We start from the raw sequence: 256,343 nt of genomic DNA on the forward strand, positions 1-256,343 counted from the left end.
CAGTGAACTGGCCCCCTGTATAAAAAGTTTGGGGACCTCTGATTCTGGACCTTCTTCTGACTAAAGCACAGCAGCCGTGTCCGCTGTCCTGCACCTCCACACGGTCCCTCACCTGCTCTGTGTAGAACAACACAGAGGGCACAAGAGCAGCTGGGAAGCCTCCATCCCTAGACTTGGAGCCGGGGCGGGTGGGGTGAGGGGGAAATGGAGAGGGAGGGAACCATCAGGCTCTAAACACATTTTTTTTTAAGTGAGAGAGAAAGAGAGAGAGAGAGGGACAGACAGGCAAGAAGGGAGAGAGATGAGAAGCATCAGTTCTTCACTGAGGCACCTTAGTTGTTCATTGATTGCTTTCTCATATGTGCCTTGGGGCTGGGGGGCTACAGCAGAGTGACTGACCCCTTGCTCAAGCCAGTGACCTTCAATTCAAGCAGGTGACCTTTGGGTTCAAGCCAGCAACCATGAAGTCATGTCTGTGATCCCACCCTTAAGCCAGTGACCCATCCAGATGAGCCTGCACTCAAGCCAGTGACCTCAAGTTTCAAACCTGGGTCCTCAGCATCCCAACCCAACTCTCTATCCACTGCGCCGCAGGCCTGAACCCATTCTGATGGTGGAGATGGATGGGTAGATTGCATGGAGACAACAGAGAAGAAAAGGAGTAAGGAAGTCCCCCATTTTTATTTTTTATTTTATTTATTTATTTATTTATTTGTATTTTTCTGAAGCTGGAAATGGGGAGAGACAGTCAGACAGACTCCCGCATGTGCCCGACCAGGATCCACCCGGCACACCCACCAGGGGCGGCGCTCTACCCTCCAGGGGGCGATGCTCTGCCCCTCCGGGGCATCGCTCTGCCGAGACCAGAGCCACTCTAGCACCTGGGGCAGAGGCCAAGGAGCCATCCCCAGCGCCCGGGCCATCTTTGCTCCAATGGAGCCTTGGCTGCGGGAGGAGAAGAGAGAGACAGAGAGGAAGGAGGGGGGGGGATGGAGAAGCAAATGGGCGCTTCTCCTATGTGCCCTGGCCGGGAATCGAACCCGGGTCCCCTGCACGCCAGGCTGACGCTCTACCGCTGAGCCAACCGGCCAGGGCCGGAAGTCCCCCATTTTTAAAATGTTTGTTTCATTTTGTTTTGCCAAATGGCAGGATGGAGTGGCCATAGGCAAGCTGAGAGTCCCTCTCTCTCACTCACTCAGGGGAAAGCTAGTGTCCTGTCATCCGCAGACACTCAGATGTCTCCTGGAGAGGCCAAGGTCTCTCTCGTTGCAGGAAGACAGTCTTCTCCATTCGATAGTCCACAGTGTGCCACGTGCCTGACCAAAGCAACAGCGTGTTCTCTTGACACTGAAGGGTGCCTGCCGAACATGCCACCCCAATATATGCCAACTTGGCATATTGATTGAGTTAAAGGCCCTTGCAAAACAGCAGGTGTGCGAAGGGCTCTCTGCCCCGCCCCCTTTCCTTCCTGAAAGGAGGCGCTAAGACTCCCATGAGAAGGATGCCCTCCCTGAACCAGGAGGAAAAGAACACTCTTATCACCGGAGACAGAGAGACGAGGCCAAGGAGAATCTGTGTATTAAAATGAATCCTTACCAAAAATAAATAAGTAAATAACACTTATCTTCCTTTTGTCTTCCCATAAATCGTAGTTACTTTATCATAACTACCCGTCTTTGTTCAGCCTAGTACATAAGCACTAAGGCCGCCTGCTTCTTAGTTCTTCATTTTCCTCCCGTGAAGGCTCCCAGGTACACATGAAAACAGTACTAAGTGCAAGTTGTATGCTTTTCCCGATAACCTAAATGCTCCAGCCCAGCCCGAGATGCTAAAAGCAGAGAGGAGAAGTGTTGCCTTCCCTACAATATTGTCTTGCTTACTTAACAGCCATATTTTATTTTTTTCTTTACAGTGAGATATTGTTAACATCGCCTTCCGTACTTCGTCCTTTGACGTAGTTCCAGCCAGAGGAAGACCGTGGTCAGGGATCCAAGTCCATCCCAGCTGCTGACCTGAGTCTTCCCAGGTGAGTGTCGGGGTCATTGTTATGATAAATTTATCTTAGGAAACGGAGTCTCACTGTTCAGGGGATGGATCAGCCCTGGGGTGGGGGGTAGCAGGAGGAGGTGAGACTGCAGCCCTAGGGCAAGGGTTTGGCAAGCTCCAAGAGAAGGGCCCTGAGCTGAGACTGGACCTCCCACCGCCTTTAGTTCCCTCTCTGACCACACTCCTGTGGTTTCTCGGTCTCCCCACCATCACACCGCACCCCATTCTCTTCCATGGCCAAATGAGCTCTGAGGAAAACAAAAACGCAGCTGAGCCTCACTAGTCACAATAAAAGAAAAAGCTAAGCCTGACCAGGCAGTGGTGCAGTGCATAGAGCATCAGACTGGGATGTGGAAGACCCAGGTTCGAGACCCCAAGGTCGCCAGCTTGAGCGCGGGCTCATCTGGTTTGAGCAAAAGCCTACCAGCTTGAACCAAAGGTCGCTAGCTCCAGCAAGGGGTTACTCAGTCTGCTGAAGGCCTGCGGTCAGGGCACATATGGGAAAGCAATCAATGAACAACTAAGGTGTTGCAACGCGCAACGAAAAACTAATGGTTGATGCTTCTCATCTCTCTCCGTTCCTGTCTGTCTGTCCCTGTCTATCCCTCTCTCTGTCCCTATAAAAATAAATAAATAAATAAATAAAATTTGGAGAAAAAAAAAGAATGTTTAAGAAAAAGCTAAATCCACCATAGCTCCCATTTCTTGGGAATGTTCCTCGGCATGTTACATGTACAAATATACATACATAAACTGAGACTGTCACATGTGAATGTGCATACACACACACACACACACACACACACACACACACACGTGTGTCCTTAAAACAGCCCAATGAAGTAGGCAGTGCTACTTGCCACATTTTATAAATGGAGAACTAAGGTACAGAGAGGCTAAGGAACTTGTCTAAGGTCAAGGCGGAGGAGGCCTGGGTTTGAATCCAGACAACCACATTTTGAATTTCACCTGCTTAACCACTATGCAATTCATTGAAAGGGCTATGAACAGGTGAGGGGCATCATTAAAAAAGCTTTTTAAAGATGTGCACATTTGGCCCTGGCTAGGTGGCTCAGTGAATAGAAAATCACCCGGGCGTACCAAGATCGCAGGTTTGAACCCAGGTCAGGGCACATATGAAAAGTAATCAATGAGTGCACAATGATGCTTCTCTCTTTTTCTCTCTCTCCTCGCCCAAATCAATGGAAATTTTTTTGGTGTGTGTGTGTGTGACAGTGACAGAGAGAGAGAGACAGAGAGAGGGGACAGATAGGGACATATAGACAGGAAGGGAGAGAGATGAGAAGCATCAATTCTTTGTTGGGGCTCCTTAGTCTCCTCAGTTGTTCATTGATTGCTTTCTCATGTGTGCCTTGACTGGGGGTGGGGGTGGAACAACAGCAAAACCTGTGACCCCTTGCTTAAGCCAGTGACCTTGGGCTCAAGCTAGCACTCTTGGGCTTCAAGCCAGTGACCTTTGGCCTCAAGTCAGCAAGCATGTGGTCATATCTATGGTCTCACGCTCAATCCAGCAACCCTCAAGCTCAAGCTGGTGAGCCCGTGCTCAAGCTGGCAACCTCGGGGTTTTGAACCTGGGTCCTCCCCATCCCAGTCCAGTGCTCTATACACTGCACCATTGCCTGGTCAGGCAGAAAAAAGAAATTTTTAAATTTGAACATTCGATTCAAATTACTTATGCATCTGGGAATATCTCAAGCCACCGATTTTTCTGATTTTATATATATATTGTTAATACTAAACTGTTGCACCAACAAAAATATCATTGTTGCAGTTCTTAAAAATGACACCATAAACAAGGATATTAACATCTCCTGAAATGGCTTTGCAGTGAGCAATCGCTGATTGCAAGTAAAATTTAAAAGGAGAGGAGGGTGGCCGTTTGAGCAAACACGTCCGAGACCTGGGGTGTGTCGGGTAAAGGATTGAAATTCCACAGAAGTCTGTTTGGCGCGGCTGTACAAGAAAAGAGAGCCCTTAGCTGGCTATTCTATGTTTGATCATGTCCTCCTGTTAATAAACATGCAGGGCTGCCATTGGGCAAGCTCCTGGCCATGCTGTATAAAGGCATTGTCCTCAGAACATATTTAAATTTCAAACGCATGCCTAATAAACCGAAGTCCAGGGTTGGTAGAATTCTCTGCATAACTCAAGGGGCGATTTCATCTCACTCCCTCTCTCCAGAGTTCTGCAGTTGGGTTTTTGTCCACCACACCCCGCCCCCAAACCTGTTCATCCTTCTGCCATCCACTCCTGGCAATTAGCCTAAAAGATGCACCTCTGTGCTCTGGTTCGGTTTAAAAAGGCATTAATCTTGGTTATGGGGAATAGCCTATACTAATGTGTGTTTTATTTTCAGCAAGTCTTATTGATCTGCACTTTCCATTCTTCCTTATTAACGTCCAGCAGCCCAACTTTTAAAGGGTCAGATTTCAAAGAGACTGCATCCTCTCCTTGGGACGTATGCCCCCCCCTCCCCACACACACACAAAGCTCTGGAAACACAAGTAAAGTAGCTGGTCCCTGATCCATATGCATGGATTGGTTCACGAGAGCATCCTAAAGCCCTGGAAGCTAAGGAGACTTTCTCAAGGTCACTGTAAAGCTTTGATAGACTGCTAAAGGATGGGGGGGGGGGGGGGGTGTCAAAAGCACCTCTTCTGAATTTGAGCATTTCTGTCTCCTGCTTTGGGACTCCCTAAATTTAGCATTTCAATGGTCCAATGGTCGCCTAATCCCCGTTCTGCTGTATATGGAAATTCAAAATGTCCTCACCTCAGTAGCTCTTGCTAATGACAGCAATAATCATTTAAAAGCAAAAAAAAGGTCATTCCAACCTGTGAAGTCTTCTTTTTAAAATAAATTTCATATTTTTCGAATAATTTTAATTTAACAGGAAAATTACAAAGACAGTATTAAGAGTTCCCACATATAGTCTTCATGAGATTTCCCACAATTATAACATCTTACACTTGCCTGACCAGGCGGTGGCGCAGTGGATAGAGCATCAGACTGGGATGCGGAGAGCCCAGGTTCGAGACCCCGAGGTCGCCAGCTTGAGCGTGGGCTCATCTGGTTTGAGCAAAGCTCACCAGCTTGGACCAAAGGTTGCTGGCTCGAGCAAGGGGTTACTCGGTCTGCTGAAGCCCCCCACCCCACCTCCGTCAAGGCACATATGAGAAAGCAATCAATGAACAACCAAGGTGTCACAATGAAAAACTGATGATTGATGCTTCTCATCTCTCTCCCTTCCTGTCTGTCTGTCCCTATCTATCCCTCTCTCTGACTCTCTCTCTGTCCCCGTAAAAAAACAACAACAAAAAACAAACAAACAAACAAAATCTTACACTCTACATACAGTACATTGGTCAAAATCAAGGGGCAGTTTTTCCATTGAGGGTACCCACTTTCTGTGCCAGGAGCAAATCCAGGGTACCACATTGCATTGTTACTGAGTTTTTAAAAATCTTACTTTGTTTTCATCATGTTGACCTCACTATAGCATCAAGTTTTTTCTTTATTTCCTGTTTTTTTGTTTTGTTTTGTCATTCCATTAAAAATCACAGAAGAGTACATCTTCTGAAAGGAACCCTAGATCTGTTTATTTTAGTATTGTCTAAAGGGTGGTACCCATCCCATTGGTGATACAAACGAGATAACTTTAGGTGGAACGCCAATAAACATTTATCGTTTAAGTAGTTATTTGTACGTTTTGGTGGCTTTTAGAAAAATATATAACAAGCTGATAAGACCATTTTGCAGATATTATTCCCAAGGACAAGGCGAAATGTAAAAAATGTGAGTCGACATATGACAGCTTAAAGAAAAGCATGAAGTGAGAGATTGTCCAGGTGACTCGCAGAGAAGTTAATTCTGGGAGAAGAGTGTTTAAAGGACTGACATTAGGAAATGCTGGTCTCTTTTAAATCCTTCCTTATGCACAGGAGGAAACTGAGGCCCAAGAGGGAAGTAGCTTGTGCCCCAATTGCCCGGCCACTTCGTCATCACTTACTCCTCCCTGGGTAGCCCCGTCCCCACGGAGGCTGGCTTCCTACAGAGCTAGGAGCAGTTCCTGGGTGGTTCCATGACTCCTGCCAGGTGATGGGTGCAGGTACAGGCTGGAGATCATTCTGGTCCTTGAGACTTGAGAGCAAGCCTGCTAGGGGCTTGGCAAAGTTTTCCTTTATCTTAACAAAGGACACCATCAACAGCAGGAGCACTCAACCATGGCCTTTCCACACAGAGCAGTGCCACCCATCCATAAAAAAGAGCTACTTTTAGCCTGACTGGGCGGTGGTGCAGTGGATAGAGCGTCGGACTGGGATGCAGAAGACCCAGGTTCGAGACCCTGAGGTCGCCAGCTTGAGCCCAAGGTCGCTGGCTCCAGCAAGGGGTTATTTGGTCTGCTGAAGGCCCGCGGTCAAGGCACATATGGGAGAGCAATCAATGAACAATTAAGGTGTCGCAATGCGCAACGAAAAACTAATAATTGATGCCTCTCATCTCTCCGTTCCTGTCTGTCTGTCTGTCCCTGTCTATCCCTCTCTCTGACTCTCTCTCTCTGTCTCTGTAAAAAAAAAAAAGAAAAAAAAAAAGCTACTTCTAGATCCAACTACCGTGGGCTCACCAAGTCATGTTGTGGGGTGATAAAACCTAGGAGAAGTGTATATAGTTTGCTATTCTCCATCTAAGAATGGGGGTGGGGTTACAAAACCATAGACACATTTGCCTATATTAAAAAATAAAAACAAAATGATGAACCCAAAACTTTAAAAAACTGGTTACTGATGAGGGGAGAAAAAAAAGAACAGCAAATATGTGTATCCTAGGTAAAATTATTACCTTAAAAAAAAAAAGCCTTATAAAGAAAATCTGCCCTGGCCTAGCAGCTCAGTTGGTTAGAGCATGGTCACTATATGCCAAGGTTGTGTGTTCAATCCTGGGTCAGGGCACATACAAGAAACAACCAATGAATGCATGGATAAGTGGAGCAACAGATTGATGTTTCTATCCATCCTCTCTAAAAAAAAAAATCAATACATTAAAAAAATGTTTTAGCCCTGGCTGGTTGGCTCAGTGGTAGAGAACCAGCCCAGCATGTAGATGTCCTAGGTTTAATTCCCGATCAGGGCACATAGGAGAAGCAACCATCAGCTTTTCCACCTCTCCTCCTCTCCTCTTTATCTCTCTCTTCTCCTCCTGCAGCCATGGCTCAATTGACTCGAGAAAGTTGACCACGAGCGCTAAGGATGGCTCCATGGCCTCTGCCTCGGGCGCTAAAAATAAAAAAATGGCTCCAGTAGCAATGGATCAAGGGCCCCAGATGGACAGAGCATCGCCCCCTATTGGGCTTGCCAGGTGGATCCCAGTCCGGGCACACGTGGGAAACTGTCTCTCTGTCTCCCCTCTTCTTACTGCATATCTTTCCACTCAATATTCTTTTCACAACTATGTCCTTCTTTTACAAAGATGACCTCATTCTGAACATATATGTTCAATAACCTTTTTTTCAAATTTATTACTGTATGAAATTTTTTTTATATTCCTAAGTGTTTTTCTGCATCTGCTAGATTATAAACACAAGAATGGAGTCTTTGAACTATATTTCTCCAACATTATTCATGTACCCCAATCTTAAACTTCGCCATATATGCATAACACATGTGCAATTTTGTCTTAATATTTTCCTTTAAAGCAACTCCTAATTTTTTTCTCTTAGCCTAACCTTATGCTATTGCCTTCTTTTCTTTTCTTTCCTTTATTTTCTAAGATTTTATTCATTCATTTTTAGAGAGGTGTGAGAGAGAGAGAGAGAGAGAGAGAGAAGGGGGGAGGAGCAGGAAGCATCAACTCCCACATGCGCCCTGACCAGGCAAGCCCAGGGTTCCAGGCCAACACCTGATCCACTGCGCCACCACAGGTCAGGCATGCTATTGCCTTCCTGAAATTATAGGCTTGATAAACTAGTTGTATAGGCTTCCAATGTGAGTTAATATAGCTACATTACTAATACATTTTAAAAGTTGATCTGTGTATGGTGGTACCTCATCTTATATACAACCAGAGGTGTGTGAACCACATCTGACAAAGTTCTACTGCATCATATTTCAAGACTAAATAGATTTTGGGGTTTTTTTCATTAGTCTGTCCATTCTATGAGGTTTAACGCACTTTGAGAGTTTTGCAACCGCCCCCACAATCAGAATACCGAAGAGTTGTGTCAGCCCCCAAATTCCCTCCTGCCACCCCTTTGTAGCCCATGGTCTCCCACTGTTGGGTCATCAGGTTGTTCCCTAGTTTTCTCTTTGATGATTAACTCGCTTCCTTTCAGTATTGTTGTGTTTGAAGCCCTCTGGGATCGTTTCAGATTGTAATCAATCTGGGGTTTCTAAGCACTTATAGAAATACCCAGACAGACATAACTTATTTGGCTTTCCTTCTACGTTAATTCTCTGTCTCCCCCAAGACTTTATGAGTTTATAAGGAAGTCCTGATTTCTGTTGTTTCTGCGCACAATTAAATAAAGACAAACAGTATAAACATTTCAAAGATGGAGTATCTCAGATCTAATACGTGATACACATGGGTGCCTAGTCTCCCTAGGGATTCTCTCTAACACCCCCTCAGTCCCTCTCCATCCTCTCCTGGTTGGCAACCCAGCCCTTATGCTAACAATACTTCCCAGTACAAAGGCCATCTCTTACCAGCCGGTGCCCATAAGAGACATCACTATTCAACCACTGCACTCTTCAACTGATCCCTGATGTGCCGCAGAGCCCTTCTCAACCTAGTTTTCCAGGAAGTTGGTTCCAATTAGCATACTAGTTGAAATGTATTTGCTATTCTAACTCAGCCTTAGGTTGAGATTGAAATAACATCTCCATCTTTTATTTAATTGATTGATTTCAGGCAGGAAGAGAGAGAGAGAGAAGAAAGATTAATTTGTTGTTCCACTTATTTATGTGTTCATTGGTTGATTCTTGTATGTGCCCTGCCCGGTGGTAGAATCTACAAACTTGGCATATCAAGGGCGATGCTCTAACCAACTAAGCTACCCCGCCAGGCCCAGTAATGTCTCCACCTTGACCTACTGGGTCTCTAAGCCCACAAGTCTTCAGTCCTCACAACTGAGTTCTCTTATTCCCACTGGTAGACCCTGCTGATATTTACTTAGGGTGGGAGGAGCGTGTGGCTAAAAAGGGCTAGCACAGCCTGACCTGTGGTGGCGCAGTGGATAAAACGTCGACCTGGAAATGCTGAGGTCGCCGGTTCAAAACCCTGGGCTTGCTTGGTCAAGGCACATATGGGAGTTGATGGATGCTTCCAGCTCCTCCGCCCTGTCTCTCTCTCTCCCTCTCTCTCCTCTCTAAAATGAATAAATAAGTAAATAAAAAAAAAAATTAAAAAAAAAAAAAAAGGGCTAGCACAAAGTAGTTCTTTGGGGTGATGGTTGTGTTCTATGTTCTGATTATCGTCATGGTTACACGAATTGATACGTGTCAAAACACATCAAACTGTACACCACCCCCCAAAGAAAAATCAATTTAAAAAATGTTAACACAAGTGTGAGTGGGTGCTCTTATTAGAGATGACTTTGAATGCTCTCTCATTTGTACTCAAACAAAATGTAGTGGCCCGATTTCTAAATTGGGTACCCCACTTCATTAGGCAGGTCATTTGATATATGTCTCATACATAAGGGAACTTATGTCCGGATGCCACTGAGGCTGAAAAGTATTGGTCAAGGGCAAAGCAAACTGACTGACCGGCGGTGGCGCAGTGGATAGAGCTTTGACCTGGAACGCTGAGGTCGCTGTTTTGAAACCCCAAGGTCACCAGCTCTGAGCACAGGTCACCAGTGCAGGGCCACTGGCTTGAGCAGGGGAATGTTCCACATGATCCCAAAGCAGTTCAGCTTGAGTCCACAGGTTGCTGGTGTGAAAAGCCCAAGGTCGCTGCTGGCTTGAGCAAGGGGACAGCCTTGGTCAAGGCATGTACAAGGAGCAATCAATACACAACTAAAGTGAAAGCGACTGGGAGTTGATGCTTCTTGCTCTCTCTCCTCCCTCTCCCTTCCTGTCTCTCTCTCTCTCTTTCTCTCTCTCTCAAATAATTAACTAAATAAGAATTGAAATGCAGCATGGTAAGGGGCAGGGGAAGAAATATTACAGTGGAGACATCTCACAAATACAACCTCATCCTGGTGCTCTAAGTTAACAACAGTGGTAAATCATGTTGATAGTATGTACCCTGGATATGTTGTGATGAGAATGGCTTTACCACTATGGGCTGCTTTCCACAAACATATAATAGCATCAGACAAATCCCAACTGAGGACATTCTACATAATATTTGATCAGTGCCTCTCACAGCTGTCATTGTCAAAAAAACATGGACAGTCTGAGAAACTTGGCCCTGGCCAGGTGGTTCAATGGATGGAGCATCGTCCCAGTATGCTGAGGTCGTGGGTTCGATCCCTGATCAGGGCGCATACGAGAAGCAAACAATGAGTGCACAACTAAATGGAACAACTAAGTGGGGCAAGTTGATGCTTCCTTCTCTCTCTCCTTCCCCCTTTTTGTATCTCTCAAATCAACAGAAAATTTAAAACAAGGAAAAGAGAGAGACTAGGGAAGCCAACTCATCTTGCTTTGTTATTTTAGTTCCAGAGACTGAAGCGACATTCCAAAGAAGCTTTTTATTTATTTATTATTTTTTTATTTTATTTTTATTTTTTTTAGAGAGGAGAGGGAGAGACAGAGAGAGAGAGAGAGAAGGGGGAGGAGCTGGAAAGCATCAACTCCCATATGTGCCTTGACCAGGTAAGCCCAGGATTTCGAACCGGCAACCTCAGCATTTCCAGGTCGACGCTTTATCCACTGCACCACCACAGGTCAGGCCAAAGAAGCTTTTTAATGGACAGTGAAATGTCCTATAGTTTTTCAGGCATCATGAAATAACTTGTTTTTCCAATTGGTTCTCAACCACTTTAGCCAGAAAAACGTGCTTCATCTTTTTTTCTGCATGCACTCCAGGCTAACTGCTCGCGGTGCCCCTCCCTTTTAAAGATTTCCAATCACCTCCACGCCATCCCCCCCCCTCCCCCTCCACCCGGTTTTACCCGCACCCAGCTTAACTTGTTTCCTCCCATTGTGAAAAGTACATTCCATGAATGCAGAAGCTGAGACACATGAAGTTTTGTTTCTCCTTAAGGTGCTTACCTAAGATGAGCTCTGTGATTGGAATGCAAAGAACCATCAAAAGGGTTCAATCGCATCAAGGGAGATAGGCAGTTATCAGGTGGTCGGGCTGACTGGGTGGTTGAGTGTTTCCTTAGGAAAATACTTAACCACCTTCAATAGTGACTTCAGAGGGGCTTACCCAGAGGGGTGTGGCCTGCTAACTTTTGCTTTCATTATTTTTTTATACTAATTTTTTTTTTCTATCCGTGGCAGCCAACGGATAAAATTTTAATTTTACAAAATTAAAAGGCTAGGAAGTCTCCCTATTTTGTTGCCCGCCAAGGCAACCCCTACCTCACAGAGCGGGATCCCCAGTGTAAACACGGGGGGTCATCTGTTTTCTAGAATGAGGTTATTAAACTAAATAAGGTTATTTGTGGGGTGGGGGAATTTCTTCCAGAGGCAATCTACCATTTCTGACACAATAAAATTCCAGTTGAGAGCCAGTGGTGACGAAAGCATCTAAAAGTGAAAATTCTTGTGGACTTAAAAAAAAAAAAGTCACGACTGCCTCCAAAGCATACTAATCATTTCTAAGCAACTTTCTTTTTTTTTTTCTTCTTTCCAACGAAAGACATTCCCAGAATTTGAAAAAGTGTATTCATTGGACAAGTTGTAATATACATCATCATTATAAAAATGACAGCACTTTAAAAGCCAGATGCCAACTAGTGAGAAAGAGTTTACTAGAATTTTCGGGTGAGGAGCCCGGGAAGGTTTCACATCTGCAAAGGGTGACTTGAAGGGAAATCCTGACTCTAATTCTAAAGCAAAGGCAAAAATCCCTTGAATCCTTTCAATACATCCGTCCTTTCTGGCTAAATTGTGTTCTTTCTCCTCCCCACCCCTTCCCACATTTCCATAAACAATATGACTGTGGGGCTGAGCCCCTTGGTCAGCAAATAAAGGCAGAGGGCTAAGGAAATTTGCTTCCTTGCAATTATTTTTGTGAGGTCACAGAGTTAAGCATTAAAAGAATACTACTACGGCCGAGGGTATTCAGTAACTGTATGATTTGTGCTGCAAAACTGACAAAAGAACTTAGGTTCCCCTCCCCCCCCGCCCCGACCCTTTTACTTTCATACCCACAGAAATCATTGACCACGGGGCCTTTGTTCCCTAAATTCATCTAAGAGGAATCTTTCACATGAACGCCCCTGCATTGCGGCTAATCCCCTCCTGCCCTCGGCTTCCCAAGGACACTCCGTTTGGTCATTTGGTCTGAGTCTACATCTGCAAATTATCAGGCTAGTTATGATCTTTCACATAATGAAAGAAAATAAAAAGAAAGAACAAAGTGTGGGGGGGGGGGGGGCGGGGAATTAAAAAAAAAATCCACTAAGATCTTTAGTATCCAGAGCAGGAATTAGCAAATGTTTTCTGTCAAGGGGCAAAGAATGAATATTTTCAGCTCTGCAGGCCACACCATTTCTGTGCTGCGGAATGAGAGAGGCCAAAGACAACACTTAAGTGATGACGGTGGCCACAGGGTTCCAATGAAACTCTCTTTAGGGATGCTGAAATTTGAATGTTTATAGCTTGCATGTGTCATAAAGATAATATCCTTTTGATTGTTTCTCCACTATCTAAAAATGTTAAGAACCATTCTTAGCTCATGGGCAGGTTTGGCCTGGGGACTGTAGTCTACAGACCCTTGCTCTAGAACAAGCCTGCCTTGGAGACCCCTTTTGGTCTGGAGTTTGAGGATCGTATTTAATGGGACTCACTATACTCACCGGGAAAGTGTGGGTGCCTGAAAAACAACTGGATGAGGCCCTGGCCGGTTGGCTCAGCGGTAGAGCGTCGGCCTAGCGTGCGGAGGACCCGGGTTCGATTCCCGGCCAGGGCACACAGGAGAAGCGCCCATTTGCTTCTCCACCCCTCCGCCGCGCTTTCCTCTCTGTCTCTCTATTCCCCTCCCGCAGCCGAGGCTCCATTGGAGCGGAGATGGCCCGGGCGCTGGGGATGGCTCTGTGGCCTCTGCCTCAGGTGCTGGAGTGGCTCTGGTCGCAACATGGCGACGCCCAGGATGGGCAGGGCGTCGCCCCCTGGTGGGCAGAGCGTCGCCCCATGGTGGGCGTGCCGGGTGGATCCCGGTCAGGCGCATGCGGGAGTCTGTCTGACTGTCTCTCCCTGTTTCCAGCTTCAGAAAAATGCAAAAAAATTAAAAAAAAAAACACAAAAAAACAACTGGATGATGATTTCTGGATTGTCATATCCTATTCCGAATATAATGTGGAATCCCAGGAATTTAAGCCAGGAACTAGACTTCATGCCACATACCTGGACAATCCTTATCGGGCTTTTAATTGCACATTAACCCATCCGTACACTAAAAATTGAGCATTCCTATCAAACAGAGAAAACGGTCACCCAAGTGCCTTCCCGTAAACCGTTTTTCTCAATGTTGGCACTACTGACATTTGGGGGCAGATAATTCTCTGTTGTGGGGTATCCCGGCCTTTATAGGATCCATTTAGCAGCAGCCCTGGCCTTTACTCACTAGATGCCACTTGCGTCCCCCAAGTTGTGACCATCTAAATGTGTTCAGACGTTGGTCCCATGGGGGACGAAATCATCTCCAGTCGAGAGTCACTGATCTAAATCAGCTCTGTCAGGCCCTGGCTGAGTAGCTCAGTTTGTCAGGTTGTCATCTCTGTACACCAAGGTTGCAGTTTCAATCCCCAGTCAGGGCACATACAAGAATCAACCAATAAATGCATAAATAAGTGGAACAACAAATAAATGCTTCTCTCTTTCTCTCTCTCTCTCTCTCTCTCTCTTTCCCTCTCTCCCCCCTCCCTTACTCTCTTTCTCTAAAATCAATCAACCAATAAACTTAAATAGATAAATCAGCTCTGTCAATAGAACCTTTTGTGGTAATGGAAATGTTTTGTATCTGGACTGTCTACAAACTATTAGCCACTCATGGGTACTAGCTACTGAAATGTTCTAGTGTGTCTGAGGAGCTGAATTTTAAATTTTATTTAACTTTAATTGCTTTAAGGTTAAATTTAAGCAGCCACATGTGACAAGTGGCTACCATATTGAATGGTGCTGTTTTAAATCGTGACCATTGGCCTGACTAGGCGGTGGCGCAGTGGATAGAGCATTGGACTGGGATGCGGAAGGACTCAGGTTTGAGACCCCGAGGTCGCCAGCTTGAGCGCGGGCTCATCTGGCTTGAGCAAATAGCTCACCAGCTTGAGCCCAAGGTCTCTGGCTCAAGCAAGGGGTTACTTGGTCTACTGAAGGCCTGTGGTCAAGGCACATATGAGAAAGCAATCAATGAACAACTAAGGTGTCACAACGAAAAACTGATGATCGATGCTTCTCATCTCTCTCCGTTCCTGTCTATCTGTCCCTATCTATCCCTCTCTCTGACTCTCTGTCCTGTAAAAAAAAAAAAAAAAAAAATCGTGACCACTGCCCACACCCCTCAATGGACATAAGAGAAACACAGCTGTGTTAAGAGCAGAGACTCAGGTCAGACACCAATTCTGATGTTCATTCACTTAACACATATTTATTGAGTACCTACTATGTGCCAGGCACTGTGCTGGGGATATACAGGTGACAAGAAAAATAAAATCCCTGTCCTTTTGAGACTTTTATTCTAGTGGTGAGGAGAGACCAAAATATAAATTTAAATAAAGCAACTGAAAGTCACAATCAGGGCTCTCTGCAGTAGGAAAAAGTAGGTTGGGAAAGGTTCTACTTTATTTTTTTAGATCAGTTTTGATTGATTAATTGTTGGAGAGAGAGAAACACTGATTTGTTGATCCACTTATTTATGCACTCACTGGTTGATTCTTGTATGTGCCCTGACCGGGGATCAAACCCACAACCTTGGTGTATTGGAACAAAACTCTAACCAACTGAGCTACCTGGCCGGGGCCCAGTATCAATTTTTAAATAGACCAGCCTTACAAATTAGAGATAGGGAGACATTAAGATGTGCTTTCCTTTGGCCCTGGCTAGTTGGCTCAGTGGTAGAGCATCGGCCTGGCATGCAGAAGTCCCGGGTTCGATTCCCGGCCAGGGCACACAGGAGAGGCACCCATCTGCTTCTCCACCCTTCCCCCTCTCCTTCCTCTCTGTCTCTCTCTTCCCCTCCCGCAGCCAAGGCTCCATTGGAGCAAAGATGGCGGGCGCTGGGGATGGCTCCTTGGCCTCTGCCCCAGGCGCTAGAGTGGCTCTGGTTGCGACAGAGCGACGCCCCAGAGGGGCAGAGCATCGCCCCCTGGTGGGCAGAGCTTCGCCCCGTGGGCGTGCTAGGTGGATCCCAGTCGGGCGCATGCGGGAGCCTATATGACTGTCTCTCCCTGTTTCCAGCTTCAGAAAAATACAAGAAAAAAAAATAAAAAGGCCCTGGCCGGTTGGCTCAGCGGTAGAGCGTCGGCCTAGCGTGCGGAGGACCCGGGTTCGATTCCCGGCCAGGGCACACAGGAGAAGCGCCCATTTGCTTCTCCACCCCTCCGCCGCGCTTTCCTCTCTGTCTCTCTCTTCCCCTCCCGCAGCCAAGGCTCCATTGGAGCAAGGATGGCCCGGGCGCTGGGTATGGCTCTGTGGCCTCTGCCTCAGGCGCTAGAGTGGCTCTGGTCGCAACATGGCGACGCCCAGGATGGGCAGAGCATCGCCCCCTGGTGGGCAGAGCGTCGCCCCTGGTGGGCGTGCCGGGTGGATCCCGGTCGGGCGCATGCGGGAGTCTGTCTGACTGTCTCTCCCCGTTTCCAGCTTCAGGAAAAAATAAAAAATAAATAAATAAATAAATAAATAAAAAGATGTGCTTTCCTGTCCTGAGAAAGGACTCCGGCATTCTTTATCTCTTGATTGAAATCTCCTCACCACTAAGAATTGTTTGATAGTAAACTGTAATTCATCTTTGGTGTGTGAAATCGAAATTGCTAGTTTCCCGGTGCGATGAAAAACACTACCTTTGTGCCATAATTTCTGGTGAAGTGGGAGGCACTGGGGCAGCTCAGAGACTCTCAGCAGCAAATAAGAAAGTTTAACTCACATTTCTCCAGTCACAGCCCTCAAGTCGTGACCATGAGGATGAAGAGACTGCCTCCTCTGGATGCATTCACGCCAAGGTGGTCTTCAAAAGACAAGTGGTCCTTATCATTCCAGAATTACATATCTTTTTTTCCCCCTTTTTTTTATGTGACAGAGACAGAGGGAGAAACAGAGAAAGGGACAGATAGGGACAGACAGTCAGGAAGGGAGAGAGATGAGAAGCATCAATTCTTTGTTGCAGAATCTTAGTTGTTCATTGATTGTTTTCTCATATGTGCCTTGACAGGGGCAGGGGTGCTACAGCAGAGTGAGTGACCCCTTGCTCTAGCCAGCAACCTTTGGGCTCAAGCCAGCGACTATGGGGTCATGTCTATGATCCCACGCTCAAGCCAGCAACCCTGCGCTCAAGCTGGTGAGCCCACGCTTAAGCTGGATGAGCCCGCTCTCAAGCTGGCAACCTTGGGGTTCAAACCTGGGACCTCTACATCCCAGTCCAATGCTCTATCAACTGCGCCACGACCTGGTCAGGCTACATGTCTTCTTAAGAAAAATGTCTACTCAAGTCCTTTGTCCGTTTTTTTAGCCAGTTTATTCATTTTTGTTGATGAGATATAGCAGTTCTTTATATATTGTGGATATTAACCCCTTATCTAGTATACGGTTTGCCAATATTTCCTCTCATTCCATCTATTGTCTTTTCGTTCTACCGATGGTTTCTTTTGCTGTGTAGGAACGTTTACCTTAGATGTAGCCCTGTCTGTGCGTTGCTGACTTTGGTGCCTGTGCTTTTGGTGTCAGATCTAAGAAATCTTTGCCCATTCTAATGTCACAAAGCTTTTCCCTTATGTGTTTTTTTTTATTCATTTTAGAGAGGAGAGGGAGAGACAGAGAGAGAGAGAGAGAGAGAGAGGAGAGACAGAGAGAGAGAAGGGGGGAGGAGCTGGAAGGATCAACTCCCATATGTGCCTTGACCAGGCAAGCCCAGGGTTTTGAACCGGCGACCTCAGCATTTCCAGGTCGACGCTTTATCCACTGCGCCACCACAGGTCAGGCTCCCTTATGTTTTCTTCTAGGAGTTTTATAGTTTCGGATCTTCTGTTTACATTTTTTATCTGTTTTGAGTTAGTTTTTGTATATGTGTAAGATAAGTGTTTATTTTCATTCTTTTGCATGTAGAGATCCCATTTTCCCCACACCATTTGCTGAACAGACTATTTCTTTACCCATCGGGTTGTCTTGACCCCCTTGTTGAAGATCATTTGACACTTCCATGGGTTTATTTCTGGACCCCTCTATTCATTAATCTACTTCATTCCGTTGTGACTGAATAACATCCCACTGAATGGATATGCCCTGTTTTATGTATCTGCTCATAAGTAGATAGACATTTGGGTTGTTTCCGCTTTGGGGCTATTAGGAATAATGCTGCTATAGGTGTAGGTAGGTGTATGTTTCCTGTTCTCTTGACTGTATACCTAGGAGTAAAAGTTCTGGGCCGATGGTCATTCTGTTTAATATTTTGAGGAACTGCCAAACTGTTTTCCAAAGCGACTGCACCATTTTACATTCTACCAGCAATGTATGAGCACCTCAATTTCTCTATATCCTCATCACCACTTGTTACTGCCGATTTTTTTCATTGTAGCCACCCACCTAGAGGATGTGAAATGGTATCTCACTGCAGTTTTGATTTGTATTTCTCTAGTGACTAGTGATGTTGAACATCTTGCATGTGCTTATTGGCCATTTATCTTCTTTGGAGAAATGTCTTAAAATTTTTAATTAGGTTATTTGTCTTAAAAACAATAAAATTAACTTAAAGAGCTCTGCCTGGTGAGCTCAGTTGGTTACAGCATTGACTCAAAATGCCAAGGTTGCCTGACCAGGCGGTGGCGCAGTGGATAGAGCGTCGGACTGGGATGTGGATGACCCAGGTTCAGGACCCCAAAGTCGCCAGCTTGAGCGCAGGCTCATCTGGTTTGAGCAAAAAGCCCACCAGCTTGAACCCAAGGTCACTGGCTCCAGCAGGGGGTTACTCGGTCTGCTGAAGGCCCGCGGTCAAGGCACATATGGGAGGGCAGTCAATGAACAACTGAGGTGTTGCAACGCGCAATGAAGAACTAATGATTGATGCTTCTCGTCTCTCTCCGTTCCTGTCTGTCTGTCCCTGTCTATCCCTCTCTCTGACTCACTCTCTGTCTCTGTAAAAATAAATAAATAAAATGCCAAGGTTGCGGGTTTGATCCTTGGTCAGGGCACATATGGGAAGTGACCAATGGGTGCAAAACTAAGTGAAACAACAAATGAATACTTCTCTGCCTCTCTCTCTCTCCCTCTCTCTCTTTCCCCCTTCCTTCCTCTCTCAGTCTCTCTAAAAGTCAATCAATTTTAAAAATTATTTAAAAAATTAACTTGTAAGAGTTCTTTATATTTTTTGGCTACAGTTTCTTATCAGGTATAAGATTTGCAAATATTTTATAGCTAAATGTCAAGCAGACAGTGAGATTATCAGATCAGTGGTTTGCAAAGATAATTTGTACAGGTTCATTCATCCTTAACTGTTTATGAAAGGAGAGAGTTGATTATGATACCTGTGGATTCTTTGTATGTTCAAGTCATCAACGAGAAATGGTGTGGTTTTTAAGAACATTAGTGATGGCTGGAATAATGCTACATTGAACGGTATATGTCACCACCTGTTAGACACTGTCTAAAGCATTTTATGTGTTTTAAACTCATTTAATCCTTCTGTAATTACTCTCATCCATCCAATTTTATAGATGCAGAGACTAAGGTATAGAGGATTTATGTACCTTGCCCAAGGTCACACAGCTAGTAATTGATGGAGCTCAGATTTAAACCCAGGTTTCTAGTTCTCAAGTCTGAGCACTTAACCACAGCACCGCGGTGAGTCTCGGGGCAGCTGGGGATCTCTCTTCCCATCTGAAACCTCTTTCCTAGTTTGTGATTAGACTCTCAGCCCCATCATTCTAAAATTAGGTTATTTAATTAGATGATTTCCAGTGGCCTTCTCAAAAATCTGTGATATTTTGGCCATCTCTCTCTTTATCAGGTATCTAGACATGGCTTTACAGGTCACCTCTCATTTACATAGTCCCAGGGAGGTGGCTTTGCAGTGAGTAATTTGGAGTACAGTTTTTGTAGTCACATCTTCCTGGGTTCAAATCCCAGCTCTGCTATTTGGAGGCTGTGTGATTTGGGGGAAATCACTTAACCCTTCTGAGGCCCAGAATCCTCCCCTGTTACATGAGTGTGTTCATAATTGTCCCCACATTATAGGTTATTTCTGAAGTTAACTGACACAATGCATTCATGGTGCCTTGCTCATAGTTTACACCCAATTAAATAACTGTCACTTACAATAAAAATAAGTAATAACTTAACAACCAGCCACATAGGCATTATTGATTTTATTATTTTATTTCTAATTTATTCATTTTTAGAGAGGAGAGAGGGAGAGAGAGTGACAGAGAGGGAGAGAGAGGAGAGAGGAGCTGGAAGCATCAACTCCCATATGTGCCTTGACCAGGCAAGCCTAGGGTTTCGAACCGGCGACCTCAGCATTCCCAGATCGACGCTTTATCCACTGCGCCACCACAAGTCAGGCCTGATTTTATTTTATTAATGAGAGTATTTGTGGTCAGTGATGATGAGTGACAGGAAGGGCTCAGGACAACACTGTTGCTATGTGTCGGGACAGGACTTTTACAACACAATACAATACAATACTCAGGCCTTTTAACTGCAAGTCTTGCAAGTGTTTTCTCTAATGTCACCCCAGAGGACTGAGGAATCAAACATAGATTTCGCTTGTGGGAATTATTTATTCAATTGGATTCTGGAAAACCCATAAAAGTCTTGCATGATGAAGTATATAATTTGTACACTTTTCTTTTTCTTTATATAATTATATTTGCAAGTTAAGTATAAATTGTAGTCCATTAAAAGGGATTATGAAAATCAAATAGGGATTGTGTAAAATGCCAATATTACCACATTTTTTAGATTGTGAAAAATTACAATCTAAGATTTAATTGTAAGATTTTAAATTGAGATATAATGATATGTAACAATGTGTAAATCTAAGATGTGCCACATGCTGATTTGATACATTTATATATATAATATATATATTTCAGTATAGTTACAACCATAGCTTAAGTACATAATTATCATTTCTTTTTTGTGATGAGAACATTTAAGATCCAGCCCCTTAAGAATTTTGAAATATAGTCCTGGCTGTTGGTTAGAATGTTGTCCCACTGTGCCAAGGTTGTGGGTTCGATCCCCAGTTAGAGCAGGTACAAGAATCAACCAATAAGTGCATGAATAAATGGAAGAACAAATTGATCTTTCTCTCTCTCTCTCTCTCTCTCTCTCTCTCTCTCTGTCCTTCCTCCTTCTCTAAAATCAATCAATCAGTAAATATAAATGTTTTTTTAAAAGTTTTGAAGTATATAATACAGGGTTTTTGACCGACTGTAAGATTTAATTGAGTAAAGTCAGGAAGGGTCAATATATTATATTGTGACACATGGGATTTCCCTTTAAGAAAAGGATTTCCAAAAGAGGAAGATACGAAGAATTAATTCATTCTTTTTCTTTTTTGCTTCAAATGATAGATTCCAAGATTAAATCTAAGGTATCTGCCCTCCTCACAGAGGCTGGTTTGTTTTATATCTATGGTAGGTAGCATATCATTCTGGGGGTGGTAAGGGAGAAAAAAAAAAAAGCCTCTTAGCCTTAACTAAGATCTGTTTCAGGAAGAACACTGACTGATGATTAAAACACCATTGTATTTATTTGTCAAAGAACTCTTTTCCCTGCTGAGCGGCAAAAGTTGTTACTTTCCCCCACCCCCCACCCCCAGCAGCATCACTGTTAAATTCCTCACCAGTCAGGAGAGAAATGCAAACAGTTACCGTAATCTGGGGAAGCTTTCCATCCCAGCCCCAGGGAGACCTGCGCTCCTCTGGGGAGACCCGCTGGAGTTTCTCAGAGGCCAGCGAGCAGCGTGGCGGGCGAGAAGCACCCTCGCGGACATTTAATAAGGTTGAATTCAGATGTGCGCGGCCGCAGCAGCCTGGGCGTGTAAATTGCAGGAAGCGGCCCCAGAACTAAGGATGCTCCCTCCGAAGCTCTGTCAGGAAGGGGTGGGATCCAGGATCATAAATTGCCCTGCGGCTTTTCAGGAGTTTATGGGCTCCCAGGCCTCCTCCACAATAGCTTGCAGGATGACTCTTAACACCTCATTAAGGTTGTTTTTTACCAAATGCTAATGATAAAAAGGAACCCTAAAAGCCTGGTTCATTTTTTTTTTTAATTCTGAATCCTCTTCTCTGGATGATGTCTTTTTAAAGTCATAAAATGGAAATACAATAGAGAGCCCACATCTTGGGGAGACTCGTTACAATGTTCAGGTGGATAGAGTCCCGGGGAAGTCAAGGCGGGGGCCCTGGGGTGGGAAGCTGTCTTCCCCGCCTGGTCAGGGAGCCTGCCAAGCCTGCAGTCCCTACATCACCAACTAGGAAATATTATTTTCAACTTTTCTTTCTGATCTCAACACAGCTTTGCTAGTGGGGCCTCTTTACAAACTGTCTCTGAAGCTCTTGGAATGGCCTATGGCATCAATTAGAACCAAAACCATTTTTTTTTTCTTCAAAAGAGGGGTCAGCGCTAAAAAAGAAGACTACTGTATATTCATAAACCCTAGGACAGTGAGAAGAATTGCCGTATGTAAAATTGCCAGAAGCCCTGGAAGTTGCTTCTGGAATTCTGGTATGAGACAGGCCTTTAGACGTTCAACTTGGACCACCCCCCATTGGAGACCCACTCAGTCACTGTCCATCTGTGTGACGCTGGCATAGGGCCTCTCCTTTCTGTGCCCGACCTCCTGGTCTGTAAACCAAGCCTGCGAGTAGCTACCTCTGGGATAGTTCTGAAGACTTAATGAGAGGATGCCCGTAATATGTTTTGCATCGGACCAGGCAGACAAAGCCCTCGGTGACTCGTACTTCCTATCCATTCATTCATTCATTCATTCATTCAACAAACATTTCCTGGGCATCTATTTTGTGCCCCGCACGGTTCCAGCATCAGACCGACACAAAGTCTGCACCCTCCTAGCCTGACCTCTCAGTAATGGTTGGCCAAGGTGCAGAAAGGTAAGGAAGGGCACAAGGCAGAACTGTCGCTCTGCTTCTCGCAAGGCATGGGACTAGAGGTGAATCCTGCAAGCCCTGGGGGAAGGGGTCCCTCAGGAATTGTAGGCTTTTCTTTTTTAATGTTTGTTGTATTGATTTTAGAGAGGTGAAGGGAGAAAACAAGAGACAGCAACCTCTGTACTTCAGGATGACGCTGTAACCAACTGATCTATCCGGCCAGGACTGGAAACTCAGGCTCTTGCTTGTCTTAGAACAGAATCTCTCAACCTCAGCACTATTGACATCTGCATCCTAACAATTCTTTGTTGGTGGAAAGGGGGTTGCCCAGTGCATTGGAGGATGTTTGGCAGCAGCTCCTGGCTTCTACCCACTAGATGACAGTAGCACTGTCACCCCAAATTGTGACAAGGAAAAAATGTCCCAGACATTGCCCCGGGTGAACAAACATTGCTCTGGATGACTCTCTAAGGTTCTGCACCCTCGTTTCCTCTCTGAGCTGGAATAGCCACCCTTATCTGTGGTGCAGATAGTTAGATGTGAGAAGTGACTGAAATAAGGCTGGGCCAGACACACAGTGAGGCTCAATAAAAGTGATCTATGAGGCACTGGCTGGTTTGCTCAGTGGATAGAGTGTCAGTCAGTGTGCAGACATCTTGGGTTTGACCCCAGTCAGGGCACAATGAGAAACGACCATCGGCTTCTCTTCCCCTCCCTCTCCCTTCTCTCTCTCTTCCCCTCTCGCAGCCAGTGGCTCAGATGGTTCAAGTGTTGCGCTGAGGAGAGCTCAGAGGATTTGAGCATCGGCCCCAGATGGGGGGTGCTATGTGGATCCCATTTGGGGTGCATGCGGGAGTCTCTCTCTCTCTATCTCCCCTCCTCTCACTTAAAAAAGAAAGTGACCTATGAGCCATTGGGTGAAGCCACGGCTTCCCTGTGGCTGCAGGTACCCTGGATTTGGTAGGAAATCTCACTGCCTTATGTCTCGAGTGCTCCCCAGTGATGAGGTGAGCAGGATGGGGTTTGAGCAGCCACAGCCAATGGGCAGCTGTGAGTGATTTATTTACCATTCTTCCAACTTGGCCTTTCCCAATGAAAAGGTCCAGATAGTTATAGAAAATCAGACTTGACTTTTTTTTTTATATATATATAGACTTTATTCATATTAGAGAGAAGAGAAAGAGAGAAGGTGGGAAAGAGCAGGAAGCATCAACTCCCATATGTACCTTGACAGAGCAAGTCCAGGATTTCGAACCGGCAACCTCAGCGTACCGGATCCACGCGTTATCTACTGCGCCACCACAGGTCAAGGCCAGACTTGACTTTTTAACACGCAAACGCAATTCAGCCGCAAGTCCGACCCCTCTTGGGGCGGGGGGCCTACCTACCTGGTGAACCAGGAACATAGGCTTGCTCCCAAGTCTCTTTTTAAATTTTTATTTATTTATTTATTTTTTACAGAGACAGAGAGAGAGTCAGAGAGAGGGATAGACAGGTACAGACAGACAGGAACGGAGAGAGATGAGAAGCATCAATCATTAGTTTTTCATTGCGCATTGTATCACCTTAGTTGTTCATTGATTGCTTTCTCATATGTGCCTTGACCGCGGGCCTTCAGCAGACTGAGCAACCCCCTGCTGGAGCCAGGGACTTTGGGTTCAAGCTGGTGGGCTTTTCCTCAAACCAGATGAGCCCACACTCAAGCTGGCGACCTCGGGGTCTCGAACCCAGGTCCTCTGCATCCCAGTCTGATGCTCTATCCCAGGGGTCCCCAAACTTTTTACACAGGGGGCCAGTTCACTGTCCCTCAGACCATTGGAGGGCCAGACTATAAAAAAAACTATGAACAAATCCCTATGCACACTGCACAGATCTTATTTTAAAGTAAAAAAACAAAACGGGAACAAATACAATATTTAAAATAAAGAACAAGTAAATTTAAATCAACCAACTGACCAGTATTTCAATGGGAACTATGCTCCTCTCACTGACCACCAATGAAAGAGGTGCCCCTTCCGGAAGTGCGGCGGGGGCCGGATAAATGGCCTCAGGGGGCCGCATGTGGCCCGCGGGCCGTAGTTTGGGGACTCCTGCTCTATCCACTGCGCCACTGCCTGGTCAGGCCCAAGTCTCTTTTTGTGGGAAGCTTCTAGAAACTCCAGAAATTCCCATTTGTGCAGGAGGCGGGTGAAGAAAGAAGAAGGAGAAACAGAGCAGTTCCGAGCATGGGCTGCAGAGACACAGACCCCATCAGAGTGTGTGACCTTTGGCAAGTCACATCAGCTTTCTGAGCCCTGGTTTCATCACCTGGCCAGTGGGGAATGATCATGACGCCACACCGATCTGGTTGTGAGGACTAAAGGAGAAAAAGCAAGTCGTGATCTTGCCTGAGCCCCGGTGGAGCCCAGGAATCAGGAACTAAATAGGATTTTAAAAATGCTGTTGCCCTACTGAGTCCCAAGCTTTGCTTGTCCCCAAGGTACAGAGGCAACAGGGTGGCCAATTCGTCCAAGTTTGCCTGGGACTTAGACCCAAATATCTTGAGTCTCAGGAAATCCTGCAAGGACAGTTGCCACACACACACACACACACACCCCAAGAAAGGCGTTGGACGTGATTTTCAGGGGTTAGATTGTGACTAAGCTGGTCGTTTGGGAGAAGCCTGGAGCCCCCCTACCGCATGGGCCGCTGCCGGAGAGAATGCGCTTTGTGCGTTCGAGGGGAGGTTTACGAGCACTCTCCTTGAAGGTTTAATGGTCTCAGGTGATTTATCCTCTCTGGAGAGTCACTGCTCCGAGGAGAAACCTGCCCCTCCGAGCTTCTGCTTCCCTTTAGCCTCGACGCTTTCATCTTCCCGAGAGTGGTTGGTCTCCGTCCTCCTCCATAAATAACCTCGTTACGGCCACACAAAGGCAGGGCCCCCCGCCTGCAAGACTGGGCTCCTCAAATCGTGGTTTCATAAACCAGTCTGACCAGGACCTGGGATGCTCTTCAGGATCTACTGGGGGATAGCTGAAATGGGTGTAAGGATGCCGGGGGGATGGGGCGGTGGGTCCATGGGGTGACAAGCTCAGAATCACAGGTGACCTGTTCTCAAAAGTGGCAGCTTATCAAGGGGAAGTTCTCCACTCAGTGAACTTCCCCCCAGACATCTCTGAGTACCTAAAATACAAGAACGGCTTCCCACGGTGAAAAATCCTCTCAAATGAGGTGAGCAGTCCTAATGTCCATTAGAACTTTCCACAGGGAGAGACGTTTCCCAGGATGGAAGCAGCCCCCTGCAAGCGGCTGAAAGGCTGCTAGTGTGGGCAAGGAGCCTTCCCGTCCCAGAACCTCGGAAGGTGACCTTATCTGGAAACACAGTCACTGCAGATCAGAATCATGTAGTCAGTTACCAGTCGGGTAGGCCCTTAACCCTGCCACCGGCGTCCTTTGTAAGAAGAGAAGAGCCACAGCCCCAGAGACAGATGTGGTCACCATGGGAAACAGAGACAGAGACTGAGCGACGGAGCTGAAAGCCGAGGAGCAGGACCCTCGGCTGGGAGTCCCCCGAAGCTGGAAGAGGCTCCGGGAAGGCCTTCCCTAGAGCCTTCAGATGGCCTGGCTCTCCGGATGTCGTGATTTCAGACTTGCAGCCTCCAGAGCTGTGAGAGGTTACATCTCTGCTGTTTTAAACCTATCCAGTTTGTGGTCAGGTGTCATGGCAGCCCTAGGGAAACTAATACACCCTTAAAAAAGTTCAACCACTTGACACTCCTACCCACCAATAGGTGGGAGTTCCCGATGGCCCTTAAGTCTCTACCCTCAGCAACACGATGTTATCCATCTCTCTTTAAAAAGGACAAAACAACCTTTTGTTTTAGAATCATCTTAAATTATAGAAAAGTTGCAAAGATAGTACTGAGTTCTCACATGCCCTGCATCCAACTTCCCCGATGTTAACATTACCCTGGTGCTCTGGTCATGGCTAGGGAATTAGCATTGGTAAAACGCTACTGTGCAGACTGCAGGCTTCATTCGGATGACACCACTTTTTCCATTATTGTTGTTTTTCTGTTCCAAGATCCACATTGCTTAAAGCCCCCACTTTTTTTCAGACATGTTTTTATTTACTACCTGGTGGAAAACTGTTTGAGAAGAGTCCTTCTAATCTCTTAACAGAAGTTCCAATAATCTTGCATTTAGAAGAATTTCAAACATTTGAAGAAGTACAGAGTACCAGACCTGTTTTACAGGTTTAATAAATGTTCGTGTCTACAAGCTCACGATTCCTTCCCTGCCCTCGTAAAACATTAAAAACACTGAAGACCAAAAGCTGATGTTAGGCTGTGTACAATCCTGATAGTTCATGTCGATGATCCCACCTTCAAGCCAGCGACCCCGCGCTCAAGCTGTTGAGCCTGCGCTCAAACCAACAACCTCAGGGTTTCCGACCTGGGACCTCAGCTTCTAAGGTAGATGCTCTGTCCACTGGACTACCACCAGTCAGCCCCTCCTTCTTCCAGTTATTTTTTAATTGATTTTTGTTTTGTTTTTTTGTTTTTTTTAAGGCACACTCTTAGGTAAGAGGTGCCTTTTTTTTTTTAATTCATTTTAGAGGGGAGGAGGAGAGACAGAGAGAGAGAAGGGGGGGAGGAGCTGGAAGCATCAACTCCCATATGTGCCTTGACCAGGCAAGCCCAGGGTTTTGAACCGGCAACCTCAGCATTTCCAGGTCGACGCTTTATCCACTGCGCCACCACAGGTCAGGCACAGACATTCTTTTTTTAATTTTTATTTATTCATTTTAGAGAGGAGAGAGAGAGAGACAGAGAGAGAGAGAGGAGAAAGAGACAGGGGGAGGAGCTGGAAGCATCAACTCCCATATGTGCCTTGACCAGGCAAGCCCAGGGTTTCGAACCGGCGACCTCAGCATTTCCAGGTCGACGCTTTATCCACTGCACCACCACAGGTCAGGCCTTTTAATTGATTTTTAAAGAGAGAGAGAGAAACATCAATTTATTTTTTCATTTATTTATGCATCCATTGATTGATTCTTGTATGTGCCCTGACCAGGGATCAAACCCGCACCCTGGCGTGTCAAGATCACACTAACTAACTGAGCCACCCAGCCAGGGTTCACCTCACCTAGTTTTAAATTTGAATAACATTTATACCATGTCTTCTGACTAAAATGTGAGAAATCAATAATCTAAAGATGACTTCAGAAACCCTACGCATTTGGAAAATTTAAGACACATTTCTAAAAAAGTCATGGCTAAAAAGATAAATTCTTACTGAATTTTGAAATATTTATAACTCAAAACGTGGTTTGCAACTGAAGTAGTACCTAGGAACTTAAATGCTTCCATTTGAAAAGAATAGATGATGAGCCCTGGCCGGGTAGCTCAGTTGGTTAGAGCTTTGTCTCGACACACCAAGGTTGCGGGTTCAATCCTGGTCAGGGCGCATACGGGAATCAACCAATGAATATGCATAAGTCAATGGAACAGCAAAAGTTGGTGTCTCTCTCTGTTTTTCTCAAATCAATTTTTAAAAAGCCTGATAAAAATTGGCATTCAGTTAAAATATCAAAAAAGAACCAGAACAGCACAAATAAACAGTATTATGAGACTGTAACTCCATATGCAGCAAGGTTTTAAAATACAAGGACATTATGAACAATAATATGCTAATAAATTTGAAAACAAATAGATAAATGAATTCTTAAAAAAAAAAAAAAGAAAAGAAAAACTGCCTGACCTGTGGTGGCGCAGTGGATCAAGCTTCGACCTGGAACACTGAGGTTGCCGGTTCAAAACCCTGGGCTTCCCCGGTCAAGGCACATATGGGAGTTAATGCTTCCTGCTCCTCCCTCCCCCCTCTGTGTCTCCTCTAAAATGAATAAATAAATAAATTAATTAAAAAATAACTTTCCTAAATGAATTCAACCTATAGAATCAGGTTTTTCAAGAACTTAATAAGCTCTCGCCTGACCTGTGGTGGCGCAGTGGATAAAGCGTCAACCTGGAAATGCTGAGGTTGCCGGTTCAAAACCCTGGGCTTGCCTGGTCAAGGCACATATGGGAGTTGATGCTTCCTGCTCCCCCCCCCCACCCCTCTCTGTAATGAATAAGTAAAATCTTTTTTAAAAAATTAAAAAAATTAAAAAGAACTTAATAAACTCTCAATTTTTATGACCAAGCAAATGGTCAAGAAGAGCCAAGGAAATTCCCACGGAAAAGCAGATTGGGGGGAGACACGCCCTGCCAAACAGTGAACATCATTTAATAAATCTATCGTTACTCAGAGTAATATCGGTGTAGGGAGAGAACACAAGACCAGTAGAGTGAAGTGAAGAGCCCAGAAATATAGCCAAGGTGATATGGAAAATTATTATTATAATAAAATAGCACAGATCTATGAAGAATAAGAAAGAATAAATGAGCATCAACCTGGAACATTGAGGTTGTCGGTTCAAAAACCCAGGCTTGCACCTGGCCTGTGGTGGCACAGTGGATAAGGTGTCAAACTGGAACGCTGAGGTTGCCGGTTCAAAACCCGTGGCTTGCCCGGTCAAGGCACATACAAGAAGCAACTGTGAATTGGTGCTTCCCATTCCTCCTTCTCCCTGCCTTTCTCCTTCTCTCTGTCTCTTCTCTCTAAATCAATAAAATAAAATCTAAAAAAAAAAAAAAAGATTAAATTTAAAAAAAACAAAACAGACTTGCCTGGTCAAGGTACAAATGAGAGTTGATGCTTCCTGCTCCTTCCCCCTTCTCTCTTTCTCTCTTTTCTCTAAAATGAATAAATAAAGTCTTTATAAAAAATAAATACTAAACAGTACAAGATAATTAGCTATCCGGAGAGGAAAGCACGAACTTATGTCTCATCCTCATGTAATATACACTGCTCACAAGAATTAGGGGATATTTTATCGCTTCATATTCGTTTTGAAATATCTCCTAATTTTTGTGAGCAGTATAGAAATATCCATTCTAAAGGATGAGTTGCATGGTAGGTGAATTACATCTCAAAACAAAGTCTGTTCCAGGTGATGGAAGACTTGAAAGTTAAGGGCAAATGTCTGGGGTAAAATATAGGAAGAGTTATGAAATGTTATATTAGCTACAAAAGACAGAGATTCCATAAAGGAAAAAAATTGATAAACACACCTACATTAAAATGTAACAAATTGATAAGTACAGCTACATCAGGGGAGACCACAAAGAAGTTGAAAAGATGAGCTAGGCCCTGGCCGGGTAGCTCAGTTAGCTGGAGCGTCGTCCTGATGCACCAGGGTTGCAGGATTGATCCTGGTCATTTCTCTCTCTCCCCACCCCCTTTCCTCTCTATCTCTAAAAATCAATCAATAAATTTTTTTTTTTTTTTTTTTTTTTTTTTTTTTTTTTTTTTACAGTGAGAGAGAGTCAGAGAGAGGGATAGACAGGGACAGACAGAAACGGAGAGATGAGAAGCATCAATCATTAGTTTTTCATTGTGTGTTGCAACACCTTAGTTGTTCATTGATTGCTTTCTCATATGTGCCTTGACTGCGGGCCTTCAGCAGACCAAGTAACCCCTTGCTCGGCCCAGCGACCTTGGGCTCAAGCTGGTGACTTTTTGCTCAAACCAGATGATCCCGCGCTCAAGCTGGCAACCTCGGGGTCTTGAACCTGTGTCTTCCACATCCTAGTCCGACGCTCTATCCACTGCGCCACCGCCTGGTCAGGCAAAATTTTTTTAATTAAGAAAAAGAAAGGAAAAGTGAGCTAGTATCAGGGAGAAAATTAAAAGTTTATAGTTATTAGATGTCAGAATCAATAAAGAATTTCTACAAATCAGTAAGAAAAAATCCAAATAATATAATAGAAAATGGACTAAAAATACTTGAATGGGCATTTCACGAAACAAGAAGTATGAATGTCCAATAAATGTATAAAGCAATGACCAATCTCATTCATAATCAAGAAATGTGAATTAAACCCACCAAAGCGGAGACCAGGCACCTTCCGGGTGGTATAGCCTTACACATTCTTCTATGGAATCCTACTTCTCAGTCCCTTCCCCTGTTTTTCCCAGCGCCAGCTGCCCTCTCCACTGGCGATCAGTACTCTGTATCTGAGTCTGTTTCTATTTTGTTTGTTCATTTTGCTTTTTAGATTCTACATATAAGTGAAATCATATGGCGTTTGTCTTTTCTGTCTGAATAATTTCACTTAGCATAATACCCTCTAGGTCCATCTGTGCTGCAACAAGTGCTAAGATTTTATTTATTTTTATGGCTGAGTAATATTCCATTGTATATACATGTACCACCACTTTTTTATCTGTTTGTCTACTGATGGGCACTTGGGTTGCTTCCATATCGTGGCTATTGCTGCTCTGAACATAGGGATGGATGCCGATATTCTTTTCTTTTCTTTTTTTAGTGAGAGATAGGCAGGTAGACAGACAGACAGGGACAGACAGGAAGGGAGAGAGATGAGAAGCATCATCTCATAGTTGTGACACCTTAGTTGTTAATTGGTTGCTTTCTCATATGTGCCTTGATGGGGAAGAGGGGTTACTGCAGCTGAGCCAGTGACCTTGAGTTTCAAGGCAGCAATGTTAGGTTTTAAGCCAGCAACCTTTGGGCTCAAGCCAGTGATCATGGGGTCATGTCTATGATACCATGCTCTAGCTGGTGACCCCATACTCAAGCAGGTGAGCCCACGCTCAAGACAGTGACCTCGGGGTTTCAAACTCAGGTCCTCAGTGTCCCAGGCTGATGCTCTATCTGCTGCACCCCTGCCTGGGTGGAATCACTGCATCATAAGGCAGTTACATTTTTAATTTTTGAGGAACCTCCATACTATTTTCCATAGTAGCTACACCAATCTGCATTCCCCCCAAGAGTGCACCAGGGTTCCCTTTGCTCCACAAGTTGGCCAATACCTGTTGTTTGTTGATTTATTGATGAAAGCCATTCTGACAGGTGTGAGATGATATCTCATTGTGGTTTTAATTTCCATTTCTCTGGTGATCAGTGATGTTGAGCATCCTTTCATATGTCTGTTGCTCATCTGTATGTCCTCTTTGGAGAAGTATCTATTCAGGTCCTCTACCTATTTTTAATTTTCTTTAATTTTTTTTTTCTTTCTGAAGTTGGAAACAGGGAGGCAGTCAGACTCCCGCATGCGCCCGACCGGGATCCACCCGGCACGCCCACCAGGGGGCGATGCTCTGCCCATCTGGGGTGTCGCTCTGTTGCGACCAGAGCCACTCTAACGCCTGAGGCAGAGGCCACAAAGCCATCCTCAGTGCCCAGGCCATCTTTGCTCCAATGGAGCCTTGGCTGCGGGAGGGGAAGAGAGAGACAGAGAGGAAGGAGAGGGGGAGGGGTGGAGAAGCAGATGGGCGCTTCTCCTGTGTGCCCTGGCCGGGAATCGAACCTGGGACTCCTGCACGCCAGGCCAACGCTCTACCGCTAAGCCAACCGGCCAGGGCGAGGGCCTAATTTTTAAATTTTTATTTTAGAGAGGAAGAGAAAGAGAGAGATCAATTTGTTGTTCCATTTATTTATGCATTCATTGGTTGCTTCTTGTATGTGCCCTGACCAGGGATCAAACCTGCAACCTTGGCATATTGGGATGACACTCTAACCAAGTGAACTACCCAGGCAGTGCCCTCTGCCCATTTTTAAATTAGATTGTTTCGTGTTTGTTCTTTTGGTGTTTGTCAAATACTTTTTCTTCATCTATTGATATGATCACATAATTTTTATCCTTCCTTTTGTTTATGTGGTGTGTCACATTAATTGATTTGCAGATGTTGCACCAAGCCTGCACCTTGCATCCCAGGAATATGTCTCACTTGATCATGGTATATGATCTTTTTAATGTATGGCTGAATTTGGTTTGCTGATTCCTTTGTAGGCATTTTTGCATCTAAATTCATCAGGGATATTGGCATATAATTTTCTTTCTTTGTAGTGTCTCTGATTTTGGAGTCAGCATAATGTTAGCCTCCTAAAATGAGCTTAAGAGTCTTCCCTTCTCTCTTTTTTTTTTTTTAATTATTTTTCATTATAGAGAGGAGAGTGAGAGAGAGAGAGAGAAGGGGGGAGGAGCAGGAAGCATCAACTCCCATATGTGCCTTGACCAAGCAAGCCCAGGGTTTTGAACTGGCAACCTCAGTGTTTCCAGGTTGACACTTTATCCACTGCACCACCACAGGTCAGGCCCCTTCTCTTGAATTTTTAAAAATAGCACGAGGACTGGTGTTAGTTATTCTTTGAATGTTGTTAAATTAAAATTTACCTGTGAGCCTGACCTGTGGTGGCGCAGTGGATAAAGCGTCGACCTGGAAATGCTGAGGTCGCCAGTTCGAAACCCTGGTCTTGCCTGGTCAAGGCACATATGGGAGTTGATGCTTCCAGCTCCTCCCCCCTTCTCTCTCTCTGTCTCTCTCTCCTCTCTCTCTCTCTCTCTCCTCTCTAAAAAAAAAAAGAATAAATAAATAAATAAATGAATAAAACTGTGTGTGTCAACTATTATTTAAAAAAAAAAAAATTTACCTGTGAAGCCATCTGGTCCAGGACTTTCGGTTGCTGGGAGAGTCTTTTTGATTATTATTATTGCTTTGATTTCCTTGATTGTAATGTAGCTGCTCAGATTTTCTCTTTCTTCTTGATTCTGTTTTAGAAGATTGAATGCTTCTAGGAATAAATCGGTGTCTTCCAGATTGTCCAATTTGTTGGCATATAGTTGTTCATAATATTTCCTTATAATCCTTTGTATCTGTGATGTCAGTGGTCCCATCTCTTTCATTTCTGACTTTATTTATTTGGGTCCTCTGACTTTGTTCTGGATGAGTCTGGTTAAAGGTTTATCAATCTTGTTTATCTTTTCAAAGAACCAACTCTTGGTTTCATTGATCTTTTGTATTGTGTTTTTAGACTCTATTTTGTTTATTTCCACTCTTATCTTTATTATTTCCTTCCTTCGACTCACTTTGGGCTTTGTTTATTGTTCTTTTTTTAGTTCCTTTAAGTGTAAGGTGAGATTGTTCGTTTGAGATTTTTCTCATTTCTTGAGGTATGCCTGTAACGCTTTGGATTTCCCTCCTAAGACTAGTTTGTGCCCCATTGATTTGGGGTTGTTTGTTGTATTCCCATTTTCATTTGTCTCAATGTATCTTTTGATTTCTTCCTTGATCTTATTGTTAATTCATTAGTCGTTTAATAATATGTCCTTTAGCCTCCACGTGTTTGTGTGTGTTCAGTTCTTTTCTCACTGATTTCTAGTTTCATACCATTGCAGTTTGAGAAAATGCTTGCTATGATTTCAACCTTCTTAAATTTATTGAAACTTGTTTTGTGGCCTAATGTGTGGTCTAGCTTGAAAAATGTTTAATGTTAACTTGAAAAGAATGTATATTCTGCTCCTTTGGGGTGAAATGCTCTGACATATCAATTCAGTCCATCTGAAACCTATATATTCTTATTGACCAATGTCACCCCATTAAATTTAATTTTTAAGAAAAAAATAAATAAAAAATAAATCCATCTGGCCTAGTGTGTCACTTAAGGCCCTATTTCCTTGTTGGCTTTCTGTTTGGAATATCTATCCATTGATGTCAACGGAGTGTTAAAGTTCCCTACTATGTCTGTATTGCTGTTAATCTCTCTTTTTATGTTGATCAATATTTGCTTTTATTTGCTTTGCATTCTTAGGTGTTGTTATCTTGTGTGTGTGTGTGTGTGTGTGTGTGTGTGTGTGTGTGTGTGTGTGTGTGTTTTAGCGAGTAAGACAGGAAGGGAGAGAGATGAGAAGCATCAACTTGTAGTTGTGTCACTTTAGTTGTTCATTGATTGTGTCTCATATGTGCCTTGACCTAGGGGACTCCAGCCAAGCCAGTGACCCCTTGCTCAAACCAGCAACCTTGGACTCAAGCCACTGACCTTGGGCTTCAAGCCAGCAACCTTTGGGCTCAAGTCATCAACATTTGGGCTCAAGCCAGCGAGCATGCGATCATTTCAATGATCCCACACTCAAGCTGGCGACCCGCGTTCAAGCTTGTGAACCTGCGTTCAAGCCAGAGGAACCCACACTTTGACTGGCAACCTCAGGGTTTCAAATCTGGGACCTCAGCGTCCCAGGTCGACACTCTATCCACTGTGCCAGCACCAGTCGGGTGGGTTCACAAATTTTAAAATATTTTTACTTATTGATTTTAGAAAGAGGAAGAAAAAAAGATAGAGAGAAACATCAATTTGTTTTTCCACTTATTTATGCATTCATTGATTAATTCTTGTATGTACCCTGACCAGGGACCAAATCCACAATCTTGGTGCATTGAGGTGATACTCTAACCTACTGAGCTACCTGGCCAGGGCTGAACTTCTTTCTTTTTTTAAGGCTGGATAATATACTATTATATGGATATATACCATATTTTCTTTATCCGTTCATCCACTGATGACCATTTAGGTAGTTTCCACCTTTGGCTCTTGTGAATAGTTCTGTGGTGAATGTGGGAGTACAAATATCTCTTCAAAATCCTGACTTCAGTTCTTTCAGATTCATATTCAGAAGCCAGACTGCTGGCCCACATGGTAATTCTATTTATATATATTTTTAAGAACTTATTATTCATTTTAGAGAGGAGGAAGAGAGAGAAGGGAGAGAGAACGAACAGGGGAGGAACAGAAAGCATCAACTTCCAAATGTGCCTTGACCAGGCAAAGCCCGGGGTTTCGAACCGGCAACCTCAGTGTTCCAGTTCGACACTTTATCCACTGTGCCACCACAGGTCAGGCAGTAATTCTATTTTTAATTTTAGAGTTTTGACTCCGGAGCTTTCAGCTGTGCGCACCAATGCATTAGCACAGAAGAGCCATGTGAGTTGTAGCTTTTGGATTCTATAGCCTGGCTGCCTGGATCTGAATTACCAGGTGACTTTGGGAAGCTGTTCAACCCCTGTGAGCTTCACTTTCCTCATCTGCACAATCTGAATTTACTTATGAAGTACACACGTACTGAGTGCCGTGATGTTTTTCACACGTGGGGTGGAGTGGTGAATGAGACAGGAAATCCCTGCCCTCACAAAGCTTACATTCTACTTGAGAAGAGAGGAAACGATGGGGAAGAAGCTCAGAGGAGGCTTTTTTTGTTTTGAAAAGTATGGCAGACGGTCACCCTTGAACCCTGCTTATGATCTCTGTTTGGTGGGGGGGCATTTGACAAAAGGTGCAGCCTCACACTGTTGCTGGCTGTGTTAATCAGGCCATGTTCTCTCACTGAGCTCTGAACCCGGGAAGAGGACTGGGTATCACATATCTTCCTAAACCACCCCCAGGGCTGCGACAGAAGCCAAACACTCTCAGATTTTCTCTCCCTACTCCCTCAGGATCAAATGCTTTCTACTTCCTGAGGCCTGATTTTCTTTCCCACTAAACTGGAATCTGTGGAACCAGAGGTTATGTGTTATTTGTTTTTGTAATCTCAACAATCTGGCATAGAACACCAGGCAAGAGTGGCATGAATGAGTGAGTGTATAGATGAATGGATGATGAATAGAAGAAAAGAAGGAAGGAAGAAAGGGAGGGAGGGAGGGAGGGAGGGAGGAAGGAAGGAAGGAAGGATATGTATATGGAAGATAGGAAGGAAAAAGGGATATATTCTCTGTAAAAAGCTACAGCATTACAGATGAGGCTTGGAAGGAAGGAAGGAAGGAAGGAAGGAAGGAAGGAAGGAAGGAAGGAAGGAAGGAAGGAAGGAAGGAAGGAAGGAAGGAAAGGAGGAAGGAAAGAAGGAAGGCAGGCAGGCTGGGCAGGGACACAAGGGAAGGAAGGAAGGAAGGAAGGAAGGAAGGAAGGAAGGAAGGAAGGAAGGAAGGAAGGAAGGAAGGAAGGAAGGAAGGAAGGAAGGAAAGGAAAGGAGGGAGGGAAGGAGGGAGGGAGGAAAGGAGGGAGGGAAGAAAGGAGGGAGGGAGGAAAGGAGGGAGGAAGGAAGGATAAGTATATGGAAGATAGGTAGGAAGGAAAAAGGGATATATTCTCTGTAAAAAGCTACAGCATTACAGATGAGGCTTAGTCCCTTTTGATGACCTGTTTCCCAATCTCTTTCCTCCCCTTCCCCAATGGAAACCTCTGTCAATCGAAATGTCGATCTCCAGGATTTTTTCAATGCACATCCACATGTGAAAATGCATCTGTACAGAATATATAGCACTGTGTTGTGTTTTCTGGTTTCGTTTTACGACGTGCTCTGGTCACTCAGTAATAGATGTAGTTTCCTCAGTCAGTTCACTTTAACTGTCTCTTTCTCTTTAACTGTAACAGAATATTTCTCTGATTCAGGTTTATTCCATAGCTTAATTGTTTAGTTCGTTATTGATTGACATATAGTTGGTTTCCAGTTTTTCTTTCTGACCATTAATGCTACAGCTTGCATCCCTCTCCATGTGCACGGAAGACATTCATTCATTCACTCATCAGTTATTTGAAAGCCATGTATGTGACAGAGTAACCAACTAAATGAGAGCCCTGTGCTCAAGGGACTTTAGATTTAGGAGTCTTTAGAATCTGTTGCATTTTTTCTCCATCGGTTTAGATGTGACCTGGTAGAAAGGGGTGGTGGGGGTGGCTGCCAAAATAGAATTCATTTCAATCCCAGCCTTTACTACAAGCCCTAGAATCTCAGGCAAAGCTGCACCCCTTCTGGGATGATTGGGATGATCGTGATGACTGACTTAAACGGTGTGTGTGTGGAGCACCTGCCACTTAGGGAGCCCTCAGCAGATAGAGATGGTCTCGTTAAAATAGTCTCTTTCTGGCCTGGCCTGTGGTGGCACAGTGGATAAAGTGTCAACCTGGAACACTGAGGTCACCGGTTTGAAACCCGGGGCTTGCCTGGTCAAGGCACATATGGGAGTTGATGCTTCCTGCTCCTCCCCCACCCCTTCTCTCTCCTTTCTCTCTCTCTCTCTCTCTCTCTCTCTCTCTCTCAAATGAATAAATAAAATCTAAAAAAAAAAAAAAAATACAGTCTCTTTCAGTTGCTCCATAGGATCTGAGGATCCAGCTTAGACTTCCCATGCTGCTAGTTTTTCAAAAGCTAATTCTGGCAACTTCTTCCTAAGGTGACACTAAAGTCCCAAGCCAAGGACAAATCTGAACATTTAGATTTCCTGCCAGTTAGAAACCGGCATGATGTGGTGAAGTCTGACACTGAGGAGAGGAGGACACTTCTAGGAGGCGGAATTCCGACGGATTGCGGGCTTCTCCCTTCCCATCGCCCCAGCCCGATCATTAATAGGAACCAGGAAGAAGCCCCGTACTTGTGATGGCCGATTCCCGCGGTACTGGCACTCCAAACATCTGAAGGCAAAACAGTTTGTTAATTGCTGTCTAGACAGTTTATTGCGGCAATAAGATCAAAACCCAGAATGCTAAGGTTTGTGGTATGAATCATGCAGACTAAACAATTGTTTTATTGCATTTACAGAGAAGTTGATTTATAACGTCACCGGGCAGTAAAATTCCTTCATGGTTCCTCAGAGATAATTTTGCTCCTTTTATGCCACTCTGTGATAATTTCACCACGCTGGACTGTTAACGTGTGTTCTCTGTCACATCCAAACCGTTTCTTATCAGATGTCTTATTGTCATCAAGGGCCAGCGTTCATTCCACCCTGGCAGAGCCCCTGGGAGGACAGGTAGCCGCAGGGGTGGCCTTCAGGCCCAGCTGTTGGAGTTGCATCTGCCCAGCTAAGACACGTGGGCAGTACCTGAGCCCTGCAGCCTTTGTCTTTGTTGGCAAAGGCCAATTTGATGGCTTCCCCTTCAGAACCGGACGATGGATAAAATGGACAGAGCTGGCCAGTTTTTTGGTGCCTCTGAGACCCTGGGGCTGACCTCCCCCCTGCTTTCCACCCTGTCCTACCCTGATAGCCTGTGGAATACGAGCGAAGGAAGGAACAGGCTAACGTGTGCACATGCGTCCCTTCCCCAGTCCTGCAGCTGTCCTCCCTCGCTGCCTGCACGATGCAGAGAAGTTCAGGCTCAGAGAGTCTAAGTGGCTTGCTCAAGGTCAAAAGTTGGGAAATACTGGTTCTTCAGGCCCTCAGTCCAGTGCTCTTTGGTGTCAGGAGCCAAGTGACTTGAGGGATTAGCATTAGAGAAACGTTAATAAAGATCACAAAGAGCATACACCCACTCTGCTCTCCCTTGGGCATCCCTATACAGTCCATAGTGAGGAGCAGCTGACCCCCAAACCCCTAGAACTAAATGCTCATTTTTTTAAATTGATGTGAAATTCATATAACATAGAAGAAACTATCTGGGCCATGGCCAGTTGGCTCAGTGGATAGAGCATCAGCCCGTCATGTGGAAGTCCCGGGTTTGATTCCCAGTCAGGGCACACAGGGTTCAGGGCACACAGGAGAAACAACCGTCTGCTTCTCCACCCTTCCCCCTTTTCTCTCTTTCTCCCTATGTCTCTCTCTCTCTTCCCCTCTTGCAGCCATGGCTCGATCGGACCAAGTTGGCCCCAGGCACTGAGTATGGCTCCTTGGCCTCTACCTCAGGTGCTAAAACATGGCTCCAGTTGCAATGAAGCAACGGAGCAACACCCTAGATGGGCAGAGCATCGCCCCGTAGTGGGCTTGCTGGTAAATCTTGGTCGGGGTGCATGCGGGAGTCTGTCTCTGCCTCGCTTCCTCTCACTGAATTAAAAAAAAGAAAAGAAGTAACTATCTGAAAGTGAATAGTGTGAAACTTTCACAGTATCATACACCACCTCTCTAGCACTAAAACATTTCTCTCTAAAACCCTGGACCCAGTGCTCTGAACTCCTCTTTCCCACCAACCACCAATCTGCATTCTGTCTCTGTGGATTTACCTCGTCTGGATAGTTCATATAAGGGACTCACATTTCATATGACATTTTTATGCTGGAATTCTTTCAACTTCCTGTAATGTTTTCAAGATTCTTCCACACCATAGCACATATCAGTACTTCATTTGTTTTTACGGCCGAATACTATTTCATTGTATTTATATTCCTCATTTTGTTTCCTTCTTGAGTTGATGAGCATCTGGTTTATTTACAGCTTGGGCTAGTATCAACAGTACTGCCATGCACGTGGGTGTGTGTGTATTTGAATGCCTGTTTTTAATTCTTTTGAGTATATACCTAGAAGTGGAATTGTTAGATCACATAGTAATTCTATGGTTAGTTTCTTGTGGAAATACCAAGCTGTTTTTGTTTTTGTTTTTTTAATTTTTATTTACTTATTCATTTTAGAGGAGAGAGAGAGAGATTGAGAGAGAGAGAGAGAGAGAGAGAAGGGGGGAGGAGCAGGAAGCTTCAACTCCCATATGTGCCTTGACCGGGCAAGCCCAGGGTTTTGAACCGGCAACCTCAGCATTCCAGGTCAACGCTTTATTCACTTCGCCACCACAGGTCAGGCTACCAAGCTGTTTTTTATAGCAGCTGAACCATTTTACATTCCCACCAGCAATGTATACATGTTCCAATTTTTCCACATCCTTACCAACACTTATTTTTTCATTTTTGTTTTTGTGTTTTGTTTTGTTGGTGACAGCTATCTTACCAGGTATGATATGGTATCTCATTGTGGTTTTGATTTCCATTTCCCTAGTGACTAATGATATTGAGTATCTTTTCATATGCTTATTGGTCATTGGCATATCTTCTTTAGAAAAAAAAAGTGTCTGTTAAAGTTCTTTGCCCACATTTTGATTGCGTTATTTGTCTTTTTGTTGTTAAACTGTAAGAGTTCTTTATGTCTACATATATTTTTAACTTTGGGTTTTAGTTGGAGGTTAGCAGAAGGGAGGCTTGCACTGAAGCTAATGATGAACACAGTGTAATATTTTAAAATAGAATTTTTGAACCACTCTAAAGACTTAACGTGCCTCTTAGCTAATGTTATAATTGTATCATATTACTCAGGTTCAAGTTCTTCCTTCTAAGAATAACAGGGACTGAAGAGATTTTGGGACATTTGCCATCTCCTGCTGCTGAGTGTCCATCATAATTCGTTTTTTGCAACATAGCCATTTTTCTTTTAAGTTCATTCTGTGCACCAGTAAGGAAGAGGATCATGATCCTTCTCCAAGTCCTCCGTACTCTTTGTGAACTGTTCACATGAACTGTTTAATTGTTTTCAGCCCCTGGCTCTGAACAACTCTAGGTTGTTGAAAAACCTTTTGTTGCTGTCGAACCACATTAGCTAGTTTTCCTTTATGTTCCTCAGCTTTCTGCACATCTGTCTCCTGCGGCTGAAACAAAGTCAGAAACTGCTGAGAATGTTCTTGGTTCAGCTGCCTTTGATCTTGTTGGGTTTTTCCAAATATGTTCAATTTTATGGGTACTGCCTTTGAGAGAAGCTATACATTTGCTATACATTGCTTGTCCTTTTCTCTTTGCAAGAAGAGCATTGTTAATGTCAGCTTCACGTTTTCCCAGCATATTCTGTACTTCACCCCTCCTCCCCCATATCTTCAACTATTCCTGCAGAAATCCTTCTCTTCCCAAACTTATCAATCACCGGAGTCTTCGCATCAGTAACATCCTCCTCTGAACTAGTCAGAACTTTTTTATCTTCTTTCTCAAGGTCAAAGGTTCTGACACCTGATGTCTTCCGAGGTTTCTTGGTGTGGTTTCTTCCGGAGGGCACCATATTTAGAAGTTTTCTGACTGACATATCCTCTTTGCTGCTGACACTCCTCTGAGGAAACACCCTCTATATTTTGGAAACTAGACTTTATATCAGATATGTAACTTGCAATTATTTCCTCACTTCTATGGGCTGTCATTACCCTTTCTTGATGATGTCCTTTGATGCCCCAAAGTTTTTAATTTTGATGAAGTCCAGCATATCTATTTCTTTTCTTAAATGAGAAGCAGGGTGGCAGAGAGGCAGGCTCCCATGTGCACTATGACCAAGACCCACCTGGCAAGCCCCTTATGGGGTGATGCTCTGCCCTTCTGGGGTCATTGCTCTGTTGCTCAGCAACTGAGCTATTTTAGCACCTGAGGTAAGGCTATGGAGCCATCCTCAGTGCCCCAGGCCAACTTGCTGCAACCCAGGCATGGCTGCAGGAGAGGAAGAGAAATAGAGAGACAGAAGGGAGAGGGGGAAGAGGTGATGAAGCAGATGGTCGCTTCTCCTGTGTGCCCTGACCCGGAATCAAACCTGGGACTTCCATACACTGGGCCGACACTCTACTGCTGAGCCAACCGGCCAGAGCCTATATCTATTTTTTCTTTGCTGGCTTGTGCTTTATTCTTTCTTTTGTTGGCCATGCTTTTAGTGTCATATATAAGAATCCACTGCCAAATCCAAGGTCACACAAAAAATACCCCTATGTCTTCTGTTATTGTTCTGGTTGTGGCTCATCTGTTTAGGTCAGTGATCCATTCTGAGTTCTTTCTTGTATATGGGGGGAAGGAAAGGTCCATATGTTTACGTAGCAATAGCCAGTTGTCCCAGCACAAATACTACAGCTTGTGGATACCTTCAGGTCTGATTTTCAAAGGCATCTCTGAAGCCTGAAAAGATTTACACACACCTCCTCTAGTGCTCTATGATTTTTCAAAATCCCAGTCTTCTTCACTATACGCCTATGACCCTGGCAGGGCATCTCACCGCACAGAGCCTTCCTGGCCTAAAGCTGTAAAAGGAGAATTAACACTAACAGCACATTCTCCCGGGCTTCCTCTGAGCACCCAGCGAGGATGAATGCAAAGTGCTCAGTGTGATAACTGAAACATGTCCAACGAAGGTAGATCATTATTATTTATAATTATATTATTGACCATTATAATTATTATTCCATTCCTACCACTGTTATCAAGGTGATGAGTTGAAAGGACTTTTGTCCTTCGAAATGCCAACCTCTGTTGCTTGCTAATGATATAGGGAGAAAGTCTGAATTATTCTCCTAAAGGGAACTCACTGGCTTTGGGGAGCGATTTATAGTAAGTGCAAAGTACAAGGTCAAAGAGAGAGAAACACCGAGGCTCGGGCGCCTTCAGGAATCACTTGTTCTCGCTCTCACACATGCTTTCTCACCCTCTATGGCAGTGGTCCCCAACCCCCGGGCCGCAGACCGGTACCGGTCTGTGGGCCACTTGGTACCGGTCCACAGAGAAAGAATAAATAACTTACATTATTTCCGTTTTATTTATATTTAAGTCTGAACGATGTTTTATTTTTTTAAAAATGATGAGATTCCCTGTTACATCCATCTAAGACTCACTCTTGACGCTTGTCTCAGTCACGTGATACATTTATCTGTCCCACCCTAAAGGCCGGTCCGTGAAAATATTTTCTGACATCAAACCGGTCCGTGGCCCAAAAACAGTTGGGGACCACTGCTCTATTGTACATGACCTCTATCTTCACCAGTGACCAGACTGGGTTGAACTTAACCCCCTCAATAGCACCTGTTGCCAACTCTGCCACTGTCTTTGGATGAGCTGGAGAGCACGTTTGGAAAATAATATAAATAGTCAAACTTTTAGAAACAAAAGTATGATAAATCCTCGGGATCTAGGGCTTGGCAAAAAGTTCCGAGACTTGACACCAAAGGCACAGTCCATAAAAGGAAAAGGTGATCAAGGAGACATCAGTAAAAGTGAAGGCATTTGCTCTGTGAACAATCCTATCACGAGGATGAAAAGACAAGCTATGGCCTGTGGAATATATTTGCAGATTCCAACAAAGGACAAAGGAATAGTGGTGGACGTGAGGGATCCTTGCAGTGGCAGGATACATAAAGAACTCTTTTTTTTTTTTTTTTTTCATTTTTCTGAAGCTGGAAACAGGGAGAGACAGTCAGACAGACTCCCGCATGCGCCCGGCCAGGATCCACCCGGCACGCCCACCAGGGGCGGTGCTCTGCCCCCCCAGGGGGCGATGCTCTGCCCATCCTGGGCGTCGCCATATTGCAACCAGAGCCACTCTAGAGCCTGAGGCAGAGGCCACAGAGCCATGCTCAGCGCCCGGGCCATCTTTGCTCCAATGGAGCCTTGGCTGCGGGAGGGGAAGAGAGAGACAGAGAGGAAAGCGCGGCGGAGGGGTGGAGAAGCAAATGGGCGCTTCTCCTATGTGCCCTGGCCGGGAATCGAACCCGGGTCCTCCGCACGCTAGGCCGACGCTCTACCGCTGAGCCAACCGGCCAGGGCTCATAAAGAACTCTTGAATCTCTCAACAGCAAAATAAATATCCCAATTAGAAAAGGAGTAAAAGAGGCCCTGGCCAGTTGGCTCAATGGTAGAGCGTCGGCCTGGCGTGCGGAAGTCCCGGGTTCGATTCCCGACCAGGGCACACAGGAGAAGCGCCCATCTGCTTCTCCACCTCTCCTTCCTCTCTGTCTCTCTCTTCCCCTCCGGCAGCCAAGGCTCCATTGGAGCAAAACATGGCCCGGGCGCTGGGGATGGCTCCTTGGCCTCTGCCCCAGGCGCTAGAGTGGCTCTGGTCGCAACAGAGCAACGCCCCGGATGGGCAGAGCATCGCCCCCTGGTGGGCACGCCGGGTGGATCCCGGTCGGGTGCATGCGGGAGTCTGTCTGACTGCCTCCCCGTTTCCAGCTTCAGAAAAAGAAAAAAAGAAAAAAAAGAAAAAAAGAAAAGGAGTAAAAGACCCAGAGATTTTTTTTTTTTTTTTTTTTTTTCATTTTTCTGAAGCTGGAAACGGGGAGAGACAGTCACAGACTCCCGCATGCGCCCGACCGGGATCCACCCGGCACGCCCACCAGGGGGCGATGCTCTGCCCATCCTGGGCGTCGCCATATTGCGACCAGAGCCACTCTAGCGCCTGGGGCAGAGGCCACAGAGCCATCCCCAGCGCCCGGGGCCATCTTTGCTCCAATGGAGCCTTGGCTGCGGGAGGGGAAGAGAGAGACAGAGAGGAAAGTGCGGCGGAGGGGTGGAGAAGCAAATGGGCGCTTCTCCTATGTGCCCTGGCCGGGAATCAAACCCGGGTCCTCCGCACGCTAGGCCGACGCTCTACCGCTGAGCCAACTGGCCAGGGCGACCCAGAGATTTTACCAAAGAAGATCCGCAGAGGGAAAATAAGCCCAAAAAGATGTACAACATCACTAGCAATCAGGGAAATGCAAAAATAGATTGCCAGGAAATATCACACACCAATCAGAAGAGAGGGGGGAAAAGCAAAAAAGATAGTGACAGCAGCAAATGCTAGTGAGGATGTGGAAAAAGTAGTTCAGCCTGACCAGGCGGTGGCGCAGTGGATAGAGCGTCGGACTGGGATGCAGAAGGACCCAGGTTCGAGACCCCCGAGGTCTCCAGCTTGAACGCAGGCTCATCTGGTTTGAGCAAAAAGCTCACCAGCTTGAGCCCAAGGTCGCTGGCTCCAGCAAGGGATTACTCGGTCTGCTGAAGGCCCACGGTCAAGGCACATATGAGAAAGCAATCAATGAACAACTAAGGAGTTGCAACATGCAACAAAAAACTAATGATTGATGCTTCTCATCTCTCTGTTTCTGTCTGTCTCTCCCTGTCTATCCCTCTCTCTGACTTTCTCTCTGTCTCTGTAAAAAAAAAAAAAAAAAAAAAAAAGTAGTTCACCCATACGATGTTGGTAGGAACGTGAAATGTGACAGCCACTCTGGAAAACAAGTTTGGCATTTTCTTAAAAAAACAAACAAACACAAAAAAAATCCGCCTGACCTGTGGTGGTGCAGTGGATAAAGCGTCGACCTGGAAACACTGAGGTCGCCGGTTCGAAACCCTGGGCTTGCCTGGTCAAGGCACATACGAGAGTTGATCCTTCCTGCTCCTCCCTCCCCCTTCTTTCTCTCTCTCTCTCTCTCTCTCTCCTCTCTAAAAAAAAAAATTAACAAAATAAAAAAATAAAATAAAATGAAACAACTACACTGCCCCTACCGTATAACCCAGCAATTGCCTTACTGGTCATTGATCCCAGAGATACAAGATTTACATTCACACAAAAATCTGTGCATGAACATTTGATAGCAGCTCTGTTCACGATAGGCTCAAACTGGACACCACGCACATGTGCTTCAACAGGTGAGTGGTTCAACTGTGGTGCACACACACCGTGGGGTAGACCTGGGCAGTGAAGAGCAACAAGCTGTTGGTGCACTCAGCAGCCTGATGATATGCATGAAAGAAAGCCAATCCAAGAAGGTTACATATTATATGAGTCCGTTAATAGAACATCCTTGAAATGACCAAACTATCCTTAGTTATTTTTTTAAATTTTTTATTTTATTTATTCATTTTAGAGAGGAGAGAGGGAGAGGGAGAGACAGAGACAGAGAGAGAGACGGGGGGAGGAGCTGGAAGCATCAACTCCCATATGTGCCTTGACCAGGCAAGCCCAGGGTTTCGAGCCGGCGACCTCAGCATTTCCAGGTAGACGCTTTATCCACTGCGCCACCACAGGTCAGGCCCCGACCAAACTATCCTTACAAGCGGAGAACAGATTAGTGGTTGCCAGGGTTCAGGGACAGAGTTGGAAGATGGAAAGGGGTTGGCTCTGAAGGGGCAACAGGTGGGATCCTGGTGGTGATGAGTACTCTGTACTGTCTGCATCAATGCCAACCTCCCAGCTGTGATGTTGAACTATAGTTTTTTGGGGGTTTTTTTTGTATTTTTCTGAAGCTGGAAACGGGGAGAGACAGTCAGACAGACTCCCGCATGCACCCAACCGGGATCCACCCGGCACGCCCACCAGGGGCGATGCTCTGCCCACCAGGGGGCAATGCTCTGCCCCTCTGGGGCTAGCGCCTGGGGCAGAGGCCAAGGAGCCATCCCCAGCGCCCGGGCCATCTTTGCTCCAATGGAGCCTTGGCTGCGGGAGGGGAAGAGAGAGACAGAGAGGAAGGAGGGGGGGCGGGGGTGGAGAAGCAAATGGGCGCTTCTACTATGTGCCCTGGCCGGGAATCGAACCCGGGTCCCCCGCACGCCAGGCCGACGCTCTACCGCTGAGCCAACCGGCCAGGGCCAGTTTTTTTTTTTTATTATTATTCATTTTTAGAGAGGAGAGAGAGGGAGAGAGAGAGAGAAGGGGGGAGAAGCTGGAAGCATCAACTCCCATATGTGCCTTGACCAAGCAAGCCCTGGGTTTTGAACCGGCAACCTCAGTGTTTCCAGGTTGACACCTTATCCACTGAGCCACCACAGGTCAGGCTGAACTATAGTTTTATAACATGTTACCATTATGAGAACTGGGTCAAGGGTATGTGGGCCCTATTATTTCTTACAACTGCATGTGAATCTACAAGTATCTCAAAAATAAAAATTTAAGTAAATATACATGTATGTTTATGTATACATATACATACATATATATAAAATATTGAATTATATCAAATTATTGTCTTTATATGTCAAAAATGGTCTAATATTGATTGGTACTTTTACATGGGTCAACCTAGCATTCTTTCCCACTCAGCCGAGTGGGTAGCATCCAGAACATAGTTTGACAGCTTGCTGCTTCATTTCACCCTCACTCATAGAAATACTCCGTATCAGCACAAACACAGCTGCCTCCAGCTGCAGAAGCATAATGCCATATCCTAGATGGCCATCACTTATTTGGACAGCTTCCTCTAATGGCCATTTTGGTTGTTTCCATTAGTTAGCTTTTACATACAATGTTGCAGTATATTTCCTTGTACATATATCATTTGTCCTGTGCTCCCTTGGAGTCTTTCTGACGAATTTCCAGCAGACTGATTGTTAGGTCAAAGGATATGTACATCTTTTACTTTAGTACATGTTGCCAAATACGCCCTGAGGAAGTAGAACTAATTTTCACGCCCACCCATGGAGGTCAGGTATAGAGATTCCACTGCCCCATACTTTGCAAAGACAATGTTATTTAACTTTGGTATCTGCTAATCAGATAAATTTAAATTAAAAAAAGGGATATCTTATAGTAAATTATATTTGCATTTTTTTCATAATGCCTAGAGGTCAAAATTCTTTTTATACAGCTTGCAAACCTAATCTACAGTATTCATTTGCCATCTCCTAAAGGGATGTTGTTGTGTATTTCTTTTTATCACATAGAGCATTTGCATACAGTGTATATGCAGCAGAAGATTAAGAAATATTTGAAGATTAGTCTCCGCACCCTGACACAAGCATCCACCCCTCTGAGCCTCCTTCCTCTCCTCCTCAGGCTACAATAGACAGAATGATAATGAGAAATTAAAAATGTGCTGTAAGATGACTAGCAAATGGAATTGAATAGCGGGTGGGGTCAAAGAAAGCTGAGGGCTGCTTTGCCTAAACTTTTGGGAATATTTTTATAGGCTTCTGGGCCCCTAGACTCAAGGATCTATGAGTTTTGCATGATCCAAAGAAAAATATGGAATTCATAAATGACTATAAAATGTATCATGCTAACTGGCACCTGTCACTGAACTGAACTTTTTTTTTTTTTTTAAATGAGAAGAAGGGAGACAGTGAGACAGCCTCTCGCATGTGGTCTGACCAGGATGACCCGGCAACCCCATTTGGGGCCGATGCTCAAGTACCAAGCTACTTTTAGCACCCTAACCTGCCATGCTTGGACCAATCGAACCACTCACTGGCTGTGGGAGAGGAAGAGATGGGGGAGAGGGAGGAGGAGAGAAGCAAATGTTCACTTCTCCTGTGTGCCCTGACCAGGAATTGAAGCCGGAACATCCATATGCCAAGCTGACACTCTATCCACTGAGCCATTGGCCAGGGCCTATAACAAAATTTAAAGGGCTGTTTATTATACCTAGTCACTTAACATAAACAATGAGACATTCACTAAAACAGTTGTTAAAACATTCATTGAACTCTTAACCAATAACAAATACACAAGAGAAGGGTACAAACTTCTTATTTGGAAAATGGGTTGGATTCAGGCTGATAAGCCTTTTATGCATTCATGAATGCTAATTAAGAAGATAGGAACATTCCAGATGTTTATTCCCTCTCTATTCCCCCCACCCACCCCCTACCCCTCCTTCGGTGCTCCTTGATAACCATCGTGGCCCTTGGAAACCTCTTTTATTAAGCTGTCCCATTGTATGCTAAGTTATGGTGGGCTCAGGACTGATCCCTTCACAAAAGTCCTTTGTTTGGGGATTCTCTCTATAAACTGGGACTCAGTGAATTATGTCTCTTCTAGGAAGCCTTCCTTAGCCGATTATATTTACCTAAACAAGCATTATTTTTTGCCTTGTTTTCCTTTCCTCATTGTCTCAAGCATAATTCAGATCTCAGGAAAGCATGAGGAAGATAAGGAAACTGCTAGGAAACAAGGTATTTCTGGCTTTTCTACTATGTAAATGATTGAGGTTTTTGTAACAACCATGTAGCACTTTCGGATAAATTCTATTTCCCAGGTGTCGGGCCGAGGCCTACAGCCCCTGGAGACACATGAAATGTTCTAATTTTGACCTGTTTTCCTTGTCTGCTGTTGCTGTTCACTTCGGTTTTTATTTGGCTTTTATTTCAGTAGCATGGGGGAGGGAGGGAAAGGAAGGATGAAACCAACTATTTCCTGGTCATCATTTGTATCCTACAATAAAATCTGTATTATTATTATTATTATTTAAATATAGCAGTTTGGGAGATGGTTTAAAAGCAAAATTACAGAAAATTTTTATTTTTATTCTTAGTTAGGGTATTCTCTTTAAAGAAAACTGGTGGGACCTTTAAGAATAAAGGCTGAGCCACATTAAATGAGAGCAGCCGAGAACGAAATGGCAATAAAGGGCGTGTTGGGGGATGTGTGGGTGTCCCCTTAGGACCGGGGAACATCCCTCTCCTTCCATGAAAAGCAGCTTTCTTTTCATGGGAAACCCGGCCCCTGGGTTATTAGGCTCACAATGAGTTCCCCAGATGGAGTTCCCATGAGTGCGGATTCTCAGAGGAAGAAAGAGAACCCTAGAGGCTTCTGTTTGTTTTGTTTTGTTCTTGTTTCAGTCGAGTTTTGAATTAGGTAATGCTGCCAAGTGATCCAAAATCACAAAGTCTAACAAACAGTGAAAAAGTCCCTTAACTACTACTATCCTGCAGCCTGTTTCTCTTCTCATAGTGACCGCCACCAGCTCGTTCTGCACGGTCTTCAGGGCTAGATGGTGCCTGCAGAAGCGAGTCTAAACAGCTACTCCGAGCGGGCCCTTTCTACACAATGTCGGCATACCTTACAGGTTGTGTGGCTCTCCTTCTTTCTTCCGTGACCCCCTTGATTGTGGCCATTGTTCCATCTCAATACCTATAGAGCTCATCAATCTTTTCTATGGCTACATAGTGTTCCACTGTAAATGTACCTTAATCTATTTAACCGGCCCCAATTGATGGGGCTGGAGGGACTCTTTGATCTTTTGCTATTACAAACAGTGCTCCCTTGACTAATCTTAGTCGGACATCATTTCACACATGTGTGAGTAATTCTGCCGGGTGCATCTCTCCGAGTGGAATTGGTAGATCAAAGAGTTTATTAGCCCATTTGTGGAGAGGAAGGACCCGAGGTGCCCGTGTTATTTACAAGGCTGGCTTTTCATGCCTTCAGTTTCACAGCCTTCATATTTAAATTTAAGATACCCATGTAATACATTAACAGGTCCTCCCTGTGGATTAAACCAATAAATAAACAATCCAGAAGGATAGAGGGTAACGTGTGGCAGTCTCCCTTGTGAATTCCCAGCCCCCTAGCCGTCAACATCACATTTCCCTTCTGAAGTTAACCGCTGTGCGCAGTTAGTGCATATAATTCCACACCTTCCTGTGCAATTAGTTTGCATTCATATCTAGTCATCGCTTGCTCGCCGTGGGGGGTTGGTTCCCGGACTGCCAATGGATACCAAAATCCAAATATGCTCAAGTCCCTTAAATGAAATGGCGACACGGCACAGTGTTTGCATGTCGCCTACACACATTCTACCGTATATGTAATTTAAATCCTCTCTAGATTACTTCCAATATGTAAGTCTGTGTAAATGCTGTGTACATAGCTGTTATGCTGTGATGTTTAGGGAAGAACGACAACCGAAATAGTTTGTACTGTTCAGTCCAAATGCAATTGCCGTCGGTCCAGCTGCGTAGAACACGCCAGCCACAAGGTTGCTTTTCTTCAATCTGAGGTCGGCTGAACCCACGAATATGGAACCTGCAGAAAAGGAAGGCCAACTGTATAAAATTTTTTAAAAGAAAGGAAGGAAAGAAGAAGGGCCATCTGTACCTGTTTCTCTTTTCTTTTTCTTTCTTTCTTTTTTTTTTTTTTTTTTTTTTTTGGTACCTATTTCTTCTGTGTGGGTCTAGATAGACTCACAGCTAGGTAGATAGATGTAATCCACACATAGGTGTTTATATGTGTGTACATAAATATAAAAGTTTACAGTCATGTTTGTCAGACCTTTCTGTGCCAAAGAGTCCCCTATGGATTGTGCTAAAATGCAGGTTCAGATTTAGGGGGGGGGGGGGTCTGAGGTTCCCCGTGTCTAACGAGCTCCCAGATATTGCAGGTGTGGCTGAGTTTGGGTGGTGGTGTTTTTTTTAGCGTCATTGTTGGTTCTTAATTTGTTTCATTTTTTACGTAAATGAGATCGTCCCTGCTTTTGGTTGTGCAGCTAGCTCACTTTTTCCCAGGCCGGGTCATTTGAGAAGGCGGTATAGATAAGCCCTAACAGGCCGCGTGCATGTAGCGATACCGTAAACTTTTACGAAAGAAATATCGCTGTAAGTAGTTGATTTTCAATCTGGGAAGCTTCTGCAACATTCCTGAATTGAGTGAACTGCATTGAAAGGATTTGTGGTGGCGCGAGAAGCAGTTTTTATTTGCTAATGAAATTAAGCATCAAGTGACATGAGAATTGTTTCTGTTCGGCTCCTGACCCTCTCTTGGCACTGAGCAATCACAGTCTGTCGAGAATGGAGCAGACAGGCAGATAGAAGGAGAAAGGAGATGCTAGTTCCTTCACACAATTTACTCCACTGGCCTAGAAAGTTTTCCATAGGGTATTTAATTAGCATAGAGAAAAACAAATAGGGCTACAAAGTCCTCTAGTCAATGTACAGACCTCTGTGTCTTCCTCACTTGTGCAAGGGAGGGGCGGATTGATTGAATTCAGGAAGGTCACCGCAGGGCACAGCAGGGTTGGTCGTTGCTCTAGTCCAGTGGTCCCCAACTTTTTTTGGGCCACGGACCGGTTTAATGTCAGAAAATATTTTCACGGACTGGCCTTTAGGGTGGGACGGATACATGCACAAAATAAAATTATGCGACTGGCGTAAAAACTGTAGTATTTTTAAATATAATTGTCGAACTTACGAGACAAGTGTCAAGAGTGAGTCTTAGATGGATGTAACAGAGGGAATCTGATCATTTAAAAAAAATAAAACATCGTTCAGACTTAAATATAAATAAAACGGAAATAATGTAAGTTATTTATTCTTTCTCTGTGGACCAGTACCAAATGGCCCATGGACCGGTACCAGTCCGCGGCCCGGGGGTTGGGGACCACTGCTCCAGTCACTTGCCCTGGACGCCAGGGACCCTCCACGTCCCTGCTCCACCCTCGTGCACTGCACTACCTCATCTCCAGGCTACCTCAGGACTCTATGCATATGCACTTCCCTTGCTCCCTATCAGCCTTCAGAGGCCAGACGGAAGGCCTTTCCCAGGTAGGCCTCTGTCTTCCCCTCCAGCCTCATGGCACTAAGGACTTCAGTTCCTTTTACTCATCCAATTACCTATAAGACCATGCTGTTCCCTGTGCCTGGGATGCTCTTCCTGCCCACTTCACCCATTACCTCATCCTACAGGTTTCAGCTCAAAGGTCTCTTCCTCAGAGAGGCCCCCTTCTCTCCCTCTCCAACCCAACTCTCCCATCCGAACCCTGAACCTCCTCCTCATACCCGATGCCCCAGAGTGGAATGGTAGCTCTCTACACACCTGGTAGTGACTGTGTGATTGAGCTCCATTTCCCTCCAGTAGACCATGGGTTCCATGAGGTCGGCTGTGACGTCCCAATGCGAACCATAGGGCTCAGCATGGAATAGGTAGGTGGGTGATAATCGGTTGTTTGAAGAAAGGGAGGAGGGAGGACTCCGGACACGCTGGCTGTTAATATTGTGGTTGACACGGTGACTGAAATGATTTCATGAAGATGGTGAGGGACAAGGTGACAGATTGGGGCAGACTGGGTTGGGTTGGTGAAGTGGCCAGAAAGCTCAGCTAGGACCTTTCCATGCAGCTGAACCAGAAGGTAGGATGTTAGGTAATAATGGCACCTCGAGGGTCACCTGGGGTGACCGCATCTTGCCGAGGCTGGTACTTGCAGGAAGAAAGAACAGCCCCTGCTTACATTTCAAGGCAGTAAGTATCTTGAGGCCAAAGCACTCCCAAGGGAGTAGGGGTCACCAGATCCTACAGGCCGCAGTCTGGTGACTACGAGAGGGAAAGGGGGTGGGGGAGGCAGAAGAGGGGAAAGGGGGATAAATGGTGAAGGAAGGAGACTTGACTTGGGGTGGTGAACACTCAATACAATATACAGAATTGTACACCTGAAACCTATATAACTTTATTAGTCAATGTCACCCCAATAAATTCAATTAAAAACAAAAGAGTCAACCAGATCCAACCAATCTTAAGAAACAGTGTGGGGTGGTGAAGAACACCCACTCGGGTCATTTGGCTCCGCCCCAGGTTTACCTTGTCTCGGTCAGCCTTCTCTGTGACCTGTCCCAAGTTACAGACCACCTGTGACCTCAGTGTACAAAGATGGCGATAATCATGGGGTACACCGTAGATTAGATTGGTCAATACACCTGCAGCACCAGGTGCTGTCAGGTTGTCAGGTGTTCAAGAAACAGCATGTTCCATTGTCCAAGCCAGGGGTCCCCAAACTTTTTACACAGGGGGCCAGTTCACTGTCCCTCAGACCGTTGGAGGGCCGGACTATAAAAGAAACTATGAACAAATCCCTATGCACACTGCACATATCTTATTTTAAAGTAAAAAAACAAAACGGGAACAAATACAATATTTAAAATAAAGAACAAACCTGACCTGTGGTGGTGCAGTGGATAAAGCATCAACCTGGAATGCTGAGGTCGCTGGTTCAAAACCCCGGGCTTGCCTGGTCAAGGCACATATGGGAGTTGATGCTTCCTGCTCCTTCCCCCTTCTCTCTCTCCTCTCTCTCTAAAAATGAATAAATAAATAAATAAAAATAAAGAACAAGTAAATTTAAATCAACAAACTGACCAGTATTTCAATGGGAACTATGCTCCTCTCACTGACCACCAATGAAAGAGGTGCCCCTTCTGGAAGTGCAGTGGGGGCTGGATAAATGGCCTCAGGGGGCCGCATGCGGCCCGTGGGCCGTAGTTTGGGGACCCCTGGTCCAAGCCAACCAAAGGACAACCTGGGGACTCAGAGTGAGGAATAAACCAAAGCAAAAGTGCGGGTGAGGTCATTTCGTAACTCCAAGGCAAAGACTGGCAAAACCCTCTGCCTCTAACAGAACCAACTGAGCACCAAATGTGCAGTCCTAAAATCTGAAGGCTTGATCATTTGTTCATCGTTTCTTTCTTTCTTTTTTCTCTATTTATTTTTGTTCACTGCTCTACCCTCAGTGCCTGGCATGGTGCGGGACGAGGATGGGGCAAAGGAGGCTCCTACATTTTGTGTCCCAGGGACCCTCCCTGCCTTACTCTGGTCCCCACCCTGGTCTGGCTTATGAGGGGGGCTCAATAAATAGTTTTTGAATGAATGAATTCAGATATGTGAAAACAACCAGATATTTGAGTTAACCTTTCTCTGTTTCAACTTCTGGTTGGAGCAGAACCAGGCTAACTTGGTGACAGTTTCTCTGACCTTGCCTCCCAGGAAATAGACATTACGATCACTAAAACATTGGTAGCAATATTGATATATAGCCTTTCTGGAGCCCTGCCTCTCTGACCTCTACAGTTCTTGCCAGAACATTTGAAGAAGCCATTTAAAAAAATTTTTTTTAATTTATTGATTGATTTTTTAGAGAGGGATTGAGAAAGCTCAGTGAGAAAGGAAGTGAGAAAGAGAGCGAGGGAAAAACATTGCTTTGTTCCACTTTATTTATGCATTCATTGGTTGATACTTCTATGCCCTGACTGGAGATGGAACCTACAATCTTGACATATCAGACAACCCTCTAACCAACAGAGATATCCAGCCAGGGCCCAAACATGGATTCCCATTCCCCTCTGCTTTCTTACATATACATCAGCATATTGTAGGGACGCTTTGGTCTGCAGTTTGCTTTTTCCCTCTTACTCTTGGCATCTTGAAGATCATTTTGTATCAGATTGTAGGAGTGAAATTGATCATTGCTGGGTGCAACTGTATTCTATTACATTGCACGAATGGAACATGCTCCAGTCCCCTGTTGATGAATATGTGTCCTTGCTTGAGTCTTTTGCTATTTTTTTAATATTTTTTTATAAAGATTTTATTTATTCATTATAGAGAGGGGAGAGAGAGAGAGAGAAAGAGAGAAGGAGGGAGGAGCAGAAAGCATCAACTCCCATATGTGCCTTGACCAGGCAAGCCCAGGGTTTTGAACCGGCAACCTCAGCGTTTCCAGGTTGACACTTTATCCACTGCGCCACCACAGGTCAGGCTCTTTTGCTATTTTGATGATATGTAATCTGAACCTCCCAAGATTTTTTTTTGAGAGAGAGAGAAGCAGAGAGACAGAGAGACAGATAGGAAAAGAGAAAGAGGATGAAGAGAAAGATGAGAAGCATCAACTTGTAGTTGCAGCACCTTAATGGTTCACTGATTGCTTAAATGTTCCTTGACCAGGGGACTCAAGCTGAGCCAGTGACTCCTTGCTTAAGCCAGGAACCCGGCCAGGGCTCATGCCAGCAACCATTGGATCATGTCTATGATCCCACGCTCAAGCTGGTGACCCTGTGCTCAAGCTGATGAGCCTGTGCTCAAGCCAGCAGAGTTTTTAACCTGGGTCCTCTATGGTTCAGACCAAGGCTCTATTCATGGCACCACTGCCTGGTCAGGCTGTTTTAGATATTTATGCAGGCATATTTTTTCCTCTTGTTCTTATATATTTTTTTTAATAAGATAATACATGATTATTGTAAAATAAAATTATTTGAGCAATACCGGTGTATATACAGTAAATACCCTGCCTCTATACCTAGCCACAGGTGTCACTCTGGAGTTTTCTGTCACCATTGTTAATAGTTTGGTGGTTATTTTCCTAGACAATTTTGCATTCACACACAAATATATTCAAATAATTTGGGAATATTTTTGCAAACACTGTCTTGAAAATATTAATATTTCTGAAACTTTAAAAAATGTATTTACTTTATTGGAGTGACATTGGTTAATAAAATTATACAGGTTTCAGGTGTACAATTTGAAACTTCTTAAATGTAATAAAATGTCTTGGGCATTTCCCTCCTATTGTTATTGATAGTTTTAACTTCTTTTTAAAGTTTGGTTTAAATTTTTTTGACAGCTTCAGAGAAGTCTAGAATATGAATTTCTTTAACCATTCTTCTACTGAGCTGGCCAAAGTTTTAAGATAATTTACTCATAAGGAATACCATCTTCAGTATATTATGAAGGAGAAAGCACAGGAGGACAAAGGAGGGGCTCTGTGTGGCAGCCATGAGGAAGGAATCACACTGAGCACCAGTGAGAGATCTGAAATTTATAATGACAGCACCTTAACCAAGAGGTCAGGGTTAACATCATTAATAAGACAGCACATCAACAATATATGAAGCCCTTAAAACACACACACAGTATGAAGCCCTTGATAAGACGCATTGAGAAGCACACATCACTTCTGTGTGAGAGTCTTGACAGAAATGCATAACCTCTTTCCAATCATGAGAAAACATTGGGTGATGTCAAACAAAGGGGCATTTTACAAAATCACTGACATGTGTTCTTTAAAAGTGTCAAAGTCATGAAAGACAAAGAAAGGTGGTCGGACTGTCACAGGTGCAGTATGGGCTCCTGCACTCAATCCTAAAACAGAAAGGAGCCTGACCTGTGGTGGCGCAGTGGATAAAGCATCGACCTGGAATGCTGAGGTGGCCGGTTCAATACCCTGCACTTGCCTGATCTAAGGCACATATGGGAGTTGAAGCTTCCTGCTCCTCCCCCCTTTCTCTCTCTCTCTCTCTCACTCTCTCTCTCCTCTCTAAAATTAATAAGTAAATAAAAATTTAAAAAATAAATAAAAAATAAAAAAAAACAGAAAGGAAAAAAAATCAAAATCATTAGTGGGAAAACTGTTGAAATTTGAATAAAGTCTGTAGTTTAGTTAAGTTTAGTTAATAGGATCGTATCAATGTTAATAATAAAGTATTTATGTTACTTTCCTGGTTTTAATAATAATAGTATGTAATGTAAGATGTTAACATAAAGAAAAATTTGAAGAAAGGTATAAAGGAATCTCTGGAATATTTTGAAACACATTATTTGTATAAATTAAATATACAGAAAACAATACTATATGTGTATGTATGTACATGCATATCTATGTATATATAAAGATACATAACACAAGCAAAAGTCAATATATAAAAAATAGGTGGAAGGACTCATTTTAAATACACAATAGTAGCTATATATGACAGAGGAGGAACTCAGATTGGAGATGAAGATGAAGGGGAAAATTGTAAAAATAACCTTTAAGGGGTTCCAATATCCTATTTCCATATATTGATCCTAGATATATCATATATACACATGTCTACAGTTACATGCACACATACACACATACAAAATTATACAACAGTGCCCTACGCACCCACCCAGAGCATTGCTTATAATCTCAAAATACCAGAAACAGCCTAAATATATACATAAGTATAAGTTAAGGCTACTTTAATTGTGGGCCATCCATACGGTAAAATACTATGTAGCCATTAAAAAGACTGGTGTCAGCCTGTGGTGGTGCAGTGGATAAAGCATTGACCTGGAATGCTGAGGCTTGCCCAGTCAAGGTCCATACGACAAGCAACTATGAGTTGATGCTTCCTGCTCCTCCCCCCCTTTCTCTCTCTCTCTCTCTCTTTCTCTCCCCTCTCCAAAATCAATAAATAAAATCTTTAAAAATAATTAAAAAGACTGTGTCACTCTATAACAGTGGTTCTCAACCTCGCGACCCACAGGTTGAGAACCGCTGCTCTATAGGTGGAGCTATGGAATAGAATCCAAAATATGTATATCGTTAAATAAAACAGCCAAAATCAAGACCGTTCATAACCAGAAAGGCAGGGTGTGTGTACACATGTGCCTGTTTGTAACCTGTACGCAGGTCCTCTCTTCGTAAGGAGCCACAAGGAAACTGATCCAAGTGGGACCTGGGGGAGACAGGGTGGGGTGGCTAGAACAGAGGGGAGAGGGAGATGTTCTCTCCCCATCACACCCTTTTGAACCTTTTAAATTCACTAACACATTCATGTATTAAAGACAGATTGTACATAGGTAGTTTTAGAAAAGTGCCTTCTTGGCCCTAGCCAGGTAGTTCAGTTGATTAGAACATCATCCCCAAATGCCAAGGTTGCAGTTTGATCTCCCATCAGGCCACGTACAAAATGTTTCTCTCCCTTATTCTCTATCTCTAAAATCAATCAGCAAAAAAAAATACTTTAAAAATTAAAAAAAAATATTTTTTCTTACATGAGAAATGGGGAAGCAGAGTGACAGACTCCTGCATGTACCCTGACTGGGATCCACCCAGCAAGCCCCTATGGAGCGATGCTCTGCCCATCGGGGACATTGCTCTGTAGCTCAGCAACCAAGCTATTTTAGCACACGAGGCAAGGCGGGCCATGGAGCCAGCCATCCTCAGCGTAAAGTACACGGGTCGTTGTATGGTTCTCACGAAATTACATTTTAAAATATGTGGCGTTCGTGGCTCTCTCAGCCAAAAAGGTTCCCGACCCCTGAACTGAGCCATAGCTGCAGGAGGGGAAGAGAGAGATAAAGAGATAGAAGGGAGAGGGGCAGGGGTGTAGAAGCAGATGGTGGTTTTTCCTCTGTGCCCTGACTGGTTATCAAACCTAGGATATCCATATGTGGGCGATGCTCTACCACTGAGCTAACTGGCTAGGGCCAAATTTTTTAATTAAAAAAAAGAAAAAGGACTCTCCTTGCACAAACCAATGATGAAAGCATGAATGGAGGCACATGATCGATTCCACTGTGGCCTCAGCGGCTCCTCAAAATCAATCCCCAGGCTCAGTGACAAAAGGCAAAAGCTCCTATCAGTGCGCATTTTCCTTCCTCAGCAGAGAACCCCCTGAAGTGCTCAAACTCTGGAGGCCCAGCCCCAACTCCCATTAGCCCTGGGACCTTCAGCAAGGTGACAGGCTTCTCTGAGCCTCGGTTTCCTCATCTGTAAAACGGAGACAATGACGCTACCTTCCTGGCAGCTGTGTTGGAAGAGGATTGAAACGAGACCGTCGCGACACAGAGGACACCACCTCTTCCTGTTCTTTCCACCTCTGCGTGTTTCAATGTGGTCGAGACTCCAGGAGTCCAAAGCATGGAGGTTAGGAGAAAGAAAAACAAAACAAAACATATGCTTAATTCCAGAGACTGTTCAAGCCTCTGCGGGGGCGGTGGGGCTGCCCCGTGGCTTCCCCTCTGGGGCTCCGCCTTCTTTAAATAAAGAGCTGGAGACCCTGGCTTTCTGCAGGCTACACCAGTTGCCTATGGCCACCGGGCCAGGGCAAACCTGGGTCATTTATTCTCCCTCTTTCAGCCTGTTCCTGTGTTTATACTACCCTGTTTAGTTTAATGCACATCCCAAGATTACCCCTAATACACATCCTCAGAAATGTTTATGGAAATTCTTTATAAGCAAACGGCTTTATTTCCCTTGAGTAGCTGCAGAGACAGAGCTCCGGTCACTTTTTTTTTACTGACAGGCTTAAACACCTCGCACTCCCCCCGACCCCAGCCTGAGTGGATCTGTTACCCCGGCCCACCCACGCTTCCATGGCCGGGTAGAGAGAGCAATGGTGGGAGCCAATGCTTGCCCACTCTGGGCCTGTCCCTCCTGGACTCCCAGCCCTTAGCCCTGGTCCCAAAGCAGGAATCTTGACAGCTGGTTCTTTCCTCTGCTGGTGGTTTTGTGCAGGTGGCAGGAAGAGGAGGGAGAAGAGAAGCATGTATCACTTTGTATTTGTTCCCCCTTCTCCCTCCCCACATATTACTCAATGCCTATTAAGTGCCAGGCAGCTGTCCCCAGCTACCAGATAGAGAAATTGGTTTCTGATGACACGGGCAGACCATAGATAAACAAGTACATAAATGTGAAAACTCCGGAGGGTGGTAAGTGCTGTAAGGAGAATAATATGAAATGATGCAATTAAGAGTTGGGGGGGATTAGAGGGGAGATAAATGGTGATGGATGGAGACTTGACTTGGGTTGGCGAACACACAAGGCAATGTACAGATGATGTTATGGAATTGTGCACCTGAAACCTGTATAGTTTTGTTAACCAGTGTCGTCAGCCCAATAAATTCAGTAAAAGGGGAAGAAAGAGTTGAGGGAGCAGGACAAACGACATGATCTGGGAAGAGGTCATGGGCAGGCTCCCTCTGGAGCACAGCACGCCTTTCTCTCCCCTTCCTTTCCTAGATGTGCTTTTTCTCCCTAAGCTCTAAGGGACCCCAGGAGACTTGCAACCAGGGGAGCAATAGGCAACAGCAGTCTGTCCCTGGCTAACGCCCTGACCCTGTCTCCAAGACCTCCTTTTCTCTGACTTTCCAGTGAGCCGAAGCAGCCCCACCTAGCTCTCTTCTATTGCTTCTTCTGTCCTGAGCCCTTCCTTGTTTCACAGTCCCCAACGTTAATATATAAATAGATACGTGCACTCTCAAAAGCAAAAAAAAAAAAAAAAAAAAAAAAAAGAGGTCATGCTTGAACAGAAAGCCAAAGTCCTGGGAAGGGCATTCCAGATGAAAGGAACACAAGTGCAAAGGCCCTGAGGCTGGGTCTGCTTGTCCACTTAGAGGAAGAGCCCGAAGGCCCACAAGGCTGGAATGTCATGATCAAGGACGGCGGGTAGTAGGAAGAGTCCAGTTCATGAGGATCTGGAAAGTCAGAGCAAGGACTTACAGATTTTGTTCTAAGTTTTCAAAATTTGTGTCCTAATTTTAGAGAGAAAAAAGGAGGGTGGGGGGAGAGAGACATTGACCTGTTCCTGTATGTGCCCTGACTGGGGATGGAACCTGCAACCTTCGCATCTGCTCTAACCAAGCTATCCAGCTGGGGTAGTTTTGTTCTAATTTCAATGGAAAACTGTCAGGAAAGACAAAGTGGGACCTACTGATATTTTTTTTAGGGGAAAAGAGAAAGAGAGAGAGAGAGATTTGTTCTTCCACTTCACGCACACATTAGTTGATTCTTGTAAGTGCCCTGATGGGGAATCGAAATGCAACCTTGGCGTATGGGGACAATGCTCTAACCAACTGAGCAACCTGGCCAGGGTGTGGAAATTTGCATTTTCATCAAATGCCTTGGCACCCTTATACAGTGTTGGTGGGAATGTAAATTGACCCGACCACTATGAAAAACAGTATGATGTTACCTCAAAAATGTAAAACTAGATATATGTATATCCTCTAACTAGCAGTTCCACTTCTGGGTATTTACCCAAAGGGTATGTGTAAAGCCAGTATCCAGGGCCACCATCACAGCTGCCTGGCCTGTGCAGGTACGCATTGGATTCGGACAGTCATTAAAGAAACAACGGAGCCAAAAGCTGATGGCCCATTATCTTTAATCCTAGCTTGCACCCGGTGGGCAAGTAAAAACACACATAGTGGGCTCCAAAACCCACTCATTCAGTGCTCATAAAGCTACTGACTTATCTGAGTTTCCTAGAATCAAAGGCTTCCAGCTCACCAGACTTATTCACCTCTGTTCCTCATCTCCTTCTTTCTCCCTGCACAAACTCTGCACAAACTGGCTTCTCTTTCAGCATTCTACCATCTTGGCTGCCTCTCCTCTCCTCCACGTGGCCTTACTCTGCTCTCCAACCTGCTCTCTGCTCTAATGCTCATCTCAGGAACCGAGAGAGCAAGCTCCTGGTCTGCCCCACTTTATAGTGTAGAAACCAAAACCTTTAATCCAGTGGTCCCCAACCTTTTTTGGGCCACGGACCAGTTTAGTGTCAGAAAATATTTTCACGGACCGGCCTTTAGGGTGGGACGGATAAGTGTATCACGTGACCGAGACAAGCGTCAAGAGTGAGTCTTAGATGGATGTAACAGAGGGAATCTGGTCATTTTAAAAAAATAAAACATCGTTCAGACTTAAATATAAATAAAATGGAAATAATGTAAGTTATTTATTCTTTCTCTGCGGACCGGTACCAAATGGCCCACGGACCGGTATCAGTCCGTGGCCCGCGGGTTGGGGACCACTGCTTTAATCCAATATACAAACAAGGAAGTCTCTGATACAAAGTCACTTATCTGAAGCATAATGGGATTCCTCATGAGAGTGCACCACCCTACATAAAAAAGGGTGGGAAAGGCTTAATCCTAAAACCAAGCCCCAGGCTACAAGGATCCTGCCTGCCCACAGCCTGCCCCCAACACACATTAATATCACCTGGGCGACGGGCTTCCACGTAGGCAGCGCCATCTTTAACAAAGTAAGCATAATATACCATTTTATCTACCCAACAGTATGAAAACAGGGTTTGGATGAGATACACAGGGTGGAACAAAAGTAGGCCTACATACTGTTCGTATGAAAAGTAACACAATAATTAATAAATAATAATACAAGACTAAGCTGTTTTGTGTACTCTCAACTATAAACCTACTTTTACCCCACCCTGTTTATACGCCCACGTTTATCAAAGCATTACAGGGGGTCCTTGGGTTAAGACACAGTCCCATTCCTATGACAGTGACGTAACCTAAATTTTGGTGTAAGTCGACACACACCCTAGCCTAAGTCACTTACCTCCCCTAATAAGTTGTAAAGTCATAATCTAGAACATAAAAACACAAACAGGCCGTGTGACTGCATATTCTTTCGCTGTGCGCAACCAAACTAGTTCACCCCCATAGTCCGTGAGTATGATGTTAATAGTGTAAGCCGAAACACTCGTGTCTCAATTATTTTAAAGTTTTTATGGGAGTGAGCATCATAAACTTGAAACATCGTATGTCGAGACTGTTGTAACCCGAGGATCCCCTGTATTCACGAGAGCCAAGAATGGAAACGACACCCCAAACAGTCACCACGCGGCCAGGCACACTCTAAGCGTTCACCACACATAATTTCACAGCATCCTCACCGTGATCCTGCAAAATGAGTGTGGCAATGTTATCTCCATTTTCATTTATTTTTTTTTATTTTTATCCATTCGTTTTTACTTTGTAGAGTTACATTTATTAAAGCTGGGGACAGTGAAACAAGGAAAGGTTAAGGATAGAAGAAGCAACAGGGGAAAGTCTAGGTAGGGCTCTCTTTGACTGGAAAGTCATAGAAAAGGGGGCCTTGGGGAAAAGTTCAGGGAGTGAGCCCAGGACACACTGCCGCTGCCCACTGCTCCCCTGGTTGCACGTCTCGTGGAGACCCTTAGAGTTTAGGAGATGCGCACCTCAGAGGGAAGAACGGCAGGGGTGGGCTCCCAGCAGGGAGAGCACACTATTCCCAGTTCTTAGCTGATGAAGTAGAAACAGTAAACGGTTTTTTTGTTGTTTGTTTGTTTTTGTATTTTTCTGAAGCTGGAAACGGGGAGAGACAGACAGAGTCCTGCATGCGCCCGTCCAGGATTCACCCGGCATGCCCACCAGGGGCGATGCTCTGCCCCTTTGAGGGGTCACTCTGCCACGATCAGAGCCACTCTAGCGCCTGGGGCAGAGGCCAAGGAGCCATCCCCAGCGCCTGGGCCATCTTTGCTCCAATGGAGCTTTGGCTGCGGGAGGGGAAGAGAGAGACAGAGAGGAAGGAGAGGGGGAGGGGTGGAGAAGCAAATGGGCACTTCTCCTATGTGCCCTGGCCGGGAATCGAACCCGGGCCCCCTGCACGCCAGGCCGACGCTCTACCGCTGAGCCAACCAGCCAGGGCTTGAACGGTTTAAATAATTTGTCCAAGGTGATCTAGCCTGGATTTGAATTCATGGATGTTGGACTCAGTTATGGGTTAACTTTTGGCCTCCCCAAAAAGATATGTTATAGCCCTCCCTCCAGTACCACAGAATGGGACCCTATTTGGAAATAGAGTCCAAATAGGACTCTATTTAACATTTAACTTCATTACTGAGGTAATGAAGTTAAAATGGAGTCATTAGGACGGGCCCTAATCCAATATGGCTGATGGCTTTTGGTGGGAAATTTAGACACAGACAGGACAGAGGGAAGACAGTGTGAGGAGACACAGGAGAACACAGCCATCCACCATCCCAGGCAAGAGCTCTGGGATGAATCCCTTCCTCACAGCCCGCAGAAGGAACCTACCCTGCTGCCACGCTGATCTCGGGCTTCCAGCCTCCAGAACTGTGCGAACAGTGTTGTGTAAGCCCCCTAGTTTGTCAGAGCAACCCTAGAGAACTTTCATGCCAACATTTTTTTTTTTTTTGTATTTTTCTGAAGTTGAAAACAGGGAGGCAGTCAGACAGACTCCCGCATGCGCCCGACCGGGATCCACTCGGCATGCCCACCAGGGGGCGATGCTCTGCCCATCCGGGGCGTTGCTCTGTTGCAACCAGAGCCATTCTAGCGCCTGAGGCAGAGGCCATAGAGCCATCCTCAGCGCCTGGGCGAACTTTGCTCCAATGAAACCTTGGCTGCGGGAGGGGAAGGGAGAGACAGAGAGGAAGGAGAGGGGGAGGGGTGGAGAAGCAGATGGGCGCTTCTCCTGTGTGCCCTGGCCGGGAATCGAACCCGGGACTTCTGCATGCCAGGCCGATGCTCTACCACTGAGCCAACTGGCCAGGGCATGCCAACATTTTTAACTGCTAGCCATGCTCCTCTATATTCTGATTTCTTACTGAAGTGTCCGTCTTCTGTACTAAAAGAAATGTTTTGCTAGACCAGGGGTCAGGAACCTATGGCTCACGAGCCAGATGTGGCTCTTTTGATGGCTGCATCTGGCTTGCAGACAAATCTTTAATAAAAAAAATAATAACGTTAAAAATATAAAACATTCTCATGTATTACAATCCATTCATTTCCTACCGCTCATGTTCATGGTTGTGGGTGGCTGGAGCCAATCACAGCTGTCCTCCGGGACAACACCAAATTTTTATTGGATAATGCATAACGTACATGGGTCGTTGTATGGCTCTCATGAAATTACATTTTAAAATATGTGGCGTTCATGGCTCTCTCGGCCAAAAAGGTTCCCGACCCCTGTGCTAGACAGTCAATATCATGTAGCGCCTGCACCCCTGCTACCTCTTATGTAAAAGGCAGCTCTTGAGATATTAAATATTTGTTGTTTGGCTACATCTTTGAACTTGTAAGGACTGCCTTCCCCCTGGCACGGGAAACCACCAATATAAAGGCTCAAGCTGCTGTAAGATTTCGATTTCTAACCATAAGGTGATTTTACTAAGCGCATCCGTTCAGGGTCCTGGCCAGAATTACCAAATTCAAACCAACAGGGTAACTGAGGAGAGTTGAATAAAGGGATATTTACAAAGGAAACCAGTAGGGATGGTGAAGCACCTCGAGGCTCCCAACCTCAGGGGTCCCTGACCTCCTCTAACCCTGAAAAGGCAACAGGGCAGGGGTGGGGTATTAGAACCCAGCAAGAACTATAGGAGAGGCCACCCCACAGGGGCTGTGATCTTCAGTAGAGGGACCCGGCCATAGCCACACCAAGGAGTCTACATCCCAACCTCACGCTCCTCCAGCCTCCATCTCCAGCCCTTGTTCCCCGTTGGCTGAAGCCAACAAAAACTCAGGTGTCGCCTGACCTGTGGTGGCACAGTGGTTAAAGAATCAACTTGGAATGCTGAGGTCACTGGTTCAAAACCCTGGGCTTGCCCTGTCAAGGCACATACGAGAAGCACTTACTATGAGTTGATGCTTTCTGCTTCTTCTTCTGCTCCCCTTTCTCTCTCTCTTCTTTCTAAAAAATCAGTAAGTACAGTAAAGTCTTAAAAAAAAACCCCACAAATGATACAGGAGCCAGTGGATATAGTCCCTACAGGTCAGCCTCCTGGGCATAGACAGGGAAGAGAAAATGGAGAGCATTTCCTAAAGGGTCAACAGAATATTCTGGACACGTGGGCTGTCCACAGAGCTGACACTGGCCAGTCGACAGACCCCATTTCTTAAAAATCATCCTATTCCTGCCAGTTATTTATGTCGCTACGTTTTTGCAAGAACCACGTAAAATATTTTACATGCTTTTAAAACTCATAAATGTAATGAAGCCAAGATGTTTCAGCAAATGTGCCTGACAGCTAAATCCTGCCGAAGATCCGCTCTTAGCTGACGTCAGGACCAAAGGCGCGTCTCATGACCTGTAGAGCATCTGACATGAAAGCCAGTAAATTTGTCCCTTGACCCACGTGGCTCCCAAGACATCTGAGCTGTCATTGGGTCTTGAGAATGTATCTATTCCTTCACATGCTTTCTGCCTTTCCTCCCTTGCAAGTATTTACTGCTCTTTAAAAGCTGAAGTTCACCACCCCCCCAAAAAAATAAATAAATTGATTCTGGCCGGTTGGTTCACTGGTAGAGTGTCAGCCTGACATGTGGATGTCCCAGGTTCGATTCCTGGTCAGAGCACACAGGAGAAGCACCCATCTGCTTCTCTACCCCTCCCCCTCCCACGTTTCTCTCTCTCTCTCTTTCTTTCTCTCTCTTTCTCTCTCTGTCTTTCCCTCCTACAGCCATGGCTCTATTGGAGCAAGTTGGCTCCGGGAGCTGAGGATGGCTCCATAATCTCCACCTCAGGCACTAAGAAGAGCTTAGTTGCTGAGCAAAAGAGCAATGCCCCAGATGGGCAGAGCATTGCCCCCTAGTGGGCTTGCCAGATGGATCCTAGTCAGGGCATATGCAGGAGTCTGCCTCCCCTCCTCTCACTGAATTAAAAAATAAATTAATAAATAAAAAACTGAGTTTGTCCATTTGGAAAGGCATTAGTGTAGAGATTCTTGTACTTTGTTGAGGTTTTCTGCATGCAACTTCTGATCCAAGCTTTTTTTTTTTTTTTTTTAACAAAGACAGAGAGAAAGTCAGAGAGAAGGATAGACAGGGATGGAGAGAGATGAGAAGCATCAATCATTAGTTTTTCATTGCACGTTGCAACACCTTAGCTGTTCATTGATTGCTTTCTCATATGTGCCTTGACCGCGGACCTTCAGCAGACCGAGTAACCCCTTGCTCGAGCCAGCAACCTTGGGCTCAAGCTGGTGAGCTTTTGCTCAAACCAGATGAGCCCGCATTCAAACTGGCAGCCTCAGGGTCTCGAACCTGAGTCCTCCGCATCCCAGTCCGACGCTCCATCCACTGTGCCACCACCTGGTCAGGCTAATCCAAGCTTTTTGAGATCTTAATAAAAATGTATGGCCCTGGCTGGTTTGCTCAACAGATAAAGCGGCCCGGCATGCAGACATCCAGGGTTCATCCTGGTCAGGGCACACATGAGAAGCGACTATCTGCTTCTTTTCCCCTCCTTCTCCTCCCCTCTCTCCCTATTCTTCTCTCACAGCCGGTGGCTCAATTGGTTCAAGCATCAGCCTCTGAGGATAGCTTGGTTGGTTGGTCCAAGTGCGTCAGCCTCAGGCGCAGAGGACAGCTTGGTTGATTCCAGCATCAGCCCCAGATGCGGGTTGCTGGGTGGATCCTGGTTGGGGGCGCATATGGGACTCTATCTCTTCTCCTCTCGCTTAAAAAAAATAAGAATGTGTGCACCTGAATGTGGATCGATAATCTCTAGGGGCTCAGGGTAAAAAAAAAAATCACTAAACGGCCCTGGCCGGATATCTCAGTGGGTTAGAGCGTCATCCTGATACTCCAAAGTCCCAGGTTCAATCCCCAGTCAGGGCACATACAAGAATCAACCAGTGGATGCATAAATAAGTGGAACAAGTTGATCTCTCTCTCTCTCTCTCTCTCTCTCTCTCTCTTTCTCTTACTCTCTGTCTAAAAATCAATCAATCAATTTTAAAATGTAAAAAGGAATCTTTGTACATTAGGTGACTGGCTTGGGATTGCCTCAAGCAAAGACACGATGTATGTACTTGCTCCTGCCAAATCAGCCACTGCTGTTCTCACCTCTCATTGTCTGGCTGGCAGGGTCTTTCCTTAGAACAACACCGTTGTCGAAAACCTCATTAATTTCCTTGCCCAAACCTCAGGTGTACGACCCAAATTAAACCCACTTCACTTTCTCCCTACCATGTTTCCCACGTCCTCAGATAAGTGACTAGTTGTTCTCCCCACCCCTCCCTGACCCTCCCAGTCTCCTTCCCATTCTCTTCATCACACGGGAAGTGGACTCCATGAGAAGGGGTCTGGCAGCTGTGGACCATATCTCATGCGTCTGTGTCCCCATGGGCATTGGACCATTTGGGGCAGAGGTTCTCAAACAAGAACAAGTTTGCCCCCATCTCAGGAGACAAGTGCCAATGTCTGGAGACATTTTTGGTTTTCATACTGGGACGGGGGTGCTACTGGCATTTAGTGGATAGAGGCCAGGGATGCTGCTAACATCCCATAATGCACAGGGCAGCCCCACAGCAAAGAATTTTCTGCCCCCAAATGTCAACAGTGCCGAGGTTAAGAAACTCTGAGCTAGGCTTTAGGCTTAGGAAGGCGGGAGGAGGCCGCAAAGCCCCTGAGGAGCCAAGGAGAGCTACAAACCTTCTCCCCAGAAAACCCACCAAGCTTGGCTTAGAGTGTCAGATGGCTCAGTAGTCCACGGACTCTCGTTATGAGTCACAAACTAAGATTATGAGCCCTTGAGTTCATGAAGGGCCTCATGTACACAAGTTACATGTTCAAAGCCTTGGCCACTATGTTGCAATAAAAAAGGGCAGATATTCTGTTTTCCCAACAATTGAGCAATTCATTTCAACATGGATTATTCTCCTGTAACCAGTGAGACCTCGGGGCCAAAAAAAAAAAAAAAAAAGGGGGGGGGGAAGAGAGGGAGAGAGACAGGAAAGAGAAAAAGTAGCCTTGAATAAATTAGTACAAATTACAAAAGAAAGACCAATCCCAAAGGAGACCAGTCTGAGCCAAGCCCCCAACATATCCCCAGTGTCTTCTGATCCCTTGTGGCAAAATCTCCTTCATGCTCACCCTTTTCTCTGAAAGTTCATGCCTCCTTTTGCTCTGACCCTTGTTATCCCCTGGGGACATGGCTCCCGACCCCCCAAGCCCTCTCAAAGGTTATCTGTTTCCTTCTGACACCCCAGTCCACCTGCCTGATATATAAGAATTCCTTGCTTATTCTTTATTTTAAATTAAGTGGGAGGCAGGGAGGCAAAGAGACAGACTCCTACATGAGCCCCTACTGGGACCCACCCAGCAAGCCCTCTATGGGGTGATGCTCTGCTCATGTGGGACAGTGCTCCGTTGCTTGGCAACTGATCTATTTTAGTGCCTGAGGCAAGGCTATGGAGCCATCCTCAGCATCCAGGGCCAACTTGCTCAAACCATTCAAGCTATGGCTGTGGGAGAAGAAGACAGAGGGAGGGGTAGAGAAGCAGATGGTCACTTCTCCTGTGTGCCCTGACCGGGAATTGAACCTAGGACTTCTACACGCTGGGCTGACGCTATACCACTGAGCTAACTGGCCAGGGCCTCCTTGCTTTTTCTGTCTGCAAACTGTTCAGCCTTTGGGAGACCCAGAATTCAGGTTTTCCTATCCACGCGCCTTCCTCATTGCATCCTCTGCAGATCTCTGAGATCTTGTCCCTCAGTTCCTAAAGATTTTGTGACCTGACTCAGTCTCTAGCTCACCTATAATGACTCTTGACAGTTTTCATATCTTTGAAGGTGGTCCTTTTGATTCCCTGGCTGTTCAGTCCCTTGAGCACCTATCCATCAGGGACCTTGTCCACACCGTCTGAGCACAAACTTCCCATGCTCAGACTGTCCTTGTTTCCAATGATGAGGTCAATGATGATGTCACCTCCATTGACTTCAAGCTCTCCCTCCAACCACTGCTCACACACAAATTTTCTGCTCTGTCCCTTTGGGATCCAAGTCTGCCAGTTCCTTGACCTTCGCATAACCTTTACATTTACTGACTGTATCATTGTTTCACTTTTCTTACTCCCTTCCTGTCCTACCCCCTCTGATCAGATGGGGGTCCTCTGCTCCATCACATGCCTTCAAGTTCACCCTCAACACCCTGGCTCTTTCTCTGTCGCCTTGCCTGGCTAAACCGCACTCCGAGTTAAAGCCAACTCTTAGCCCATTTCTTACCTGCAGGGGAACAGCTAAAGGAGGCTGGCAAAAACACACAACCACGTCAACTGGCTCCCCTTTGCACGAGTGGGTCACCTGTGCACCTGTGTGCCCTGGTGGCCCAGCCGCCCCACCACAGAGCATTTTCCTCCTCCATACATTCTCTCTCCCTCCTGTAAGGCTATTACACCCCTCCCTTCTCCAACATTCAACACCCTCTCTCCTTCTTTATCCTTCTTTTAATTTCAGTGACATAATAGATGCAATCAAGGTAAACTAGCTTATTTGTTTGGACATGCACCCAAATATTCTCCTTTCCTGCTGCTATGGGTGAACTGTGTGTTATCAGCACCCCATCCCTTCCCACCTCTGAAGACCATTGCTCTGTAATTCTCCCTTTTCTCTCCTCCATTATCAGCAATGCCCCTTCCCTTCTATCCTTTCTAGCATCATCCTGCATCTGCTATAGTATCTCCCGCAAACTCATATTCCCCACCGAAGCTCTCCTTCCCAGCCCACTCCACCCCCTTCTCCCCCAATCATCAAGAAACATCTTCAAAAGAGTTGACCCCACTCACCATCTCCTAACGTTCTTTCAACCCTCTTCAATCAGCATTTGCCCCACAGCTCCACTGAAGCCTCTTGGTGACTAGCCATCTCTGCGTTGCCCAACCCAGTGGTCAGACCCCAGTGCTTGTCTTGTTCAGACGGAGGGTTCTTCCCTATGAATCACTTTCCAGTCTTGGTTCCTGGGTGGCTCTCTTTTGGCTCTTCTGATTGGCCGCTCCTCCTCCCTCACCTTTGTCAGTTTCTCAGCCTCTGTCCTTAAAACTTGAAGTTTGAAGGTCCTGGCCAGTTGGCTCAGTGGTAGAGCGTTGGCCTGGCGTGCGGGAGTCCTGGGTTGGATTCCCAGCCAGGGCACCCATCTGCTTCTCCACCCCTCCCCTCTCCTTCCTCTCTGTCTCTCTCTTCCCCTCCTGCAGCAAGGCTCCATTGGAGCAAGGATGGCCCGGGCGCTGGGGATGGCTCCTTGGCCTCTGCCCCAGGCGCTAGAGTGGCTACAGAGTGATGCCCCAGAGGGGCAGAGCATCGCCCCCTGGTGGGCAGAGCATCGCCCCCTGGTGGGCTGCCGGGTGGATCCTGGTCGGACGCATGCGGGAGTCTAACTGTCTCTTCCGGTTTCCAGCTTCAGAAAAATACAAAAATAAATAAATAAATAAATAAATAAAATTTTGTTAAAGAAAAAAAAACAAAAAACTTGAAGTTCGCAGTCCTCATCTTTGCGTTTGATTCTTCCTTATCTCTCTTTTCTACCTAGATGATCCCAACCAGTCCCGAGGCTTCAAATACCATCATACAGCCAAGTCACCAGACTCCTGGGTCTCACTTCTGAACTCCAGACTAGTCTATCCAATCCCTGATTTGACTTTTTCACTTGAATATTGAACTGGTGTCTCAAACATAACAAGTCCCAAATGAATAATGATGTACCCTCCCCCCCCCACCACCACCACCACATTGACTTCTCTGAGAGCCTTCCCCGCCTCTGTACAAGGCACTTGCAACTTTTCAAGTGCTCAGGTCAAAAAATCTGGGACTCATCCTGACCTCCCTTTCTCACACCCACATACAATCTGTTTGCAAGTCCTGTCGCTCACACATTCACAATATACTCACCAATCCAAGCCCCTCTCCCACCCCTGCCACTTCTGTGTTGGTCCAAGCCTCCATCATTTCCCTCCTGGACCATCGCTACTGCACCTTCCCCATCCTTCCCCTCCCCACCCCGACCCTCCCCCTGCCACAATCTATCACAGCATTCAGAGTTCTTCTAAAACCCAAAGAATATTATGTTATTTCTCTGCTCAAAACCCTCTTAACAGAATTTCATTGCACTAGACAAACAACAATGTTCTTTACAAAAAGAGAGAAGCTGTCTTACTATTGTTGTCTTAGCAGTCATATTAAGATGGACCCTATCACCTGACCAGGCGGTGGCGCAGTGGATAGAGCGTCAGACTGGGATGCGGAGGACCCAGGTTCGAGACCCCGAGGTTGCCAGTTTGAGCACGGGCTCATCTGGCTTGAGCAAAAAGCTCGCCAGCTTGGACCCAAGGTCGCTGGCTCGAGCAAGGGGTTACTTGGTCTGCTGAAGGCCCACGGTCAAGGCACATATGAGAAAGCAGTCAATGAGCAACTAAGGTGTCGCAATGCGCAACAAAAACTGATGATTGATGCTTCTCATCTCTCTCCGTTCCTGTCTGTCTGTCCCTGTCTATCCCCCACTCTGACTCTCTCTCTGTCTCTGTAAAAATAAATAAATAAATAAAATAAATAAAAATAATAATTAAAAAAAAAAAAAAAAAAAAAAAAAGATGGACCCTATCTGCCCTGGCTGGGTAGCTCAGTTGATTAGAGCATCATCCTACTATGCAGAGATTGCGGGTCAATCCCCAATCAGGGCACATACAAGAATCAACTAATGAATGCATAAATAAGTGGAACAACAAATCGATGTCCCCCCCCTAAAATCAATAGGAAACAATCAAAAAAAGAAATGAACTCTCAGATCATCTAGAGCAGTGGTCCCCCAAACTTTTTTGGGCTATGGACCGGTTTAATGTCAGAAAATATTTTCACGGACCGGCCGTTAGGGTGGGACGGATAAATGTATCACGTGACCGAGACAAGCGTCAAGAGTAAGTCTTAGATAGGATGTAACAGAGGGAATCTGGTCATTTTTAAAAAATAAAACATCATTCAGACTTAAATATAAATAAAACAGAAATAATGTAAGTTATTTATTCTTTCTCTGCGGACTGGTACCAAATGGCCCACAGACCGGTACCGGTCCGCGGCCCGGGGGTTGGGGACCACTGATCTAGAGGGTGAAAAATGATTGAAATTTTTTTCGTTATCCCTTGTGCTTAATTCTCGTCCTATTTCCTAGGAGTCTTACTCCTTCTCTTTTCGTGTCTTTACCCCCCTACACTAATCTCCCCCTTATTTTGTGTCCTCAGCCCTTGCTGCCTTCTTCTCTGGCTTGTTTGCCCCCTTGACTTTCCCTCTTTCTCCCCCGTTCCGGGGCCCCCTCTCATTCTCGGTGTAAGCCCACCAGACTAGGGCCAAGTCATTTGTTTACTTGGGAGTCTGAGCTGAGCAAAGGAGTTAAAATTTCTCTGCACGTTAAAGCAAAGACGAGAACATGTTGTATTCCCTTTCATGGTCAAAAGATGATCCTTTCTTCCCCTTCCCAAAATCCACTTAGGTGTTTATAGACCAGTTATCTTAACAATGACCGTCCTTTGCTTTTCTCTCAGTGCCAATTAACATGCTTAATTGCCTCGCTCTAACTGTCTCACGTTTTGTGTGTTGGGCAGCGTTCTCTGACAAGTTTATTTTCAATTATAATTTATATCGCAAAGATGGATGGGTATATATGACAGTACTCTTCCCCGTGTGCTGGGCTTTTAGCTCTTCAAGGTTTCTTATAATTAAGAACTCTCTGGCAAATTTACAGAAGTGCCTCCTTAGGGATTTTTTTTTTTTTTAAAGACAAAATTCAGAATAGGCACTTTCTTTTATGAGAGGGGGAGGCAGGATCTGTATCTGGTAGATGACCAAAAAAGAAAAAAAAGGTTAAAAAGCAAAAGAAAACTTTTAGGAAAGGCTGTGGAAGCCACCACAGAAATGTCTAAGTCAGGGGTCCCCAAACTACGGCCTGCGGGCTGCATGCGGCCCCCTGAGGCCATTTATCCGCCCCCGCCGCACTTCCTGAAGGGGCACCTCTTTCATTGGTGGTCAGTGAGAGGCCCATAGTTCCCATTGAAATACTGTTCAGTTTGTTGATTTAAATTTACTTGTTCTTTATTTTAAATATTGTATTTGTTCCCGTTTTGTTTTTTTACTTTAAAATAAGATATGTGCAGTGTGCATAGGGATTTGTTCATAGTTTTTTTTATAGTCCGGCCCTCCCACGGTCTGAGGGGCAGTGAACTGGCCCCCTGTGTAAAAAGTTTGGGGACCCCTGGTCTAAGTGAACCAGAACTGCTTACAAAAGGGGATGAAATGGAAGCGTTGCTACCAGGAAAAAAAAAACGTTCAATCAATTGAACCTTTGACTTGCTTTTGAAAGTCTATACATTTCTCCCGCCCAGTTATGAAATATGCGAGCATCCTGATAACCACTTTATGAGGTTAGCGATTCAGCTTGATCCCTCTCATTACTGAAGTTCCATTTACAAGAGCCCACAAAGGGAACGAGACAGTATTCGAAAAAACGCTTTTGAAGGGCTGTGAATTTGGGGAGCAGCAACAGTCATTTCAGAAAGGCTCGGGGTGTGTGAGGCCTTAAGGAAAGAAATCCAGTATGTTGACAGAGCTATGAATGGGGTGTTCACTGAAAATATTACTATACAATTCAAATATGTAACAGGGACTGGGTGAGTAATTTAAAGGTTCATTCACAGAGTGAAACATTATAAGACACATTTACAATGTGTTTGTTTTAATGCAATGCACAGGGTTTATGAAATCCTGTTCAGGAAACTAAATAATTCCAACATATATTTTCGAATTAATCTCAATTGCATAAAAGTTATGATCTTCACGGAAGAAAGATTGGAAGAAAATTCACTGAAATGTTATCATTCTCTAATCTGCAGAGGAAGCAGATAAATTACTCACTCAACCTGGGGAGTGGATCTAAGCTTGTGCGACCTTTGAAGAAAAGGCCAGGATTGCAGGGGTTTGATTCAGGAGGGGGAGGTAACAAGGCTCCTGTGGAGAAGATAAGAGCACTTGATTGTGATTTAGTACTTAAAGTTTTATTAGAAAGTATTTTACTATTTAAAAAAATACTAGGTAGATGCTAATATGGCCTTGAAATCGTATTACCTACAGACCTGGTTTCTGAACTCCAGCACTATTGCTATTTTGGGTTAGATGATTCTTTGCTGTGGAGGGCTGTACCAGGCATTCTGGCTGTTAGCATGATGCCTGGCCTCTACTGACTAGGTACCATTAGCACTCTTGAATTGTGACAATCAAAAATCCGCTCCAGACAGTGCCAAATGTTCCCTGGTGTGGGAAGGGGCAAAATCCCGGCCCCCCATTGAGACCCTCTGCTGTAAACTTAGAGAATCAACATTCTCTAAGGCGTGTGAGTGCCCAGATTGACCTAAAGACCCATGTGCATGCACTAGAGTGGGCTGATCAAGTGACTTAGGGACAAAAAAGTCAGTTCCATCAACTTTCCATTCCTACTCCACTCAGTCTTCCATCAAAGAACTTGCGTGAAAAATTCTTGTTTCCTGGCAATTTATTCCTGCCTGAAGGAACTTGCTGGAATATTTATACTTTTTTTTTTTTTTTTTTTGAGTACACAGTTGTGGGCTTCTATATATCAAGCAGCAACTTGGAAGATGAATTGAAGCTAGAAATTGTTCGATACCAATTTGGGATTGATTAAAATGGCTACAAGCAAAGAGATATCAAAATGGGGGAGGCGTGTTGGATATCGTCAGTTAAGTGGCGATTGTTGCAATTAGCCAGAATTTGCAGCCATAAATCATCCCAACAGAAGGGCTCTGGGCCAGGACACTCAGAAAAGTGGACATTTGGCCCCATAATAAAGCACTCCCAGTGAATTACAAGCATGATTTCTGAAGCAATTTTAGCTCAACTTCTAAATCTCTGGACTTTGAAGAGTTCCTTCCAGACATAAAGCCTTCCCCTGGAGGCAGGCAGATATCAAATCGATGAAAGTCCATCGCCTCCAAGATGTTGGTCCATGTGGAGAAAAAGCCGACGCTTTATAATTCCCGAATCCAAACCTTCCATTTCCGGAATTAAAGCATCAATGGTTAACACGTCGGGCCCCTTGGCTATTTCCTGGCATGAATACTCAGAGACCCAAAGGGACAATCCTTTTGCAGGGGCAGATCATGACTAAAGGATGACATCTTGGCCACTTCTGTCTTTTTCTTTTTTTTTTCTTTTCTTTTTTTTTTTAGAGAGAGGAAGAGAGAAGAGAGAGAAGAGGGGGTGAGTAATAGTTGCTTCTCATATGTGTCCTGACTAGGCAAGCCTAGGGTTTCAAACTGGTGACGGCAGCATTCCAGGTGGATGTCTTATCCACTGTGCCACCATAGGTCAGGCTACTTTCGTCTTTTTTTTTTTTTTTTTTACAGAGACTGAGTCAGAGAGAGGGATAGATAGGGACAGACAGACAGGAACGAAGAGAGATGAGAAGCATCAATCATCAGTTTTTCGTTGCACCACCTTAGTTGTTCATTGATTGCTTTCTCATATGTGCCTTGACCGCGGGCCTTCAGCAGACCGAGTAACCCCTTGCTCTTATTTGAGCCAGCGACCTTGGGTCCAAGCTGGTGAGCTTTTGCTCAAACCAGATGAGCCCGCGCTCAATCTGGTGACCTCGGGGTCTCGAACCAGGGTCCTTGGCATCCCAGTCTGATGCTCTATCCACTGCGTCACTGCCTGGTCAGGCTACTTTCGTCTTTTTATGTTTGAGATGCTGGGAGCCCCACATCGGAAAAACCACACACATGATTATGGCCCTTTCAATTATAGGGGTAGACAAATACCTAATTGTCTTCTTAAAAAGAGCTTCGTTTAGGTACGCATTACATATCATAAAATTCAGCCATTGTAAAGTGTACAGTTTTCTGAAAATTTTATTCATTGCTTTAAATTAAAAAAAAAATTTTTCCCCATTGATTTGAGACAGAGAAAGAGAGAAAAACACTGACTTGTTCCACTCATGGGTTCATTGGTTGATTCCTGTGTGCACCCTGACCAGGGATCGAACGCATAACCTTGGCACATGGGAATGACGCTCTAACCAACTGAGCTACCCTGCCAGGGCTGTAAGTGTACAATTTGATCATCTTTAAACAGTCGGGCAACCGTCAGTTTGTCATTGCCTTTTTTTCCCAATTGTGGTAAAATACGCATAACAAATTTTTACCATCTTTCCTTTTTTTTTTTTCCCCATTTTTCCGAAGCTGGAAACAGGGAGGCAGTCAGACAGACTCCCGCATGCGCCCAACCGGGATCCACCCGGCATGCCCACCAGGGGGTGATGCTCTGCCCCTCTGGGGTGTCGCTCTGTTGCATCCAGAGCCATTCTAGCGCCTGAGGCAGAGGCCACAGAGCCATCCTCAGCACCCGGGCAAACTTTGCTCCAATGGAGCCTTGGCTGCGGGAGGGGAAGAGAGAGACAGAGAGGAAGGAGAGGGAGAGGGGTGGAGAAGCAGATGGGCACCTCTCCTATGTGCCCTGGCCAGGAATCGAACCAGGGACTCCTGCACTCCAGGCCGACGCTCTACCACTGAGCCAACCGGCCAGGGCCTAATTTTTACCATCTTAATGCTCTTTAATTGTCCAGTTCAGTGGTATTAAGTACATGCAAATTGTGGTCAATCTCCAGAACTCTTTTCCTCTTGCATAACTGAAACTTCATTCCTATTAAACAATGACTCCCATGCTGCCCTCCACCCAGGCTCTGGTGGCCACCATTTTACTTTCTGTCTCTAAGAGTTTGACTACTCTACATGTCTCATATAAGAGGAATCATGCACTATTTGCCTTCTGTGTCTGGCTTATTTCAATTAGAATAATATCCTCAAGTTCATGCATGTTGCAGCATTTATCAGAATGTCTTTAATTTTTAAAGCTGAATAATATTTCATTGTGTATGTAAACCACATTTTGTTTATTCACCTGTCGATGGACTCTTATATATAAAGATTTTTTAAATTTTTATTTTTTATTTATCAACTTTAGAGAGAAAGAGGAAGGGGGAGAGAGAGAGAGAAAGAAGAAAGAATCATTAATTTGTTGTTCCGCTTATTTATGCATTCATTGGTTGATTCTCGTATGTGCCCTACCCAGGAATCGCACCTGCGACCTTGTGTGTAGGAGGGTATTTCAACCAATTTAGCAACCAGGCCAGGGCTTGTCCCTGGACTTTTGTGTTGTTTCCACCTTCTGGCTATTGTGAATAATGCTGCTATATACACGGGTGTAAAAGTATCTCTTTATGTCCCTGCTTTCAATTTTTTGGGGGGATCTATAGAGTCAGAAGTAGAATTGCTGAGCCATATGGTAATTGTTATTTATTTTATTTTATTTTTAATTAATTAATTATTTTTTTGAGAGAGAAAGAAACACAGGAAGGGAGAGAGATGAGAAGCATCAACTTGTAGTTGTGGCGCTTTAGTTGTTCATTGATTGCTTCTCATCTGTGCCTTCATGGTGCTAAAGGGGACTTTAGTCAAGCCAGTGATCTCTTGCTCAAGCCAGTGACCTTGGGCTCAAGCCAGCGACCATCGGATCATGTCAATGATCCCACGCTCAAGCTGGCCACCCCCATGCTCAAGCCAATGAGTCTGCACTCAAGCCAACAACCTTGGGGTTTCAAACCTAGGACCTCAGCATCCCAGGTCCACGTTCTATCCACTGTGCCACCACCGGTCAGGCTATTTTAAAAAATTTTTTATTCGTTGACTATAGTGAGAGAGGAAGGGAGAGAGAGAAGAACCCTGATCTGCTCCTGTATGTGTTCTGACCAGGGATTGAACTGGCAACCTCTGCGCCTCAGGATGATGCTCTAACCAACCTAGCTATCCAGCCAAGGCTTCTGTTTAATTTTTTGAGGAGCTGCCATATGTTTCCCATAGTAGCTGTACTAATTACATTTCCACCAACGGTAATTGCCTTGTAATACTTTATTTTATATTCGGGCCTCCAAAATCATTCACCATTGATTGATTGATTCATTATTATTTATTGTGACTTCTGTGTTCCATAACTGTAACCAAGTGCTAGGGACACAATGGTGAGGGTATCTGCCCGCACTGAGCCCACAATGTGAAAAAAACAAAAACAAAAAACAAGCGATAAATAGATATACAATTAAATCTATAATGATACATTTTGAACTGTGTTATAAACACTAATAGGCAGGACCTCATTTGGATGAGGAAATGCCCGTTTTATAAAGAATGTTCCCTGCAGGATAAAGCAGAGGAAAGGCTTTGTGAAAGTTAGATCTGAGTTCCACTGAGACGTATTTTTTTTGTTTTTGTATTTTTTTAAGCTATGAAATTAATGACTTTTTTAAAAAAAGATTTTATTTATTCATTTGAGACAGGAGAGAGAGAGAGAGAGAAAGAGAGAGAGAGAAGACACAAGGGGGAGGAGCAGGAAGCATCAAATCGCATATGCGCCTTGACCTGGCAAGCCCAGGGTTTTGAACCGGCAACCTCAGCTTTCCAGATCCATGCTTTATCCACTGTGCCACCACAGGTCAGGCGAGACCGATATCATTTATCTGGAAAGAATTCATACATTCAGCGAGATGCTAATGAGAGAGCTGAACTTTTTTTTTTTTTTTTTAAATTTTTTAATTTATTCATTTTAGAGAGGAGAAAGGGAGAGAGAGAGACAGAGAGGGAGAGAGAGAAGAGAGAGAGACAGAGAGAGAAGGTGGGGAGGAGCTGGAAGCATCAACTCCCATATGTGCCTTGACCAGGCAAGCCCAGGGTTTTGAACCGGCAACCTCAGCATTTCCAGATCGACGCATTTCCACTGCGCCACCACAGGTCAGGCTGAACTTGTTTTTCCATCTGTGAAATAGGAATAAAAAATGGTTTAAAAAATTTTTGTTAATTAATTTATTTTTAAAGATTTTATTTATTGATTTTACAGAGGTGGGGGAGTGAGAAGTATCGACTCATAGTTGCTTCACTTTAGTTGCTCATTGCTTGCTTGTCAGATGTGTCTTAGCCCTGCAAGTCCAGGGTTTGGAACCAGCAACTTCAGAATTGCAGGTCAATGCTCTATCCACTGTGCAACCACAGGCCACGCAAAAATGGTTTTATAAAAATAATAATAAGCCTGACCTGTGGTGGCGCAGTGGATAAAGCGTCGACCTGGAAATGCTGAGGTTGCCGGTTCGAAGCCCTGGGCTTGCCTGGTCAAGGCACATATGGGAGTTGGTGCTTCCTGCTCCTCCCTCCTTCTCTCTCTCTCTTTTTCTCTCTCTCTCTCTCCCCCCTTATAATGAATAAATAAAATCTTAAAAAATAATAATAAAATGGGTTTAATGAGAATGAAATAAGATTATGCATCCCAAATAGTCTCAAACAGAAAAGCCTCCGTGTTCAGAGACTGCTTGCTAAAAGATATAACAAGTGAATTTTGCCCTGGCTGGATAGTCGGTTGGTTAGAGCCTCCACCCAATATGCAAAGGTTGACAGTTCGATCCCCTTGGGGCAAGTGCAGAAACAGATGAATGTTTCTTCTGTTTCCCTCCCTTTCACTCTCTCTAAAAATCAATCAATAAATTTTTTTTTTAAAAAAAGAGGTGAATTTCTGCCTGTGGCAAACAGTGAGAATAATAGGCTTATACAAATTCAGTCACACAAAAAAAAAAGCATTAAGGAATTTAACACAATCCTTTACTGCGATCATATTTTTATTTTATTTATTTATTTATTTTACAGAGACAGAGAGAGAGTCAGAGAGAGGGATAGACAGGAACAGACAGACAAGAACGAAGAGAGATGAGAAACATCAATTATTAGTTTTTCGTTGCGCGTTGCGACACCTTAGTTGTTCATTGATTGCCTTCTCATAAGTGCCTTGACCGTAGACCTTCAGCAGACCGAGTAACCCCTTGCTCGAGCCAGCAACCTTGGGTCCAAGCTGGTGAGATTTTGCTCAAACCAGATGAGCCCGCGCTCAAGCTGGCGACCTCGGGGTCGAACCTGGGTCTTTCCTCATCCCAGTCCGACGCTCTATCCACTGTGCCACCGCCTGGTCAGGCAGTGATCATATTTTTAAATCATTTTTCCCCCCAACTCGGGTCCCACCCAGGTCTTTTGATTGTTTAAGGAATATTAAATAATAAAAAAAATACCTTCAATTATACTTTGAAGGTAGATTTAAAATGTGTACTCTATATTTCTATTATTAAAACTTCTTTAAAAAATTTTAATCATTGCCTGACCATTGTGGTGGCGCAGTGGATAAAGCGTCAACCTGGAAATACTGAGGTTGCCGGTTTAAAACCCTGGCTTGCCTGGTCAAGGCACATATGGGAGTTGATGCTTCCTGCTCCTCCCCCTTCTCTCTCTCTCTCTCTCTCTCTCTCTCTCTCTCTATCTCCCCCCCTCCTCTCTAAAATGAATAAATTAAAAAAAAAATTAAAAAAAAAAGAATCCTAAAAAAGAAAAATAAAAAAAATTTTAATCATTGATTTTAGGGAGAGAGAAGAGGCGAGAAAAAGAGAGGAACATAGACCCACCACTTCACTAAGTCACGCACTCATTGTTTACCTCCTGTATGTGCCCCGTGACCTGGATCGAACCCGCAACGACACTCTACCAATTAAACTATCCGTCCAAGGCTCTTTTTTTTTTTTTTTTTTTAATTTTTATGCGTTTATTTGAGCCAAATTGATGACATGTTGGGAAACAAAATCTCAAATGCTCCCCTTTCTTTGCATGATATGGGTATTTCTGGAAGGGTTCTTCTTAAGGAATATCTTTCCTTGACTTTATCTGTAGAATTCATTTCTACAGATTTTCCAGGGCAGGCTTAATTTCACGTTTTCTTTTACCACAATTTTTTTGTGTGTTTAGCTATCTTATCTGTATTTAGCTAGAGCTGGATGACAGGTATTGGGGGTTACTACTGCTCATCGACTTCCTAATTAAGTCACTTCTCATCTTTGAGCCTCAGTTTCCTCATTTTCTAACTGGACAAAACAATGCTGATCTCCCCAGGAAAATCAAATGAAAAAGTGTGCATTTAGTGAGTCTTTGGCAGGTACCAGGGGTTTATTATTATCATTAATGGGATTTTTTTGCAGCACAGACTATCATGGAAAAAAGGTGTCTAGTTCAAAGTGATTGTGTCATCCCAATATTGGGATAGTTCAAATTTTCTAAAATTGTGAGGGAGTACAATATTATATTATATTATATTATATTGGATGCATTTATAGCTATACGGTAAATCTCTATGTATTTAATTCCACTAACTGCCTTTCACAATGTAAATACTTCATAGATGTTGAAGAAATGTGAATTCTTTAGCCTAGTTAGTCTTTGCTGGTGTTTCTGTCTTTATCTGGCATTTACTTCATTGTAAGGGGCGGCACATCTGTGCATTGCATTTTAAATTATTATCATCACTTGGAGACTCCAGTAGCACAATTGTATTACCTTGTTCTAAGTAAAAATGTGAACATGTTTTAACTATCACCAACTAAAACAAATAAATATAAACAGCTATCTCTTCCCTGCATTTTTCTTAAAGCACGGCTATTCCTCTAGCTGTAAACCTACTGTACAATGGTAAATTACATCTCCTGCCACACTGTCTTACACAAAAAGGTGTTGGGAATATAAGCAGATTAGTCTGCAAGGCAGGTGTTAATTGGCCTTATTACTCAGTATGAGAATTCTAAAGGCTTCCACATATTATTAAATCAAATTCTTGCCTTTCCAGCTTTGGCCATTGAGTGTAGTTCTATCTTTTTTGCTTTAGGGGACTTACATAAAACAGTTTGAGAGACTCCAAAATTTGGACGTTAACCTTGCTTTCTTAAGTAAGTTTTTGTGGATGGCCGTCAATATCAAAAAGATGACAAGCTGCTTTATTTTCTGCCTTGGGTTGTCCAAACACCCAGGTGAACATACTTATGAGCCCAGCATTCTATTTTGCTTGCATTCCTGATGAGTTTACAAGAAACTCTTACAAGCGGGGAACCTGATGAATAACTAATCAAGAAAATAAAATGCACAAATGTGGAGGGAGGGTTTATAGCTGCAGCCCCTTACCATGAAGTAAATGCCAAATAAAGACAAATGCCCAGAGGCAGCATGGAAACACCCATCAAAGACTTAGAAGGCTGAAGATTTCACATTTATTCAGCCTCTATTAAGTATTTACATTGTGCAAGGCAGTTACTGGAATTAAATACAGAGAGCTCAACTGTATAGCTGCATATGCATTAAATATAATATTGTCCTCACACACAAGTTTAGGAAATTCCAAATATTCCCATATTGGGAATGATGCAATCGCTTTGAACTATATACGTTTTCCTTAACTGTCTATATTGCAAAAAATTTCAGTAATGATTCGTTAACTAATAGCTAGAACACTGTGCTTCCATGGGTGATGTAATATGCAAAGTAGTATATAAGTATGATATTATCAGACATTAATGGCTTGTGGGGAGAAAATGCAATTGCTGCTTTGATATTATCTGACTGTACTGGCTTTTAATCTGCCCTTTCTATTTTTAGTATACTGTCATCTTAAAGTTAAAAAAAAAATTCAAGCCAAAACCAAGGTCGCATGGGTAACAACAAGCTAATCCTTGTGACTATGAATCCTGGGGGTTATTTATCATTTAAAACAAATAAATTATGGTGCGGGAATAATCTGAAATTTTGGAAATTCGAAGGTCACTTTAAGAGTTGAGGTGGAGCGGGAAAGTTGAATAAACCACCATTTTCTCTATTCTTCAGCCATCACGAAACTCAATTTAAACATTTCAGTCAAAAAGAAGATGGAAGGAGACACGGGTCACATCTCAGTTTTTTGTTTGCTTTTTGCATTTTTTGTAGATGTAAATATTGAGCCACTGAAAAGACCTTCCTCCATGACTTGCGCGAGTATCAACCTTGCAAAAGTCATTTTTGGAGCACATTACCAAACACGCTCGTTCCAAAACTTTTAAGTAAGTCCCTAATTTTTAATAACTACACAATTGTTTCTTTTCTCTCCAAGGACTCAGATCGCTGGAGCGAAGGATGGGTCCCCCAGATTTTGTCCACGAACCAGCCAATGTGAGACCAGATGCTAATTAGTTGCGTTCCCGGGACGAACACGCCTTTGTCGCATGTAAGACCGGACTACAAAGCCCAGAATGCTTCGCCCCTCCCTGATCAATGAGGGCTTATTTAAATGATCTCTGAGGTCTTGGACCCAGGCCAATCAGCTGTCAGGGCTCATGATAAATCGCAATGCATTATTGATAATAATAATTACTGGGACATGCGCGTTCCGGCCGAAGGGGGGTAAATTTCCCAACTCCAGGAATTTGTGGCGGAGTGGGCAAATAACCGCGGCTTTCCCGGCGCCCCGATGCTCGCACCATGTCGAGGCGCAAGCAGGCGAAACCCCAACACATCAACTCTGAGGAGGACCAGGGCGAGCAGCAGCCGCAGCAACCAGCCCAGGAGTTTGCAGATGCGGCCCCAGCGGCGCCGGCGGCGGGGGAGCCGGGTAAGTGAGGCCGGGGGCGCACGCTCGGGGCGCGCACTTTCCCGCATGTTTGCGGGACCCTCGAAGGCGCGCGCTTCGGGGAGCTATCGGCTTCCAGCGCAGATTGTGGTGTCGATATCTGGGGCTCAGTTCCAGAGAAGAGAGGCAGTCTTATCCCCCCCCTCCCCCCCGCCGAGGCTTCCTTGTTAATTTTACATTTTTATCGCTTCCCCTCACTTGTTTAAATTTCACCCATAGGTCTCTTCCTTCTTATTGTAAAATTGACCCCCACCCTCTCCTCTGTCCCTCTCTTTCCTGAAAGGTTCCCTTCTCCTTGTCCTCTGCCCCTCTCTTAATTGGTTCCACTCCCCTCACTAGTAACCTCCCCCCAACTTGTAACTTACGTTCCCCTCCTCCCTCCCTGGCGCCGCTTTTCAAAGAAAGACCCCGGGGGTCCCCACCCTTTCCCTCACCCCCTGGGGGCTTTGCTAGGAGGCTGGGAAAGCGGTGCACCCTTGGAAGACCCCCGGGGGAGGGCGAGCTCTAGCTCGCGCCCCTCCCGGGCCAAGCGGGGGGAGGGGGCGCGACCTCTCCCCACCCGGAGGAGCTGGGGTGTGGGCCACCCGCGCTGCGGAGGGGATTGGAGAGCCTGAAGAGGTCGGGGAGAAGGGCCCAATGTTTCTTTTTTCTGAAATTTCTTTTTTGGTTTTCTCTTTTTTCCTCGGGCTACGGCGCCTGCCGATCTTCGCCCTAACCTTTCGGGGCCTGACCTCCAGCCATCTTTGATTTCCGACTTCCTAAAATAACCGTGGCGTGAGGGAGGGGTGATGGCCCCCAGCGGCCGGGGTTGTGGGCGCACGACAGCCTCGCCGGGGTGCACTGGCCTGGCGTTTTGCGTGTCTTTTCTGGGGCGCCCGGCTTTCCAGCAGCGCGCCCCAGGGGCCAGAGGGGCGAGGTCGGACCGGGGCTCGGCGATCTAGGTCAGGGCGAGCTCCTGGGATTGACCGGCCCATGCTTCCGCGCCCAGCGTTTCCCGGCTCCGGAGAAGTTCGGAACCCCAGCCCTTCCTGGAGCGGCCTCGCAAACCAACTTCCCCCTGGTCACTTCACCGAGGTTTTGGGAGCGAGTCGATTTCCCACTATCTTCCCTCCATCCTGGCCCGCCAAATTGTCTCCTGATAAGTTTTTAGCGTACGCGTGGGGGGAGGGTTTGTTTTAAACCTCGTCTTGGGCCTTGCTGAGTCGCCGCCTGCTTTCTAATTTCTTAACTGTTGATGGGGGTGTGTGTGGCCACCCCAGACACTCCCGAGATTGAACTCTATGGGAAGACTCTAGTTTTTGACTACTGCCCTCTTTTTCAAGGAGAGGGAATTAATACATTCCCCAAATATATAATCGGTTTAATTTAAATCCTTACTACCACCAAAATAACATTTTCCAGGTCCAATTAAATAGATCGGCTTGACCGAGTGGGCGGGCTGCTCGTTTTTGGGCGTCTGATGGTTTGGCAGCGAGCACCCGAGGTGCCTGGAGGGTGTACTCTCTTTGTGCCGGGGGTGGGGTGGGGTAGAGGGAGCATGGAGAGGCTTCGTCGCCTGGCCCACCTGGAACAAAAGGGTTAACTCTCTGCCAGCCCGCTTCCTCCGGAGAGGAGGGGCGAGCTCCTGGCTCTGACCCCTCCCCTGGTCCTGCTCTGACCTCCCCTTCCTCCTTCATTTTGGGTGAGCGCACGCTAGTGAGAATTTTGGTGGTGTTTGGCACCTTTAGGGGGAGCTTGTTACAGGGGGCTTCTTAAATTAATGCTGGGTGGATTTTACAGTCGGTTAACCCGAGCTGGTTAAGGTCTCAGGCCTGGCAGTGCGCTCCCTCCACTATTTGGGAGTGGGGGGTGTCGCTATTGATCAGTTGGGTTGGAGGTTGGAGCGTGCCGCCGGGTTGTGCGCGGGCGCCCCCTGGAGGCCCAGTCTGGAGCCGTGCCCTTTGCTGAGAGGCGGCTCCTCTCTCAGGTACCAGGTACCAGCTCACACCTGATGGGACGGGCTGTGGAAGGGAATGGAGAGCGCTGGGCTGGGTCAAGGATGGGCGCCCCTGGGGACTTCAGCCAGTTGTTTGCGGGATCCCTGGCTGTGCCGGGTATTTGCCAAGTCTTTGGAATTCTTAGAAAGAATTCCTCGATCCTAGAATGTGTTTGCAGAGTCCCCGGTTACCATCATGGAACAGAAGAAGGTAGTTTTCCCAAGTAGTATATTTTAATGGCTGCATTTTGCATTTGAGCAGCCTGCTTGTTCCGTGTACATACAGATTGATATCTAGACAACGTGTAACTTAAAATTAACGTGGGTCGGTCTTATTTTGAAAAGGCAATGGAAGATTCACTTGTAAAAAATATATATACTAGTTTTTTTGAGGGAGAAAAATGAACTTTGGCGATCAATTAGCAGATCAAAACAACTGCAGGTGGCCAAGGGAACTCGAGCTACACACAAGAAAATTAGCATTTTCTCAAAAGAGTTTCAAATGCCATTTGTGCTAAACTGGATTACAACCTTCAACGATTAAAATTCCCTAGTTTCAAATAACTGCCTAGCCCCAGTTTCTAAACTGAAATGACCTATACTGGCCAGTAAGGATTCTGAGAATAGGACACTTGGGAGCTCCCATTTTAATTGAGGGAGAGGGAAATGTGTTGATTTGTAGCGTTAATGTTGCAAGGCGACTCTGTATTTCGGAATGCGCGAGGGGCTAAAACTTGCCCACAGCAGCCCCTTTTGTTCAGTTAAAAAGAGATTGCCCAGTGGGTCCTTCAAGCCTCTGCTAGCTTCCTCCCCGGTAGGGACTTGGGGACCCATGTAGGGAGGTAGGAGATAGAGTTGGCACTTCCTCTTTTCAAATGAAGTTGGTTTTTTTGTAAGGTTTTAGAGACAGTCTGTGTGACTCTCGGCCATGTAACCTGGTTTCTCTGAGCTTTTGGATGGCGATGAGTGTTGTGTTTAGGTAATTTCAACTGTGGAAGGCTCATGGTTTTTGCTGGGAAGGTGATAGGTAATTAACATTGTTAAAAATCTCCGTTTTTTACTTACTGTGTCAAGTTGGTGAACTGCCAGTTGAGATCATTCTACATTTTTATCTGCAGCCTACTGTATGCCGGGTACCAGGCTGGGACCTTCAGTACATTATCTTTACTCACCTGAGGAAGCTTCAGCTCCTCGCTGAAGTGACTTGCCTGTGGTTGCCTTGTCTTTTTGGATTTAGCCTTGCTACAAGGGCTGTTTGTCATGGTCTCTAAAAGGAGTTGGTTTAGGGGGTGGAATTTCCTGGCAGTTCCTTTGAGGGGAGCATTGGTGACTGTTTGGCTGGTTGAGTTTGATTATTGCTTCTCCCTTTTGACTTTTGAGATGTGCCTTTGGAGGTCCCTGGGAAGCAAGCTGGTGACAGGGAGTTCAAGAAGTTCCCTTTCTCATCTCCTAATGTACTTTTGATTATTTTTAAAAAGCATCTAAACAATTTTAAAAGCCTGTAGATCCAGAAAAGAACTGCTTCTCCAGTCACCGCCATCCTCCTTTTTGATTTTCTTTCTTTCTTTTTTTTCTCCAAATTAATTCTGTATCTTTGTCAGGCTTTTTTTCAGGGGGTTCTGGAGGCAACAAAAGCTCTGCCTGCGTGGAAGTTACAAATCTGCTTAAAAGATGAGCTCCGGTTGAGGCAAAACGGGACGGACCTCTCTAACGCGGGGAACTCCGGCGCTCACACACCTTGGCGACTTTACAGCCACTTTTCATTCTTCTGCTCTCATTTTTCCTTTGCTGCAGAGTCCGTGCATTTTGATCCCTGACGGTTTCGAACAACTTTTTTTTTTTTTTAGCTCTATTAGGTAGAAACTTAATTACAGCTCTAATTTGCCATCTATGAATTGAGTTAAAGGCTTGTTCCCTAAGTGTTTCTCTGATTGTGGAATTCAGATGTAAAATTAAACTGGTGAAAGGGCACTTTCTTTCAATGGGTTCAATCCTCGAGGATTTCTCAATTTCCTTTTGTTTTTTGGTAATTATCCTGCGGGTGGGGGAGGGTAGAAGATATTGCATACTTTAATCTAGTTATTGTAGTTCTTTTAAAATGGGGGAGGGAGATAAGCAGGAGTCCTAATGCTTTTCGCAAGATACTTTTTTTTTTTTTTTTTTAAAGCATTTTCTCATCTCCAACATTTGATTGGCCTCTGGTAGATTCTTCTTATACAATGGAAAGAGTATTTTCTATCCATTTGGCAGTGATTGAATCTGAGACCCCTGCTGGGTTTACTGCATTCTTCCAACTTATTGGATAACTAGATGGTGGGAGATAACATTCCTAAAATTCGGAGTGGGGGTGGGGAGGAAGGATGCAATCCCTGCTCTCCGTGTAATCTTCTGAACTTTGCTTTTTCCTTTTGGGAAGGGCTTGCTTAAGCGTCCCCAGCAATTGTTCATAACAGTCCTGTCGCTCTTTGGCAAATACGGTTTCAGTATTTGCCAATGGTGGTCTGGATGTAGAAGTACTTTTTACTGCCCGAGCAAACAGAGCTCCTGCTGTTTTAAGATTCAAGTGGGATGTGGCTGGTATGGCTACAGAAGAGGCGAGCCTGTGTATACAGTGAAGGCAAGCTGGTATTCAGGTCGTAAATCACTCCTGAAACTGTTAGATCCTTTTAGAGCCAGGAGGAGCTTAACCTTTTTTGTGCCATAGAGCCCTTCTCCACAGAAAGTATTTTAATACATAAAATGAAATACGTAGAAATGCCAGGGAAATAAATTGCATTGAGAGAGTTATCAGAAGAATTTGTGATAAAGTGACATGCTTCTTGACTAACACAGTAAGACCTAGCAGCTGGTCAGGTAGGTAATCACCAGAATTTCCAGTAACGCAGCAACCTTAACACCAAATAGAAACAGTTTTCTGTTGACAAACTCACAGGTTCTGTGATGCCACTGTGGTATGTTCCTTACATTGATAATAAAAATAAAAACATTAAATTTTAGTTGAGGTTAGTAAATATAAATACCCCCTCCCACACACGCACACTGTGATATGTTCTCTGCATTTATAATTAAAATTAAATTTTAGTTCAGGTTAATGAAAAGAAAGATTTTTTTTCCTATCTAATTTCATGAACCCATGTTTAAGAATGCCTTCTTTAGAAAACTTGCATTTTCAATGAGTGAATGTTACCTCTTAGGATAGAAAATATTCTTGGGGGAAATCAAAAACATTTATTGATATTATGATATTACAGTGGTTTGTGGCCTTCCAAAGGACCCCAGTGCATGAACAAAAATATACAATTTATTTGTAGCTTTAAAATTTCAAGACAAGGGCCTGACCTGTGGTGGCGCAGTGGATAAAGCGTCGACCTGGAAATGCTGAGGTCGCCAGTTCGAAACCCTGGGCTTGCCTGGTTAAAGCACATATGGGAGTTGATGCTTCCAGCTCCTCCCCCCTTCTCTCTCTCTGTCTCTCTCTCCCTCTCTGTCTCTCTCTCTAAAAATGAATAAATAAAATAAAATAAATAAATAAAAAATTAAAATTTCATGGCAGGGGGGTAACTAAGGAAATATGCTTACTTAGCCTCCATTGAGGGGTGAAGTGAAAAATAGTCCAAGAAGCTTGCTCTAGAATAAACAATGATAAATTAGGCCACTGATTTTAGTGCCCTTATTGGATTTAAGAACACAATCTTGCTCTTCCGTTTTCTGGTTATCAGTATGTCTCATTGAGCCACCTAATTGTTTCTGAGTCACAAATTTCCACATCTACAAATTGGGAGAAAAGACTTCCTTGATTATGTGGCTGCAAATATAAATGAGTTAAGGTGTAAGTCAGACGTGTGTATTTTGTTTGGAGGAGAGTGGTGGTTTTGCTGACCCTTACAAAGTGGAATGGACATTTTGGGGTGGGCTTTCCCAGAGAGTCCCAGAAATAGAGTGGTTGAGACCAAGGGTATATAAACGTGTTAATTTAAAAGAAGCCATAGTACAAAGGTGGTGTGTACAATTTAACGTTTTTCGTTCACCCCAACACCCTGGCCCATGCTCTCTGAGCTAGAGACCAGCCACAGTGGCTCTGATTTCAGAAGTTTTCCATGTACATGTTCCTATTTTTATTTTATTTTATTTTTTTAAAGATTTTTTTATTTATTATAGAGAGGGGAGAGAGTGAGAGAGAGAGAGAGAGAGAGAAGGGGGGAGGAGCAGGAAGCATCAACTCCCATATGTGCCTTGACCAGGCAAGCCCAGGGTTTTGAACCGGCAACCTCAGCATTCCAGGTTGACGCTTTATCCACTGCGCCACCACAGGTCTGTTCCTATTTTTAAATGCAACAGAGATGGGAGTGTATTATGTATAGATCCTGTTCTTTCCCCTTCCTTCTGAAAAATTACTAATTTGAGAGAGAGCAAGAAACATCGGTTTGTTATTGCACTTATTTATGCATTCATTGATTGATTCTTTTATTTTTCATTTTTATTTTTGAGAGAGAGGGAGAGAGAAGCATCAGCTGGCTGTTTCACTTAGTTGTGTATCCATTAATTGGATTGCTCCTCATCCGTGCCCTGACCGGGTCTAGAACCGGTGCTCTCAGAGTGAAACCAGCAACCCTGGTGCTCCGGGAGCCGGCTCTATCCACTGTACTACCAGCCAGGGCTCATTGATTGATTTTTTTTTTTATTATTCATTTTAGAGAGGAGAGGGAGAGACGGAGAGAGAGAAGGGGGGGAGGAGCTGGAAGCATCAACTCCCATATGTGCCTTGACCAGGCAAGCCCAGGGTTTCGAACCGGCGACCTCAGCATTTCCAGGTCGACGCTTTATCCACTGCACCACCACAGCTCAGGCTCATTGATTGATTCTTGTATGTGACCAAATGGGGGATTGAACCTGCAACCTTGGCATATCGGGACAGTGCTCTAACTAACCAACTTAGATACCTGGCTAGGGCTCTCTTCCGTTGTTTTGGGTTTTTTTTTCTTTTGAAATAAATCTTAGGCGATTGTCCTATAGAGGAGCACATATAATATAGGTCTATTTTTGGAGGCTACAAAAGTAATGATCTGTTTTCTGAACCCTCGTTGACTTCACCAGAACCTTACTGAACAATTAAAGTGTGTCCATTTTGTTGTTGTTTGTTAATGGGAGAAATGTATATTTGTGTCACAGAAAACTAACGGGAATTGGTGGGTCAAAGAATTACACTAAAATTATAATACTGCCAGATCATCCTCTGAAGAAGCAGTATTTATATGCACCTATCAATAGTGTGTATTTCTCTCCCAACTTTTAAGAGTTCCTCTTTTTAAAGTTCTTGACACATAATTGTCAGCATTGCTTTTCCAGAAATATTTGTGCTACTTAACACCCCCACAAACACCGCAGTTCAAGTCTTAGGAAGGTGTATCATAAGTGTTCTGGGAATTGAATTTTATTTTATTTTTTCTTCAGAGATAGAGAGAGGGACAGATAGGGACAGACAGACAGGAAGGGAGAGAGATGAGAAACATCAATTCTTTGTTGCGGTTCCTTAGTTCATTAATTGATTTCTCATATGTGCCTTGACGGGGGTGGGGCTTCAGCAGACCGAGTAACCCCTTGCTCGAGCCAGCGACCTTGGGTCCAAGCTCAAACCAGATGAGCCCGCGCTCAAGCTGGTGACCTTGGGGTCTCGAACCTGGGTCCTCTGCATCCCAGTCCGACACTCTATCCACTGCACCACCGCCTGGTCAGGCTTGAATATTTTTAACTTGATTCTTGAAATAACAACTGTTGTGGAGCAGTATTAGGGCAAGGAGGAAGATGGTACCTCCCTGTTGAGCTCCACTTGGAAGTTCAGGGCTGCAGTGCGTCCTAACTTAATGGCACTTCCGGGTGTCCCAGAAATGTGGTGACCTGTGTTCTAGACCTCCCCGTTCCTTCATCCCCTACCACCACCCCAGCCAACCTGACCCTTCAGGCATTCCTGTCACTCTTGGAGTTTCTGTGAGAGGAAAGACCATTTCAGTCTCAACAGAAGAAACATGATAGGAACTGGAAGAAAAAAGGAGCTCAAATGGAGGGTCTGGGTGCTGTCTGCCTGGGTTTTAGGAAGTGTAGTTTGTATGAAGCACCTAGAGGTGCCTAGTCAGAATACTGGAGGCTCTTTGCACCCCAAGGTCCCTCGCCCCAGCTTTCCACACAGTGACAGGTGAGAATTATTGTTAAACAAGTCAGTCAGTGGCTTGTTGTCTTGTCAGCAGCCCTAGTTGCTCAGCTATCGTCTTTAGAAATGGTGGGATGTGGGGGGGGGGGGTTAAAAAAGGAAATAGAAAAGGTAGAGAAAGCAGTGTTCACAGATACTAATAGTATCTATACTTTGCTCAGATCCTAGGATGGTTGGTACCAGGCACATAGTACATAGTAGGTACTCAAACGTTTGTTAAATGAATCACTTAGCCCAGACATCTACCTTTGGAGGTTGTCCTGATTTTACATGTTTTAACAAATTCTGTGGGGGTAATAAGTCCGTCACAATGAACCTGTTATTGGTGGGCTCTGAGGAGAGTTGGCTTATATGGACAGAAGTCCCTGCCCCCCTGGTCCCTAATTAGTCTGTCCTTATGCAAATGAGCATTGTCTTACTGGTCAGAATAAAGCCAGTTGGCTGGAGCTGCACGGCTCTGATCAGATGGGGAAAGCTTCAGTCCTTATTGGTTGAAATAGGATTCCAGGAACCCCCTTTATAAGGGCAGGCAGTTCAGTGCTGAGGCAGAGGGTGTGGCTGTGACTTCTCTATGAAGTGTGATTCCAGTGAGAGGCTCCTGTGCAGAAATGGCTGTCAGGCTCTGTTTCTTATAATTTGAACCAAATTAGCCACCAGGAGCCCTTCTTAGAGCCCTTTTTTATTCAGGGTTTGCATTTTCAACATCGTTTTCATTGACCGCATAAAAGCCATTTGACATTAGAAGCTTGCTCTTTGAGTGGGTTATTTATAATTGTATGAGTTTCATAGGGCTGCTGTAATGTAAGCAATTGCCACAAACTAGGAAGTTTAAAACAACTGAAATTTATTCTCACAGTTCAGGAGGCTGGAAGCACAAAGTCAAGGTGTTGGCAGGATTGGTTCCTTCTGGAGGTTTGAGGGAGAATCTGTCCCTTGCCTTCTTCCTGCTTTCTGTTGGTTCCTACCTCCCTCCCTTCTGTAAGACAACAACCCTTGGTTTGTAGCCACATAACTCCTTCATGCGACCTTATTCCTTCTCAAACCTCCCTTTCCTTTTTAAGGACAGTAGGCATTGGAGTTGGGACCCACGCTAATTATATTTGCAAGGTTCCTCTTTCAACTGAGGTCCTGTGCACAGGTGCTGCTGGAGTTAGCACTTAGACATGTGTTAGGATATCCATTGACCCACCGCACAAGTGGTTAGTTCATTCAGACTCTTTGGATACCTAGTTCCATTTCCTAATCTGTCTGTTGCACACGGGTCATGAAGATATTGCATTGTGTGTAGTTAGAGTGTTTAGCTTTTCCTCTCTTGTCACAGGTGCTCCAGTGAACCACCCGGGGACTGGCGATGACATGAACGGGGATCGGACCGCGGTAAAGAGGCCTCGTCGGGAGGAGACTCACATCTGTGACAAATGCTGTGGCGAGTTCTTCAGCTTCTCTGAGTTCTTAGAACATAAGAAAAATTGCACTAAACATCCACCTGTCCTCATCATGAATGACAGCGAGGGCCCGGTACCTTCCGAAGACTTCTCCGGCGCTGTGCTGAGCCGCCAGCCACACAGTCCGAGCAGTAAGGACAGTCACAGGGAGGACGGCGGAAGCAGCTCAGGGGACATGAAGGAGAAGCCAGGGGCAGAGTCTGTTCTGTATTTAAAGACAGAGACTGCTCTGCCACCCACACCGCAGGACTTAAGCTATTTACCCAAAGGCAAAGGGGCCAACACGAACGTCACCCTTCAAGCACTACGGGGCACCAAGGTGGCGGTGAATCAGCGGAGCGCAGAGGCGCTTCCCACCCCCGTGCCCGGTGCCAACAGCATCCCGTGGGTCCTGGAGCAGATCCTGTGTCTGCAGCAGCAGCAGCTACAGCAGATCCAGCTCACCGAGCAGATCCGCGTCCAGGTGAACATGTGGGCTGCCCACGCCCTCCACTCGGGCGTGGCGGGAGCCGACACCCTGAAGACCTTAGGCAGCCACGTGTCCCAGCAGGTTTCTGCGGCGGTGGCTTTGCTCAGCCAGAAAGCTGGAGGCCCCGGTCTGTCCCTGGACACTTTGAAACAAGCCAAGCTACCTCATGCAAACATCCCTTCCACCACCAGCTCCGTGTCGCCTGGGCTGATTACCTTCGCCCTGAGGCCGGACGGGTCAAGGGTGCTCCCAAACCGCATCCCAGGAGCTATGATGCCTCAGGGCCAAATGCTCTTCCCGAGCCCGTTCTCCACGGTGGCCTTAGACCCGTCCAAGAAAGGGAAAGGGAAGCCACCCAACGTGTCCCCGGTGGATGTCAAACCCAAAGACGAGGCCGCCCTCTACCGGCACAAGTGTAAGTACTGTAGCAAGGTTTTTGGGACTGATAGCTCCTTGCAGATCCACCTCCGTTCCCATACCGGAGAGAGACCCTTCGTGTGCTCTGTCTGTGGCCACCGGTTCACCACCAAGGGCAACCTCAAGGTACACTTTCATCGGCACCCCCAGGTGAAGGCAAACCCCCAGCTGTTTGCCGAGTTCCACGACAAGATGGCGGCAGGCAGTGGCGTTCCCTATGCACTCTCTGTGCCTGTCCCCATAGATGAATTGAGTCTCTCTTTAGAAAGCAAACCTGTCTTGGTAACAGGGACCCCCAATATAGGGCTACCTAAGAATCTCTCTTCAGGGACTAACCCCAAGGACCTAATGGGTGGCCCACTGGCCAATGACCTACAGCCCGGGCCTTCTCCAGAAAGTGAGGATGGACCCATACTCTCTGGGGTGGGGCCAAACCATAATTCCCCAAGGGTTGGTGGCTTCCAAGGGAGAGGGACACCCGAGCCAGGGTCAGAGACCCTGAAGTTGCAGCAGCTGGTGGAGAATATTGACAAGGCCCCCACTGACCCCAACGAATGCCTCATCTGCCACCGTGTCTTAAGCTGCCAAAGCTCCCTCAAAATGCATTACCGCACCCACACCGGGGAGAGACCTTTCCGCTGTAAGATCTGTGACCGAGCCTTCTCCACTAAAGGCAACCTGAAGACACACTTCGGGGTTCACCGAACCAACACCTCCATAAAGACGCAGCACTCGTGCCCCATCTGCCAGAAGAAGTTTACCAACGCGGTCATGTTGCAGCAGCACATTCGGATGCACATGGGCGGGCAGATTCCTAACACGCCCTTGCCGGAGAACCCCTGCGACTTTTCGGGTCCTGAGCTGATGATGGTCGGTGAGAATGGTAGGGTGACTGCCATCTGTCACGACGATGTTGTCGAAAGCATTGATGTAGATGAAGTTGTCTCCCAGGATGCTCCCGGCAGCTCCTCAAAGGTCCCCATGCCTCTTCCCGGCATCCACTCGGTGTCACCCACGCCAGGGTTCACCATGACGGCCCCCCTGGATGCCCCGGGGAAGGTGGGCCTTGCTCCTGTGGTCCTGCAGCGGCAGAGCAGCAGAGAGAACGGTTCGGTGGAGAGCGACGGCTTGACCAACGACTCCTCCTCCTCGGTGCTGGGAGACCAGGAGTATCAGAGCCGAAGTCCGGATGTCCTGGAGACCACGTCCTTCCAGGCTCTCTCCCCGGCCACTAGCCAAGCAGAAAGCATCAAGTCCAAGTCTCCTGAGGCTGGCGGCAAAGCAGACGGCTCGGACAGCAGCCGCACTGAGATGGAAGGTGATAGAGCTTTGGATTTAACTTATGTCCGATTTTGGGCACAAGGTGTCTTCCAAAAGGAACCTGGGTTGAACCTGACAAACGGAGAGTATGATAAATGGGAAGCAGCTCCTCTATAGGGCTGACAGCCGTTCTGCGCTCTGGGTGGAGGCAAAGAATAACTTCCTCTATCCCACTAACGACATGCTTTGATTTATGACGGTTAATGCACATTGGTATGAACAGCATACTTTTTTTGGGTTTTTTTAATTTTAATTTTTATTTTTGTGTTTGAGCCCTGTGGGGACATAAGGGGTAATCAGTAGAAGAAGTTTTCAGAGAGTGGGCACTGCTTTTTGGCCACTGACATTAAACCCATCATTTTTTGTTTCTGAGGTCCCACTCTGTAATGTGAGGTTCACAACATGAACAACTCAGGGTAAAAAAAAAGGAATCTAATCTGTTTGAAACTCACATATAAATGGTGGGGTGCCTGTTGATGTCATTAATGGCAAAGTGGGGGAACAACTGCATCGTAGAGTCCGAGAAGGATGAGCACCTGAGCATACATACTTGAAAGGTAAACTCTTTATGTAGGCATCTGACCTTGAAAGCCAAAGCCGTTACCAGTCTCTGTGCAGGTCCACAGTTGAGGGACAGCTGCTGCTTCCGAGGTGTAAGTGTCCTGAAAGCCATTTCCAGGTGCTCAGGCAGCAATGGGCGTTTCCTTTCAAAGCCCCTGCCCCCCCCCCTTGGTTTGACCAGTGAATGAGTGTGGGGTGATAAAGCTGTGGGATTTCTTCTTCTCTGCACACTAGGTCGGAGCAGTCTCCCGTCAACGTTTGTCCGAGCCCAGCCAACCTATGTCAAAGTTGAAGTTCCCGGTGCGTTTGGACCCGCAGCCATGTCCACAGGCATGACTCCTCTGTTGGCGGGCCAGCCACGCCGCCAGGGCAAGCAGCACGCCTGCTCACGGTGCGGGAAGAACTTCTCCTCGGCCAGCGCCCTCCAGATCCACGAGAGAACTCACACTGGGGAGAAGCCCTTCGTGTGTAACATATGTGGGCGAGCCTTCACCACCAAAGGCAACTTGAAGGTGAGTTCTTAGGATTTCAGCAGGAATGGGAGCAGCGTCTTCGTGTTATCCATCCGCAGTGAACCTTCAACGAAGGGCAAACGGGATGTTATATCTCAAAACTGGCTCTTGAAATAAATATCCTTTAAGAAGATTGATGTTTTCTCATATCACGACATCCTTGTAATTGGATGTTTATTGCTGTTAGTGTCTGTAACAAGTAAATTTTTTTTTTCTAATCTTAGTGGCACTTAATGACTCATTTAACAGGGGGTAGGGTGCCGTCTGGGAACAGGGCATGTGGTCTACTTTCTGCTCCTGTCTCTTAGTATAATGTCTTAGTGTGGGCAATTGTCCTTCCAGTACTGGGACAGACCATGGTGCCTTTCAACAATTGTTCAGTAGATGTAGGAAATAAAGCCTGGAAACACACGTGCTATTTGTCAAGTGTCCTAATGTAGAATTGATAAATCGTTTGTGGATTTCTTAGGCTTCCAGACTTGATGTGCCCCTTACCCCCTTGCTATGCAATGGTTTAATTTTCTGACTGCTAGGTTGAAATAAATACCATGAGTTGAACATGTCTGTAATCCAGTACCGCTGCAGAAAAGAGGGCCTCCAGGTTATCAGCAGTGCATTTAAAAATAGGACAGCTGGGTTCTTCCAGAGAATGGCCTATTGTTGTTGTTATAACTTGGTCCCACCTAAGATTTCCCCAGGATTTGAAGAGGAGACTCTTCCATATACGGATTGATAGTGGCCTGTGCAAGAACCCAGGATGGGAATTGGGGACTTGAATTTCCCTCCTGGCCTGGCCTCCAGTTTGCATAAGCCACGTTTCTCTGGCTCTCCTTCCCTCCTCCAATGAGTAGAACACTAATGAAATCCTTTGTAGTTAGAATAAAGGTTGAAATTTTATCTAAAGGTGACCTACAAGACTATGTCATTTTAAAAACTAAAACTACTTATTATTACAAAACAACCTGTTCTTTTTAGCCTAGTTGGCAAAAACTACCAGGGCGGAGGAGGAACATGAAGTAACTTCGTCTCTAATACACACTTCCAAAAATATAGGCCTTTTAAATTTGTTCCCAGCCCTGTGCTCAGCTCAGTGGAGGTCTGGAGCTGCTCTTGCTGCACAAGTGGTTTGAGGCAGATGGCTTCTTGTGCCTCAGTGCCCCTGACATGGGGGACCATGGTACTAATGACTGCAAGGTTGTCCTGGAGCTTCAAGGTGCTTTAGATATCATCTGGAACACCTTAACAGCTTCTTTTTTATTTAATTTATTATTATTTTTATTTAGTGAGAGGAGGGGAAGCAGAGATAGACTCCTGCATCCGTTCTGACCAGGATCCACCCAGTATGCCCACTAGGGGGCGATGCTCTGCCCATCTGGGGCCTTTGTTCTCTTGCAGCCGAAGCCATTTTTTAGTGCCAGAAGTGGGGGCTATAGAGCCATCCTCAGCAGCTGGGGCCAACTCCCTCCAATCAAGCCTTGGCTGTAGGAGTGGAGGATGAGAGAAAGAAGGGGGAGGGGTAAAGGTAGAGAAGCAGATGGGCGATTCTCCCGTGTGCCCCGACTGGGAATCAAACCTGGAACTTTCACATGCTGGGCTAACACTCTGCCAACTGGCCAGGGACTTAACAGCTTCTTAAGAGTGATTAAGCCCTGGCTGGTTGGCTCAGTGGTAGAGCATTGGCCCAGCGTGTGGAAGTCCTGGTTCATTTTCCAGTCGGGGCACACACAAGTGCCCATTTGCTTCTCCACCCCTCCCCCTCTCCTTCCTATCTCTCTCTTCCCCTCCCGCAGCCAAGGTTCCATTGGAGCAAAGTTGGCCCAGGCTCTGAGGATGGCTCGGGTTGCAACTTAGCAACTGTCCCAGATGGGCAGAGCATCGCCCCCTAGTGGTCATACTGGGTGGATCTGGGTCTGGCGCATGTGGAAGTCTCTCTGCTTCCCCGCTTTCCACTTTAAAAAAAAAAAGTGATTTAGAGCAAGACACTTCTGAGCTTCATGAGATAACTACTGACTTCTAGAAGGATGTCAGTCAGTGAAGATGTAATGAGAATGCTCGAGAAAACCCAGTCTGTACCTCCCAGATTCTTCAGCTAAAGAAGCTGCAAGGGGTTTGAAACCTCAAAAGCCAGACAAGGAAAGTAATTGCAGAAAGAAGACCAGGTTAAAGAAGCAGTAGGTAGTACAATCATCTGATATACTTTTGCCCTGTCCCCCACTGAGAGCAGATCTGAAGTTTTAACATCTGAAATCTAATTTATATGTCAGTTACATATGCTGTTTGGTAGACCCACACCCACACGCAGCCTGTGGCTTTCCAGCACGCCCTCATACCTCTGCTGTGGCGGAAACCTCTCTGTCCCTCTTCCCCTAGGTCCACTATATGACGCATGGGGCCAACAATAGCTCCGCACGCCGTGGGAGGAAGCTGGCCATCGAGAACACCATGGCTCTTTTAGGAACAGATGCAAAGAGGGTCCCAGAGGTGTTTCCCAAGGAAATCGTGGCCCCTTCCGTGAACGTGGACCCTGTTGTGTGGAGCCAGTATACCACCATGCTCAATGGGGGATTGGCCATGAAGACCAACGAGATCTCCGTGATCCAGAGCGGAGGCATTCCCACTCTCCCCGTTTCCCTGGGGGCCAGCTCCGTGGTCACCAACACCACCGTCTCCAAGATAGATGGCTCGCAGTCAGCCATCAGCGCCGACGCGGAGAAGCCGCCGGGGGCTGCTGACGGCGTTCCCAAACACCAGTTCCCTCACTTCCTGGAGGAAAACAAGATTGCGGTCAGCTAAGCTACTGGGGAACCCTTTGAAAGGAGAACGCAGAGCGACCGCTCTTGAACTAGACCGTTGGTTTTTTGTTTCTGTTTTTTTTTTTGAAAGAACCCATCTTCTGTTAGTTTTTTTACTGACGTGCAAATAATGTTTACAGTTGTGACCACAACCTCAGGCAAGTCCTACAATCACGATGTTGCTATGCTGCTTTGCAAAAAAAAAAAAAAAAAAAAATTTCCTACTAAAACAAATACAGACTAGTATTTTTGTTTGTTTGTTTAATTTTGGAAGAAAGCGGGTCTTGCAAAGTAGCTTTGTTACTTGAGACAAACTGTATACACGAAAACTTTGTACAAGCTAGAGTAACTATTTCCAAAGACTGTCACCTGTTTCAAGTTGGAACTTACTGAACCTTAATGGAAGAGACAACTGTTTAGCCGAATTGGGGGGAGGGGGTGCTGAGTACTTACTTCTGTGGTGACCGAATGCGGGTAAAATGGACATGGTCTGTTATCTTTAGGGACCTGCTTGGTATGTCCCCCAACCCTGCACCCATCTGTTTTCTTTTTTCTTTTTTGAATGTACTTGTTTATTTTTTAAACTGAGGTTGCAGAATTACAAAATAATTTCAACCTTGGAACCTTAGATAGGATGCCCTCCAATGGACTGATGTTAGTCCTTAGAAAGTCGATGTGTGTGTTGCTGCTTATTGAAGGACAGTTCAGTGGGAGCCCTAAGATGCCAGTGGATCGATTCCCTGCCTTCCTGAACGCCACCAGGACAGGTGGGCCACCTGAGCGGGGAACCTCAGGTGACTTCCATTAGTTCCCCAGTGCCTACTCTCACCGAAACAAGGGGTTTTTCATTCTTGAAGAAGCTTGTGGAAGGGCATGTATCTTATGAGAGGTTCACATACTAAATTTTATAAAAAGTTCCTTGATGTGACTTATGCCAAGTTATTATGAAGACTCCCCCCCCCCCCCCCTCGATTATTGCATGAAGGCTACAAAGTTGGAACAGGCAAGTCCTGGGTATGAAAGCTTTAATTTATCTACCTCATTTATTTTTTATTTTTGTAGCCTTAGTTTCTCTTTTCCTATTTTATGACCGCCGAAAGTGTTCCTAGTCCCTGTCTAAAACCTAAGACTTGATGTATTATTGGTGGGAGTGGCCGGATGTTCGAGATGTTTCTGTGATTTTTTTTTTTTCCCCCTTTTTTGTATATGTAATACTAAGCAAACAAGGAAACGGTTTAAAGAGGAAGAAGAAGGAAAGACCCTAATTTCTGGGTGGAGGAGTCTTTCCCCCCCTCAGTGTGGAAATGTAGATCAAGACTTATGTCAAAGTTGGTCTCTGAGTTATTGCACCTGACTTTAGGATCCAAAAGATTTTTTTTTTTTTTTTTTTTGCCAAGTTGTGCCTTTCCTTCTGGAACTGTAAGTGAACACAATAATGATACCTGTTTACACTGTGAAGTGGATATTGTTACAAAGGACACACCAGAGGCTTTCTCGCTGTTAACGCCTTGTGAATGTATGTCTACGGAGAAAACCCTGTAGTTTCACCTGCTGATGCCGACTGTTGGAAAATAAATTTTGGATATTTTTTCCCCCCACCAGGCGTTGTTGTCTGTAAGTTTTTCTGGTAGTTTCTGCTCTAAACCTGAGAATCCTTACTTGACAGTCATTTCCAGATACCTCCTGACAGTCCAGGTCGTAGTATGAAGATGTGTATCTGGTTACATCCAGGCTTGACCCAATTCTCAAACACACAATCGATTACTTGCTGGTTGGTATCTTCCCTTTTCCATTAGTCTCACTAGAGAACTTTTGCTTCTGTTCGCTTATGGCGATAGAGGGCTTATGTCCTAGACTGCTCCACATCTCATCCCGTCTTGACCTGGCACAGGTCACTGGGTAGAGACACAATATTTTTAACCATCTCATGCTTACAGGCTACTTATCCTTAGAAGGGATCGGGCTGAGAGTGTAATGGGAGGAGGCACTTAATTCCAAGGGAAAACTCTCAGTAGTGGAAAAGTGCTCATTGAAGAGAGGCATGGGGCAGGACCAGGTTAACGGCTCACTGGTAAAGTACCCTCTGGCCCACCTTTTGTTGTGTGGTCTTTGTGAACCCAATGGCAGCAACCAGCCTCAGGCCCCGGGAGAACCTTATCAAAGCCTGTGATCCTGGAGTGTATTCTCTTGCCATCCAGGAAAGGGCTGGGAGTTGTGTTCTGATGACCTCTGACCTGACACGAGCTCCGCATGCCCACTTCCTTTGCAAGTGGATGTTTTTGTGTCTCACCCCATGAGGTTTGTCTGGGCCTCTGCTTGTCTAAATTTAGGGTGAAGCAGCCACTCTACCTGCTCGGCAAGATCAAGCCAGTCCTTCAGATAACTGAAATGGAAGTACCTAACTTAAAGCTAGTATGTCGTGGCCCCAAGTGTCTACAGTTTTCACCCTTTCTCCCTCTTTGGTGCTAGCTCACAGTTAAGTTTTTTATTTGAATTGAAAATATGGAACGACTCAGTGGATCGAGCGTCATCCTGGAGCTCCGAGGTCGCTGTTGGTTCCTGAGGACACCAGCTTGACCCTAGAGTCACAAGTTCAAGCCCCAGTCAGGGCACGGATGAGATGGAAGCAGTGGGCGCACAACGAAGTGGAACAAGTTGATGCTTCTCTCTCTTGCCCTTCCTCTCCCCATGAAAATAAAAATGGAAAACGCGGCCTGACCTGTGGTGGAGCAGTGGATAAAGCGTCGACCTGGAAATGCTGAGGTCGCCGGTTCGAAACCCTGGGCTTGCCTGGTCAAGGCACATATGGGAGTTGATGCTTCCTGCTCCTCCCCCCTTCTCTCTTTCTGTCTCTCTCTCTTCTCCGTCTCTCTCTCCTTTCTAAAATGAATAAATTAAAAAAAAAATGGAAAATGCTTTACGAATTTGTGTGTCAGCCCTGTGCAGGGGCCATGTTAATATCTGTATCATTCCAGTTTTATTCTCTGTACTGCCCAAGTGAACATGCCACAGTTATATATCTTTCTACATTCAAATGTGTGAGAATTAAGGTTTAGGTCTTTGAGATTCAAATGTATATTTTACTTAAGGAAAAGAAATATATCTTTCCCTCTTGCTAAGAGATTTTAGACATCTTTCCAAGGTAAAGCCTGTTTAAATTTTCCCTCAAACTATTGTATTAAGGAATTTTGATTAGTTTCTTTTTTTTTTTTTCTCTATTTTTCTGAAGCCGGAAACGGGGAGAGACAGTCAGACAGACTCCCGCATGTGCCCGACCGGGATCCACCCTGCACACCTACCAGGGGGCGACGCTCTGCCCACTAGGGGGCGATGCTCTGCCCCTCTGGGGCGTTGCTCTGTTGCGACCAGAGCCACTCTAGCGCCTGGGACAGAGGCCGAGGAGCCATCCCCAGCGCCCGGCCATCTTTGCTCCAGTGGAGCCTTGGCTGCGGGATGGGAAGAAAGAGACAGAGAGGGGGAGGGGTGGAGAAGCAGATGGGTGCTTCTCCTGTGTGCCCTGGCCGGGAATCGAACCCGGGACTTCTGCACGCCAGGCCAACGCTCTACCACTGAGCCAACCGGCCAGGGCCTTGATCAGTTTCTTTATCTCTTTTTTTTTTTGCATTTGAATTAACTCAGGGTCAATTTCTAGTTGAGGGACTGCTAGTCTAAAGATTATGATTGTTTACTGCAGAATGTGTTTTCTCAGCCCTCATTGAAGCCCGTCCTTTTTTGTTTTTGTTTTTGTGACAGATACAGAGAGGGACAGATAGAGACGGACAGACAGGAAGGGAGAGATGAGAAGCATCAATTCTTCGTTGCAGCCTCTCAGTTGTTTGATTGCTTTCTCATATGTGTCTTGACTTGGGGGGCTGCAGCAGAGCGAGTGACCCCTTGCTCAAGTCAGCAACCTTAGACTCAAGCTAGTGACCTTGGGCTTGAAGCCAGCGACCTCGGGGTTTCAAACCTGGGTCATCCTTGGTCCTCTGCGTCCCAGTCCAACGCTCTATCCACTGCACTGTTATCTGCTCAGACTGAAGCCCATTCCTTTTTTTTTTTTTTTTTTTTTTTAATTTTTCTGAAGTGAGAAGTGAGGAGGCAGAGAGACACTCCCGCATGCGCCCGATGGGGATCCACCCAGCATGCCCACTAGGGGACGGTGCTCTGCCCATCTAGGGCATTGCTCCATTACAACCAGAGCCATTCTAGCACCTGAGGCACAGGTCATGGAGCCGTCCTCAGCACTGGGGCCAACTTTGCTCCAGTGGAGCCTTGGCTGCAGGAGGGGAAGAGAGAGACGGAGAGGAAGGAGAGAGGGAGAGGTGGAGAAGCAGATGGGCGCTTCTCCTGTGTGCCCTGACTGGGAATCGAACCCGGGACTTCCACACGCCAGGCTGACGAGCCAACCGGCTAAGGCCTGAAGCCCATTCTTGAAGAGTACATACAGTTATATCGAATGGTGTGTCCTAGAAGTTTGTGGAGCACAGGAGGTAAGCAACACAGCTGCCATAGAACTTAGTTTTTAACTTGGGACCTGCCTATCTTGTGTCTTCTTCTATGGGTTCTGTGTATTCACAACTGTTTTAGGTTTTTAAAAATATTTTTAGAACGGAATCTAGAGAGAGGAAGGAAGAGAGAGAGAGAGAGACAGGAACATTGGTCTGTTCCTGCATGTGCCCCAACAGGGGATCAAACCAGCAACCTCTGTGCTTCGGGACAGTGCTCTAACCAACCGAGCTGTCCGGCCAGGGCCATTGGTTGATTCCCGTATGTGCCCTGACCAGGGATCCAACCTGCAACCTTGGCCTACTGGGATAATGCTCTACCCAACTGAGCTACCCAGCCAGGGCGTCACAACTCGGTTTTGAAGCTTGATAGATGATTTAAGGGAATCTAATGTCTTGAATAAAAGGCCAGTTACAGCAGTAAAACTGGGGGAGAGGGAGGCAAACTTCCGCCTTTGCCCCTGGCAGTGTCTGAGAAGAGAATTGTGTGCATGGTGAAGCTGCATTTGGAGAGAGGGCCCGGAGAAAGTATGGGGTGAGACCCTACCAGGTGAAGTCATACTTTCTTAGGCGGCAGAACTTGCCCTAAGAGCCATCAAGAATGGGGAAGGTGTGGGTGACAGGAAGCTTTTCACTAGAGTTTCCAAGGCAACTCCCACAGCAACATGACCTGTTGTTTAAAAGTCGGCAGATGGCCACAGCCCAGACAGGAAAGTTAACACATGTCAGCATAGGTAGGAAGTCCAGAAACAAGAGGTTAGTGAGGAGTTAACTAATGACAGGTACATCATTTCAAGTTGGAAACGAATGGGTTCATGATGAAGTAACTGCCCCTTCATTTGGGAAAGGAGTTGCAGGTCAGCACTGGCTGGCTGCCCTAGGGCAGTAGAACTACGGAACCTGAAGTCACTCCTGCAAAACGGATAATCCCTGCATGGTAGCATGGTGAGATTGGATGACAGCATGGAGATGCTTGATCTGGGGCACAGGAAGCATTCAAATACAGTACCCATCACTGTTTCTCCTGTTTGGCTCAAAGTCGACACTGTCCTACTCTGGATCAGGTAGATTTGCTTGGTTTAATCTTTTGAGAGTGATGGAGGAAGTCACATGGATCAAGAGGTATCCTTTGGTGGGCAGCTCCTTTATCTGGAAGATAATGTCTGATGTCCATTTTTGCGTCTCATACACTAGGAGGGCATGCATGCAGTAGCATGTTTCATTATTTGATTGCTTTAGAAGTATGTAATCAAATGCAAAAAAAAACCCCCAAAGTAAGCCAGTAGAGGTCATTTTTTTAAAATTTATTTTTAGACTTTTATTTATTCATTTTAGAGAGAGGAGACAGAGAGAGAAGGGAGGGAGGAGCAGAAAGCATCAACTCCCATATGTGCCTTGACCAGGAAAGCTCGGGGTTTCGAACCGGCGACCTCAGTGTTCTAGGTCAATGCTTTTACCCACTGTGCCACCGCAGGTCAGGCTAGTAGAGGTCATTTTTAAGGCTAATTTTCCATGTGTCTTCAAATAAGGTCACAGAAACAACTAAATATTTCAGCAGGGGTTACCACACTTCATTGGCTCCTTCGTGTACATTAGAGTCTATCCAAAATCTCTACTTGGCTAAACCTGTGTGCCTGATCTTGTATTTATTGATTAAGTTCAAATCTAAACACTACAGCAGCAAATTCACACCTTTGCTTTCATTCTTTTTTTCTTTTTTTTAAAGATTTTATTTATTGGTTTTACAGAGAGAAGAACTCTGGGGGGGGGGGGGGGGGACGAGAAGTATCAACTCGTAGTTGCTTCACTTTAGTTGTTCATTGATTGTTTGTCATCTGTGCCTTGACTGGATGAGCCCAGAGTTTTGAAACTCCAAACTCAGTGTTCCAAGTTGACGCTCTATATCAGCGGTTCTCAACCTGTGGGTAGCGACCCCGGTGGGGTCGCCTAAAGCCATCGGAAAATACATAATGCATATCAGGTATTTACATTCCGAATCATAACTGTAGCAAAATTACAGTTATGAAGTAGCCACCAAAATTATTTTTTGGTTTGGGGTCACCGCAACGTGAGGAACTGTATTGCGGGATCACAGCATTAGAAAAGTTGAGAACCACTGCTCTATATGCTGCGCCACCACAGGCCAGGCCTTTGCTTTTGTCTCTCATTGGCATCACCCATTTATTCTATGGGTTCTGCACCCATTATGTATTCATTTAAAGGGGGCCTGTGCTTCCTATGGAGTAATTATTCTTGGTCCTCTTGATTCCTATTGTTCTTTCTTATTTCCAAATAAAATCATTAAACACTTAATATATAAGGAATGCCCATTTCTTTTCTTTTTACAAAATTTATTGTTTTATTATATATGACAAATGCATCTCTGACCGCTTATTTTCTTAAGTTACAGGCAATACTTGGCTCATGCAGGACAAAGTATGTGTTTATCTTTTTCAAAGTATCTAAAAGTGCGGTAACCAATTGCAACTATTTCTAAAGAAAAATGAGATAGGAAGTAAATTTACCTCTTAAGAGATAATAAGATAATGCAAATGTATGTTCAGTCAAAGCTCTGTATTTTGAAGTCTAAAGGAGATTGAAAGTGACCTTCCTGGGAGAAGCACAAACTTCCCAAATGACTTGCATTTCTTCCCCTGTGTTGCTATTTCCACCCTCTAACCTTTGTGAACCACCCATTGTAAGCAAAGCAGAGGTAAATCAAAAGGAATACTAGTGTTCTAAAGAGTAAGGTATGAAACAAAGGAAAAGGTTTATTTTATCCTGATGGGATACCTGGGAGTCTTCAAATTAAAAGCAGTGAAACAGCCTGACTTGTGGCGCAGTGGATAGAGGGTCAACATGGAACACTAAGGTCGCCAGTTCTAAACCCTGGACTTGCCTGGTCAAGGCACATAGGAGAACCAATCAACTGTTAGTTGATGCTTCTTGGTGTCCCATCGCCCCCCCCCCCCCCCCAATCAATAAATAAAATCCTTAAAAGCAGTGAAACAAGTGATCTTCCATTTCAGCTGCTGGTGGAAAAGCTGTGGGTATACCTGGTGTTGGAGAAGTTTTTCCCCTTCTATTCACACAAATCAAGTTTGCCCCTGATGCTTGCTGACTACCGTGATGGCTTTCAGGCCATCCTGAAGGGAGAAATTATTTTCACTGGCTTCCCTAAACGTCCTGAGTAAATTGTGTGTCACAGACAATCCTGTCATGGTCTTCATCTTCTCATATGGCGGAGGCCACAGAGGAGGGAGAAGAAGTAATGGAATTTGAGATTGCTAATCTTTGGGATTCCACAGGACAGTGGAATTGTTTGTTTTTTTAAAAGGGGGCAGGGCAGGCAACATAGGGAACTGCTTAGGGTTGCCAACTTTTTATTTTTAGCAAATTAGGGTAATTAACAAGGATCTCCTTCACATTATCCCATTTTATTATCCACGTGGCATTTTGCACTCGAAAATGTTAACTTGTTTCTTTCTACACTGTTAACATACAATGCTTTAAAAAAAGGAAACTCATGACTCCTACAAATACAAAATGAATGTGTGTCCAAAGATCTTAACAGATTTACAGCTAGCTAATTCAAAGAATTGAAAGAACTCCCAAATTATAGGCAATCAGGACTGTTGGAGTGAATATGCAAATTAGACACAAATCATGGTGAATATCCACTGGGCAAATACTCCACAGCATTCAATAAGACAAGGTTTCATTTGCATTATGGACAAAGAATCCTTTGTATTACTATCTGCATTCTTCACCTTGAAGCGTTGTGAAATAGCTCCGACACTATGAAAGGCACAGGTAACCCAGAAGAGAGTAGATCACAGTCACTCTTGCCCTTTTCAAAGTCATTTATAGCCTCTAGGATCCAGCAGAGCCCCTAGACACCAGAAAGCGGGGATTGTGTCTGTTTTGTTAACTGTATCCCCAGTGCCTGCAACATTGTAGATCCTCAGTGAAGATTATGGGAATGAATGAATGTTCTGTGGAATTTCCTGTACACTTCCTAGTGTCTTTGGAGATCGTTGCTGTGGAACGTTCTTAAGGAGTTCTTTTTCCAGAATAAAGAGGTTGAGGGGGTGGGGATGAGATTAGTGTTAGAGACACGGCCTGACTAGAGGTTTAAAAATTATTTTACATCATGTTGTAGCCCAGTGGAACATGAAATTGTCCTCTCAACTAGGGATAATTTTGCCCTGCAGGAATCATTTTGCAACGTCTGAAGACATCTGTGGCTGTCATAACTGGGAGAGGGTGGGAGGTGACTACTGGCATCCAGGCTAGGACAGGCAGGAGGGCCCCACAGTGAAGAAATAGTCCAAATGTCAGTAGAGCCAAGGTTTGGAAACTGCTCCAGGGACTGCCCGCAGCCTTCATTCAGAGAGAAGATTCTAGACACCAAAAGGACCTCACTACTTCTCTGCCCAGTGGGAGTTTTCCCCAAACTATTTTATTCAGTTCCCATTTTCCCTGCTTCCATTTCACCGCAGCTGGTGCCCTTGCCTTTTTGCCCTTCAACCCTCGATCAACAGGAGCAGCTAACTTGGACATCTGTGAGAAGAAGGCTAAATGGTGGGCTGTACTGAGTCTCAAGACAGATAATGGCCCGGGTCTGCCGTCTGTTGGCCAGGTTGGGCGACCTCTGTGGGCCTCGGTTTCTCTGAGTTCTGGACTATGCTAGTTTCCCTCTTAAAGCCCTTTCCACCTGGGTCTCTGGGGGTTGGCAGCTCCCTGCACCCAGGGCCTCTGGACAGTGAGGGCTGCCAAGGCCACTGAAAGGCATTGCTCCTCAGAAAGTGGCACTGAGGTGACCCTTGATAGCACTATGGGGAGAAAGCAGGGCTGGGCCAGGAAGAGGGGTGCTGTGCCCCCCTGAGTCAGACCCAGTATTACCCCTCATCCCATCACTGCCCCTGCGCTGTTTCTGAGGGCCCCAGAAGCACCTGGACCTCTCAAGATGAGATAAAAGCCTTTAAGTGCCTCTCATCCCGAAGGACTGCCTCGCCGAAAGGGAATCTTAAAAAGTGTCTTCAACAATTAGAAAAGTTCACTGAACAAAATTTGGAAAATTCAAAGACAATAGAAACCACCCCTCTCTTGCCCTGGCCGATAGCTCGGTTGGTTAGCGTGTCATCCAGATGTGCACACGTTGCTGGTTTCGTTCCTGGCCAGGGCACACATGGAAATGGATCGATGTTTCTGTCCTTCTCTCTCTTTCTCCCCTCCTTTCTCTAAAAACAAAAACAAAAACCCACCCCTTTCTTTATATAGAAGTGTTATTACCTTTGGAGATTAAGAGGGAGCTCTTGAAAAAAATTATTAATTGAAAAGAAAAACATTGTAAAAGCGATACATGTTCACTAGAAGAAAAGAAAGTATGGACAACACAGAAGGACTTAAAGACTGAGATGGATGTGCCACACTAATGCAAAGTGTCTAAAAGGAAGACTGCTGAGTTTGGGGGGAGGGTGGCCATGGGGTGGGTACACGGAGCTCTCTGTACTGTCTGCTCAAGTTTTCTGTAAGTGAAAAACGGTGATAAAGAAAATAGTCTATTCAGCCCTGGCCAGGTAGTTCAATTGGTTAGAGGATTATCCCATAGTGCAGAGGATGCCAGTTTGATCTCTGGTCAGGGCACATATAGGAAGAGATTGATATTCCTCACTCTCACTTTCTCCATTCCTCTCTGTTATTTTGTAACTATTATTATTGTTATTTTTTTTTTTGTATTTTTCTGAAGTGAGAAGTGAGGAGGCAGAGAGACAGACTCCCGCATGCACCCTACTGGGATCCACCTGGCATGCCCACTAGGGGGCGATGCTCTGCTCATCTGGGGTGTTGCCCCGTTGCAACTGGAGCCATTCTAGTGCCTGAGGTGGAGGCCATGGAGTCATCCTCAGCACCCGGGGCCAACTTTGCTTGAGGGAAGCCTTGGCTATGTGAGGGAAAGAGAGAAGATAGAGAGAAAGGAGAAAGGGAAGGGTGGAGAAGCAGATGGGCGCTTCTCCTGTGTGCCCTGGCTGGGAATCGAACCTGGGACTTCCACACGTCGGGCTGATGCTTTACCATTGAGCAAACCAGCCAGGGCCTCCAATACTCTCTAAAATCAATAAAATAAACATTTAAAAAGTCTATTAATTAAATTATATTTAAAATATGTATATATTCTTTGTCCAGAGACAACCACTTGATAACACTATGGTGTTCATTCTTTAATTCAGGTAAATAAAATTGCAAGAGCTAACCTTTGATGAATATTTACCCCGCAGCATGCATTCTTCTTAGTGCTTTATCCGTTCCCATCACTGCTCTGAATTCTTCCAATAACCCTGTAGTAATGACCCTTACACACTGCTTCCTCTGAGTAAGCACTCTTGTAATTGTTTTATGTATATGATTAACTCATGTAAGCCTTCCAACAATCCGATAAGTCCATTTTACAGGTGAGGAAACTGAGGCCCAGTAGTTTGTAAACATATAGGATCCCAGTTGAGGAAGCCACAGTTAACAGTGCACGTTTTAGGAAATGAAGGCCCAGTATGATGAGGGGGCCCACAGGTGGGTTCCATAAGGGCTACAGGGAGCTGGAAGGTATCCATCACATGGATTAGTAGGTACCTGGAGTCGTGATCACTGATTCTCCTGGTCACAGCCTTCTGGAGCCCAGCCTGTTCCTAACTATGTGGCTTTTTGCAGGCTGCTCTGAGCTACTACTAATTTCTCACCTGTAAAGTGGGTGTGATTATTTACATTTAGCTGGCAAGGCTGTTGTCCATGTCTGTTTTGGGTGCTTGATAAAAAAAAGCTCACAGTTTTTGAACCCCAGCTGTGTGGAGGACTCCGGGTTAAGGATCACCATCTCCTTGGTCTTTTCTGTCATTCTGCATGATAGCAGAGCGGAGAGAAGATTCTGCAGCTGATCTGAGGTCGGTGGGGTTTGCAAGGGGACAGATAGTACAGGATGGGGCCTACTCTCATGCCATAATTGAGGATCAGGGTTTTGGGGTTTTGGGTTTTTTTTTTGTTGTTGTATTTTTCTTAAGTTGGAAATGGGGAGGCAGTCAGACTCCCGCATGCGCCCGATCGGGATCCACCCGGCATGCCCACCAGGGGGCGATGCTCTGCCCACCTGGGGCGTTGCTCTGTTGCAACCAGAACCATTCTAGTGCCTGAGGCAGAGGCCACAGAGCCATCCTCAGAGTCCAGTCCAACCTTGCTCCAATGGAGCCTTGGCTGCGGGAGAGGAAGAAAGAGACAGAGAAGAAGGAGAGGGGGAGGGGTGGAGAAGCAGGTGGGCACTTCTCCTGTGTGCCCTGGCCGGGAATCGAACCCGGGACTCCTGCACGCCAGGCCGACGCTCTACCACTGAGCCAACCGGCCAGGGTCAAGGATCAGGGTTTTACCCATTTCCTCCACTCAACAGGCATAGGCATGTACTGAATGCCCTCTGTGTGCCATGGGATGTATCGATCACTACCCCAGATGGCAAGAGAAAGCAGAAAGCTAAGCATACCAGGTCTGTTGGCCAAAGAATGCTATTTTCCCTTCAAAGGTGCAATGAAGCAACTTCTACCATCACGTTTCTTTTCTTGAGGAACTTGATGGGGACGTGAGATAAGCCACACTTCTTGGTTTGGGACCCACCCAGCTTCTCCTTCCATCCCCCAGGGCCCCTGACATATTTTTGATGACTATACCCTTATTCCTAGCAAACAAAAGACACTGCAGGTCACATGAAATGTACAGGTGAAACTATATACTTAAAAGCTTACTTGAGTTGCAGTAGGTTAGTTTATAAGGTATTACATTTAGATGCTCTACAGTTACATAGGGATTTTTTAAGTTCCTTCTCTCCCTTCACCACTAGTCAATTTCTTTCTGTTTTCAGAATTTTATCAGGTCCTTGGAAAGTTGGTGGGTCCTAGACACCGTGGGATAGTGTGTGAGTAGGTGAGTGTGGCTGAAGATCCGGTGGAAGGAATTGGGGGTGTGCGAGATGTGAATCAGTGTGGTTGAATGTCCGAGTGACTGAGGGCGCATGTGTAAGCCCCAGAGGTAGCTGAAGAAGCCTGAGAACGCAAGTGTGCAGGTTTGTGTGTGCGCACGTGTGGTTATGGCATCCAGGGATCCAGGTGGCAGAGTGATGGTGAGTGATGGTGAAAGGTAGTGGGTGAGTGAAGGGAGGTAGGGTGTGACCCTGTGTGATTGTGATTCCTGGCGGCACACATGTGAGGCCTGAGATACAGGATGGGTACATGAGGGTCACTAGTGGGGAGTGTGCATGTGTGATTGTGAATATCGGTTGGTGGGAGTGAGCAGGTGAGAATGAGCATGTATATAGGGCTTGCGTATGAATGCACGTTGGTGCAAGAGCGAGCATGTGAGACATGTATGTAATGTGATGGGGTGAACGTGGCACGGGGGCTGAGTGCGCTAGCGGCTGGCCAGTGTTGGGTGGCGGTGGCTGAGCGCGCGCGCGCGCACGGTGGGGTGTGGGCGGGGGGCGCGTGGCCAGGTGGGCGCGCGTGGGGGGCGCGCGGCGTGGGCTAGGGGCGGGGATACTGCGGCGGCGGCGCGGGCACAGCGGGCCGCCCCCCGTGGCAGGCACGGCGCGGAGCTCGGGCCCATGGTGCGCCCGTGTCCGTCGGTCGGGCCGCGCGGGCGGCTCCGCGCGTGGCCCGGCGCTCGCGAGTTCGCCCCCTCGCAGCGGGCCAGGCCCGCCCGCTGCCGCCGCCTCCTCCTCCGGGGAGGCGCGGCGCCGGCGGGCGGCGGCGCGGAGGCCGGAGCGGGCGGCGGCCCAGGCGGCGCGGGGGGCGCGGCAGGCAAGGCGGGCGGCGCGGGCGACATGACAGACAACATCCCGCTGCAGCCGGTGCGCCAGAAGAAGCGGATGGACAGCAGGCCCCGCGCCGGGTGAGCGGGGCCCGGGCCGCGTCTTTGTCGGCGCGCGGCCGGAGCCTGGCCGGGCCTGACGGGTTGGCCGCGCCCGGCGCCATGAGCCCGCGGCCGGGCCGGGGAGGGAGGGAGGCGGGCGGGCGGGGAGCGAGGTCCCCTTCTGCCCCAGCCCGGGCCGGGGCCCCTGCGCGATCCCGTCCTTTCGGACCCAAGCCCTCGGCTGCCCTAGCCCCTGTCCACCTTCCTGTAGAAACACCGAGAAGCTGGGCCCTCCCAGCGCTGTTTACGGACGCAGGGAATTAGGATCAGCCATGCCTTTTGACCATTTTATTGTTTCCTGGTTTCTCCTCGTCCGTGTGGCCAATGTCAGACCGTGCCGCGCGCGTGGAGCGGTCCTCGGACGCCTGGGTGTGCTCTGCTTACTGGGGTGGGAGCTCGGGCTCCTCCGCGTTTCTGCCCCAGGGCCCCCCACGGCGCCTCCGGCCAGCAGCCCCAAAACGGCCGCCTTCAGCTCCCCGCCCGGGGTGAACCCGATCCACAGCCTCAGGAGGGTGAGAGGGGCCCTACCTGGCCGATTTGAGACCCCCCCCCTTCCCTGCTTCCCACAGTTTGAGGGAAGGAGCCCCCTGGCAGGCGGCAGGCAGGCGTTGCCACCTGCTGCGGCTTTCCCGCAGTGACAGACCCAAGCTGGGCAGCCTAGGCGTGGGCTTCTTCCATTGGAGAAGGGACGGGCTGATATACTGCGCCCTCCCGTTTTCCTATTAGGAGGATGACAATGACCTGTTGAGGTTTTGAGGGACTGTGGCACCAACTGCGACAGATTTACCTAGAGGTGAGGGTGGAAAGGACCTTGGTTAAAATGCCGATTTCTAGGCCCCAAACCCGCCGATCAGAGTTCTTAGAAGGGGTGGGACCTGGAAATGTGCATTTCCCCAGGCCGCCCAGGTGAGGCCGGGTCCGCTGAAGGCTGAGAACAGCTGCTGGGCGGGGCTGCGGCCTCGAACCCGCCCTTCCCCTCGCGTCCTGTCCTCTCTGGCACTTCCCTGTGGCCGCCTTATTGACGCGGCAGTTGCTTGATGCAGGGGGAGGGGAGGGTGAATGCCTGGGGTGGTGTCATCAGGTGTCCGTCTGTGGGGGAAAAGAAAAAAAAAGGAATGATGTCAGCTGTCATTGTGTGGGGTCTTTGTCCTTGCCTTCCTTGAAACTTCCGGTAAGGAAGCCCCATGGATGTAACAGAGAGAAGGAAACAGCTCAGTGAGGGTAAGGACTGCTGGGAAGATGCTAAAAGGGGTTGAATTGGAGATGGTCTGACCTAAAGACAGTCCTCCACCCTTTCCTTCACTCTTCTGTGTTTTAATCCTGACGACTCAAGGCTGAAGAATGATGTAGTGAAATAGTGCTTGCATGTGATACACACTCTTATTAAATATTTTAATTAATTTATATGACCAGTGAGTGTACTCTAAAGTTTACTTATTAATTCATGCTGCAGACAATTATGAAATGCCTACTGTGTGCAGGGTCCCTGCCAGGTGACTGGAACCAAAGATGCAATAAGCAAGACCTACCCATCAGGTGCAGGTGTCCTGCCTCGCCCTGTGCATTGGAACCATCTGGGGAGCTTAAACTACCACCACTCCTGCCCCCTTTTAGGCCTTTGAAATAAGAGTTGACGGTGGGACCTAGGTATCTTTGTAGTTTTTTCAAAGCTCCCAGATGATTTTAATTGCGATCAAAGTTGAGACCCTCTGGTTCAGTGCATAAGAGAAAACGCAAATAATTATTTAATTTTAATTTCTTTTTGTATTTTTCTGAAGCTGGAAACGGGGAGAGACAGTCAGACAGACTCCCGCATGCGCCTGACCGGGATCTACCCGGCACGCCCACTAGGGGCGAAGCTCTGCCCACCAGGGGGCGATGCTCTGCCCCTCCGGGGCGTCGCTCTGTCGTGACCAGAGCCACTCTAGCGCCTGGGGTAGAGGCCAAGGAGCCATCCCCAGCGCCCGGGCCATCTCTGCTCCAATGGAGCCTCGGCTGCGGGAGGGGAAGAAAGAAACAGAGAGGAAGGAGAGGGGGAGGGGTGGGGAAGCAGATGGGCGCCTCTCCTGTGTGCCCTGGCCTGGAATTGAACCTGGGACCCCTGCATGCCAGGCCGACGCTCTACCACTGAGCCAACCGGCCAGGGCTGCAAATAATTATTTAAAAGTGGTAGTCACAAAGCAAGAAATATGCACTGTTAATATGGGGATCTAGAGGGAGTGATATAGATAGTTAAAAAAAAAGAACAAAACGAGTTAATGCTTCTAATCTCTCTCCTTTCTTGTCTCTGTCTCTCTCTCTCTCTCTCTCTCTCTCTCTGTCTCTCTGTCTCTCTCTCTCTCACACACACACACACACACACACACACGATTTCTGTTTGGTAATAGAATGGAGGATCACACCCCCTTTAGAATTTGTTACTTGGGAACTAATTTAGTTCCTAAATAGTGACATGGATTCAGGTTCAAATCATATATCAGAGAGCCAGGCATTTGCGGGCATGTTCTTGTATGTAACCCACAGTTTTAGAAATAGCCATGTCAAGGTGGGAACCTTGGTGTATGGAAATACTTCGGAACGGAGTGATGGCAAGGCTTCCTGTAATATAAAGGGGGAAGTGAGTTAAAGGAAGAAGGCACTAATATATGGTGGGTCAGGCTCTCCGCCCGGCACCTGAGATTCAGTGGCCCTGTTTTCTTGCCTGACCTGTGTGGTACAGTGGACAAAGCGACAGTTTGTGATGCTGAGGTCACCCGTTCAAAACCCCGGTCAAGGCACATACCAGAAGCAACTACTATGCTTCCCACGCCCCCAACCCCCTTTCACTCTTTTTTTTCCTCTCTCTAAAACAAATAAATTAAAAAAATAAATAAATGGTCCTGTTTTAATCTTCATAATGACTGTGTGAGTTTGGGGAATTAATTTCCCCATTTTATAGATAAGAAAACTAAGATTCAGTGATGTTAAATAATTTGCTGCAGATCATAGAGGTAGTCATTGAGGGGTTGGATTTGCACCCAGTCAGCCCATTTCCCCTCAAATGGCTCTCAGCTGTAAGGTGGTGGTGGGGTTTTGTGGTTGAAAACCAAAATCCTCTGGGGCCCTGAGTCCAAGGAGACAGAGGGTCACTCAGCCTTAGTACGGCATATTGCCCCGAGGCGAGGCTTGTTTGCTGCAGGAATCCCGTGGCCTCGGTGCACATTCTCTCTAGAAAAAGTTCCACATCCTGCTGTTGGGGAAACTACTGCTGTGGCTTCGTTATGAAACAAGACATTTGTCCCATATCGCTGGAAACCGTTTTCTGACGTCATGTGCTTTGCTTCTGGCTGAATGGAGTTCCCTTCTTTTTTTTTTTTTTGTATTTTTCCGAAGCTGGAAACGGGGAGAGACAGTCAGACAGACTCCCGCATGCGTCCGACCGGGATCCACCCGGCACGCCCACCAGGGGCTACGCTCTGCCCACCAGGGGGCGACGCTCTGCCCCTCCGGGGCATCACTCCGTTGTGATCAGAGCCACTCTAGCGCCTGGGGCAGAGGCCAAGGAGCCATCCCCCGCGCCCGGGCCATCCCTGCTCCAATGGAGCCTTGGCTGCGGGAGGGGAAGAGAGAGACAGAGAGGAAGAAGAGGGGGAGGGGTGGAGAAGCAGATGGGCGCTTCTCCTGTGTGCCCTGGTCGGGAATCGAACCCAGGACCCCTTGCACGCCAGGCCGACGCTCTACCACTGAGCCAACCAGCCAGGGCCTGGAGTTCCCTTCTTGGTGAAACACTAGAGACTGGTTGTTAAAAGTGTGGGTTCTAGAGTTGAGGAGTGGAGCCCAGCCTCCACTCCTTACTAGCTCTGTGACTTGGCAAAATTACTTTACCTCTCTGGGTCTCAGGCTTTTCATCTGTGAAGTGGGAATGACAATTATGTATACCTCGTAGAGTTGTTTTGAGACTCAATCCATGTAAAGTTTTGAACACTAAGCACCCATCACTCCTTAGTATTTACTGGTGTGGTGGGCAGGATAATATCTCCCCCCCCCCCCATGTCCACATGTGACTGTGAATAGGTTACCTTACATGGCAGGAGGAACTTTCCAGATGTGATGAGGTTGATGTGGAGATGGGAGCCTCTCCCGACTGACTCAGGTGGGCCCCCTATAATTAGGAGCGTTGTTGACAGAGGCCGGAGAGAGGGAGTGTCAGAGGAGAGAGGGAGTGTCAGAGCCGGAGAGAGACAGGAAGATGCCAAGCTGCTGGCTTGGAGAGGGAGGTGGGGCTCCATGCAAAGGAGTGCAGGGGCGTTCAGAAAAGTCAAGGAAGCATGTTCCCCTGGACCTCCAGAAGGAACGGGGCCTGCCGATACCTTGACTTGAGCCCCGGAAGACCACTCTGGACTCCTGACCTCCAGAACTGGAAGAGGATGAATTTGTGTTAATTTGCAGCAGCAGGAAGGGGAGCCTCATGCAGAGGAGTGTGTTGTAGGCCTGGGGAACAGATTCTCCCACTAGGCTACCCATTTCTCGGGGTGACTGGGGGCCACCTGCCTGGTGGCATCTCAAGGGGCCTTGGAAAGCTCCAGGGTGAGGAGTTGAAACCGGCATGCTGCCTGACTCGTTCCTGACCACTGAGGAGGGCGACAAATATTTATTTAGGATCTGTAGTGTTTGGCTCTGAATTACTGCTTTCTCATTCTGCAGAATGGCTCTTTGGCTTTTTTTAAATCCTGATTTTACTGAAAAGGAAACTGAGGCCCAGAAAGATTAAGCAATTATTTGGGGCCAAGAATGCACGGCAGAAACTAAGAACACAGGGGAACTTGAGCCCAAATGCGGAGAAGTGGGGCGGGCTTGCAGGAGCCGCCTGGGTTGGAACCGGCAGGTGGTTGAGCAGCTCTGTGTCTCCAGTGCCGTTTTGCTCAGTGCATTTTCTTGTTTCATTTTTCCTGCAGTAACAATGCCTTATTCTTTTGCCCAGTGACTACAGGATAGAGAATGTGGGAGTACACTGCGTTTTGAAAACTGCTGTGAAAATAAAGATAAGAATGTTGTGGCCTTGGCCAGTTAGCTCAGTCGGTTAGAGCCTCATCCTGTCATCCTGAAAGTATAAGGTTGTGGGTTCGATCCCCAGTCAGGGCAGATACAGGAAAGCAACCAATGAATGCATAAGTGGAACAGAAAATATGTGCTTCCCTTCCCTTCTTCTCTCCCTCCCTTCTTCTCTCTGTCTTTCTAAAATCAATCAATCAATCAATGAATAATAATAAAAAAAGATAAGAATATTGTAGGCTATAATTTTAAATACCTAATGCGGGACACTGGTTTTGTGGCTTTATGGTTGAATGTTTGGATTCCAGGGCCACACAGACTTAGGTTACTGTACCAGCTTTGCTCTTCTACTGGTTGCATAATTCGAAGCCACTGTCTTTCCCCCTCTGTGCCTCAGTTTCCTCTCCTGTAAGTGAGCCTGTGTGGTTGGGCATAATCCCCGCAAAGTAGTATATTGTTCTGCTGTCAGTCTGGAGGGTGGGGCTGGGCCTCATGCAGACCTTGCCCGGGGTCACATCACTTTTTAGATCTGTAGAAGGTGTAGTTGAGGAGGAACTCTGGCTGGAAAATGCCCACAGGGTACTTGACTCAGGCAGAACCTGTCGCAGACCTCAGATTACTAGTGTCTAGCGACAGGGCCAAGGCGGCTGTTTGCCCCTTTGTTGCTGCCCTCAATGCCAGGACCAGGACCAGGACCAGGACCAGGACCAGGAGCAGGACCAGAACCAGGACCAGGACTAGGGTCCCCGATGTGGATTTTATTATTTATGGGAACTGAGAAAAATAACGGCACTATTGGGAGTTCTTGGTGCAGATACCAGAATTTAATTTAAAAGCATGAGCTTTTTATTGAAGCTGGCACTTCTTACTTGGATTAAAATGTCCTCTTTTTGCGTACGATAAAGGTCGTATTAGGTATATAGCACAGTGGACCCTCCTCTGTCACAGCAGTTAATGTTTCTGAAAGTCTCTGCCGACCGGAAGTTAGTGAATAGTGAGTTTCTGCTCCTGGGGAAGATGCAGGGTCAGGTGCCTATGAGCCTGGGCTCACAACGTTTTGGTCAGCTGGTCAACACAGAACCTTGTTTCTGTTTAAAGACACCGTGTTTGATGCGTATGGTCGACCCATTAACGGCGAACTCACAACCCGCAGCACTGCACTCAGGCCTGAAGGAAGCCCATCAAATGAATGTATCGTCTTTGCAAGGCACCTCACAGTTTTTTATTCTTGGGAACAGCGCTGTGCTGGGGCCATGAATGCAGTGACATCGCCAACAGAAAGCACACTCATGTGAAAAACACGTCACCACATAGATAGGGCAAGGGATGCCGTGTGGGAGCTGGGACGGTAGGCAGAGCATCACCTTGGTTGACATCCACTGGGAACGCGTAGGGGGTGACGCGGATGTTCTGTAAGTAACCAGCAGGGGCTGTGGGCACCAAATTGGAGTTTACACATCTGAAACCACGGACAATGAGGAGCCATTGTATATAGGCGTGTTTTCTGAGTGTCTTTCCATTGACACAGTGGGGTTGGGGTTAGGTCCGCAGCGTTTGGGGGTGTGTTTGGGGGGAGCCCGTGGGAGAGGTGCAGAGCCCGCCCTCCCCCTGCCCGAGGTGGGTGCGTGGGTGCATAAACAGCTCTTTGCTCTTGGCTGAGAACAGTCAGGGCGGGCGCTGGCAGCGGCCCATGGGCAGAGCTCTCTGTGTCCACGCCAGCCAGCGCAGCTGCACTTGTGCCACCATTTCCCATTACAGGTTCCCCGCCGTGGACCCGGCCCTGCCCTGACTGTCGCAGGCAGTGACACCACAGGATGTGGAGTTACAAACTCAGCTGGGGTCACCAAAGGGTAGAGTGCGGGTACAGGAACCGGCTTGCTGGGGCTTCCCCGAGGAAGCCAGTGCGGGGTGGCTGCATGCCAGTCCCTAAGGAAAGGGGCAGCCATTTGACCTTGACCTCAGCCACGCATGCGCGCGCACACACACACACACACACACACACACACACACACACACACACACGGAGGAGGAGGCAAGCATTGAACAATCTGTCTTTGGACTTTGTTACTTTTCATAACATTCTTTTACTACCTTTACCCAGATGCAGATGATGAAAGTCAATACTTAGGGCTGGCCATATTTTATAACCACCTTTGGAAATGGGTACAAAGTATCTCCAGCCTCGCTCATAACAGTGAGTGGACTTTTAGAAAGAAAAAGTCTAGTGCTGAGGTGTTTGTCGATGAGTTTTACCTAAAGAGTGAGAGTGATGGTGTTGATTTCTTTCTTTCTTTTTTTGAGAGGAGGGGTCTAGAGAGGCAGACCCCCACATGTGCCACACCCAGGATCCATCCAGCAAACCCCATCTGGGGCCAGACTAGTCGAGCCACTGACTGTGAGAGGGGAAGAGAGAGTGAAGGGGGGAGGGAGGGGAGAAGCAGATGTTCGCTTCTCCTGGGTGCCCTGACCGGGAATCGAACCCAGGATGTCTCTACAGGTCTACACTCTATCCACTAAGCCAGCCGGCCAGGGCCTGGTGTTGATTTCTTAAGCTAGGTCTGTCCCCTTTTATGTGTGTCACTTGGAGGGGTTGAGACAGGTGTTCAGAGGTTGGCCTGCGGGGAAACCTCTCCAGAGATCACTGTAGGTGGCTCAGAGCCAAACTCTGAAAGGTTAGCAATTATTTTGATGTTTCCTTTTGCTTGTCCCAAGTGATAACCTGTTTTCTCTTTGTGGTACTGATAGGAAGTTTTCTCATAAAATACATTTAAGTAAAAAGAGAAGGTTGACTTACAGAAAAGTAGGATGGTCAGTAATAGTTCATGAGGTTTGTGGGTGGGCCCCAAGTTGTGCCTGACATTTAGAAAGGGGGTGGCTCCAACAGTGTTGTCTGTCTGAAAATATGATATTGTTGCTGCAAGGGATAATCTGGTGGTGCCCACCGATTATTAACATTTTATTTTGCCAAGTTATCTGAAAAACGTGACTTTTTAAAAAATGGTTGGTTCACCAGATGGATTGGGCATGTTAAAGTTGTTCTTTCATCATCAACAGTTTAAGGGGATTATGGGAGAGGAGAGTTCAGCTGGAGGGGTCCGCTGGAAAGAAAGGCTTCCTGTGGGACTTGGAGGGGGGCAGGTGCTGCTGCCTCCTCCCAGTTGGATCTCTGTGGCCTTTGCCGAAGGCCAGGGACAGTCTGTTGGCTGCCCTCCCTGAGGAGGAAGCAGCGTGAAGTGTGGGCAGTGCCTTCCTCAGAAAACGGGGCGGGTCTCCTGCCTCCCCTGGGCTGGGCCATCTGCTGTGATGGAGGTAGAGTCAGACTTGACCTCCTGGTGAGACCTCAGGCATTCTCAGCCTCAGCACGACAGATATTTTGGGTTTGATCATTCTCCGTTGCGGCGCTGTCCTGTCCACTGTACCGTGTTCAGCACCATCCCTGGTCTCCACCCACTGGATGCCTGTAGCACCCTCTGTCTTGTTGTGACAACCACACATATCTCCTGACACTGCCAGGTGTCCCCTGGATGGGGGAGGGGGACATGGGGAGGGGGCGGGGCGGGAAGTGAGAGCACACAGGATCTCGGGTGTTCGGAACCACTCGGTTGACGGAGTAAATATGCACTGAGTGGTCATCTTCCGTACTGTCTGACTCATCCTGTCTTCAAAAAGAAAAGAATAGAGAAACCTGTTGGGCAAGAAATTCATGTTTGGACTATTGTTCTTAGCTATGAGGTCAGCTTTCTGACTTAATAACTAAGGAGGCCTTGAGCTGGTGGAACAGACCACTTGGGAAGTGTTATGGGCTAACTTGTAGCCCTCCTCCAAATTCATATGTTGAAATCCTGCCCCCCCAACACCTCAGAATGAGACTGTAGTTGGAGATAGAGCCTTTGAGGAAGAGATGAAGTTACAATGAGGCTGTGAGGATGAGCCCCAATTCAGTGTTACGAGTATCCTTGTAAAAAGAGGAGGTTAAGACACACAGCGAGGCACCAGGGTGAGGGAAAGACCACGTGAGGCCACAGTGCGAGGCGGCCATCTGCCAGCCAAGGGGAGAGGCCTCCGAAAGCCACGAGGCCGCCCAGGCCTTGATCCGGAAAGTGGAGGAAATAAATTTCCGTGCTCTTGAGCCTCCCAGTTTGTGCTGTTTTACTCTGGAGTCTCGTTTATGGCTGTTTGGGCAGGTGTGGTCTCTCTTGGTATTATCAGTAAGCTAGTAAACTTTTATTTCAGACTGATGTTGATGAGTTCTTCAGCAGTTTTCTTTATAGACAGTTCAGTCTTGAGATCTTGAGATGAGAGCTCTCTATAAGCATGTTGCAAAGTCATGTGAACTGCAGCCTACTCCCCCCATCCCACCCCCCCAGGAAACCTAAAGCACTTACCATGTGCTCTGCAGGGTGGATGGAGCCACTAGACACCGTCTCCAGATGTTTCCTTTTGCTTAATGAGTTGACAGTAGTCACATTCCCAGGTTGTGCTCTGTATGGTGGTTGTTAGTTCTTGTCACTCGCCTGGGTTGTGCTGGGTTCATTTGACAGGCACTGTAATCCTTGCTAACCATTGTTTCCTCTGCTTATTAGGTGGCCAAGCAGAGAGTTTTATGTGGATCATCCCATTGAGTCCATGTGACAACCCTACTTTACAGATGACAGAACTAGGAGACAGAAGGGTTTTTTTCCCCCTCCCCTTTAGGATGGTTTTGCTTTAGAATGACAAGGACTCATTTCAGTTTTGAAAAAGACTCATTTTAATTGGAACTTAGGCAGCAGATTGCATTTTGCCACCTGTCTTGATGCCCTTTCCTATGTTAGGTTTGCTACACTGGTCATTTAGAGCAGGCGATTTTTGTCAAGGGGAAAGGAATGGGGGCGTTTGGAAGTGTAAAGCCAGTAGCCGTGGCCAGGGCCACCACTACAGCATCCTGGCCCATGCAGGTTCGCATTGGATTCAGACAGTCGGTAAAGAAACAACGGAGCCAAAAACTGGTGGGCCATAGTCTTTAATCCTAGCTTGCACCCAGCGGGCAAGTAAAAAACACACACTGGGCTCCAAAACCCACTCACATTCAGTGCTCACAAAGCTACTGACTTCTCTGAGTTTCCTAGAATCAAAGGTTTCTAGCTCACCAGACTTATTCACCTCTGTTCCCCATCTCCTTCCTTCTCCCTGCCCAAACTCTGCCCAAACTGGCTTCTCTCTCAGCACTCTGTCATCTTGGCTGCTTCTCCTGGCCACATGGCCTCTTTCTGCTCTCTCCTCTAATGATAATCTCAGGAACCAAGAGAGTAAGCTCTCGTTCTGCCCCCATTTTATAGTGTAGCTTCATAACCTTTAATCCAATATACAAAATAGGGAAGTCTCTAATACAAAGTCACTTATCTGGGGCATGATGGGATTGTACCACCCCACATCAAAAAGGGTGGGAAAGGCTTAGTCCCAAAACCAAGCCCCAGGCTACAAGGATTCTGCCTGCCCACAGCCCACAGAGACACACATTAATATCACCTGGGCAACGGCCTCCACGTGGGCAGCGCCATCTTTAACAAAGTGAGCATAATATATTTTATCTGCCCAACAGGAAGCTTCTGTGATTTGGAGGGATGCGTGTAGTCTGTTGTTCCTCGTGAAGGCTGATTAGTAGCAGAAATGATATGACAGGAAAACTCTGGACACTTCAAAACATCCCAGTAACTCTACATTCTTCAGAAACATGCTATCTGTTCTCAGAGTTACATATTGATCCATATTTTCTTTCTTACCCTCTCAGTGTGAGACACATTCGTGCTAATGGGGGAGAAAGTGCAGAGCACCTATTTCTAAAATGCTTGTCCTCACCCTGTAAAAGGGGATCATTTGAATCTGACTATGTTTTAGCATTTATACAGTCGGTCTCCATAAAAGTCCAAATAAAATTTACAATTGGAGATCTTCATTCCCCTCCCCAAATCTTCTCTCCTTGTTTTTCTACTCTCCACATTAAAGGCAATTAGAGGCTCTCATACAAGGAATGGCAACTATGTCCAGGTAAATCAAAGGACCAGCTAGTAAACAGGTAAGACTACTTGTCCCACCTGGTGAGTTTTATTCCCTAGATAAGCTGATTTAAAAAGATTATGCACATGTATCATATATACATATACATTCACACTCATTAAAGGGCAGAGATCATACATGCACAACTCAGTGAATTTTCATAAAGTGAGCAACAAATGTAACCAGCAGCAGCTGAAGAAACAGGCTATTACTCAGAAGCCTCCTTCCCTCCCCCCTCCCCCATCCCCTCTCTTCCCTTCCTCCCTTTCTCCCCACCATAACCTATAACCTATGCCCAGACAGCTAACAGCAGAGGTAGATGCCTTTTGCCTGATTGTTTTTTGGTGTGTGATTTTAAAATTTTATTTATTGATGAAAGAGAGAGAAAGAGAAAGAGACACATGAAAAACATTGATTGATTGAATTAGCAACCTTGGTGCATTGGGATGATACTGTAACCAACTGAGCTACCGGGCCAGAGCTATAAATCCTACTTTAAATGGCAACAGAATATTTCTTTGACTTGACTTTGCTAATTTAATTAACCCCAGCCCTGTATTTTCACAAGTGGATTCCTTTTTTCACCTTTTAAATAGTTTGTTCATTCTGAACACTGGCCCTCCAAAGCAGTCACCCCAAAGACACACAAAGTGGGGCACCGACCCCCCCCCTCCACTGCCCAGACCTGAGAAGTCACCTGTTTGGGATGGGATGAGCTCCATCTGCAGAACAACACTCACCAGACCTCTGTACTTGTCACACCGCAGAACACCAGAGTCTTAGACGTTTCGGAGGCTCACCACTCGCTCCATAAATATTTGCTGAGCCTTCCTCTGTCCCTGCGCAGTTTTAACGTCATAGAGAGCAGTAAACTCCACACAGTGACCCCTGTGTGCAGGGACCTTCCATCTCCTGACGCATCCTAGAATTTTCATTCTGTTGCTTTCATAGGTGCCAGACCACTGCCCTGGGATGTTTAAGTGGGTGTCTTATGACACCCACACCAGTACCACTGCCCTGGGATGTTTAAGTGGGTGTCTTATGACACCCACACCAGTACCACTGCCCTGGGATGTTTAAGTGGGTGTCTTATGACACCCACACCAGTACCACTGCCCTGGGATGTTTAAGTGGGTGTCTTATGACACCCACACCAGTACCACTGCCCTGGGATGTTTAAGTGGGTGTCTTATGACACCCACACCAGTACCACTGCCCTGGGATGTTTAAGTGGTTGTCTTATGACATCCACACCCATCCTATTTCCATAAGCCGAGGCTTAGGAGGAAGGAATAACCAACCAGCCCAGGGCCACACAGCTCTTAAGCTGATGCCTTCTTGTCTCCCAGGTCTCAGCTCACTTGTCTCTTCTTCAGACAGGCCTTCCCAGACCCCCCACTCTGAAGGAGCTGCCTCCCACCCAGTGATGTATTCCTGTTTATTATTATTATTTTGCTAGCTCCGTGAAAGCATCACCCTCCTCTGTCTCTGCATGCTCCAGTGCTCAGCAGGGACATTGGCACATAATAGGTGCTCAATTAATATTTGTCATGTGAATGATGAAGGATAGGAGCCCTGCCCTGGCTGGATAGCTTGGTTGGTTAAGGCGTTGTCCTTATAGTCCCAAGGGTGGGGGGGAATGATTCCCAAGGGAACAACTGGCCAGTTGCTCAGTTGGTTACAGCATTCTCCTGATTCTTCAAGGTTGCGGGTTTGATCCCCGGTCAGGGCACTAGGAGAGTCAATCAGTGAATACAAGAACAGGTGGAACAACAAGTCAATGTTTCTGTCCCTTCTCTCTCTAAAATCAATCAGTAAATTATTAAAAAAAAAAAAAAAATCTCCAAGGGACTTTGTGTTCTAATTCACCAGGGGTGTGTGGTGTGGAGGACACACGATGGGCTGTCAGTGCGGGTGTGTGCTGACTATTGGAGCCAGAGGGAGGAAAAGCAATGGAACAACTTCCGCACAGAAAGAAGAGGGAAGCAGCCCCCCCCCCCCCATCTTCTCATTGGAATACTTAGCCTGTTGCTTTAAGGAATTAGCCACAGAAGCAGCTTGTCGGAGGCCAGGGCTACAGATCTCAAATTGATCCCATATTTGCTGCTTGGCTGGAGCTGCCCGTTTCAGTCCTCATGGGCTCCCAGCAACTGCTGCTATATCACCAAGATGTCTAATGTCTCCAGGCAGCTGCACTAACGGGGGCTGCACCTTTGTGAGATAATCACGAACATCCCCCTCAGTAGCAGTGGGCTGATGTGTGTCAAATGATGGCACTGGCAGCTCAAGGGACCAGGCTTTGCTAGACAAAGAGCCCCGCTAAGTCAGAGAGGGCCGGAGGCATGGCCCCGGAGGGGAGGGGCCCAATCACTCAGAGCTGTGCCTGACCCTCCCCAGCTCAGGGACCTTACAGGGGACTGTCAAGCACTAGAGTTTAATTGTTTTCGTTATGTAAGTAATAATTTCTTTTTAAAAAGAGAGGCATGTCCCTGTTATAGAAAACGTAAAGATGCGGTAGCCAGAATTATCTAAAGCCCTCTCTCCTGTTGTTAACACCGAGGTATTTTCTTTCGGTCTATACTTTTATTGAATGGCTATGAAGTGACGTGCTTTCCGCTCATTTTCGCCATTATAAACTAGAACTCAGTCTAGAGAGGATATCTTGATGCATGAACTTCTGTTACATTTCGAGAATTTTCATAGGCTAGCATCTCAGCTCACTGGGTTGAATGGACCACACTGGCATTCAAGGGCTTTCCGGAGCGCTCTGTCCTTTTACGCCCCGTGACACCCAGAATCACCCTGTATTCCAGGGTCAGGAGGTGGGCGATGCCTCCACTTGTCGTTTTAATTTTGCCTATGCCCAGTGCATGCCCACAAGATTGGGAAGAGCTGTGCTGGGTGAACCTGACCCCTCATGGTGACGGTTGGTAGTTATGTAAGCTATGCTGAGGAGTCTGCAAGCATTCAGCAAATGTGTGTGGAATGAATAAAAGAAGGTCTACATACAGTTTCTCATGATAAAGTGGTGTGTACAGCACACAGGAGAAGCGCCCATTTGCTTCTCCACCCCTCCGCCGCGCTTTCCTCTCTGTCTCTCTCTTCCCCTCCCGCAGCCAAGGCTCCATTGGAGCAAAGATGGCCCGGGCGCTGGGGATGGCTCTGTGGCCTCTGCCTCAGGCGCTAGAGTGGCTCTGGTCGCAACATGGCGACGCCCAGGATGGGCAGAGCATCACCCCCTGGTGGGCAGAGCGTCGCCCCATGGTGGGCGTGCCGGGTGGATCCCGGTTGGGCGCATGCGGGAGTCTGTCTGACTGTCTCTCCCTGTTTCCAGCTTCAGAAAAATGAAAAAAAAAAAAAAAGTGGTGTGTACATAACAGGGCCAAGAGCATAATGTTTGGCTTCGCTGCAAAGGGCGGAGGTTGGCAGCACAGTGGTTGGAGCCCAGGATAGCATTCTACTGCAGCACTAATATTAGGAAAGGTGAGACCACCCTGGAGGGATTGGATGGTTAGAGCATCATCCTGAAGCACAGAGGTTGGAGCCCAGGATAGCATTCTACTGCAGCACTAATATTAGGAAAGGTGAGACCACCCTGGAGGGATTGGATGGTTAGAGCATCATCCTGAAGCACAGAGGTTGCTGGTTCAGTCCCTGGTTAGGGCACATCTAGGAACAGAATGATGTTCCTGTCTCTCTCTCTCTCTCTCTCTCTCTCTCTCTCTCTCTCTCTCTCCCCCTTCCTCTTCCTCTAAAGTCAATCAATTATGCTACCTGGGGAGTGCCCTTCCACACCTGAGCTGTCATTGTACTAGACCCCCAGTACCTCCACTGCCTGTGTCCAGAGGGACGGGTGTCATTACAACCTGCCTTGGAAACAGCTTCCGTGACCTTTCTGGGGTTGTCTCAGTGCCAAAGCCACACCTGAGGTGGAGCATACTGTGGCATTGGCTGCTGCCCAGGTTTCCATGGGAACAGGGGGAGGAGCCACACTCGGGGAAGGAAAAGGGTAACCAACAGTGGTGGCTCCCAAGGCGAGGGCTGGCTGCTGAGGAGCTGGAGGGGTTGAGAACGTGGATTGAAACAAGGCTGTCTCTGTTCAAGTTTCAACTCTGCCACTTCCTACTGGCTGCATGACTTTGGGCAAGTGAGTTCACTGCTCTGAAATGGGTGTGATTATAGCGCTCTGCATTTCTTTCTTTTTTTTTATTTTATTTTATTTTATTTTACAGAGACAGAGAGAGAGTCAGAGAGAGGGATAGACAGGGACAGACAGACAGGAACAGAGAGATGAGAAGCATCAATCATTAGTTTTTCATTGCATGTTGTGACACCTTAGTTGTTCATTGATTGCCTTCTCATACGTGCCTTGGCCGCGGGCCTTCAGCAGACCGAGTAACCCCTTGCTCAAGCTGGCGACCTCGGGGCTCGAACCTGGGTCTTCCACATCCCAGTCCGACGCTCTATCCACTGTGCCACTGCCCGGTCAGGCAGTGCTCTGCATTTCTAAGGACTCTGAGTTCCTGTATGTGGAGTGCTTAGATCCCAAAGTGTGTGGACCAGGGAGAGAGAGCACAGTAACAGTGTTAGCCTTTGTTAAGGCTAACGGTGGGTTGGAGAGAGGAGCCAGGTGGACATGGGCAGTGTCACTGGGTACCTTGCTGTGTCCCTGTCATTGGATTTTTCTTTGGGTAGTTGTCAATGGTTCAGAGACAGTTTTCATATTCTGCTGGGGGATGAGGTCTCCAAACATGGTGGTTGAGAACCTGGCCACACAGCTGGCTCTGCTCCTCCATCCCAGCTGCAGGACAGCCCCAGGTGCTGCTGCCTGTCTGCGAGCATGAAGGGAAGTAATTCCCACTGAGGACTTCACCACAGTGCCTAGCCCATGCTGAGCATTTAAAAATGTTCTTGTTTCGACCCTGGCTGGGTGGCTCAGAGGATGAGCATCCACCTAGTGCACCAGAGGTGGTGGGTTCAGCCCCTGCTCAGGGCACCTATGATAAGGTATTACTTAGTACACAACCAAATGGAACAACTATCTCTCCCTCCTCCTTCCCTCCCTTTCCTTCTCTCTCTCTCTCTCTCTCTCTCTCTCAAATCAATGGGAAAAAATGTTCTTGCTTCTTGTTTTGGTGTCTGAGTAATTCTTCCATTTAACCATTTAATTCCACCCAGTCCTCTGGCATTTTGTGGGCTGCCGGTGCTGGCCAGGTGCTGCGGCACCAGATCCGTTTAGAACCGGGGAGCAGATGACCTAGATAAACTGTAAATGCATGCAGTAAGGCAGAAGTCCGGGAGTGCTGGGCACCTGGGGCCTGTGGAAGGCCCAGGAGTCAGTGGGTGAGCGCCTTCTGTACACCCGCCTGGGATGGGAGCGGGAGCATCTGCTCTCGGACTCCCCGAGCTCTCCGCAGAGATCCGGCAGAGATCCGAGCCTGCAGACCGGGAGCTGCGTGCTGTTTGGGAGGCGGGGTGCGGCTTTCTGCTGTGTTTCTAAATGTGAAAGTTTGATCAGCACAGAGTCCGGCAGTCCAGTGTTTAAGAATGTACGGAAGTGTGCACATTGCAAACTCCTTCTCCTCGCCAGCCCCTCCATTCAGCTACTCTGTGCCCCTGTTAAGAGCATTTTAAAGCATTTATCAAAGAAGCCCATGTACTTCTTTATTTTCTTTCTATTTCTATCTAGACATACACATAAATCTTTCCTTTTTTATTCAATTGTTCATGCACTGTATACACTACAACATAATTCTTTTTTTGCTTAATAATAACATCCTGCATTGTTTCATTTCAGTCCGTAAAAAGCTTCTTCAACCCCTCCCCCCATTTTAATCGCTTTATAGGATTCTATTGAGTAGATATACCACACTTTATTTAACCAGTGTACCACAGATGGACATTTAGGTTACTTCTAATACTTTGCTATTGCTAGCAATGTTACAGTGAATGGCCTTGAACATAAATCTTTGTGTCCATGTTAGAACATACGGTTATACTCAAAGGGTACTTATTAAGTCATAGTGAGTGTGCATTTATAATTTTGAAAGTTATCACCAGGTTACTCTCTCTTAAGGTAATATTGATTTAGACCCCTTCCAGCCGTGACAGTATCTGTTTGCCCACCCTGACCAACACAGGTGTTACTATGCTTTTTGAGTTCGGTCATTGTCTGTTAACTAAAAAAAAATGATGGCCCTGGCCGGTTGGCTCAGTGGTAGAGTGTAGGCCTGGTGTGCAGGAGTCCCGGGTTCGATTCCCAGCCAGGGCACACAGGAGAAGCGCCCATTTGCTTCTCCACCCCTCCCCCTCTTCTTCCTCTCTGTCTCTCTCTTCCCCTCCCGCAGCGAGGCTCCATTGGAGCAAAGATGGCCCGGGCACTGAGGATGGCTCTGTGGCCTCTGCCTCAGGTGCTAGAATGGCTCTGGATGCAACAGAGTGACGCCCCAGAGGGGCAGAGCATCGCCCCCTGGTGGGCGTGCCGGGTGGATCCCGGTAGGGCGCATGCGGGAGTCTGTCTGACTGCTTCCCCGTTTCCAGCTTCAGAAAAAAAAAAAATGATATCTCACTGTGGGTTTTGTTTTTCATTACTTCCCCCCCCCCATTTATTCTAGAGAGAAAGAAGGGTGGGGGAAGAAACATAGACTTGTTGTTCTATTTATTTATGCATTCATTGGTTGATTCTTATATGTGCCCTGACTGGGTGTTTTGCATTAAATTTAAAAGTTGAATTGGTCGCCAAAAACTGAGTGTGCGCATCAGAGTCTATGTTTCCTTCTGTCTTGAAGAATCGGATGGTCTGTCATGCTGTGTTTGTGTAGGAACATATCCTGGCAGGAGCTGGGGCGGCCACTTCCTTCCCACAGCATGCCCGTCTCACCAGACCCTGGGTTGATTTCTGTCTGTCTGTTCTTTAAAGTTGCTTGCTAGGCTTCTGCAGGTCCTTGTCTAGAGAGAAACTGACAAGTACAGTACAGGGATGTTAGGAGCTGCTTCCTCTTCTCTGTGAGAAGAGCACAGGGTTGGGTTTTGAAGGGTACAGAGATGGGGGGTGGGACTGCTGCAGGAAGTCCGGTGTGGAGGAGTGCTGCAGAGGGGTTGGGAGTCGGGGAACTGCCGACCTGCGAGGGGAGAACTGGGCACCAGGGTTCTGGCGCTCACCTGGGACTGCTGCAGGAAGTCCGGTGTGGAGGAGTGCTGCAGAGGGGTTGGGAGTCGGGGAACTGCCGACCTGCGAGGGGAGAACTGGGCACCAGGGTTCTGGCGCTCACCTGCTTTGGCTGCAGTCAGCGGCTTGATAACAGACGACTTGGGATGCGAGGGTAAAAGGCTTGGACTTGGGTCCGTAACTGCTGAATCCTCGCGGGGGTGGGACACGACGTGAGTGGTGGTACACTGCTGGGCAGAGAGAGTCAATAGGGAAAGACGGAAGGAGGAGAAGTAGGGCATGGCCACAGCTCCTACCATCCACGTCTGCCCCTTCTCCCAGAACGACCAGAAATAACCGTCGGGGGTATGTGTATTTGTTTCCTAGTACTTTTTTTTTTTTTGGTATTTTTCTGAATTGAGATGCGGGAGGCAGAGACAGACTCCCGCATGCGCCCAACCAGGATCCACCCAGCAAGCCGACCAGGGGGTGATGCTCTGCCCATCTGGGGCGTTGCTTCATTGCAACAGGAGCCATTCTAGTGCCTGAGGTGGAGGCCATGGAGCCATCCTCAGCTCCTGGGCCAACTTTGCTCTAATGGAGCTTTGGCTGCGGGAGAGGAAGAGAGAGAGAGGAAGGAGAGGGGGAGGGGTGGAGAAGCAAATGGATGCTTCTCCTGTGTGCCCTGGCCGAGAATCGAACCTAGGACTTCCACACATCAGGCTGACGCTCTACCGCTGAGCTATCAATAGTTGGCCAGGGCCTGTATTTCCCAGTATTTTTACCCCAGGCATACATATATTAGCTTATACTTTGTTAATTAAAACAGCCTGGCCCTGGCTGGTTGGCTCAGCGGTAGAGCGTCAGCCTGGCGTGCGGGGGACCCGGGTTCGATTCCCGGCCAGGGCACACAGGAGAGGCGCCCATTTGCTTCTCCACCCCCCACCCCCTCCTTCCTCTCTGTCTCTCTCTTCCCCTCCCGCAGCCAAGGCTCCATTGGAGCAAAGATAGCCCGGGCGCTGGGGATGGCTCCTTGGCCTCTGCCCCAGGTGCTAGAGTGGCTCTGGTCATGGCAGAGCTCATGCCCTCCGGGGCAGAGCATCGCCCCCTGGTAGGCAGAGCGTTGCCCCTGGTGGGCGTGCCGGGTGGATCCCGGTCGGGCACATGTGAGAATCTGTCTGACTGTCTCTCCCCGTTTCCAGCTTCAGAAAAATACAAAAAAACAAAAACAAAAACAAAACAGCCTAATGGCCTCACCTGTGGTGGCACAGTGGATGGGGTATCAACTTGGAATGCTGAGGTCGCTGGTTCGAAACCCTGGGCTTGCCTGGTCAAGGTATATGGGAGAAGCAAGTACTACGAGTTAATGCTTCCTACTTCTCCATCCCCCTCCTTCTAAAATCAATAAATAAAATCTTAAAAAAACCAAACCCATAGCATAACAAATTGCATATCTTTAGCTTTGTTTTTCCCTCCCATTTTGTCACTTGCATCGTGACCTGCCAGTGTGTGACTTCATTCTTTTATTGCGACAGGTTCATTGTACAAGGGCGTCGCTCCATAATGGACATCTGGGTGCTTCCAGGGTTTGCTCTCTCTCAGTGCTTCTGTGAGCATGCTTGTGCATTTCTTGTTGCTCCCGTATTTGCATAGGATCTGTCCCTCCAGGTAGACATGCTGGGTTAGAAGATCTGAGCTCTCCATTTAAAGACAAATTGCCACTTTGACTCTTTTCATCGGTACAAGTCCCATTCCTTCTCTAGCCAGAGCATCTTATGGCCAGAGATAGGGTTAGACGTCAGTGAACTATTGATAGTTTCCTTCTTTGCATTCATTCTGACTCGAGATTTTGCATTCTCCTAGTTTAAAAAACAATTTAGCCACTTAGAAATTTTTAGAACAAAGAGCACAAGTTTTGCTTTCTGTCTCCACTTTCACTTTTTCTAGAGTCTCCCCCCCCATCCCCGGGCAACTGTCCTTAAACAATTCGGGTTATATCCTTCTAGACCTGCAGTTCAATATGATAGGTACTGGATACATGTGGCTATTTGAATTAATGAAATTGATGGAATAACATTAAAATTTTACATTTTGTGACTACCCAGTAGTCACATGTGGCTAAGTGGCTGCTCTTTGTTTTTTTATTTTTATTTTTTTTAATTTTTTTAAAATTTTTTTCCTGAAGCTGGAAACGGGGAGAGACAGTCAGACAGACTCCCGCATGCGCCCGACCGGGATCTACCCGGCACGCCCACCAGGGGCGTCGCTCTGCCCACCAGGTGGTGATGCTCTGCACCTCAGAGGTGTTGCTCTGCCGCAACCAGAGCCACTCTAGCACCTGGTGCAGAGGCCAAGGAGCCATCCCAAGTGCCCGGGCCATCTTTTGCTCCAATGGAGCCTTGGCTGCGGGAGGGGAAGAGAGAGACAGAGAAGAAGGAGGTGGGGGGTGGAGAAGCAAATGGGCGCTTCTCCTATGTGCCCTGGCCGGGAATCGAACCCGGGTCCCCCGCACGCCAGACCGACGCTCTACCGCTGAGCCAACCGGCCAGGGCCAGTGGCTGCTTTGACAATGCAGATATAGAACATTTCCATCACCGCAGAGATGGGTGGGAGGGTGCTACTCTGGACCAGGTTGTCAGACTCAGGGTGATTAACATCCCGGGCTGGATCATCCTCTGTGTGGGCATGTCCTGTGCATTGTAGGATGTTTAACAGCATCCCTGGCCTCCGCCCACTAGATACCAGTAGTACTTCCCTTTCCTGCCTTTGCAGTTGTAACAACCAAATAGCCCTTTATTGCCAAATGTCCCCCGGGGAAGGGGACAGATTCACACACACCCCCAAATGCTGTAGACTATTTTCTCCTATTGCTCTCCGTTTTCCTTTACATTCTTTCTGGATCTTCCCAGTGTTGACACTGAGACTATCACTTCCTGGACCCTGGCTCCTGGAAAGATTGGAGCATTGCAGACAATTCAGCAAGTTTCTAATTGCATACTTTGGAGCCAACTCCTTGTTCCGGTAGTTACCTTTTCCAGAAACATTGTTGCCTTGGCACTTCCCCCTATAATATTTGCTTTTCCCTTGCCCTGTGTGTGAGTGTGTGTGCGCGCGCGCACGTCCTGGTAAGATTTAATGGAGTTGAAATAGAAGGCTGCTCCCAGGTCCCGGTTCCCAGCATCTCATCTCTGTCCGTCCCACCATAGAAAAGTCTAACCCTAGGCCTCATTAGATCCAATACAAAGACCAGTGTCCGGATATTCTGTGCCATGGTTCAATTCATATCAAAGTTTAGTCCAGCCTTTGTCCTTGTCCAGCTGGCATAGTCTAGTTCCCGGCTGTGCTCTGCTTGGCACCGTGCCCAGACCTGCGCACGGAGGCTGCGCGGTTGCCGGCCCACACGTTCTTCCGCTGCTTTTAGCCAGACTGTGTGAAACCACTGCGCAGCGTCTAAAACCTTTGTTTTAGAGTCAGAGCATAAGAGAATCTGCTTTGGTTTTTCTGTGTTTAAATAGTCCCCGAAAGCAGTGCAAACTAAATTATTTCTAGCCTTACATCACTTTTTTTTATTTTAATTTTTTTTTTAAAGATTTTATTTATTCATTTTAGAGAAGGGGGAGAGAGAGGAGGGGGAGGAGCAGGAAGCATCAACTCCCATATGTGCCTTGACTGGGCAAGCCAAGGGTTTCGAACCGGCGACCTCAGCGTTCCAGGTCGACGCTTTATCCACTGCACCACCACAAGTCAGGCTAATTTTAATTTTTATTGCATTTATTGGGGTGACGACATTGGTTCTGGCCTCACATCTTAACCTAGTTGAATAGTTGTTGCTATCAACAGGTGAGAAAATTGTTTTATTTACTTTTTTTTTAATCTAGAAAAACAACAATATCTACTATTAATTGAATGCCTGTTATGTGCTAGGTACTATCCTATGCCTTTTCTATGTAAAATCTCTAATCCTGGTAGGAATTCAGCAAGGCAGGTCTTATTATTCTCTTTTTAAGAGAGGGAAAGTGGGGTCACAGGGGCTGAGAAGGCTCGCCGTTGGTGTGGAGCAGAGCTGGGATTTGCACCCAGGTCCGTCTGGCTTGAAAGCCAGCGTTCCTAACTCTAGCCACACAGGCCTGCTGTTTGGAAACAGTGGCTCTTGTTACTTTTTTTTCAGCTTTTCCATTCATTTCTCCCTTGTAGGGATTCTGTCATGTATCCCATTTCCCAGCCTGTCTACAATGTGGGATAGGAGTTACTTTGTTCTGGCAAGGGACAGACAGCTCTGTTTGGTATTAAGAATCAGCAGTAGTGCCTGACCAGGTGGTGGTGCAGTGGATAGAGCTTCAGACTGGGATGCGGAAGGACCCAGGTTTGAGACCCCAAGGTCGCCAGCTTGAGTGCGGGCTCATCTGGTTTGAGCAAAGCTCACCAGCTTGGACCCAAGGTCCCTGGCTTGAGCAAGGGGTTACTCAGTCTGCTGAAGGTCAAGGCACATATGAGAAAGCAATCAATGAACAACTAAGGTGTCGCAACAAAAAACTGATGATTGATGCTTCTCATCTCTCTCCGTTCCTGTCTGTCTATCCCTCTCTCGGACTCTCTCTCTGTCCCTGTAAAGAAAAAAAAAAAGAATCAGCAGTAGCAATCCATAACACTGGGGGACAGCTGTCACCACATAGCTCTGGGTACCTCTTCTTCCAGACCTTGGAGGGGTTGGGGCTGAAGTCCGCACACGAGACACGAGACCGACGGGGTGTGGCAGCAGCCACTAGGGAAGGAGAGATTTGCAGGTTCTACATCCAGAGGCTGAGAAGGAGCCTGGCTAGCACCTCTTCTGTTTGGACAAGTAAGGGGGGGGGACCTTGGTCACTTGTAAATTTGCCACCAAGCCCAAGACTCCTACCGCAGAACATTAGTTCCCAAAATGTGGGCGGCCGATGTTTCTAGGTGGTGCAGTGATCAAGTCAAACTAAACTAGTTCAGGGACAGGAACTAAATTGCGATGAGACATGTAGCAAGACATTCACTTCCTTTTTCAATTTTACTTTTCAATTTATTGGTTGATTTTAGGAGAGAGAGAGAGAGAGACAGAAACGTCGATCTGTTCCTGTATGTGCCCTGATGGGAATCGATCTGGCAACTTCTGCTTATCACGACTTTGCTCTAACCAACCGGGCCTCCGGCCAGGGCTCACTTTTCCTTCCTTATTTCTAACCCTGTCAGGGCCCACCTTTTAATAGCAGACACTTGCTAACTGTCTTCGCGCTAAAGGGAGGAGAAGCAGCCGGCAGGCAGCCGTTTCAGGCTCGGCGCCGCTGTCTCCAGTGGGAATTGGTAGCTGTTCATTGCATTGATTTTGATATTTACCCTCTGTGTATGACAGGTGATGCTGGCTTTCCGTTTATGACAGTGGCGTGAAGTTAGCTTCGAAAATAAATTGATGTAAATGGAGTTCTTGACCTTGGCTGTCCCGGCATTTGAAGCTGGGTCATGTCATGGGGTTCGACCTGTGCATTGGAGGGTGCTTAGCAGCACCCTGGTCAGGTTTGTTTCCAGTCCTTTGCCACTCGGTGCAGGCCACATGGAATGACCTGCTGCCCTGGGCATGTGCACACATCTGCAAATTCAGTAACGAACAGTTTAACGCGGTAGCTTGTTGTGTGGAGCCTTCTGCTAAAACAGACCAGACAAAACTTAAATAGTCAACCTGACAGTGTGTGATTCTCTTTTTTTTTTTCTTTTTTTTTTTTTTTTACAGAGACAGAGAGTCAGATAAGGACAGACAGACAGGAAGGAAGAGAGATGAGAAGCATCAATCATTAGTTTTTCATTGTGACACCTTAGTTGTTCATTGATTGAATCTTGACCGTGGGGCTATAGCAGACTGAGTAACCCCTTGCTCGATCCAGTGACCTTGGGTCCGAGCTGGTGAGCTTTGCTCAAACCAGATGAGCCCGTGCTCAAGCTGGCGACCTCGAGGTCTCGAACCTGGGTCCTTCCACATCCCAGTCCGACACTCTATTCATCTTTTAGCTTTCATTAGAAACAGACAACTGTGGGATCCATCCTTACAGGGTTATTATAGGATGGGGAAAGAGAATTTCTGGTTCACTGAGGAGTCAGCCGTGACCATCTCAAAGTTTTCTGCAAATAGAAAGATGTACTTCCTGTCAAATGAACCTTCCCTCCCTCCTTCCCTCCTGACTCCTTGCCTTCCTCATACATTAACACTTGGATTATCCACCAGTGGCCAGTAGGGGTAATTCACACCCAAGAGCAGGAAGGGGATTGGGCTCCTTGACACTTCTGCGTGTCTCTGGCCTTTGGACAACCTAGAAGGGCGCCAACACGAATGGGTTACTAGAAGTGAAACCTGTGCTTATCAGGGCCACACTCCACCCCGAGCACCAGCTTACTGGAATGAGGATGCTATTTTTAAAAAGCAGCATCGTGTTTCATCATGGAAATTTTGAGCGTCTGAGCAGGCAGCTTGCGGGCTTGCTAATCTTTAGAGTCCTGATGCTCAGGGACTGTGTTCGCTCAGCCTGGGACCCCAGGACCCCAGCAGGGCCTGCCCGGCCTGTAGGACGAGGGGACAAGGGAGGTCCTCGGCAGACAAGTGCTTATGTGAGTCGTGTCGGGTTGGTGTCACGTTGGTTGGCAGTGTCTTAAGGGGCTGGCAGGGCTGGGCTTCTCCTGCCAGCCTGTGTGTGCAGGGGAGTGAGGTGAACGTGGGGTGTTTGTACTGCAGTGCCCACGAGTGCGTGTACCTCTCCAGGTGCCTTAATTATGGGCTTTCCTGAAGGACAAGGCTGCCTTTTTGGGAGGGCGGTTCTCAGAGTGGCTTTGTTTTGCTAGAGCCAGCCACATTCCCAGGTGTTCCCTTCCTTTGTGTGTTGGTGACCTCTCGTGACAGCCAGGAGGGGTGGCACACAGGGCCTGTCTGCCCCGGTCTCGCACACTGGCCCATCTCCAGGTCACTGGGCTCTGAGTCACTGTCTTTCTGTATTGCCGAAAAGGAGAATCTTCCCTTCTCCTTTATGTACTAATCTTGGTGTAACCTGCAGTTTGACAGCAGGGCTGTTGGAAAGAAACTGGGTTTGGAGTAAGATGGACATGGTTCAAGGCCAGACTCAGCTGTTTCTCACATCTTGGAAAACCTATGTGCTTTATTCAACTGTCCTAAGTTTTCTACTCTCATCTGTAAAATGTGAAAGTGATAACAATCTTACCAGTTTAAAAATGAATTCTAGTTTTTAAAGTTGATAATTTGGGCTTGGGAACAAAGAATCTTTGATTGTGCCCACAGTTTCTTAGGAGTTTGCCCTCAGCTCTCTTTCCCGTCTCAGTGGAGTTTGAAGCCCCAGATGTGGCTACAGTCTGACCCAGGGTGGATGCTTTAGAGCAGTGGTTCTCAACCTTTCTAATGCCGTGACCCCGCAATACAGTTCCTCATGTTGCGGTGACCCCAAACCAAAAAATAATTTTGGTGGCTACTTCATAACTGTAATTTTGCTACAGTTATGATTCGGAATGTAAATACCTGATATGCATTATGTATTTTCCGATGGCTTTAGGCGACCCCACTGGGGTCGCTGCTTTAGAGAAAAGCATTCTGCAGGGCTGACAGGTGTGGGTGTGGCCATGACTGTGGGGCGTGGCCTTGAGGTTGTGTGTTTTCCCACAGGTGCTGCGAGGGGCTGAGATGCTGTGGTGGAGGGGAGCCCAGGCCCCGCACCGTCTGGTTGGGACACCCCGAGAAGAGGGACCAGAGGTATCCTCGAAACGTCATCAACAATCAGAAGTACAACTTCTTCACCTTCCTTCCTGGGGTATGTGCGGGCTGAGAACACACCCGTTGTTTCCTCCCACACTAACTGCGCAGTGGTGCCAGTCTGAGAAGACTGAGGTCACCGTGGCAGGTTTTGTGAACACACTCTGTCTTTTCCACGCCACCTTAACTACTGGCTGCACATCTGCCTTGGTCCCCTGCGCCTGCAGGTGGCTGCTTTCAGTCTGGAAGGCTGAAGACTACCTGATCCATTAGAGCAGGGGTCCCCAAACTTTTTACACAGGGGGCCAGTTCACTGACCCTCAGACCGTTAGAGGGCCGGACTATAAAAAAAACCGTGAACAAATCCCTGTGCACACTGCACATACCTTATTTTAAAGTAAAAAAATAAAACGGGAACAAATACAATATTTATAATAAAGAACAAGTAAATTTAAATCAACAAACTGACCAGTATTTCAATGGGAACTATGGGCCTGCTTTTGGCTAATGAGATGGTCAATGTCTGGTTTTATATTTGTCACTGCTAGCTGAAACAAGAGATATGACGCACTTCCGGAGCTGTGACGTGTGCATCCCGCGTCACCGGAAGTAGTACTGTACATGAGCGAGGCCGCGCTTTGCTTCCGCATCCTGTGCTCCTCTCACTGACCACCAACGAAAGAAGTGCCCCTTCTGGAAGTGCAGCAGGGGCCGGATAAATGGCCTCGGGGGGCCGCATGCGGCCCGCGGGCCGTAGTTTGGGGACCCCTGCATTAGAGTAACCCCACATTTATTTGGTGTGTTGTGTGTAAGGGAGAAAAAGTTACTATGGGAACCTAGCATTGTAACCAAAACACCAAAAAACACCCGGCAGTATTTAAATTTCACTCCTAACCCCTGTCATTCTGGAATACATACTTAGCTACAAGATAGTTGGAGGATAAGAGTATAGAGAAATGAAAAAAAGATGTATTTTATTCGTACCATCCAGAGAAAGAATTTCTGTTAACATTTTTGCTCTACTAACATTTTTGCTAATGAATGTTTCCGTTTTGCTTGGTATGTGTCTCTGGAATCATAGCATCTTTACATTGACTTACGCAAATCCATAGCCATGTACTCCTCAGACCTTCCCCGGACATGTGGATTAAATAGCTGTTTTTATCCAACGTGGCCTCCAAACACTCAAATTGACTTTATTTATTTTTAAAAGATTTTATTTATTGATTTTACAGAGCGAGGAGAGGGTGGGGGGAGAAACGAGAAGTATCAACTCATAGCTGCTTCACTTTAGTTTTTCACTGAGTGCTTGCTGTACATACCTTGACTGGGCAAGCCCAGGGTTTTGAACCGGCGACCTCAGCATTCCAGGTTAATGCTTTATCCACTGCGCCACCATAGGCCAGGCCACTCTGATTGTCTCAGAAGCAGCAACAGCAACCAGTTCATCTAGTGCTAGAAAGGGGAAAAAAAGGTACTGTGAGGCCCTGGCCGGTTGGCTCAGTGGTAGAGCGTCGGCCTGGCGTGCAGGAGTCCCGGGTTCGATTCCCGGCCAGGGCACACAGGAGAAGCGCCCATCTGCTTCTCCACCCCTCCCCCTCTCCTTCCTCTCTGTCTCTCTCTTCCCCTCCCACAGCCAAGGCTCCATTGGAGCAAAGTTGGCCCGGGCACTGAGGATGGCTCTGTGGCCTCTGCCTCGGGGGCTGGAATGGCTCTGGTTGCAGCAGAGCAACGCCCCAGATGGGCAGAGCATCGCCCCCTAGTGGGCATGCCGGGTGGATCCCAGTCGGGCACATGTTGGAGTCTGACTGCCTCCCCGTTTCCAACTTCAGAAAAATACAAAAAAAAAAAAATGGTACTGTGATTTATTGAAAGCTAATACAGAAGCACAAATACATTATACTATAGCTTAAGGCCAATTTGAACATTTTTTTAAAGGGTGATTTTGACTATATTCATTGCTAGCTGCCTCAGCCCTCCCTACCCCCTTCCCCCAAATCTCAGTATCTTAAGTCAAGAAAAAGTTTATTTCTTATGTCTGGAAATTCTGATGCAGACCTGGCCACACTGTTCCCTCTGGTACTTATGCCTTCTGGTCTACATGCCACTAATGTCCCCATGACCGGGCAAGGGCAGTGGCTTAACAAAGGCTCTTAACAGCCTTAGCCTCAGAGGGGCACGTCATTTTTGCTCATCATCCAGCATCCCGGCCTCGTGGTATCAGCGTCCCTGCCAGGGCACATGGGAGCAGCCAGTGCTGCCAGAGCCCACCTGCTGCGCGGCATGGGACTCTTCTGCATGCCCGTGTCTTATGGTATGGAGATCAATCATGTCATGGGAATGACAATTTATCTTGCTTTAAAATTTTTAAAAATCATTTTTTAATATCTTGCTTTTTTGATCGATTAGCTTAAGCATGTGCCATTAAAACCTCTTCTTAAAAACAAGATTTTGAGTGGCCTACCTATACTTACAAAATAGGTAGTTTAAGAAATAAAACGTAAGCCTGGCCTGCGGTGGTGCAGTGGATAAAGCATCAACCTGGGATGCTGAGGTCACCGGTTCAAAACCCTGGGCTTGCCTGGTCAAGGCACACATGAGAAGCAACCAAAGAACAACTAAAGTAAAGCAACTATGAGTTGATATTTCTTGCCCACCCCACCTCCTCTCTCTGTAAAATCAATAAAATAAAAGCTTAAAAAATAAAAAAAGATACAAAACATAATAGAGTGAAAGCGCCCAGTGTGCCCCCCCCCCCACCCCAGAGGTAACCACTGTCTTGAAGTTGGTGTTGACAGTGTCCACACGTAAATCATTATTTACATTTTTATTCTTAAAAGTGTATTTTTATTACATGTAGAGCTGTTTAAACTTTATGTGAAAGGTGTCATGTAAGTTGCATTTTTCTCTAGGCAAGTTTTTAAACATTATTCACCTCCACTCAACCTGCGCAACCTCATCGGACAAGCCCTGAATGTCCTCTTTCTCTTCTATCTTCATTCCAGGTGCTGTTCAACCAGTTCAAGTACTTTTTCAACCTCTATTTCCTGCTTCTCGCCTGCTCCCAGTTTGTACCTGAAATGAGACTTGGAGCGCTCTATACCTACTGGGTGCCCCTGGTGAGTACATCAGCATCATTTATTTGCCCAGTGACCTCAGAGGTTTGGAGACAGACGGCTCCTTGTCTCTCTCATCAGCATGTAGCAACCTTTTAGGGGAGAGGGCACTCTCCAGCCGACACATTGGGAGCCCCCGAGATTTCAAGGTTGAAGCTCCGTTTCCTACATCAGCAGGTCAGACGATGGTGAAGTCTGTGCCATTCATTCATTCTGTCATTCAGCTCCTCAGTTGTCCTTTATCCCAGATAATATTTGTTGCTTGCTTATTGTGAATCACCCGGTTCTAGACTCTGGGGACACAGTGACAAATGAGAAAGACAAAGTGACAAATGAGAAAGACAAAGCCTCTGTCTCCGGGGACTACGCTGTTTGAATTGTTTTCTGAGATCCCGCTTTCTGTTTACTCTGTGTAGAGTATGTAGCGTGAGGGTTTAGAAAGGTGACAGATTCTGTGTTTCAGTGTGTGCGAAGTGTGACAGACGGACCAGAGTGTCCCTCCGTTCCTTCCCTGGCCTTCTTTTCTTTCTTCCTTCCCTCCCTTTGGCACATGGCTGTTGAGCACGGACTATGTGCCAGGCACTGTGCTGGGTGCTGGGAGTGCAGCAGTGAGCACAACATACACATTCCTGCCCGCGCGGAGTTGATTTTCAGAGGGGTAGACAATAAACAGGTTAATAAAATTGTTTCAGATTGTGGGCAGTACTGTGAAAGTCACAGAATAGGTCATAGGAGAGATGGGGTAGCCCAGGCACGTTGAGAGCTCTTTGACGGGATGAAGGGTGGGGGTGGGGGATGTGGAGGGACAGCCCAGCCAGGGTTGTCCTCCTCTCTTGAGGAGATAATGGGAAGGAGAGTAGGAGGGTGGGAGTGTTCCAGGTACAGGAAGCAGCCGTGCGAAGGCCCTGGTGTGGGCACCAGCTCAGAGCAGTTGGAGAACAGAAAGAAGCCTAGTGTGTGGCCCTGGCCGGTTGGCTCAGCGGTAGAGCGTCGGCCTGGCGTGCAGGGGACCCGGGTTCCATTCCCGGCCAGGGCACATAGGAGAAGCGCCCATTTGCTTCTCCACCCCCAACCCCCTCCTTCCTCTCTGTCTCTCTCTTCCCCTCCCGCAGCCAAGGCTCCATTGGAGCAAAGATGGCCCGGGCGCTGGGGATGGCTCCTTGGCCTCTGCCCCAGGTGCTAGAGTGGCTCTGGTCGCGGCAGAGCGACGCCCCGGAGGGGCAGAGCATCGCCCCCTGGTGGGCAGAGCGTTGCCCCTGGTGGGCGTGCCGGGTGGATCCCGGTCGGGCGCATGCAGAAGTCTGTCTGACTGTCTCTCCCCGTTTCCAGCTTCAGAAAAATACAAAAAAAAAAGAAGCCTAGTGTGACTAGGATGTGGAGAGGGCAGAACTGATGTCTCTTTTTCTCCTAAGACATTATGAAATATAATTGCTGTTTATGTCTCTCTCAGCTGGACTGAGGGGGAACTCTCAGATTCTCTTTTCACAAATAGGATTAAATTTTTAATCAGAAGAAGGTTGTTAAATTAGAAAAGATTTAAGTCTCAAAAAAAAAACATATTGGCCCTGGCCGGTTGGCTCAGTGGTAGAGCGTCGGCCTGGCATGCAGGAGTCCTGGGTTCGATTCTTGGCCAGGGCACACAGGAGAAGCGCCCATCTGCTTCTCCACCCCTCCCCCTCTCCTTCCTCTCTGTCTCTCTCTTCCCCTCCCGCAGCCAAGGCTCCACTGGAGCAAAGTTTGCCCGGGCGCTGAGGATGGCTCTGTGGCCTCTGCCTCAGGCGCTAGAATGGCTGATTGCGGCAGAGCAATGCCCCAGATGGGCAGAGCATCGCCCCCTGGTGGGCGTGCCGGGTGGATCCCGGTCGGGCGCATGCGGGAATCTGTCTGACTGCCTCCCCGTTTCCAGCTTCGGGAAAAAACCCCAAAAAGAACACCATATTTATAGTGGCAGGAGGGGGATGATAAGGATTTGGTGCACAGGCATTTATGGAGTACAGGGAGCCAGTTGCTAAGGGAGCTAGTTGCTCAGGAAGCCGTGAGTGGTGTCTACACACCATAAGTACCGCATTATCAGACAAATCAGGCCAGCAGCTTAGCCCTGAGAAGAGATGGGGGGAGGGGTTGCCTCCACACAAGCAGCAAAAGTGCTGTTGGAATGTGAGAATAGTTCTTTCCTGCTCTGAGTCATCGTGGGTGAGATAGGACGCTGGGAGCTGGAGCGAACGTTTGTCAAGCATCCTTGCCTCGGATGACAGGCATTCCTGTCTGCGTGCGCCGTGCGTGCGCTCTTGCACCTGCGCATTGCAGACTCGGGCCGGGCTGATGGGACGCAGCACTGGGAGAATTAGGGCTCCTGCCCACCCCAAAGTGGAAGGCACCACACTGTTCCCTCAGGCGCAAACATGGACCTGGAGTTGCCTTATCCATGTTTTACAGTAAATACCCGCATTTTATTTAGAATATATTTTTTTTAGTTCTACAACTATTTATTACATACTTAAAGTCAAAACCATAAGTTACTTATTTTAAAAAGTTAATCTGTACTGTATATAAAATATTATTTTTTGATCATCTTGCTAAAGTATAGTTATTTGAAAGATAATACATTCACGTGATTCAAGAAAGAAACAAAAATGTTCCTAGTGAGAAATCTCCCTCCCATCCCAGTTCTGCCCCCAAAACACTGTCATTTTTTTTTCTTGTTCATCTTTTTAGAGTTTATGAGCAACAAGCACAATGAATAAAAATTTTTGTCTTTATCCAGCTCCCTTTTGTAACAAGATATACACAGTTTGGAATAAATTATCTTTCTAATTTCCAGCATCTCTCTCTTTTTCTTTTTTACGCATCTCTTTATTCTTAATGTTTAAACATTGACAACTCACTTAAAAAATGTTAAAGCATTGTGTGAGTTGGACACAGTCTCCCTGGTGCTCTGCTGGGAGTTGTGGGGAGTCCCTTCTGTCTCCAGCTGGTGGCTTTGTGCTCAGCAAACCCGCACGGGGCGGGGCGTGCGGTGCTCAGACCCCCCCACCTCTGAAGTCTTGTGTATTAAATTCTCCCCTCCCCCAGATCTGCTGCTCTCTACTGCCTCCCAAGTGGCTTCTGATCATTTTTCTTTTCATTTTTCAATTACAAAGGGGCCCTTTATTATTGGAGAAAAATTTGAAAGACAACCAAAAAAAAAAAAAAGACAAAAACAAAAAACTCCAAAACCACCTGTGCAGCCACCCCTGAGCTACCGCATTTATGTTTCTGGTCAATTTCCTTTAGTCTCCTCTTACACATGCCTGTGTTTTGTACACATGCTAACATACAATGTAGTCAATTATATGTATTATGTCAATGCGTGTGATTTGTACATAGGGATCCCAGGTGTCTACAAAGGCTGCTAGCTGTATGTCTCCCCATCTTTCCTGTGTCTTGTGTCTCAAGTGTGATACTTGTGGCCGGTGTGTCCTCTCCCTGCGTGGTGCCCATCTGCTTAGCCTGTGGTATAAACCCATCATCCTAAGAGTTCTTGGGGTACAGACCTGTTCGCCCCCCTGCAACCTTGTTTACCTTATTATTAGCATCTGTGGTGGGGAGGGGACTTCAGCCGTAGCGGGCATCAGTTTTTCATTCTCTTAACCGGATTCATGGAGAGACAACTAAGGGGTGGTGGATTCATGCAGGAATTCCCAGGCTTGAGAAAGTGGGGTAGGAAATGAAATCAGCTCTGTCGCATTCTTCCAAAGGTGGCCATTGGAGGGGCCTGTGGCATGGAGGCCGAACATCCTGGTAGGGAGAAGACTTCCTCACTTCGTAAGTGAGAGTGTGAGGAGCCACGAGAATGGGGAAGTTGCTTGAGATCGCACCAGGATGTGAAGTGCTGTGGTCTCACAGAGGCGGGGACTCACTCTTTTTCCAAGGAACAGACTTGAGACATCAGAAGGGCTGTGGAATGTGTGTGATGCCATGTGTACAAGGATATTCTTTGCAACGTGGTGTGGATTATGAAAAACTGGCAACAAACCCATGGCCGTCAGTAGTTACCTACATGCTGGTAGAGCTGAATTCTGGGACGTTGCCCAGGAGTGAGAAACCTTGAAGTCACTCCACTGGTGCCTTTGCAAGGAAAGATATGACTCATATTTTTGTTTACATGAAGAAAAGTAAGTTACAGCCTGACCAGGAGGTGGCACAGTGGATAGAGCGTCAGACTGGGACGCAGAGGACCCAGGTTCGAAACCCCGAGGTCACCAGCTTGAATGAGGGCTCATCTGGTTTGAACAAGGCTCACCAGCCTTGAGCCTTGTTTTAAAAAAGGAGTCACTCGGTCTGGCTTAAGCAAGGGGTCACTCGGTCTGCTGTAGCCCTCCAGTCATGGCACACATGAGAAAGCAATCAATGAACAACTAAGGTGCCATAATGAAGAATTGATGCTTCTCATCTCTCTCCCTTCCTGTCTGTCTGTTCCTCTCTTCCCTCTCTCTGTCTCTCTCTGTCTCTGTCACACACACACACACACACACACACACACACACAGAGTAAGTTGCAGCACAAATGGACGGTATGCTCCACTTTTTATGGCTCCCTCTCTTCCCCCCAACAAATACAGGGGTGGGCAAAAGTAGGTGTTGAGTTGCGAGTTCATGAAACACAGAGTTTATTCCTGTATTATTATTTACTAATTATTGTGTTATTTGTATTACAACTGTAAACCTACTTTTGCCTGCCCCTGCATTTCTGCATGCTTACGCCTGGAAGTTTCTTCACCAAAGCCAGTGATCATCTTATAAAGCTGGGAGTTGCCTTTTATTCTTGTGTTTTTTATTTTACTGTACTGAGACTTTGGTCTTAAGTCACCTCAGCAGAAACTGAATGGGTCTGATGTTTGAAACGCTTCAGAATGGTGTTGCTCCCTTCTGCAGGGGAAGCCCGGATTGGTACTTGGGGTTGGTGAATGAGGATCAAAGTGCTGAATGCGACTTGATCGCAGGTGCTGTTCCCTTTTCCATTATGAGTATTTTCTATGCCAGCACCTGTGATGGCAAACTCCAGGGTGTGCGGGAGCCGCTCAGGGAATGCAGGGGGGAGAGTGGAGAGAGGGTCTGGAGGGGGGTGCTGGGGTGACCTCGAGGGCTCCCATCCAGTTCCAGCCCTGTCTCCTTGCTGAAATGTCACTTGCGTTTTCCAGGAGAAGTGAGGAGGCCTGAGGTTCAATGTAAGCCACCGACTCCCCTGGTTTCCCTGGGACTGTGGCCCTGGATCGAAGCCTGGCAGGTGCACAGCGGCCTCAGGCCGGCTTTCCCCCAGGATGGTTCAGGACCTGGAGGGGATGTTGGTCTTGGCGTACCTCTGGCTTTCTTTCCAGGGACTACAGAGAAGAGAGTTCAGGTTCAGAGATGGATTAGACAGCATCCACGTGCTGGTGACTTGTAGCTGACGTTCCCTAAATGTCCTCGATTTTATGCAGGGAATCAATTTCCAATTCTTGGCTAGAATATTACACTTTGAACTGTCTCTGACCGCCTGAAAGTCCTTTCACGTCAAGCCCAGCTGTGGGTGCTGTGGCTCAGCATGAGGGCCGTGGAGTCGAACGGTTGAGGTGCAGGTCTTGGCTGCACTTGGATGAGAAGTTGTGTGGTGTGAACAAGCTTTTCTGAGCCTCAGTTTCTGTAAAACAAGGGTGATCATGCCTATTTCCTTGGCTGGCTGAAGGGATTAAGTGTAATAATGCACATAAAATGCTTCCTGGAGCTCCTAGCATATGGAAATGGCTCATTTGAAACTTAAGTTCTGCACCGGTGACACTGTTGTTCTTTGTCTGGATGAAGCTGTAGCTTTCACTAACTTTTTTCTTGGTGCAAGTATATAAAAGAGAGAAGTTCTTCAGGAGATGGCTGAAATAATCCAGAAAATTGTATGAAGCTCAAGTAATCTAGGTTCTTTCTTTGTTATTACGATATGTTCTATACACCATAAAATGCACAGATACGAAGTTCTCAACTCAACCGTGTCAACACCACCGCCCGCGAGACATTTCCATCACTCCAGAAAGTTCCCAGCGCCCCTTTCCTGCCAACCCTTCCCCCGCCAGAGGCAACTGCTGTTCTTGATTTCTGCCTCTTACAGATTAGTTTTTGTAAATCTATTTTTTTAAAATTATTTTTATTTATTCATTTTAGAAGGGGGGAGGAGAGAGAGAGAGAGAGAGAGAGAGAGAGAGAGAGAGAGAAGGGGGAGGAGCAGGAAGCTTCAACTCCCATATGTGCCTTGACCGGGCAAGCCCAGGGTTTTGAACCGGCGACCTCAGTATTCCAGGTCGACGCTTTTATCCACTGCGCCACCGTGGCGCAGTGGATAAAATCTATTTTTGATGTACAGCGTTACCAAAGAGGCGATACTACCAGCACCTTCATAATTTCTTATCTGTGCACAGTCACCACCTGTGGTTTAATTCACAAGCTGAGTTTGAGATGGACAACCCGAGGCTGATACAACTTTTAAAGCCTGGTTCTAAATATCCGTGTTTTTTAAGGACCTCCGAAGTCGGATGGTTGGACTTTATGTCTGGATGACTTTTGCATCTCTTTGTAAATCAGTATCTAGCCCCAGGGACGGCGCCCTGTAGGATTAATGAGAACTCTGTGTGTGTGTGTGTGTGTGTGTGTGTGTGTGTGTGTGTGTGTGTGTGGTGGGGGGGTTAGATAGGATAATTTAGGAGGCCTTATTTATTTGCAGCAGGGAGGTGAGTGGCTTACGTCTTTGTCTGAGTGCACAGTTTTCATTGACATCAGTGGGATTCTGCCAGACCCTCCAAGGAGAAAGAGAAACTGGAACAATTGAAAAAACAAACAACAGAGACGTGGGTTCTGGCCCGGAACAACAAGACAGCGCGGCGTGGAGGAGGGGCGGCGATTCCGCATCCGGGGTCTGTGTTCGGCTGGGGCGGGTTCTCCCTCTCCTCCCTATGTGGTCTGTTTATACTTTTGTTCTGAAATGGACCCGTTTTGCTTTGGCTGCAGTTGTGTCCTTTCCTTCTGATTGGAGGCAGGAGGAGCCCTTTGAGGGTAAAGATGTCTGGAGCTTCACAAAGCAGCACCTCTCTGGCTAGATTTGCATAAGAAACTTAAAGTCCTTTGAAACGAAGGAAGTTGATGCATTTCATTTCACGGGGTCCACGGTATGAGAATGAAACCAGCGAAGTATCACGACTGCGAACCTTGTGGTGATCTTGCTTTCTGTATTTTTAAGAAATGTCTTTAAAAGGAGAAATGTCAAGGGCCTTTTGAAGGAAAAATGAACGAATGAATGTACTTGCCTTTTATGGATACAGGAGGAAAACACTCTAGGTGGAAACAGGTTCTTGCTGTGGGTGACACGTACGCCAACCCCGCCCGAGTGCAGGAGTTGAGGTACCTGACTCAGGAGTCTCAGGCAGTTTTTTTTGTGTGTGTGTCTTTTTTACAGAGATAGAGAGAGAGTCAGAGAGAGAGGGATAGATAGGGACAGACAGGAACGGAGAGATGAGAAGCATCAATCATTAGTTTTTCGTTGGGACACCTTAGTTCATTGATTGCTTTCTCATATGTGCCTTGACTACGGACCTTCAGCAGACCGAGTAACCCCTTGCTCGAGCCAGTGACCCTGGGTCCAAGCTGGTGAGCTTTTGCTCAAACCAGATGAGCTTGCGCTCAAGCTGGTGACCTCAGGGTATCAAACCTGGGTCCTCCGCATCCCAGTCTGACGCTCTATCCACTGCGCCACCACCTGGTCAGGCTCAGGCAGTTTTAAATATTCTTTTTATTGGTTGGTACTTACACAGTGAATACTTGGTGATATTTTCTTTTCTTATAATGTTTTCTTTATAAGAATTTAGGACATTACCGCTAGACTAAAGTCCCCTTCAGCCCCTGCCTTCGCCGTCCTAGTCCCTTCCTGGCAGAGGCGGCCCACCAGTAGCTAAGGAACTTGGGAAGTCTGTAATAGTGTGTGGAATCTTTGTTGTTCCTGTGAATGGTCTTACATTGTATATTCAATGAAAGGTTGATTTCCCGTACTGGCCCTGTCCAGGCAGAGTGTTTCTCATTCTTTTTTTTAATAATACTTCTTTTTTATTTATTTATTCATTTTAGAGAGGAGAGGGAGAGAGAGAGAGAGAGAGAGAGAGGAGAGATAGAGAGAGAGAAGGGGGGGAGGAGCTGGAAGCATCAACTCCCATATGTGCCTTGACCAGGCAAGCCCAGGGTTTTGAACCGGCAACCTCAGCACTTCCAGGTCGACGCTTTATCCCACTGCGCCACCACAGGTCAGGCCTGTTTCTCATTCTTTTCAGCTATCTGCTGGTGGTCCATCTCATGGGCGCCCCCACCCGAGCCGAGTGCCTCTAGACACAGAACAATGTGGCTCTGAAGGGCAAGGACTCTCGAGCCAAATTTCCTGCGTTCAGAATTCCTGCTTATCACCTAGGAGCTTTTATTACACGTCCTCTCTGTGCCTCAGTTTCCTCATCTGTAGCACGGTGATCTCAGTAATAGTAACCTCGCATGGCGAATCTCATGGGGTTGTTGTGAGGGTGAAAGGTGCCAATGGATGGAAAGTACTTTGAAGGGTGCCCAGCACATGGCTTGTCATCACAAATGTTAGAGGGCCCCACCCCTCGGCCTTTGTCTGTGGATGGACTGTTTGGGTGTGTCTATGTGTTTCATTCTTAGAAACGGTGTTAAGGTGGTGAATAGGAGTGTCCTTGTACACGGGGGTCGTGAGTGTTCCTTCCTCCAGAGTGTGTGTATGCAGGAGGCATGCGGAGAAGTGGGCTTGCTGGGGCATGTGCATTTGGGATAATTAGCAGGCCCTGCCCTGCTGTCCCTTGGCTCTCTCTGTCCTGGACCCCAGGAGAGGAAGGTGGGTTTCAGCAGGGCTCACCCCCTGTCCCCTCTCTCTGCAGGGTTTCGTGCTGGCTGTCACCATCATCCGAGAGGCGGTGGAGGAGATCCGATGCTACCTGCGGGACAAAGAAGTGAACTCCCAGGTCTACAGCCGACTCACAGCGAGAGGTCAGCCTCTGGGCTCCACAGGGACTGCCTCCTGCCGCCTGGCTGGGCTGCAGGGCTGCAACTTCATCATGGGTCGCTGACAGGGAGCAGAGTTCAAGACCTGGGGCCGGCGGTTGTGTGTGGGCACCGCATGGCGGACAGTCTCTCAGTTGCTGGTACCAGGGAGGCCAGCGGGTTCCCCCAGGGCTTGGGAAGACGGGACTGCATTCCCAGGTTGCTTGCCAGGCCCTCCTAGAGATGGTCTTGTCGGCTGACTTGTGCATCGTCATGCTGAAATTGAATTCTGTGCATTTGGCATCCCCCGCTCCCTAATTCCTTACCCTCATGGCGTCTAGCTGCGGAGGAAAGGGGTACGTGCCAGCCTCCTTCACGCGGGAGGCTGCAAACTCTGTCCTACATCCCTTTCTAAGGATGGCCAGCTTTAAAAGATCTTCAGCATTACAAAACTAATGCTACAACTTTGCAACATTAGTTTCTATTAACCTGTGTATTTATATACTTTTAAAATGAATTATAATTGACATACAATATTAGCAACATTACTTTTTTTAAAATTGAATTTATTGGGGTGACTCTAGTTAACAAAATTATACAGGTTTTGGGGTGTATGGTTCTTCAGTACACCTTCTGTACACCATATTTATTATGTGTTCGCTCCCCCAGGTTAAGTCTCTGTCCTTCACCCTTTTCTTCCCTATCCCCCACCCCATCCTGGCACCAGATTTACATAAATACCGCATCTGGGAAGACTTCTTTGCCAGCATCTTATAAATCCTCAGAATTGCAGAGTGGAAAGCCTATAGTCTGACCCAGAAAGATAACTGCTTTGATCATTGTACACCTTGCAAGACACGTGCATGTTAAGTGGTGGAATTTAAAAACCCACCCCAAACCCCACAATACAAACCCAACCACGGCTGACTTCTGTTTCCAACTCCCAATTTCCTGTAAGGTTGTCTTTATAAAGGAGAGAAAGTTCCTGAAGATGAGTGACCCATTCAGGGATTAATGGTGTTTTAGGAGAGGCTGAGGGAATACAAACCGTGCCTTTCCTGCCGGAAATGGCGAATTGTGGAAAAGATAAGATAGATGTGGAGAGAGCTGGTCCTTGAGCCGGGCACCAGCTGCTTTTGTTAGGGCTTTAGCCTTCCAAAGAAGCCGGCCATGCATGGTTTCAAGGTTTTGTGTAGAATTTTCCTTTGGGGACAATGTCAGAGGAATATGTTTTGTGACCCCCCCCCCCCAACATAGAAATTTTAACAAAATTCCTTGAAGACATGAAAGAATTTTGTTTTAGCGGGTTGAATAGCTTTTCATAGTTGGTGGTCTTAAACATTTGCAAGTCTCAAGGAGAAGGGGGAATTTAGAGTTGGTATAGAAATACATGCTTTATTATTGCAAAACTGCTGTCTTTAGGACATTCTGTGAACTAGAGAATAAAAAACCCAGTGTAATCTTTGCTAAAGCAGGTGGCTTCAGCTTTCCACGTGGGTAATCAGAAGACCCCTCAGGAGGGCGTGCTTTTTTGCGGTTCATGTATATTAAATCCTCCCTTAATGACATATTCTGACTATAACATTTAAAATGCTTGGCAACCGACAAAAGCCCCATCAGAGAGGGTCGGTGGGTCTATTTAGAGCTCGTGAGGAGGGGCCTTGGGCTGCCCTCCCCCCCATCCATCCATCCATCCATCCATGCGCCTACCCAGCTTTGGTTCTTTTCATATTGCAATTGCCCCCCCTCCCCCCCCCCCCCCCCCCCGTTTCAGAGCAGACCCCCTTCTCAGCTGCGGCTTGAACCCCGCTCAGTCCTTGAAAAGGTCCTAAGGAGAATTGGCAGATGGCTCTAGCAGTAAAAACCTGTCCTCCTTTGTTGGTCTCCTTTTGTGGCCCCTGGTCTCCATTGTCATGCCAATGGGACAGTAGAGGCGGACACAGAGCCGAGCTCTGAATATTAACCCAGGCCCTTAGCCCCCGCCGTTTGTTTTGAAAGCCCCCTCGGAAAGGGTACCGAAGGCACTGTCAGCTGGGAAAGTGATGGAGGTGAGTTTAGTTATTTGATACGCTTTGGGGAGGAGGGGCCCGAGGAAGAAGCCTAAACGGGAGGAGTTCAGAGAGGGGAAGAGAAAGAATCCTTTTTTGACCTTGCCTTGCTGTTTAATTACTTAATAATATTTTCTCGAGTGAGGCATTTCACCAGGAATTTCATTTCGTGAAGTTCAAAAGTGAAACGAAACAAATAGGGATATGTAGAGCCGTGCGGACTGTTTTCTTTTATGACCATGTGACAGTCTTCCAATGGACTTTTCCACCCTAGTTTTGGAGTTCAGAAATGTATAGAAACCAGAATATCAAGACCTTGATCGCTTGATTTTCTCTTTTTTTTTTTTTTTTTTCATTTTTCTGAAGCTGGAAACAGGGAGAGACAGTCAGACAGACTCCCGCATGCGCCCGACCGGGATCCACCCGGCACGCCCACCAGGGGCGATGCTCTGCCCACCAGGGGGCGATGCTCTGCCCATCCTGGGCGTCGCCATGTTGCAACCAGAGCCACTCTAGCGCCTGGGGCAGAGGCCACAGAGCCATCCCCAGCGCCCGGGCCATCTTTGCTCCAATGGAGCCTTGGCTGCGGGAGGGGAAGAGAGAGACAGAGAGGGAAAGCGCGGCGGAGGGGTGGAGAAGCAAATGGGCGCTTCTCCTGTGTGCCCTGGCCGGGAATCGAACCCGGGTCCTCCGCACGCTAGGCCGACGCTCTACCGCTGAGCCAACCGGCCAGGGCCCGCTTGATTTTCTTTTTAATCAAGTGAGAAACAAGGAGGCAAACAGACAGACTCCCACATGTGCCTGGACTGGGATCCACCTGGCCACCCTCATCTGGGGCTGCTGCTCCCTTTCTTGACAACCGAGCCATTCTAGCACCTGAGGCGAGGCCATGGAGCCATCCTGAGCACCTGGGGCCAACTTGCTCATTGGAGCCATGGCTGCTGGAGGGAAAGAGAGAGAGAAAGAGAGAGAGAGAAAAGGTAGGGGTGGAGAAGCAGGTGGGCGCTTCTCCTGTGTGCCCTGACTAGGAGTCAAACCTGGGACTTCCACATGCTGATCTGATGCTCAACTGCTGAGCCAACTGGCCAGGGCAAAAAAATTTTTTTTGTTAATATATATATATATATATTTTTACAGAGACAGAGAGAGAATCAGAGAGAGGGATAGACAGGGACAGACAGACAGGAACGGAGAGATGAGAAGCATCAATCATTAGTTTTTCGTTGCGCGTTGCGACCCCTTAGTTGTTCGTTGATTGCTTTCTCATATGTGTCTTGACCGCGGGCCTTCGGCAGACCGAGTAACCCCTTGCTCGAGCCAGCGACCTCGAGTCCAAGCTGGTGAGCTTTTGCTCAAACTAGATGAGCCCATGCTCAGGCTGGTGACCTCAGGGTCTCTAACCTGGGTCCTTGGCATCCCAGTCTGATGCTCTATCCACTGCACCAACGCCTGGTCAGGCTTTGTTAATATTTTTAACTAACAAACAAGTTGCAAGAGAGTTCTCATATAAAACTTCGTACGTGCCTGTCGCCTAGATTGCCCCATTGTTAATGTTTTGCCACATTGGCTTTACTAGTCTCTGTCTCTAGGCCATTAGAGAATTAAGGTAAAGATATCATTCCCTTTTGTCTCTAAATACTTCAGTGTTTAATTCCTAGGAGGACACTTCTCTGACATAACACAGTAAAGTTAGCCAATTCAGACATTTAACATTGAGGCATTACTATTAACCTAATCTAGAGTCCTGACTCAAAACTGGCCATTTGTCCCTACAGTTTCCTTTAATAGCCTCCCCCCCCCCCCCGCCCCGATCCAAGAACCAATCCACGATTTCCATTTGCTTTCAGATGTCCTTTCTCCTTTGCTCCCTCCAACCTGGTATAGCTCCCTGGTTTGCTTTGTCCTGACATTGACATTTTTGAAAAAGACAGGCCAGGTTTAGGCCAGTTACTTCCTACCTTGTCCTTGACATCTCAGAGTGAGATTCACAGCGTGCATTTTCTTTTTTTTCCTTCTTTATTCAGTGAGAGGAGGGGAGGCAGAGACAGACTCCCATATGTGCCATGACTGGGATCTACCTGGCAAGCCCACTGGGGGGTGAGGCTCTGCCCATCTGGGGCCTTGTTCCATTGCTCAGCAACCAAGCTCTTCTAAATGCTTGAGGAAGCCATCCTTAAAGCTTAGGGCCAACTCACTCCAATCAAGCCATGGCTGCAGGAGGAGAAGAGAGAGAGAGAAAAGTGAGAGGGTGAGGGGTGGAAAAGCAGATGGGCGCTTCTCCTGAATCGAACCCAGGACATCCACATGCTGGGCCTGATGATGTCTTCTCAGAAGAGATGACCTTCATCCTGAGTCTCACAGGAAGGAAGAGAGCAGGCCTGGCTACATGATGTGTGGTGCCCAGTGCACAGTGAACCCGTGGGGCCCTTGTTCAAAAATCACTAAGATTTTCAAGATGGTGACAGTGGAGCATTAAAGCAAGTAAGGGACCCTTCTGATCAGTAGCAGGATCACATGTCCATGAAGTTGCCTTGCTAAAGAGCCCCCAGTCTTGACGGATGGGAGTGCGGGGGACAGAACCCCGGATTCCGGTTCCATTTTGTTCTTCCCACTGAGGCCGCCTTTCCTGAGCCTCTCCATCCCTGAGAAAGCAGAAGGAAAGGCCGCGGAGGCCAGCGAGGACCTAGGACTCTGGGGAAGCCGACTGTGATTCCGGAACCTGCGTCCGAGGCGAGCTGCGGGGAGAAGGTGGCCCTGGAGTTGTGTGGCCCTGTCCATGTTGGAAAGAGGAGGAAAAGAACAATGAAGACAGGTTACCGACCGTAAGCCAACCAGGTGCTGGAGGAAGTCTTGCTGGTCATTTTTAAACAGCCCTGTGGTGGGTGGGACCTCTTACCGGGAACGGAGGTTCAGAGAGGGCAAGGACCCTCCCTGTCTGAGATGAAGTAGGTAGTGGGTGACTTGGACCCCGGCTTGTCTGAGTGTAAGACCCTGGCCTGTACGTCCAGGCGCCCACCGTGTCCCAGGGGCTGAGCCCAGCACTTGCTCAACAGTTGCTGTCGTGTCCAGCCTTCACGCAGAGGCTGCGGAAGGAGACTCGAAAGATTTAAGTCATTTTGAAACACATTTCTGAGCCCAAAGAAACCTTATCAATCCAGCTTTCTTTAATCTAAGGTGGACAAACTGTTGAAAACCACGTCAGAATAATGCTTTCAGATAAAACAAAAAAGCCTCCCCTTTCCTCCTGCTTAAGATCCACATTTCAGCGTGATCAGAGGCTTAAGAGAGAGGGTCCCAGATCTTTATGAGTTATATGGCTCTCATTATAGAGCTGTCTCCCCAAATTAATAGCATTTGGGGCACTGGAAATCCCACAGGCCATGAAGAGAGGATCTTGAAGTTGGAGGAGACCCAGCAAGACTTATGTTACTTGAAAGATTTGGGTTGAGTCAGGAAGGAAGAGTAATGAGGAAATGAATGATGTCTCTTTACAACTTGTCTTCCCCCAAACCGAAAGTTTAATTCGGAAGCAGGGTCTGCCTTGATAATCCCGGGTGGCGAGGGCAGTTGGATTTGCATTTTCACAGGATGAATTCCCGGGTCTTCATACCAGGAATGTTTTCCCAGACGGACTTGTGATCAAGGGCTAAAGGAAGCAAGCTGATAATTAGCCTTGAAAGAAACTGCAAACAGAAGCATAATTAACACAATCGCCCGATGTGTCTTTCCTGCTGGGGACATCTGGGCACACCGTCAACCATAAGTTATAAGCCAAAGGTCTATGCAAAAAGGAGAGAATTCTCCCATCCTGAGCTTTTTAGTACACATGCAATAGAAGAGAATGGAGTTATCATTCCTCTTTCCCCGGTTCCATGGTGACAGAATGATTTCAAAGATTTCAACCGCAATTTGAGAATGCTGTCTTCTTTTCAATTCAATTCACAGTCCACACGGGACCATTATTTAGGATTGCAGTTTAATGTGGCTAAATTTTGAGGTCAAAGAACCTACATGTGTTTCTTCTGGGGAATTGTATTCTATTGGAGTTCATCAGAAGATAGGATAGTGTAGAAGAGATGGGTTCATTCATGGGGAGTAGTTTAGCTGCTTGTTAATGACCTAAATCGACATTTTGGATTCCTAAGCACAAGTGCTATTGATGTTTTCAAAGTGTAAACTCTTTTCAGATGTAGGAGAACACTAAGGTATTTGCCTTATGTATATTTTTTAGAGAAGAGAATGACAGTGACGGTCTTTTTTTTATATTATTGCAGAAAAAGTCCTTTCCTAAGGATTACAACTACAGTTCAGTGATCAAAGAACTCCCCTTCCCGAACTTCTCTCGTTAAGATTCAGAACATCTGCTTTTACGAGTCTTATTTAAAACAGATCTTGCCCGATGCTTTCTATACATTCTCTGACTGACGCATAGTCGTTATTTCAGCCTCCTAAGGTTTTTTTTTTGCTTTCTTCTAACGTACTCTATTTCACTTTATTACAAATATTGGTGAACTGATCTGTTGTTTAATTAAAAAAATAAGACCTGAAAAAAGAAATCTCTCACATGCAGATTGCACTGTTATCTCTCGCAGAACCTGTTTCCCCCTGCCCGGGTGTGTTGGTCTATCTCATCATTATTGGGCACCAGAAGCAAGGAGGACCGTTTATATATTTATTTGAAAAGCCTCTGTTGGGTATAAACTTGTCACATCAAAACTTCAGCCCTTTTTTTTTAAGTCCTCACTATTTTAAACATAAGCCCCAGGAAGTGGCCGTGGAATTTACAACAATACTTTTCAACCCTTTGCCTGTTTTCAAATAACAGGCTTTCCTTAGACTTGGGGGAAATGCAGGCAAGTCTCTTGGAATATGAAAATTTCCAGTTTAAACCCCCTGCACTCTGCTGGGTCTGCAGAGGCGTTTTAATGTCAACCCCAGGAAATGTACACATGCCGCAGAATTTACAACTCATCACTGTCCCAGTCAGATTAGAGTGTGAGTTAAAGAGTGAAACATTAACCAGGGTTAGCTCACAGAGCTGGCTGTTTTAGATCTATAAAAGCAGTCTATATCCTGCATGCACGGTGAAAAATCAAGGCTAGCTGGTGGGGCTCGGGGTCAGAAAATAGTCCCACACAGATTGGTGCCCAGAATTTATTTTTAAAAACTTTTTTTTTTTTTTTTCTGCAGGCTGTTCTGCATTTTGACTGAATTGTCATTTGCTTGTTTCCACTCAAGGGAAACATCTGGTTTCTGCCCCCGGTGTAGACAAACTGCTCTTATTCTGAAGCTGTCATCCATGAACAGCATGGTTTGGACTCAATAGGTTTGCTTATGAAAGGCTTGGGGTCCATCTCTACAGAAATAAACAGCTCTAGTAATTGGAAGTTTGTTCCCTGTTATAAACCCCGGCTCAGAGGCGGCCTGGGTGAAGTGGCGAGAGCTGAAAGGAATAAATTTATTTGATAGAAAGCGTTTAATGGTGGAGGATGTGGCCAAGAAGAGAATTTTCCCCTTAACTTCTGTGAAAATTCCTTAGCCAGCTTCTGTAGAGTTCCTGCAAATGCGTTTAAAAAACGCCCAGCACCTGCAGATTAGAGATGGGTGTTGTTACAGAGTCCAAATGAGAAAAGAGATCTGAGGGGAAAAGTGAAGAGGTCTGTGGCTTCAGGTCTTAGAAATGCGCCAGGCTTTCCCGTGCACGTGACAAAGATGATGTTACTAGGTGTTTCTGAATCTATTCAGGACCAGTGACGTAATTCTTGGGGCCCGGTGTGAATAAAAATTAGGATCCCTTGTTCGGAGGTTATTAAGAATTGTTGTAAGGTGACAACAGTCAGTCCCCCAGCCCAGAGGTTGGCAGGGGCTCTGTGGGTGCACAGGTCACACTGCTGTGTCAGGAGTCTCTGGGGTAGGTGAGGGAAAAAGTGGGCGTTGGAAAGTACGTTCCCTAACTTCTCAGCAGGGCGTTGGGAGCGTCTGTGGGAGATGAGTAATAGTCATTGTAAATGCGCTGTTTTTAATTCTCATATTTCTTTTTTATATAATTTTTAAAAATGATGGATTTTTAGAGCGATGGAGGAAGGGAGAGAGAGAGGGAAGCATTTAATTTGTTGTTCTACTTAGTTATGCATTCACTGGTTGCTTCCTTTTTTTTTAAATTTTTAAATTTTTTAAATTCATGTTTTAGAGAGAGAGGGAAAGAGGAAGAGAGAGAGAGAGAGAGAGAGAGAGAGAGAGAGAGAAGGGGGGAGGAGCAGGAAGCATCCTCCCCCATATGTGCCTTGACCAGGCAAGCCCGGGGCTTTGAACAGGAAACCTCAGTGTTCCAGGTTGAGGCTTTATCCACTGCGCCACCACAGGTCAGGCCACTGGTTGCTTCCTGGATGTGCCCTGACTGGGGCTTGAACCCTCAAGCTCTGTGTTTCAGGAGGCGCTCTAACCCACTGAGCTACCCACCCGTCAGGGCCTATTTCTCTTATTTCTTTGCTAGGAAGGCAGGGAGCTCTGTTGGAGTGCATCTGGATCTTGTTCTTCCTTGTTTTTTTGCAGGAACAATCGTAGAAAACTGAGGCCAGTGGTTAAATTAAGGTTGGAAATCCCGTGTTTTGGGTCCTTTCCACAACTGAAGAGTTTTCTTGTTCTGTGCGTTAATCCCAGCTGCTGAGTGCTCCACTCTTCATCTGACTCGGGTCCCTGGCCCTCCTCCCTGTCCTGCCCCCTCCTCCCCCTCCCTTCCCCTTCTTCCCCTCCCCTCCCCTCCTCCCTGTCCTTCCTCCTCCTCCTCCCTGTCCTTCCTCCTTCTCCTCCCTGTCCTTCTTCCTCCTCCCCCTCCCCTTTCCTTCCTCCCCATCCTTCCCTGCCAGTTGTGATCTCCTAGATGGGGACACTTTATTCAGCGGTGCTGGAGAAAACCCAGTAAATGTAGGAATATAAGTACCAGTATCTGCATTCCCTTCTCTTCCTGCTGTTGTCCCTCCTTGTCATTTTTTTAGTTTTTATTAGTTTTTCTCATTCAGAACACACACACACTAAACACGGGCCCCACATACAGGTATGAACTGCCCTTTCTAAAAAGTTTTATTTATTTATTGACTGCTTTTTTTTTTAGCGAGAGGAAGGAGGGGAGAGATGGAGAAACATAGATTTGTTGTTCTACTTACTTATGCACTCATTGGTTGAATCTTGTATGTGCCCTGACCAGGGATTGAACCCACAATCTTGGTGTATGGGGACGACACTCTAACCAGTTGAGTTACCTGGCCAGGGCTGAACTGCCCATTTTTCAATTGCCAAAGAGTGACACGAGGGCCGGGAAGTCCACATTTACGGTCAGGGCTGCGTGTGCGCTCAGTAGAGTGGGGGCGTCTGAGGGTCTCCCTTTGTTGATGCTGCAAAGCTGAGATTTGCCTTCCCCCCAATGCTAGCACGCTAGTGAGGGGCCCTTGGTGAGGAGACCCAGGTGACCTGTTGGCGGCCCCCTCCTGAGGTGGACCCCGGGCCAGCCGGCCGCCTGTCCTGAGATCGGTGCCAGCGTGAGGGACCTGCTGGGTGAGCCACAAACGGCTCCAGCTCTGCATAAACCGTGGATTAAAGGGGTTTTTGTTGAGGGAGAGCAGATGGACAGAGAGAGGCTGAGTTCACATTAACCCATCGTTAATCAGGACGCCCTTGCAGGACGGGAAAAATCTGAGCCTGATCACGTAAAAGTTTGAGCTAATTTAATTATTATTTTTTTTCCTTATTAGACAAGCACCTTGTGCTTTAAAAAAATGAACAAAACACCCCCAGAAAGCATCGCTGTCACCCCTTTCAGTATCATCCTTCTGAGTTTGTCCTGCGTCCTGCTGACAAACACACACATACATATGCAATTATCACTTTGGTAAGAATAAAACACACCCTGTTTCAGCCAGATATTAAAGCGGAGTAGTGTAACTAGGTCTCGAAGATCAGAGCACCAGTGTGGGAGTTTGGGTCAGGCCACCAGCATAAATTTTAGTAATAAAACCAAAGACAACGTGTAAATTTATGTTTGGGAAAGTTGGGGCAAGGAAAAGTTCATTGGCGCAGAGGGGCGTGTTGAATTTATGGCCTTCTTTCCAGGAATGCCTTGATTAGCGCCCCAGAAAGAACCGGGTGTCTGTGCGCGGTTGCCCTGCTGCCCCCTAGTGGCTCAAGGAGAATTGTTCAGGCAGGAAAAGAATTCTGCACATAGAAATCGCTCTTTGCCCACTTGTAATGATCTGTTTGGTTCAGTGGATGTTCTTTATTTCCTCTGTAAATATACTGACCAAAGCCCGAGACACAATGAACACTTGAGCCTAGTGGGTGTCTAGCAGGTCAGGGCTCAGGTCGTTGGACTGAATTTTAGCATTGTGTTTTTATGAAAATGAGGCATTATTGGAATGCTCATTTCGTAGGGTGAGATACTCATTCTAGGAGGAGAGGTACTAAGGGTTGGTCCTGCCGCCACCAGCTGCTGCGTGCTTTGTAGAAGTTACTAGTGTTTATAGACAGTTCTTTCGGTGCCAGTTCTACTTATTATGACAAAATTTAGTTAAATACAAAAATTAATGAAAATCCAAACCCAATGGAACCTCTGAAAGCTGTTTCAATAGAAATCATGGGAATGCTTCGAAAAGTCTTAATGGTGCCGAATTACAAAAAGGACATGGCATTAAGTTAGGTGAGAAGTGTGAAATATTGTGGGAAAGTGTAAAAAAATCTAGAGTTGTGCACTCAGATTCTTTTGTTAGTTTCTTAACGTGTTTTTTTTAACGTTTGAAGAAACAGAAGCTGGAAATCTTCATCGGTGATGTTGGGTATTTGTTGATGAACGATCGAGTCATTATTGCTGTTTCTTTAATTTCTCTTAACTGGCCATTTGTGAGTTAAGTGGGCTTAAAAAATAAAATAAATAAAATAAAATAAAATACAGATGCATCAAAGGCCATTAGCTTTTGACAGGGAGACAGCGCTTCGAAGAGTTGCAGACGTTGTCTCTTGGCCTGTAAAACCTAAACTGTTATTGTCTTAGCCCTTTATAGCCTAAGTTTGTCGACTCCTGCCTGAGGTTGAGCGTTTTTAGGATTAGGGGACCTACTTTCATCTTGGAATTCCTAGGATACAGCCCTCAATAAATGTTTTTCGATTTGAATTGAACTTACTGTTTTATTTTGTTTTTAGCGCGAGAGAGAAACGGACAGATAGACAGACAGACAGGAAGGGAGAGAGATGAGAAGCGTCAACTCATAGTTGCGGCACCTCTGTTGTTCATTGATTGCTTTCCCATATGTGCCTTGAACGGGCAGCTACAGCAGAGCCCTTGCTCAAGCCAGCGACCGTGTCTGTGATCCAATGCTCAAGCTGGTTTAGCCCATGCTCAAGCCAGCGACCTTGAGATTTAAAACCTGGGGGTCTTCTGTGTCCCAGGCCGATGCTCTATTCACTGGGCCACCGCCGGGTCAGGCTGAATTGACTGGTTTTTATTCCTTCTTCTGGAGTCAGCTGTGGATTTGAATCCTGGCACTGACCTGTAGTAACGGTGAGGCTGAGATAGGGCATCTCTCAGCCTGTTCTCCTCACCTGAAGGTGAGATAATCACACCTTCTTCCGATGGCCATCCTGAGGCGTGAACGGTGCTTAGCACAGAATTAGTGTTTAGTGTTAGCTGTTACTTTTTGTCCAGATAAACATCCAGCAAAAATAATCTGATCATAATCATATAAAGCAAACTATAATATATAGCAGTTGCAAATTAAAACAAAACCAAAAACCAATGGTATTCAAAGTTAAGAGTTGCTCTTCCGTCCATGGTTCTAACTCTTAGTTTTCTTCCCCATTTGTTTTTTGTTTGTTTGTTTTGTTTTTCTGAGGCTGAATGAATCTCTTAAGGAGTGGTCTTAGGTTTCTAAGGCACGGTTAAGACAGGAGATCTCAGGTGAGGGGTGCGAGCGCTCCGCAGGCCTCTGTCCAGCGGGGTTTGTTTCTGGAGCCAGCTCTGCCGCAGGGGCACCTTTTCTCGGAGGGACTGGAGGTGGGCGTGGGGGGCACGTACTTCCGGTGGATCGCCTTGACTGCGCAGGCGGCGGACACTCGCTTATAAAGACATGAGGAATCGGAGTGAATTCAGACCCGATGTCTCTTGGACCCGTTTCTTGGCAGGCACTGTGAAGGTGAAGAGCGCCAACATCCAAGTTGGAGACCTTATCATTGTTGAGAAGGTGAGTGGGGTCTCACTGCTGTGTGTATGTAAACGGAAAGTCCCTGCCACCCCTTCGGGGACCCTAAGCTGTGATTTGTGGGTCTGATACACTAATTGGATGCATGCTGTTTGCAGTTCTATTCAGCCACTCTGCCTAGGGAGAGAAATCTCTTTCCCATGAGACACACATACACAAAATATTTTTTCAAGTTGCCGCCCGCTGGTTAGCCAGAAATCCTGCTGACAAACACACGTTTTGATTTCCTGTTTGATGTGTTTGTTGTTGTTGTTTTGTTTTGGTTTTGAACTTACCATGAAGGCTTTCCTAGAAGTCTGTTAACTACATAAACATGTAAAAATGTTTGTCACTGACCTTTTGTGCGATTTTAGCTTGCTTCTTTTGACTTAAACTTCGTGATTTCCCATCGCTTTGTGAGGAGTGGGGGTTAACGTGAGAACAGTAAAAAGGCCCAAAATGCATTTTTTACAAACAGCGCTGCACATTTCTTCGTGACTTCCGCAAACTCATCTCTTTTGACTGTGCTCATTTGGAAAGTATTGGATTTTGGGGGGGGGGGGGGGGTCCTGGAAAGCCTTGGAATAATATTTGATCAGAAAAGGGTTGGTTTCTGTAGGAAGTGAACTATGCTCTCTTTTTTTTTTTTTTTTTTTTTTTTTTTTTTTTTTTTTTTTTTCATTTTTCTGAAGCTGGAAACAGGGAGAGACAGTCAGACAGACTCCCGCATGCGCCCGACCGGGATCCACCCGGCACGCCCACCATGGGGCGGCGCTCTGCCCACCAGGGGGCGATGCTCTGCCCATCCTGGGCGTCGCCATATTGCGACCAGAGCCACTCTAGCGCCTGGGGCAGAGGCCGAGGAGCCATCCCCAGCGCCCGGGCCATCCTTGCTCCAATGGAGCCTTGGCTGCGGGAGGGGAAGAGAGAGACAGAGAGGAAAGCGCGGCGGAGGGGTGGAGAAGCAAATGGGCGCTTCTCCTGTGTGCCCTGGCCGGGAATCGAACCCGGGTCCTCCGCACGCTAGGCCGACGCTCTACCGCTGAGCCAACCGGCCAGGGCTATGCTCTCTTAAAAGGATTAACTCCAAGAACTCAAAGTTGATTTGTGGAAAAGTGAAGCTCTCATGGGTGGCAGCGCTGAAGAGCCGCACACCCGTTGTGTTTTTCCATAGTTCTCTCTGCTCGTAATTAAATGAGGGCTGCTGTTGGCCTGTCTCTCTCTCTCTCTCTCTCTCTCTCTCTCTCTCTCTCTCTCTCTCATTTTTGAGAATAGCTTTTGTTGCTTCTCCTGACTTGACTTCCTTATTAAAATCCCCCTGGAAGCCAAACGTCCAGCCGGAAAGTTGGTAGAAGCAGAAAGCGTGAGCAGAGAGTGCGCGTGTGTTTTTAGTTTCAACAGACAGCCTGGACCGAAGCCAGCTAGGGCTGCAGGCGTGAGGCCCTGGGTCCCTTGGCTGGGATTTCGGGAAGTAATGGTTGGATTGGCCAGAAAACTAGACCATCTCTTTCCGACACAAGATTTCAGTAGGGGATTAGAAAAGTAACGGCAGCGTGTAAGATTATTCAGATTGGAAACAGAATAAATCCCCAAACCTGTCTTTGACAAAGGCAGACACTTAAAAGAGGCGGTGGGTCTCAGTGGCTCCCTCCCCACCAAGGGGCGGGGGGGGGGGGCAGGAGACGGAAACCCCACACGGGGGTCTTCACAGTAACAGTCTTTCTTTTCATAACACAGAACCAGCGGGTGCCTGCTGACATGATCTTCCTGAGGACATCAGAAAAAAACGGTAAACATCTGGGATCAATTTTGAAAATAACCATTAACCTTTCAGTGGTAATTTGGCAAAATAATCATTTGAAAATGTAACAGAAGTTGATGATCATCTTGGAGCCATGGAGGCGAATCCAAACAGCTCTTTTAATAGAGCAGTCTTGGGGCAAAAAAAAAAAAAAAAAAAAAGGTTTTGGTACGCCCAGGTCAATAGAGTTTTGATCATTACAGAGATACAGTTAGTTGGATCCCAGCCGGGTCCCAGCTGGTGAAGTCACACACCAGCTGGGGTGATGCTTTTTCTTCTCTAGAGGAGGACGTGTGTGTGACAAATAAAAGCACGTAGAAACTCGCCAGGAGCTGTGGCAGGAGAGAAATGGGGGGGAGAGGGAGGTGGCCCTGTGGGCCTTTGAGTCGTGAGTGGCAGGGCCCATCCGTTTGTTTATTGTTACAGCCCGTTGGGGCTCAAGTGCTGCCTGGTCTCTCGTAGAGCCTCCTTGCTGCAGGCTGGCCCCCGTGGCCGCCCCCGCCGCCCGCCTGCCCCCGCATCGGTGGGCTCACATCTCCTTTCTTTTTCTTTTTCGTTATTTAAGCTGCTCTGAGGAAACAAGGCTGGTTTTCAATCGCCTATCAGCCCCAATCAGAGATCTTTGAACCCTGAAAAATTCGCATCTATATTCCTCTGAGGTTACTGTGGCCTATTTCATTACAAATGGAATAAAGTGCGGGTGAAATGTTATCCTAATAATATATGAAGTAATGCAGAGAGAGGGGGCGGGGGTGGAAGGCGCTGGATGAAAGTGGCTTTCTTTGGAAAACTGCAGCTTTGTCTCCAGGTCGGTTCTGGTGTCCTGGTCCATGAGAATGGAGTGTGGTGGGGGAGGGTCCCCAGAGTGTGCTCCCTTTCTTAAACCGCCCCCCCCCCCAAAAAAAAAAAAAACCCGAAAAGGATTAGAAGTGTTCTTCCTGTAGCATTCTCGGAAGTCTTACCTGCTGCACCAGGGAGTTCAGTCCATTCTCTGCCTGATGAAATGGACAGCTGGCTGGGGGCCCAGACTTGTACGTCAGACGCCAATGTGTGTTCAGATGACGTGCAAGCTGGTATTGACAGCTGACTTACGTAGTACTCGCCAGTTTGCATGGATCAGCTGTTTGGTTTTTCACAGTATGAGGTTGGTACTGTTATAATCTCCATTTTTACACTCAAAGAGACTGAGGCTTAGAGAGGGTGTGTAACTAGTAAGTGCTGGAGTCCGACCTGAAGCCAGGAGGTCTGGTTCCCGAGAGCGCGCTCATGACCCCTGCTCAGAACAGACTTGGGTGCTGGTTGTCCCGTGCCCGTGACTGTGCTGAGGGCTCTATCACCCACTGAATCCTAACAGCAAGCTTGTGAGGTTTGCTTTTCTCCCCATTTTACAGACGGGATACACTGAGGGGTTAGCAAGGTCAAGAAGCTAGGCACGGCTCCTACTGTGAGTGAGTGGGGGGAGTGAGGGTTTGAACCAGAGCTTTCTGACTCGAAAGCTTATGGAGGAAATGGGGAATTGGGTATTTACTTTCCATTTTGGTGGTTGGCCATTCGTTGGCTGTTTTTACAAGGACGAGAGCAGGGGCTGCCGAGAGATGCCAAGGGAAGGCTTCTTGAACTACCCGGTGGATAGACAGCACCCAACTTCCTTCCGCAGGGTCCTGCTTCCTGCGGACAGACCAGCTGGACGGGGAGACGGACTGGAAGCTGCGGCTGCCCGTGGCCTGCACGCAGAGGCTCCCCACGGCCGCTGTGAGTAGCTTTCCCTGCAGAGGCACCAACGGGCAACCGTCAGGGCAGGGCCGTCAAACGCGGATGCCCGCTAGGGCCAGACCTGGGATTCCGCGGTGAACTGGGGCGAGGAGGGCTTTGGGGACCTGGGGAGCCTTGCGCACTGGTTGGTTTCGGGTACTGCGGTGGCGTGACATGTAGACGTGGCGTGCAGGACGGAGCTCTTCCAGCGGAAGCTCAGAGTCTTAAACGTTGACAAGGTACTCAGCATACAAGTCAAAGGTAAGCCAGGGCTTGCATGCCTCTGCTCAAAACCTCCGAAGGCTTTGCGCGTCCTGGAAATCAATCCCACAGGCCTTGCTGTCATCCTGAAGCCCCGTGTGGTCTCCCCGCTGAGGCCCTGACCTCTGCTTTTGGCCTCTCCCTCCTCTCTGTCTCTCTCTTCCCCTCCCGCAGCCAAGGCTCCATTGGAGCAAAGTTGGCCTGGGCGCTGAGGATGGCTGCATGGCCTCTGCCTCAGGCTCTAGAATGGCTCTGGTTGCAACAGAGCAACACTCCAGATGGGCAGAGCATCGCCCCCTGGTGGGCATGCCGGGTGGATCCGGTCTGTCTGGCGCATGCGGGAGTCTGACTGCCTCCCTGCTCTAACTTCGGGAAAAAAAAATTACATGAAAAGATTTCTTGAATAATATGTGGATATATTCTTGTTTTTTTTATTTTTTATTTATTTTATTTTATTTTTTATTTTTATTTTTTTTCCTGAAGTTGGAAACAGGGAGGCAGTCAGACAGACTCCCGCATGTGCCTGACTGGGATCCACCCGGCATGCCCACCAGGGGGCGATGCTCTGCCCATCTGGGGCATTGCTCTGTTGCAACCAGAGCCATTCTAGCGCCTGAGGCAGAGACCATGGAGCCATCCTCAGCACCCGGGCCAACTTTGCTCCAATGGAGCCTTGGCTGCGAGAGGGGAAGAGAGAGACAGAGAGGAAGGAGAGGGGGAGGGGTGGAGAAGCAGATGGGCGCTTCTTCTGTGTGCCCTGGCTGGGAATCAAACCTGGGACTCTTGCACGCCAGACCGACGCTCTACCACTGAGCCAACCGGCCAAGGCCTCTTATTTTTTTAAAAATCAGGTTGTATGAAAGCTCTGGGGAGACCTGCTCATGGCCTGTGCCCCAGACCTTGCCTTCTCCCCCCAGGGTCCATGTAGAGTCAGTGGTGATCTGTCTAGGTCGTTTCTGGCAGACTGTCTTACTGGCACACAGCCGTGAAGGTGCTGAGGGGTGTGGTTGTCCCTGGATGGGATCATCCGCTGTTGATTATTCTGCAGCTTTCCCACACTTCACTTTGAGTGCATCTCTGCACCTTTACTCATGGGCACATAGAGGCCACAGTGCGAACACACCCGCATATGGGGACCCCTGGGTAGTTAGCAGAAAGCTCCGGCCCTGCCTGAGGGGTGGCCGGTGGCCTCCACTCCAGACTCTGGTTGCTAAAGGGTCTTGGAGCCCAAACTTGCCTGACTACCTGATTAGTTTTCTCTTCCAATTTAAAAAACTGTGGTAAAATACATATAATACAAAAATTTACCGTATTTTAAGGCAGACAGCTTGGTGGTGGTAAGCACATTCCCATTGGAGGGCGACCATCACCACCATCCATCTCTGGAAACTCTTCATCATGCAGAACTGCAACTCAGACCCCACGGAGTCCTCCCATCCCCCCTGCCCCCACCCTCGGCCCCTGTCCCCCACCATCCCACTTCTTGTCTCTATAAATCTGACTCTTCTAGGTAGCTCATGTGAGTGGAATCATACAGTATTTGGTTTTTTGTGACTGGCTTACTTCGGTCAGCATAATGTCTTCAAGGTTTATCTGTGTTTAGCAGCGGTCAGAATGTCCTTCCTTTTTAAGGCTGAGTAATATTCCATTGTGTGGGTGGACCACACGTGTCTCCAGTCACCCGTCAGTGGACACTTGGATTGCTTCCACCTTTTGGCTGTTGTGAATAAGGCTGCTGTGAACATGAGTGAATACGTGAATATGTGTGAATACAAATGGAATTGCTGTGTTTAATTTAGGGAGGAACTTCCGTACTGACTTTATCCTAACTCCAAGGTGTTGTTACCTCTGTCACACAGGACCTTCTTCAGATTCGATCGTACATCTACGCAGAAGAGCCAAATATCGACATCCACAATTTCGTGGGAACGTTTACCAGAGTAAGTGAGCTTAGCTTAGCATGTGTTAATTTTTTTTTAAATTTATTTATTCATTTTAGAGAGGAGAGAAGGGGGGAGAGAGAGAGAGAAAGAGAGAGAGAGAGAAGGGAGCAGGAAGCATCAACTCCCATATGTGCCTTGACCAGGCAAGCCAGGGTTTTGAACCGGCAACCTCAGTGTTTCCAGGTTGACGCTTTATCCACTGCGCCACCACAGGTCAGGCAGCGTGTGTTCATGACGAAGGCCTGCAGAGAGGCATCCGCAGGTCTTTATGCCTGGGGTGGGGGTGGGGTGGGATTCCCTTAGGAAGGCGCTGGGAAGCGGACCCGTTGTTTCTCAGTAGGATCCACACAACTGGGATTGTCTTCAGCCTCTGAGCAGCTTGAATTACCTGACAACTTAGAGCCACATGTTGTTAGAATTCATGCTAATGCTGATGTTTGGTAGTTACCCTGTCTTCCTCAGATGGGGCCCCATCCTCTATTATTATTACTATTATTATTAATTTATTTAAAAATTTTTTATTTGTTGATTTTAAGGAGAGGAGAGAGAGAAGCATCAACTTGTTCCACTTACTTCCATTTATAGTAGTTGTGCATTCATTGGTTGCTTCTAGTATGTGCCCTGCACGAGAATCGAACCCCGTAACCTTGACCAATTGGAACAACCGCTCTAACTGACTGAGCTACCAGGCCATGGTCCAGCGTTATGCTTTTTAAGCCACTTCTCAACCATTCAGAATCTGAATGAAATTTGGATCTAAGTTACTTTAGGAACCTGGGACGAGGGGTTTATAGAACCCAAAGTAAATTGTTCGCATCGTATTTCTGTAAGCCACAAGACTGCTCCTGTTTGATCTACTTCTGCGTTTTAGTTCTAACCTTAGAAAACACGTCTTCAGTCTTACAGGCTTGTCCTTCTTAAATCACGAGCCAGCTTTTCAAGTATCTCCACGGGGGTGGAAACCCCAGGACAGTAGTTGATGCGCTTGGCCCCTCTCGCGTGGCTGAACTGTGGGCTTTCTAATCGGGTCTCATCGTTGTCTGTCTGTCTTGAGAAGAGCCACAGAGACAGCTTGTGTGTTCTTGCAAAACCGGGCCCAGCTGACGTGCGTCTCTTTGGTCCCCTGCAGGAGGACAGCGACCCTTCGATCAGCGAGAGCTTGAGCATCGAGAATGCGCTCTGGGCTGGCACCGTCATCGCGTCAGGTGAGGTGCCCTTTTTTTTTGAGGAATGTGTTAGCAATTTGAAAAGGAAAGAAAATCCTTTCGTGTAATTAGAATAATCATCCATCAGTTGGGAAAATTAGTCGTCGGTCAAATGGCGTTTTCCACTTGTTCCAGCACCTCCAGGGGATTCAGCCGACGTCTAATTGCCCCTCGGATGCTTGGAGAGACGTCCAGGAGGGAAGGCGCTCTGGCCCGCGGACTTTTCTGCAGTGTCCCGTCTGTCCGGGAATAGCCCTTAATTGCCACTGCAGATTGACGTTCTAATGTGTACCAGAGACTGGGTCAGCCTGGGCGTGCCGGGTGGCAGTCCTGTCTGTGAGGGCTGCCGGGCGGGTCCTGCTGGTTCAGGGGCTCCATGGACAGGGGAAGGCCATAGGCCTGAGCGGGAGCCGCGAGACTGGAAACACACCAGGGTGACATGGGAATCGATGCCTTTCAGTTCTGAGCACTGGGGCGAAACTGAGTAGAACGGGTCCCAGGGGTCGGCAGCGGCCCTGGTGGCTGTCAGCGGGGTCCCCCCATCTGTCGTGCAGCGGCATGACAAGCACTACAGGTGCGTTACACATTCAACTCAGCCCTCCCAAAGGTACCACGTGCGTAGGTGTTAGTATTGTCTCCATTCTGTGGTTGAGGAAGCCAAGGCTCAGTGAGGTTAAGTAACTTGCCCACGATCACACAGCAGGTGAGCTGGAACTTGAACCAGGCACTTTGCTCCAGAAGCAGAACTCACCGTGCCGCTAAGGGTATTTAGTACATAATAACATACACCGGCCTGCCCTGTGGTGGCGCAGTGGATAAAGCATCGACCTGGAAATGCTGAGGTTACTGGTTTGAAACCCTGGACTTGCCTGGTCAAGGCACATGTGGGAGTTGATGCTTCCTTCTCCTCCTCCCCCTTCTCTCTCTCACTCCTCTCTCTCAAACGAATAAAATCTTAAAAAAAAAAAGAATTCTAATTAAAAAAAAAAGAAAGATAGCAATAGCATACTGTGTCAACATATAATTTCACTGCTGACAACTTTCTATTTTTACTGTTGGAGAAATTCAACTTGTTTTCTCTCTTCAAGAGTGGTGTCTACCACCTCTCAACTCGTTTTCCTCTGCTGGATGGTTCTTTTGTGGCTCTTAGTACCACAGACACTCAATCCAGATACTTTATGACAAGGGAAGAGAATCTCCAGCACAAGTGAGAGCCCAGGCCGCGGTGTCACCCCCACAGACACACTACATGGTGCAGATGAGCAGGCCACTGGTGTCACCCCCACAGACACACTACGTGGTGCAGATGAGCAGGTCACTGGTGTCACCCCCACAGACACACTACATGGTGCAGATGAGCAGGCCACTGGTGTCACCCCCACAGACACACTACATGGTGCGGATGAGCAGGCCACGGTGTCACCCCCACAGACACACTACATGGTGTGGATGAGCAGGCCACTGGTGTCACCCCCACAGACACACTACATGGTGCGGGTGAGCAGGCCACTGGTGTCACCCCCACAGACACACTACATGGTGCGGATGAGCAGGCCACTGGTGTCACCCCCACAGACACACTACATGGTGCGGGTGAGCAGGCCACGGTGTCACCCCCACAGACACACTACATGGTGCGGGTGAACAGGCCACTGGTGTCACCCCCATAGACACACTACATGGTGTGGATGAACAGGCCACTGGTGTCACCCCCACAGACACACTACATGGTGCAGATGAGCAGGCCACTGGTGTCACCCCCACAGACACACTACATGGTGCGGATGAGCAGGCCACGGTGTCACCCCGACAGACACACTACATGGTGCGGATGAGCAGGCCACGGTGTCACCTCCCACAGACACACTACATGGTGCGGATGAGCAGGCCACTGGTGTCACCTCCCACAGACACAGTACATGAAGCGATGAGCAGAGATAGCTTTCCCTTCAGCTCTTGCTGTGTCCTTTTCCTGCCCACCTGTATTGGTGGCATAATCTGGGGTGCCCCCCAGCCCCCTGATAAAAGAGTGGGGAATTGGTCCGGAGGATTCTGCACAGCCATGCCTGCCACCCCGTGGCTTCTCACAGCCTTGCTTTGTTTCGTCCGGCACCTGTTCTGATCGTATTACTACCCCAGTAATAAGTACCTGTGCATATGTCTGTTTGGTTTTCGTTCTGGCTGATGGTCTCCTCTCCTTCCTTCCTGTTTCCTTTCTCTCTCTGAGCAAACTTTGACTGAGCATCTCTATCTGATGATGTCAAGCACCATTGCTGCATGGTGTGCCAGAAAATTCTGTTCTCCACTCTCCTGGGACTTAGAGTTTACTCCAAGTTTAATGTAAGTTAAAGAGGAGAAGGGAGCAGACAGGAGAGAGTTGTGTGAATTTCCTCTGAAACCAGCAGAAAGGCAAATGATTTAGGTGAAGCTGCAGCGAATTCTGAGGTGGAGGGCGTGAGGTTGAAACGGCTTGTTGTCAGCCTCAAAACCCCAGAGATTAGCAATCATCTTATTTATCAGGCACTTTCTATTTACAAAGTGCTTTGCTGCCATTCCCTTGTTTCAGTCTCGTGGCATTAAATGAGGACATGTAATGGAATGCAGAATGGAGGCTCAGAGAGGTTAAGCAACTTGCCTAAGGTCACACAGCCTGGGAGCAGTCATCTCAGAGGAAAGTAGAAAACGTATTGGGATCTTGAAGATGGGGGAAAGATTCTGAAACTGTTTGTGGGAAATGGATTGTAGAGTTAAAACATGCATCTCCCCATTGTTTGAATTAATCTCTTCGTGCTCGGAGACGTGGGAACAGAGAGAGCCGGGCTCCCGTGATCCGGTGGCCCTGCCTGCCTTCCCCTTCAGCAGGTGTCGGTTTGGGAGTGAGTCAGAGGAGCTGGGCATTTAGCATCTCCATAGCTGGCCTCAGTTTCCCCGGCTTCTCAACACCGTCTGAGTGCAAACATGGAGTTCAACGAAAAGCCTTTTCCTTCTAGTGCTCAAGTCCTGCAGCGGCCATCAAGAATAATGCTACTTCTGTAACATTTTGCTGCTGTGTTCCCTTTAGAATCTAACTCCTGTGTCTTGGACACTTTGCTCTTAATAGTTGGAAGTGTAAAAAATAATCAAGCTTGCCAGGGTAGGTGGTGGGGGTCCAGCATCCATCTGTAGAGAATGCAGTCGCCATAGTAACCCAAACAGTGCCACTCGGCTGAGGAGTCACGGGCAGTGATAAGGAAGGGGTGGGGGAGGCTTGGCAGAGAAGGTGGCCTGGACGTGAGAGAGCCCAGGTGTTCCCGTCCAGTTCTTCTCGGACTCTCAGTGGTGAGGGACCAGTTTGTTGACCTCCCCTGGCCTCCCCCCCACCAAATCTGTAGCAGATAGATCAGTGCCCTGTTGTGTGTGACCAGCGTACGGGTCATGCTATGTGTAGCTTGCTACACGAGCTTGATAATGCCCGGCTGATAATGACGCTTGGGCGTCACAGCAGTGTCTAATTGCCGTAAACATATCTGAACGCCGGCTCTCCGGGGTTCAGCATTTTTCTTGCTGCAGACGAGGAACAAAGGGGTAAGAGTGAGGCCTGACCCCGGGACCACGCTGTTTTGCAGACTTAGGGAGAATTAATTCCATGAAATGCTGACCACGACAGCCTGGCTCCTTGGAGAACCCGGCGGGGGGCAGGCCGGCAGGACAGCAAGGATTCCAGGGTCTGCAGGCTGCGGAGGGTGAGGGGGACGAGCACAGAGGAGAGCGATGAGGGACAGCAGAGGTGACAGCATCGAAGGTGGGGGTCAGAGATCTGGGCTAGACAGGCTGGGGTCACATGAGGCACGTGGACCCCGTGTCACCAGACCTTCCAGTTTTCCAGGAGAATCCAGGAATCTCAGTCGTTTAAATAAAAGCTCTTGTTTTTCAAAGTTGCCAGCGAGTCCAACACCTTTAAAGCACTGTGCAGGCCAAACCAGCGCACTTCTGTGGGCTGCTGGCGGGTCCTTCTCTGTGGGTGGTGAGACTGGGTTCAGCTCTCGTGGTGGCTGTTTTGGTCTTGAGCTCAGGGAGGTGTTGAAGGGAAGGCCATTCTCAGCGTTGAAAGGCACTGAGGTTGGCTGGTGCCAGTGGGGGACCCTTCCTTTGGGAGCCTTTGTTATTAACACAGGTTACAGAAGAAGTGGGAGGAAGCAGGAGAGAGTTTTGTGAATTTCCTGTGAAACCTCTCTAACCCTGGGCATCGGGCATTGAGACCAAGAGTGGGCAAGTGAGCTCAGCCCAGGCCTGGCTCCCACTGAACCGCCATCTGCTGTGGCGGAGGGCGTGCGTGCACTGGAGCCTGCCATCTGCCTGGGCGGAGGGCTGTGGGCTCCTGGCCGGCCACCTGCCGCAGCCTCCCTGGGAGGGAGCCGCTAGGCTCTGCCTTACACCCGGGTGGGGCGGAGCTGGGTGGGGGCCTTCGCGCCTCCTCCTGGGGCTCTTTGTCCAGGAGGCACAGGCCCAGCGCTTCATCGGGGGTCAGTCTGTTCCACCCAGACGGCACTTGAGTCTCTGTTTCCGTATATTCCTCTGCAGTACATTTCGGAGGAGAGGTTAGGTGTTTGCTTTTTCCAGCTGAGTCTGCGTTGTTTACATTTCTGGGGTCTTCCCTGTGAGCTTGGCAGGAATGGCCCCTCCTCATGTTTCAAGTTTCAGCTCAGATGTCCTCAACTCAGGGACAGCCTTTCTGACACCCTGTGCCAGCTGCAGCCTCCTCCTCCTCCCTGGCCTCCTCTTCCCCTAGCATCCTCCCCCCCTGACCTCCTCCTGCCTGGCCTCCCACCCCCCCAGCCTCCTCCTGCCTGGCCTCCTCCACCCCCTAGCCTCCTCCCCCCTGACCTCCTCCCCCCCCCGGCCTCCTCCCCCCTCTAGCCTCCCTGGCCTCCTCCCCCCTGGCCTCCTCCCTCCCTAGCCTCCTCCCCCCCTGACCTCTACCTCCCTAGCCTCCTCCTCCTTGCCCTCCCCCTAGCCTCCTCCCCCCCAGCCTCCCCCTCCACCCTCCTCCTTCCCTAGCCTCCTCCCTCCCTAGCCTCCTCTCTCCCTAGCCTCCTCCTCCTTGCCCTCCCCCTAGCCTCCTCCCCCCAGGCCTCCTCCCCCCTGTAGCCTCCCTAGCCTCCTCCCCCCCTGGCCTCCTCCCTCCCTAGCCTCCTCCCCCCCCAGCCTCCTCCCTTCCTAGCCTCCTCCCCCCCTGGCCTCCTCCCTCCCTAGCCTCCTCCCCCCTCTAGCCTCCTCCCCACCTGGCCTCCTTCCCCCTGGCCTCCTCCTGCCTGGCCTCCTCCTCCCCTGGCCTCCTCCCCCCCTAGCCTCCTCCCCCCCTGGCCTCCTCCCCCCCTAGCCTCCTCCCCCCTCTAGCCTCCTCCCCCCCTGGCCTCCTCCCCCCCTGGCATCCTCCTGCCTGGCCTCCTCCCCCCCGGCCTCCTCCCCCCTGGCCTCCTCCCCCCTCTAGCCTCCTCCCCCCCTGGCGTCCTCCTGCCTGGCCTCCTCCCCCCCTGGCCTCCTCCCCCCCTGGCCTCCTCCCCCCCTAGCCTCCTCCCCCCTCTAGCCTCCTCCCTCCCTGGCCTCCTCCCCCCCTGGCCTCCTCCCCACTGGCCTCCTCCCCCCCTGGCCTCCTCCCCCCCTGGCCTCCTCTCCCCTGGCCTTCTCCCTCCTCTAGCCTCCTCCTCCCCTGGCCTCCTTCCCCCTGGCCTCCTCCTCTTCTGGTCTCCTCTTCCTCCTCAGCCTTTTTCTCCCCCTCGTCCTTGACTTTCTCCTTTCCCTTCTACTGGCCCCCTGCTCCCCTCCCCTCTTCCCTGGCCTCTTCTCCCCCCCCATCCTCCCCTTCTCCTGGGCCTCCTTTCCCCTCTCTTCCTCTGCTTGTTTCCATCACAGCACCCTGTGCTCCTCTGGTTACTGTGTTTCTTGTTTCCCTCCCTGATTGTCTGTCTTTCCCACTGTGTTGAGCATTTTCTTGGTACACACTGAAAAGAGAAACAAAGGTACATTTTTGATAGATATTATCAAGTTCTCCCCAAAATAGGCTGTACCAGTTTACATTCCAGCCTACAGCATGTATGACAAGGTTCATTTCCCCACCTTTTGGCTGACACTGAATGTCAATCTGGAGTTTTCGCTACTCTGATAGGGATAAAAGTGGTTTGTTTGGCCTTTCTTTGGTGAGTCACTAGGCTGAGTCTGTTTTCTCATGTTAACTGGCCATTTGTATTTCTCCTCTAAATTGTTTACTTTTAGAAGGAATGGTATACTTTCATTATTGCGCCAGGGGGTGAGTGGGTGGGGGGAATTCTCAGAAAAGAATCGTCACCTGGACAGACATCCCCCAAACATGCTAGTTAGAGACCGTCTGAATGGAATTAGACTCAGCAAGCATGTGCTCTAAGGAGATGGGGGTGCGCATAAGTTGCCATAATCATTTCTGAAAATAGTGACATTCTGGGCATTAGCTAACTAGCCCCCTGTGGCTTTTGAACATTTGAAATGTGGCCAGTGAAAATGGGGAACTGTATCTGATTTCATTTTAATTGAGTTTAAATTTAAATTGTCTCACATGACCAGCAGCTGCCATACTGGTCAGTGCGACCACAGGTCATTGGTTGCTCCCAGTGTGAACACGCCGATACCCTCCCCGGGGTGGGTGCTGGATTCAGAAGACGTCGTCTCAGGTGGCGCAGGCCCTTCTGTTTGTAAGCCCGCCTGGCTGTACTAACGTTCCTCGGCGTCATGTTTTTCTCGTTTCAGGGACTGTTGTGGGTGTCGTTCTGTACACGGGCAGAGAACTCCGGAGCGTCATGAATACCTCCAATCCTCGGAGTAAGGTGTGTACACGGCCACGGGCGTGTCTCCTTGTCAGACGTTTTGACCTGATGTACTTTGGTGATTGGTGTTGGGGGTGAGGAGCTAGATTTAGAAACTGGAACATCTAACAGTATCACCCCATTTATACAAACTTACTGTCTTTTCATATGCATAGATATACGTATGTACACACAAACGTATACACGTATGTATATGTGTATTTATATGTAGGTAGATATACACACGTGTAACAATACATAAGGAGGTATTCACATATATATATATGAATACGTAAAATTAAAAAATATTTTAAAATTTTAATTATATTTTTTAAAATTAAAAAATATCTTATGACCAAAGGATTTTATTCCCGTTTTTAAATACATACTATTTTAAAAGCTTTTAAGTGAAAGCAGGCTTCTGTTTGCTTTGCGGTATGCCGTGTCCTTCACATGCACCTCATCCAACCTTGCACTAGCTGTGCGCACACATGCTTCCCGGGGCCCCATTCACAGGAGAAGCAGCCCGGAGACCAGTCACGCCCTGCCCGAGCGGGTGGCGGGGAGGAGGAGCAGGGCCAGGCAGGGTTCAGAGCTCTGCTGACCGCCCGCAGGCTCCGATCTCCGTCTGCCAAGGGGCTCCGTGACCACTCGTTCCACACTGACCCTCCCAGCCCCACGCGCCTCCGGTTTTTAAGTCAGAATGCTGCAGAATGATTTCCTCTTGTTAATTTCGTGAGCAAATGCCATGTTTCCCGACTCCATTCATTTTCACCCACCATCACAACTCTAAATGTCATTTATTTGACGTCTTTGTCTCATCTTCGGCCGTATTCCTGTGAAAGTTATGGATTTGCTGTGCTAGTTACATTTAAAAAAAAATTGTAATGATTACAGTAATAATGTTCATTAATGCAGCACCTCAAAATCAGGTGGCCCCAGAGGTGTGTGCCCTGAGCTTTCAGGCACACCCAGATTCAGGCACGACGCAGGGAGGGTAGACCTGGTCACATCACAGGGCGCTGAGTAGGACAGTCGAGACTTCACAGCGTACAGCTCTACCGAGCACAGAAGCCTGCTTATATGATTCCAAGTCTAAATCTTCCTAAGTCAATAAAGAACCCAGAAAGCAGAGTTCTTTGAGGTCCCTTGGTTGTATCAGCCCATGGCGCCCAGTGTTCTCAACCAGTCTCACCTGAGTGGCGGTGTCCACAGGCGGAGAACCGCTCTCCAGGCGGGCTGTGGGTTGGACCAGCTAATCCCAAGCTTCTCGTTGTGCCTGGTCCCCCAGATTGGCCTGTTTGACCTGGAAGTCAACTGCCTCACAAAGATCCTCTTTGGCGCTCTGGTGGTGGTGTCGCTGGTCATGGTGGCCCTGCAGCACTTCGCTGGTTGTTGGTACCTGCAGATAATCCGCTTCCTCCTCCTGTTTTCCAACATCATTCCCATCAGGTAAGGAGAGCACAAGCTTGTGTTTGGGCACCATGACAGTTTTTAAAAATTTTTTTCCCATTGATTTGAGAGAGAGAGAAAGAGAGAAAGAGAAGCATCAACCTGTTCCACTTAGTTGTTCCATTTAGTTGTGCACTTACCGATTGCTTCTCACATGTGCCCTGACCGGGGTTTAACCTGTGACTTTGCTGTGCCGAGATGACGCTCTGTCCACTGACCCACCCGCCAGGGCTGACAGTTTTTGTTTAATAGCTGGTCCCTTGGCTGAGTGATGACTGAGCATGTGAACCGTGTTTTGTGGCTGTAGCGTTCGAAGGGCACATGCGTCCATAATCCATCCTTTCTTGAATGACTCTGTTGAAAAGATCTTGCCTTGCCTTGCCCAGTCTACGACAGGGATGCCAATTAGAGTTCATCTCATCCGCCAGCTCCAAGAGGTCGGTAGTGTTTGTGGGAAGTGCTGTGTGGAGAAGGATGCTGAGCCTGAGTCTGGGCTCAACTGACTCAGAGTGACACCGTTATAACACTGGGATTGACAAGCAACAGAAGCTGGATGCTACATGCCAGTTGTTTGCTTGCCTCACTTAGAAGCTGAATGAATGGATTAAAAATGATGTAAGTAATAGATTAAAGTAGGAAACAGCAAAGAAGCCCTGGATGGATAGCTCAGTTGGTTCGAGGGTCATCCCCATATGCCGAGGTTGCGGGTTCAATCCCCAGTCAGGACACATAGAGGAAACAACCAATGAATGTACAAATAAGTGAAACCACAAATTGATGTCTCTCTCTAAAATCAATTAATCAATCAATACAAATTTATTTTTAAAAGGAAAAAAAGCAAAGATTCACAGTAGCAAAAGATTAAAATAAAAATCACCTCTGTCTCACAACTAAGTGATCATTGCTGTTAATATTTTGGGATGTATTTTTTCTAGACTGCTTTCTGTTTTAGACAAAAGGGATTCTACTCTGCATAAAATCTGAACCCTCCCCTTTTAAGATCCGCGTGTTGTCGATAACTCTTCATATCAGGTCCACTTGCATTCCATCGTTCAGTGCCCTGGTTTATGGTCTAGGTTTAACAGTTTACTTAGCTGCATATTGTTGGGTGCTTGTTTCTACTTTTATTCCATAGTAAATGATCGCTAGTTATTAAAATTAGCCATATATTTTTTCCTGAAACTTTTAGTGCTTATAATGTCTGTCTTACACTTGATACTGTCTTTTCTTTTGCATATGTATATCATCTTCATTAGAGTTTGTCCTTTTCTGAGGACAGAGGCTGTGGTTTGGTATGGCAGTGTGACCAGTACAGGGGGGTTGAACTCCTAGCTAGTGGGCTCCGGATGATAGTTTCAAAGAATAAATAAGTCTACTTTATTTCCAGCAAAAAAACCCCCCAAAAACTGTGTGTGGTGAAGTGTTTAGTAAAACTGTCGTCTTTAAAATTCTATCTACCACATGAATGAAAATCAGTGAACTGAATCTTTTTATGGCCCAGGGCTAGCCAGTAAAGTCATAAGCAGTTTGATTCAAGGATCATGAATGGATTTGAGGATTTCTTTCTTCTTCTTCTTTTTTTTTTTTTTTTTGCAATAGCATAATATTTTAAAATGAGTAGAATACATGACATGGAGTACTGTTTAGCCTTAAAAAGGAAGGAAATTCTGACACGCTACAATATAGATGAACCCTGAAGACATGCTGAGTGATATAAACCGGTCACACACTTGCAAAAATGATGTCTGATTCCACTTGTGGGAGGTACCTAGAATAGACCCCTAGGAACAGAAAGTAGGATGGTGGTTTCCAGGGGGCGGGGCAGTGGGGAGTTACTGTTCAGTGGGAGTGGCATTTCAGCTCGGGGAAGATGGACAGGTCGTGAGGAGGGATGGTGGGGACGGTCACACAGCAGTGTGAATGCACTCAATGCCACTGAACTGGACGCTTAAAATGGTTTAAACCGTAAACTTTAGGTTGTGCATATTTTACCACAATTTAAAAAAATGAGTATAGTGTCAAAATTATATATATTAGCTCAGATGATCGGTAATTAAAAAGAAAAGTAAAACTAAAATAACGACCCTTTCGGTATTTTAAGTGACCTTGGTCCATGATAGAATCACTTCACGGAAATAACAATTTGCTTTCCTGATACTTGACAGTGGTGTTGATTTGTGTTGTATGTGGAGATGCAGCCCCAACTGTGGCTTCTACTGGGAGTGAGTCCAGATGTGCACAGATGATGTGCATCGAGAGCCCTTGCTGTTTTGCTGTTTGCAGAGGAGACGGAAGGAGCCTTGTGTATAGCCTGTTAACCGCTTTGCTCTGGTTTTCTGACCAGTTTGCGTGTGAACCTGGACATGGGCAAGATCGTGTACAGCTGGGTGATTCGCAGGGATTCAAAAATCCCGGGAACTGTGGTTCGCTCCAGCACGATTCCTGAGCAGCTGGGGAGGATTTCTTACTTACTCACAGACAAGACAGGTGAGCTTCCTGCCCCCCTCTCCACCCCCCCAGGATTCAAGGTGCTTGAATCCTCCTTCTGGAAGTAAGAGGGATGCATACTGCTGCTCTTTCCTTTTCTTCATCTTTTAATGAAGATTGAATATTTGGTGATGATGCTGGATAACCACAGGGCTTTATATAACACGACTTAGGTGCAGAGCACGGTTCTGGGGTGTTTCTATATAGTTACTCAGTTGTTCCTCATCCTAACCTTGTATTTTGACAGACGAAGAAGTATAAGTTCACTGACTTGTCAGAAGCTCATAGTGGCAGAAGCAGGCTCTGAGCTAAGGCAGTCTGGCTTCCAATCCTGACCTCATCACCACACCCCAGATAACTGCTCCACAGTGTACTATCCTGGTGGTTAAGAGCAAGGACTGGGGACTGGGCAGAAGTGGGGATGAGCTTTATCTCCACCATATACTGTCCACAGGAGAAAAGATCTGGAGTGGCTTGCCACATCAGAGAAAGAGTGGGTTTCAATAAGGAGGGGAGCCAGGAAAATTCCAGAGGTGTCAGCACCAGGACCCCTCGACGGGCTCTGGAAGGTTCTGTCACTGGGGTGACTTGACTATTCATCTTCCATGCATGTCTCTGTTAGCTCAAGGTTCAGGATCTTTCCAGATAGAATCTGATTGGATTAGTGTATGTCATGTGCCACCTCTTGGCCAATGGAATGCGTCGGGCACCCTGATTGACACTCCCTCTGGACCAATTCCAGAAAATGAGGGTGGTAATTTCCCCATGGAAATCCAGGGTGCCATTTTCAAAAGAAAGGGAATTGGATTCCGGGCCAAAAAACACCTCAACAAAAGCAGGGACAGTGCTGAAATCAGTGTGTGACATGTAGTAAACACTCAGAGAATTACTGCTAATGCTAACAAAGCTTCAGGGCGTAGATACAGACAGTTACTCATTTGCCTTGTATTTCAGGAACTCTTACCCAGAACGAGATGGTTTTCAAACGGCTCCATCTGGGCACAGTGGCCTATGGCCTTGACTCAATGGACGAAGTACAGAGCCACATCTTTAGTATTTATACCCAGGTAACTCTCTCTGTTTCTCTACCCAAAACAACTTCTTATCTTTGTGAACACCTGCATTGAGATGTAACTCATAATACCGTATGATTTACGCTTGTACTGTCCTGCTCCCTCTTGGGGACTGAGACTTCTGGTGTGGACCGTTGGTGGCCCAGGTCCCCTCCCCACTCTCACACAGACTGGTTACACTGCTGCCATCAGCTTAGGGCAGGTGAGCCACCCTGTTTCTGTGTCTTAGAATAGATTCTTCCTTCTCAGCCATCAGCCAGCCGGGTGCCTGCCGGGCTTCTCCTGAGGGCTCACCGTGTGCCGGCCTGAACCCCCTGTGGTCCCCTTCTCTGCAGCGCGGGTCTGCCGATGACTGTGTCAGACAGCTTCATAGTCCCCCGGCAGGAGACATCCCCTTGCCCATTTTGGTGGTATTTTTAAGAGCTTGTGATATTTACAGAAGCCATTCCTTCTCGGGGTATTTGTGGAGTTCAGCTTTTATGGTCCATTTTTGGCTTAGCACAGATAACACTCTTTGTAAAGTGTTAAAAGTCAGAAAACGACATTTCTTACCATGAACTTTAACTCCTAACCCTTCCTTAGTGGAAGCTCATAAATCAGTTTGCCCATCCTGGCCTTGAGTATAAATTAGCTAAGTGTTACGGGGTTAAGGGTTAGATCATCTCAAAGTTGGTGTGAGCTCCAAATTAGAGTACTCCCCTGCCAAATGTGCGTGCGCACCCCTCTCTCATGACATACGAAACTCCTGTAGTAAACACGTGCATACTTTTGTGATGAGAGGTATGAAGGCTTTCCTGTGTGTGTGTTTTTTCACAGCTTTATTGAGGTATAATTTACATACCATAAAATTCACCTATGTTAAGGGTACAATTTAGTGATTTTTTTTTTTTTTTAGTAAATTACAGAGTTATGGAACCACCACCACAATTCAATCTTAGAATATACCCACCACCTCAGAAAGATTCCCTTGAGCCCGTTACATCATTCACCTTACCTTTAGAGTTTATCACTAGGATTTTGTAACAGGGTTTTGTCAAGTGTTTGGAAACTCCTGGGTGTGATCACTTGGGAAGGTCAGGATCCCTAGACCCACTTTCAGCAGGTGGACCAGGTAGTTCCAGAGTAGAACAGTTTGAGAACACCTGCCATGCACCTGAGCTTTGCCCTTATTTTTCAGAACATCCGGGTCTAAATCTGTGGACTCCCAAGACATAATTTGCACGATGACCCCTGCAGGAGGAAAAGATTAGCATGTCCATTTACATTTTATCTGCATCATCCAAATTAAAGCGAAGTGGACCTTTACTAATAGTTTTGAGGTTGACCCCGGGACCCTCGCTGCATAGATCAGACCGGCGCTGGTCAGGTGTCGCCCTTGAGGTGTCCTGTGGAAGAAGTTGGAACTCTAGGATCGGTGCTTTTCGGAACATTAACGAGTGGACTGCAGGCTAGGAGTGCCAGGTGGCTGGTTTGAGGGGTGTTATTTAACAAAGGGAACCTCGTAAAGAAGGCAGGTGGTTTTAAAAGATTCCTGCAGGAAAAGCCCAGATTATTAATACAAGCCCAAGTAAAACTGCAGGAAAATGGCCAGTCCCCTATGAGGTCAAACCACGACAGGCTGTTGCAGTGTGGTGATTGTTCCTCCGGCTTCTCTATTTATGGGTACCCCTAAAACACAATTGAAGTATAATTCACAAACCACACAAAATTTACCCCGTTAAAGAGTATGGTTCTCAGAGTTTTTCAGTATGTTCTCAACATTGTACGATCATCGCTGCTGTGTAATTTCCAAACATGTTCATCACCCCCAAAAGAAACCTCAACCTACTCCTTACTCCCTCAACCCCCGGCAACCACCAGTCTGCTTGCTGTCTTACGGATTTGCCTGTCCTGGACATTTCATGTAAATGAGATCACGTGATGCCTTTTGTAACTGGCCTGTTTCACTCAACATACTATCTTCAGCGTTCTTCCAGGTTGTATCTTGTGTGAGAACTTCATTCCCCTTTACGATTGTATAACAGATATGACAAGTTTTAAACCTAGAATTTCCAGTACCTCTTCCCTGACTATATGTTGTTATTTTGAGTTATTAACTAGTCCTATGAAAAATGCTAGGGTGTTTTTTTTCGTATATTTTTAGATTTTTTAAAAAAATTTTTATTAAGTGAGAGGTAAGGAGGCAGAGAGACAGATTCCCGCATGTGCTCTGACTGGGATCTACCCAGAAAGCCCACTAGGAGGTGATGCTGTGCCCATCTTGGGCTGCTGCAACATTGCTTGGCAACTGAACTATTTTAGCGCCTGAGGCGAGGACATGGAGCCATCCTCAGCGTCCGGGGCCAACTTGCTGGAACCAATCGAGCCATGGCTGCAGGTGGGGCAGAGAGAGAGAGAGAGAGAGAAACAGAAGGACAAGGGATGAGGGGTGGAGAAGCAGATGGTTGCTTCCTGACTGGAAATCAAACCCAGGACTTCCACACTCTTGGCCAATGCTCTACCACTGAACCAACTGGTCAGGGCTGAATTTCACCTTTTATTGTTTTATAATACAGAATACAGTATTTATACAAAATTAAATATACATACATGGAGGATATGCAAACAATTTTCCCCAATGTGTTGCATAATCAAAATATTTTGAGACAACTGGTCTATATTACCTGAAATATGTAGTCATCTATTTTATTTTTTTCGCCCCAGCAAGTGGAAATATCTTGAACTCTTGTTACTATATGTGTCTCCACAGAAGACTAAGCTCAGCACTTTTGCGTGTGCCTCGAGGCTTTTTGTACTTGTAAATTCCTATGTTTCCAAAATCATAATTGATATGATTCTACCCATTTTGATGTATGAACTGTCATTTTTTACTTAATATTTATACTTTGTCTCTGCTACTGTTTTAGGATTTGTTGTTAGAATGGGAATTGACTGAGCTTTTTTCTCTTTTCTGTTGAATGAGCATGTTGGTGAGTGGGAGTTTCTGGTTTATCTTGTGCTCATGATGCTCCAGGTTGTTAGTGCTCACCGTGGCCCAATGGGAGTTTCTGGTTTATCTTGTGCTCATGATGCCTCCAGGTTGTTAGTACTCACCGTGGCCCAATGGGAGTTTCTGGTTTATCTTGTGCTCATGATGCTTCAGGTTGTTAGTACTCACCGTGGCCCAGACCAGTGCTTTTCAACCGCTGGTCTGCAGACTGGTCCACCTGAAGTTCCATGCCAGTCTGTGAAAGAGTTAACCACCCTCCTGTTGTATGAAGATTGTAGGCCCAGCAATGGTCTTAGTCGAATTTGCTTATGCTCAGGGTGAATCCTGCCTTGGTGGTCCCCAAAATAATTTTCCTATTTTCATTGGGTCCCCAAGTGTAAAAAGGCTGAAAACTACTTTCCCAGACAGTGTCGTCCTCGCTTTCTGCATTCATAGGACACATAGTGAGGTTTCTGTTTCCTCGAGCAAGAATTTTTTATCTGTATGTTTTTCTCTGGGACACAGCTTACTTTGTTTTTTTTCTCATTTAAAGAACTTCTGGTATTTCTTATTATGCTTTTTTGGGGGTTGGAAATAAAAAACGATGGATACATACAAAAGATAAACCAACCTGCCCCCCCCAAATGGAAACATTAAAATTACCTGTATTAACATTGTGCAGAAATTACCAGTGTTAACACCTGGGTGTTTAATATGTAGAATTGTTTCTTTGCCTTTGTGTGTTTGGAGAGATTATGCTGTGTGTGTGTGTGTATGTGTGTGTGTGTTTAAATAAGAAGGCATCATATTTTTGCAATCCTTTTAATTTTTTTTATTAATTTTTAGAGAGGAGAGAGAGAGAGAGAGAGAGAGAGAGAGAGAGAGAGAAGGGGGAGGGAGGAGCAGGAAGCATCAACTCCCATATGTGCCTTGACCAGGCAAGCCCAGGGTTTTGAACCGGCGACCTCAGCGTTTCCAGGTCGACGCTTTATCCACTGCACCACCACAGGTCAGGCTGCAGTTCTTTTAAACTAAAGTTGAACTTCAGAGTTTTGTGTAGTTAGAATACAAACACACACGCACACACGCCCCCCCCCCCACATTTTGTAAGCAACATTTAGTTGGATGACCCACCAAAATGCAGTCATCAATATAAATCACAGTATAAACAACTTTTTAAAAACTCAAAACATGTTTGTATAAGCAACATTTTAAAAACTCAAAATTCATACAAAAATGCATGATGAACCCCATACTGAAAATTTAAATTGCCAGGATCCAGCCTGAGCGGTGAGGCCTCCCCTACTTCCTGGCCCTGGTTTTGTAGTGTCGATGGCTTTATATCCTGGCTCTCAGCCTCGGCATGTGACATACTGGGCTGGATGATTCTTTGCTGTGAGGGCCGTCATATACATTCTAGGATTTTAACAGAGTCCTGTCCCTTACCATCTAGATGTCTGCAGTGTACGTCCCCTCACTCCAGTAGTGACAACTCAGAACATCTCCAGATATTGCCAGATGGGAAAAATCTCCCAAGTTGAGAACCCCTGGGGTATTGGGGTTTCAATTTCAAGGAATTGAAATTTATTGCCTGTGTCATGCTCTAAGATGTCCACTGTTAGTGACCATTGTATTGATTCAGTCACTTAATCAGCCTCCAACTCAGTTGAGTCATTTGAAAGTAGTAGCTCTGAGCCTCTCTCTGTGGGGGGTGCTTCTTTGAGGTTAACGAGTTAACAGCTTTGAACTTTATTTGGGGAGTATAAAGTGGGACAATGGAAACAGGAATTCCTTTTCTTCTGTAAGTGCGTGTTTATGTTCATTGCAATCCCTCCATAATATCCATTAATATTACGAACGTCCGTTAAGTGATGTTGAAGTTCCGGTTGCATTTAGAAAGAAAATTGCTATTCACGGTGACTCAGTATTTGATTTTTGTATCAGTCTTTCCTGTTGTACAAACCGGAGTTCTCGCTGGGAAACGCCCCTGCCATGGGTCATTAATGAGAAGCTGGGGCCTAGTTTTCATTGATTCTCCGCGTCTCGTTGACGGGCTGGGATGGCATAGAATGACTTAGCAGGATTAGATGGTGCGAGATACCCACCCAGAGGGGCCTTTGTGATACGCAAGTCTTGGTTCCTCTGCCAGCTCCTGACCTAGTGTGGAGCTGTGTTGGCCTCTTTTTCCTCCGTAGGAGGACCAGTAGTTTTTTTCCCCAGGGCAGAAAGACTCGTAACCTGCCTCTGTGGATGCCACATCTGTTTTGATTTTCCCCTGGTATTTTTTAAGTAAGAAGAAATGTGTGTAGGTTAAAGGGCCTATGGGCAGGAGGCTACAGATAAACACTGTACCATGTGAAACTCTTCCATATGGGGAATGTGAGGATGTTTGAAGACAGGGCCCTAATATATACTAATACTGGCAAGAGACCCCTGGTAATTACCAGGGCCTTAATAATATGTGTGGATTGCCGTTTGGTGTGTGAATGGGCCTTCTACTTAAAAATTAAAAGGGAATTTCAGAATCAATGATTATGACCCCTCCTCCTTGAGGCACCTAAGTAGGAAAGGGGATACGCGTGAATTTAAGAGAGAAAGAAATGAACACGGAGACGTGTAAACCAGTCGCTGGTGGTCGTGGCCCGTCACCCTCATCTTCTGATGCATCATCAAATGATTCCCTGATCCGAAAGGGAAGTCCTTTAGCAAAACAATCTGGGCTGTCTGTGTTCTCCCGCATTTGAAATATTAGTGGAAGTGTTTGATTTCTATAGTCCTGAAATCAGATTGCTAATAAAATCCAAAGATCTGAGAAGGGTGCCCTCAACCAGGCCTTCCCTTCAAACCCGCGGTTACTGAAGCTGGCCGGCCAAAGCAATTATTTTGTCAGAGGTCTAGTTATTGCCCCTCATTTTAAATCATAATTTGGTCCAGGTGCCGAGGAATGCAGGCCGAAACGAAGCCACGCGTCCATGCTTAGAACGTACATTGGAGAACTTGGAAAAAGCGTTCTTCACTGACTCCCTCCAGGAGAGAGAACCTTTCTGTGTAACTCTTAGGTCCTCCTTATAATTCTGGAGTTAAATTCTTCGTAATCAAAAGCACTTGGCAAATAATGATTCATTTAAACTGTAGTTCTGATTCATTACTCTAATTATTGTTACCATGCCGTGCCCTTTGGCCTGGAAGTGAAACTCGTGTCCTCTTGACACCAGAGGTTAACAGAGCAGGAAGCCAGAGCGGTGTGTGTGCCGGCATGACAAGAATAATTTAGTAATTGTCTAATTACCTGCGGAGTGTAGTGCCACGGCTAAAAATAGTATTAAAAAATTAAACGAAAGTCATTTTCTTGTTCCTCGTAACCCATCTGTTCTCTATTTTGGGCAACCATGTGTTCACGGGTATAAAACACGATTCATTCTCAAAGGTCGGATCGCTTCTCCTCCACTGGTTAAATATGTTTTTAGTGGAATGTAGATCCAGTATGTCCATAAGCATCTGTAGCTCCCGGGGCCCAGCTGTGGAGGCAGGAAGACTACTGCAGGTCCTCGGTCCAAAACAGTGATTTGAAATCTGGAACTGATGTTGGTCCATCTGGTATTTATTTCTTCCTGAGGTGGAGAAAAAAAAAATTGATGTCAGGTCAAGACCCCCCCCCCACCCCCATTACTTTAGAAATAGTAAATTGTTTATTTGTTCAGCGAGTATCTCCTGCTTCAGGTTCTAGGGGCGCAGCTGGCTGTTTTTTCACACTTTTGAGACACCCTTCTGTGCCTCCGGTCACCTTCCTTGTTCGTTTCTCCTTCCTTGTAGCAATCCCAGGACCCGCCGGCTCAGAAGGGCCCCACGATCACCACCAAAGTCCGGCGGACCATGAGCAGCCGTGTGCACGAAGCTGTGAAGGCCATTGCACTGTGTCACAACGTGACTCCCGTGTATGAGTCCAACGGCGTGACCGACCAGGCCGAGGCCGAGAAGCAGTACGAGGACTCCTGCCGTGTGTACCAGGCGTCCAGCCCGGATGAGGTAAGCCCCCGGCAGGTGGAGCGAGGGGCACAGAGACGCCTGGCCGTCTTCTGCATGCGGTGTGGCTCCCGAGAGGTTCACCTGTCAGGGCAGACAGGAGCCGGGCAGCTGCGGGGTTGCTAAGCACATACGTCTTCAAATGTGTGCAGGAACTAACCTTTTGTGGAGGAAACAGCCTGGGCTTGAGATCTGTCCTGAGTTAGGAAAAAGCATGAGACCTTGTTTGTAATTCAGGTGGTCAGTCCATAAGGGACACAAAGTCCCTTCGAAACTGGATCCCCTTAAAGAAAAAAAGGTTAATTAAGATTTAAAAAAAAGTGAACCATAATTCTACTGACAAAGGGTATAACCAGTGATAGTATTTTGCTGACCAGCCCTCTAGATGATTTCAAAAGATATGTACCACAAAGTCCAGATCTGTGTATCCAGACACACCGACCGTGTGACAGAGAGCGGGCGAAATCTCGTTACAGCAAAATCTTTTGGAAAGCTGGACTGTTTCCAAGTCCCTGTGGGATTCCCCATAGACGTGGCTGCGTCTAGAAGCCTCACTTTGAAATTCTATATCAATAAACCATGGCTGGTCAAGACAGGGTCAGTTTATGAAATACATAGAGGAGGCAGGATTCATTTTACTTCGGAGCTGCCGGAGTAATTTCTACCATTTGGGGCTGCGTTCATTTCCTGTAACAGAAAGCAGAATTTCCTAAATTTGTTTCCTGTGCGCGTTCCGCTCTGGAAGCCTTGAAGGGTCTTTATTCAGCTATTGATTACAGCCCGAGGGGCTTGCCGTACAGTAGCTCCCGGGGGAAAGGAAAGAGATCCAATCTGGCCGGAGCACAGCGCTCCCTAGATGCCGGAGCGGGCAGGTTTACAGCCCTGAGGACGTCTGTCATTTTCGGGATATGGGGAGCCCTGGAGGGGAGGAGGACAGTGAGAATGGGAAGGACTGTCGTGGTGACGCAGCTTCTAATGCGTCTGTTTCTTGGTGTGAGGGGTCAAGGAGGTGCTCTTCTGTGAGGAGGTCGAAGCAACCCCACGGCTCATTTATTTGTCTTTTCCATGAACCCTTTCATACTAAGAAAAACTCTTCAACTTTAGAAATCACAAGTCCTGATGTTCTCCCTAGAAAAAGTAGACATTGTAGATGCAAAAAGAAGTTGATAAACATTACCTGCAATTCTTACCACTTTGTGGTAACTACTGTTTATGTTCTGGTATAGACTTTCCCAAAGTTTTCCTAAATTTATGTATATAGATAGAAACATAAGTTTATGTTTCTGCAATACAGAACTGTACTGTCATGCAAATCACTAAACAAGAAGGAAGGTGAGGTATGTAACATCCTTTAGAAAGGTACATGGTTTTCATAGTCCTGTAGGGTGCTGTGCATGTGTGTACAATGTATACATGTGTGTATGGGTATGTATGTGCATGTGATGTGTGTGAGCATGTATATGTGTGGGGATGTGCGTGGGTGTTTATACACGGGTGTGCATATATGTGAGAGTATATCCATGGATTTTTTTTTTTTTTTTTACAGAGACAGAGAGTGAGTCAGAGAGAGGGATAGACAGGAACGGAGAGAGATGAGAAGCATCAATCATTAGTTTTTCATTGCACGTTGCAACACCTTAGTTGTTCATTGATTGCTTTCTCATATGTGCCTTGACTGTGGGCCTTCAGCAGACCGAGTAACCCCTTGCTGGAGCCAGCAACCTTGGGTTCAAGCTGGTGAGCTTTGCTCAAACCAGATGAGTCCACGCTCAACCTGGCGACCTCAGGGTCTCGAACCCGGATCCTCTGCATCCCAGTCCGACGCTCTATCCACTGTGCCACTGCCTGGTCAGGCTCCATGGACTTTTCTTGATATATTTGGCTATGCCTCAACTAGCTCAATAATTTCAGAGCCACTAATTACAAATTCTTCCTAATGTATAGAACGTTTTGTGTGGCTAGCTCATGCTGATGGCACAGAGAGAGGTCTGTCTCTCTCCCATCCTAAGACCTCCATTTGTAAAGTCTCTGATTAGGTCCTTCTCTCCCAAACCTCTTCCTCTGAGCCACCCACTGTTCCCAAAGTCTGAGCACCCTTGCAGAGATAATTCTTTGCATGTGTTAGATTCTTCCTCACCCTTTAATTATTAATACTTTAAAACTTAAAAGCACCATGAGAAAATATACAGTTTTGCACCTTGCTTTTAATAACTTGTTTTAGAAAAGCGTGTCGGGGCCTGACCTGTAGTGGCGCAGTGGATAAACATCAACCTGGAATGCTGAGGTCGCTGGTTTGAAACTCTGGGCTTGCCCGGTCAAGGCACATATGGGAGTTGATGCTTCCTGCTCCTCCCTCTTCTCTCTCTCTTTCTCTGTTCCTCTCTCTCATCTCTAAAATAAATAATATCTTTAAAAAATATTTTAAAAAAATTAAAAAAAAAAAAAGAAAAGCGTGTCGGTAATGGAACAGCGTTGCGTAGTGATGTCAGCAGAGGGCGGAGTTTTAGTAAAACACTGTGCTGCCATGTTCCTGTGGTCTGTGGAGGGCGTAAATCAGGGGCCCCCAAACTACGGCCCGCGGGCCGCATGTGGCCCCCTGAGGCCATTTATCCGGCCCCGCCGCACTTCCAGAAGGGGCACCTCTTTCATTGGTGGTCAGTGAGAGGAGCATAGTTCCCATTGAAATACTAGTCAGTTTGTTGATTTAAATTTACTTGTTCTTTATTTTAAATATTGTATTTGTTCCCGTTTTGTTTTTTTACTTTAAAATAAGATATGTGCAGTGTGCATAGGGATTTGTTCATAGTTTTTTTTATAGTCCGGCCCTCCAATGGTCTGAGGGACAGTGAACTGGCCCCCTGTGTAAAAAGTTTGGGGACCCCTGGTGTAAATGAAAGCCTGCATTTCAAGACCCTCCTTCCCACTGACTTTCATGGACGACGAGGGCATGGCGTCGCCCAGCCTCACCTTCCTAGTGCAGTGCTGCCGGCGATGAACTTCCAGGGTCTGACCCGATGAGCCGTGTGATTTTACAAACCATCGCTGAACTCGGCCTTCTGAAGGTGTAGAGGGGTCTGATACCACTGAGCTCACAGGCCCTCCGGGAAGAGAGAGTAAGGACAGCAGTGGCCTTCTGCATCCCTTCCAACCCAGTTACGCTGATTGTGCCGCTGACGTGGTTGGCCAAGGCCACCTGGCTGGCACAATGAAAACCAGTCGGCTCCTATCCCGAGCCTGGACTCCTAACCCCCAATACTGCTTCTTTACTCACAGACAGTGGCTCAAAAGTGCTTTCTAAATGCATGACATGCTACAGAGAATTACGCACCTGCGTTTGGGGAACTCGGGGCGGATACTGGGTGAGGTTCCAGTGTCTGGAGATTCTTATCTGCTCCATCCCCTGCTGTGCCCTGTACCGAGCCAGCGTTGGGAGTCTGGGTTCTCCCAAGCTCAGTGGAACTTTTTTTTTTTTGGGGGGGGAGGGTGTCCCTTTTCTCTTTACTCACCTTGGGAAGCCTCCAAGTTCGTTGATAGTAAACCTCCTTCTACTGGACCTCAGAAGCCTAACCACCCGTGTCTCTAGGACCCTGCCCTAGAAAGCGGAAGCAAAGGGCTGGTTGTCTTCCAGTCCACAGTAACCTCGACACAGCCCCCTCGCGAAAGCTTGTGCGCATGGGTCTTCCCTGGCAATGGCGTCTACCCGTTCCTGCCCCTGTTTGAACTGTGCGGGCACCGGGAGGAGCACAGCCGGCGGTGGTAGAACAGTTCATGAAGGAACAGCTGAGCTGGAAGCAGTTTAGTTTCAGCTTTCCCCCTGATTCAAAGAGCGACATAGCTTGAGATAGGAAAAGTATAAAATTAGGGGGAAAGCCTGCATAAACATTTTGATGTTTCCTTCCTGTCTGTCTTCTTTACATGGAATTTAAATGTTTAGTATCATCCCACAAATTCTCTCTTGATTTGTTCACTTAGTAATAGATTGTATTATCCCTTTCCAGTAACCACCTATGATAGGAAGGTTTTTAGTGGCTGCACCGTGTTCGCTGCTTGGCTATGTACCACAGGTTATTTATTCTGCCTCCCATGTGTCCCCTGAGCTGGTCTCCCACTTTTGGCTGTGATAATGTCGCCTTATGTACTCAATCCCACTGCACGTCTCTGAGCATGCGTGTGAAAGGTTCCAGCGGTCTTGTTCTGCATTTTCTAAAGCCTGTTGCGGAGAGTGAGGATAAAAACCAGGGAGAACGGGTGAGCTCACAGTTTTGAGTGGGCCGGAATCTTAGTTTGTTTGCAGCCGGGAGGTGTCTTCCCCTCCACGACCACCCTTCCATCTCAGGTGTGTGCGGTTCCCCGAAGTGCCTCCTCGTACCCTGAGCTCCCGCTCCAGGCCCCTGGACAATGACAGCATTCAGACATGTGCACAAGTGAGCGCAGAGCGTTGACTCGGAAAGATTTAGGAGGCCGGCGGGGCTTTCCCCACACGCTGCCGCTGCCGGGCCCTGGGACCCGAGGGCGAGGTCAGAGCACAGAGGTCAGAACGTAAGGAAAAATTCCTCCATCAGTGTTATTTATTAACCACTGGGGTGGAATCTTAAAACAGGGTTTTGGTTGCTCAGAAGAGAGGGGCTGGGTAAGGCAGGACAGTGATTAGGGACACTGTAGAGAAACGGTCAAGTGAGCCTTGGACTTGGCACAGCCTTGGGCCACAGAGTCCTGTCCCATATAGTAGTGTTGGCCTAGTCTTTTCTAAATGGCTAAATTGCTATGTCAGTGATGCTATTCTTCCTTCTCAGATACTAATTTGTATCAGAGTTCAGTGACAGGAGCCTGAAATCCAAGTACAGGATCAAGGAAATTGGGGTCATGAGTGGCATTTTATCCCACTGTCTACTCCTCTGAGTATTAAATACAGTAGGCTGTTTTGTTTGCTCCATCCTGTGTTGTTTTTTTTTTTTTAAAATCTGTGAGCTAGGTGCTGCTGCCTCAGTTTACCCCTAGCCCCTGCATGGCCTGTGGTACTCCATTCTGCCGCCTACTCAACCCCGGCGGCATCCAGACCTGTCGGCACCCTGTGGGGCATCGCGGACTCGGTGTCCTATTTGGGTAAAGACATTTAGGTCTGTGGGTAGGTTTGCAATCTTGAACGGCTGGATTAGGGTGGACTGGCCTTTCCATGTGAGCATGAGTGTTTACCTTGTGGAGCGCCACCAAAGAACCCCTTGTATCGGATGTCAGATTATGCGTGCTCTTACAATAGTTCACATCCCGCTTTTGACAAGAATTCAAGGCTCGCTCTCTGGCCTGATCTGGCGTATTTCCCAAGCTCATGTTCTTCCCAGGTACAAAGGGAAAATCATTGAAACTTGTCACAGGTGGTTTAGTGCTGACCATCAATGTAGAAAAAGGCCTTTCCTGGACAGTTGTGGCATGAATTCTTCAGATGGACATTTTAGGGAGGTATTTCCTGGCAAATCTGGTACACGCAGCAACAAGTGAACTGAGACCACCCCCTTTTCCCCGCCCCCCACCGTCCTCTTCTTAGTTTCTTGCTTTTGACCAAGTTTGGGTCCAATTTACTTGTTCATTCATTCATTCATTTATTCACCTTAATGTGGTTTTTCAAAATGCCACTATTCTGACCTCCTGATTTTCTGAACCAAGACGCCCTGAGACACCAGCTCTGGCTGTTTAAGGACAGTGAGACGCAAGACCCTGAAATCCTTCAAAATATGACCACATGGAATGATTCTTTGAAAGAGAAGCTCAGAGCCATCAGAATGAGTAGCAGTGTGATTATGTATCATCCTGCTTTGTGAAGGAGTGTGGTCCTCTCACCACACCATTGAGATGTTTGTCCCTCCAGTTGAGAAGGGTTGGTGAGCAGGGAAGGGAAGGGTTGGTGAGTAGGGAAGGGTTGGTGAGCAGGGAAGGGTTGGTGATCAGGGAAGAGAAGGGTTGGTGAGCAGGGAAGGGAAGGGTTGGTGAGCAGGGAAGGGTTGGTGAGTAGGGAAGGGTTGGTGAGCAGGGAAGGGAAGGGTTGGTGAGCAGGGAAGGGAAGGGTTGGTGAGTAGGGAAGGGTTGGTGAGCAGGGAAGGGAAGGGTTGGTGAGCAGGGAAGGGAAGGGTTGGTGAGTAGGGAAGGGAAGGGTTGGTGAGTAGGGAAGGGTTGGTGAGCAGGGAAGGGAAGGGTTGGTGAGCAGGGAAGGGAAGGGTTGGTGAGTAGGGAAGGGTTGGTGAGCAGGGAAGGGAAGGGTTGGTGAGCAGGGAAGGGAAGGGTTGGTGAGTAGGGAAGGGTTGGTGAGCAGGGAAGGGAAGGGTTGGTGAGCAGGGAAGGGAAGGGTTGGTGAGCAGGGAAGAGAAGGGTTGGTGAGTAGGGAAGGGTTGGTGAGCAGGGAAAAGAAGGGTTGGTGAGCAGGGAAGGGAAGGGCTGGTGAACAGGGAAGGGAAGGGTTGGTGAGCAGGGAAGGGAAGGGTTGGTGAGCAGGGAAGGGTTGGTGAGCAGGGAAAGGTTAGTGAGCAGGGAAGGGTTAGTGAGCAGCCCTCTCAGTAGGGACCTCGAGGGCTCTCTGTGTTATTTTAGAAAGTAGCTTTAAATGAACATTGACAAAGTCAGAGTAGGAGAGTGGAAGGTGAAAATGAAGGACCCCCCACAGGGCTCATATCCTGTTGGATCAGCCCTCCCCCAGGAGACAACGGGGTTTTGAATAGTCCGTGGGACCTCAGGCGGTGGGGGCACCAGCAGCGTAACCTTAGGTAGTCCCTGAACTCTGTGGAGAGCTGTGCTGCAGGATGCCGCTCAGGAAAGGCATGCCAGCCATTGGGATTCGTCCTCACTGGGGACATTTGTCGTGGTCCATCTTTTCCCAGGTATAGTTCAGCCTTCCCTCTCGCCCAGCCCTGTGGGGTCCACGCCGTGGGGGCAGGGCTGGGCTGAAAGTCCCTTCTGGTTCTCGGGCGCAAGATTCTTCCTCCATTGAAGTTAAGGGCTGGCTTTGGGGAATCACTAGGTCTCCTTGAAGCCCGGTATCACGGACTTCTCACGTCATTTCAGGACGACACCTAATGTTTGTAAGGGGTGAAGTAACAGCTGCTTGAAACAAGAATGGTAAAAATCCTTTTAATAATAATCAGGTTTGCAAACATGCAAAGGATAATTTTTCTTTTTCTTTTTTACATAACATTGGGCTGTAAAGGTTGTAAATTGAGCTAACCCATTTTGGGCTTGTGTATAGCTAGAGATATGTATTGTGTTGGGTTATTTACTTAATTAAAACTAAATAAAAAATGCATATACAGGCTAGAAATACTTCAGCAGCATAGAAAGCTAGAAGTAAAAGCCAGCCGTATTTCTCTGCACATATGTCGCCCTGGAAACATTTTCTATATGGGGGGGGGGGGGGGACTGCTTTATGTCTACAAGCTTTACTGATTTGTTCATTTTAAACTTTGAAAGAAGGTTGTTAGCAAGTAAGATGGTATATTGAAATTCAGAGCCATTGAATTAAACAAACAAATGGGTTTGCAAAGACTTAACACAAACTTAGTGAGAGAGAGAGAAAAGGAAAAAGAAGAAAGGAAGAAAGGAGAAGGGAAGAATGGGAAGAAAGAAGGGATAGAGGGATGGAGGGAAGGAGGAAGGGAGGGAGGGAGAGAGGGAGGGAGGGAGGGAGGAAGGAAGGAAGGAAGGAAGGAAGGAAGGAAGGAAGAAAGAAAGAAAGGTCATTACTTGATTGGTCCTTTCTTTGGGGGGGCAGTGTGTGCTTCCATTGGTCAGATTTGAAAGCTAGCTCTGCTCCCCTAGTCGACTTGCTGTGATGTAATTGAAACAGGGTAGCATTTCCCATTCTTGAAGAGTAACTTCTTTCTAATGTAAATTAAGTCAATAGCAGCAATAGAAACCTAATTAGATCTCCGAGCACAGCACCCACTAAGGATGTTTAAGCACAGCGTTTAGAGCTGGAACAGAAACGAAGACTAATCTACTTCAGGCCCTGAATTTCAGAGGCCCAGGGAGGGGTGGGGTGGGCGGTGGAGCGGGGCTGGCACCCTGGGTTTGAGCTCCAGTTCAATGCCCCGCCCATTCAGGGTGTAGTGCTTCAGCCGAGGCGATGCCTAATGGGGCCAAGCTGTGGGCAGCTTCCTCATGGCTTTTGCAGAGTCTCTTGGTTAAAGGAACTGGGACTCAGGGTGAACTCTGATAAAATAGAGGTTTTGGGGGCGACGGCTGGATAAGTGACCCTTTATCTACCGCCCCCTCCATGAGAAAACCGTCACGAAACTTCTCAGATATGAGTTACAGTGAGGCATAGAATGCACACCGTGTATCCAAGACCAGACTTAAAGATCATAAAACATGTCGGATGGAATCGATGGTTCTCTGTCCCCCTCTGCCAGCTCCCTCACTCTTCCAGTCAACACTTTCATAAACCCACCCCCTTTTCTTTCCCTAAATATTGTTCTTTTTTTAAACTTATTATTTACTGGTTGCTTTTAGAGAGACAGAGAGCGGAAGAGTGAGAGAGGGGAGAGAGAAAGAGAGAGAAGCATTAATTTTGTTCCACTTAGTTGTGCATTCATTGTTTGCTTTCTGTATGTGCCCTGACCAGGGAGTGAACCCACAACCTTGGCATTTTGGGACAATGCTCTAACCTACTGAGCTAACTGGCCAGGGGCCCTAAAGATTGTGTTATAAGAAGAAGGGGGGAGGGGTACCTTTTCTTTTCTTTTTTGTAGACACCATGCCCTCGAAGTTGGATCAAAATTAAATGGCAGCTGGTTTGGCATTAAACCTGGATGCCTTCTGTATTTATTTCCTGTGAGCTGCTGTAGCGAAGTGCTGTCAATCTGGAGTTTGAAAACAACACGCATTTATTATGTGATCGTCCCGTAGGTCAGAGGACTGACGTGGGTCTCACAAAGCTGTGATCAGAGTGTCAGCAGGCTGTGTTATTCCTGGATGTCTCAGACAGTCTGTGTCCGGCTCCTAGAGGCTTCCCATATTGCTGGGTTGATGGTCCCTTCCTCCATGTTCAAAGACAGTGATGTCACATGTCTCTGACCCTCCTCCTGTCCTCACATTTCTCTCTGGCCACAGCCAGGAAAGTTCTCCCATTTCAAGGCCCTTAATCTGAGCCATTATCTGCAAGGTCCATTTTGCCATGAAGGAGACATAGTCACAGATTCAGGGGATTGGGACGTGAGCATCTTTGGGGGCTGTCATTCTGCACCTCCCATCAGCTTTCTAGTGGTGACAGTGTGTCAGGGGGGACCCCTGACAAAGTGTGCCCCCAGGAGTGCTGTGTTGGGTGCACCAGGTTCCCCCCTGGCCTGGCCATTGTCACTTCCCAGCAACAACACCGCAGGCAGCTTGACCCCTCCGAGCCTGGGCATCCTCCCCTGTGTGACTGTTCTCAGTCTCGGCAGGACTGACATTTGGGGTGAGATAATTTTCTGAGTCTTCAGCAGCATCCCTGGCCTCTAGCCACTAGATGCCAGTTGCACACACCCCGTTTCCCAGTTGTGACAAGCAAGAATGTCCTCGAACATTGAAATGTCCCTGGGGGGCCAGAATTGCCCGGTTAAGGACTGCTGTAAACACCCACCCGGCTGAGTATCCACGACACTGAAACAGGAGCCCGAAGACCAAGCCATCCCATCCGGATAATTGTTTGGCTTGGTACAGGTTCTTCTAGACGTGGTCTGTGGTTGTCCTTATCACTGTTAATCCTGAGCGGTCCTCTCTGGCAGGGCTCTGGCATTCGGCCTGCTTGGGGGCCAGGAAGAGAAGGTGAGGCGTACTTTCCGGGGGGCGGGAGGCAGCTGTGAGTGCAGAGCCCCCGCAGGCCCAGAGGAACGGAGGCCGTCCCAGGGTTGGCAGTCTCCCCCAGTGATGCAGTGACCGCTTGCATTTCACCTGTCTGCTCCCCCTTCCACCACTGCGTTCATTTGCTTGACCTGTGAACCAGGACCCTCGGCTGGCCATGTGTCTGACCTTCGATCCTGTGTTACATTTAGGTGGCCCTGGTACAGTGGACCGAAAGTGTGGGTCTAACCCTGGTGGGCCGAGACCAGTCTTCCATGCAGCTGAGGACCCCTGGCGACCAGATCCTGAACTTCACCATCTTGCAGATCTTCCCTTTCACCTACGAGAGCAAGCGCATGGGCATCATTGTGAGGGTGAGTCCTCCTTTCTGTATGGCTCAGAATGGTTAAAAATCCCCAGGTAGGCTGCGAATGTCCCCTTGCCTTGAAGTTCTTTCCCACCCCTTTCTAACCACCTTTATTATGTTGTCTGTTGACCAAACTAACAAGGGAGTATAATCCCCTAAGCAGAAGGAAAATTAGTTCTCTTATCAGATAGAACCTCTGATGGCTGATAACATCTGGTTGGCCCGGTTCTAGAGTGCAAGGTCTAAGCTAGGGGTCTCAAACTCAACTCAGCATGTGGGCCGCAGAGCAAGATCACAGCCGTTTGGCGGGCCGTACTAGGTCTACAAAAGGCACGCAACACTTTTCTCACTGCAGTTGAAAACAAAAAAAAATCAGTACAACAAGCACAATCGTACATGCAGTTTACTCAGTGTCACAAAACAACCAGAAACTGTAGTTCGCATCACAACTGCTGTTAACTAAGCTAATATCTAGCTAGGATGCTAGAGAAATGAAAAATACAAGTAGGCCCCTAGGCTTACTTAATTTTATCCAAAATATTTTGAACTTCGTGGATTAGTCTGCGGGCCGCACAAAATTGTTCGGCGGGTCGCATGCGGCCCGTGGGCCACGAGTTTGAGACCCCTGCTCTAAGGGATGTAGATTGCGTACTTCTTGGTAAGACTGTATTTCTCATTGTGTATGCTCTTTTGTTTAATTAAATGTGTGTTTTTTTATTGAGGCGAAATTCACATATAAATGAACTGTTTAAAATGTAGAATTCCCTGACATTTAGTATATTCACAATGCTGTGCACCCTCCTTGTCAAGTTTCAAAACAGTTGTATCTCCCCAACAGGAAGCCTGTGCCCACTAAGCAGTCACTCCCCTCCTTCCTTCGCCCCAGTCCCTGACCATCACCAGCCTGCTTTCTGTCTCTGCATTTGCCTGTTCTGGGTATTTCATGTACAGGGTGGGGCAAAAGTAGGCTTACAGTTGTTGGTATGGAAAATAATACAATAATCAATAAATAATAATCCAAGAATAAACTCTGTGTTTCACATACTCACAACCGTACCCTCCTATTTTGCCCCTCCCTGTAAATGGAATCCTACACTATGTGACCTTTTGTGTCTGGTCCTTTCACCGAGCTCCATGTTCTCGAGGCTCATCCATGTTGTAGCTGCGTATCAGGTATCAGCACTGCGTTCCTTTCTGTGGCTGAATAATATCCCATGGGGCCATTCCATTCATCCACTGATGGACATTTGGGTTGTTTCTACCTTTGGACTGTCGTGAATAATGCTGCTGTGAACGTGTATGTACAAGAATTTGGAAACTTGTTTTTAGTTCTTTTGCATCTCTACCTAGGAGGGGAATTGCTGGGTCATGCTCTATCATTAACTCAATTGCTGAGTAATCTTATCTTTTAAACTTACGAGGAATGTCCGAACTCTTTCTACAGTGCTGCACTATTTTACATTCCAGCCAGCAATCTGTGAAGATTCCAGTTTTTCCATAGCCTCATCAACACTGGTTATTTTCCATTTTTTAAATTATAGCCATCCTAGTGGCCGTGAAGTGTCACTTCGTTGTGGTTTTAATTTGTGTTTCCCTAGTGACTTAAGGAGGTTGAACATCTTCATATGCTTATTGGCCACTTGTATGTCTTCCATGGAAAATGTCTATTTAGGCCCTTTGCCCACTATTTAATTGGGCTGCTTCTCTTTGTGTTATTGAGTTGTAAGAGTTCTTTATATAATCTTGTTACTAGAGCTTTATCAGTTATATGATATGCAAATGTTTTTTTCTCATTCTGTGGGTTGTCTTTCTCCTTTATAAAATTCATTTGATGCACATAAGTTACTAATTTTTTATTGAATTTATTGGGGTGCCTTTAGTTAACAAAATTATATGGGTTTTGGTTGTACAATTCTATAATCATCATCTGTATATTGTATTGTGTGTTTGTTTGTTCACCACCCCAAAGAAGTTGCTAATTTTGATGAAGTCCAGCTTGTGTGTGTGTGTTGTTGTTGTGTGTTTTTTTTTTAAATTTTTATTTATTTTTTACAGAGACAGAGAGAGAGTTAGAGAGAGGGATAGACAGGGACAGACAGACAGGAACGGAGAGAGATGAGAAGCATCAATCGTTAGTTTTTCACTGCGCATTGCAACACCTTAGTTGTTCATTGACTGCACTCTCATATGTGCCTTGACCGTGGGCCTTCAGCAGACCGAGTAACCCCTTGCTGGAGCCAGCGACCTTGGGTTCAAGCTGGTGGGCTTTTCCTCAAACCAGATGAGCCCACGCTCAAGCTGGCGACCTCGGGGTCTCGAACCCAGGTCCTCTGCATCCCAGTCCGACGCTCTATCCACTGCGCCACCACCTGGTCAGGCTGTTTTTTTTTTTTTTTTTTTTTTTTTTTTTATCTTGACTAAGTATCATTTTTAAGGGTTTATTGCTAAATCCAAGGTCATGAATTTATGCTTATATTTCCTTTTAAGAGTTTTGTAGGTTTTGCTTTTTTAGGTCATTGAGGCTTTTAGATTTAATTTTTGTACATGGCTTGGGGTAGGAGTTCAACTTCATTCTTTCGCATGTGGACATCCAGTTGCCCTGGCACCATTTGTTGAAGAGACTGTTGTCTCCCCATTGAATAGTCTTGACACCCCTGTTATAATTAAATATTTTCAATGGGTTTTCATGTGTTCAGGCACAAAATTATTGGAAAAAAATATAGTGTTTACTCAGTGTCATCCTTTTGCCATATTTATTTCAGAATTTCTTTTTAAGTGTTTGAAACTTATTGAACTACAACGTACACAAAGAAAAGCACAAACATCATAAGTGTACACACCTCAAGTGTTTACAAAGTTAACATCCTCATGTAACCAGCATCTGGAGCAAGGCATGGAAGCCCACCCTCAAATCACCCTTTAGCTCCCTCGTGCCCTTTTTCTGGTCACCACACCCCCCTTTTCTATAAGGATGTGACCACTGTCCCCGTTTCTGTCCTTGATTAATTTTGTCTCTTGTTGAACTTTATGTAAAGGAAATTGGACAGTAGATACCCTTTTGTGTTTAAATTCATTTGCTCAAGTTTATATTTCTAAGATTCATTTGTTTTTTTTTTACAGAGAGAGTTAGAGGGATAGACAGACAGGAACGGAGAGAGATGAGAAGCATCAATCAGTTTTTTGTTGCGACACCTTAGTTGTTCATTGATTGCTTTCTCACATGTGTCTTGACCGTGGGGCTATAGCAGACCGAGCAACCCCTTGCTCGAGCCAGCGACCTTGGGTCCAAGCTGGTGAGCTTTGCTCAAACCAGATGAGCCTGCGCTCAAGCTGGTAACCCCAGGGTCTCGAACCTGGGTCCTCTGCATCCCAGTCTGATGCTCTATCCACTGCGCCACCGCCTGGTCAGGCTCATTCGTATTTTTGCATGGATTGTAGCTCAAAAAAATTTCTAACAGAAATAAAACATGCATTTAATTGAACCCCACCCCTTCTAGATGTGTTTTCCACACCAGGTTTCTCATTCTTAGGAATTTTCAAATACTGTCATCAGACATGTGAGTATAAATAAATGTATTGTGTGTGGTGTTACATATTTTTATTCTCTATGTAAGTGGCATTGTAGTGTAGGTATCATTTATCCTCTTCCTGTTCTTTGTTTAACATGAAATAAACTTAATGTTCCACACGCCCCTTCATTAATCTTAGCTGGTGTTTGGTTCTGCCTTGTGTGACTATGCCTCTCTTCCTCCGGTCTGTTGCAGTTTCTCCTTGAGAGACATTAGTTAGCTGCTCTTAGCAGCAGCACAGCCGTGCGTAGCCGTGTCTGCTCAGGGCTCCGTGGTACGGATGTCAGTGTTTCTCTGTGCAGTATTCCCAGAGGGAGAGCTGCTGGCTTGTAGAATAGCTACATCTTTAACTCTACCAGGCATCGTCACCGCTTTCTCCCAAGTGCTTGTACTGATCTCAGCCCCTCTGTATGCTCACCAACGTTGCATAGTGTCAGACTTTTCAAATTTTGTCTCTCTGAAGAGTCTGAGTGAACATCATATTTTCCTCCCTGCTCTTTGACTCAGAGAGACCACATCCCGGGAAGCCTGGTGACCCGGGGTTCATAGGCCACATTGTTCTTAAACCTGGCTGATCAGCAGAATTCCCGAGGGAGCTTTGAGAGCACAGGTCGATGGTTCCATCCCAGACCTGTTTTGTATTGGCCAGTTTGACAGTAGCAGGGGGCGTGGCTGGAGGAGACTCCGCCTCGGATCGGGAGAATCTTTGCAGTGACAGTCTTTCATCTTTTCTGGATTTTTTTTTTTTAAACAAATGAGGATCTCTTCTAACCTGTCTACACAAACCTTTCTTGCCTTAGGGATCCAAGTTATAGATCCTATTATAGTAATTATTAATAGTAGTATTAGTAATCAGTAAAAATCGTAATTAGTAGGAGCAGTACTACCAGCAATGGTAATAGTAGCAGCAGTAGGAATAATAACAGGTACAGCAGGTAACATTTAAATAGTGTTTATTGTGTGCCAGACACTGTTCTAAATGATTTGTATAAACTAATTCATTTAGTTCTCACCACAGCCCAATGAGGTGCAGGTACCATTATGATTGGCATTTGACAGAGGAAGAAATTGAGGTATAAAGAGGCTAAGACATCACCCCAAGTTCGCTTAGCCAGAAAATGGTGAAGCTGGGGTTCAACCCCAGGCTGTCTGGCTCCCAAGTTCACACTCTTTTTTTTTACAGGGACAGAGAGAGAGTCAGAGAGAGGGACAGACAGACAGGAACGGAGAGAGATGAGAAGCATCAATCATCAGTTTTTTGTTGTGACACCTTAGTTGTTCATTGATTGCTTTCTCATATGTGCCTTGACCGCGGGCCTTCAGCAGACTGAGTAACCCCTTGCTCGAGCCAGTGACCTTGGGTTCAAGCTGGTGAGCTTTTTGCTCAAGCCAGATGACTCCGCGCTCAAGGTGGTGACTGACCTCGGGGTCTCGAACCTGGGTCCTCAGCATCCCAGTCCGATGCTCTATTCACTGCGCCACTGCCTGGTCAGGCCCAAGTTCACACTCTTAACCACTAGGACCTGAGAGTTTGGGTGTGTGGAGAGGGACGTCGGAAAGCTCATAGAGCACCCAGAGTCATGTTGGGGTCGTATATTAATTACGTCTCACTGTGTAGCTGATTACACTTAGTGACTTAAAACAGCACTAGGTATAGGCCTCACAGTGTCCGTGGGCCAGGAGTCTGGGTGAGGCGTAGCTCTGGGTCCCTGGCCCAGGGTCTTTTCCAGGTGTGGTCACAGGCTTAGCAGTCATCCAGGGTTCAATGAGGGCAGGCTCCACTTCCAGGTAAAATCAGTGTTGTTGGCAGGATGTAGTTCCTTGTGGTTGTAGGACTGAGTGAGGGCCTCAGTTCTTCACTGGTGTTGACCAGAGGCCACCCTCATCCACAGACCTCTCATTGGGTCAGCTCCCGTGTCCACTGGCGTTATCAAAGTGAGCCTGTTCATGTGAGCAAGGTGGACACCACAGTCTTTTATAACCTAATCTCAGAGCCGACTTCCCATTGTATTGTCCTCACTCTGTTATTAGAAGCAAGTCACTGGGCTGAAATCCGGACTCAGTGGGGGTCGATCAGACGAGGGTGTGACTACCAGGAGGTGGGGGTCACTGGGACCTGGGAAGACAGACACTCGCTGCTATCTTGATGGTCCAGTTCCAGCAGCATGAGCTTGCTGTGACGACGACACAAGTCAAAGGATTGTTTTGTCCTTGCTGCCAGTAGGTACTTTTAGATGCCATTGGGATCTATCCATGGCACCTTGGGGCGGGGGGCGGGGTTTCTCCCACACAGCTCTGCTTTTCTCACTGGTCCTCATCGGGCCTGACCCGGGGCTTCCGTGTCTTCCAGTGCACAGCTGATGTCAGGAACATCTGTGGCCCTGGAAACAGCAGCCTGAATCCTGTGGGTGGGTGTTTCCTGGGGATTAGAGTCATTATCTCCTATGGAATCACTCTAACTTTGTTCCAGCCTTTATTTTTTCAAGTTCAAGGTCCGTGGGCTCTGCTAAAGTCATTTCAGGGTTGAATCATCATGGACCGGTCCCCAATATCAGCCGTCCTAGAGTGAGTGGGCAGCGGTGTCCCCCACCCTTCCTTTGGTTGTAAAGGACATTCATTCCCAGACACTGCACGTCGTGATTTGTCAGATGTGGTCCCATGTTTTCCCACAGCGAGAACAGAACTCATGCCGGAAGTGAGGGATACTGTAAGGGTTGGCAAACGCAACCTCTTAAAATACCACTCCCTCCTTCCCAGGTTATAAAAGAAAAATATCAGCATTCAGTTAAGACATTTGGAACAAGTAAATATGTAAATAAGATAAAAACTTTTCATCTTTATTTTCCCACCACGGACAGCCACTGTTGCCCTTTCAGAGAACTTCTCGTTGGTTTTTTTCTAAGCATGTATGAATGGAACTATCTGTAAGCGTTTTTATAAAGTTTCCCTCAAACTCCACGTAGTCTTTCTGCACTGCCCCTTTCCTGTGAACTGTATAGACGGGGAACATTTTCTCATATTACTCGAGATGGCTTTTTAGTGATTTTAATGTGTGCATGGTGTTTCATTGAAAAAATAAGCCTAGCGTGCGGAGGACCCGGGTTCGATTCCCGGCCAGGGCACACAGGAGAAGCGCCCATTTGCTTCTCCACCCCTCCGCCGCGCCTTCCTCTCTGTCTCTCTCTTCCCCTCCCGCAGCCAAGGCTCCATTGGAGCAAAAATGGCCCGGGCGCTGGGGATGGCTCTGTGGCCTCTGCCTCAGGCGCTAGAGTGGCTCTGGTCGCAACATGGCGACACCCAGGATGGGCAGAGCATCGCCCCCTGGTGGGCAGAGCGTCGCCCCATGGTGGGCGTGCCGGGTGGATCCCGGTCGGGCGCATGTGGGAGTCTGTCTGACTGTCTCTCCCTGTTTCCAGCTTCAGAAAAATGCAAAAATAAATAAATAAATAATTAATTAAAAATAAAAGATGTACCATTATTTAATGAAATATATATTATTTATTTTTGGTTGCCTGGGCTGTTTTTCCTTTCTTACTGCTGCAGAGACCTCTGTGAGCAGGCGTCTTTGCTCGGCTGTCTTGGAGGAAATGCATATTACTTTACTAATTTCTCTTGGTTTCTGATCTGTCTTCCTCTTGACCTTTGCCGTTGGTGGGTAGAAGTCAGCATCCAGGGCATTGGGACCATTTCTGCGTTTTGCACAAACCTCCCTCTGCCCCTGTATTGTAAGTGGGTCTCATCCTGGGGCCATCTCACCTGCAGGGGACATCTGAAAATACCTGGACACCTTTTTGGTTGTGACAGCTCAGAGGGTGGTGCTGCTAGCCTCGAGGGGGTAGAGGCCAGGACAGTCTCCTCACAGAGGGGAACCCACCACCAGTGTCCGCCATGTTGGGGCTGAGGACTTGGTTCTGATGTGTCCGCCTGTCCTGTCTGTTACTGGAAAATAACTGTCCGTTACCTGCTGTGCGGAAGGTTTAGCTCAGTGGTAAAGGGCTCTGGGCTTGTTCGGTGACCGTCGAAGTCAGGGTTTGCCCTCGCCTGGTTCATCAACCCTCTTAAACAGGTGTGGGCTCATGGGCAGGACGTGGCAGCATCTTCTCACGCTCACAAAGCAAGGTCAGCTCTTTGCTTGAGTCTGTCTTCTCGGGGTCGGTGAAGCTTAGAGAAGCCCATGTCTTTGGGACTTATGTTCTTCTCCTTCTGCAGAGAGGCTGTGTCACCTGTTTTGTTTATTTTTGTGCACGAGATGTTCCACAGCCCTCCCCACATGGAGTGCCGAAATCGGGTCATTGGTGTAGATCATTCCCTTGTCATTGTTCAAATAGAAGGGGCCTTTGAACAGGTGCCAGGACCAGACCACAGTGGAAAAAGATGAGGCCCCAAAACAATGCCACACAACCAGCAGATCTCTGTAAATTTATAGCATCATCTCGCCATAATATGGGAACGGAGTAACCCTGTGATGAACTTGGTGGGAGGAAATGACTAATGGGAGGAGACAGTCAACACAGTATTTATATTGGACGAGAAGTCTGAGCTCTCCGGAGTCCCTTCTGGAGTAGAGGAAGCTGGGGAGGGGGGGCCTTATTTCCTCCAGCTATGTTGTGAAGCACCATTTGGGTGAAGGGAAAAGGAAAAGAATAAAAAAAACCTCTGATGCTTTCATATTCGGACCCCGCTGCTCCCCTTGGCTTGAGTCAGGCGTGGGCACAGGCGCGATCTGTCAGAGATAAAGCGTGCAACCTCGAATGCTTTCAAAACGCAGGTGCTTTTATGAGTAAGCATGTTGTTCTAAATGATTGTCAGTAATGAGAGGGCATTTGAAAATTATTTTATAAGAGGAAACCGTGCCACTGATTTGGCTTTGTGTCTTTATTTTGTTTGAGGAGTTTATAGGCATGCCTTGTGGGCTTCCCGGGGTGGTAACATTTAGGCATGGGTTGGTGAGAGCTATGCTCGGTTCCCTGGCCCATCGCACTATCTTCAGCCTCTCCATGGTGGGCACCATTGAGAAAAGAGGCGTGGATGGGACAAGAACCAGCGATGTCCCCGTCGGTCCTCAAAGCCAGGATTTCTCAGCCTTGGTTCTATGGACATTTGAGGCTGGAGGATCCTTGGTTGTGGGCCTGTCCTGTGCATTGTAGGGTGTTTAGCAGCATCCCTGGTCACCTCCCACTAGATGCCAGCACTACCTCCCCAGTTGTGGCCACCAGAAATGTCTCCAGACTTTGCCATATGTCCCGTGATGGGAAAATTGCCCCCATTGAGAACACTTGGGCTCATAAACCTTGTTCTCCACATACAGGGTGACTGAGGGACTTGTGGAGTTACTGCCACTCAAACAGAAATGGGTACACTGAGTGGGCATTCTTTCTGTATCTGGCCTTAGCTATGGACTCTGCATAGATGATCTCATTTAAGCCACAAAAACCTATGCAGTATGAGTTGTCAGCCTCCCTATTTTACAGATGAGGAAACTGAAGGTTAGAGATGTAACTTGTCCAGTGGGGAATCAGCCCATAGCTGCTGCTGAGCATTTGATGCCCATGCTGTGGGTTACCTGTTCTGCAGAAAGTCTGGTCAGTCGAACTGAAAATCTTTAGCTAAGTGCTCAGGTACATGTAGGGGTTTGGAATTATCTAGATCATTCATTCTCAGCTGAGGCATTCTGCCTCAAAAGAGACATGTGTTAATGTCTGGAGACATTGTCACCCTACGGTGACATTCAGTGGGTAGAGGGCCAGGGACTTTGCAAAAGAAACTGCCACACACAGGCTGCAAAGATTCTCCTGCCCAAATGTTAATAGTGCCAAGGCTGAGAAACCCCGATCTAGGTAATATCTTCCCAAGTCTTGCGTGTGGAACAACATTTGATGACATTGCCAGGCAATGTATAAATTTAAGGTTATCTTACAGCGTGGGAGTTCTTCCTGTTGGAATGCTGGTAACTTACAAAAATAAGTTCTTAAATCCTTTTGATGTTACTTTCATCGTGTAATAATTTTTTAGAGGCTTTGAGTGTTCTTCTATTTTCTGTGGCCTTTGCCCCAAACGAGCCCCCCGCCCCCCCACGGCTTTTATCTCTGGCCAAGTGAAAAAACATTGGCGTCTGCTGAGGACACTTTTACACCATCTGTCGTGGGCTGCGGGCACTGGAGCCCAGAGCGGGCCTTCCTCGAGGTAATTCTTGATTTCCGGCCCCCTCTCCAGGATGAATCCACGGGGGAAATTACCTTCTACATGAAGGGAGCCGACGTGGTCATGGCTGGCATCGTGCAGTACAATGACTGGCTGGAGGAAGAGGTGAGTGGGGCGTGGGGAGGGAGGAGCGGTCTCGGCGGCACGTTCTGGAGGCTGCCCCTCGCCCGGTGTAACGAGACGGGTCTCTGTGTCTCTTATCCGTGGCCACGTAATACATCACCTCAGAATGTTGCAGCTTTGCATGACACATTTATTTCTTGTCGTTTCTGTGGGTCAGGAATCGGGGCACAGCTTGGCTGGGTCCTTGTCCTCCGCCTGGGGTCTCTCATAGGCTGTAGTCAAGGGGTCGGCTGGGGCTGGGGGGGGGGGTCTCATCTGATGCCTCAACCGGGAGAAGGACCCATGTCCAAACTCACGCATTGGTCATGGGCAGGATTCAGCTCCTTAATGGCGATTGGCTGGGGGCTGCCACATTCCTTGTTATGTGAACCTTTCCGTAGGACAGCTGGCTTTGTCCCGGTGGGCAAGTGAGAGACAGGATGTCCCCTGTTGTCGGAAGTAACCTCCCTTCACTTTCGCCATATTGTTTGTTAGGAACAAATCACAAGTGAGCACACACACGCAAGGGAGGGAATCGTACAAGGGTGTGAGTACCAGGAGGCAGGGGATCATCGGGGCCCCAGCACAGGCTGCCTGTCCCAGGTGGTCACCCGGGGAGTCGGCAGCTGCAGTGGGGGGAAGAGCTCTCAGGTTCATCGGGCGGCTTTGGTTCCGTCCTCTTGGCTCCTGATGGGGAGTTCACACGCTGTGTTCGGCGATATTATAGCTTCAGTCAGGCCGTTTGCAGCCCCAGATGCCAACAGCGCCCAGGAAGGTGACGCGAATGAATGAAACGGGCGGGGATGTTTATTTGCGACAGGGTGACGCTTTGTGTGTTACATGCGTTGGTGTGTTCTCCACTGGCCGCCCTTCACCATCCCTGACTGTAGTTATTTGGAAAAGCACGCCCGGTTTTGTCAGAGGTTCAGTTTTTCCGGCAAGCTAGAAATCTGGACTCGTCTGTGGATTCTTACAGCGTTGACTTAAATTTCGGAACACATACCGTGCCAGTCAAAGAAAACTACGTGTGGGTCGCGTGGCCCGCGGGCGGTCACCACACCACCTCCCCTTTAGAAGGTTCACTCAGGGAAGGTGGCTTTGGGGAGAGCAGGGCGGTCACCACACCACCTCCCCTTTAGAAGGTTCACTCGGGGACGGTGGCTTTGGGGAGAGCAGGGCTGTCACCACACCACCTCCCCTTTTCTAGAAGGTTCACTCAGGGAAGGTGGCTTTGGGGAGAGCAGGGCGGTCACCACACCACCTCCCCTTTAGAAGGTTCACTCGGGGACGGTGGCTTTGGGGAGAGCAGTGTTCTGATTTGCTGTGTTGCTGGGTCCTCAGGAGGGGCCTGTCCCCTCCAGGGACTTGGGGACCGAGCCCTCAGCTCGGCTCTCTGCTGACCGCCATCTGCTTTGCAGTGTGGAAACATGGCCCGAGAGGGGCTGCGGGTGCTTGTGGTGGCCAAGAAGTCTCTGGCAGAGGAGCAGTATCAGGACTTTGAAGTAAGTGGTGCTGTGACCTGTTTGTCACTTTTTCAGCCCCGCCCACCTCCCCAGCCCTATCTCCCCCCAGCTTCTCCTCATTCATTCTGTTCTAACCTTGACATCGTTTCTGAGCACAAGCAGGTTCACTTTTGTCCCCAGGGCCTTTGCACTTGCTCTTCTCTCGGCCTGGAACCCTCTCTTTCCTCGCATTGCTCCATGACCCACTCCCTTGCTTTCTTTGGCTCTCAGCTCCAATGCTACCTCCTCTGAGAAGTCTTCCTGGACTCCCCATCTAAGGCAGCACCACCTCATCACTCTCTACCTATCATCCCATTTGACTTTCTTCATTGTACTTATCAACATCTGTAATAACCTCGTTTATATGTATTTTTTGACATTCTTAATATCTCCTTTTTGGAAAAAAAATCTTTTTGGAGAGCAGACACTTTGTCAGTCTGCTTGGATCTCGTATCTCCAACATTTAGCATAGTTGTTGGCACACGGTATATACCTCTGGAAAATTCGCGATGAATCACCCTCTTGGGGCCCTAAGTATTTTTTAAGCTATAAAAAATGTTGGAGTTGAACTAAATTGTTGAATTTTATGACCAAGGGTTCCAGCATAAATATGTCTTGTTTATTGTTGTTTTATCTCAGAGCTTGTATGTCCCTTGAAGGGAAGGGTTCTCATTGTATTCCCAGTCCCGGCAGAGAGCCAAGTGCCCACACACATGCCTGACAGGAAAGGAGAGAGGGGAGGGCGGGGGACAGGCTCTGGGGCTCTGGTCTGCTCCACCCAGAGGTGTGCGTGGCTCTGCCTCTCTAACTTAGGTGTTTGAGTTCTTTGTAAAGTTTTTTTTTGTTTGTTTGTTTTTTGTATTTTTCTGAAGTTGGAAACGGGGAGGCAGTCAGACAGACTCCCGCATGCGCCCAACTGGGATCCACCCGGCATGCCCACCAGGGGTCGATGCTCTGCCCATCTGGGGCGTCGCTCTGTTGCGACCAGAGCCACTCTAGCGCCTGAGGCAGAGGCCATAGAGCCATCCCCAGTGCCCAGGCCAACTTTGCTCCAGTGGAGCCTTGGCTGCGGGAGGGGAAGAGAGAGACAGAGAGGAAGGAGAGGGGGAGGGGTGGAGAAGCAGATGGGCACTTCTCCTGTGTGCCCTGGCCAGGAATCGAACCCGGGACTACTGAATGCCAGGCTGACGCTGTACCACTGAGCCAACCAGCCAGGGCTGTAAAGTTTTAATTAACAGGAGTTTTAGCCCAGATCAATTCCAACTTCCTTTCCAGTTTTAAAGACATTAGTTTTGAGTAAGTCATTAGGAGGGGGTCTGATTTTCTTCTGGGTCTTTGCCAACACCATAAAGAATGTTAAACCAAAGGATTGGGTCAGTGGTCTTCAGGAGTGGGACTTTGTCAAGGATTCTGAATTAGAAAATGTATGTTTTGTGTGGGAGAATGTACAGCGTTTTTTTGGTTTTTTGAGATCTTGAGTTGTGCCAGTCCTGGCAACAACTCAGTGAGGTTGGGGCTATGATTGCTACTTCGTGGATGAAAACAGTAGAGGCTCAGAGAAGTTAAGTAACTTGCTGGAAGTTGCACAGCAGGTGAGTGTAGAGCCGGGGTGGAACTCAGGTGTCCAGCCGCAGTGTCTGGACTGATGAATGTGGAAGGGGACCGGCAGCCTCAGTTTCATCCCTGTGAGGTCGACACCACGTGCTGTGGGGGGATCGGGCACAGCCCGCTCTGCTCTCCGTGTCAGGCTGCCCGGCGCCTCCCCACCCCGAGCGGTGACGCTGTCCCCTGCTGTGTCCCAGGCCCGCTACGTCCAGGCCAAGCTGAGCGTGCACGACCGCTCTCTCAAGGTGGCCACGGTGATCGAGAGCCTGGAGATGGAGATGGAGCTGCTGTGCCTGACGGGGGTGGAAGACCAGCTGCAGGCGGACGTGCGGCCCACGCTGGAGACCCTGCGCAACGCCGGCATCAAGGTAGGGCGGGCCTCCTGCCGCCCGGCTGCCGAAATCCCGGCGGGGGAGGTGGACTCCGGAGGCGCACCCGGTGCCCCTTGAGCAGGGTGTAAAAGGAGGGACGGGAGAGCGGTGGAAGGTGTCCCAGGGAGCCAGGCACGCAGGGACCTGTCGCCCGGTCTCGGAGTAGCCGTTGTCCTCGCTTCCTGCCCCGACAGCCCTGGCGTTGTAGGACAGCTGTCCTCTCTGACCTCACCAGGCTCCCTGAAGGCAGGACCGCGTGTGTCTCCTTATCCCTCAGTGCCAAGGGTGCTCATTGTCGTCATGAGTGACCGGCCGGCCAGCCGTCTGGCCCAACAACAAACTGCCATATTTACGTTTTTGCACGCTACTGTTCGAGGCCCCAGAAGTATATATCCAGTAGTTTAACTGGGAGAAGCCAGTAGAGGGCGTCCGAGGAGCAGGCTATATCTTAATGGGCCGTAGCAAAGGACCAGAAAATTCATGGGCTTAAAGCTCCTGGAAACCTGTATGTTTGCCACCTGCCTCCGCCCAAAGGCAGCTCAGGGCGGCGGCCCCGGGGGCTGCGTCACCAGCTGCATTTGGCGAAAACGCGTGGGGCGGGGCCGTGGGAGCGTGTGGATTAGACGTGCAGTCAAGGTGCTCCGGGCACTTCCGAGCCCATAGGGGGCTCACACGTGTGTGGGTGGGCAGGGACTTTTGTGAACCAAATGCTGTCATGGATCTTTGGCTCACAGGAAATTGCCGGCAAGATCCCACTTTTGGAAAACCAGTCTGGTATCAGAAGGGCCTGTTCCTGTGGCATCGTGGTGTTGACAATCTGTCCCCGGGCCATTTCTAAGAACTCCTCTCTTGGAGTTTTGAAGATTCTAGTTTCTGATTCTGGCTTCATTCTGATGTGCTTTTCCTTCTCAAAACTGTTCTCTCCAAAAGATGAGATTTTTTTTATTATTATTATTCACAGTGTGGACTGGGCTTCACTTCCTGGTTTCCCTTGTTAGAGGGACGGGGGAGGGGGAGGAGACCGTGAGGGTGAAGCCAGGGTCATTTGTAATTAGGGTCTAAGTTGTGAGGAAACAGAAGAGGGTAGAACTTGGAAATTTTTTAACTTCATCCCTTTTCCCAGACTTAGCAACTGAGGCCAAGCAGGTGGCTTCGCTGCCGGGTTCTCACTCTGGGACCTGTGGAGCTCGGGTCTGGGCACTTACCCGTGATCCCAATGTGGGACATTAGCCGTGTGATGTGCTGACGACTTTCCGTGTTTTTCTAGAACTGGAGCCTCCCAGCTCCTCCCCTGGTGTTTACTCTGTTATAGCAAACCCTGAAAACTGCCACCAAGCTGGGATCACTTAAAATGGTATTGTTTTTAAGGCCAGATGGGACATTGAGGGAAAAGGCTGACACACACTAAGGTCAAACCCAGGGACAAGGGCCCCCCAGGAGGGCTCAGTGCCTCCCTCTCGGCCACCTTCTTGCCTGGAGTCCAGTCTGTCCTCTCCACTGACAACTTGAGCAACCCTTGGCAAGTGACTTGACTTCTTAGCGCTTCCATTTCTTGCCTCGTGAGGTCACTGTGAAGGTGAAATGCACCCAACGCGGGCAGCCCTTGGTGGATGTCTGACACGGTGAATGCTTGAGAAACCTTTACTGTTGTTTTCTCTCCTCTGATTCCCCCACTGCCCGCATTGCCTTCGCCTGATGACTCTGAGGAGCAAAGAGAACAAAGGGTTCATGGGTAAACCAGCAGACTGAGCACAAAGCGCATTCCATTTGGACTTTAAAGACCGGGAATCTGGGCATTGTTGAGGCAGGACTTAGCTGTGTGGCTTTGGGGCACATCGCCTACTCCGGCTGAGCCCACAGCAGGGGGATGCAGAATGATCTGTTGCAAGGTTAGAACCCGGCACGTTCACCACCTGTGTTTTATAGTTAGGGTTAACCCAGCAAGATTCCTGACGGGCATCCGGCCAGGTAGAAAGACCACATGTAATGTGAGAAATCAGTGTTTCCTGTAGGACACAGAAGTGACCCCTCATCCTTACAGCCTTCTTTTTCTTAGTTATTTATTGCTTTAAGGAAAATTCCCAGAAGGGGGATTATGAGGTCAGAGGCCGAGCTTCGTGATTTCTACTGAAGCATGTGGTCTAGCCGTTCTCTGAGAGTGTCACGCCAGCATTAGCTGCCACCAGACGTGGTCGCTCAGTTTCTTGAAGCTCTTGATCTGGGTGTTCCCTGCGGTGTGTGGGGGACACCATGAGCCTTGAGGAGATAAATGGGACATACCAAGTTCAGCTCGATGTTCTTGGAAACCCGGCTGATGCAGGCGACAGGCCAGCCTCAAACTCTTAATAAAGAGGACCTCCTTCTTGCTGTAATTTCAGGTTTGGATGCTGACGGGGGACAAGCTGGAGACAGCCACATGCACAGCGAAGAATGCGCATCTGGTGACCAGAAACCAGGACATCCACATTTTCCGGCTGGTAATGCCTTCTCCGCATTGGGGTCTCGTGGGGGTGTGGCTGTGGTTCGTCCTGTAACCTCGTCACCTCGAGCACGCCTCTGGGGGGTGGGAGCACTTTAACCTTGTAGGCGGCTCATACGGTTGGTTTGGGGGAATTACTGGGTGGCCCTGGTGAGGCTGAAGGCTTCCTTCTGGTGGTGGCTGTGCAGGAACGCCTCGTTCCAGCCCGGTGTTAACGTTGTGTCCTTACCTTGTGGGGGCCGTGGTCCCTTTGGGAAGCAGGTGAAAGTTAGGCATGGTCAGTGTGAAGGATACAGATAAGCTCTTACCTGTGCACTTGTACATATGAGTCAGGGTTTGGCTGAACCCTTGAAGGTCAAGTCCTTGGATAAGAAAGAAATTCAAGATCACAGATACTGGCCTGTCTGCCCCTAGAAGGGACCTTTAGGAGACTTTAGAAGGAAGTGTGTTATGTGGACACAGGAGAAATTCCCTGCCCTTGTGGCAAGCACTTGACCGAAGCAATGCCGGCCTTAGGAGCCACTCCAGGGCTGGAAAGCCAGGACTGTGATTGGCCTTTCTGAGCCAGGAGGTGAGGAGCACTGGGCCTCCTCGGGGCCAGGGTGTGCCGCTTATCTGAAATCAGAGCCAGCGTGCCAGACAACGGCAGGGACTCTAGATGTTTTGGGGGTCCCCCCTCACCCCTTCCTTTGGTCCATAGCACATAGAAGCTTCAAGAAAGCCGGCTGTTTGGGGAGCGGCACAAATAGCGTTGTTTGGAGGCAGGTATGATCGATCCTCGTTGCTCGTGGAGTCCATATTTGCAAATGCGCCTCCTCACTGAAATTTGTCCGTAACCTGAAAATCAAGACTCAGTGCTGTCAGTCGTTTGTGGACAGGAGCAAGGAGTGCAGGCCGAGTGACCCGACGCACAGGTTCCCAGCTGAGGTCGCACCAGGTGACGCTGTGCCGTCTGGTCTCAGCTCTCACGCTGTACACAAATGTCCTTTTAAAACACGGTCTATTTAGTGCCACCTTTTTTTTTTTTTTTTTTTTTTACATTTTTGTGCTTTTTATTAGTGATGTCCCTGTTTTCAGCGGCCCCCAGCACAGTGATGAGGTGCTGGCTGCTCTTCCTAAGCGTGGAGAGGCCTAGACACGTGGACGGAGAAAACACAGGGGTTAGATGAGCTTCTTCCAGGCACGAGTTCAGTGCTTGCTGGCCGTGAGTTGAGTGTCAGTGAATCAACAGATACGTATTTAAGAAATGGTCTTTACACAGAAACACGTATAAAACAAAGTCATACGTCAGTCGATTGATAAAAGTGTTGGGAGCAGAGGCTGGCAGGAACCTAGCCCTGTGTTGCCCTTGGGAGCACTGGTTCAGTGTTCGCTAATTCAGCGTTCCGTGTAACGTCGTAGAACATAACTATCGCAGGTAATGAGACTCCACCGCGTGTTCCAGAACTCAGGGGTTGCCATCTACGGCTCCTGGGCTGCCGCCCCCTCCCCCCTCTCCCCATTCGGTCAATCAAGTTTTATTTAAACACGGACCCATTTGTTTACACAGTCACCTGAGGCGGCTTCGGCAATAGCAGAGTTGAGTAGCTGGGACACAGACCACAAGCCCACAGTGGTTAACGTCCGGTCCTTCCCTGAAAAGCGGGCCTCCCCCGCTGGACGCCTGCCCCACGGCCTTCTAGCTTGTTTCTTCAGGCAGGCGAACAAAGCTCGCCCTGCTTCCGTTTCCTTACGTGTGAAGTAGAGCTGTTACCCTGTAAAGTAGAGCTGTTTGTTACTGTTCGCGCCCGTGGAGTCCTGGAGAGAACTACCCGGGGGGGGAAAATCCTGGAGAGTGCCGAGCACAGGGCCTGGCACGAAACGAACGGGCTATCATTTCTGCTCTTGTTTTCATTATGTGGGTCACAGCCGTCCCGGGGGAAAATGCAAGGTGACGGTTGGTATACGGGCTCTCCGGATTCCCATGGAATCATCACAAACAGGATTTAATTTGGCTCTGGGTTCGGTGGCAGGGGAGGGGCAAGGGTCCCTGGTTGGGGTGGCCATTGTCTTCACACCGGCTCCAGGAAGCCAGTGTTTGTTGTTGCGCAAGGCCCCCTCACCTCTCTCTTCCCTTGCAGGTGACCAACCGCGGCGAGGCCCACCTCGAGCTGAACGCCTTCCGCAGGAAGCATGACTGCGCCCTGGTCATCTCTGGAGACTCCCTGGAGGTAGGATCGCGTGGCGCCCCCTTCCTGCTGCCGTGGGGAGGTGGCCTGGGCTGACCCGCCCTCTCCCTGACCGAACAGGTCTGCCTCAAGTACTACGAGTACGAGTTCATGGAGCTGGCCTGCCAGTGCCCGGCCGTGGTCTGCTGCCGCTGTGCCCCGACCCAGAAGGCCCAGATAGTGCGCCTGCTGCAGGAACGCACTGGGAAGCTCACCTGTGCAGTAGGTAGGCGAGCTCACCTGTGCGGTAGGTAGGCGAGCTCACCTGTGCGGTAGGTAGGCGAGCTCACCTGTGCAGTAGGTAGGCGAGCTCACCTGTGCAGTAGGTAGGCGAGCTCACCTGTGCGGTAGGTCGGTGGCGGCCCGGGCCTGTCCTGCTGGTACGGTGGAACCGTTTTCTATCCGAGTAATTGGATGCAGCTGCCTTGGTCTTCAGACACCTGAGGCCACTTACTCAGGTCATGATACTTTTCTCCTGTGGACTTGGCTCTGTTTTGTTATAATCATTATGTTTACTGTTTCCTTTGAGAAAGCATAGAGTAGATAAGCATGCCCAAGGGTTTTTCTTCTTAGCTTGCAACATTATAGAGAGGTGAAGACCACACACCAAGGAACTGGGTCTGGGTCCCACTCTGCTGGTTTTTACTGGCTGGGTGCCTCGGCGGCTGCCTTTACCTGTCAGAGCTTCAGTCTGCGCCTTGGAAGAATGGGATAATAACAGTGTATCCTCCAGGGGTGCCTTTGAAAAGTACTTGCCAGTCAGTGTCCCATAGCGCCGTGTCAGTCATTGGTGATAAACGACGACACAGCACACTTGAGAGGCCCGGCATGTGGTGGTCATAGACACCAGTGGGGCGTGGACACAGTCCCCCTGCTGCTGCTGAGTGGCTGGGACCCTCGGCCAGTCACCTGGTCCCTCTGACTCTCCGCTCCCCCCGCAGGTAGAATAGGAAGCCGATGCCCTGGGCTGCAGGTAGGGTTGAGCGGAAAGGCGCAGAAACGGCAGTAAAGCGTTCAGTAAAAAGGCTAACCAGGTGTGATTATTGAAAGTAATCAAGTTTCCTGCCTCACCCCAATTTCTCGGCTTTTCTCTCTGGTCCGTGTGACCCGCAGGTGACGGAGGCAACGACGTCAGTATGATTCAGGAATCTGACTGCGGCGTGGGCGTTGAGGGGAAGGTGAGCCCGTGACGGGGGCTGAGTGCTCCGTGTGGAGGTGTCAGGGGGGCGGGTCGCTGGCTGGGAGCTAGCTGCTCCGCTCCGGGAGCTGGAGTTGCTTTTCCCCCAGGGGCACAGGATTGTGTATTAGAGATTGTGTGTCACAAGGAACCAGACATCCTGGTCTTATTACCTGGGAATCAGAATCTGTATCACTGTATCTTACAGACAAAGGCTCGTTTTTTGCTTGCCAAAACCTAAATTAAAAAAAAGAAAAGTTTAGCCCTGGCCGGGTAGCTCGGTTGGTTAGAGCATCATCCTGATACGCCAAGGAGGCGGGTTCGATCCCCGGTCAGGGCACATATAAGGCTCACAACGAGTGCATAAGTGGATAAGTGGATGGAGTGGCAGGTTGGTGTTTGTCTTTCTGTCTCTCTCTCCCTCTCCCTTCTTCTCTCTCTAAAATCAATTAAACAAATTTTTTTTAAAAAAGGTTTTTACCATATTCTTAGGGTACAGTGAACGTACTTCAGACTTTTCCCTGGCGGTAACGACGTCAGTAAGCGTGAGTTATCACACTGAGTGCCGAAGTCCTGCAGGTCATGGAAGAATGTGGCAAGGTCGGCCCCTTGCTAAAAGGCCTTGGCAGCTGCATTGATTTCAAGTGTGTGTGTTACAGCAGTTCTTCTCTCTCCTTCTTTGCCGACTGTGTGCTTGCCTCCCTAGTGGACTCTGTCCTCTCTAACCTGTGCCCTCGCAGTGACTGTCGGCGAGAATGTTGGTCACCAGCTTTGTTAGAACTGGGTGCAAAATAAGAGTGCAGAGGCCCTGAGTGAGGGCCAGAGAGGCTCCCCTGGACATTTCGGTCCATATCGTCATGAATTTGGCTAATCCATAGCCTTTCCCCTCCCCCCTTTCTTTCATTTTCACCTTTCCTGGTTTTTGAGTCCTTATCCAAGTGGACAGTTTTTTGAAGTTGCAGAGTTACATGATCCTTGAATGAGATGCTATGTCTGAACTCTGTATAGACCCCTTTAGTGCAGGTTTTCGGATGCACACTTGAGTTTAATCGATAGAATTCTTTACAGGTGGCTATGTACTGAAATATTTTCCCTTAAAATGATACTCTGATGCCTTTGTTTCTTGGGGGGTATAAAATGAGGATGTGGTCACTGTAAAATATCAGAGCAATTTAGAAACGGATCAAGTGTCTTTCCTATAGATTGCCATATCTAATGAGTAGTAGCATAGGTTCAGAATTTTTGTCTATGTGTGTATTACTGGTTGGTTATAAGTACGTATGTACAGGGTGGGCAAAAGTAGGTTTACAGTTGTGAGTATGCAGTTTATTCTTGTATTATTATTTATTAGTTATTATTTTCCATATGAACAACTGTAAGCCTACCTTTGCCCACCCTGTATATACTGTCTAAGCACATGTATATGTATACACACACATATATCTTACACATGTGTATCTTATTTTCATATATAATTTAGAAACATTATACATTTTTGATGCAGCTTGCCGAAATCTGTTATATCTTGGGTCTCTTTTCTATATCAGAACATGTAGATCTATCATTTGTACCATCCCTCCGACTTTTTATTTTAAAAATGTCACTCCTTCAGAAAAGTTGAACTGGAAGAATGGGGCGCCTCTTGACTCCTTGCTTGAGTTTCCCAGGGGTGAGCATTTGCCTCCTGTTCTGTCGCTTCCCTTCACCGCCTGAATTAGTTGGATGTTGGTCGCAGATATAATGTGTTGCCCCTAAATACTTTAGCATGCACCTCTTTAAAAAGAGCATTCTTCTCGTAGGCCAAATAACATTATCTCGCCTCCCTGATGCTGCATTGATATAATATTATATAATTTTCATAGTTCAGTTTCCCCTGTTGTCCTCAAAATATGGAATGAAACTATCTTCAGGAACCAGTGAAGGATCACACGTGGCCTCTGTTAGCACGTGCTCATGTCTCTTGAATCTTCTTTAGCGAAGAACACTTTCTCCATCTTTGTTTTTTTTGGGGGGGTGGGGAGCGGGTGTTCTCATGACATTGGTATTTCTGAAGCATTCAGGAGAGCTGTAGAGTGTCCCACAGCATTTGTGGGTCAGGTTGATTTGATTCATGGTTTGGTTTTGGGTGTGAGTAGGACCGAGGGGCAATTTGTGTCTTCCTGTTACATCAAATCAGGAGGCCCAGATGTCCGTCGGTCCCATGAGCAGCGTCCATCCTGTACCTTTTATGATGATAAAACACCATCATAGGGGTGCATTGAAAATTACTTCCAACTCTGTGAATGTGCAGAGCTGTGTGTGTTCAGGAGTGTTCCATTTAATATTGTTAGTAGCATCTGATTTCCCCCTCCCCCAACCATGTTTAACCCTCAAGGGAACGGAGTGTTATAAAACGCCTGTCTTTCAATGATTCTTTGCTTCTGATACACATGATGGGGTGGGTCTTGCCCCTAGGGCTTAATACTAGATCCATTTGACCTCCAAATTATAACTATCTGTGATTTGGAAAATGTTTTTTTGTTTAAGTAAATTCCTCTCTTTAAATCAAATTTAGACTTGGACCACCAACTGTGTATAGCTCAAAACCAAAGAATCTCTTTAATGAAGTTCTTCAAAGATCTCCTTACAATGTCTTGCTTTTTCCATGACAACAAATCTGTTTGCCTTGACCTCTTGTGCCTCTGACGGTACCCAATCTCTCTGGGTTTCAGGAAGGAAAGCAGGCTTCCCTGGCTGCAGACTTCTCCATCACTCAGTTCAAGCATCTCGGCCGGTTGCTCATGGTGCACGGCCGGAACAGCTACAAGCGGTCGGCCGCCCTCAGCCAGTTCGTGATCCACAGGAGCCTGTGTATTAGCACCATGCAGGTGGGTGGGCGGCCGGCACCTCTTCACAGGTGTGTGCGGCTGTCCCGGAAAGTGGCCTGGGACTCAGGCTCTGTCTGGAAGTTGTGACTCACTCCGGGCCTCATGGCAGCTGATAGACCTCAGATTGCCCCAGATCCTTCCCCTTAATTGGCAGAGGCCGTTCGTGGGCTGTCGTGTAAATGACCAGAGTTGTTAGATTTGGAAGTGAGTTATAATTGGTTTGCCAAGGGAAAAGAACTCAGAGTTCAGTGCTGAGTAGGTACTGAGTTTTCCACATGCAGAAATAAAGGCCAACAAAGAAAAACCACAAAAGAATAATAACTTGCTTTTCTTGAGCACTTCCTAGACGGTGGGCGCCGGGCTGTGTGTTCACAATGCAAGCGTCTCACTCAGTCCCTACAATGGCCTGCACCCATTTCACAAATGGGTTGTTTGAGGCCCAAGGTGAGGAATTTGTGTGTAGTGTCCCTCAGGGGTTAGTCTATCCATACAGGGGACCCCGAGCCTGTGCTCTTAATCAAGGCCTCCTCCTTGAGTGCTCTGGATGTAGAGGGGCTGTAGCAGTGAACTGTGTACTAGGAAAAGGGCCAAAGTGGGAGCCAGAAACCATTTTGGGTATTTAAAATCTATCGACTGATTTTCTTTCATGGGCATTTAGGTGGAAATACTCCCAGTTAAGTCAGTTAAGTGGTGAGAACATAGGGATGATATGTCTTTGAACCCATGTCTTTTTCTGACCAAATCACTTAAGTGTAGCAGGTCCTTGAATAATGTTGATTTGTTCAACATCATTTCATTATAACATTGGTGACATGCCATAAAAACTTGACACTTTTTATTTATTTATTTATTTATTTATTTTGTATTTTTCTGAAGCTGGAAACGGGGAGAGACAGTCAGACTCCCGCATGCGCACAACCGGGATCCACCCGGCACGCCCACCAGGGGGCGACGCTCTGCCCACCAGGGGGCGATGCTCTGCCCCTCCGGGGCGTCGCTCTGCTGCGACCAGAGCCACTCTAGCACCTGGGGCAGAGGCCAAGGAGCCATCCCCAGCGCCCGGGCCATCTTTGCTCCAATGGAGCCTTGGCTGCGGGAGGGGAAGAGAGAGACAGAGAGGAAGGAGAGGGGGAGGGGTGGAGAAGCAGATGGGCGCTTCTCCTGTGTGCCCTGGCCGGGAATCGAACCCAGGACTTCTGCACGCCAGGCCGACGCTCTACCACTGAGCCAACTGGCCAGGGCCAAAACTTGACACTTTTTAAAAATCAATTACCCAATGGTCAAAATTTGTTGTATTCTACATTGTTTTGCTTAAAGTGCCAGAACCTATTGACAGTGTTAAGTGAGGACTTAGTGTATCTATGATACCTTGAGCAAGTCATTTTACCACTCTGGGCCTCAGCCCTTCCACCTGTAAAATGGGGATGATAAGACTGGCCTTGGCCCTTGGATAGGCCTCCTTTGAGAAGCAGATAATTTTGTAAGGGATCAAGCGCCGAAGGTATCCTTACCGTTATTAGTAAAACCAAAACAGGACAATGTGTAAAATAAGGTGATATTTTAATTTGTAGGAAAGATGTTTAATGTGACAAAAGGTGTGAGGCATCCTGCCTTTCAGAGTGAGTCGGGTGGTGCTGCTCTGTGTTCATGAGAAGTCACCCTTCCCTGGCCCTCTCCACGCATGCCTTTTGGGGGTGACTGTATGTTTTTAATATCTACTGTATGTATTAGTGTGCAGGCCTTAAAGTGATTTTCATCAACATGATCTAAAAAACCCACACAGCTGGTATGGCTCATTGGACCACATCTGTACTTTTCATATATGTTAGCTCATCATCTGAACTGGATAGTGCTGTGGTTTTAATCACTGGGAGATTAATCAGCTCGTCCCTGGGCGGGCACACCAAAGCTGGCCTGGGCGAGCTGACTTCTGTAAGGCTCTTATGTTACCATGAACATCGATTCAGGAAAAAATATTGCACAATGAGACATTGTTCTTTGTGCTAGAAAAATGCCCCGAACCCCTGTCCACTGTGCTGAAAGCGGCTGGCCCAGAGTGAGTCCCCATTAGCATTGGACCTTGGCGTTGGTGTCTTTGATAGATACAGACATAGCAGTTTGTTTGTTTTCCTCCCAAAGTGCTCTTTTCAGGATGAAGTCTTTATGGTCAGCCTGGCGCCTTTGAAGAAAGAGGCTCTCCGTGGTGATTTGCAAACTAAACACCAGATTTTTGATATTTTTTACAACCATCCTTTTCTCTGCAGTGGCGCAGCCTGGGTGAGAAGTCACACGAAAGTGGCTTTCACCTTTCAGTTCTGAAATCACAGCCATTCACGACCAGGATGCAGCCAGGGCTGCCAGTGACCGTGGCCCTCGGCGACACCTGTGTTCTGAGCTCTGTGCCAAGTCAACACGCACAGCAGGTGATAAGGAGGCGATGTCTGGGGTTAGACACTCTTTCTAATCGCTAGGCTGGCTCAGTCTTTCTCTCTGTGGTCGTTTCTAGAAAGCCTCCAGGCAACAGTTGTCCCTGGCTTCCGTTTGGTTTTATACAACAGAAATGAGCTTTGAGGACACTTTCCTGCTGTTTGCCTGTGGGTGTCCAGAGAAGGAGGTTCTAGAGCAGTGGGAGTCAACCTGGTCCCTACCGCCCCCTAGTGGTAGTCAACCTGGTCCCTACCGTCCCCTAGTGGGCGTTCCAGCTTTCCTGGTGGGCGGTAGCGGAGCAACCAAAGTATAAATAAAAAGATAGATTTAACGGCCCTGGCTGGTTGGCTCAGCGGTAGAGCATCGGCCTGGCGTGCAGGGGACCCGGGTTCGATTCCCGGCCAGGGCACATAGAAGAAGCGCCCATTTGCTTCTCCACCCCCACCCCCTCCTTCCTCTCTGTCTCTCTCTTCCCCTCCCACAGCCAAGGCTCCATTGGAGCCCCAGAGGGGCAGAGCATCGCCCCCTGATGGGCAGAGCGTTGCCCCTGGTGGGCGTGCCGGGTGGATCCCGGTTGGGCGCATGCGGGAGTCTGTCTGACTGTCTCTCCCCGTTTCCAGCTTCAGAAAAAATACAAGAAAAAAAAAAAAAAGATAGATTTAACTATAGTAAGTTGTTTTATAAAGATTTATTCTGCCAAACATAGCGAAAATCCGACATAAAGTACTTGGTAAGTAATTATTATTATATGCTTTAACTGGCTATAACTCTGCTTTATAAATTTTATAAAGTAAAGTTACTTCCCTACTTTATAAATCACCATTACTGTGGAACCGGTGGGAGGTTAGAAAATTTTACTACTAACAGAGATACAAAAGTGGGCGGTAGGTATAAAAAGGTTGACTACCCCTGGTCTAGAGCGTCGGGCCTGATCTGATCTCCCCAGTCTAGTTTTTCAGCGCCAGTAGCTAACAGTTTCCAAATCAGGGAGATGTTTCAAGAAGCATTTGTAAATATCTTGATTGCTTTTGTCTAATTGCAATTTGTAAAAATTTCAAACATATTAAAACAGGTAGTGAAAGAATTGAAACCTCTCTTCACCCACCTGCAGGTAACTGCGACTTATCCTTACGGTGCAGGATAGTTTTCCGTACCAGTTTCCATACACATGCCAACTTGTTTGTTGGTTACATGTCCAGAGAAGTGGTAATTCCGAGCTGTCAGGAGTGTGGGCTCCGGAGACAGATGGGCTAGAGGCCCAAAGTGCCATTTACTTGCTCAGTTTCTCCTTCCGTAAAATTCAGGTGACGTTAGGACTCGATCTAGAGATTCACTGAGCTCATGTACGAAGTGTTCCAGGGTCCACCTCATGTAACTTAATTAAATGTTCACAGAGGGGCTGAGAGTGGACTCTGGAGCTTACCTTTCTGGGTATGACTTCTGGCTCTGGCACTTAGGAGCTGTGTGATCTCGAGCAAGTCACTGAACCTCTCTGTGCTTTTTTTTCTCATTTGTATTATGGGGATGATGATAACAGTACCTGCCTCATAAAGTGGTAAGAACAAGCCAATCTACTTAAAGCACTTATAACAGTGTTGGTATAAAATAAGTGCTAAGAGTGGGATGTGGGTTTTATAAACGAAAACATAAGGGCTTTTGTCATGGTTTTGGGTGACGTCCTCCTTTCTCCTTGGCACAGGCGGTCTTTTCCTCCGTGTTCTATTTCGCCTCCGTTCCTCTGTACCAAGGATTCCTCATCATTGGGTAAGGAAATCCAGGCAAGGTATTCATGTTTTATGAAACCGCCCTGAAAGGCCAGAAAAGAGAGAGAAACCGTTGTCTAAAGACCCTTCAGTCCCCAAGTTGCACCGGCTTCCTTTTGGAAGACTTGATCAAGCCAGGCCCAGCGCTGTAGTTTAGAAACGAGTTGAAATTACTGAGTTTTTTTAACTGCCAAGCCGGTAGCCAGATCGAGGAAGTAGAATTTGATAGGCTCGGGGACCACAGCGTGGGGCTGTCCGTCGCTGGTGAGAGAGAGCCGCTCACTCGTGGGAGTCCGCGGTTATCGGCAGATTGGGAACCCAAGTGAGACCAAGGGTTCGCAGACTCAGCGATTCCCCGGGGGTCCCAGATGGAGAGAACAGTGGGGTCTGGAAAGGACTCTCCCGGTGTGGCTGACCTCGTGGGGACACCCTGTTGTTGAGTCTGCATGGCAGGGTAGAGCCTTGCTCTCTCAGCAGATGCCCCCGAGGACTTGACCCCTGCGTGCTGCTGACCCATTAGACAGGGTGTCCCTTGAACCTTTTCTGCCACCCAGCCCACCATGATCCCTGACCTGGAATTCACAACGTTCCTTTTGACCTTTTCAGAGAAGGTGCCCAGTCTTTGAATTACCCAGGTAGGTGGAGTTTGGTCACCACATGTCCTCGATAGAGCCACGCACAGGGCACACTCCTGGTTCTGAAGAGGCGCAGAAAGGCCAGCTGGCCCTAGGGGACAATCTTACAAAGTACGCCTTCTAGCTTTTTATGTGGTGCCAGTTCAACCTGAGAGTAGGCTCTGGAATTCTAATTGGAAAAATGGACTGTGCTTTGTCAGGTCCTGGAAGAGTAAAACAACATGCCTGAATATGGCCAGGGGCTTCTGTGTTCCATGTGGCCTGCCATGACCTGACCCCCTGTTCCCTCTCAGGTCTCATCTCCACCTCTCTCCACCCACTCAGCTCCAGCCACACTGGCCGCCTTGCTCTTCTTCAGACAGGACAGACACATTCCTACCTCAGGGCCTTTGCACTCACTATGCTTTCTGCCTGGGATGTTCTTCCCTCTGATATCGGCATGGCTGCCCCCTCACCTCTTGTGGGTGTTTAGAAATGTCACAGCCCTTGGCCACCTCTAAAATCGCACCCCCCCAACTCTGTGTCTTATTCCCTCTTCCCCATTATACTTTCCTCCTCGGCACTTGTGCCTCCAGCACACAGTATAGTTTACTGAAGTTGTTTATTGACTTACTGACTGGTACTTGGAGGGCAGATGTTTTTGTCTGCTTTTCATCTTGAGTCTCCAGTGGTTAGAACTGGCCCTGGCACATAATAGACACTCAGAGCATAGTTGTCAATAGACGAAGAGATTGGGCCCCAGAGGCTGGGGGAGCAAACTGCCCGTATTCCAGTGCTGGGCTTAGCTGCGGTGATTGTCTCTCCTAGGTACTCCACCATCTACACCATGTTTCCCGTGTTCTCTCTGGTCCTGGACAAAGACGTTAAGTCAGAGGTTGCCATGCTGTATCCTGAGCTCTACAAGGATCTCCTCAAGGTTCACTGGGCTCCTTCCCCCTTCTGACTTCTTCCTTCCTTTCCTCCTTTCCTCCTTTCCTCCTTTCCTCCTTTCCTCCTTTCCTCCTTTCCTCCTTTCCTCCTCCCCTCCCCTCCCCTCCCCTCCCCTCTCCTCTCCTCTTCTTCCTTCCTTTCCTTCCTTCATTCCCTCCTTTGTCCATATTTCATGTAACAGATATCTGATCTGAACACACTTGAACTGGTGGTTTAAGGGAGGAAGGTGTTGGAGCTTTATTTCTTAAAAATGTAACATATGCACATGTGAAGAATTTTAAACAGTATAGTAATATATACACTGAAAATAAACAAACTAATAACTTTTTAAAAAGCCCCTGACAGTTCCATATTGCACCTGTAACTTATGTCTGCTTCTAGAATGTTTATGTACATTTCTAAAGAGAGAGAGAGAGAGGGAGAGTATGTGTGTGTGTGAGTGTAATTTCATTTATTTGTTCTTGAGGGGTTTTTACTAAAGGGCAGATTTGCTACTATCTAATGTCAGTTCTCTTTAAAAAGCATAATTTACTTGATGTATTCAGATACGTGTAAGCTACTTCTTTTGACGACAGGCAGGTGGCCTTTGTCTCTTTTGGGGAAGAGGAGCAGGGTGGCAGTGGGCACCCTGATGAGCCACACGCAGTAACTTGTTCTGTCTCTCTCTCATTCAGGGACGACCGCTGTCCTACAAGACATTCTTAATATGGGTTTTGATTAGCATTTATCAAGGTAAGGATGGATGAAACCACTTCTTGTCTCGTGCTCTGGCCTTGACCCAAGGGTCAGCTTCGATGTTCTGTTGTCTGTAGAATGTGAAAAAGCTGGAATCCTAAAACAGTAGTAAGGGGCCTGGCAGTGTGCCCCGGAAACCCCCACTCAGTGTGTCCCAGGGACTCGACGGCTCAGCACAGGGAAAGTCCCGTGTGTGAGATGGGGCTGTCAGCGTAATGAGATCAAGTCAGAGAAAAATATCAATGATACTAATCAAAGCCTGCCGAGGTGTTGGAGCCATTGGAACAAAAAGCGATCGCTTTCTGAAATGTTCTGATATACTGTTTCTGAGGTCAGGTTGTAGTTTTTGACAAACATATTTATTTCAGTAACCTCCAGAGAGGATTTCCTGAGGCTCGAGGCTTTGTAAGACAACATATTGAAGTGTGAAAAGAAAATATCAAAGCCGCTATTTGTATTTTTTTCCTCGCTCTTTTTAGAATTTGTTTTTATGTTTTATCAAGTATATCACATCCAGTCCTAATATCTCTCTCTGTCTGCACATATATAATTTTCACATAAGCACACATGGTATATTGGGGCTCATTTTTCATTGTTTTCTACTGATGGGATGCCAGAGAATGTGGGGACCATTGAATTCTTTGGCAGGAGTTTAAATTATCATTAAAAAGCACAGGGGGGTATTTTGAAGGAGGATATCTAGGCATAATATGCGCATCTAGTTAAAGGAAGCAATCCCTGCATAACGGTTCAGGGCGATGAGCAGGGGTGCTGCGTGCCACCCCTCCACCCTCAGCCCGGTTCCGATGGGCCGTCTCTCGGGGGGTGTCGGGGTTTCACACCTGGCCCTGTCTCTGGGTGTTATTCTTTTTTTTATTATTATTATAATTTTATTTTTTTAATGGGGCAACATCAATAAATCAGGATACATATATTCAAAGATAACATGTCCAGGTTATCTTGTCGTTCAATTATGTTGCATACCCATCACCCAAAGTCAGATTGTCCTCTGTCACCTTCTATCTAGTTTTCTTTGTGCCCCTCCCCTCCCCCTTTCCCTCCCCCTCTCCCCCCTCCCCCCGTAACCACCACACTCTTATCAATGTCTCTTAGTCTCACTTTTATGTTCCACCTACGTATGGAATAATGCAGTTCCTGGTTTTTTCTGATTTACTTATTTCACTTCGTATAATGTTATCAAGATCCCACCATTTTGCTGTAAATGATCCGATGTCATCATTTCTTATGGCTGAGTAGTATTCCATAGTGTATATGTGCCACATCTTCTTTATCCAGTCATCTATTGACGGGCTTTTTGGTTGTTTCCATGTCCTGGCCACTGTGAACAATGCTGCAATGAACATGGGGCTGCATGTGCCTTTGCGTATCAATGTTTCTGAGTTTTGGGGGTATATATCTGGGTGTTATTCTTGTGCCGCTGGTGTTTGTGATCAATGCGAGGCACTGGGCGTTCATTCCCTGCCATGCTAGATAAAAACTTACCTGGTCCCCCCCCACACACACACACTTTCCTCTCCTCGAGACTGGTGCACGGTGGTTGGAGTGTCCCTCTCGGTTGCCTCTGTCATTTCCTGTACTGTTTACCGTATTCACTCTTTCCACCTGTTCGGTTCAGTAGTGTGCAACATGTCAACGTTGTTGTGAGATGGGTCTCCAGAACTTTCTCATCTGGCAAAACTGAAACTCTGTATCTATGCGACCACAAACTCCTATTTCACCTCCTGGCAGCCCCTGGTAACCCCGGTGTAAACCCCAGCCGGTCTTCTGTGCCCGAGACTGGGTCAACTTTAAATACCTCGTATAAGAGGAATCGTACATGTTTGTCTTATGTGACTACCTGCCTCTATCATTTTAAATAATACATTTAAATTTTTATTTCTTGTTCCATCCACTTCAGATGGTTACCCTCTTCCCCCTTCCATCCCTTTTCCCCCCTTCCCTCCCTTTCTCCTTACCTCCTCCCTTATAATGTTAAATTCTTTATTCTATAAGGTCAGAAGGGGAAATAGGAAAACTAGAATGTGATTCCTCTTTAAAATTTTCATAAAGCACTGCTCATTTAACAAGTGGTACCTTTCATGTCTAAATGGAAAAACAAAACAAAATAAAAATGGGGTCTACTGTGAGTAAGCAGAGCGAGCCTTTGGTGGGAGCATGTGGGGGTGTGTCCGCGGAGAAGGCTATGCGGAAGCCCCGCCCTGCCCCGCCCACCGCGGAGAAGGCTGCACGGGAGCCCCGCCCCGCCCCGCCCACCGGCCTTTCTCCCACCTCCAGGGAGCACCATCATGTATGGGGCGCTGCTGCTCTTCGAGTCAGAATTCGTTCACATCGTGGCCATTTCCTTCACGTCGCTGATCCTCACCGAGCTGCTGATGGTGGCCCTGACCATCCAGACCTGGCACTGGCTCATGACGGTGGCCGAGTTGCTCAGCCTGGCCTGCTACATCGCCTCCCTGGTGTTCCTACACGAATTCATCGGTAAGACCCCCGCCCTCTGCACTGATGGCCTGTCTGTTGGGCCCAGAGGTCTCACCAGCTTTGAAGGAAGGCAGCCTCCCCCCACTCGGGTCCTAGGCTCTGTCCAGCAGGCCTTTGGTCTCTCGACTGCTCCCACTTTCTTACTGGTGTCCCCACGGGACAAGTGGCAGCTGTGAGTCAGCCATCGGAGCTGAGGCTCTTGGCATGATCTCCTGTGGAGTGCTGGCTTTTAGAACTCGGCTGTGCTCACTGTTGTAGAAGAGGGTCCTGTTGAATTCAGCAGGGACCTGGTGGGTTCGTCCAGGAAGCTGCCCGTTGTGCTAGGCTCTGTGGCACCATGGAGATGGGGGGGGCATCCTGGGCCAGCTTTCAAGTGGATGCCAGTCTGGCAGGACATACCATTACTCAGTTGAGAAACTGCCTCACTGTGAAAGCGTCTTTGATCACATCTCTTGTGTATCAGCAAACACTCCTTCAAAAGGCTTTGGTAAAGCCTGACCTGTGGTGGCGCAGTGGGTAAAGCGTCGACCTGGAATGCTGAGGTTGCTGGTTCAAAACCCCGGGCTTGCCTGGTCAAGGCACATACGGGAGTTGATGCTTTCTGCTCCTCCCTCCTTCTCTCTCTCTCTCTGTCTCCTCTCTCTAAAATGAATAAATAAAATTTTTTTTAAAAAAAGGCTTTGGTAAAGATAAAGGCGCATCCTTGTGAAAAGTGAAGTCTTAAAACACTTTCACACTTGTCTTCCGAAGTCTCTCAGAATGGGTTTTGTGACCTCCTACTGTGTGCCCAATGGCTTGAGGCTGGTGGGGGTGGGGTAGGGTGGTCCCAGAGGTTTGGAAGATGCGAGTTCTGCCCTCAGGAAAACTGCAGCCGGTCCCCTTGGCTGTGGGCCTGTCCCAGGACTGGGTTAGGAGCGCGTGGTGGGCCTTGGGCTGGTTTCCCCAGCCTGTGCCCAGGCGGTGGGAATGGTGTTCACTGTGGCCTCCAGCAGCTGTGGCTCTCTCTCTCCAGGCCCCTGGAACACAGGGTGGGGAGTCCCCCAGCGGGAACGGGAGCGTGCCTGACCTCAGTGACAGTCCTGAGGTTACACTGTTTCTGTGTGTGTGTGTGGGGGGGGGGCAGCCTGACGTGCGCCACCCTCAGACCCGGCCCCCGGCTTTCTGTGACCGCCACTCAGACGAAGGGAAAAGTTGGGAAGCAGAAACAACTTGCTCGAGGGCCACTTGCTGCTCTCCAGCAGCCGTGTTTAAAACGAAAAACTCCCAACTGTCAGATTCCAAATTGAAAACACCTGTGAGAATTGGTTTTTTTTGGTCCGTAGTTTTCTTTCCCCAGTTGTTGAAAAGAGCCGTTCGCCGCACATTAGGCATCCAGAAGCAGGTCAGGGAGAGAGGCAGGGAGGGAGGGGAGTCAGCTGGCGGCCCGCATGGGCCGTTCGCCGGGGACACGCCCGTCCGTCTGTCCCTGTAAAGACCGAACGGAGGGAGGGAGCCAAAGCCAGCAGGCCGTGTGTTTGTGAGGGCCGTTTGGGGACCGCACACACCTTCTGGAACATTCCCGCCCGCTCACCGCTGTCTCCCTGTTCGCTTGCAGACGTGTACTTCATCGCCACTCTGTCCTTCCTGTGGAAAGTGTCCGTCATCACTCTGGTCAGCTGCCTCCCTCTCTACATCCTCAAGTACCTGCGCAGACGGTTCTCGCCGCCCAGCTACTCGAAGCTCACGTCGTAGGCCCTGCGTTCCGTGGGCGGGACTCTGGTCTCTGCTTCCCGGCCGGACAGAGGTCAAGTTCCAGCCAGTGCCCTGTATCTTAACTGCCACCGAGGACTTCGCAGGAGTTGCTGACACGCGCCGTCCGGGCGCGGAGAGGCCCCGCCCGGAGTTCTGACGCCGAGGGGACAGGAGGGAGGTCCGAAGCTGCCCGGGCAGGCCTGCCCGAGTCCCCGGGGGTTCCTGTCGGCGTGAATGTGACTCTGTCCCGCTGGGTGGCTCAGCCAAGGGATTTTAATCTATGGGTCACTGTGCAAGCTTCCTTATGACTTGAATTTTGTTGTCATGTGATAAAAGTTTCTGTCTAGTTGGAGATGGTAGAAGGTTTTTGGCTTTGCTTTTTTTTTTTTTTACCGGTTCTAACTTATGTGTCTTCTTTATGTCTTTCTCGCTCCTTAAAAACTCGTTTCAGAGAAATGTAAAGATCTTGGTGGAGATCTAGGGGGAGAGCCGATGGCATGTGGTAAAAAGTGACCCGGCCTCTGTGTGGAAATGCCAGATGTCCTCTGTAAGGCAGCCCGCTGATGGGGCAGCACGGGCTTCCCAGGGTCCCAGGACAGCAAGTGGGAGGCGAGGGAGAGAGGGAGCGTAAATCCAGCATCAGCCTGTGTCCGATCCAACATCCACGGCCCGGAGTTCATGTCAGCTGCCACCTCGTAAAAAGAATTTCAAAGGTGTCGTTCTGCTTTGTCCGGACCTGGTAACAATTACAAAGCCCGTGGCCCTGTAGAGGACACCCTCAGACGTTTTCAGCAGAGTTGTTTTCGCAGGAAATGTGCCACCGAACAGCCCTTAAATGTGTCGACAGGGTGATAAGAGATGCAACTAATTCTTTAGACAACGCAGCTCCCGCAGCTCGGATCCTGGGTCCAGAGTGGAAAGGTCAGGGCTTGGGGCCCTTCACTTCCACAGAGATCTGTTTCCTGTTAGGAGGAATTATTGAGGACGAAAGGACAGAGGCAGAGAGGCACCTTACCGTGCCGCCCTGCCCTGCATGGTGGCAGCTTCCAGCAAGACGCCCCCGTGGGGGGGGGGGAGCCCCTGGCTGCAGCGCTGGGGCCTGCTGGTTTCCAGGGGAGGTTCTGAAAGGCCGCCAGTGGTAGGGGCCCCTCCCTCACGGGGACGGAGGGCACGCGTATGTGTTTCTGATAAAGCCGTGGCTTCTCACTGCAGGGCGGGAAGGGGGTTCTCAAGCACTGGACGCAGCAGGGCCAGGCGTTCTTGGGGTTTCCAGTCGCTTCTCGCAGGGGCCACATACGCATGCCATAAGGGCTCAGTCGGTTCATCTTCAAGAGCTGACTGTGTTTGATATCTTAGGTTTGCGATTCATTCTTTATGAGTACATACCCTTCAGCCTGTCAGCATGACGCTTTCTGTGTGTGCTTCACAGAGATGGGAGCTCTGGCCTGCTTGCTGACACCCGCCGCCCGAGGGTCACCCTGCTCTTGGAGAGTTGGGGACACGAGGAGCCAGCTGTTCCTGACATTTGCAGCACCCTTGATATGCTCATGTATTGATGTTGCCCTTTCCAGGCTATAAAATGACAGGAAGTTGTAGGCACTGGTAAATTGGCGGTTGACATCACTTTCATTTATTTTAAGATTCTGCAGTTTTGCAGTATTGACCCCTCTTGGTTCCAGCCATTTCAGCCCTCCGGCAAAGAGCTACAGAGAAAAAATACAGGGTGGGGCAAAAGTACGTTTATAGCCTTTTTATGGAAAGTAATACAATGATAAATAGTGCAAGAATAAACTCTGTGTCTTGTGTGCTCACAACTGTAAACCTACTTTTGCCCCACCTGGTATTGTCGTGAAGGGCCGATCACTTTGAAATGGGGCCTTTGTCCACAACTTCCAGAAAGGTCAAGCAGGTCTGATTTCTTCACTGCGTTATTTTACACAGTTTCCAAGGCGGAAGAAGAGACTGTTGTGCTCAAGGGTTTGCACCTCGGAAGTCTGTCGTCTTGGGAGGCAGACTGTAAAACTGGAAGTCTTAAGAAATTCTGTTCTTGAGTTTGTAGCCCGGTGCCTGGCCTCGTTCCCAGAGAGGTGATGCCTCCTGCAGGGAGTGAAGATGGTCTCTTTGGTCTTCTCCTTAATTCCCAATTTTGAGCAAGGCGCGCGAGTTGACTTACAAGGTATTGCTTGACTAGGTGAAGGGAGAAAGCTTCTAAGAGGGGCTAACGAAGCCGTCTCTGGAAGGCAAAGGATGCTCGTCAGTGCGACCAATGCCATCCTGGTTCCGTGTTCTCAGCCACACTCTGGTGGAGGCATCAAGGTGAGTGGGACTGAAACCCAAGTGGGGACTGCCGTGAGTGACCCCACCTGTAAGGCAGCCTGCCCGTGACCCCTGGTGGGGACCTCGGCTGTCTGGGAAGGCACGTGCCAACGTCACTACACTAACTCTGGAGACCCGAAGGGCAGGAGCCTCCGTCGGTGGAGAGTGCCTGGCCCTTACCTGCACACATAACCCCAGCGGAGAACCCATGCACACCTGTGCACCTCCGGGGCTTGTCTTAGTTGTGCAGGGAGACCGAGAAACACGCAAAGCATCTGAGCTATCTTGCGAGAAAATCCTGAGTTCATAAACCATAACCGTGAGGTTTCTGTGGACTGTTTTCTTGGTTCATTAGTCTGGAAAGTTCTTCCCTGGGCCTTGGAACTCAATGGGACCTCAGCCTCCCACAGCCAATTTAATCTGAGGCCAGAGGCCCTCAGGCCGCAATCAGCTGTTGAAACCCTTCTTTGCAAGTAAGACTTACAACCCCCTCTGCCCTCCAACAGCGCGAAGTATTTGTGTGGGAGTAAGCACTTTTATTATTTGTGGATTATTTTATATCTTTTGGTGATCAGTGTGTGTGTGTGTGTGTGTGTGTGTGTAGGGTGAAGAATGGGTTGTTGGGGTTCTGTCTTTTTTTTCCCTCCTTCCTTCCTTTCTCTATGAAAATGGCCACACAAGCTTCTCCAGCCTGAATGGATCCTCGGGTCTGACAGTTTTGACTCTGACTTCGAGAGCATGCATGCGCACAAGGGTGTTGCCCCAGTGCTCGGTGGGGCTGGTCGCACTGACTCGAGCTGCTGGGGGCAGAGGTCTTTGCCACAGAGCAATGAAGGGCGTCCCAGGAGCCTCTTGGCATTGAAGCACATCACCTGTTTAGAGCCACCTGGAGCTGGGAGGCCAGGAGCTGGGATTTCGCCCGCTGTTGTCATGATTATATCCAGATCCCAGATGAGCTTCCCTTAAGTGCAGCCCTTTTGGGGAGCAGTAATCTTAAATACCAGCATCTGCTTACCCTTTCCCCAGTTTCCCTGCTGAAAATTTAGGTTATTTTGACAGCTTTGGAATGTATTCTGATTTTTGTGTTTCACTGAAAATTGACATCATAATGCCCATTTTTTTTTTCCCTCCAGACTTTTGTTTTCATGCTTTGGTTATTTTTAGAGGAGTGGGGATGACAACACCCTCACGCCTTTATGGAGCAGCATCTTAAACGTTTGCCAACATTGCAAATGGGACCGATGCCTTCTTCCCCTCCATCCTACTTAAAGCAAACATCAGCTATTTTTAATCGTGTGTGTGTGTGTGTGTGTGATCATCTCAAGGATTTTGAAGAGATACTTGGTTTGGGTTAAAATCCCATCGTGTCCAGCTTTGTATTCATTAAAAAAAAACAAAACCCAATACAGTGAGCTTTGTAAATACAACTAATTCCACCCCCCTTCTTTTAATGTAAAGCTTTTTGTTTCCATTGATTATGTCCATTTCATCTTGGAAAAATAGACGTTATGTTTTTGGATGGAGCTGAAAAGCACGGCCCTGTGTGGGGCAGCGTCCCTGATACCTTGAGTTCCGTCGCATCTTCTGACGCCCACGCAGCGTTACCTGTGAAACTGTCTCCTCCGTCCCAGCGCGGCTGGAGGTGCAGTCTGTTCATATGGCTGGACGGTGTCACTGAATATTGTGTTTGGGGGGGGGGGGGTGCGGTGTTTGCAGAAAAAAATAAATCGTGGCTGATTGACGCTTTTCTTGCGATGGGGCTGACGGTGCACTCATGGCGGATTCCATGAGTCCCTCATTAGGAGATCTCCGTGTGTAATCCTCACAGCCAGTGTTCACCAGGACAGCGTGTTTTGATTAGAGGGGAACTCTGGTGCAGTGTGCTTTAATTTAGCAGGAACTCCCAGATGATTTACATTCTCGATCCTGTGATGACACGCATGTGATCCTGCGTGTTTCTGAGTGGTTCTGCTTTCATTGTCTGCCAGCGTGGCCCCGTTGCTGTTGCCCAATAAAGCTTGTGTACTTTATGCCTTTGGGGGTCGTTTTCATTTGTGTGGAAACACGCATTCTGGTGTCAGAATGGGGCCTTTTTATTTCTAATGCAGGCGTCCCCACCCAAACTATGGCCTGCGGGCCGCATGCGGCCCCCTGAGGCCATTTATCCGGCCCCCGCTGCACTTCCGGAAGGGGCACCTCTTTCATTGGTCAGTGAGAGGAGCACTGTATGTGGCGGCCCTCCAACGGACTGAGGGACAGTGAACTGGCCCCCTGTGTAAAAAGTTTGGGGACCCCTGTTCTAATGCTTCTATTTTGTGCAGATCTCATGGTACATAAATGGTACATAGCTTTCTCTCCCTTTAAAAAGAATTATTTTTATTTGGGCAAGAACCCCACCCTCCCACCCCCACACATTATTTAATCTTTGCTGTTGTGTATTCCAGGCATGTCAGAATTTCCAAAAGTGATTGATATACATAGAAAAAATGGAAGGAAGCATTCTACAAGATTTATATTTTATTTACACACAGAACCCTTGCTTTTTTGGATACCTTTCTTTTGTTTTGTTTTTTTTTTATTTTTTTTATATTTTTTTTACAGAGACAGAGACAGAGAGTCAGAGGGATAGACAGGGACAGACAGACAGGAACGGAGACAGACGAGAAGCATCAATCATTAGTTTTTCGTTGTGCGTTGCGACTTCTTAGTTGCTCATTGATTGCTTTCTCATATGTGCCTTGACCGCGGGCCTTCAGCAGACTGAGTAACCCCTTGCTGGAGCCAGCGACCCTGGGTCCAAGCTGGTGAGTTTTTGCTCAAGCCAGATAAGCCCGCGCTCAAGCTGGTGACCTCGGGGTCCCGAACCTGGGTCCTTCCTCATCCCAGTCCAACGCTCTATCCACTGCGCCACCGCCTGGTTAGGCCCTTTCTTTTGTTTTTAAATCAAATGATAGAAGATTTAGGAATGTGGTCACTTAAGTTTTAGGCAAATGAGGTTTCTAGACTGTTGTATGGGAAGCAGAGGACATGTTTCATCAGTTTCATCTAATCATTCTTAACCAGGAGTGATTTTGTTCCCTAGGGGACATGTAGCAATGTTGGAAGTCATTTTTTGGTTGTCACATCTGTGTGTGTTTGGGGGGGGGGGTCGTTCTGCTTCCACCAAGCAGAACCCAAGGGTGTTGCAGGACACCCTATGACGCACAAACAGTCCCCACAACAAAGAATTATTAGACCCCGAATGTCAGAACTGCCGGGCTTGCAGAACCCTGACAGAACCTGCACATGTCAGCTTTACCGTCTGGAGGCGTTTTTCCTCGTTTTCATTTCCAAGGGAGCCCAGCACTATCCGCTCCCGTATCTCAGCCATGTATGCATCCAGCTGGCCAGATGTTTTCGGTAGTAGTTATTTGCGATGTGGGCTGTTGGTCACCTCTCCTTGGCTCTCGATCGAAAGGCCATTCTCCGTTTATCAGTTAGAAAGAGAATTGTAAGTGAATTGTGTCTCCATCAACAGCGGCTCCTCTGGGCAGATTGGGGCTGCGTGCTCTCGGCTGTTGTGCCCTGGGCCCAAGGGGTGCAGCTGGACCATACTTTTCCTGCACTGTGTGCCGTTGGTGTCAAGCCTCCGACTCTGCATCCATCCGCCTGCAGTGAAATTCTGTTACTGTGCGGACGCTCCTCCAGATGAGCCACTAGGGGAGCCTGAGGATTGGAAGACGTTTCTGTTTCCTGTTTTCAACAACCAGGCAAAGCCCAACATACCCACGACGTGGCTTTCAGAGCTCCAGAACTTATTTCAAGACCAGCGGCTCTGTTAAAAAACAGACATTGCTTTTTAATATGTTGTAGACCAGGTTATTTTGCTGAACTTAATTAAAAACAAACACTGGGGGATGGCCCTGGGAGATGAAGATTTATTTGAACTTGGATGTTTGTATTTAAATTTTTATTTTTCAAAATTACAGTTTATATTCAGTATTATTTTGTATTAGTTTCAGGCGGATAGCCCAGTGCTTAGACAACTGTGTACTTTACAAAGTGTTTATTCCTTCCCCAATATTTCCAGTACCCACCTGACAGCATACATAGTTATTACAACATTACTGATTATATTCCCCATTCTGCACTTTACATCCCTGTGACTATTCTGTAACCACCAACCTGTACTTCTAAATCCCTTCACCATTTTTACCCCCAACCGCCCTCCCATCTGGCCACCATAAGTCTCTTCTCTGTATCTATGAGTCTGTTTCAGTTTTGTTAGTTTATTTTGTTGATTAGATTCCACATATAAGTGAAATCACATGGTATTTGTCTTTCTCTTGACTGATGTATTTCACTCAGCATAATACCTGTTAGGTCCATCCGTGCTGTCACATATGGTAAGGTTTTGTTCTTTTTTATGGCTCAGTAATATTCCATTGTATATATGTACCACCTCTTTTTTATCTACTCATCTATTGATGGACACTTGGACTGCTTCCATATCTTGGCTATTGTAAATAATGCTGCAATGAACATAGGGGTGCATATATTCTTTCTAATTAGTGTTTTTGGACTTCTTCAAATATATATATAGAAGTGGAATAGCTGGGTCATAAGACAGTTCCATTTTAAATATTTTGAGGAACCTTTATACTGTTTTCCATAGTGGCTGCACCAGTCTGCATTCCCACCAACATTGCATAAGGGTTCCCTTTTCTCATCATCACCAATACTTTTTTAAAAAAATTTTATTTAGACAATTAATTTTAATGGGGTGATGTTGATCAATTAGAGTACATAGATTCAGAGAAAACATCTCCAGATTAATTTGACGTTTGATTATGTTGTATACCCATCACCCAATACTTGTATTTTGACTTATTGATGCTAGCCATTCTGACAGGTGTGAGGTAATATCTTGTGGTTTTAATTTGCATTTCCCTGGTGATTGGTGATGTTGAGCATCTTTATCTGTGTGTCCTTTTTGGCGAAGTGTTTATTCAGGTTCTTTGCCCATTTTTAATTGGATTTTTTTTTTTTTTTTTTTGGTATTGAGTAGTATGAGTTCTTTATAAATTTTGGATATTAACCCCTTATCAGATGTCCTACTACTGAATATGTTCTCCCATTCAGTGGGTTATCTTTTCATTTTGATGATTTCCTTTGTGTGCAGAAACTTTTTCGTTTCATATAGTCCCGTTTGTTTATTTTTCCTTTAGTTTCCCTTGCCCAAGGAGATATAGTAGAAAAAACATCGCTAAGAGAAATGCCTACAATTTTACTGCCTATGTTCTCTTCTATGGTGTCAAATCTCACATTTAAGTCTTGAATCCATTTTGAGTTTATTCTTATGTATGGTGTAAGAACATGGTCTAGTGTCATTTTTTTTTTTTTTTTTTTTTGGCATGTATTTGTCCAATTTCCCAATACCATTTACTGAATATATTGTCTTTGTTGTATGTTCTTGCCTTCTTTGTTAAATATTAATTGACCATATAGGTGTGGGCTTATTTCTTGGCTCTCTATTCTGTTTCATTGATCTATGTCTGTTTTTATGTCACTACCATGCTGTTTTGATTACTATAACCCTGTAATATAATTTGATATCAGGTGGTGTGATACCTTCAACTTTGTACTTCTTTCTCAAGATTGCTGTGGCTGCTTGGGGTCTTTTGTGGTTCCATATAAATTTTGGGATTATTTGTTCTAGTTCTGTGTGAAATGCCATTAGTATTTTGATAGGATTTGTGTTGAATCTGTAGATTGCTTTGGGTAGTATGGACATTTTAATGATGTTCTTTCTATCCATGCTTATGGTATATGCTTCCATTTATTTGTATCTATATCAGTTTTTTCCTTCAGTTTCTTATAATTTTTTGAGTACAGGTCTTTTAACTCCTTGGTTAAATTTATTTTTAGGTATTTTATTTTTTGATGCAATTGTAAATGGTATTGTTTTCTTAGTTTCCCTTTCTGATAGTTTATTATTGGTGTTTTAAAAACAATTTCTGAATATTTATTTTGTATCCTGCTACTTTGCTGAATTGACTTATCATTTCTGGTAGTTTTTTTGGTGGGCTCTTTAGAGTTCTCTATATAGAGTATCATGTCATCTGTAAATGATGACAGTTTTACTTCTTCCTTTCCAATTTGGATGCCTTCTATTTATTCTTCTTATCTGATTGTTGTGCCTAAGAATTTCGGTAATATGCTAAATACAAGTGGTAAAAGTGGACATCCCTATCTTGTTTTTGATCTTAGGGGAAACACTTTTAGTTTTTTCCCATTGAGCGTGACGTTAGCTGTGGGCTCGTCGGTTATGGCCTTTACTATGTTGAGATATGTTGCCTCTATTTCCACTTTGCTGAGATTTTTTATCATGAATGTGTGGTGGATTTTGTCACATGCTTTTTCTGCGTCTCGTTATGATCACATGATTTTTATCTTTCATTTTGTTTATGTGGTGTAACACATTAACTGATTTGTAGGTATTCTACCAACCTTGCATCTCAGGCATAAATATCACTTGATCATAGCATGTGATTTTTTAAATGTATTGCTGGATTCAGTTCGCTAATATTTTGTTGAGAATTTTTGCATCTTAAGTCATGGATATTGGCCTATAATTTTATTTCTTTGTAATGTCTTTCGTTTTGGAATTAGGATAATGTTGGCCTTGTAAAATTAGCTTTACAGTCTTCCCTCTTCTTGAATATTATGGAATAGTTTGAAAAAAGAATAGGTGTTAATTCCTTGAATGTTTGTTAAAATTCACTTGTGAAGCTATCTGGTCCAGGATTTCTTTGTTGGAAATTTTTTTATTACTGCTTCAATTTCATTAGTTTTTATTGGTCTTTTAAGATTTCCTGTTTTATCTTGATTCTGTTTGGGAAAATTGTGTGTTTCTAGGCACTTATCTTTTTTTTTCAGATTGTCTGATTGTTGGCATATAGTTTATTCGTAATATTTACTTATCCTTTGTATTTCTCTGGTGTCAGTTGTTACTTCTCTCCCATTTCTCTCCCATTTCTGATTTTATTTATTTGGTCCCTCAACCTTTTTCATGATGAGTCTGGTTAAAGGTTTCTTACTAATCTTGTTTATCTTTACAAAATCAGTTCTTGTTTTCATTGATCTTCTGTATTTTTTTTTAGACTCTATTTTGTCTATTTCCACTCTGATCATCATTATTTTCTATCTTCTTACTTTGGGATTAGTTTAGTAAGTTCCTTTCCTAGTTCCTTTAGGTGTAAGGTTAAATTATTTGAGATTTTTTTCTTGTTTCTTGAGGTAGTCCTGTAGTACTATGAATTTCCCTTTTAGGACTGCTTTTGCTGTGTCCTGTAGATTTTTGGGTTGTTTTCCCATTTTTATTTGTTTCGAGGTATCTTTTGATTTCTTCTTTGATCTCGTTGTTGACCTATTTGTTGTTTAGTAACATGTTTACTAGCCTCCATGTGATGTGTGTCTTGCAGTCTTTTTCTTGTAATTGATTTCTAATTTTATACCATTGTGGTTAGAGAAGATGCTTGGTATGATTTCAGTCTTCTTAAATTTATTATGACTTGTTTTGTGTCCTAACATGTGGTCTATCCTAGAAAATGTTCCGTTGTGTACTTGAAAAGACAAAACGGAGATTCCAGTTTAGATGGAAAGATAAAATTAGACCTCAGGCAGTGGGAAGCATTTGATCCCGAAGGGAGTAAAGGGAGAGAACCTGGGAAAGGAGTTAGTTTCTGTCCCAGCCCTGGGGGACCTTTGGGAAGGTATATGATACTCATTCTTCTCCCCAGTCTCGGAGCTCAGTGAAGAACATGGCCTGATCAACAGTAACAGTGTGAGGCTGTACCTTTTGTCAAATGCCCCACCACCACCAGACAGAGAACCTAAGTGGGGTTCAAGGGTGACAGTCTTGTCATACCCTTCAAAACAGAAAGGCTCCTCTGAGCTTCTTCCCCTTCATTTCCCCCTTCGCTCTGCCGACTCCCTCACCTCCGTTTTACCGAATACCATATTCATGGGGAGGAGACTGCTCAGGCCACACCGGGGGTTGTTACCTCATTTACAGAGAAAACGGGACTCCTTCCAGTCACAGGGCTTGTAAGGGAAAGCTCCCAGAGGGAATTCCAGGTTTCCCTACAGAGGGCAGAGCAGCAGAGCTGGGGGTTGCAGTAAAGGAAGCTGAGGGCTGCTTTGCCTAAGCTTTCAGAGATATTTTTATAGGCTTCTGGGCCACTAGCTCAAGGACCTATGAGCTTTGCACAATCCAAAGAAAAATATGGAATTCATAAATGGCTGCAAAATAAATCATGCTTGTCACCCGCCACTGAACTGAACTTAGGTTTTAGGACTCTTTCAATCCAAGAGCAAAATATTCTATTAAAAACCAACAACATTCTAAACAAATCAATGATTGCACATTTTTGAAAATTTCAAAAATTATATGTATATATTGTGTATCATTATATATAATATATAGTAATATGTATGGTAACATATCTACAGAAAAATTTAAAGCGCTGTTTATAATACCTGGTCATTTAACATAAACAATGAGACATTCATTGAAACAGTTGTTAAAGCATTCATCGAACTCTTGACCCATAACAGATACGCAAGGAAATGGCAGAAGCATCTTATTTGGAAAATAAGCCTTTTGTGCATTCATGAATGTTAACTGGGGAGATAAGTTAAGAACATTCTAGATATTTATTTCTTCTCTCTCTCTCTCCCTCTCTCACCGAAATCAATAATAACAATAAAAAGGATGAAGGCTGAGCCACATACAATGAGAGCAGTGAAGGATGAAACGGCATCCTTCCTGCAGTGAAATTCCACGAACGTGCAGACGCTCCTCCAGTTGGGCCACTAGGGGGAGCCTGAGGATTGGAAGACGTTTCTGTTTCCTGTTTTCAACAACCAGGCAAAGCCCAACATACCCACGAAGTGGCTTTCAGAGCTCCAGAATTTATTTCATGGCCAGCAGCTCTGTTAAAAACAGACATTTCTTTTTATGTTGTTGACCAGACTATTTTGCTGAACTTAAAAAAAAAAAGAGAGAAAGAGAGAGAGAAAGAAAGAAAGAAACTGGGAGGTGGGGGCTGGGAGATGAATATTTATTTGATCTTGGGTATTTGTGTTTTGGGGAAGGCTTGCCTTCCTCACTGTTCAGGCTCAGAAGGTTTTGAGACGAAATGTTCCAACACCCCAAGTACTTTTAACTGTTTTTGTTATGAAACTTTTCAGGGTGACATGAAACCCTGCGGTATTTGTGAGGAGATCTATAAATGATGGATTTGCTCACCTCAAAATAGAACTGTAGTCTCTCCAAACTTTCCAGAAGTCAGAGCACAGTAACAGAATTCATTCAGGACTTGCTAATTTCCTACTTCAGATGGGTTACATAACAGCACAGTCCCGCCTTCGCACCTCTCCAAACTACCCATGAAGTGATGGTGAGATGTATCATTAAAAGCCAGAAATAGCTTTGCTAACCTCTGGGAAAAAAGATGAGGTGGGTTTTTTTTTTTCTGATATCTCCCCCTTTATTTCACCCAAACATTGCATAATGTCAAAAAAGTCAACTCTTTCCGCGGGGTTTAATTTCACCCTCCATGTGGCTGTGGTCAGAGGGGTAACTTAAGCACTTCAGGGGCTGGTGGATTTTTGGAGGATCACGCATTCCCGGGTCAGTTTTCATCCGAAGCCTTGGCAGACGAACCTGCCCTATCCTGGGGCTTCTCCCTTTCTCTCTCTCTCTCCCCCCTTTTTGTGGATGAGTTATCTACAACGTAGATAACTCTTTTCAGAAAGCCTGACTTCTTGTAGGAATGCCAGAACAAAGCCGCTCCCCGAGCTTTCCGTCTTGAGGTTTTGATTTTGAAATGGATTCCCCCTAAAATTTGGGCTAACTGAATCATACGTGAAGTCACCAGCCCCATAGCCTATGCTTGAAGACCAGCCAGGTCTTATTTCTTAGAACTCAGCCTGCAGGTTCTTCTCGCTCACCCTAGGAACTCGGTGTTCCAAGTCTCTGCTGTCCATTTTCAAGAGATTTAAGGAATAAAAAAGCATTTTCTTTTCCTTTTATTGTGTCCAGATAAACCCAGGACTATTTTTTAAAAACTTTCTTCAAGAAAGATCATAGAATGCAGAAAGAGAAAGGGGAATGAGGGTCATCTGGAATATGTTGACGTTTTCATTCAGTCATTCATGGGATATTTACTGAGCACCTACTGTGTGTTGAGCATTGTTCTTTGTGCTGGAGGCACAGTGCAGAACAAGATAGACAATCACTGCCTTCATAGCGGTTTTATTCTTGTGTACATGTGAGAGGCGACATCCCCTCCGATGACAAGGCAGGGTGAGGGGCGGCAGAGGTTGACAGGTGAGCATGAGTGTGAAGGGAGTGATGTGGGTCAGAAAAGGGAGCCTTGGGCATGGCCCAGTGGAGCTGAAGCCTGAAGGATGAGAAGGAGGGAGCCACAGACAGCTCCAGAGGGGTGTCATTGGGGCAGTGGAGGATGCACAGGCCCCGGAGTAGTAAAGGCTGGGCGTGTTGGAAGAGCAGAAAGGAGCGGAGTGCTAAGGCCAAGGGGTTCATGGAGGAGATGCAGGTGGGGAGGCAGGGGGGAGCCACAGACCACAGTGTTGGGACTAAGAAGCCCCGTGTCAGAGCCGAGCAAGCATAAAGTTAGCCCCCTGCACGGAGACCAGGTCCAAGGGGCCTGCTTCACTCCTTCCCTTCTTGGTCTCCCTGACCCATCCCTGCCTGGGCCTAGGCTTCCTCTTCCACCCTAGTGTTTGACGGGGCCGACTTCCGGGCATAAATGATGCTGACTCTGAAAGAAAGATCCTTGGATGAGGTTTCTTCTTGTTTTCCAGCAACTACGGCAAAGGGTCTCTCTCTGTCCATCCCTGCCCGGCGTGCACTGGGCGGAGGTGACTGTTTTTTTGTTCACAAGTCCTGGAAAGTAGGCCACGTAAGAACTGGGAGGTGAGTCTGGACGGAGAATAGGTAGAGAAAAACCAACTGGGTCGCGCCCTTCCGAAGAGGCCACGTTTCCAGAGTCTGCCCAGTGGGGTCAGGTTTCCAAGAGGAAGCCTGTTGCAGTCCTGAGCTGCGTGCGGGAGCCCAGGCTGTGCTCAAATTCCTCCCGGAGAGAAATAATAACGAGAACAGGCTGTGGAAAAGAATGTAGTTAGTGTCTTAAAGATGGGCAAATATTCATTCTCATTTGTCCTTTTATGTGAAACAGATTTTCTTAAAAAGGCAATTGGAGTAGCTAATGACATCCAGAATCGTGTTGATTCAAGTGGGGCGCGGCGGGGGGAGGGGGAGCTTAAATTGGCCCAAACGACTAATCAGACCCAAAGAAAGAGGTGAGTTGATTACCCTGGAAATTGCACAGGAATTCTTCAAAGACGTAGCCAATAATTAGAGTGTAAGATGCAATTCTCTATGCACATAACTTAGCATAATTTTATTAGGCCGCTCATCACCACCAGAATCGGAGAAAATCTGCTAGCCAGGCTGACTTATGTAGACGTGGAGACTTTTGCTGTAAAATGGCCTCATGCTTGAGGAAGACACCAGGGCAAAGCACTATCTTTCTTCTGGGCCCAAGGAGAGATGGGAGAAGAGATGACCGCAGGCAGTGTCGTTGTAGATGGTGCGCTGGAATTTGCAGGAGGGGGCGGTGGCCAACATGGGGCATGAGCTGTGAACCCAGCTGGAATCGAGAGAGTTGGTTTGCTGATTCTCACACTTACTGAGTGGTAAGGGGCTGATTCCTTAACTTCTCTGAGATTCGGCTCCTCGCCTGTTGTCAGGGGTGAGAACCCCACTCGTCAGGGTCAGCAGGCAGGCTCAGAGACAGAAATGGCAGCTGTAGGCACATCAGTCACTCTGTGCGTAGGGCAGGCCACTGATGGAGGCGGCATGGTCTCTGTCAAGCTCGAAAGTCCTTTGAAGAATGGGTTTGTGACCCCAACACTGAAGGCCCCCACCTGGATGGAGTTCTGAGAAGATCTTGGAGTTTGGGTGCAGAGATATAACCCCACCTTGAATCTTCCCACCCACCACTGACTGCAGGGGCTCCGACTTGAAATATCTCTGGCTCCTGGTCCCCCAGGCTGTGCTCTGAGTGGGAGGGGGGCCTGCCTCCTGCCCCCTGGGCTGACGGGGGGCCTCCCTCAGGCAGCTCACACCCTTCAGGGCTGGCAGTGGGTGGGGCCTAAGGAGAAGGGGAATGCTGAAGCTTCCACTGCCATGGGGATTTGGGGGAGAGAATGAAATGAAGTCATTTGAATTGACAAAGTCTTAAAAAAAATTTTTTTACATAAAAGTAAATTCATTAATGTAATAGAATGAGAAGCAGAATTTTCTTGAGGTAAAGAGAGAGATGGTGTGTGGGGGGGGTGGCTGGTATCCTTGTGGGTGGTGCTTTCTTCTTGGTGTCGGCTTGTAGGGGATCTTCAGGGACAGTGTGGGTGGAACCGACTTCCGGTTTTATCCTTAGCCAGCCCAGGGTTAGGGCTCAGTAAACTCTGGTGATGTTGAAGTATTTTTTAAACTTGTGGTAAATATATATATAACAAAATTCACCATTTTAACCTTTTTTATTTTTATACAGAGACAGAGAGAGAGAGAGGGATAGACAGGGACAGACAGGAATGGAGAGATGAGAAGCATCAATCATCAGTTTTTCGTTGTGACCCCTTAGTTGTTCATTGATTGCTTTCTCATATGTGCCTTGACCATGGGCCTTCAGCAGACCGAGTAACCCCTTGCTCGAGCCAGCAACCTTGGGTCCAAGCTGGTGAGCTTTTGCTCAAACCAGATGAGCCCACGCTCAAGCTGGTGACCTCAGGGTCTCGAACCTAGGTCCTCCACATTCCAGTCCGATGCTCTATCCACTGCGCCACCACCTGGTCAGGCCATTATAACCATTTTTGAGTATATACAGTTTGTTGTTGTTGAGTTTTAAATGTGAATCTGAAAGATGGAGGAACCTGGCTGGAAAAAGTGGCCCTTTCCTTGTCATGACATTTTAAAGTTGAAAACGAGAAAAACAACACCAAAAGAGGTATGATCAAACCAGGATCACCTAGCAACTAAGAATGTTCAGGCCCTGGCCGGTTGGCTCAGTGGTGGAGCGTCAGCCTGGTGTGCAGGAGTCCTGGGTTCGATTCCCGGCCAGGGCACACAGGAGAGGCGCCCATCTGCTTCTCCACCCTTCCCCCTCTCCTTCCTCTCTGTCTCTCTCTTCCCCTCCCGCAGCCGAGGTTCCATTGGAGCAAAGATGGCCCGGGCGCTGAGGATGGCTCCTTGGCCTCTGCCCCAGGCGCTAGAGTGGCTCTGGTCACGACAGAGCGACACCCCGGAGGGGCAGAGCATCGCCCCCTGGTGGGCAGAGCGTCGCCCCTGGTGGACGTGCCGGTGGAACCCGGTCAGGTGAATGCGGGAGTCTGCCTGACTGTCTCTCCCCGTTTCCAGCTTCAGAAAAAAAAAAAAAATGTTCATAGTAGCATTACTCACAATCACCCCAAAGTGGAAACAACCCAGATGCCATCAGCTGATGCCTGGGTGAACAAAACGGGGCAAATCTGCACAATGGAGTATTATTTAGCCTTGAAAAAGGAACGAAGTGCCGACACATGTTACCACATGGATGGACCTTGAAGACGCGATGCTTGGTGAAACAAGCCAGACACTGCAGGCCAAGTGTGACATGACTTCATTTCCATGAACTACCCAGAGCAGGAGAAGCGATGGAGACAGAAAGCAGATTAGTGGTTACCAAGAGCGGGGAAGATAGGGGGAGTGCGGGGGAGTGAAGGGTGACGGCTAGTGGGTACACGGTTTCTTTTATGGGCGATGAAAATGTTCTCAGGTTAGATTGGGATGAAAGTTGCACAATTTACATACCTTTAACCTTTTTTATTTTTATACAGAGACAGAGAGAGAGAGGGATAGACAGGCACAGACAGGAATGGAGAGATGAGAAGCATCAATCATCAGTTTAATTGTATACTTTAAGTACCATTTAATTGTATTACCATTTAATTGTATACTTTAAGTGGATGAATTTGATAGCACGGGCTTTTGAAGGTCTTCCTGGTTTCAGTTGTACTTTCTTAATGGCTGATAACATCGAACATCTCACGTGCTTGGCTGCCACCCCCATATCTTCTTTAGTGAGCTGTTCAAGTCTTTTGTCCATTTAAGAAAAAAATTAGATTGTTTTCTTATTGTTGAGTTCTGAGTTCTTTATATGTTCTGAAGACATGTTGTTGAATGTGTCATTTGTCACCGCTTACCCCACTGGTCACTGGCCATTTCGTTCGCTTTGTTATCAGCATTTCTAATTCTACCACTCTAGTAGGTGTGTTGTGGTATCTTATTGTGGTTTTAATTTGCATCAGGTCATGTCTTAGTCTGGTATGTGGGGCCTCGGTTCAGCAGCAGCTCTGGCTGGGTGCAGAGCGCTTTACATAATCCTTTTTGAAGAGGGGGAGACTGTCGTCACTTTTTTCACAGGCGAGGCTGCAAGGGGTTCATTGACGGGCTCAAGCACACAGCTCCTAGGTGAGAGGTGGGGCTGAGATCGGAACCCAGGTCAGTTGTCAGAGAGGCAGTTGCCTCGTTGGAGCACAATCAGTTTCAGCTCTGAACTTCAAGGCTCCCGGGGTAAAGACAACAGCCAGACTTCTCTCCAGCAAGCTGCGTTCCTTTACGGCATGTCACGGGAGGTTGAGAAATGCCAACAAAGATGGCGAATGAATGCTCCATTTATCTGAGTCCGTTCATTGCCTAGGAGCCTCCTCACCTCCATCCCTGACATAGCAGTTCCCCGGGGAGTTGCGACATTCTCCAGCTTCTGTCATTGCGGCTGCTCCCACCTTCTAATTATGAGCAGAGTCAGCCTTGGGATGGGGGAGAAGCCTCAAGCCGTGAGTCATCACGGGATGTCGTCACCCAGGGTGAAGGGGGCCCCCACCACAGCCGTCTGGAGGAACCGTTCCACATCCGTGGCCTATATATTTATTGAGCATGTACTGGATGCCAAGCAGCTTCTAGGTACTGCAGATGTGACATTCATGGCCCCCACTCTCTGATGGAGCTTCTGTTTTAGACAGGGAAGAAGCAAACAAGCATCATTGAGGACTTTGTCCAGATGTCCCTTGTGGAGAGGCCTTCCCTGACCGCCCCATCTAATGTTACAGCCCTGCCGCCTCCCAGCCCCTCTCTCTGCTGAGCTCGTTCTCCGGCACTGAGTGCTGTCAGAGCCTCGTTTTCAGTCCGGTCCACTGGAGTGTGTGCTCTCTGAGGGCAGGGCTCAGATAAGGTCATGCGTTTCACAGTGAGAAATACTAGGATGAAATGAAAGCACAGTGCCATTTGGGAGACTGATCGGAGCGTGATGGGGTGAAGGTGCGGAATGTGTGTGGCTATTTTAGACCACTTAGTGGTCAGGGAGGGCGTCCTTGAATAGATGGACTTAGAGCTTCCATGTGGAAGATGAGAGGAGCCAGGACGTGCGGATAAGAGGGAACAGTATGATGTGCAGACACCCTGTGGCAGGAAGGTTCCGTCTACCGAAGAACAGAAAGAAGGGCAATGGTGGCTGGTGCTGATGAGTGGCAAGAGGTGAGCCTTGTTGTCGAGTAGAAGGTCACCTGTGTACCCCTCCATGAGCCTGTCCCCTTCAGGCCAGAGAGTCCTGCCTTCTGACCTGTTGAGGTCAGCCTACAGGCTCACTGTGTGTCACACTGAGGGACTCTGAGTTCCAGGTCATGGGCTCCTGTAGCCAGACCACATTGACCCAGGGATGACTGGCTGCTTTCTCCAAGTCCAGGGTGGTGGCTTTTGGTGGCTTTCTTCAGTAAGAAACTCTTTTAATTCTTGAGAGAATCCCCCCAGAAGCCCAGGAAATACCTCTCAAGAAAACAGACTTCAGAGAACTATGTGGCTTCCAAATGGTGAGGTGGGTGCTGGGTCTTAGGCACTTCCGCCTGAGTTATCAGGTTGAGTCCTCACTGTAACCGAGGGGGTTAAGTGGAAGTAAACTATCTAACAGAAAAAGAGAGCAAAATACACTTCAATTCCAGACCTGGCGACTTGTTAACCATGAAATGCTGGGAAAACAGTACACTCTGAGCCTGAGGTTTCTCATCTGTGCAGTGGGTGTATGTCTCTGTGTGTGCGCATATCTAGACCTGAACTGATAGTAGCTGTTGGGAGACAGAAATGTGGTGACCTCTGGGAAGGGCCAGCAGGGTCCTTGAACACATCCAGCCATTCTGGATATTGCAGATATTCTGCATCAGTTACTGCTCTGGGGTTGCACACAACTTTTCTTGGTGAGATTAAACCAAGAAAGAGTGAGAGGGAATTATTGCCAGAACGCGGAGTGGCTCACTGACGGAAACTTCCGCTTGGAGCGGATGAGAACCGGGACACGCTAGGGATGCACTTAGCAGGGGGCAGTCCACCTCCAGGGAGGTCGCTGCAGCTCGTTTTATCCCGTCCAGCTGTGTCGTCCCACCCCGCCCTCCAGCCCGCCACCATACATCACTGGAGAGTCAGTCTCAGGGGAAGACGCTCACGAGCCCAGTTTGGGTCACATGTCAGGATATCTTGGCCGACTGTCCCTCCAGACTGTCCCTCCAGACTGTCTGCCATGGGGAGAGAGGTACTTTTCCAAAGGGACTGTTTCTGTGTTCCCAAGAAGAAAGGGTAAATGGATGCTTCGTGGTCAAAGAATAACTCACGTCTACCACGGCCATAATGTTGGCTTTGCCGCTGAACTCCCTGCTCAAGACATCACCTCTCCGGTCTTCAGTCCACTCTGTGAAATGACGGCACTGAGTTCCACCCCAGGGCGAGTCAGACTCTCCAGGGGAACCTGAGAAAGACGAGGCTGCATGGAGCACCTCAGAGGATGGACAGCTGTCACTCGCCAGGGAGCTCCGCCTCCCCAGGTATGGAGCCTACCTGAACTGTGCCGAAGCCGGCTGCAGACCTGCAGAGGAAAGAAACACCAGGTGGTAGCAGCCAATGAGTAAGAGTTGTGGCTGAACTGAAAAAAGAAAAATCGTCTTGCCAGGCACCGTGGCTGCGCCGTTGTTGACTCAAGGCAGGTTTTCATTAGAGCGCCAGGTCCTCCGCTCCGGCCGCCGGGGGCTGTCCGCAGTCAGCTGTCAACCCCGCTTACCTGCCAGAGACCCGGCAGTTCCACGGTGCCACCTTCCCCTGCTGTGTGACCTAACACAGCCACTTTTCTCAAAAGTTGGGAACTAAATTTGAGGTGCTGAAAGAAATATTGCAATTGAAATAATGCTTTAGGGAACGTTTATAAGCCTTGGAGTGAATTAAAGTCTAAAAAAAAAGCCCCCCTCTTTAAGCACAAATACATACTTTTCACATTCCTTTTTAGGCACCAAGGATTTTAACAGCAGTGTAAATCAGATTTTACAGGCCACATATTTCAAGTATGGAATTCATTAAATGTGTGAAATTTGACGTTGGCTTCGAGGCGTGGCTGGGGTCTCCGGTCATGAATTGCAAATTGTGTTGGGCTTTCTGATCAAGTTCTGATGCTAAGTAAGACCCCTCTGGACTCGTACAAACAAAGAAGCAATTTCTCCTCAAGACTTCTTAAACCTGGTTCTCCCTGGGGCCTGCTTCAAGGGACCAGGTACTAATCGGAGATGTGGTTCTACCATCTTTAGTCAAGTTGGGAAACATGGAAAACATATTCTTTTCATTGGTTTCTGAGTGGTGTCAATGCATTTATTAATCCTGCGGCCATGTACTGAGTCCCGACTGGGTGCCAGGCTTAGTGCTGAGAATTCAGTGACAAATGAGACAATATCTGACCTGGTGACGTTTGTAGTTTTGGGTGAAGACAGACATAGAATAATTACTTTTACCAACAGCTAGGCAATTACCCACGGTGAAAAGTGTTAAGGGAAAAGTCTGGGCATTATGAAGCCCGTAGGAGACCTAATATTTTTTCTGGAGTATTAAGAAAGGTCTTTCTGAGAGTCGTAGTGAAGCTGAGACTTGAAGGATGGGTGGATCTCAGCTAGATTAAGAATTAGGAGTGTGAAATGAGGGAGAGAGGATCGGGACAGGGCAGAGGGCACGGCATGCAATCAGTTAATTAATGACTAAATATTTATGGACCCCTTGTCCTCTGGGGTAAGCCTAATGATAGAAAGACCTGAAAGTTGCATCAACTAAGACTCATGGCTGTAAGTGACAGAAGCCTGCTAAGTTGGGAATTTATTGGCTTATGTACCTAAAAAGTACAGATGATGTTGGTTTCAGGCATGGCTGGATCAAGGAGGACAATGCTCTCAGGCATCTGCCCCAGCCTCCTGGTTGTTTGCTTACGTTTGCTTCTTTATAAGGCAGAACCTCTCTACCTGGTGGCCCCAGCAGCCCAGGACCACATCCTACTAGTTTTCCAATCCCAGCCAAAGGAGTATCTTTGCCTCATCAGCTCCAGGAAATGTTCTAGGTTTGAACCTCGTTGGTTGGCTGTGCACACTTCCAGCCCTGAGACAATCACTGTGGCTGGGAGCACGGAACCCCCTGGCAGCCGGCTCTGGGTCACATTGCCACCGAGAGTTGGGATAAACTCTACATAAGCCACGAGAATGGGAATGAGGATGGAACGGTTCCCCAAAGAAAAACGAGGGTGCTGATCTGAAGAGATGGAGTAACAGATGCCTGGCAGGCACATGTGTCCCAGAATCCAGGCTTCAGGTGAGTGAGGCTTGGGGTGCTCTGCCAGGTGGTCAGGAGGCAAAGCTACTTTACTGAGCTTCTGTTCTGTGTCACAGACTGTGCTTAGAAAGAGCCAAACAAGGACTCCTCCTTGTCGTCTATGTCCCTGTCTCTGAAAAGGGATAGGAAGTGCGTAGATGACCAGAATTCAAGGATGAGTGGTGGTAAGTTCTTTGAGAGCGCCATACGGACAGAAAGTAAGCGTTCTCATGGAAGAGAGACCTGCTTGCGAAATGCCGTAAAGAAGAGTCAGCATTTTGGCGGGCAGCGGTGTAAGGGCGGAACAGCAAGACTTAAGGCACTGAGGCTGGAACGTGGGGTATGTTCTGCTAACTGTTCAAGAGGCCAGTCCCTCAGAAGCATGGCCGTGTGGGAAAACGTAGGAGCACAGCTAGAAAAGGGGTAATGCTGAGTTGCCAGTGACAGAAACTCATGTCAAGCCAGTTCAGACCTTAAAAATCGAGAGACGTGGCCCTGGCCGGTTGGCTCAGTGGTAGAGCGTTGGCCTGGCGTGCAGAAGTCCCGGGTTCGATTCCTGGCCAGGGCACACAGGAGAAGCACCCATCTGCTTCTCCACCCTTCCCCCTCTCCTTCCTCTCTGTCTTTCTCTTCCCCTCCCGCAGCCGAGGCTCCATTGGAGCAAAGATGGCCCAGGCACTGGGGATGGCTCCTCGGCCTCTGCCCCAGGCGCTAGAGTGGCTCTGGTCGCAACAGAGCGACGCCCCGGATGGGCAGAGCATCGCCCCCTGGTGGGCAGAGCATCGCCCCCTGGTGGGCAGAGCATCACCCCCTGGTGGGCGTGCTGGGTGGATCCCTGTCAGGCACATGCGGGAGTCTGTCTGACTGTCTCTCCCCATTTCCGGCTTCAGAAAAATACAGAAAAAAAAAAAAATCGAAAGACATAGTAAGTGGATGTGAGTGGCTTCAGGCCCAGCTGTATCCAGGGACTTAAAAGATACTTTAAAGACCACTCCTTTCTTCATCTCACAGCTCTGTTTCCCCTTGAGTGTGCTCTTCCTTGTGATAGCAAGGTGGGCATTAGCAGCTCCTGGTCTGCACTGAGGAAGAGCTAGAGAGAGAGTTTCAACCAGGGACTTGACTGGGTTGACCTGACGTGGCCCATGTGGTCAACCCTGAACCAACTCCTGTGAGTCCTGTGTTCAGGAGAATGTGGCACACTGGCACATACATCAGCCCAGCCTAGGTCACACAACCTCCCGCTGGACCTGGGACTGAGGGTTAACCCCAAAACACATCTTTTCAAAAGGGGAGATGTGTGACTCCGCCCACCCCCTCCCAAGAAAACCAGGAGCGGCCTTATCAAGGAAGAGAAAAGGCATGCTGGAAAACCAAACAGACATCTACCCTAGGAAGGTTAAACCCCAGTCAGGAAGCTGTATTTGCTCCAGGAGGGCATAGAAGGTTGTTGAGCAGAGCAGGGATATCCTCTGAGCTTTCTTTGGGAAGGTGCCGTTGGCAGTGGTGGGGGGAGAGGGCTTGGCTGGAGTGGAAGGAGAAGAAGTGGGGTGATGGGAGAAGAGGCTTTTGTGATGATAGATCAGGAGGAATGGGAGGTGAGTCTGAGCTGGGGTGGTGGCCGCCAGAGTGGAAAGGAGAGACCCGGTGGGAGGGAAACGGAGGGACGCGGTGGGATGGAGGACATGCCGGGTGTAAGGCAGGGAGCCCAAGAGCCTGCTGGGCTCTGAGTCGGGGCTGGGAGTTGGGAGCCACCCCCGGAGGTGGCGGTGATTTGGGGAGGACGTAACCCCAGGCGAAGACAGGGCTTTGGTAGGAGAACAGAGGGGCTGGTGTCTCTCCTCGGAGACCATTTGGGGGCCAGTTGCGAATCCCATGGGCATCTGTGCTCTGACTCCAGGGAGGGTGGGTCCCAGAGCAAGATGCCATTTTCCACAAAGCTTTCCAGATGTTTGCTTTGTTGGTTTGCTTTATTTATTTATTTTGTAAGTGGTAACAACAGAGAGGGGGTGGGAGGGAGAAACAAAACCGAAGTTGAAAATGAGGGGCCCTTGAGGAGCAGAGCCTGGGAACGGCCGGGGCGGGGCCTCGCCCCCACACCCCACCCCGCTGCTGCCTTCCTCTGCTCCGGGACGGGGCTGAGGGCGACTCGTCCTGCACCCTTCCCCCTTCCCCGTGCGCAGGCCCCCGCAATCCCCTGGGGCCAGGGCCCGCTGTGTTTTCTGCTGATCCCTGCCGCAGTGACTCAGACCTCCCCATGGCCGTCGGCCTCTCTCCAGAGCGTGGCTGCGGGGCTTCCTCCAAAGGATCCTCGGGGAGCAGTGACCCCCTCGTCCCTCCCACGTGGTTGTGGGATTCTTAGACCCTGACCCTGGTCTGAAACACGCTCCCCTGCTAACTAGCTGTGTGGCCCTGTTTGAGTGACCTTGCCTCTGAGCCTCAGTTTACTCATCTATGAAAGGAAGACTGTCGTTGGCCTTCCTCCTAGAATAACACCATGGGAGGAAGTGAGAGGAGGCCTTTGATAATACAGTCGGCGTTTCCAAGTGGGAGGCTGCTGATGGGTCTTGACTCGCACGGTGGTGACCTTGCTAACCGGAGAGAGATCGCAGTCCAGAGGAGGGCAGTGGAGCGGCTGTGGTTCCCGCTCTTGGGCTGTGGGGCTTGTCTGGAGGGCGGCAGGCCGGCGGGTGCCTCTGTGCCCTG

General features: G+C 47.3%; 2 protein-coding genes, 1 non-coding gene and 1 pseudogene across 6 annotated transcripts; 2 read left to right on the forward strand and 2 right to left on the reverse strand.

Moving 5' to 3' along the window:
* Positions 1-40,451: 40,451 nt before the first annotated feature.
* Positions 40,452-41,179, reverse strand: LOC136406642 (synaptonemal complex protein 3 pseudogene; annotated as a pseudogene).
* A 42,932-nt stretch (positions 41,180-84,111) lies between these two features.
* On the forward strand, positions 84,112-100,157 carry SALL4 (spalt like transcription factor 4). Of its 2 annotated transcripts, none has more exons than XM_066385855.1 (4): positions 84,112-84,241; positions 93,761-96,088; positions 96,886-97,163; positions 99,534-100,157. In XM_066385855.1, the coding sequence occupies exons 1-4, from the start codon at positions 84,112-84,114 to the stop codon at positions 99,954-99,956; spliced, it is 3,159 nt and encodes a 1,052-aa protein (XP_066241952.1). In that variant the 3' UTR covers positions 99,957-100,157. The 2 variants fall into 2 exon arrangements, with proteins under 2 accessions (XP_066241952.1, XP_066241953.1); XM_066385856.1 differs by having other exon boundaries at positions 93,761-94,768.
* A 2,699-nt stretch (positions 100,158-102,856) lies between these two features.
* Positions 102,857-102,958, reverse strand: LOC136407311 (U6 spliceosomal RNA). Its single transcript, XR_010751863.1, has one exon. It is a non-coding gene; the product is annotated as a U6 spliceosomal RNA (small nuclear RNA).
* A 10,106-nt stretch (positions 102,959-113,064) lies between these two features.
* Positions 113,065-232,910, forward strand: ATP9A (ATPase phospholipid transporting 9A (putative)). Of its 3 annotated transcripts, none has more exons than XM_066387477.1 (28): positions 113,065-113,385; positions 139,302-139,446; positions 142,394-142,507; positions 151,437-151,545; positions 163,755-163,813; positions 165,548-165,599; positions 167,269-167,363; positions 169,484-169,564; positions 170,697-170,772; positions 177,532-177,608; positions 178,879-179,039; positions 181,384-181,526; positions 182,481-182,593; positions 189,381-189,593; positions 199,604-199,765; positions 209,541-209,633; positions 211,049-211,132; positions 212,935-213,105; positions 215,487-215,585; positions 217,708-217,797; positions 217,876-218,020; positions 218,908-218,972; positions 221,683-221,838; positions 225,965-226,029; positions 227,471-227,579; positions 228,268-228,325; positions 230,624-230,827; positions 232,422-232,910. In XM_066387477.1, the coding sequence occupies exons 1-28, from the start codon at positions 113,099-113,101 to the stop codon at positions 232,556-232,558; spliced, it is 3,363 nt and encodes a 1,120-aa protein (XP_066243574.1). In that variant the 5' UTR covers positions 113,065-113,098; the 3' UTR covers positions 232,559-232,910. The 3 variants fall into 3 exon arrangements, with proteins under 3 accessions (XP_066243574.1, XP_066243575.1, XP_066243576.1); XM_066387478.1 differs by lacking the exon at positions 113,065-113,385 and adding an exon at positions 128,488-128,620; XM_066387479.1 differs by lacking the exon at positions 113,065-113,385 and adding an exon at positions 138,143-138,241.
* Positions 232,911-256,343: the final 23,433 nt, after the last annotated feature.

This window comes from Saccopteryx leptura, chromosome 5, assembly GCF_036850995.1.
Source record: "Saccopteryx leptura isolate mSacLep1 chromosome 5, mSacLep1_pri_phased_curated, whole genome shotgun sequence".
In the NCBI taxonomy this organism is placed as follows: Eukaryota; Metazoa; Chordata; class Mammalia; order Chiroptera; family Emballonuridae; genus Saccopteryx; species Saccopteryx leptura.

Bases quoted from the DNA above. Each gene is read 5' to 3' on its own strand.
- SALL4 (XM_066385855.1), top strand. From the start codon at position 84,112: ATGTCGAGGCGCAAGCAGGCGAAACCCCAACACATCAACTCTGAGGAG. The intron at 84,242-93,760 runs GTAAGTGAGGCC...CTCTTGTCACAG, and splicing joins GCCGGCGGCGGGGGAGCCGG to GTGCTCCAGTGAACCACCCG. The intron at 96,089-96,885 runs GTGATAGAGCTT...TCTGCACACTAG, and splicing joins CAGCCGCACTGAGATGGAAG to GTCGGAGCAGTCTCCCGTCA.
- ATP9A (XM_066387477.1), top strand. From the start codon at position 113,099: ATGGTGCGCCCGTGTCCGTCGGTCGGGCCGCGCGGGCGGCTCCGCGCG. The intron at 170,773-177,531 runs GTGAGGTGCCCT...TTCTCGTTTCAG, and splicing joins TGGCACCGTCATCGCGTCAG to GGACTGTTGTGGGTGTCGTT. The intron at 213,106-215,486 runs GTAGGGCGGGCC...CTGTAATTTCAG, and splicing joins TGCGCAACGCCGGCATCAAG to GTTTGGATGCTGACGGGGGA.